Source organism: Drosophila mauritiana, chromosome 3L (genome assembly GCF_004382145.1).
Source record: "Drosophila mauritiana strain mau12 chromosome 3L, ASM438214v1, whole genome shotgun sequence".
Taxonomy (NCBI): Eukaryota; Metazoa; Arthropoda; class Insecta; order Diptera; family Drosophilidae; genus Drosophila; species Drosophila mauritiana.
In genome coordinates, this window is record NC_046669.1 from 23502389 (window position 1) to 23790746 (window position 288358).

The 288358-nt window shown below is 41.2% G+C and overlaps 3 protein-coding genes and 1 long non-coding RNA gene across 6 annotated transcripts; 1 reads left to right on the forward strand and 3 right to left on the reverse strand.

The window, feature by feature from the left end:
• Positions 1 to 20989: 20989 nt before the first annotated feature.
• LOC117141356 (NADH dehydrogenase [ubiquinone] 1 beta subcomplex subunit 2, mitochondrial-like) lies at positions 20990 to 21702 on the reverse strand. The gene is made up of 3 exons (XM_033304764.1): positions 21529 to 21702; positions 21348 to 21471; positions 20990 to 21291 (listed from the first exon to the last, which is right to left on the reverse strand). Exons 1-3 carry the CDS (start codon positions 21615 to 21617, stop codon positions 21220 to 21222), a joined length of 285 nt encoding a protein of 94 aa, XP_033160655.1. The 5' UTR covers positions 21618 to 21702; the 3' UTR covers positions 20990 to 21219.
• Positions 21703 to 50064: 28362 nt separating this feature from the next.
• Positions 50065 to 229556, reverse strand: LOC117139092 (dnaJ homolog subfamily C member 16). Of its 2 annotated transcripts, XM_033301212.1 has the most exons (11): positions 229412 to 229556; positions 205914 to 206097; positions 162474 to 162871; positions 162278 to 162424; positions 146505 to 146685; positions 145245 to 145459; positions 116903 to 117063; positions 105155 to 105397; positions 104873 to 105098; positions 88715 to 89097; positions 50065 to 50395 (listed from the first exon to the last, which is right to left on the reverse strand). In XM_033301212.1, the coding sequence occupies exons 2-11, from the start codon at positions 206081 to 206083 to the stop codon at positions 50177 to 50179; spliced, it is 2343 nt and encodes a 780-aa protein (XP_033157103.1). In that variant the 5' UTR covers positions 206084 to 206097; positions 229412 to 229556; the 3' UTR covers positions 50065 to 50176. The 2 variants fall into 2 exon arrangements, with proteins under 2 accessions (XP_033157103.1, XP_033157104.1); XM_033301213.1 differs by lacking the exons at positions 146505 to 146685; positions 162278 to 162424; positions 162474 to 162871; positions 205914 to 206097; positions 229412 to 229556 and adding an exon at positions 144926 to 145001 and having other exon boundaries at positions 50066 to 50395; positions 145245 to 145290.
• A 27218-nt stretch (positions 229557 to 256774) lies between these two features.
• On the forward strand, positions 256775 to 262451 carry LOC117139977 (phenoloxidase-activating factor 2). 2 transcript variants are annotated; one of them, XM_033302680.1, is made up of 2 exons: positions 256775 to 256863; positions 261154 to 262451. In XM_033302680.1, exon 2 carries the CDS (start codon positions 261154 to 261156, stop codon positions 262417 to 262419), a length of 1266 nt encoding a protein of 421 aa, XP_033158571.1. In that variant the 5' UTR covers positions 256775 to 256863; the 3' UTR covers positions 262420 to 262451. The 2 variants fall into 2 exon arrangements, with proteins under 2 accessions (XP_033158571.1, XP_033158570.1); XM_033302679.1 differs by having other exon boundaries at positions 256807 to 256896.
• Positions 262452 to 274726: 12275 nt separating this feature from the next.
• Positions 274727 to 275215, reverse strand: LOC117141169. Its single transcript, XR_004459464.1, has 3 exons — positions 275151 to 275215; positions 274941 to 275028; positions 274727 to 274871 (listed from the first exon to the last, which is right to left on the reverse strand). It is a non-coding gene; the product is annotated as an uncharacterized LOC117141169 (long non-coding RNA).
• Between the last annotated feature and the right edge of the window lie 13143 nt (positions 275216 to 288358).

The window sequence follows — 288358 nt, forward strand, 5'->3', positions numbered from 1 at the left end:
AGAGTGGGCGCGGCAAAAAGTTATTTGGCAGATCAATATAAATTTACAAGACTTATAAAAATTATGAAATATACAACAATTTTCCAAAAATGTTGGCGTGGCAGCTTAAACGGTTATGGCGTTAGAGTAGGCGTGACAACATGGGTCAACAAGCGCTGCGTCTGTCTGCATGCTTAATCTCAACCTTCTACCTTTTATAGAATCACAGAAACCATCATCAACAATATCAATGTCGGCAGCGCGGCGGTGCCGGCCAAGGAACAGCGGGCTGAACAGGAATCTTCGATATATACATATATAAATAGAAACAAGAGAAAAAGAAATCCCTACAACAAACGAAAAGAATAGAAGAGGAATCTATTATTTTTATACCCGATACTCGTAGAGTAAAAGGGTATACTAGATTCGATGAAAAGTATGTGACAAGCAGAAGGAAGCGTTTCCGACTATATAAAGTATATATATTGTTGATCAGGATCAGGATCATAGCCGAGTCGATCTAGCCACATGGCTAGACGGCCCGTATGAAAGTCGAGATCTCAGGAACTATAAAAACTAGAAGGTTGATATTCAGCATATAGATTCTAGAGACAAAGACGCAGCGCAAGTTTGCTGACCCATGTTGCCACGCCCACTCTAACGCCTTTAAACAGCCCAAGACTGCCACGCCAAACATTATTGAAAAACTTTTCGATATATACATACATATACCCGTTACTGGTAGAGTAAAAGGGTATAATAGATTCGTTGAAAGGTATGTAACAGGCAGAAGGACGTGTTTCTGGCTACACAACGTATATATGTTTTTCAGCAGGATCAATAGCCGAGTCGATCTGAAGCTGTTCGTCTGATCGTACGTTTTTCCATTTATCCGTCTGTCTGTCCGCCCGTATGAATGTCGAAATCTCCGGAACATAAAAGCTAGAAGGTTGGTATCCAGCATACAGATTCTAAAGACATAGACGCACCCAGCGCAAATAGGTTAGCACATGTTGCCACGCCCAATCTAACGCCAACAAGCCGCCCAGAACTGTAAAATTCTATCGATTTGCCAAAAAACTTTTTGCTACGCCCATTCTAACGCCCACACTATCTGATAGCCACCATTAGTCGACGAGGCCAGACGAAGAATATTCGCCTGAGCGCTTCTTTTGAAAATAACATCCAGTCTGCTCTATATTTAATGTTCGTTACACTTTTTAATCCGTTGTAAGTTCCCGTTCTCACAGGACCCGTTTAAGTTTAACACTAAGCGCAAAACAATTTCTTACCCTTTCCTTACTATATAAACCAACTAACAAGGAATAGCCGATCTATTTGTCGAGTTTTTTAAACGTGTATTAGGTTACCTCATCCCGAAAAGCCTTGCTCTAAACGAAAGCTCACTGCTTTAGGATCTTTAGCATGATAAGCCTGTCTATTCGACAGGTCCCGACTGAATCCCTGGCTGTGTGCTTAGATTTTGTGCCGAAGCTTTGTGCAAGCCTCTACTGAAACTGTTTACCTCATCTCTGGAGTCTTTACAGCTCCACCATATTTGGAAGGAGCCCTTTGTGATTCCTCTTCATAAAAAGGTAACAAATAGGATACAAGGTATTACATAGGAATCTCTAAATTTTCGACTATCCCAAAGCTTTTTCACCACGGTTTTATGAAACGCAGATCAACAACCACTAACCTTTTGTAGCTAACTTACTTCGTATGAAGGACATTTATAATGATCTTCAAAGCACTGCTTTATTAAAGCATTTGACTCTGTCAATCATTCTCCTCTTAATAACTCTCTTCCTTGTATATTCCGGCTCCCATTGGGTGTCCCACCAAGGAGCTGATACCTTAGTAATAAAACATTCGCGTGTAATAATGATGTTAAATGTTGATGTTAAATTATTTCTCCAGTATAGGGACATTTCTTGCCATTTGGACTTACAATAGAATAGCTTTCAATTATGGTGCCGTGATAAAGTACTAAACTTAAATGGCTCCAAGTGTAAATTTACGACCTTTTGTCGTGTCAATCCAGTACAGATATATATTGTCATTATTTATTTACAGAGCGAGTGCTGCCGCTTTCAAATGCAAAGTTAAGACTGAAGCTACAAGTGAAAACGCAACACATATCGATGCGGATTCATTCAGCAATCGCCACATACAACTGCCTTGCAGATCTTCTAGCCTTTTGGATACGCCAGCCCACGACTCCGACACAAATGAGCAGGCAAAATATTGACACCGCAACGGGTAACACTCGATGAGGGCGATCAGCGTCAATTTCCTCCTTAAATTAAGACGATAAAGGTACGGGAGACTTTGCACATTCTGGGTAGCGGTAACGTTCATCAGGGGGAATTTTGCTACTCCCGGAACTTGGCTCTGAACGCTATTTCAACGAGTGCTGTTGTCTACTTGCACCTTGGCGGCTCTGTCGTTGATGATAACGATCCCGTAATCCACGTAGGTGATGGGATCCAGGCTCCTGGCCACCCTGTGGTGCTTGCCCAATGCATCCAACAGATCTCGAACGCGCGCCGAATCCACATTCCGCAAGTGCTTCATGTGTGACAGTGGGAATGTTTCCGTTAAGTCAATCGTTTCCTCCACCACGCGCGCTTATTCCGACAGGTTTGCGGTGGTTTGATATTGCTGGGCAATGGTGGTGCATCCGTGATGCTAACATCAAAGTTGTTGGACAGCATAGACGTAATTGTGTGCGAATTCAACGTTGGCTCGTTGTCGCAGTATATCCTCTTGGCCTTTGGGAAAGTAGTATTCGGACCAGACCTGCTTTACATTTTTTTTTTAATATGTCTATAAAACGATTCTTGCAGTTCCAGAATTTCGTGGCTGGAAACTTCCGAACTTCTTCATCCTGTATCATTGCAAGAGTTATGATTAAGGAATGCGGAGTTCCTTAAGTCGTGGTTTCCAAGTTCCGATTAAAGTAAGAAGACGTGTGATTTGTTCGGTCACAGCAACTAATCTAATTCTATATTCTAGCTCGGATCACACTTAGACCTCTGCCGAGAGAAATAAATAGGAAGTACATAGTGTCTAGTGCACTAGTGTAGTGCCTACTCTTGAGTGGGTCAATTCTTTGCTGAACCGGTAACTCCTCCCCTCCTGGATTAAAGTGACGGCCACAAAGAAGGAGTAGCCGTCACGAAACTCGGCTCTAGTATCGTGCTAAACACCACTCTTCTTCTTATATTGATGAGGCATATTGTCGTAACGACTCCGACCAATAGTAATCCCTATAGTATAAATTATCAATAAATTATTTAATTGGAAGCATGGATGGTCAGCTTATGCAGCTGACAGTTTGATTTTATTGTCCTTAAGCACTCTGTGCTTAGAAAAACGAGGTGTGAGCTTATTCCTTCTATTTTCTTTTCTGAATACTATATCATCTGAATTTACTGCATGCAATTGGTTGGACTCTATCTTTGTTCAGTTTTTCAATTCTCGAATCCATCTACTGCTGTAACTGTGCTTTAACCCTAGGATACAGCGTATTCTGAAATTAATTTAGTCTTTGTAAGAAATCGCGTTCAGTATCGAAAGTAACTTCTTTATTGAACACGTGAGTTCTTCCCGAAAATATTTCCTGTTTTCGAAAATTATCCTGTAAATTTCAGTGAGAGATGAATGTAGTCTTTCCACTGGGGAATTTTTAGACGATTGTTGGAACGACGTCACGTGTGTATCAATATTATACTGGTTACAGAAATCGGTAAAAAAAAAAAAATTTTCCCAGAAAACTCCGTGCCCTGTTCGAAAACAAGCTTTGTTGGTATACCTACGACACAAAAACAGTGTATTAAGGATTTTACCACATTTATACAACTCTTAGCTGGAATTGTATAGGCACTTGCAAATTTTGAGAATTTATCGATAAGCATAAGAGTGGTCTACCCGTTTATGGTATAAATATCCATATGAATGGTACCCCCGGAATCTCGGTCTTTTAACACTCAGGTCTGGGTGGTCTTAAATCATACTTTACCATTTGGCACATATCGCATAGACTAATTATTTGGGTAATCCTGTGTTTCATGTATGGAAAGTAAAGAGTTCTCTTCAGGTGGTTTAACGTTTATTCAATTCCCCGATCATTACTTTTTAAATGGTAGCCTGATCCAGGTAGCCTTTGATAGCCTGCCCCTCATATCAGTTAGAAGGGAGTTACATCTGATCAATCTGTATTCCATAAAATGTGAGCGTGTGATTCCTTTATTAATTCAAAAATTTGGTCGGAAGCGAAAATAGCGTGTAACCTTTTAGGTGTAAGGATTCCTTTCAAGGTTTAGGTTATTGTGTGAAGTACGAATATGATTTTAGTCATCGAGCGTCTAAACTTGTTCTTGAACTAAATGTAATTTCTAGTCCTGTCATCATTACCGTGCTCAAAGATGTATTGTGATTTGAATTCATTTAATGGTCTATCAGCTGTTCTTATTAGGAACTCGTTAGACTATGTTTGGATATGCAATTTGTTTCAATTCGTACGCGACTCAACGCCTCAGTTACTACATTTTGTGGGACTTTCTTATACTCTACTTCGTAATCATAATCCAATAGTTGGAGTTTCCATCGAACCAATTTTGAATTTGGTTCTTAAAATTCATTAAATTCATTAAATTTTAAATTTTTGACCAAAAAGATACGTGCGGAAGTATTTGGTAGCCCAAATGATTGCTAGCATTTCTTTCTCTTCCGTGGAGTAATTTCCTACCGTGGATTTAATGTCCTGCTTGCAAATGAAACCGGCCTGACCGAACCTAGTGTACCTTGTGACAATACTGCTCCTATTGCCACATTACTCGCATCTGTTGTTAATATGAAAGGTTTTTTGAAATCGGGATATCTAAACAAAGAGTCGTTGCACAGCAGTGTCTTGCATGTTTCAAAGCATTTCTCAAATTCTCCCGTTACTAGTATCGGTTCCTTCCCCTTTAACTGTTGTGTCACCTACCTATAGTAGCAACATTAAGCCACACTCCCCAATATAAATCTAGAAAGAAATCCTTACTAGCTCCCCGCTCCTCTGTCGAAACATTTAGGAATGTCCTAGACAGAAGCATTAACCTAAACATGGACATAAATTATCCAGAAGACATCGAAGATGCTATAGTGATGTTCATGGACAAAATTCACGTGGCTGCGACACTTGCTACACCAGGAAGCAGAAATTCTCCTACCCAGAGTAGACGCAGTATACTTCCACAAAACGCTTCAGTTCTCATACATCTCAAACGAAGAGCTAGATGAGAATTTTCCAGAACAGGAGACGCACGCGACCACAACATTTACAAAAGGTTATCAAATCGTCTTAACAAAGTTCTGGTGAAAAACAAACAAGACCACTTTGACCAAATGCTGGAAAATGCAAGTGCTGATGCATCGACAGTGGAAACTCACGAATAACTTTAAAAGACAAGTTATTCCAAAGGCTCCCATCAGAAATCCGGCTGGTGGTTGATGCGGCTCCAGTCAGGAGAAGGCCGATATCTTTGCAAGCAGCTTAGACGATAGATTTAAGCCACTGAATCTTACTCCGGCAGAACACCGTGACAGGGTGCAAACAATCTTGGACCAACCTTTTTAAATGGCCCTTCCCACAAACCCTGTTACTTTGGAAGAGGTAGTAACGCAGATCAAAAAGCTCAAACCTAAAAAATCGCCTCCTAGATAACAGGACGCTCAAACTCCTTCCCATCACAGCTGTACTTTTCTTAGTCCTATTGTTCAATAGCGCTCTAAGGCTGGGACACTTTCCAAGCAAATGGAAATCAGCAATCATAACGATGATTCCGAAGCCTGGAAAGCAACCCACTGAAATAGATGGATAAAGGCCCATTAGTCTTCTACCCACGCTAGGGAAAATTTTGAAAAGGGTAATATTAGAACGCATCCTCAAACTTCCAAGCGTGAGCCAAGCTATTCCAAAGTGGCAGTTCGGTTTCCGAAAAAGTCATGACACTGCAGAACAGCTACACCGAATGGGAAACTTTGCTTTGGAGGCAATGGAGGACAAGATGTATACAACAGCTGTATTCATGGACATACAACAAGCCTTTGATAGAGTTTGGCATGATGATCTTCTAAGTAAGCTTAAGACCATTTTGACGCCACAGCTATTTCTTCTTATCAAAAGCTTTCTATCGAACAGACAGTTCAGTGTGGTTGTCGATGGCGACAAATCGTCTACGCGTTCAATCTCTGCAGGCGTACCCCAAGGCAGTGTTTTAGGCCCGACTCTTTATTCGCTGTATACTTCTGATATGCCGGATTCCTGGTGCTGTACAGAAGTTGAAAACGAAAACGTTCTTATTGCAACCTACGCGGATGATACCGCGGTAATGGTCAAGAGTACAAGCATAAGTGATGCAACCAGGGGCCTACAGGAATATGTGACGGCCTTCGAGAAGTGGGCAACGGAATGGAATATCGGCATTAATTGCAGCAAATGTGGTTGCGTCACATTCACAAAAAGGCCTTTGAACTGCTCTGGAATATCCATGCTCGGCTCCACACTTCGACACGAGACCTTCTACAAATACCTCGGGGTGATTTTGGACAGAGGAGTCGCATACGACTATGATGAAGCAAGCAGGACTTTCAAAGGCTGCAAAAATGTGGTGGCTCTTATCGCCGAGAAACAAACTCTCATTTGCAAATAAAGTTCGCCTGTATAAATCCATCCTGACCCCAATTTGGAAGTATGCGTTGCAAATATACGGAATTACGGCCGGAACTAATCTGAATAAAATAAGAGTTGCTCAAAGTAAAGTAGTTAGATCACTATGTAACTCCCCCTGGTACATGAGAACCAGAGATATAGAAAGAGATCTTAATATTCCAATGATAGGCGATGTATTGAGGACCCATGCGGAAAGTTATATCCCCCGAAAAAAAGAAGGCTAAAAAGATTCCACTCACATGATTATTATAATTATTTGTTCATAACTAAGAAACTAACTTAATTTGTAGTAATGTTGCTTGTAAGTAATGTATAAGTAATGTATATATTGGTATGCCTATGCTGTAAAATGTTATGTAAAACCTGGTAAAGCTACCACATAGGTAGCAGTAAACTTGTTTAATTCCAATTAATTAAATTTACAAAAAAAAAAAAAAAATTATGTTGTAAATCACGAATGAACCCAGTACCCAAGACCTAGAAAGGATTTGATTTCTTTTCTGGTCGTCAGAATTGATAAAGCCTTTACCGCCGAAATTTTCTTGGGATTCGGCTTAATTCCGTCCTCCGTGACCATATGACACAAGACTCCGTGAGAAAATTATGTCATCCTAGTAAACTGAACGGCATTCTCAGTTGAGGTCGGCTAGCACGTTATACATCTCTCTTTGAAACGTTGCTGGAGCGTTTGTGAGACCAAACGGCATACCAATGAACTAGTGCCGTGAAGGCTGTTTCAAGTTTGTCGTTGGGATCCATTTCAATCTGATGGTATCCGCTGGTCAGATCCAAAGCCGTAAAATATTTTGCTCTACCAATTCTGTCGAGTACATCATTGTTGTCAGGCATGGGGTAACTATCCTTCCTATCGTTTTCTCGTTCAGTTTTTTAAAGTCCACTACCATTCTTCACTACTTTGTATTTGAAGCATCCATTTTTTTTTTAACAAGAAATACCGGAGCGCTGCAAGGTGAGTGACTGTGCTTGATAATATTCTATTGTAACAGTAAATGGTCTACAGAATACGGGTCTTTCATCAGTAGTTCTTATTTTGTGCTTTACCTGATTAGCAAATGAGAGTTTATCCCCCTCACGAAATACTGTGTTCGAAAACCTTCTACATAAGCTCCTCGTCGTTTAAATGTTCTGCGCGGATGGCGTCAACTGTGGACGTTGGGATTGCGTCTTGTATTCGACCTCATTGGCATTAGCGAAAGCGAATTCGTCTTCATTAAATTCTTTTAATAAAATTTTCTTTTGTTCTCGTGCGCCGTGTAAATCAACCCGGTTATGAAGAAATCGTGTTCAAGGCGATTGTGGTCATACAGAAAAGATCCTCCTTGACACTCACCAGAACCTTGATTTAGATTCCTCTTTAATTTCACAAACCTCCGAAGAGCGGAGGGGCAGAATTGCGTTGGGCAAGGTAAAAGTGAATTGTGCGACAATGATTTTGGCTGGCAACTGGGTCAGAATGTTCATGCCTATTAATCCGTCAAAACATTGGTGGAAATTGAATATCAGAAAAGGAAATTCTCTTTGATCGTTGACTTGCTCGAAAATGGGTAGTTTTGTTATTTGTGACATTGGGTGTTTCTGCAGAATCGGAGTAATGGAAATGGATTTTTCCAAGGTAATCCTTGCATTATCCCGTACAATTTTAGGGGTGATAAAAGAGCCTTCAGCTCAGAAATTTCAAATTTCTATTGTCTTCAAATGATAGAATTTTGTAAGGCAAGTTCGCGTCCAACTGGAATTTACTCATGAATCCTGTTTGTTTTTCGAGGCTTCTGACCTTTCTTCTTCATCGAAATTATGCTCAGCTTCTGTATCCTTTGTCTTATTGGTTATCTCGAAATTAGACAATCTCTGTCCGTTTGTAATAGGCCTGTTTGTGCATATCTCGAATTTCGGTTGTTGTTATCAACACTATTGCGATTGAAACGGTTATAGTCTCTATTCTGGCTGTCTCTATTCCGATACTGATTGTAAGTTGGGCGAAAGCGATCGTTCTGTCTCACTGGTTTTCTGTTTTCGAAGTTTCAACGAAGTACAAATTTCTTTCCTTGAAGGCTATGTCATAAACTTCTTCCAGGTCCTGTGCCTTCCAATCTCTAACTATTCCTCCGAGGTTTCTCCGTAGTCCCCCTATGAATGCTTCAATTAGTCTGAAGAGCGCTAATTTTATTCTCGTGACCTGGTCGTAGAGTCTCTGTCCTTGCTTTAAATTGAACATCTCCGTCATTAATGTCTCCTCATCCCTTCTGTCCCTACAGTGTCTAATCAGGGCCTCCTCGATTTCATCCCAATTTAAGCTCCTGCTGCGATTACTGTCTCATTAGCCTTCCCTTCGATCTTCTGTCTAACTGCCCTCAACAGCATTGCGGATGGGACTCGCTATCTTAAGGATACCGAACTACCAAAGACACTAGAATAACAAGATGCTTAACGCCATACGCCATTTTGGCACACGATTTTTTGGCCGTGGCATTAGAGGTGGCTCCAGGCTCTCTCGAATTTTAGTTCGAGAGCGAGAGAGCGGAGAGCGCTACAGCAAACAGCTCTTTTCTACGCATACAGTGATAGCATACAACTGTACGTGTGCACACGTATGCTCATGCATTGTAAATTTGACAAAATATGCCCTTCACCTTAAAAGTTCTTAGAATTTAAGTCTATATTACTGCTTTGCATTGCCTTAACATTATTATTATTTAAATATAGCTTAGAAATAATAATAGCCGAATCACAATACCACAAAATAAATTTTAAAAATGACTTTATAGTAGAATATTTGTTATTAGAGTATTCAGCGTGCGACGTGTGAAAAATTAAAAAGGCAATTATTGTCGAGTGGTCGTGTCCGCACTTCGTGCCTCCAGATATGACTCTTGCAATAAGCAGTTTTCATAATTTTATTTATTTATAAATTTTTATTTTCTACTACGTATTATTTTTATGAAATATTTATTTCTCAATGCAATGACTTCCGTTTTTCCATACTCTAGTTATAATAATTTCCTTTGTATATGATTTAATTATTTAGTATATTTATTAAGTCATATGACTTAATATGATGGATGTAAATGATCCATTTTTATTATTTAAAATGCGCATTATATTCAGTTGTTTTCAGTTTCAGTTTTTTTTTGTTATATTCCAATTTGATATTTTTAAAATGCGCGCTATTATATCATATTGCTACGAAATTGGCCAAAACTCCCCAAATATGTAAATTCGTTTCTTCGATCAGAATTGAAATTTCGGACCGAAAATCGTCTTCTAGCAAATGTACGCACACACACATATACAAGTTCTCGTCTATTGTTTTTACTCACACAACAAAGCAAATTCTATTTTTAGATTTCTTACGCTCTCAGCGTAAGCGAGCGGACGGAAAGAGGGCAATTTTGGCCGTCACCGAAAAAAGTGGCTGCATAGTGCAAAACCAATTTATGGCCGTTACGCATCTTGTTATTGTAGTGCCTTTGGTGCAACGGTTTATAGTGTATGGTTCTGCGACTGGAAAAGGTGATGCATTATATCAAAAAAGCGTTTTGCACCCACAAAATGTGTTCCATTGTCAAAAACATTTTATGCAGTCGTGGACCAGATTTCTTATTTGATTGCTGCGACAAAGATCGAATATTTTTGCGGTACAATGACAAACAGTGCAGAAACACCTGGATGTGTGTTTGCCCAGTTTTCATGCGATGTTACTTTGGCAGCAAAATAGGATGTTTGACATCTGACGGTAGCTGCGTATTGCCTAATCTGTCTCCCACTCTTAAAATGCCGTCCTTGCATACAATCGGAGAAAATTTAAGAAGTTGGGAACGGCTTCGAAACTGCTTGTTGTCCAATAATTAGTTACGATCCTCATTATAGCAACCCTATGCCTATCGAAGACAAACGATGCTAGTGCTGTGGAAATGGCTCGTTTCCATGGATCCTCTTCTGATCGGATGGATTTTCTCGCAACTTTCACCACGATCATATTAAAAAATTACAATATTGTCAATTATAAAGAGGCTATGAATTTGCTGATTAATCGATTTGATACTAAAGTTTTACACTTTCAGGCAATATTTGGTTTAAAAGTTGTCGAGAAGGGATCATCAAATGGTCTTTGTGAGTTCAGTGATTGCAATAATTCGCATCTGCGGGCAATTCGAACCTTGACCACTACGCACCAAATTTTGGATGGACTGCTGATTCATATCGTCACTTGAAAACTGGGCCAGAGGACGAAAGAAAATTGGAAAGAAGACTTATCAATTAATGAGCTGTCTACCTGGGATACAATTGAGTCGTTTTTGAAGAAAAGGTGCAGGATAATGTAAAACTTGGTCCAAGCCTTGGTAACACCAACACCAGGCCAGAAAGTGGGAATAAACTAGCACAAATATAACCAAAACTGCTTCTGTTACTAACTCATACAACCGTTATGTTTATTTTGCGATGCAAGGTATCACTATTTGCGAAAGTGTTCTCCATTTTTAAATTTAAATCCGAATATAGTGTAACGATCTGTTTTCTTCGGTTTTTCTCGCTAATTGCAACGAATTGCAACGTCTAGTTCAGATGGTTTGTGTGGTCGTCCCACCAAATTTATGATTTGTGTCATTGCCCGACCAAGGAGAAGACACAGTTTCTGATAACTTTATTGTCAGACCATCTCCACAATGGACTCCTACCTTCCTCGCCGTCTGCTGTGCGGCGTTAATCCTATGTTATCCCGCGTCATCGTTGACAACGGACTGCGTGCCGACTTGAATGGCCTTAGGATGTTATGGGGCAAGGTGTACCGTCCGTTAGGTCCGTTAGTTTACGGGCTCTGTGCTTTGTCGGGGTCTGAGGTCCATTATTTCTCATTCGACTTGGCCCTTGACTCCTCTCGCATTCCAGCCGTCTTCGCTGTTGGGTTCTGCATCTCTACGAGTTGCAGCGGCTAGCTTAGGCAGCTTGTGTGTTCGTCCCACCAAATTTATGATTTGTGTGATTGCCCGACCAAGGAGAAGACAGAGTTCAGATTAAAGTAGCATTATAAGAGTGTTTTACAGCGGTGTCCTCCGGTGATTGCCGTCTGTTGACGTTGGGCCAGCCAATGGGCTTAGGATGTTATGGGACAGGGTGTATCGTTCCTGAGGTCAAGCAAACGCTCTTCACAGGACCACCCTTGCTGACCACTGACTACACTGTCTCTTCTAACCACGCCAGGCCCTTGTCGGATGGGCTTAGGATCTTATGGGGACAGGATATATCGTTCGTTAGGTCAAGCTAACGCTATTCCCTGCTGCTTTTGCCGACCACACACTTGACTGTCCCTTCTAACCGCGACAAGTCCTTATGCTCTCCTGCAACGTGGATCTCTGCGTAGCTCCGTTCTTTACTTGTAGTGCTCGTCCTTATGTGTCTGCATCGTCAGGCATTGGCTGATTCCTTCTGCGCCCTGCTCGTTCTCAGTGACCGTCACTTTTTCACTGTTCTCACTCGCTTCGATTCGTGGTATATATGAAGGAGAGTCTGTGCCCGACAAGGAGCAATTAATTAAATTTCATGGTGGTCCGGATATTTCTACAGCATTGGCATTAGCCTGAGATCCGGCACTGAAAATGCTTCTATTTAATTTTTTTCAAATACCGTCCATTTAAAATCAACAATATTTTAAATATTCCAAATTCTAACAAAATCTAAGATCATTCTGCAATCTCTATGGAGTGCTATCATGGATTGGGATAACATTGCCAATGTGTTGACCTCACAGTTATTGGTCGTACGGAACTGAAAATTTCCACGATTCGTAAGGCACACTACGGCTTCCGTTGAGTTGCATGGATTCTACCTATACTGCTTTCCGATGGATAAGTTCGAGTTGGTGGATGACTTCAAAACGGAAACTTGGACTATGATACGAAGCATCCGATACTTTTAATAAAGGATTATCCAGTCACCACGGTACTTGTAAACGTCACGAGTAATATTTGCATGCAGGATCGCAGGCGTTGCTTGCCACATTACGGCAAAGGTTCTGACCGATTGGGGACTTCAAGTTCGTTGCTAGTGTGATCAATAAATGCGTCCGATGTTTTAAAATGAAGCCTGTTACTTGGGAGCCTGTCAGCCAATCGTATGTAGCTTAAGGCTAATGTGTACCCTCATACTCAATAACCTCATCAATAAGACATAGATCAGAAACAAGGCATAACAAAAGTGCCAAGTCGCCGTCTTCGTTTGCTTTTCAACGAAGGAAGTTGTTCAGGATCTCACGAAGTATTCTTTCATCGCAGCGCTGAGAGGCCATACTGCTCATCGATTCCAATATAGTTGGAACCGTACCCTGCCAACGGGAAAGAGGTGAGCACTGTATCTGCACTGCTCTTCGAGTCTCTATTTTCGACATTATTTCTTCTCTCGCTAAAGCTGTCGCGTCTATTCAGCTAAACTACTTGGTAAGCTTATGCCTATAGGTATATATTCTGAAGCCAAGCTTTTGCTTAGTCAGTCTGCATCTCCATACATACATTAATATAACCTATCTGTGTGTTCTTATTACTTATAAACCTAAGGGTGGCATTCCCCATAAACAGAAATAACAGACCTAAACTCTGTAGGTTTTTGTTTTGTTTTGACCATGAAGAAGCTTTTCTTTCATTTCTCCTTTGAATTACCTTTTGTTTGCTTTTAGTGATCTCAATGGTACTATTGTTTACCAGTATTGGTTTAACTCGCGTGTTTGCATTGGATATGTAATAATATTAAAAGGCGATCGTAACATTCAATTTTAAATTAGCCTACCAATAAAACCACCACAACAAAGCACAAACTCCACGAAACTGGTTGTCAATGAAGAAAAAATATTTGAATATGTCAACAAAGAAATAGTTGCAAAACGACTCACCCAGTCGCTGCCTCCTTAACAAGGCTGGTGATGATGTTGTTTGTAAAACCGCATACGAATATTGAGCAAGATTTAAATATGTTTACCATTGCGTGCCACCCAAGAACATTTAGGCTACAATTTTGGTCATCAACAAGAATTACATATCCTTGCACACTGGGTCCTACGTTTTTTGTGTGTTTTCAGTTGAGTTGATGAATTTTAAAAGAAACAATGATGGGATAACGCATACAAGCAAGTCTGCAGTTGGCTCTATGCCAGTGTCTTGACAAGTTTTTTTTTTCATATTTGGAGACTTTACAGCTTGTCGACTCAGAGAGGGTACGACGTCCACTGTGTGTTTCAAAGGGCTTGGGCGTGGCGTACCTTCCCACACATCTAGTATACTCTACCCTTTTATACCCTACCCAATTAACCGGTATAAAAGCAAACCTCAGCTCAACAGAGTACTGTTATGATGTTGATTGCAGTATGGCAGTACCCACACTACCATGAGACTTCTAAGTCATAATGCGAAGAACACTAATTCTTTTAATACATTACCTTCAGGGAAATATTAAACAAAAGATCAAACTTCCATGTTATAATTCAAGGGCGTCGCCAGGGTAGGGCAGGGGGACCTTAAACGAATTTTCAAGAAATTTCATAATTTGCTGCCTATCACGTAACTTCCCTTTGTTTATTTACACTATGTACTATTCTTATTCTTTTAGTCAATCTGCCTCCACTTCTATCGATCTGCTTCCCATACATAAGCTGTTTGATAGGTGCTTTCTCTAAGAGTTTCCAGTGTTGGAAGATGAATTCTACTATCTTCCCATACCCCCCACCCCCTTCCCCACCTTGTTTGATGGCCTGGCGACTCCCTTGCCACTGGGTGCAACGGCGATGACGCCGAATGGAACCCAGGGAACATATGGGCCAAGGAAGCATCCGGACTTGCTTGTATTTGGAGGGCACGCCGAGGAGTGCCCGATCTTCAGCTGTGCGTTCGTGAAGACGACCCGAGCGTACAATTTCACGGATCTGGAGAACAACCAAAGATTACTGAAGGCGCTGAAAGATGAAGCCCGTGAGACAGTGAAGGCGCTACTAATTCATCCAGGTAATGTCAGACCCGCTTTAGGTTCGGCCGACCGGAGCAGCTTATACGCAGCCAGCTGATCGGCATGCGAGAGGTGCAGCCAATTTCGGAGCACAACTTGGCGAAGATCAATTCTTTCGCTACCCGAGTGAGTAACCTCGCGGCCTTCTTGCAGGCAGCGAAGGCGGAGCAGCACCTGGAGAACACAACCCTCATGGAGGAGCTTGCGGCCAAGCTTCCAACGAGCAAGCTAGTGGACTGGGCCAGGCATGCTGCAATGATTTTGCCCTTTCCCACTGTTGTCCACTTCAGCTTGTGGCTACAGGTCGCAGCCAGAGACGATGTGCGGGCACAAACGATGCCTCAAGACACCACGGTGAGAGTGGGCGTCGCTACCGGACGCGATTACTCTGGAAGGACGACCACGTTGTGCAGCCACAGAGCTACTAGATGGCGTACAAGAGGCTGGTCAACGTAGAGAAGAAATTAAAGCGCAATGAGCCGTTGGCGCAGGAATATGATCGGATTATAAGATTACGTGTCTAAAGGATACGTGAGGAGACTACAGCCGGATGAGGTCGCGGTGAGGAGCGGCCGGTTATGGTATTTGCCACATTTTGGCGTCGAAAACCCCAAGTCCGGCAAGGTACGGCTTGTGTTTGATGCTGCAGCCTCAGTTGGAGGAATCTTTCTAAATGCAAGCTGGACAAAGGGCCTCGGCACTTTAAGACTTTGCCAGCTGTGCTCTTTCATTTCAGAGAGGGAGCAGTCGGAGTCTGCGTTGACGTCAAGGAGATGCTCCATCAAGTGGTGATCCGACCCGAGGGCAGATGTTCCCAACGATTCCTTTGGAGGGATGGCGACGACAAGAGAGATCCGGATTTCTATGACATGAACGTAATGTCGTTTGGAGCAGCATGCTCGCCGAGCGCTGCACATTACGTGAAGACCTTGAATGCCCTGAAGTTTCGGGATTCGGATCCGAGGAATATGGCCATAATGCAGCAGAATTTAAAGACGCGGAGAACCTGTTGGTCAGACAGGAGAGACAGGACAGGAGATGCGGAGAGTGATCTCATCGAGCAACAAGTGCAAGTTGCAGCGAGTGCGGCCGACGCAGTCTATAATGGGACCCCCTCCAGAGGATAGATTGGATGCGGGTGGAGTACACTGGATTGGACTACTTTGGGCCACTTTTGGTGACTGTGTCCCGTCACAAGGAGAAGCGTTGGGTCGCCTTGTTCACGTGCTTGACGACAAGGGCGATTCATCTGGAGCAACGGATTCCTGCATAATTGCGATCAGGAAGTTCGTCTGCCGTAGGGGGCCAGTACATAGACTGCGCAGCGACAACGGCAAGAACTTCGTGGGAGCTGACAGGGAAGCAAGACGCTTTGGTGAAGTGTTCGAGATGGAGAAGATTCAGAGTGAGTGAGTGAGGCCAGTACATAGACTACGCAGCGACAATGGCTGCGTAGATGCGTTCGAGATGGAGAAGTTTCAAAGTTGTCAAGCAGCAGCATCGAACGGGTTATCAATTGCCCAGTAAACCCGTCTGATTTCGATGTATGGGAGCGCATGGTGCAGTGCGTCAAGAGAGTACTGCGTCATACCCTGAAGGAAGTTGCGCCGAAGGACCATGTATTGGAGAGTCTTCTGATCGAGGCGGAGAATATTGTGAATTCGCGTCCGCTTACCCATGTGCCTGTGGATGCCGAACAGGAGGTGCCGTTGATGCCGGGTAGCCAAAAGTAGCCAATCTGCCGGATACGCCTGGATTGGATGCGGAGCTTCCCATGGACGGTTCTACAAGAAAGCAGTGGAGGATTGCTTGCATGCCCGTTTCTGGAGGAGATGGGTCATGGAGTACCTGCCTCTTGTGCGCCGCGAGAAGTGGTGCCGAAGACCGGAGACCATCCACCAGGGTGATATGGTCTTCGTCTGCGATCCCGCCTTGCCCCGTCGAGAATGGTGCAAGGGCATCGTGTAGGTACACTTTACAGCGAAGCAGATGGAGTCGTCAGGCGCGCCAAGGTGAGCGTGAGCGACAACGGCCTATCGAGGACACTGACGCGACCCGTCTCTAAACTCTCAGTTCTGGATTTAAGTGAAGCGGTTATTCACGGGGTCGGGGATGTCGCGGATAAAACGGTGTAATCGATAGGCGTAGTCAGTATTTCCTGATAGTGATAGGATTTTGTGGATAAATGAGTGCGGGCACACTAATGGCCGCCATTGCATGCCGCGAAAAACTTAGCGTGCATTGTCGATCGAGAATTAGGAACTGCGGTAAGATAAGATTAAGATCATTTATACTGAATAATCATAAAGAAAGATCATAGAATAAAACGAGCGAGCTACTACTGCCGGAAGAGTCTTTCCTTTCCTTCGGGATCCAAGGTGAGTAGCCGTTGATGCAACTATACTCGAGCGACGACATAAACCAATCTTTTGAAAAGCTTCTCTTTTCAAAAAACTCATAGTAAAGACATAAGCCATTAATCAGTTATCGATAAGCAAACATGTAAAGCTTCGTAGATCTTTCAGTTCTTGAATAACTCTGGTTCAATCAACGTTCAATAAATCTTATAAATACAAAAATAAATTTATATATTTTTTTATGATATTAAATACCTAAATAGAATTATGATTTTGTTTCACTTATTTGTACGATGTACATATGTGTGCATGTATGATAGAAAATATGTATGTATCTTACAACAAGAGAGAATGCTTAACGAGTTCCCTGACGATACCCGTTACTCAGCTAGTGGAAATGCCAACGCAATATTTTATTTTTAAGGAATATCAGTAGAATTTGGTGGGAGAACATTAGTTTCAATGCTCTAATGTGTGGACGGGATATATTTGGTCTGTTTTTAGGCTACAGAGTGGGAGTACAAAATGTCTGACAAAATATCACATTTTTCAAAAGTGTGCGTTGCAGTTTTGAGAAAGTTAGAGTGGCTGTGGCAACGTGGGTCAAAAAACTTGCGCTGCGTCTAGCTTTTATAGTTCCTGAGATCGAGACATTCATACGGACAACGACGACTTTTTCAGATCTCTCCGAACTTGTTTTACGTGGCGTGTTCCACACTGAAGGGATTACAACCACGACACCCTGAACACCCACAAGTGGTGCATGTATCAACATGGTGTATGTGTCTGGATACGCCAGACAAGCGTCCCGGACTAGAAGCTATAGCTATGTACATAGCGACCACCCCGGTAGCAATTCGAGTACTTGCTTGCCGGGCAAGCACTCCCCCTTGCTGAGGAGCGAGATCTACCTAAAATCTCTACTGATCTCTGGGTCACAGCACCCGAGTTTTGCGCAACTAGCACCGTAACTCAAACGTCGAACACGAAGGCTCTACCCGCGATATGGGTACCAACCACAGCCACCACGATACTCCCACCAGGGGGCCTACCTCAATGTGCAGTCTTGGATAGCTGCACAACCCGTGGTACCGAAAGAGAGGCTCGGTGGGCCTCCTCCTTTTGCTCCGACAAGCAGGGTTAGAGGGACCTATGGGCGTGGCAACATCTCAACCTTCTACTTTTATAGTTCCTGAGATCTCGTTCATACGGACAGTCGGACATGGCCAGATCGACTCGGCTATTAATCCTGATCAAGAACATATAATCATAAAGAAAGATCATAGAATAAAACGAGTGAGCTACTACTGCCGGTATGGTCGGAAGCACTTTCTTCTGACTGTTACATATTTTTCAACAAATCTACTGTTCCCATTCACTGTACGAGTAACGGGTATAACTATAACTGAAAAGGATGCTAGTAATTCTGCAGAGACGGTGTGGAGACAGCACAGGGTTCGGCATGTAGCCGAATGTGAACGATTGTAAAAATATGAGCAGTCGGCAAACTTTGGTTTTTTATTCTCTTAACATATCCAAAAGATTACATCTGAATGCATTTTGGTTGAGCACTCTAGAAAGCCTTCCCTAAAATGCTTCTACCGAGCTTCTTTATTGTGTAACAAAGAAATTGTTTCGTTGTTCTATGAAAAAAGAAGCGCTCTGTAATACTTATTTTCCTCGACATGTTCCGATCTTCCGACAGGGTATATCCAAATGCAAAGATAGAGAAAACTAGAGCAGTGGTCGTCGGATGTCGCTGTATGCGTACAAGAGAGCTGCTGACTCTAGAGCTCTCCACTCTCTGGCTTTTGAACAAAAAATTAATAGAGCCAGCACCAGCGTTACGCAACTTGTTAATCTAATGTATTTGTTTATAGTGAGCGTGGAAAAAATGACTTAGCGTATCTTTAGAAATTAACAAGACAAATACAAACAAATCGAAATATTTTTTATCTTCAGACTATTATAAGCCTTCTAAAAGATTTATATGTAGAAATAATGTTCCATAATGTGATATACAGCTGCAGTTAAAATAATAGCACTACTGCAGGTGGAAAGTTGATTTCCTAAAAAAAGGTATAGAATTTTTTTTTAAGTCCGATTGCATGAATAATAAGTACCATATGTTGTCTCTCTAAGCAAGAAATTTTTAGTCTCTCAATGTAACGGTTCTTTTTGTTTTTGGGCACTTTCTGCAAAAGCGCGCTAAATGAGGCGGTAACAAAAATAGCACTGACCACGTTTTTGCTGAATAAAATTAATAGGAGTGATTGCTTTGGGTTTTTTCACTACAAATTTTGAAAAAAGGAGTTGCATTAAAGGTTTTAATTGAATTTTTTTCGAAAGAAAACCAAAAATTCTCTAGTTATGGGTCGTGGAAAGCATTCTACCGCCGAAAAAAGGATCTCTGAAGGTAAAAAATACGCTAAAATGGGATGGTTTTTTGGTTTTTCAAACAAAATGATCCGCAATGCATTGCTGTTTGTGAAAAGAACGAAAAACGTGGAAGAAACCCCTTAATGCCCAACGTGGAGATCAAGCGCTTGGTTCGGCAAAGCAAGAAGGAGCCTTTTAAGCCGGCGACGGAACTGAAGAAGGAGCTTCAGATAGCTGCAAGCGTGGAAACAGTTCGCAAACACTTAAGACAAAACAACCTTAATGTGTGCAGTCCCAGAAAAGTCCCGCTTTTGACTGTGAAGCATGTGGCAAAGCGAATCGAATATGCCAAGATACGCAAAGACTGGCCTGTGGAGAAGTGGCGCCACATTTTGTGGTCAGATGAGAGCAAAATCGTGTTTTTTGGTGGGAAAGGCTCTCGGTCTTATGTTCGGCGTCCACCACGAGCTGAATATAATCCTCGCTTGAGCTTTAAGACGGTAAAGCACGGGGGATCAAACATCATGGTATGGGCGTGCTTTTCATACTATGGAGTAGATCCGATCCATGGGATTCAAGGCATCATGGATCAGCACATTTACAGATATCCTGGAAAATGTTATGGCGCCATATGCCGAGGATGAAATGCCGTTTTTTTGGACATTTCAACAGGATAACGACCCAAAACACACAAGCAAGAAGGCTCGAAAGTGGTTTGAGCAGAAATCGATCCGAGTATTGAAATGGCCTGCTCAGTCACCCGACTTGAATCAATCGAAAAACTTTGTGCGGACGTTAAAACAAGGTTTCTGAAGCCAAACCCAACAATAACGAGGAACTTTGGATTCATGGGGGATCGAGGATCAAGGATTCATGGAGCAAAATTCCTCAAAAACGGTACCAGGACTTGGTGGACTCCATGCCAGGACGATGCGCAGCTGTCATTGCCAACAAAGGTCACGCAACCAAATATTAAGATTCTTTAAACATAGTTCTTGAGATATAATCCATTTGTTGAACTCTTATTTTATTTTTTATTTAGTTTTAGCAAAATACGAGAAACAGTGCTATTTTTGTTACCGCCTAAATTTGAAGGTTTTTTTTTTGTTTTACCAATTATTTTTAAAATATCCATTACCAATTTCATTATTTCGATTAAAAATCATTGTAGTATTTAAGATTAGTGAAAAAAATGTCAGAAAATAGAGAAACGCTGGGGCAAACACGAAATGTGCTTATGGTGCTATTATTGTTACCGCAACTGTATGTAATGCCGGATGATCGAATCTTGTCCGGTTTGTAAGCTGGATTCTACAAAGTATTTTATATACACTCATACAGGGTAGCAGTTGGGAACAAAAGTAAATTCAATAATACATGCAACAATTGCGGAAAAAAAATTTATTCCGATCGAAGACCTTCGCGGAAAATCTAAACCGATCTAGAACTCTATGGCAGAAAATCTACGCAAATTGTATTGCACTTCAGTTCAATTAAGTTTAGCCAATTAATAGCCATCTTACATACACCAGTGAACAATATAAAATGGCTTAATATTGTAGTTTTATTTTTTGTAATTTACTGTTCACTGGCAAAATATGCAGCGTTTATTTTGTCAAAACATTTATGCCGACTAGTGTACGCACATACGTATGCACATACATGTTGATTGGGTAGAAAAAACTGAATGTTGAACAGAGTATTACGCAACAAATAAGTCCAAGCAGAATAATAATTTTAATCAATATTTATGGAGTATGCTTTCACATATAACGTTTAAAATCCATCCTTTGAAACACCCAACTCTGTGTTGCTCCATTTCCTTGAGTTAGGATAATCGAATTCCCCCTGTGAATAATGTTTTAATATAATGTATACATATGTATATATATTAATTATCTTACCGTTATGTGGTCAGGTTCATGCCATAAGTGCCAGATTACCCACCACCACATAGCTCCACCAACAGTTACAGCACCAATTTTAGTTGCCTTTGAATGGGGAGGGGGGCCATTACGGTAAGATACCCTAAAATAGTAATGTAAGTTTAAAATTAAATATAATTGAATAGGTTTCCCAACTTACACATGACTTTTCCTTTGAATTATGTTACGACCTAAGATCGTACGAGGAAAACACCCGATTGAAGAACCCAATCTAAAAGCAAAACTCATCGTCTGCTCGAAATTAGTTTTAAAAAACCTAATAAAAATTATTTTTTCACTTGCTATTTACTGAAGTAATTTATTGTTATGGTAATAAGAATGGCTAGTGCGGTATTTCTCCAAACTAAATACCCTGTCCATAATTGTAGCATCAATGAATAATACCGTATTCCCAATAGTACGTTTGTCTTTGACATGTAAGGGTGTTCCAGAATTTGCGTCCAACTAACTATATATTACAAAGTAACGCTTATCAATCATTTCATCACATCTAACCATATTAATTTTTATTGATGGATCTCAATAAGACAAGTCCCACCAATGCACTATGGTCCAGAATTCGTTTTTTTTGGCATAAACTCTAAATTTTTATGTCAATATATCGTTCTCGAGCAATTATTTTCTAATAGAAAATTGATCATATAAATAAAACCCAAAAACAAAATTGAACGAAAGCTTCACTAAATCGTTTTATGAGCTTTTAAAGGTGAAGTGTTAAACAGCTGACTGAGAGAATGCAATTCCCGCCAAATTATTTGCTTACTTTTGGACGTGGTACGATCGTTAATACGCATCCATCAATTATAGTAAAACATGGAAAATAAATGCCAAGGTATGATGTATTTAACGTATGTAGGTAATATATGTGTAGTTGTACTGTTTTTGTCTTGTGTAAAATCAAATTAATGTGTATTTTAACAGATAATACTAACGTGTCCCCTGTGTTTCGTGGAGTATAACTAATTTTCTGATAATTTCTGACAAAGGTTAAAAACGTCAGTTTGTTTGTTTGTCTTTCACGGTAAAGTAATATCATTTGCTCATTTTTGCTTGTTTTCTTAAAATTTGATTTTATATAGGCAAGTTCGAGTTCAGACATAGCGACCTCCTGGACAATTGGAGGCGTAACAATAGGCAAATAAGTTATGTTTCCAATTACGTTTATTCCGAAATCAACAACAATAATCTGGAATGGAAAAAGACAGAAGAGGTTGACAAAAAAATAGTAAATTTTGAATTATTTATTAAAAGAAAACTGCACGAGTGTAATAGACAATTAGACCGATTTATTTCCAAACATACATGCTTGGATCCGTTGTTTTGAATTTGTTTTAAACGTATCATACAGAGCTGAGATAAAAAAGTGGCATATAAAAGGAGAGGACAAGGTTCAAATGATTATTCGAAAAAAATATTTCCAGGAGGAAATGTGGAGAGAAATGGGCCTTCGAGTAAGCATGCCGAAGCAGAATGGCAGCGGCAATAGCAATGATGGTAATACGGCAAGAAGAGCTTTCGCAAGTACCAAATTCTCGTCGATAACCAGCTTCAACGAAAATCTTTTGGAAAAGTTTCACATTATTTTAATAGCAATATCGTCCAACTATTTTATAAATTCCGACAAATTTCGTTCTTTTTGCGATATAACTTTTCAATTATATATGCAAACGTATCCATGTTATCCTATGTCACCAACGATCCATTCCACTTGGATGCCTAGGCGAAAATGCGAGTGAAGCCCGGAATAAACTTTACAAAAGGGACCGACTATCACATGCACGGACAAATAGTCTGATCAATACGATGAGTGATATTTCTCCACAGAGCGATTGATTCCTCGGACCCACTATTATCAACAATTTGTTTAAAGGAAGGGAGAGAAAAAATAGGAAAAAACACTTCCGAAGGCAGTAATAAGTCTTTTGGAAATACAGTCTAATTTTAAGCCTTATCCATCAGACAAAATATTGGATTCACATTCTGATTCTGATTCGAGTTCAGATTCGAAAATTTATAATGTAGAACTAGAAGAAGAGGAAGCGATTATTTTTAAAACAACAATACACACACAAACAATGAAATTTCGTTGACTCCTGAGTCATACCAGTAGTTAATATGGGAGGCAAGAGAGGGCGTGGTCGAATTTTGTGTGCAAACTATTTGTGATTTAACAACAAAATGTACAAAGTTTCAAGTCTGTAGCTCAATTTTTAGACTTTATGCAAAAAAATCGAATTCTGGACCACAGTGCAGTGGCTGAATTTTCAGTTTCTATGGATGAGAACAACCAGTTCCCGCCGTTGCCTGCTTATGGAATTTAACTTAATGTACACAATCGCATTTTATTTACAAAACCTATCAAAAACTCTCGGTATCTCAAGAAATAAAAAAGATTAAATATTTCTTAGTCTGTTCTAAGTTTTGTTTTGGAAGACATGAATACTGGCGCCCTAAGACCACCTCTTGATTTTTGTCATGGAATTTTTGAGAGAGAGAGGGGGTAGCTGCCCTCCCCTGACCAACCCTAGAGCAACAACTGCGAGCAGCGACAAAAACCATAATGGACGATCAGAAATGAGAATTAAAGTAAAGCGTTTTATTTGAAATGGTTTTTCGTGAATTTTGTATTCGGTGCCGAGATGCATTCACGTATTATTCCTAAATTTTGTATTCCTTTTTTTTAGGCCCCTTAGCAAGTGTAATTTCAAAGAGAAAGCACCGCCTGGTTGGTGTTAATGATTTTTACCAAGTTCGTCAAACTCTTTCCCGTCAATACCATTAGTACAAGAGAAGAGAGATGCTTTGATGCTTTGAGAGAAGAGATGCTTTGATTTTTATAGTCGACCCCATAGGATTATATCGTACCAAAGACACTAGAATAACAAGATGCGTAACGGCAATACATTGGTTTGGCACTATGCAGCCACTTTTTTGGTGATGGCCAAAATTGCTCTCTGTCCGCTCGCTTACGCTGAGAGCGTAAGAAATCTAAAAATAAAATTTCCTTGCTTGTGCGTAAAAACAATAGACGAGAACGTGTATATGTGTGCATACTTGTGCTAGAAGACGATTTTCGGGTCGAAATCAATTCTGATCGAAGAAACGAATTTACATATTTTGAGTTTTGGCAATATGATGAAAAAAATTAAAATTAATAATTCACGCCGTGACTATTATAATTTTAAAGTTTTTTAAATTGGTTTGTTAAGATCGCCGCTCGAAGTAGCTACCCTTTACATATTTATATTTATGTTGATAATTAATTATGTGTAATATATATGTACATTTAACATTAATTATTTACATAAAACCATAATGAGTGTCTAAATATGTGTTTTGACATGATAAGTAGGCAAACTATAAATATGTTCTATTTACGGGCTGCAATAAACATGTCACAGGGCAGCATAAGTGGCAACTACAGATAAGTACGATATGACCACGCGGGAGATGATTAGCGCGGTCATAGCCCTCAAACATAGATTTAAGAATAAAACTCAGATGCATTTACCAACGCAGACTGCGGCGTCTTACAAGCGCTGCATTATATAATTAGATGATAAGAACCTATGTAAGAATGAATAAAAGGCGAAGCCCTCGCAGCAGCGAGTCAGTTAGATTCAAACACCCGAATTGAACTCATTAAGTGTACACACTAGTTTATAGTGTGAACAATGAGAAAGCACTACTTTTATTTGTGCACAATTTATTTGTGCTCAACAATAAATTTTGTTTTTTAATATTTTTAAAAATATTTCAAAAACTTGAATGTGTATTATAAAAATATTAAACAAAAGATCAGATGGTGCCTTTAGTTTCCCGAAGTCGGAGTCTATTAAGCAATAGAAATTTATAAAATAAATAAAAATATGTAAGCAGTTTGTTGCAAAAGTCATATCTGGAGGCACGAAGTGCGGACACAAGCACTCAACAATCATTGCCATATTTACTTTTCACACGTCGCAAGCTGAATACTCTAATGACAAATATTCTAATATAAAGATTTTTTGAAATTTATTTTGTGATATTATGAACATAGATTCGACTATTATTATTTCTAAGCTATATTTAAATAATAATAACGTTATTGCTTGGCATGCGACAGCTAAATCAAAAGGATCCAGGCTATTCATAATAAGGTAGCAAAACTTATCACCGGCTGCGAGTACAGAGACCTGAAACTCGCAACGGTATTTGACGAAATAAACCAGTACTCGAACAGATACCATGACAGGCTGGAGCGCCACAGAAATCGGCTGGCCAGCGCTCTAAACAGATCTCGCCCACCAATGAGGCTCAATAGAAGGCAACCGAGGGATCTCATTACCCGATCTCCTTTGACAAGGGTCAGCAGAAGCTGACGCTTATCTTAAGTCCTATTTGTTATATGGGATTGTTACGTAATTGTAGTAAAATTACTGTAAATTTGAAAAGCTAACTATAGTTAGCCGGCGAGCCCAAATGAGCTGAATTAATAGATAAGAAGGACACAAAGGGGCTCCAAGACTTCCCCGTATCCCTTAATAAATAAATTATTGAAAAAAAAAAAAAAACAATCATTGCCTTATTACATTTTCACACTTCGCAACCTGAATACTCTAATGACAAATATTCTAATATAAAGCCATTTTTGAAATTTTATTTCGTGATATTATGATTCGGCTATTACTATTTCTAAGCTTTATATAAATAATAATAACGTTAAGGCAATGCAAAACAAAAATTTTTCACATGGTGCCAATTGATCAAAAATAATATAGATTTAAAGTCTACGAACTTCTAAGGTAAAGGGCATATTTTGTCAGATTTACAATGCATGAGCGAGCACACGTATGCACACATACAGTTGTCTGTTTGTGTCTTTATTAAACTAAGGAGGTTTGTTAGAGATTGGCGGATATTACATCGGAACGCAAGCGTAAAAAACTATTTAATTGCGGTATAAAAAATATTTATAGCATTATGTTGCAGGAGTAAAGATCGGAAAGCTAGCTATAAATATATTTAGCCTCAGAAAGTTTGCCTTGCAAAAATAATGAATTCGGTTGGAAGACTTCTCAGATTTTTTTTAAGATGATATGGATCTTCAGGTTGAGTACTGTGGACAGAACACACTTTCAGCGCTTGTTAGAAGACATAGATCCAATAATCGACCAAGAGAGAGAGTTTCGAATATAATTAACTTGCGACAACGATTGCGAGTCGAGCACGCCGTCAATAAAATCATTTTGTACGATATTCGATTTTTCTTCTGCAGATCTTATTGTGCCAGGTATATTAAAATCACTTAGAACTACTAATTGGTCCCTGTCGGACAGGGACAGGGATTGGGCAGCGGATCAATGATTTAGATCTTTTGGCAATTCAGAAGACAGGGGAATGGAACAGAACGTACTATAAAGAGATCTATCGCACTCGTCTAAAAGTAACTCCTTTGACGTGAGGGTAGACCTAACTGCAATTAAATCTCCACCTCCCCGTCGGGAGGGACGATCATAAATGTATATTGTGTACATACCTGTGAAAACTTTCGAGTTGAGTATCTCCGGCTGTAACCAAGTCTCTGTAAACACAATTATATGGTATGCAAAGAAAATACTGTCAGAACACAAAATAGTTCGTTTTCTATGCCTCTGTTATTTTGATAGGAAAGAGATGACTAGATGATAGTTTTTTGAAGAAGAGGAAGAAAATTAAGAGGCGTGTGGTGCAGAGGTCTGGCCACTGTAAGGGAAGTTTAATTTCAACGGGCCCCCTCCATACTCTTCGGTCATATATCGACAATATGGTCGAAAAAAGGTCAAAAGGGACAGTTATCTTGAAAGATGAAATGACCCTAACGTTAGAAAATTTAAATTTATTCACTTGATATGCTTTTGCTTAGTCGAAAATTTAGAAGCGAAAATTTGTTTATTCAGTGTATTGTATTTCTGAAGGGTCAACTTGTGCCGGTATTCCGGTGGAATCATCGCAATAAACGGAACATGCAAATTATAAAATATGTATGTTGGTAAAAGGGACGGGGCGAGCAAAAGGAAAATAACAAAAAAAGAAAAATATGGATTAACGTATTCCGTTTCTAAAAGTTAGACGCCCTTTTTCTGTGTCCCTGAAACGGTACATTCGGAAAATGCAAAACAGTTCTAGGCTAGCCCGTTTAAGACGATTGTAGAGGGGTTCGGAATCCAACACATCAAAACGCCGATATACTCACCCCAAAGTAACGCTGGCGTCAATCCGGAGCCACGCCAGTAGGTATCACAAGGGGATCAACGCGCCACCAACGATGGTACGCGACGTAATTGTGACACACTACTGGAAGTGCAACTACACTCTCCACGCTAGGGCGGCTGGAAACAGGCTCTTAGTTAGGTCATGTCTCTGCTAAGAGTGCTGGCTAATCGTAGTTGGGCTGGAGCTGGTAACTCTCAAAAATTTCCACACCTCCGGGTCGGACTAAGATGTCGTGCCGAAAGTCTGCCAGGCTGGGGGCCCGTGTAATAACTAGCCCAGTCGATAACGGAGAATCCGGGCAAGTGGCGTCCGCCCGGTCTAGTTAGCCTTACCCGGGTACTGCGGATCTCTGCCCGTGCGGACCTTTTATTTCTCTGCAACTCGTGGGTACTATGAGCAATAGACCAAATAATTTTAAAATACCGCAGGCCTTGACTGCGGGAAATGTCGCAAGACATTACGAGGACCGTCTCCTTGACGGAGAGCGGCCTACTTCGGTGGTAACACCAAAAAATGCTCCTAAACGGAGTGCGCCAACGGCACAAGCACGCCCAGTTGCGGGAGGGAAGAAACGGGCAGCCACACCGAGTCACTCGAATGTGGTCCAAGCCGGCCAAGCGGGACGGGCTAAAAACCCATTATCGCAACTGGGTCGGCCTGGGGCCCGGGATGACCCTAACCGTAAGGGGCTGAGCGGGGCCAGAGCGAAGTGGTATCTTCATTACCTTCAGCCGGGCAAGTCACCTGCTTAAGCTTTTTCTCTGGTCCGCTAGAGCAAAGGCCCAACTCTGCTTCGAAGCGGGCAAACACCACCCTGACGCCTCCGACGGAAACGCCTAAGAGGCAGAAGGTGGAGAAGAGCAGGCCACTGACTGCTCCATTCGATGGACCAAGCACCTCAAGGGCTGCAACGGCAACTGAGGTACGCAAGCCATCATATGCGACGGTAACTGGGGTCATTAAGGTTGCGGTCGTACCAGAGGGGTACCCCAAAGTCATCCTCAGCAGTGAGAACCTCTCACAGCTCGAGGACGCACTACTGGAGGAAATAGTCCTCTCCGGTTGGGATTCTCCAATCAAGTTTGGAGGAATCCACTTCAGGGTGGGCCACCTGATAGTGGACTGCCGCAACGCAACAACTGCTGAGTGGCTGCAATTAGCAGTCCCCAGCCTCAGTAAGTGGAGCGGTGTCTCCCTGAAGGTAAGGATGGGCGACGACCTGCCATCGTCACACAACATCACCATCTTCTGCCCCAGTACAGGGGACAAAACAACAAAGTGGATCATGGAATTGATCAAGAAACAGAATGACTTGGACACTGAGAACTGGCGTCTCATATCAAGTAAGAATGAGGGTGGTGGCTCGCTCCTCAGCCTTGGCATTGATGACAACTCATGCGCCAAGATTATCTCTAGTGACCACAAGCTGAGCTTCAGGTTTACAGACATCTCAGTTTGTGCTCTAAAGAAGGCTAAAACGATAAAATCCGGCCCAAGACAGGTCGAGACTCCTCGAAATCCACCAGTCTCCGCGGAGAAGCCCAATAAGCTCTCCGAATCCAGCGAGGATCTGGCGGATGATGAGGATCTTGATGCGACCATCATCGAGATGGGGGATCAGACCCCGTTATCCTCTCAGGAGCTAGGCATGGAACTAGACCTGCTGAGTAAGGAAGAATCGATACCGGTTGATGGTGATCTGGGTATCTCCAGATCAGCAACGCCGACGATGGAGCCGATCATCTAACGGTCGGAAGTACAGGGATAGCCTCGGCTGTGCTGGCAAGGATGTTCACCAAATAACATCTTGGGCTAGCCCTGGTACAGGAACCCTGTATGTAGAAGTATTAATTATTATATACTTACAGAATTTCTCAAGCGGGACTGTGTACCGATCGTGGTAGAAGATGTGGGAGCAGCCAAGCAGACTGTGGTGGCATCGGTATACTTTGCCGGTGACGAGGCGTGCCAACCGCCCGAAATCACTGCACTGGCAGAATACTGCAAGAGGACACACTCACCCATCATCATCGGATGTGATGCAAATGCACATCACGTGATATGGGGCAGCAGCGACGTAAATCAAAGAGGTGAGTCACTCTTAGAATTTATCTTGAATAACAATCTAGAAATCCTAAATGTCGGCAATGTTCCGACATTTGTTACCAGGGTAAGATCTGAGGTTCTGGACATTAGACGTTCCAGCAGATCAGTGGCTTCGCATATAAGCGACTGGCACGTATCTCGTGAGGAGTCAATGTCAGATCACAGAATTATTCGTTTTAACATAGGGCTAAATCTAGAATGTAGCGAGCGTAGGCGCAATCCAAGGAATACGAACTGGGAAGGGTTCAATGCATCCTTACTGCGGAATCCAGCTTCTGGGGTAACCGGGAAACTCCGTACCACTCTAGAACTGGAGGCCGCCGTAGAAGATATTAACTCGTGTCTTACTAAGGCGTTTAGAGAAAACTGCTCCCTTGGTCGAGCCAAGAGGGAAAAAGATGCTCCATGGTGGAACGACCAATTGGAAAAGTTACGGAAAGCGACCAGGCGTCTCTTTAACAAAGCAAAAAGAGAAGCGAACTGGGATGCCTACCGGAATAAACAGACTATGTATAACCATGAGATCAGGAAAGCCAAACGAAGGAACTATAGAACCTTCTGTGAGGCAATAGTAAACACATGTGAAGGCGCACGACTTCACAGAGAAATCTCCAAAGGAGTGCCAGAATCAAATCAGACACTACTTACGGAGGATAACTCCTATACTATAGGAAGTAAGGAGAAACATGAGCTACTACTGGCAACTTACTTTCCGAAAAGCACGCTTCAAACGGATGGGAATACCCCGGTAACGGCTCAAAGTAGACCGTGTGCTAATGATTGGGCCAAAGCAAAATCAATAGTAACAACGGAGAGATTAAGATGGGCAATTGGTACATTCCAGCCCTACAAATCTCCTGGTCCAGATGGCATTTAGCCAATCCTGCTACAACGAGCGCTAAATCAGCTCGCAGTGCCGATCAGGAAAATACTCAGCAGCCTAGCTTTAGGCTTAGGCTAGCATCCCTACTGCCTGGAGTGTAGCAAAAGTGGTCTTCATTCCAAAAGCTGGAAAGAAAGACATCACTGATCCGAAGTCGTTCAGACCCATCAGCTTGACATCGTTTTTGCTAAAAACTTTGGAAAAGCTAGTAAATGTCAGCATTAGAAGCACTCTGCTTGTAGAGCATCCGCTCCAACGGACGCAGCATGCCTACAGGGCGGGCATATCAACTGATACTGCCCTATATCACCTGAAAAGCCTTATTGAGGACTCACTTATTCATAAGGAAGTGGCGTTATGTTCATTCTTAGATATATAGGCCTTCTTCGACAATACCTCCCATGAGGCTGTCAACGCATCCCTGGCAAGAAGAGGACTAGATGCAACAACCAGTAGATGCATCAAATCACTACTGGCATCTAGGCGAGCCATGACCACTATAGGAGGACAGTCGTCGACAGTATCTACCACAAGGGGGTGTCCTCTCGCCTCTTGTGGAGCTTGCTGGTAGACAAGTTGCTGGACAGACTGACCCGCAGAGGTATACTTTGCCAAGGCTATGCTGACGATATTGTCATTATAGCCAGAGGTAAATATGAGGAAACACTCTGCGATATCATTCAACTGGGCCTCAACATGACCAGCGAATGGTGCAAGGAAGTAGGCCTGAGCCTAAATCCTAGCAAAACTGTTATTTTTCCTTTCACAAATAGGTACAAGCTACAGAGAATGAAGGCAATAAACCTGTCAGAATGTCGCATAGAGGCCAGCAAAGAAGTTAATTATCTTGGGATAACCCTCGACTCCAAACTTAGCTTAAAAACTTATGTCGATAACACAATTGATAAGTGCACCAGAGCACTTTTCACGTGTAGGAAAATTGCTGGAAAATCGTGGGGAACCCACTGCAGCCCTAGAAGTACAAATGGAGGTAACGCCGCTTCATATCGTCATTGAATAAGAATTGAGGGATCAGGAAATGACTGCAACCTTACAAGAAAGGACCTAAAAAGGGATATCCCTTTGCTGATGCAACCAAGGGATGAGATGCCAGCTGAGCACAGGTTCGCTCAGAACTTCAGCACTCATCTCAGTAATAAAAACAGTTGGACAACCCTGGGGAAAGTACACCCTATGAAATGACAAACAATAAAGTGGTATACAGACGGATCCCTCACTGATGAGGGAAGTGGGCTGGAGGTTGTAGGCCCCAGGTTAAAATACCACGAATCAATGGCCAGATACACCAGCATTTTTCAAGCTGAAGTCTGTGCTATTGGACGCTGTGCGGAGTTTAATCTGCAAAGTAACTATCGTGACAAGGACATTGCTATACTGTCTGATAGTCAAGCAGCCATAAAGGCGCTCAGCAAAGCTAAGATAACATCTAAGCTAGTAAATGAAGTGAGGACAGCCCTAGACAAACTGGGAGCTGTCAACAAATAAGGTGGGTCCCGGGACACAACAACATCCCGGGAAATGAGCTAGCGGACAACTTAGCCAGGAAAGGGGCAGAGAACCCTCTAATTAGGCCCGAACCATTCTGTGGTGTTGGTCACCACATAGTACTGGGCTTACTTAAGTCAATAGAGGAAGAAAAACGTCTGTCCTTCTGGGAACACCTACCAGGACTTAGGCAGTCTAAGATTCTCCTTCGTGAATATAACCACAAAAGATTCAAGACCTTAATGACACACGGGAAAAACACCGTGCGCATTTTAACTGGCCTTCTTACGGGGCACTGCCGACTTCGCAGTAATTTGCATAAGATTGGCATTGCAGACAGTAAACTCTGTCGCTTCTGTTGCATGGAGGAGGAGAGCTCTGCACATATTATATGTGACTGCACGGCGCTTACCATCAGGAGGAACTGACTCCTGGGCAGGTATGTAGTCCCACGGGAAACAATTCGGTATTCGGTCATCACATGTTTCTGAATGGATCCAGTTACAAGCTAGCCAATATAATACTCACAACGAATAATATTGTAGCATATTGTAGCAATCTACCCTACCAATACAATAAATGATTGGGTATAACTTAGCGTCAATGCATTGTGACACTTTGTCATAATAAATATAAATATACAAATACGCAAAAGACCGCCAACAACTCCACAAGCATTCCAGCGCCCAAGTAATACGATCTAACGCTTTACATAAGCCGATCGCGGAGCGTGGGAATGCTACACATATTATATGCATGCCTTCTGCATACATATGTAAATTTATAAATGTATTTAAGAATACATAGATATAAGCCATGTATGTTCGGGTTAGCTGAACCCAAAATCAGCACACTTTGGGCATTCAAATAAAGAACCTCAAACAGAGCAGAAGCTCTTCTCTCCTTCTTAATAACAACAAAATACTTTAAATAACTAGCACTCATTACATGGCGACCGTGACAGTGTCCACAGTGTGAAACAACGCAAGCGCAATTGGGCCAATGTCCCAATCTGCCTAAATTTCAAGAAGATGACCAATCTAGCTAAGGACGAGGCTTCCCGACAACGCTTCAAAGAGCGTCGTGGAGACATTTAAAACAAGCAAAGGTGCGAAACAACGCAAACGGCTAAATGCCAATGCCCCAATTTGCCTTAATTTTAATTTCTAAACCCAAGCCGAGGCGGGAAACCGCTGCTTGGAAAACATTAGGCTTTTTACTAATCACTGACCCACTGATTGAGAAGGGTCTCTGGCAAGAGGATGTGACATTGGTTCTCACGGCGTTAAATATGAAGATGTGACGTTGTTCCACTTCCTTGATGATTTCTTGCAGCCAGATGTCTTTAATGTCGCATGTTGCTGTTTGACCGTGGAGTATTCCTTTGATGCAGTGGATTTCGATTAGGCTGGTTTGTGCTCGAGCACTTTCGCATATGTAAGTCGTATGAACTTTCGGACACTTTTCTTCAAAGTACGTAATCTGGTCGTCTTGATTATATAAAATATAATTAGGTGTGATTAAGAATTTAGTTTGGTGTAGTGGCAGACGGACTACGTGTGCTAATTGGAAAAATGGTGTCTTAAATATAGGTATTTTAACATGGAATGTTATGTATCGATATAAGTTCCTAAGGTTAGCAATCTATATAAATGTTCTTCGGATTATATTGTTATGTTCTGATTTGATATAAATTAACTATGGAATTTCTGTTTCTGATAATATAAATTTAGGTATTATATTGAGTTTAGTTAGCAAAATACTTTCCGATTTGTTATTAATATGGTTTTGTAAAATATGTATATTGAAATTAATTCTAGTAATGTATTAGAGTAAGTGTATTTCGTTGTGTTCGTCATTGAGTGTCTTATATATATTGTTATTGTAGTTTTTAATGAATTTGTTGATAATTGCTTGTTCTTGGTTTATGTGTTGTGTACATTTTCAAATCTTAAAGTAATTTCCTTGTAAAATATATTTTGTTGAATAATTTTTTGTGTAATTTGATTTTCGTTTTCCTTAACAACGTTAAACTTATCATTTATTTGTTCGGTGTATTTTGCGTCCATATTTCCTGTCGAAACTTTTATTAAGCTGTCAAGACCGTTCGTCAATCCTTTTTTTCTCTCCTTGAGGGTATTAATGCTTTAATTTTGATTTTTAACTGGTCTACTTTTTCTTTCAAACCTTCAATTATTTCTTGTGAAAATTCTATTTCTTTCAGGTCGTCTAATGTCGTTTCCAATTTTTCTGTATTTTCAAGGAAGTCTTTTATATTAATTTTGTGTAGGAAGTGTCTGTATGATTGTACCAGTCTTGCGTTTCCCAGGTCGATCTTCGCGATTTTGCTATGGGACTGTATACCCTGCCGCAAATTTAGAAAATTTTTCAATGATAGTATTGTTTTCCGCTGATTGTATAAATGTCTACGTGTATAATTTGCATTGGGGCTAGAGGAGTTTCTGTTTCTGAATATTCGAGTCTTTGCGGTTGGCTGTCGTACTTAAGAGTTTGGCAGACGTCGCAGTCGTTAATATGTGTGAAACTTTGGTTTTTAGTATTGGGAAGTATATTGACCTTTTTAAATGGGCTACTGCCTCGTCTATTCCCCTGTGGTTGTTTACTAAATGGTATTTGCGTATTTCTGCTTCTTGTTCGTGTGGGTCGATTATATCTTTAAAGAGGTTCGTTCATCTAATAACCTTGTATAGATTGGTTAATAAAAAGTATTCTATCATGGTTTCTTCAATAATTTTGAAGATTTCGTCGGGTGCAAAGATAGCACAAGTTTTGTTAGGCTTAAGTGGTTGTTCTAGAATATTAGTCATAATTTTGTTCTTGAACGGCATGGAAATGGATCTTTCGGCTTTGTGGGAACCTGTACCAACAGCGACGCTACTGGAACAAGCAGCGACATCACAGACGCGGGAGCGGGAGAGACGCGGTGATGAGTGGGCAGCGAGAGAGGGAGATTCAGTCAATTGTGAACCACAGGCTTGATAAGTCGTATTACCGAAGAACGAATAAAACGGATCAATAACAGAAGCTCAGCGTGTATCAATTGTGTATTTTCGGGGTCTTTACATTGGCGACGAGGTAAATTATAACTATTATAAACGTCAGGTGAATAAATGAAAAGAGCAGACAGCAAGCGCTCCTTGCCTGTAAAAATACTCTTGTTGGTGCTTAATATCGAACTTACATAAATGGAAAACAGAAATTATGTATATATGTGTTCAAAAAGGTGTACAGTCGGAGGAACAATATGTTAAAATCTAAAGTCCAACATAAAATAAGTATGTACATGCAAAAGAAAATGAAAAGAAACGAAGAAACCAAATAACGGTGAGTAGAAGCTGAGTCAATTACGACAGGCTGAGTCAAGAGAGAGAGAGAGAGAGAGATCTCTTAACAAGCTACAAGGGCCGAGCAAAAGAGAATTCTCTTTTGCAAGCTATTAGAAAGAGGCTAGGCAGAAGAGTGTTACTGCTGTAAGCTGGAAGGCTGCGTAAAGTTATTTTTACAAGCCGTACTAATGAAATGCCGCGCAAGAAAGAACTTCTTTTTTCAAGCTGTTGAAAATAAAAGGCTGAGCGCGTGAAGAGAATTCTCTTGGCAAACCTTGACTTGACATATTTAGAAAATATAAATGGCTGAGTAACTTATACATATATGCTTATAAATGATACAAGCCAAAGCTAGGTCAACAAAATGTTGGTCTTAGAAGGGAAAAAGGTAATTATATATATTTTTTCTTTTGAATTTTAGATTGCAAATGAAACATGTCTGAGCATAATTTAAAACCATTCTTATGTGAAGACCTAGAGAAATCAATTCTGTGATTCCGTTCTCAGTCCGGAGTGCGTGTGTGTGTAACGCGAGAGGGAAGGGGTAAAATTATGGCATGCAAAACCACTCATTCCACTTTGTGCTCAAAATTTGTTTCTGTTCGCAGCGTGCAGATTTGCATTCACTCCGTTTATTCCTTCCTTCCACGTAAGCCGGCTGACACATTTATTATTATTATTATTATTAAGTGGGTTTCTATGTGTCTGATCTATTGTACTACCCCTGATTCCCCTGAATGCACTGTACAAATGCCAGAATTTTATTGGGATTCAGGGCTGCAATTGTTTCCCGTGGCACCACATACATGCCCAGGAGTCTGTTCCTCCTGATGGAAACCGCCATGCAGTCACATATAATATGTGCAGAGATCTCCTCCTCCATGCAGCAGAAGCGACAGAGTTCACTGTCTGCAATGCCAATCTTATGCAAATGACTTCGAAGTCGGCAGTGCCCCGTAAGAAGGCCAGTTAAAATGCGCATGGTGTTTTTCCCGTGTGTCATTAAGGTCATGAATCTTGTATGGTTATATTCACCGAGGAGAATCTTAGACTGCCTAAGTCCTGGTAGGTGCTCCCAGAAGGACAGACGTTTTTCTTCCTCTATTGACTTAAGTAAGCCCAGTACTCTGTGGTGACCAACAATACAGAATGGTTCGGGCCAAAATACAGGGTTCTCTGCCCGTTTCCTGGCTAGGTTGTCCGCTAGCTCATTTCCCGGGATGTTGTTGTGTCCCGGGACCCACCTTATTGTGGGTTTATTGACAGCTCCTAGTTTGTCTAGGGCTGTCCTCACTTCATTGCCTAGCTTAGATGTTATCTTAGCTTTGCTGAGCGCCTTTATGACTATCAGACAGTATAGCAATGTCCTTGCCACGAAAGTTCCTTTGCAGATTAAACTCCGCACAGCGTCCAATAGCACAGACTACAGCTTGAAAAATGCTGGTGTATCTGCCCATTGATTCGTGGTATTTCAACCTGGGGCCTACAACCCCCAGCCCAATTTCTATATGTGAAAGGTGCTCTTGTGCACTTATCAATTGTGTTATCGACATGAGTTTTGAAGCTATGTTGTGCTATGTATGCTGGCCTCTATGCGACATTCTGACAGGGTTATTGCCTTCATTCTCTATAGCTTGTACCTATTTGTAAAAGGAACAATAAAAGTTTTGCGAGGATTTAGGCTCTGGCCTACTTCCTTGCTCCACTCGCTGGTCATATTGAGGCCCAGTTGAATGATATCGCAGAGTGTTTCCTCATATTTACTATGGCTATACTGACAATATCGTCAACATAGCCTTGGCAAAGTATACCCCTGCGGGTCAGTCTGTCCAGCAACTCGTCTACCAGCAAGCTCCACAGGAGAAGCGAGAGGACACCCCCTTGGGGGCAACCCCTTGTGGTAGATACTGTGGACGACTGTACTCCTATAGTGGCCATGGCTCGCCTAGATGCCAGTAGTGATTTGAGCCATCTGCTGGTTGTTGCATCTAGTCCTCTTCTTGCCAGGGATGCGTTGACAGCCTCATGGGAGGTATTGTCGAAGAAGGCCTATATATCTAAGAATGAACATAACGCCACTTCCTTATGAATAAGTGAGTCCTCAATAAGGCTTTTCAGGTGATATAGGGCAGTATCAGTTGATATGCCCGCCCTGTAGGCATGCTGCGTCCGTTGGAGCGGATGCTCTACAAGCAGAGTGCTTCTAATGCTGACATCCACTAGCTTTTCCAACGTTTTTAGCAAAAACGATGTCAAGCTGATGGGTCTGAACGACTTCGTATCAGTGATTTCGTGATTTCTTTCCAGCTTTTGGAATGAAGACTACTTTTGCTATACTCCAGGCAGTAGGTATGTATAGAGACTGCTGATCAGTATTTTCCTGATCGGCACTGCGGAATGTACCAATTGCCCATCTTAATCTCTCCGTTGTTACTATTGATTTTGCTTTGGCCCAATCAGTAGCACACGGTCTACTTTGTGCCGTTACCGGGGTATTCCCATCCGTTTGAAGCGTGCTTTCCGGAAAGCGAGTAGTAGCTCAAGTTTCTCTTTACTTCCTATAGTATAGGAGTTATCCTCCGTTCGTAGTGCCTGATTTGATTCTGGCACTCCTTTGGAGATTGCTCTGAGAAGTCTTGCGCCTTTACGTGTGTTTACTATTGCCTCACAGAAGGTACTATAATTCCTTCGTTTGGCTTTCCTGATATCATGGTTATACATGGTCAGTTTAGGCATCCCAGTTCCCTTCTCTTTTTGCTTTGTTAAAGACAAAGCTACACAAAGCCTGGTTGCTTTCCGTAACTTCCCCAATTGGTCGTTCCACCATGGAGTATCTTTATTCCTCTTGGCTCGGCCAAGGCAGCAGTTTTCTCTAAACGCGTTAGTAAGACACGAGTTAATATCTTCACGGCGGACTCCACTTCTAAAGTGGTACGGAGTTTCCCGGCTACCCTAGTAACTGGATCTCGCAGTAAGGAGGCATTGAACCCTTCCCAGTTCGTATTCCTGGGATTGCGCCTACGCTCGCTACATTCTAGATTTAGCCCTATGTTAAAACGAATATGCGAAGCCAGTGATCTGCTGGAAAGTGTAATGTCCAGAGCCTCAGATCTTACCCTAGTAACAAATGTCGAAACATTGCCGACATTTAGGATTTCTAGATTGTTATTCAAGATAAATTCTAAGAGTGACTCACCTCTTTGGTTCACGTCGCTGCTGCCCCATATCACGTGATGTGCATTTGCATCACATCCGATGATGATGGGTGAGTGTGTCCTCTTGCAGTATTCGGCCAGTACAGTGATTTCGGGCGGTGGGCACGCCTTTGCCGGTGACGGCAAAGTAAGCTGATGCAACCACAGTCTTCTTGGCTGCTCCCACATCTTCTACCACGATCGGTACACAGTCCCGCGTGAGAAATTCTGTAAGTATATAATAATTAATACTTCTAAATGCCAGGATACAGGCTCTAGGGCTACAGGCCCGTTGATCCCAAATTACCTTGGCGTACAGTCCTTATATTCCCTGATTCCTGTACCAGGGCTAGCCCAAGATGTCGTTTTGTGAACATCCTTGCCAGCATAGCCTAGGCCGCCTTGGCGCGATGGATGTTCACCTGAGCTATTCCTGTACTCCCGACCATTCTGGAGATACTCAGATCACCATCCGCCGGTATCGCTTCTTCCTTACTCAGCAGGTCTAGTTCCATGCTTAGCTCCTGAGAGGATATCGGGGTCTGATCCCCCATCTCGATGATGGTCGCATCAAGATCCTCATCATCCGCCAGATCCTCGCTGGATTCGGAGAGCTTATTGGGCTTCTCCGCGAAGACTGGTAGATTTCGAGGAGTCTCGACCTGTCTCGTGCCGGCTTTGATCGCTTTGGTCTTCTTTAAACCACAAACTGAGATGTCTCCAAACTTGAAGCTCAGCTTGTGGTCACTAGAGATAATCTTGGCGCATGAGTTGCCATCAATGCCAAGGCTGAGGAGCGAGCCACCACCCTCTTTCTTCCTTGATATGAGACGGCAGTTCTCAGTGTCCAAGGCATGCTGTTTCCTTATCAATCATCCTTATCAATTCCATGATCCACTTTGTTGTTTTGTCCCCTGTCCTGGGGCAGAAGATGGTGATGATGTGTGAGGAGAGCAAGTCGTCGCCCATCTTTACCTCCAGGGAGACACCGCTCCACTTACTGAGGCTGGGGACTGCTGATTGCAGCCACTTAGCAGTGGTTGCGTTGCGGCAGTCCACTATCAGGTGACCCACCCTGAAGTGGATTCCTCCAAACTTAATTGGAAAATCCCAACCGGAGAGGGACAACCCAACCGAGCTGTGAGAGGTTCTCACTGCTGAGGACGACTTTGGGGTACCCCTCTGGTATGACCGCAACTTAAATGGCCCAAGTTACGGCCGCATATGATGGCTTGCGTACCTCAGTTGCCTTTGCAGCCCTTGAGGTACGTGGGCCATCGAAGGGAGTAGTCAGTGGCCTGCTCTTCTCCACCTTCTGCCTCTTAGGCGTTTCCGTCGGAGGCGTCAAGGTAGAGTTTGCCCGCTTCGAAGCAGAGTTGGGCCTTTGCTCCAGCGTCTGCGGTTTCTCGGCCAGAGACAAAGCTTCTGCGGGTGACTTTCCCTGCAGAAGGTAACGAAGATACCACTTCGTTCTGGCCCCGCTCAGCCCCTCACGGTTAGGGTCATCCCGGGCCCCAGGCTGACCAAGATGCGGTAATCGGTTTTTAGCCCATCCCGCTTGGCCGGTTTGGACCACATTCAACTGACTCGGTGTGACTGTCCGTTTCTTCCCTCCCGCAACTGGGCGTGCTTTTTTGGTGTTACCACCGAAGTAGGCCGCTCTCCGTCAAGGAGACGGTCCTCGAATTGTCTTGCGACCTTTCCCGCAGTCAAGGCCTGTGGTATTTTAATGTTCTTTGGTATATTGTTTATAGTCCCTATGAGTTACGGAGAAATAAACGGTCCACCTGGGCAGAGATCCGCAGTACCCGGGTAAGGCTAACTAGACCGGGCGGACGCCACTTGCCCGGACTTTCCGTTAGCGACTGGGCTAGTTGTTTCACGGCCCCTAGCCTGGAAATTTGTAAACGCCTTCTCGAGCAGATGTTATCTGCAGTACCTAACGCGATGAATGTAATGGATCTTTGACGGGACTGACCTCGAAAGGAGATATCTTATCCGAAAAGGGAATTGAAGTCGATCCCAAAAAAATTTAAGTCATACGATCTCTCAGAGATTAAGAACAAAGAGGAAACACAGAGTTTTATCTGTCTGGTAATCTACGTCGGAAAGTTTATCCCGGACCTTGCAAGTCATACAAATCCTCTAAGGGAGCTGCTAAAAACAGAAAACTAATTCACCTGTGGCTAAGCCGAAGAGAATGCTTTCAAGAACATAAAGAATCTATTATCCAAGGTACCCAAGCTTTCATATATCGACCCATAGTAACGATCGCGGGTGATTGCGGATTCCAGGTCTGTTGCCCTCGGTGCCGTTTTCTTGCAATTCAAATCAGATGAACCATTGATAATTACCTATACCAGAAAAGTCAGAGGTGGAGAAACGCTACTCTCAAACAGAAAAGGAAAGTCTTCACGTGGTTTGAGCGGTGGAGAAGTTTTACTATTACCTGACAGGTCTGTATTTCCAAGATCTTTGACAATCCCTGATATCGCTGAGTCTTCCAAGAGGGATGAAGAGATTATATACGTAATCAGTTGCCTTGAGAACGACTCTTGGAAGCCCGATACATTGGCAAATTGCAAACACAAAAGCAAATTGACCACAATTATTGTTTACCGATTTTTCCACTCGTCGCCAATGTAACACATTTAATGGATTTCGGTTAGTCACCTTATTACCAATATTCCTTACAATAATTAGTAGTCTTACCGTTAATACAGAGTATTAATCTTTCGAGAGTAGAGGAGAGTACGGGCGAGTCGCGCGAGTCGCGTAAGCTAGAACGCGCGGAGAAGGTCACAATTAGCTAGAACGCACTGAGAACGTCACAATCAGCTAAACGCACGGAGAAAGTGACGGTCAGTGAAAGCAGAGAGTGAGAAGGTGATAGGCAGTGAGAAACGCGCAGAACACAGAAGGAAGGACGAGCACTGCACGCGAAGATCGATCCTCGGAGCATTAGAAACAAGGAAGTGTGGTTAGAAGGGACAGTGGAGTCTTACACCCTGCCCCATAACATCCTGAGCCCATTCCAGCTGTCAGGTGGACCTTCAGCAGAGACGACAAGGGCCTGGCGTGGTTAGAAGGGACAATGGAGTCAGTGGTCTGCAAAGGTGGTCCCAGGTAGAACGTTGGCAGGTTATACTGCCCCCAAGACATCCTAAGCCATCCTAAGGAAAGACGACGAAAGAGCAACGTTTCGCGGTAAACGGCGATCACCGGAGGAATCCGCTGTAAAATGCTCCAATACAGCTGTTCTAATCTGAAACTCTGTCTTCTCCTTGGTCGAACGCACAAACTCTCTGAGCTAGCCGCTGCAACTCGTAGCGAGCAGAACCAAGAAAACAGTTCGTTACACAAATTATACCTACATTTTACTAACGGATTTGTTCAAGTTACGGGGTTTGGACTGTCACCGCTCTCCGCTCCCTCTTACGCTCTCCGCTCCCGCTTTTCTTCGAGTGTTTTCTTTTCAGAAAATTTGGAAAATTCCAGGACCAGCAACCCCCAACAACCCATCATTTTTTGGTCCTTCGAGCCGGATCCCCTGGATTTTCAAGTTTGTCCACCAGCGACCAAATTATAAGGTTCAAAAATCCAATTTCGTTCAATTTGCTGTAAGATTTATTGTCAAATCTAACGGATTTCTCCGACAAAAGGCAATTAAAGAAAAGTACTTATCCATTCTCACGGGCGCCGCCATATTACCCACCGTTCTCCTTTCACCCTCATTCGTGAAAATTTCTAAGTCCAAATTTCCGAATATATTTAAATATTCATCCAGTCCGAAAAGTGCAAAATTCCAAATGTGAAAAAGTGAAAATAATTTGTGCCAAGTTCAGTAAAAATTTCTAAGTCCAAAGCTTCACTGTGTTTCACTGTGTCCAACGCAAGCCAAATTCTTTTCGCAACACATTTTTTGCTTTAACTCCGCAGTCCACTTAATACAATTTGCTTTGCTATCGAAGAATACAACAACGAAACAAACAACACATACCCTCTGGCCATTCCAAATAAAATATTAATTAAACATTTACCCGCCAGTTCCATATATTACATCAACATATACTACATCCATATATATTACATATATTACATCAACATATACTACATCCATATACATTGCATATATTACATCTACATATACTACATCCATATATATTACATATATTACATCAACATATATTATATCCACATATATTACCGACATACATTGCGCATATTATCTGCATTCCTTTTAAACATATACCAAAGTTTAAATTGTTTCCCGTCGGCAAATCCAAACCACAAATAAAATTTATTCCAAGTGCCGACGCGGAAAAGGCGTTTTGTTTTCCATCAATTTTTTCCGTAAATTTCCAAATTAATTTCCGAGCAATAAATTAAAAGCGTTTTTTTTCTCTTTTTTTTAACAAATAACTTTTTCAATATTTATTAAATTATTTTTTAAATTTTTTTTGAAAATTTTCAAAAAAAATCATCCATAAATAAATAATACGACCGCCAAATACAAGTCGTTCACCCGGCAAATATTTTTTCCTGTATTGCTTGGATATTAATTTGGGTTTGTTTTAGAAGTACTTACAACGCGGAAAGAAGACTCCAATTCCACCATTCCATTTTCAGTCGCTACATAAGAAAGCCAACATCCCGACATGGGGAGAGCTGAACACCTTCCTCACAGAACGTCATCGAACCCTAGAGGCAATCGATGATGTGAGACCGCCCGTACCAAGTCAGTCGCACTCTAAAGCGATGAACTCAAGTGGGCCCTCTAGAAAACTATTCCTATGAGACGAAAGTGGCTCCAAAATCGAAAAGTTGCGACTTGTGCAACAAGGAAAACCATCCTGTCCTGTGAACATCAGCACGCACAATTGTTTTACTTGCCGTGGCCGGCATCACACGTTGTTGCACCGAAACAACCTCTTTTCCAGCAATTCAAGCCCTTCAAATCCTGCAAGGCCAATTTCCGCTAATCAGGCCAATTTCGTTCCAAATGAGCAAGCCGGTGTTCAAAATTATTTCGCCACGGGCTCAAGAGCTATCCTTCTTGGCACTGCGATAATTAATATTTCCCATCTTGGCACTAACTTTAAGGCACGCGCCCTGATCGACTCCGGATCAGAGGCGACATTCATAACCGAGCGACTGTTCAATCTAATTAGATTGCCATTCCAGGTGGTTGAAGCCCAAGTCTCGGGCTTAAACCAAACAGTAGCTGCTCAGTCCAAGAAGCTCTGCAGTTTCACCATCCGATCACCGACTAGGCCCGCGTTGCAGTTGGAGACGACGGCCTATGTCCTCCCTCACCTAGCCGGAAATTTGCCTTCCTACCCAATTCCGCAAAATTTCCTTCGGGATCTTCCCGATTTTCCACTGGCGGATCCAAAATTCTATGAGAGCGCACAAATAGATGTCCTTATCGGAGCCGACATTCTGCCTTCGGTGCTTCTGAGTGGAGCAAAAACCAATATCTGTGGCTCTCTCTTGGGGCAAGAGACCATTTTCGGCTGGGTACTAACTGGGCCAGTGTCAGCCTCAGCCCAAAGCAGAATTTCCTTTTTTTCGACACAGATCTCCCACGCGTACGATAATTCACTGGACAAACTAATGACAAAATTTTGTTAGGTGGAGAATATACCAATAAAGTTGGTAAAAGAATCCGATTCCATGTGCGAGAAGAATTTCCTTCAAACGACCACGAGAAACGAGTGAGGCAAATATGTCGTTACTCTGCCTTTTCGAGACCCAGAACATATCGGTTCCGGGCTAGGGCATTCTAGGTCTTTCGCGTTGGCTCAGTTCTTAAGAAATGAGCAGCGTCTAAAAAGAAATGAGGCCTTGAAAGCGAGATACGATTGATCCAGGAATACGGTGATCCAGGAATATCTCCACTTAAAGCACATGCGACAAGTTCTTCCTACCCATGATTGCAACGCCTATTATATGCCACATCACGCCGTCTTAAAACCGGAAAGCATAACTACTAAACTCCGTGTAGTATTCAATGCCTCCAGCCCTTCATCGAATGGTACCAGTTATATGTAGTATATAAAGCCAACATCCCGACATGGGGAGAGCTGAACACCTTCCTCACAGAACGTCATCGAACCCTAGAGGCAATCGATGATGTGAGACCGCCCGTACCAAGTCAGTCGCACTCTAAAGCGATGAACTCAAGTGGGCCCTCTAGAAAACTATTCCTATGAGACGAAAGTGGCTCCAAAATCGAAAAGTTGCGACTTGTGCAACAAGGAAAACCATCCTGTCCTGTGAACATCAGCACGCACAATTGTTTTACTTGCCGTGGCCGGCATCACACGTTGTTGCACCGAAACAACCTCTTTTCCAGCAATTCAAGCCCTTCAAATCCTGCAAGGCCAATTTCCGCTAATCAGGCCAATTTCGTTCCAAATGAGCAAGCCGGTGTTCAAAATTATTTCGCCACGGGCTCAAGAGCTATCCTTCTTGGCACTGCGATAATTAATATTTCCCATCTTTGCACTTACTTTAAGGCACGCGCCCTGATCGACTCCGGATCAGAGGCGACATTCATAACCGAGCGACTGTTCAATCTAATTAGATTGCCATTCCAGGTGGTTGAAGCCCAAGTCTCGGGCTTAAACCAAACAGTAGCTGCTCAGTCCAAGAAGCTCTGCAGTTTCACCATCCGATCACCGACTAGGCCCGCGTTGCAGTTGGAGACGACGGCCTATGTCCTCCCTCACCTAGCCGGAAATTTGCCTTCCTACCCAATTCCGCAAAATTTCCTTCGGGATCTTCCCGATTTTCCACTGGCGGATCCAAAATTCTATGAGAGCGCACAAATAGATGTCCTTATCGGAGCCGACATTCTGCCTTCGGTGCTTCTGAGTGGAGCAAAAACCAATATCTGTGGCTCTCTCTTGGGGCAAGAGACCATTTTCGGCTGGGTACTAACTGGGCCAGTGTCAGCCTCAGCCCAAAGCAGAATTTCCTTTTTTTCGACACAGATCTCCCACGCGTACGATAATTCACTGGACAAACTAATGACAAAATTTTGTTAGGTGGAGAATATACCAATTAAGTTGGTAAAAGAATCCGATTCCATGTGCGAGAAGAATTTCCTTCAAACGACCACGAGAAACGAGTGAGGCAAATATGTCGTTACTCTGCCTTTTCGCGACCCAGAACATATCGGTTCCGGGCTAGGGCATTCTAGGTCTTTCGCATTGGCTCAGTTCTTAAGAATTGAGCAGCGTCTAAAAAGAAATGAGGCCTTGAAAGCGAGACACGATTGATCCAGGAATACGGTGATCCAGGAATATCTCCACTTAAAGCACATGCGACAAGTTCTTCCTACCCATGATTGCAACGCCTATTATATGCCACATCACGCCGTCTTAAAACCGGAAAGCATAACTACTAAACTCCGTGTAGTATTCAATGCCTCCAGCCCTTCATCGAATGGTACCAGTTTAAATGATATCCTTCATGCTGGCCCTGTCTTACAGTCCGACTTGACCATTCAAATTCTGAAGTGGCGCTATTTCCGATACGTGTTCAGCGCCGATATCGAAAAATGTATCCGCAGATCTGGGTAGATCCGAAACACACTCCATTCCAGCGAAAACTTTTCCGTAACAATAGAGGGGAAATCAGAGATTTCGAATTGAAAACAGTAACCTTTGGAGTCAATTGCGCGCCTTTCCTGGCCATCCGAGTACTGCAGCAGCTAGTAGCTGACGTAGAACTCAGCCATCCAAAAGCTAGCAATGTCATTCGAAATTTCATGTATGTGGATGATGTTCTAGCCGGAGCGGACTCCACGGAAGAAGCTCAGCTCATGGTGCAAGAGGAGGAAATGGACCTCCAACCAAAAGGAAGTTTTAGCGGCCATTCAGAGCAACCATATTTTAAATACTGATTTTCTCGAGATCGATGTAGAAAGTACTGCCAAAACCCTCGGTATTCGCTGGAAGGCAACCTCCGACGAATTCTTCTTCGTCCCGCCAGAGTTGGCTAACGAAAGGTCCTTTACAAAACGCCAAGTCCTTTCCCAAATTGCCAAATTGTTCGACCCTGCGGGCTGGTTAGCGCCGTTTATCGTTCGAGCTAAAATTTTCATGCAGGAGATTTGGCTGCAGGAGCTTGGGTGGGACGAAAACATTCCAAATGAGCTTTTTCAGCGATGGCTTAATTTTCTCCAAAGTTATTCGGTTTTAGAGCAGATACGCATTCCACGCTGGCTATCGTTGCGTCCAGATTTCAAGGTCGAGCATCATGGCTTTTGCGATGCATCGCAAAAGGCTTATGGGGCGGCAATATATGTCCGCGTAGAAGTGGGCAGCACCATTATGGTGCAACTACTAACCGCGAAAACCGAGGTAGCACCAGTCAAAACGGTTTCGCTCTCAAGACTGGAGCTGTGCGGAGCGTTATTGCTTTCCGAAATGGCTGCAGCCATCATTCCGCAGATGCCTACGATTAACTCCGAACTTTACTGTTGGACGGACTCCACGATAGTGCTTGCATGGTTAAGCAAGCCAGCGTGCCAGTGGACCACATTTGTAGCCAATAGGGTGACGAAGATCGCCCAGGACACAAAAACAGAGAATTGGTCTCATGTTCAATCTGAGCATAATCCAGCCGACCTGGCAAGTAGAGGAGTTTCCCTCCGAGATCTAGCCGATAGCCAGTTATGGTGGCACGGACCGACTTGGTTGCAAAATCCACGCAAACAATGGCCAACTCAGGTCGACAACGCTCCGGTGACCTTCCTGGAGAAGCGTGCTCTAAAAGTCCATCTCGCAAAAGCTCCTTCTGAGGAGTTGTTGGCACGTTTCTCCAAGCTAGAGAAAGCACTACGGGTCCTTGCTTATGTTCATCGCTTCATTCAGCGGTGCAGGAAGCAGACATCTCCATCTGATGTGCATTTGCTGGCCACTGAAATCGCCGCCGCCGAGCGGTTCCTAATTTCGAACACTCAGCGCAGAGAATTCCCTGTGGAATATCACTGCCTAAGTGAAAAGCGTCCAGTGCCAAGTTCAAGTGCCATCCTAATCATGAACCCGTCTCTAGATCCGCAAGGACTGATCAGGGCGTGCGGCCGTGGGGCGGCTTCCGAAAGCCTTCAATACAATGAACGGCATCCAGTGATTCTTCCGTATAACTGCCTGCTTTCTCGCCTCCTTGCGAATTTCACTCATCGAATAACTCTCCATGGTGGTAACCAGTTAATGGTGCGCCTCATCCGGTCGAAATACTGGATTCCGGGAATTAAGAACCTGATGAAAGCAGTAGTAAATTCGTGCAAAGTATGTGTGATCCACAAAAAGCGGTTGCAAAGCCAACTGATGGGTGTCCCAAAGAAAGAGCATCGTTCTCACGACCATTCACGTATACTGGCATGGATTACGCCGGTCCGTTCGATATAAAGAACTATACGGGAAGAGCATGTCTTATTACAAAGGGGTATGTGTTAGTTTTTGTTTGTTTCTCCACCAAGGCCATCCATTTAGAGCCTACATCTGACTTAACGACCGAAAAGTTTCTTGCCGCTTTCTCTCGTTTTGTATCCAGAAGAGGGTGTCCACGTCAAGTCCAGTCAGACAATGGCAAAACCTTTGTTGGCGCTGCCACCCTGCTTTCCCGCGATTTCCTTCCAGCCGTAAAAGAGTCGGTGACGAATGCCTATACTCATCAAGAGATGCAATGGCAATTTATTCCTCCGGGGGCACCCCATATGGGAGGCCTTTGGGAAGCAGGCGTAAAAAGTTTTAAGACGCTATTTTACAAATGCACTGCCACACGAAAATACACGTTCGAAGAGCTCTCCACGCTCTTGGCAAAAATAGAAGAGTGCCTTAACTCCAGGCCTCTCTCTCCTATGTCTGAGGATCCGACAGATTTGCTGGCTCTGACGCCAGGGACCCCTTATGTCCACGGTGGAACCCGAAGTAAAGGGGGAAACGAAATCCATTCCTAATCGGTGGCAGCATTTGAAAGCTCTCCATCAGCAGTTCCGTGTGCGATGGAAAGAAGAGTACCTCAAAGAACTCCACAAGCGCTCTAAATGGCAGGCCCCGTCCAAAAATCTCCGCATCGATGACATGGTCGTCATCAAGGACGACAACTTACCGTCTAATGAGTGGCGGCTCGGCAGAATTGAGTCTGTTTTCCCAGGAGCCGACGGCAACGTCCGTGTAGTAAATATCCGTACTGCACGTGGAGTTGTTAAACGTCCAGTGGCAAAAGTGGTGCTTTTGCCGACGGAGTCTTCCGAATCTCCACAATAATAGGCGCTCCTCTCGTCCTTAGTTGTAGTTCACTAGCACTAATCATCCATTATTTTTCATTTCTGCGCCAATTGCCTCGCTCACGAGCATTCCACGGGAGACTGCCGAAGCGGTGATCGTTGCAAGAAGTGCGACCGATCCCACCACACTCTGCTCCACATGCACGAGGTTAGCTCGTTGTCGCGGTCTCGAGCGCGCTCGCGTCTCCAAACGGTGCCAACCCGGCAAGCAGCTTCGGCCTCGTCCCAACGTTCCCGCCCGCAAAATCCGCCAACTCAGCGTAGGAGTTCACCGCCACGACGCCCGGAATCGACCACGCCAGGCCCATCGCTCTCGTCGCTGCTGCAACGCCACAGCGTGAACATCCTTCCGACAGCGCTGGTCAGGTTGGAGACCGGGACGAAGACCTTCGAGACCGCAGCACTTATCGATCCGTGCACCCCCATGAGCTGCATCGACTCTTCGTTGGCGTCAGCCTTTACGCTTCCGATGACCAATGTTGGCGACGAGAAGGTCTGCACGACGACGATTCGCTCCAGGATCGACGCGAACACTAAGCTGGAGGTCGCGCTCAAGATCGAGCCCAGTGTGCGGATCCGCACACCTGTCCGGGCATTGAGCGACACCGTGGTGTCCAAGTACCGGGACATCATGCTGGCTGATGACCAGTTCCATCGGCCTGCCACCGTCCCCATGGTCTTAGAAGCAGATGTTTATCCAAAGGTTATCCAATCCGGATTCCTGACCTTCGACGAGGGAATGCCAGTCGCTCAGAAAACTGTTTTTGGGTGGATCGTGTCCGTTGCCGGCAGTCTGCCGTAGGATGGCTGTGTTGCAACCCCAGTGATTGCAAGGGGGGCGGAATGTTCAAGTTACGGGGTTTGGACTGTCACCCGCTCTCCGCTCCCTCTTACGCTCTCCGCTCCCTCTTACGCTCTCCGCTCCCTCTTACGCTCTCCCGCTCTTCACCACAGAGTCTCCAAGGAGTCTCCGCTGCGCTTGGGAGAGCCTAACTAATTAGAATAAGCACCAGTGTCAAAACTAACCACGCTGAATAAACATACGCCCATACATAAGAAAAGTCTAGTGTTCGCTTTTCTTCGAGTGTTTTCTTTTCAGCAAATTTGGAAAATTCCAGGACCAGCAACCCCCAACAACCCATCAAGATTATTTATTAGAATTAAATGTAATAAAGTTTAAGTAATTTGGTTTTACAAAGAGTCTGTCAAATAAATCACTTAGTAATAAAGTCTGGCCAATAATTTATGTAGTATTTTTGTGTTCTTCCATCAAACAATCTTTCAAGCCAATTGTCAAGACCGTTAAGTAAATGATCCTCCAAAAGAATATTTGGTTCTGACTCTGATTCTTCAGAGAAATCTCTTTTCAGAAACCTTCCAATTTCAGGATCCTCATTTGCGTCCAAAAGCTTTTGAGTATTCCTTAATGTCCTCTGCAATTAAACAAATATTAAAAAATGCAGTTACAAAATTTAAAATAGCGACAATCAAACTTTATTCTAAAATACTAAAATACTGCATCATAAAAAACGCGATCAATATTTAAACAAATTAAAGGAATTTTTAAGTTTAGTATTTAAAAAATTCGTTGAAACATATCTTTTTTAATTTCCTATCGTAACAAGATTTTATAAAGCTTTTTCTTTCTTTGACATTCGAAAATATCTAAAAATAATTTGAGGATAATAGATCATTATTAAATTTAAGTAAAAACACGAGAAAAAGCTTTAGTAGAGGGCCTTGACTATCACACACCGATAATCAGCTGAAAAGACTGCAAAGTAGGAGTCGGCGTGGTCTGATAAAGGTTTGACAAGCCAAAGGAAATTGGCAAGAAATAAAATTAGAACATATTTGTTCACGCCGGAAGGGCGCAAACAGTTGAGCGGCAGTGTAAGCGGCCAATGCTTGCACTCAAAGCTCCTCCACGGCTCGCAAGCACCGCTGCTCGCGCTCTCCTTCTCTCCTCTCGCTCTCCTCCCTTTCCGCAAGGTATTCACCTCTCCGCGGTCCCGCGGTATTTCCACTGTTAGTGTTAAGGGAGTCTTAAGTTACAAGTGCGCGAATAAAGTACGGAATTTTCGTGAAGTCGATCCCGAGTGTTTCATTTCAGGGAGAATCAGCAGCAGCCGCAGCAACTACAACCACGGCAATTTTCCGCCCACTCCATTTCATGGTCCTTCGAGCCGGATGAGCTCTGATCCTGCCAGCGCTCCTTGCGGAAAATTCAAGATAAGTACGGCTTTAAATCCTATTCCGTCCGTGGTCGCCATTTTCGTTTTTCCAACGGCGTTTATTCTTTCCGTCCATCCGTATCAAGTGAAAAGTGAAAATATATAAGTACATGCGCCCAGCCACCGTGATTACTTTTATTTTTTAAGTGCATAAACAAGCACTTTGCCAATACCGGCCCCCTAATTCGTCTCACGGTGCTCCGCTGATATCCAAGCGCATGTACATATATATATATCATATATACACTGTCCAAAATTCACTGTTATCGTCCGCTGCTAAACTGCTGTTTTTTTTTTTGTGCCTCAATAAAATATACAACCCAATACAAATACAACAATACAATACAATATACAAATTTAATTAAATTCAATTAAATATACACATACATATAATCACCAAAAATTTCACATACACACAAATATATATAGCCATATACATACATTACGACATATCCATTGTCATACATAGATTCCAACGATATTCACATACACACAGTCGCGACTTACTCAGACGTGCCAAGTGCAAGTTCTTTCGTCTCCTCTTTGTTCGTTATTGCCCTGACAAAAAAAACCAGCGCATAGCGACGAGAGAATACCCTATTGTCGAGACATAAAATAAAATAAATAAGTCCGACGATAAAATTTAAAAATAAATAATTTAATAAAAAAAAAAAAAAGGAAAGAAACGATTGTTTTAATTATTATTATTATTGATTATTATTTAATAATTATTTAACCCAAATAATAATTTTTTTTACAAGCTATTTCTGGCTCCCATTTCTGGTTCCTAAATTAAAATAATAAAATTGTGGTCCTAAATCCGGTAGCTATTTTTATAAATTTAAACTTGAATTTTCTAGCTATTTTCCATATATTAGCTATTGTTTTTCGGGATTTCCAGTCGATAGGGATTTTTTATAAATCCTTGGCTATTTTCCAGACTCCAGCCGGTAGCTATTTTTTTTATAAATTTAAACTTGAATTTTCTAGCTATATCTAGCTATTTTATAGCTGTTTCTAGCTATTTTCTATATATTAGCTATTTTTTTTGCTTTTCGGGATTTTCAGTCGGTAGCGATTTTTTATAAATCCTTGGCTATTATCCAGACTCCAGCTGGTAGCTATTTTTTTAAGCTATTTTTCCAGAAGTTGCAATTCATAGTTTTTTTTATATAAATTTGAGCTATTGTTTTTCTAGACCACCAATATAGCTATATCTTCTTGTGGACTTCACTCTAGCTGTTGGTTTTCTTTTGTGAATCCTCCTAGCTATTTTTTTTTCACACTGAATTTTAGCTATATTGTGCTTCATTTAAGCTTTTTTCCAGTTGATTGAAGATCTATTGGGCCTTATTTCACAAAGACTGCGTTTTTTGTTTCTTTCGTGCTCCAATCTCCAGATCCCAATTGCAACTTTCTCCCGAATTCCGACGGGATCCTTTGTCCATCCAGATTTTGGTGCCCTCTGTGTCTGGTTCTTTTTTTTTTTTTTCTTCAATTCCACACTTTTTTTGTTTGCGGCGTGCAGGCCTTCTTGACTTCCTTCTCTTAGGGCATAGCTGAGCATGCCCCTAGAGGGAGACAAGAAAAAGACCACCGCACCTGGAAAAGAACAAAAGTTCAACCCGCAATCTCCGCTATCCACTCGCGGTAAGCCAGCACCCAAGTCCGTTAGTCCTAGGGTCAAACCCGCGACTCCCACTCCGAAAGCAAAGGTTTTGCCATCGACCAGTTCGAAGACAACTCCTAGGTTGGTCATTTCCCGACCAGTGACGCGAGCGTCTAGTGAGTCTTCTCTATCGAGAAAATCCGAGAGTCCCTCCGCTGTCGGGACTGATTTCCTCCGCGTCACACGCTCTAACACAAAGAAAATGGCATCCTCTGAGCAGCCAACGCCCGCAAACGCAGCGTTGCATAAATTCATCGCCGTCAGCGATCGCGTAAGCCTTTTCGAAGCGAAGATCAACACTCCTGATCAAGCCTCTCCGTCCCTACACACGTTACAAGTCCGTCTGCAACAGGTGCGAGCCTTATGGGACAAAGTGGAAAGAGAGTACGAAACATGCTCTGACCTAATGGCCCAAGAAGGATCCCTCGACACAGTGCCTATTCTCCAGGCTAAATATGACTACTGCTACTCAGTAGCTCGACAGAGCAACGCCTCAAGTCGCGCAAGCACCCTCTCAGCCGCTAATTGCGTCCGGCTGCCGCTTACCTCCATGCGACACGGAAGTCTTCGATGGCGACTACCTCCGATGGCCCACTTTCCGGGACCTATTCACGGCAATTTACGTAAACAACCCCAGGCTGACTCCGGTCGAGAAGCTATTCCACCTCCTTACCAAAACAAGTGGTGAAGCAAAAGCCATCGAGGCGAAATCTCCTCTCACGAATGATGGTTTTGCTTCGGCTTGGGAGGCGCTTCGAGATCGGTTCCAAAATAAGCGACTTTTAGTCAACAGCCAGCTCAAGCTTCTTTTTAACTTGAGTTCAATTTCGCAAGAATCTGGTCATGCTTTAAAAGAGCTACAATCCACGATTCAGGGGTGTTTAACAGCACTAGCGCATTCCCAGGTATCCACAGAAAACTGGGATTGTCTCTTGGTTTTCCTTTGCGCGAGCAAACTGCCCAAGCAGACCCTGTCCTTATGGGAACAGTCGCTAACTACCAAATCCGAGATCCCAGCTTGGGAAGAAATGAATGCCTTCCTGAGCGAAAGGTATCGGACATTGGAAGCCATCGAAGATATGAAACCGACTCAGGCGGTTCCAAAAAGGCTTCAATCCTTCGAGACAAAGGTCAGCACCAAACAGAAAGGGTGTGACTTATGTTCTAAGGAGAACCATCCGGTACGATTGTGCCCGCGTTTTCTTCAAATGTCTGTTGACTCGCGCTCTGGATATATAAAAAAGAAGCAGCTATGTCTGAATTGTTTTGCCAGAGGTCACCAGCTACGTGACTGCACAAGCACACACAGCTGCTTTACATGTAAGGGCAGGCACCATACGCTGCTGCATCGCAGCCCCCCAAATTCCGAAAATGCGAGTTCCTCAACCTCGCCCCCTACACAGCAACTTCCGAGACCCTCTAGCAGAAATGCATCGGCAAGCACCTCAGCGGTGCAAACTTTCTTCGCGTCCGGCACTTCAGCCGTCCTACTGAGCACAGCGATGATTGACGTGTGCCATTTGGGGACGAACTACCGAGCCCGAGCCTTAATCGACTCGGGATCCGAGGCGACGTTCATTTCAGAACGCCTCATCAAGTTGCCATTCCGCAACACCCAGACCCAAGTCTCCGGGTTAAATCATTCGGTCTCCGCGAAATCCTCGAAGCTGTGTCACTTCGGGATTCGCGCTCCTACTAAGCCAGGTCTACAGTTAGACACTGAAGCGTACGTCCTTCCGGAGCTCTCAGGCAAACTGCCCTCCTATCCGATCCCTCGGAATTCTTTGAAGGACCTGCCCGCACTCCGCTGGGCAGATCCTACCTTTTTTGAGAGCTCTCAAATTGATGTACTGATCGGGGCTGACATTCTACCATCCATAATGATGGATGGCACCCGACAAAATATTTGCGGCTCGCTCCTGGGCCAAGAAACTATTTTCGGGTGGGTGCTAACGTGGCCGATTTCCAAGGGTAAGCCGAAACGGGTCGCATCCTTCACGACCCAGGTGCACCAAACAGGCGACCCTGATTCGCCCGAGATAAAGGGCGAAGCCAAGTCGATAATAAATCGATGGCAACACCTCAAGGCACAACATCAGCAGTTTAGTGCACGGTGGAAAGAGGAGTATCTCAAAGAACTCCATAAACGAAGCAAATGGCAATTTCCGACCAGGAACCTACAAGCCGACGATATGGTAGTTGTCAAGGAGGACAATCTACCACCGAACGAATGGCGGCTCGGCAGAATTGTTTCTGCCTTTCCAGGAGCCGACGATCGCATTCGAGTCGTTGAGATCCGTACGTCTCGCGGCACCATAAAACGCCCTGTCCACAAAGTAATTCTGCTACCGATGGAGGACAAAGAGTCCTCCGTTCCTAGGGATTAGGGCTTTTCCCCCATTCCGGGGCCCAAATAGTAGTCGGCTCACACTAAGCTTTTTCATTTCTTTATTGGCAGACTTACTCACTTCCTCCAATAATGGCTCCTCGTCCTCGTGCCACCCAGTCGTTGGAGAGCAGACGTACTCGAGGTATTAAATCCTACCGCTGCCGAGTCTGCTCTGGAATCCATCCTCTTCGAAAGTGCACGAGGTTCCACAAACTGAGCGCTGAAAAGCGCCTTCGGGCAGTACTTATTAATAAGTACTGCTCGAACTGCCTCGCCCATCAGCACTCAGGAGGAGACTGTCGCAGCCAAGAGGGATGCAAGAAGTGTGGAGGAGACCACCACACCCTACTCCACATGCACGAGGTCCTCCCCGCTCCGAACCCGGCAGCGCTACCAGCTCCGACGCGCAGAGAGCGCCATCCCGCTGCACCTCGTCCGGTCCGGATTTCCCGCACTCCGCCACCAGTCGCCAACAATCGCCCGCGTCAGCAGCAGCAGAAGGCTGTCCCCATACTGCCTACAGCCATCGTCGTGCTGGACACGGGCTCGAAGACCTTCGAGACCGGGGCCATGATCGACCCATGCATGCCGGTGAGCAGCATCGACCGGTCGTTAGCGGCTGCGTTCCGGCTGCCCATCACTCGGCTGGGAGGCAACGAGGTCTGCTCGGTGACACTCCGGTCCCGAACAAGCACCTTCCGACTCAACGTCGTCCTGAAGATCGAACCCAGCCTAAGGATCCGGACACCCATCCGAGCTCTGAGCGACGCCGCCAGGGCCAAGTTTGACGGTGTTCGTCTCGCGGACGAGCGCTTCCACCGGCCGGCCTCCATCTCCCTCGTGTTGGGATCAGATGTATATGCCAATTTGATCCAACCGGGGTTCCTAAAAATTGATGATGGGTTGCCCGTCGCGCAGAACACGGTGTTCGGATGGACCGTTTCTGGAACGTGCACGAAATGAAGAGGCCGATCCTGCTGTCTCGCCGGACAGGGATACCTTTGCCTACGCAAGGGGGGGGGGGGGGGAGAATGTTCACGCCGGAAGGGCGCAAACAGTTGAGCGGCAGTGTAAGCGGCCAATGCTTGCACTCAAAGCTCCTCCACGGCTCGCAAGCACCGCTGCTCGCGCTCTCCTTCTCTCCTCTCGCTCTCCTCCCTTTCCGCAAGGTATTCACCTCTCCGCGGTCCCGCGGTATTTCCACTGTTAGTGTTAAGGGAGTCTTAAGTTACAAGTGCGCGAATAAAGTACGGAATTTTCGTGAAGTCGATCCCGAGTGTTTCATTTCAGGGAGAATCAGCAGCAGCCGCAGCAACTACAACCACGGCAATTTACCGCCCACTCCATTTCATATTTTTAAACACAAGTTTTTCTCACGCCCACAAACGACAGAAAGCTGCGCGCACACACTTTTGGAAAATGCTTTGATATTTTTTCACTTTCCTATTAGTCTTCTAAGTTTCGTTCGATTTGTTAAAATACTGTTTACATAAGCTTGACCTTATTGAGCTAGTGCTAGTGAAAGTTGCACCGAGAATTTTCGAAAATGTGCAGGAATATTTTTAGAAGACTTTTAAGAGGACAAAATATTCTCGGCATAACGATGGAAATCGGAAAAACAAATAACATAATCCAAAAAATATTAAATCTTTTTTCAAAAGTGTGGGCGTGGCAGATGTGTGCGGTTTGTGGACGTAGAAACAATTGAAAACAATCTTGCGCTGCTTCTATTTCTTTGGAAGCTGCATGCTTGATGTCAACATTCTATCTTTTATAGTTTCTGAGATCGAGGCGCTCATACAGACAGACGGACATGGTCATATCTACTCGGCTATTGATCAAGAAGCCGACCAATTCAATTAAAGTCAATAAATCACTTAATTGATTCCATACTGTAGCCATCTACGCAGTATGCGTTCTAAAAAACAATTTTTTGGCAACGGCACACAGCCGTTCTTGTAAAGAAATATTAAGGCCTAACCGAAGCAGTTTTGCCTGCTCTCTCAAGAGCAATGCACTCCCGAAATACAATAATCTCAAAACACTGACGCTTCTCCTCAATCTAACTAATGTACATTTGGTTTTTAGTCTTCAGATGAAATTTGAACAATAATGAATACAATCCAACCCGATTTAAATTTTCTTTTATTTGACTAAACTTAATTTACAGCTTTGGTTTTAGTCATTAAAGACGGTCCATTTAATAGACTAATAGACGGTCGTGATTGTGTTAATTCTATTGAATCGCAATCGAAAAACATAACGTTAGTTGGTCCTTATATTGGCCACGTCATCGTCAATGCTAATTAAAACATAAGCAATAAATTTAATTCATAAAAATATTGGCAATTCAGAATATTTATCGTAACACCACGACGGTCAATATCGTGTTAAGTTTTAACAAAAACCCCTACGATACCGCGAAACCGTGTAACGCAGTGTGAACAAATTCTGAATTTAATATCAGGCAGACGCTATATAATTTGGGAGAAGCTGTAAATGCAATTATTTACCTCAAAACCCCACGAAAAAGCTATATAGCCCTTTTAAAAAACTTTTCTAAAAAAAACCCTTTTACATATTTGGAGTTCTGGCCAATTTCGTAGCAATATGATAAAATAAAATAATAATTAAAAATTCACGCCTTGTTTCTTGGTACTGCCCCTACTTAAAGTTAGCTTTATTTTTCTTAAATTGGGTGCTATTTGTACTACCAAATTCTCTTAATACATGTTTTTTTTCCTTTGCGTTTACGAATATTTTCTAACCCTCTTCCAAACACATTATTTCTCTGCGTATCCGAATATCTTCTTACGCTCTTTTCAAATTTGGTGCTAGTTGGTACTTCCAAATTCTCTTAATCCATCTTCTAATGCTCTTTATACACATTGGTGAGTCAACACATGTACTTATTGATGATTGAGACTCTCTTCAATTCAATTATAAACAAAAAAGCACCCCATACTGTATGCCATCTGCGCATTATGCGTTCTATTAAACAATTGTTTGGAAACGGCACTTTGCCCTTCTTGTAAACGAATCCTAAAGCTTAAGCACCCAAGAGCAATGCTCCCCCGAAATACAATAATCTGAAAGCACTGAGGCTGCTCCTCAACTTTTTTTTTTTTTTGTTTTTCGCACGGGTCCCACGGCCACACCTCCTGCCCAACCGACCGAGGGGCGCTGCCGTGTATCGTACGGCGCGATTCGCGAGAAGATAGACGCGATATAGTAAAGAGAACAGTAACGAGGAAATGAACATAAAGTAAACTAACTCTAATAAATATTAGTGTTAGTATGATCTAATTATGTAATAAAAAAGTTAAAATTGATTACTTTCAGAGCGGCAGAGAGTCAAGGTTACAGATAATAGGATAAAGTCTATTATAGTCAGAACATATTACTCTGTAAGGGTCATGCAACTCATAGTTAGATCTACAATGACTTTAAAAAAATGGGTATATAGTTTCTAGTGAATCTACTTGGAACCGAGAAGTTAAGCCGACTAATCAAGTCGGGACTCTCAACATCACCACGAATAAGCTTACACATAAAGACTGTTCCAAGCATAGTTCTACGGTTAGCTAGGGAAGGTAAATTAATTAAAAGTAGTCTACTGGAATAAGAAGCTAATATACGGTTTGCATCCCAATTTAGGCGCCGCAAGGCAAAAAGTAAGAAGTTTTTTTGGACCGATTCAATGCGGTCCGAGTTGACTACGTATTTTGGACTCCACAGGTGATCCATACTCAAGAATCGGACGGACTAACGAAATAAATAAGGTTTTAGTCATGTAAGGATCATAAAATTCCTTAGACCACCTTATTATAAAACCAAGCACACCCCTGGCCTTATTGACTATAGTCGAAATATGGTAAGAAAATTTTAGTTTAGGGTTCAGAAGAACACCAAGATCATCAACTCGTGTTATTCTGCCCAAAGGGCACCCACTTAGAGTGTAAGTCGTGCGTATTGGGTTGACACAACAAAAGGTCATAACTTTACACTTGGAGCCATTTAAGTTCAATACTCCATATTTGAAAGCTGTCTAGATCGGATTGTAAGTCTAAGTGGCGCGAAATGTCCTTGTGCTGGAGGCATAATTTAACATCATCTGCGTACATAAGTACACGCGAATGTTTTATTATTAAGGGGAGGTCTTTAATGAATAAGGTAAAAATAAGCGGATCAAGGTGGCTCCCTTGTGGGACACCGAATGTGACTCTGAGAATACAAGATAGAGAATTTTTAAAGAGGACTTCTTGCGTCCTACCATTCAGATAGCTTGAATTCCAATTTAGAAGATCAACAGGGAAACCTAGATCAAGTTTCCTTACTAGAATACTAGAAGGTCATGATTAACAGAGTCAAATGCTTTACTAAAGTCAGTGTAGATGACATCTGTTTGAAGATTATTTTTGAAACCCTGTATTACGAAAGAAGTTAGCTCCAAGAGGTTAGTGGTTGTATATCTGCGTTTCATAAAACCGTGTTGACACGGTGATATGATTGATCTAAAAAAGATGATGTAAATGAGGAGTGATAACATTTTCAAAAATTTTTGGGATAGCCGACAATTTGGAGATTCCTTTGTAATTGCTTGCATCCAGTTTGCTACCTTTTTTATGAAGAGGAATCACAAAGGACTCCTTCCATATAGGAGGAAACTGTGAAGATTCCAGATATATAGTAAACAGTTTCAGTAGGCTTCCACAAGGCTTCCGCACAGAATCTGGGCACACAGCCACAGATTCCATCGGGACCTGGCGAATAGACCGGTTTAACACGCTTAAGATCGTTAAGCAGTGAGCTTTTGTTTATAGAGGGGCAGAATATTAGATTCTTAGATACCGCATAAGAGTATGGCTGTTCGGAATGAGGTAAAGTTGAATATGTTGTTTGAAAAAACTTGGCGAATAGATCGGCAATTGCCTGATCCGATGTAACCGTAGTGTCTTTAAAAAATAACGAGGAAGGGTAAGAACTTGTTTTTCGCTGCGTTAACGAAATTACTAAATTGTTTTGGATCCTGTGCGAACTGGAACTTAGAACGATTTAAATAATTCCTGTAGCACTGAGCATAAAGCACGGTAAAGTTTAACCGAGCGCTTAAATATTATGAAAGGACAGACTGAGAACCGGTATTTTGAAATTTTGTGTAAAGTCTGGACTTTACATTTCTTTCATTTCTTAGGTGTGTCAACTCTTTCTTAAACCAAGGAGGTTTAGAGATTGACGGATAGTACATCGGAACACAAGAGTCAATAAATGATTTAAATGCGGTATAAAACATATTAATGGCATCCGTCATTATGTGACAGTAGTAAAGATCGGACCAATTATAGCCAGCAATAAAATTGTTTATACTCCGAAAATTTGCCATGCGAAAACAGTGAATTCGCTTTGTTGATTTCTCTGAATTTACTTTTAATACAGTACCTATGTCGATTGTCACCTCGAAAGTATGATGATCGTCAGGTTGAGTAAGAGGTGCTACCCTGGACAGAAACACACTTTCTGGAATTCTAACAAGACATAGATCCAACAGTCGACCAAGAGAGTTTCGAATATAATTAACTTGCGACAACGATAAGTCGAGCAAGTCGTCAATAAATTCATGTTGTGCTAAAGGGAGAAGGATATTCGAATTTTCTTCTGGGGACCACGTTGTGCCAGGTATATTAAAATCACCTAGAACTACCAATTGGTAACTGCCAGACAGTTTATTTAAGATGGATTAAATAGCGGACAGATGATTCTGATATTCTGAGAATTCAGAAGACGGTGGAATATACGAGCACGTAATGTAAACTGATCTGTCGGAAAATGACAGCTTTACGCATAAGAATTCAGAGTTACGGGACTCGTCAAAAAGTAACTCATTCCGACGCGAGGGTAGATCTAACCGCAATTAAGACTCCACCTCCCCACCTCTGGAGGGACGGTCATACCTATATATAGCGTACATACCTGGGAAGACTTCGGAGTTAAGTATCTCTTCAGAGGAACCACCGCGAGGGGTTTTGGCCCTGCAAATTGTATTTCTGAAGTGCCAACTTGTGCCTGTAGTCCGGACTCAATGTTCCCTTGTGGTGGTAAACTAATCGGGACAGGTAGAATCAATGGTTGAGAGACCAGTGCAGACAATTCGGAATCTTTAGGGTGGGCGCAATCCACAGCGGGTTGATCGGATTGCCCGTGGTTGCGGGAGCTTATGCAGCCTACCACAAGCGGCTATTTTGCGCTTTGGAGATTCATCTAATAGCTTAAGGCCATTAAACTATGAATTAAGCGCGGAAAGAAGATCATCGGCTCGACGAAAACTATCTCTAGCTACGCCAAAACTGTTGATCAGTTCTTTCAAGCCACCTTTAGTTTGGCGCATAAACGATTTCATCTCGTTCGCAACCACAAGGCAAGCATCACAACAGTAATTTAGATTTTTACCCTTTGCTAGGTCATCACTTGTACGGCCATTAAAACCAGCCCACTTAGTATGCACCATTCTATCACATAGCCAACAAATCATATTTGGCTGCTCAGCCAAATATCAAAAACTTAAGCGAGCTGTTAAAAGAACCGCACTAGAGCAGTCTGCACACTCAGAAATTTTAGATTTTTTGTGGGGGAGCGAAAGAGAGTGAGAGCGGGAGAATAGGTGCACCGTGCAGTTTATGTGCATGCAAAAAACAACACCAAACAGCACTACGAACAACGCTAAAAAGGGAGAGTAAACAAAACACAAAGACGAAAAATACAAAAGACTTTGTATATTTGTTTAAACTACTGCACAAATCACAAAGAATCACTCGTATCTTTAATAATTATTTTTACAATATATGATACTAAAAGGTAATTATTAAAAACCTCGGCTGGTTTGACAAATACAAAATAAAAATCGGAGCTAAAAAAACACGACCGTTCGCTTTGAAGTATGCAGCCAACATACATTTGATTTTTAGTCTTAAGCTAAACAATTATGAATAAAGAATTCAATCCAACCCGATTTAAATTTTTTTTTATTTGACAAAACTTAATTTGCAGCGTTGGTCTTAGTCATTAAAGACGGCCCATTGAATATACTGAAAAGTAATAAACGTAACTCTAAATACCCTTCTTCTGCCTTTTACATAATTTTCAACGAATCTAGTCTACCCTATTATTCTACGCGGAACGGGTATACAAGAGAGAATGCTGTAGTCGAGGGTTCGTCCATTATCAGATACCAGTTACTCAGGTGGTGGAAAAGCGAACTTGTAATTTCATCATTTTTCAGGGATATCGATAGATGTTGGGGAAGAAAATGAGAAAGTTTTTTGGCATATCGATTGAAATCTACAAGGCTAATAAAAGTATGAAAAACGATCATCATCTTTTTTTTCAAAAGCGTGTGCGTGGCAGTTTTGGGCGGCTCGTAGGCGTAAGAGTGGGCGTAACAAGAAGTTTTTTGGCAAATCGATAGAAAGTTACAAAAATCCAAAAATATTAGAGCAATATGTTAAAAGTGTGAGCGTGGCAGTTTTGTGCAGAATGTGGGCGGTAGAGTGCGCACGGCAGCATCAGAAAGCGATTTAACCCGGGGGTAGGTCTTTGAAATCTATATCCTTAATCTCAAATGTATAACTCCTATAGTTCTTGAGATCGTTGTGTTTTTATGGAGAGCCGGACATGGACAGATCGTGACCTGATTAAATTGATATATTCTTTATAGGGTTGGAAACATTTCCTTCTGTTACACACGTTTTAGGGAATTTAGTATACCCTTTTGGGTGTTTAAGAACTAGAAAAACAGACAAGTAGAATATGGTGTAAGCTAAGATTAAGCAATAAGCCATCAAATATACCCTTAGTTTAAAGGACATTGAGTGCTACATTACCAGAAGTGCTACGTTGATTTTATATGCTATTTGAACTCCCTTTAAATTTAACTAAGTTTGAATTTAAAGATTAATTTTATTTTCTTGTTATACTAGATAGAGTAATTTACAAAACTAGACTAACTTAAATAGTACAGCGCTGGCTGCAGGGCTTATGGCTATGGTGGCTTACAATTGTATTATATCTTCATCTAGAATTGAATATTTGGCTTAATCGTAAGTTAAGTTTTTTACCAATTTTGTTGTTATTTTTTTGTATGTTGTCGGGGTCGCGGTTGCTAAGGTTTAGAGGGTTAGTGTTGTTAACCATGACTTATTTGGTTTGTAGGAGGGACGGACATGAGTTTAGTATATGGCTTTTTGAAATTACTGCAGTGTATAATGTTTTTTTTTGTTTTATCGTAAGTTCAGCTTTAAGATGTCCTTTAATGACTGTGCTATTTATGTTTGGAGTAAAGATCATCGTAGTGGCCTATTTCTTGCTGATCCGTTTCCATTCATTCCTACATGTCCAGGAATCCACATTATTTTAATTTTAGGGGCATGTTGAGTTATTAGTGATCAAATTCAGTTTAGGTAAATATTTGAATTTTGAATTGAGTCTATTAATGATAGCGACTCGGAACAGACTGGTTCTGTGGTTTAAAATAATATTTGTGTGTTCGAACAGTTTTCGTCATGATTCTGGGATGATTCTTGATTTCTATGGTTTCGGAGTGATGTGGCTATTAAATTGCAGAGGACCTTGGGTGGCTTGTAATTATTAAGTTTGGCTATTTTTAGAGTAAATTAAGTCATAGGCTAAGTTTAATTGTATGATCTATTTGGTGGTGGTTTCTTTTAAGATTTTTACGCTGTACGAACTTTTAAATTGGTGTGATTTTGGAAAAGGTTAGGTTTTGAGATAGTTTGTCTGTATTATTTCTATTTGGTTCATAGAGTAAGATATTAATTGGAGTAGAGGCTCCAAGGGCTAGACGGATTGCCGAGTTGTATGGTGTTTTTAATTAGTTTATAATGGTTTCGGGAGCATTGCCGTATAGAATCAGATTATATTTTAAATTTGCTCTGACCGTTTCCTTCACGAGATTAATTGGTCTATATGTGTTGCTATTCAATTTTAGACTGTATAGGGATTAGTATTACGGATATGGGTGAGCTTTGGGGAATCCATTCAATAGGAGTAATGTGTTAAATATATGCGGACGGGCAATTGCTTTCCTATTAATAAAAAGTTTTTTTATGTTGTGGATTATTTTTGGTATTGTTTTTCATTACTGCAGTTATGGGATTGCGGAGTGCACACCTACTCGATCGAAGGCTCTTGAAAAATCAAGAGTAAATTGATATGACAATCCAAAATTTATACAAAAGGGAAAAAACATCCTGGGAACAAACTTTGAAATAAACTAAGTCTATCGCATGCAACCAAATGTTGTAATCTTCTTTACTGCTGCCATAATCCAGCATGTTATGCACCCAGGACGCGCGAAAAAATACAAAACGCATAAAAAGAGAAAGGGGGACGTAACAGTTTTTTCTTGTGTGCAGCGCAGTAACGAGTAAATTAGACAATGAGTTCTGTGGGAACCAGCAGCACGATGCTGAGCGAAGATCGATGGCCAACTCTCTCTATCTCTCGCGCTCGCGCTTTCGCTCTATGACTTTACTCTCTTGTTATACATAATTTATTTATTTATTTATTATTTATTATGATAGATAGAATAGTTTACAAAACTAGACTAACTTAGCTACGGGGCTTACAGCTATATTTATTTACAATGTTATTATATCTTAATTTAGTTAATATCTAATTTGGTAACTAATTGCTGGCTTGTTATGTACAAATGTCTGTTTTGTTTTTAGATTTTGTGGTATAATTTAGTTTTTTTGAGGAAAAGTATCAGTTTTTGTATGTTATCTGGATTGGGTTTGCTAAGAAGGTCTAGAGGGTTGGTGTTGTTAAATATATCTTGTTTGGCTTGTAGGAGGAGGGATGGGCATGAGTTTAATATGTGGCTTATTGAAATATCACCTTGGCAAAACGGACAAGTTGGTATTGAATTGGGATTTAGGTAGTGTTGGTGGGATATGTTTGTGTGTCCTAGTCGAAGTCGTATTATTTTTATTTGGTCGAGTCTGGTCCAATTTGGGTGAGATTGTTTGAGGTAATCGCATGTGTGTAAAGTGTTCGTATTAATAGATTGGTACCACGGACTGCATTTAATTATGTTTTCTTTCTTTTTTGTCGCAAGGTCGACTTTAAGCTGTTTTTTTTATATCTGTGGTATTTATGTTTGGGGTGAGGATAAGTGGCATACTGCTTGCTGATTTTGCAGCTTGATCGGCTAGTTCATTTCCTTTTATTCCTGAATGGCCAGGAATCCACATTATTTTAATTTTAGGTGCGTGTTGCGTTATTAGCGATCGTATTCTGCTGGGGTACAAGTTGTTATTATTTGTATTTTGGATTGAATCTATTGCTGATAGGGAGTCGGAACAGATTATAAATTTGCCTCTTCGGTTTTTAGTAAGTTCTATGGCTTCTAGGATGGCGATTGTTTCGGAGGTTAGGACGGATGAATATGGGGGCAGTATGCCGTATTTCAAGACGTCTGTCTCCGTTGTAATGGCGAATGATATTGTGTAATTAATTTTTGAACCGTCCGTGAATATGAAATTATGTGTTTTGAGGTTATTCTTTGTGTGTTCGTATAATTTTCTGTATTGGTCTGGAGATGTTTGTTCTTTCTTATGGATTCTAAGTGACGTGTCCATTAGATTGGGGAGGGTCCATGATGGCCTGTGTTTATGGAGTTTTATTGGTTTGTAGGGTAGATTAAGTTCTAGGCTAAGCTTGATTGTTCGGTCTATTGTTGATGTTTTTTTCTTATTAGTTTTTTTAGGCTTCAAGAACTTATGTATTGGTGTGTTTTTGGAGAAGATTAGGTTTTGGGATAGTTTGGCTATTTGAAGGTCTCGTTTCATTTCTAAGGGGGGAGTATTCGATTCGTAAAGTAAGTTATTTATTGGGGTAGAGCGATAGGCGCCGAGAGCTAGACGGATAGCGGAGTTAAACGGTGTTTTTATTTTGTTTAAAATGCTTTTGGGGGCATGGCCGTACAGAAACAAACCATACTCTAGTTTGGCTATAATTGTTGCTTTTGCGACATTAAGTAGTGTATGCGTGTTGCAATTAAATTTAAGACTAGATAAGCATTTTATTATATTTAGCTTGTTGTGTAGTTTGGGTAGAAGTAGGTTTATGTGTGTGTTCCATTTGTATTTGTTGTTTAAGGTCATTCCATGAATTTTTAAGGAAGTAACGGTAGGAATTTGGATGTTGTTGCAGCTTATCTTGCATGTGCAGTGACGTTTTCTGCATATGTGGAGGTGTTGACATTTGGATAGAGATAGCGATGCCCCTAAGTAGGAGCACTAATTTTCTATATCGTCGAATAGATTATCTAAGTTGAAATTTGTATTTGTGTTTTTGTTGAAATTTATTATAAGGAAGCAGTCGTCGGCATATGCATTGAATTTAATTTCTTTATGTAGGGATATGATGTTGGATAATTTATTGAATGCTATGAGGAAAAGTATTACGGATATGGGTGAACCTTGGGGGATTCCGTTGAACAGGGGTAATGGGTTTGATGTATGCGGACCGACGCGGACAGTTATTTTTCTGTTGCTCATGAAGTTTTTAATGTATTTTATTATTTTGGGGCCCGTTTTCCATTCCTGAAATTGCTGGATTATGGAGTGCACACCTACTCGATCGAAGGCTCTTGAAAAATCAAGAGTGACGAGGGAGGTGTGCATTTTTGACTTCGTTATGAGATAGTCTACATAGAGTAGGCAGTCCGAAGTCGATTTGCCTTTTATGAATCCGAAGTGGTTGTCGTTAATTAGATTGTTATATGTCACTAGCCACCAGAGTCTTTTCGCTATTATTTTATCAAGTGTCTTTGCTATACAGCAGTTGAGGGAGATTGGTGTTTGGCTTGAGGATTGGGATGATTAGGCTTGTTTTGTAGGCTTGAGGTATGTGGTTATTGAATATTTCATTGGATAGTTTCGTTATTCTGTTTTTTGTTGTGTGGGAGCTATTTTTGATCATTTCATAAGAGATTCTATTTAGTCCTGGAGCACATCCTTTTAATGTTTGTAGTGCTGAGCTAAGTTCTAGATAAGTTATGTTCTCTTCTATGGTTTGGGCTATTGAAGAGGGGGTGTAGAGATGTAGGTTATTTCTATATTTATTGTTCCGGAACTCCTCTGAAAAGTTCCAGTCGCCGGAAAGGTCAGAAAGGTGTTGTGCGAATATGTTAGCAATTTCGTTGCTAGCCAATGTAGTCTCATTGTTTACTGGGTTTGTGATGGCATGAATTTGTTTTGCTGGGTTAAGTCCGCAGAAGCGTCTTATATTGGCCCATATTTTGGATGAGGGAGTTGTGGGTTGGATTGTTGAGGTGAAAGAGCTGGAAGCTTCTTTTTTCCTCTTTTTTAGTTCGTATCTAAATATTGCGTTTTTGCGTCTATAGTCTAGAATGTTGTCAACAGTAATTGTGCGGTTTAGTTTTTTCCAGGAAAGTTGTTTTTCTTTTCGTAATTGGTCGAGGTGTTTATTCCACCATGGAACCCTGTATGGATGTGTGTTAGGTGAGGTTTGTGGGATGAAGAGGTTTGCGCTATAAAGAGTAATTATATTGATTAGAGCGGCTTCTTTGTTTACGTTGTGGGAGGTGGGGTATTTCTTGTTGGTTTGGTGGGTAAGTGCGTTGAACTGCTCCCAGTTGGCTTCTTTGAGTTTAAAAAAGGGTCTGTAGAATTTTTGTGGATTGGTTGTTGGGAATAGTGTTGTGATAATAGGGAAATGGTCGCTACCGTGAAGATCGTTTAGTATTTTCCACTTGGCGTGGGGAGCTAGGATTGGAGAGCAGAGTGTGAGGTCTATGTGTGTGTATGTATTGTGTGTTGAAAAGTGTGTGGGAGATTTGTCGTTTAACAGGATAAGGTGCATGTTGTCAATAAATCTTTGAGTTATTTTTCCTCGTTTATTTGTTGTTGGGGAGCCCCAGGATGGGTGCCATCCATTAAAATCTCCCGTAATTAGAGAGGGTGTTTGTTGTATGTTAAATGTGTTATGGAGTGTCTGGTTAGTTATGTTTTTGGTCGGAGAAATGTATGTGGAAAATATGTTAAATTTAAGTTTAGATTCTATATTTATGGCTATTGCTTCTATATCGATTGTTATGTTGAGGACAGTGTGTTGTATTGACTTATGCACTAGTAGTGCTACGCCCCCAAATCTGTTGGTGGCAATATTTGTTAATAGTTTGTAGTTTATTGGGGTTGGAATGTTATTAGTGTATTGTATATGGGTTTCTTGGAGGGAAATTATGTGTGGGGAGTATTTTTTGATTAGAATAAGGAGTTGGTTGTAGTTGTTTAGATATCCTTTTAGATTCCATTGGATTATAGTTAGTGACATTTGTGAGAAAATTAAAGCTTATAACTTACTTAAAGGTAGTGTTAACAGTTTAGGTTTTGTGTAGAGTTTAAGGTTCTATATGGATTCGCTGTCGCTGTTGTTAGTGTGCTTGTTTTTGTTTAGAGCTTTGGCCTTTAGTTTCGAAGCCGTGACGTTCGAAATATATGTGTTGGGCAGTTTTATGGTCAACTTTTTGTGTGGTTTAATTGCTGTTAATTCCTGATTTTTTATGAACGTAGGGCATTTACGGTCAATTGGGCTGTGTTGATGGTCAATTTCTGGGTTGTTTCGGCAATTTAAGCGGTTTTTTTCGTTTGTGCATTTTTCTCCGTCGTTTGTGTGTTTTGTTTCTGAGCAATTGATGCAAGTTTCTACACTTTTGCATATGGGTGTTGGATGACCGAAGCGGAGGCATTTTTTGCATCGAAGTGGGAGTGGGATATAGTCTCGTACTCGGACTGTTTCGTACCCGATTCGTACTATCTCGGGGAGCTTATGCGATTCAAAGGTTATAATTATTAGTCCAGTTTCAACTAAGGTGATGTTGTTGGTTTCAGAGTTAGAGTTGGGGTTTTGCCGTTTCATTATTTTTTTAACTTCAGTTACTTTTTGTGGTTTTAGTTCTTGTAGAATTGTGTCTTCGTCGATGTGTCTAAGGTCGTTACAGTAAATAACTCCCTTAGAGAAGTTTAATGTTTTATGTTCACTTGCTGTTACATCCACATCTGCAATTTTTGTTAGTTTCAAAAGGACTTTTCTGGCTTGTAATTCGTTTTTGGTTTTTATTAGCAGGTTGCCGTCTCTTGTACGTTTGCGTCCCTCAACTTCTCCTCCACAGGCAAAGTCCACCGATTTTTTTATGATGAATGGTGAAGTTCTTTCAAAAGAGTTGTTGTCTTTTCTTTTAATAATTATAAATTTGGGTTCGCCTAATTGGGATTGGTATGTTTTTGAAGTAATTTTGTAAATGTTTGGTGGGTCTGTCATGATTGTTGGTTAAGGGCTTGATCTCGGGTTAGCGGTATTTTTTTTTTTTGTTGTTGAGTTTTTTATTTTCTCTTTGTGGTTGATATTTGTTTATCAAGATTTTGCTGATAAGAGTTTTGGGCTTGCGCGAAGCGAGGCTTTAAACTGAGTGGCACGACTTATATCTTCGGAGGTTGAAGTGGTACTGAGTTATACATAATTACTTCTTAGTTTAGTTTAGATTTGACTTTGGCGATGGAAGCAAGCACACTGAAGTGAATAATAAATAAGTTGATAATCCGAATCGTGTGTTGTTTACTAAAGAACGGGTTGTTACAAGTTCCGAAGTTCAAGAAGTTGGATGATTCCAACTATGATACATGGAGCGTGCTGATGCGTTGTGTGTCATGTGTCATGACTTTTGGGATGTGGTCTCAGCATCCGTCAGGCCAGAGGATGAAGCCGGTCCGCCATTCAAGACGTGGAAAAGTCAAAAGGACAAGGCTATGTCTGGCTGTTTTTGCTCGTAAGTGCATTGCAAATTATATTTATCAATGATTGAATAACTGCAAAAGATATGTGGAGAGAGCTAGAAAGCTACATCGACAAACGGGTACCGTACGCAAAATTAAATTGTTTAAGCAGCTGTTTCAGCTCTGTTATGTATAACAGAGGGAGAAAATGCTCAGATGCATGTGATGGAGTTTTCAGCTATAGTGGACATGCTATCTGAAATATTAATCTTACTGCAGGAGGAGCTGATTGTCATAATGTTATTGCAATTCTACCAGGTTCCTAAAAAGGGTAGAGAGAACGAGAATAAAAAAACGACAGAGCGTCGTGATTTCATTTTTTAAATGCGGTGAACAAGGCCACTTAGCAGGATTGCACACAAAAAAAAAAGAAACAGCGAATATCCAAATAACGGTGCCAAAACGGCAGGCAAAAGCGATGAATATGACAAAAAAAAAAAATAACCGTTCATTAGTTGGATTATTGTCAGGCCCAATGTTAAGCGACAAATTTTGGTGTATCGTGAGTGGCGCAACATCGCACATTTATGCGTGTATATAACCAATACAACGAGAGCATTGACTTAGCGGGAAAAATATACATGCAATATGGCCGAGGTACAGTGCACTATTGGGCATTTGGCCTGTATTTTTTACAAAAATTAATAACTCCTAAACCTCCGGAGATATTTGGATGAATTTTTTTTATGTGTTACACATGCCTCCAGGAACATTTTGGAAAAGTGAGCGTGTCCCCAACTCCGCCCCAAATTTTTTTTTTTTTGTATATTATATTTCTAAAGTTAATTTTTAGTTTCAGTATTGTATAAAAATTCATAATCGCCTTCCTCTTCACAATCACCAGAGTCTGAAGAGCGATATCAGGTTCAAATTCGCAGACTAACATTTGAATGACTTCTGGTGGAAGTCGCTTATGTTTTCGAACGCGCCTCTTTAAATTTATTGATGATATTATGGGATCCGAAGCATCAATTGCTCTGTGAAAGACATCTGCGAAGCTACTAATGGTTTTTGCCTTGGCTGGGTTCAACAAAAGAATTTTAAGTATGGCTGCAAGATCCAGCAGGCTGCGCTGCAGCTAGCAGCTAGCATTGCAGCTTGAACCAAAACACGTTCGTTGTGATTCTGCGTCTTCCGCCACTCAAACTCTTTAAATAATATAACGTTTTCGGGCGTCCAGCTAATTTTCTTTTAATTTTATTTTTTCTTTTACCTCAGGACTAGGTGTTCTTCTAAACACTTTGAATAAACTTTCGAAAATTGATTTATTTTTCGATTGCATTTTCTCCAATTTCGCCAAAAATTGACTGAATTGTAAATAGCGTTTTCCTTTTGACGAACAACCTTTTGCTTGCGCCACACTTCCAGCAGGGCAGCATTTGCAATCGAGATATAGCTCCCTAAAAAATGAAATTTCTCAAAAAACCGCAAAAAACACACATAGAGACTACCTGATATGAGTTAGGAATTGAACATACTACAACATGGATATAAACACTTACTGAACAAATTTTATCAAATTGTTGTAGCCCTTTTCAAAGTTGAAATTTTTTTCAAACAACTACATGTTGACAAATAAGCGCACACAATAAACAATATATTAACAGCAACACATAATAAAAACCTAAAGATTGATTATCCATTTAAAATTATACTCTTCTTCGTCTTCTTTTTAAATTTTTACACTTTGAAAGTTAAGCTAAATTTTGCGCGCAATGCAGTCACGTGGTATATGCTCGCAACAGCCGATTTTAACAGCTGTTATTATAACGGTGCACTGTTAAATTAATTTTTGCGTGCTATAACATAACAGTTTAACGTATTTTTATTGTATTAATACTAAAATACTTCATATTTGTTGTAGATGGCTATAAAATGTGTGGCTATAAAAAACTTTGCTAAATGTTTTATATGTGGGCTGCAATGAAATTTGATATCGGTCAACACGGCTGTAGAAATCGGTTACTCTGTGAATTTTTGCCCGGGAGTTGCTGAGTGTTGTGATAAAAATGGCATCATAATATTAAAAGTAAAAAAGGTTGATGGCTTGTTTCTGTACGAAACAAAGATCATGGAAAAGTTATACATCAGCAGGACATGTCCAGATTTATTTAAATGGCATGACCGGTATGGTCATTTAAATGTGAATGGTTTGCGGGAATTAAAGAATATAGAAATGTTACGAGGTTTGACATTTGATTCCACAGAGAAACTTTTGGATTGCATTGGATGCATGATAAATAAATGTCATGTGCAGCCATTAGGGAAATCGCAAACGAGAGCTGGTGAGCTCCTGGAGTTAGTGCATAGTGATGTCTGCGGACCCATGAATAGAGTATTAAACAGAGGCAACAAATACTTTATAACATACTTTACCAAATACTTTATGACCATGATTTGAGCCGTTATGTGCATGTGTATTTTATGAAGCATAGACGGAGAGCGGCAGGATATTTAAATAGCATGTTGCTAATGTTATGTCGTTGTTCGATGAGACAGAGCAACTGGTAGTATATCAAAAACATCAATACACCATGGAAAAATGATGGATCACAGTAGTCAAGATGATACTGAAGTGGATGAGGAGTGCGACGGCGACCAGGAGCAGAGTGAAGTGACGAAACGAGAACCAGGCAGACGAAGATTGTTAGAACGGGACTGCGGGGACGGCAAAAAAAGGGGTATAATCTTCTAAATGCGATGTTCAACGGTGGTCAAGGCATAAGGTCAAGCATAAGGTTGAGATTAAGCATTCAGATTCCAGACACATAGACGAAGCGCAAGTTTGTTGACCCATGCAGCCACACCCACAAATTACACAAAACTGTCATGTTCGGCGACCAAGTATTTGGCCGGAAGCTCATACATAGCCGGCACATTTGCAGAGGCCGCTATGAAGCTTTTTAGATGTATTTAGATCCATTAAATAAAGAGCACCGACCAGCTCAAAAAAATATAATTCCGGCAAGCGCCGTTATATCTAATTAATTACGCTATCTGAGTCTCTAGGCCAGAAGCCATCCTAATTCATCAATTGGGAATTATCACCTCCGATCTCCGAAAATAAATACATACATCAGCCAACCGGAGAGGTTCCAGTGACTGCAGCGCGGGACCCCTTGCGGCGCTTACTCTTCATAATTGGCACCCAACTAACGGATTACTAACCCACAATACTACACAAAAACTATGTAAGTGAGCTTCTGTTCCAAACTCCAAACTGCATTTACATAGAGCTTTAAATATTTAAAAAATTTGTGCGATTACATAAAAATAATCTGCATTTCCATAACAGTTCAAACGTCTATATGTGTTGTGAATTAAATTTATGTTATTGTTATGAAATTTAAATATTGAATTTTAAATTTTGATTGACTGTTCGTGTTATATTATTGATCAATAAAGATTGATTGAGTTGCAATTTATATTCTATTATGTTCATTTCTTTCCACTTTTGTGCATCATCGGGACACTGTCGCTTCACAGTCTTCATCCAGTCTTCATCCAGTGCCTTCAAAGCGGCTACTCAGCCCCGGCGACCCCCTCGCCGTACTGTTTGGGTGCAGTATTCCCATACACAGCCCCCCATGAGCGAGTCATTTCGGCAGTATAGGAATTCCGAAAAGTACACCAGCGACTCAGAGTCCAAAAGCGACGGCACTAGCGACTCAGAGCGACGACTCGACAGAAAACTCTGTACGTAAAAGTATCCCAGCTAACGCATTTAAATGTCTCTCGAAACAGAACAGATTAAAACGCTGTTTCTGTTTATAGAGGTACATTGTAAGCACTCTTCTTGACAATTACCAAGAAAGTGGTGCTTAATTCGCAATCGTATTAGTATCCCAGTGCCTCCATGGGCCTTGACATCCGGGTGATTTGTAAAGTAAAATTTATATGCTGGTATTTGGAAGTTGTACTTTTCGGTAAGGTGAGTCTCTGAGAGTAGAATAACGTTTGTTTAGGCGACTCTTGAGTTCCTAGTAAACAATGCATCCTCGCCAGTTGGGTGTGTGTTTTTCGCTACAGTTGCTGCATAACTTAATTGAACTGTCGTTTTTATTCTTAGGACAGCTTACAGTACTGTGGGCATCGCTGCAAACGACGCAGATGGATTTTATGGTGCAGTACGCTTTGGTGTGGCCATATTCTTGACAGTTGGTGCACTGCACAGGTTGCCTGCGCTTGTGTGGCTCTTCTACGGTTATTCTTCGGTGCAGTAAATACTGTAGCTTATATATAGGATGTACTTCATTTTTGTTGTTTTTCTGACTCGATGGCTCCAGTTCGACTTTAAAGAGTGGCTGCGGCTTTGTTCCTGTTGAGAATGTTTATCACCGTTTTGGCGTTGAAGTTCTTCTCCTTTAGTGCCGCGATAATTTCGGATGCTGTCACTGATGACTCTATTCCTTTAAAGACAACCTGCAATCAATTGGCACTTTTCTGCTGGTAGGTATAGTAACTCTTCCCAGCTTCGTCCAGGTACTTCGTCACTGATCGGTGGCTAGACTCATCCTGAGTCTGCACTTTCGTTTCTTGTATGTTACCCTTAGTAAGAGATATAACATGGTACATGTTTTCTCCGATAATTGCGGCTAGTTTGTTAACCAGCGCACTTGATGTTTTCTCACGTATATATATTGGTGGCGGCTTTATCTTCTTCTGCCCCTGTCCCTGAACTTCGTAGTCATCCAATAGTGCAAACCTTTTTGATCTTGAGTCATTGGAGTCGTTGTAGCGATTTATTTTCGGCTAATTACCAGCCTGCTTGTGTCGTGGGCTTAGCTTTCGCTTGATTTGGATGTAGCGATCCAGCCCTGTTTAACAAAGTTATTTGTTTTGTTTTGGTTTTTGTCCGCTTCCGCTTTCAAGAGTCGGTGTGAGTGCTCTTGCTCTCGTTGTTGTTGGTACAGCGGAATTGTACACCGCTGTCGGTTTTGAGCATAGAGTTGATGTTGGTGCTGTTGCAGTTGTTGTTGCTAAAGCTACAGTTGCAGTAGATATCGTGATTGCTGTACTGGTCTCTAAAGAACTTGACACCGTTTGGAATGGGGAGAGCTTGAGAGAGACGCTCTCAGTGCGTTCGGGTTCATTTCGTGCAGTCATAAGCATTGGTGATCAAAACCGCGATCGTTTGCATTCTGCAGGTGCTAGGTCATTGACCGGGTGGATGAAATAGCACTCGCGGGCGTCAGACACGACGGTGAAGTATGCATTGAAGTATGCAAAGAGATTCGGCGCTCGTCTTGCTCTTTTTGCCGCTGAGCGCGCAATTCGCGTTGGTTCATTTTAGAACGATCGATTTGTTCGTTGTCTATTTGTTTTTTAGTTTTACTTTATTATTCCACACACAGAAAATTTTATAGTATAGCAATTTAACATTGCCAATAGCGTCTCTTTCGCTTTCGATTTATTTATTTATTTTATGTTATTAACTATTTACTTCACTAAATCAAGTGATTTTATACGGAGCTCGATAAAAACACTTCAATCTAAAATCTAAATCAAGAGAGAATGCTATAGTCGAGTTCCCGACTATTAGATACCCGTTACTCAGCTAGTGTGAATGCGAAAGCGAAATTTCATAATTTTTCTGGGATATCGATAGATATTGTGGATTAGAGTGGGCTGGTCAAATAGTTTTTTGGCACATCGATAAAAATGTACACGACTAATAATATAATAATATTATGAAAAAATATCCAACAATTTTTAAAATATGTTGGCGTGGCAGTTTTGGGCGGTTAGGCGTGACAAAAAGTTTTTCGGCACTTCGATAAAAATTTACAAAGTTTATAAGAACATGAAAAAATAATAAAATATTTTGCAAATGTGTGGGTGTGGCAGTTTTGGTCGGTTATTGGGCGTTAGAGTGAGCGTGGCAACATGGGTCAACAAACTTGCGCTGCGTCTATGTCTCTAGAATCTATATGCTGAATGTCATGACATGGCCAGATCGACTGGATATGGTCGGAAACGCTTCGTTCTGCCAGTTATATACTTTTCAACGAATCTAGTATACCCCTTTACTCTAAGAGTATCGGGTATAATTAAACATATTTTTCACATGCATCTCACCAAGCATAATCTTAATAACCAAAAAAAAACGCATTTAATATACAACAAACACCCTCACCAATGATATTGATTTTAATGAAATTTAAGGTAATTATTACCTCAGAAATCATATAGATCATAGACGCAAAAACGCATAATTAAGATTCGAATTAAGAAAAGTCTAAAAGAAGCATTCAATTCATCCATCCAACCCACTACCCCCTCATACAAAATGTGGTACAATATAATACGTTTCTGCGGACTTAACCCAGTGAAACACATTCATGACATCTTAAGCCAAGAAAATAATGATCCATATTAGCCAGCAACGACATTTCTAACGTCTTTGCATAATTCTTATCTGACCTCTGCGGCGACTGGAACTTGTCAGAGAGGTTTCGAAACAATAAATAAAGAAACAGTTTCGACACGTCTTCTATATCCTCGTCGCACAACTTATTTTTTTGCAAGTCTTCGCCGTTCACCTCTCAAATTTTCCTATCTCGTCTGTCTTCCCGTCTTGAATGCTTTATCATCTCTTCGTTGTCGTTAGTTTAGCTGGGATGGCAATTCCCACTAATCGGCCATTCTACACTGCTGTAAGGCGTCTTAAAATAGTCGAGGAGAGTACGGGCGCGAGTCGCAATGTCAGGACGCGGCCGTGCAGCCAGACAGTCGGAACAGAGTCCGAAGGCAAGGCAGTCAGTTTGAACACGCAAGTGAGAGCGGCAGTAAGATGGAACGCGTAAGTGACAACGGCTGTAAGAACGCGCAGCCAGTAAACAAGGAGTACGGGAATAAGAACACGTAGTTAGCCGTTAGAGAAGCGGACGCGAATAATCAGTCAGTGTACACGCTTACTGCAAGCCGCAGTAACTGCAAGTACTAGCTCAGCCGAACAAGGAGGCGATCCACACGGAGAGGAGCCGGCGTGGTAAGAACGGACATTGGTCTTTGGTAGACAATGATGGTTCTGGGAAGAGCGTTGGCCTAACATAACGGACGATACACCCTGCCCCATAACATCCTAAGCGACGAGGCGGGACAACGAAGGAATGGTACTTAGGATGGTCTGGTGGCAAGGCCGCAAGGTGTATCGTCCGTTTGGTCAAGTTTAAGTTCTTCCAAGAGGCACATTCGCCGACCAAGGACTCCACTGTCCCTTTTGACAACGCCAGGCGCTTGTCGTCTCTGACACTGCCAGGCGCTTGTCGTCTCTGCCAACGGACCCCGTGCAGACTTGAATAATACCTAGTATGTTATGGTGGTGGGGCCACAAGATGTATCGTCCGTGAGGTTGAACCAAAGATCTTTACAGAAACACCTATGCCAACTAAAGACTGGTTTCCCCACTGGCAGTGATCAACCTCGAACTGCTTTTCCTGATGCTTACTGACTGATCCTTCACTGTTCTTAAAATACCTGTTTACGTTTTTTATATGGAGATTGAATATGTATATACTATATACTATATATAATATATCACTTACACTCGAATGGTCGAATAAACTTTATTTAAAATTCAAATTAAAAACAAAAGGATATCAAAGTTAAATTTATAAAATTAATTTGACTTGAAATAAAAAAATATTCTCGAAAATGCCTATAAAAAAAAGAGCACAATCATAAAATTATTGTAGTAGGCTAGAGGTACATAAGTGTAGTATAGCAACATAGTATATAAACATTAAGTGTATAAACATTAAGTCATGGTTCGCTTTCGGGTGGCATTCTCTCTGTTTCGCCACATCGGCTCTGTAGCAACAAGCATAGATGCAGATCGCTAACGGAGAGGGAGTCAGTCGAATGCTAAAGCTGGAAATGAAAAGTACCGAATAAACTGAAGAGGCTAAATCCTGTGTTCCTGTGTTATTTAAATTAGAGGGCTTATTATACCCCTACAATATCAGAAGTGGGCCGATCACGAGCCAAAGAAAAAAAAAATGAATATAAGCAATGCATCGACGGAGCAGTTAAAAGGGTGGTTAAGTGAAATAAAACAACCGAACACGGGAACAAAAAGAGAATTGATTTTGCGTTTGAATAATTTAACAAACGAAAAGCGAAATTAATTGAATTTATTATTATTATTTTATTAAAAAGCGAGGAAGAAGATTTCTACGGAAGAAGCAATAATAATGTTCAAAAAGGAAAAAGAAATAACGCAAAAGACGGAGAGCATAAAGACGACGAAAGTGACGGCGAAGCTGGAGATAGCAACGAAGACGGCGATGAGAAGAGCACTGTGCGCAACAACAAAAGTAACGGCGAACATGACGACAGAAGTGCGGTACGCAGTTACAAGAACAACAGTGCAGACGGCGCCCGCAACAAAAACAGCGGCGACGGGAATAGCGACGAAAACGAAGTTGGCGGCAGCGAAGACGGCGACAAAGATGGCAGCGGTGAGAAAAGCAACAAAGAATTTGGCGAGAATAAACGAAATACAGTGGGACAAGCTGTGCAAAATATGGATTTATTATTGCGTATGGCAACCGATGCAGTAGATGAATTTTCGGGAGATACATGTGCACGCAAATGGATCCTACAGGTGAAAAATATAGCCAGCGTTTATGGAATACATGAACCGTATATAAAGATTTTGATCGCCAGTAAGATAAAAGGAAAAGCATGCATGTGGTTGCATGCAGATCCAGAACGTGTATTGCTACCAACAGAGCAGTTGTCGGCTGAGCTTATATCAATGTTTGGTGAGAGGAAGTCGAAGTTAGAAGCAAGGCGAAAATTTGAGGAACGAAAATGGACAGCGGGCGAAAGCTTTGTTGCTTATGCCGACGATAAGGTGATGCTTGCACAGGGAATAAAAATGGATGATGAAGAATTGGTGGCGCTCCTCATTGAAGGTATTCCGAATCAAATGCTACGTAACCAAGCCCGTATCCAATGCTTTGAAGATATCCAGCACATAAAGCGGGCATTTGCGGAAGTGAAACTACCGAAAATGGATGAAGCAGACAAGAAGGTGGCATCGGTGAACAATAATAACAGCACACTCTTGCGTTGTTTCAATTGCAATTCGAAGGGACACTGGGCCAAAGAGTGCAGGAAGCCAAAGCGCGAAAAAGGGTCATGCTATGCCTGTGGTGAGATGGGGCACTTTGCAGCAAAGTGCCTGAAAAACAAGAATGGGGATGAAAACAATTACGTAAGATATTTTGAAATTAATTTTATGAACAATTCTAAATCAAAATTTATTGCAGCATGCCTCATAGACACGGGAAGCCCCATTTCGTTCATCAAAATTAGTAAAGTACCTAAAGATGTTATTGAAGTACCAGTTTTTAGTTCATTTTACGGATTAAACAAAAGTTCCTTGAAAACATATGGAAAAATATTGTGTTACGTTATGAAAAATTTGAATAAAATACACTTTAATTTAATAATAGTGGCAAACGAGTCTATGAGTCATGATGTAGTATTGGGAAGAGACTTTATGGAAGCATGCAACTTATGCTTGAATCTGGACACCTTGAAAATGATTACAGTGGATAAAATTGGAAGTCGATGTAACAAGAAAAGCGATAAAATGCTAGAAGAAACAAATATGTACAACAATAGTAAAACAGTTAGCGATAGTGTTAGTCAAGGTAGTAGTAAAAGTCAAATTATTAGTGACAAGGTTAAAAATAAATTAGAGAAAGCTGTCAATGCTGAAATAAGCACAGCGGAGAGGGAAATGCTTGAAATTAATGTAATAGACGACTCAATTGATTACAAAATAGGTGATCAGGTGGATCATAATATGAAATGTCAATTTATTGAGTTGGTAGAAAACTGTTATGTTAATAAAGAAAGACCGAATGAACCGGAGATTCGGTGTGAAATACAATTAAGATTAAATGACCCGAAACCGTTTAGTTGTTCTCCTAGAAGATTAGCATATACTGAAAAAGAAAAGCTGCAGATTATCTTAGATGAGTATCTAAAAAACGGAATTATTAAACCGAGTGATTCAGAGTATGCATCTCCGATAGTGTTAGTGAAAAAGAAAACAGGAGACCTAAGATTATGTGTTGATTACAGAAAACTTAACAAAACAATGGTCAAAGATAATTATCCTTTACCATTGATTGATGATTTGTTGGATAGATTAGTAAATAAAACGATATTCTCGAAGTTAGATCTTAAACATGGCTACTTTCATGTTTTTGTTAATAAGGAATCGATGAAATATACATCTTTTATGACGCCTTTAGGACAGTTTGAATTTTTAAGGATGCCAATGGGGCTGAAAAATGCACCGTCGGTCTTTCAGAGATTTATTAATAGAATTTTCGAGGATATGATAAGGCAGGATAAAGTTATTATATATATGGATGACATTATGATAGCTAGCAAAGGAATTAAGGAACATATGGAAGTACTTAGGGAAGTTTTTGACAGGTTGACGAGGAACAAATTAGAGCTGAGAATGGATAAATGTGAGTTTCTGCAATCGAGTGTACAATATTTAGGATTTTTAATAACAAGTAAGGGAATACAGTCCAATGACAAGGGAATAGAAGCAATTAGAGATTTTCCAGTACCAGATAAGGTGCATGATGTCAGAAGCTTTTTAGGATTGTGTTCATATTTTAGAAGATTCATTAAGGGTTTTTCAACGATAGCAAAACCTTTATATGACTTATTGAAGAAAGACAAAGAATTTTCGTTTGAAGAAAAAGAGTTAGAATGTTTTGAGACACTTAAGAAAAAGTTAGTGGAAGCTCCAGTGTTAGGGTTATATTGTTATAAGGATGAAATAGAGTTACATACAGATGCAAGTGCACAAGGCTTTGGTGCAGTGTTATTGCAAAAAAAAAGAGGATATGAAATGGCACCCTATATTTTATTACTCGAAAGCCACAACAAAGGATGAGGCCAAATATCATAGTTTTGAACTTGAAACATTGGCCATCCTGTATGCATTAAGAAGATTTAGAATCTATGTACAGGGAAAGAGATTTAAAATTGTTACGGATTGCAACGCATTAACTCTAACGTTAAATAGAGTAGAATTAAATCCTAGGATTGCAAGGTGGGCATTAGAACTATTAGAGTACGATTTTGAGTTAGTTCATAAAACAGGAAAGCATATGCAGCATGTGGATGCATTGAGCAGAAATACGAACATATTAGTGATAGAAACTAATAGTTTTGAAGTTAATTTAATTATTTGTCAAGCAAAAGATGAAAAGTTGAAAGATATTAGGAAAAAGTTAGAGAAAACGGAAGATAAAATTTTTGAAATGAGAAATGGTGTACTTTATAGGAAGGCAAATGGTGGAAGATTGTTGTTTTGTGTACCAGAAGAAATGGAAGAAAAAATTTTATATAAATATCACAATGAATTAGGTCACTTAGGGAGAGATAAGGTTATCGATGCTATTGTTAAGACTTATTGGTTTTCGAATATGAAAGAAAAAGTTGTTAGGCATATAGGAAATTGTTTGAGATGTGTGTCATTTTCACCGAAGTCGGGAAAAGAAGAAGGAATGCTGCATAGCATCCCAAAGGGAAACGTGCCGTTTGAGATAATACATATCGATCATTATGGACCGGTAGATAACGGTAGAATAAAGAAACATCTGTTTGTAATAATAGATGGATTCACAAAATATGTTAGGTTATACGCAACAAAAACAACGAACACAAAGGAAGTAATTCTAGCTTTAAAGGATTATCTTAGATCATATAGCAGGCCGAAAGTTATAGTATCAGATAGGGGGACCTGTTTTACATCCGAAGATTTTGCAAAATGTATGGAAGAGTATAATATTAAACACATAAAGATAGCGACAGGTTCACCCCAGGCCAATGGACAGGTAGAAAGGGTCAATAGAATAGTAGGGCCTATGATAGCTAAATTAACAGACATTGAAAAGGGATTGCATTGGGATGCAGTTATTGAAGACGTAGAATTTTCTCTGAATAATACCAAACAAAGAAGTGTAGCGGAATCTCCCAGCAAGATGTTGTTTGGAATTGAACAAAAGGGAAAAGTTGTTGATGAATTAAGACAAAAATTAGAAGAGTTAGATAATGTTAGTGAAATTAGAGACCTGAAAGAAATTAGAAGAAAAGGATCGGAATCGCAATTAAAAGCACAGAGGTATAATGAAAAAAGATATAATAATAAGAAAAAAGAAAGTACGCAGTACAAAGTAGGAGATTACATTATGGTTAAGAATTTCGATAGTACAGGAGGAGTTGCTAGAAAGCTAATACCTAAACATAAGGGTCCATATGTAATAGAGAAGGTATTGAAAAATGATAGGTTTTTAATTAAAGATGTTGAAGGTTTTCAATTGGTGTGCAATCCATATCAAGGTGTCTGGAGTAGTCAAAATATTAAACATTGGATAGGGAGTAGAAAGTAAATTTGTATAATTAAAGATAAGAAAAGTAAAAAAAAAAAAAAAAAAAAAAAATGTTTTAAATAAATAGCGACTAAGAACAATGTTTAAGTATAAGTTCAAAATTTCGACAAGATCAGGTGATCTTAAATGTCAGGATGGTCGAATTGTAGTAGGCTAGAGGTACATAAGTGTAGTATAGCAACATAGTATATAAACATTAAGTGTATAAACATTAAGTCATGGTTCGCTTTCGGGTGGCATTCTCTCTGTTTCGCCACATCGGCTCTGTAGCAACAAGCATAGATGCAGATCGCTAACGGAGAGGGAGTCAGTCGAATGCTAAAGCTGGAAATGAAAAGTACCGAGTAAACTGAAGAGGCTAAATCCTGTGTTCCTGTGTTATTTAAATTAGAGGGCTTATTATAGCCCTACATTATTCACCTAAATTTTCCCAGTCCATCAGTCTTATTAAAATCATTAATATTGCTGGTGCGATATTTAATTAATTATAAATATTTATTAAAATATTGAGTTCAAAGTAAGGGCTGTTGTCTATGATCTAAGAAGTAACAATAGAGTACCTCATTACTCATTACAATCAAACTCCTTACACCTTACTCTACCTTAATAGTAACAAGAGAGAATGGTATAGTCGAGTTCCCTGACTATCAGATAGCCTTTACTGAGCTAGAGGATATGCGAACGAGAATTTTTATCATCTTCTGGGATATCGATAGATATTTGTGAATAAAATGAGACAAAATTAAAACATATTTTTAAACTGTGGGCGTGACCGTTTTGCACGGTTTGTGGGCGTTAGAGTGAGCGTTTTTTGGCATATCGATAGAAATCAAAACATTTTCAGAAGTGTGGGCGTAGCAGTATTTTTTTTTTTTTTTTTTTTTTCGCACGGGTCCCACTGCCACACCTCCCGCCCAACCGACCGAGGGGCGCTGCCGTGTATCGTACGGCTCGATTCGCGAGAAGATATAGACGCGATATAAAAAATAGAATAGGAACGAGGAAATGAATATAATGAGGAATAACTATGTTAAATATTAGTGTTAGTAGGATCTAATTATGTAATAGAAAAGATAAAATCGATTGTTTTAAAGCGGCAGAGAGTCAAGATTACAGATAATAGGATAAAGCCTATTATAGTCAGAACATAAAACTCTGTAAGGGTCATGCAACTCATAATTAGATCTACAATGATTTAAGATAAGGGGCATATAGTTTCTAGTGAATCTACTTGGAACCGAGAAGTTAAGCCGACTAATCAAGTCGGGACTCTCAACATCCCCACGAATAAGTTTACAAATAAAAACTGTTCCAAGCATAGTTCTACGGTTAGCTAGGGATGGTAAATTAATTAAAAGTAGTCTACTGGAATAAGGGGGTAATATATGGTTTGCATCCCAATTTAGGCGCCGCAAGGCAAAAAGTAAGAAGTTTTTTTGGACCGATTCAATGCGGTCCGAGTGGACTGCGTATTGTGGACTCCAAACAGGTGATCCGTACTCGAGAATCGGACGGACTAACGAAATAAATAAGGTCTTAGTCAAGTAAGGGTCATCAAATTCCTTAGACCACCTTTTTATAAAACCAAGCACACCCCTGGCCTTATTGACAATAGACGAAATATGGTCAGAAAATTTTAGTTTTGGGTCCAGAAGAACACCAAGATCATAAACTCGTGTTATTCTGTCTAGAGAGCACCCACTTAGAGTGTAAGTCGTGCGTATTGGGTTGGCACGACAAAAGGTCATAACTTTACACTTGGAGCCATTTAAGTTTAATATGTTATCACGGCACCATATTTGAAATCGGTCTAGATCGGATTGTAAGTCCAAATGGCAAGAAGTGTCCTTGTACTGGAGGCATAATTTAACATCGTCTGCGTACATAAGTACACGCGAATGTTTTATTGTTAAGGGGAGGTCGTTAATGAATAAGGTAAAAAGAAGCGGACCAAGATGGCTCCCTTGTGGGACACCGGATGTGACTCGGAGAATAGAAGATAACGAATTTTTAAAGAGGACTTGTTGTGTCCTGCCATTCAGATAGCTTGAAATCCAATTTAGAAGATAAACAGGGAAACCTATAAGATCAAGTTTTTTTATTAGAAGGTAATGATTAACAGAGTCAAATGCTTTACTAAAATCAGTGTAGATGACATCTGTTTGAAGATTATTTTTGAAACCCTGTATTACAAAAGAAGTTAGCTCCAAGAGGTTAGTGGTTGTAGATCTGCGTTTCATAAAACCGTGTTGACACGGTGATATGATTGATCTACAAAGGTGCTGCAAATGAGGAGTGATAACATTTTCGAAAAGTTTTGGGATAGCCGACAATTTAGAGATTCCTCTGTAATTGCTTGCATCCAGTTTGCTACCTTTTTTATGAAGAGGAATCACAAAGGACTCCTTCCATATATGAGGAAACTGTGAAGATTCCAAAGATAAGGTAAACAGTTTCAGTAGAGGCTTGCACAAGGCTTCCGCACAGAATCTGAGCACACACCCAGGGATTCCATCGGGACCTGGCGAATAGACCGGTTTAACACGCTGAAGATCGTTAAGCAGTGAGCTTTCGTTTATAGTGGGGCAAAATATTAAATTCGACTTAGATACCGCATAAGAGTATGGCTGTTCGGAATGAGGTAAAGTTGAATATGTTGTTTGAAAAAACTTGGCGAATAGATCGGCAATTGCCTGATCCGATGTAACCGTAGTGTTTTCAAAAAATAGCGAGGAAGGGTAAGAACTTGTTTTTCGCTTAGTGCTAACGAAATTATAAAACTGTTTCGGATCCTGTGCAAACTGGAACTTACAACGGTTTAAATAATTTTTGTAGCACTGAGCATTAAGCACGGTAAAGTTTAACCGAGCGCTTAAATATTTACAAAGGATGGACTGAGAACCGGTATTTTTAAATTTCATATAGAGTCTGGACTTTACATTTCTTAGGTGTGTCAACTCTTTATTAAACCAAGGAGGTTTAGAGGTTGACGGATAGTACATCGAAACACAAGAGTCAAAAAATGATTTAATTGCGGTATAAAACATATTAATCGCATCCGCCATTATGTTGCAGGAGTAAAGATCGGACCAATTAAAGCCAGCTATAAAATTGTTTAGCCTCCGAAAATTTGCCTTGCGAAAACAGGGAATTCGCTTTGTAGATTTCTCTGAATTTACTTTTAATACCGTACCTAAGTCGATTTCCACCTCGAAAGTAGGATGATATTGATCTTCAGGTTGAGTAAGAGGTACTACCCTGGACAGAAACACACTTTCAGGACTTGTTACAAAACATAGATCCAAAAGTCGACCAAGAGAATTTTGAATATAATTAACTTGCGACAGTGATAAGTCGAGCAAGCCGTCAATAAAGTCATGTTGTGCTAAAGGGAGAAGGATATTCGATTGTTTTTCTGGGGACCATATTGTGCCAGGTATATTAAAATCACCTAGAACTACCAATTGGTCCCTGTCAGAAAGTTTATTCAAGATGGACTGGATAGCGGACAGATGATTCTGATATTCCGGGAATTCAGAAGATGGCGGAATATAGGAGCACGTAATATAAACTGATATGTCGGAAAAAGACAGCTTTACACATACGAATTCCGAGTTACGGGAATCGTCCAAAAGTAACTCCTCCGACGCGAGGGTAGATCTAACCGCAATTAAGACTCCACCTCCCCGTCTGGAGGGACGGTCAAACCTATATATAGTGTACATACCTGGGAAGACTTCGGAGTTGAGTATCTCCGGCTTTAACCAAGTCTCTGTGAGCACTATAATATGGGATGCAAATGAAAGACTATCACAATACAATTTGATTAATTTGCTACGCAAGCCTCTAACATTTTGATAGGAGATAGTAAGTTTTGTAGTTAGTTTTTTGAAGAGAAAGAAGATGAAGAGGCGGATGGTGCAGTGGTCTGGCCACGTGAGGGAAGTTTAATTCCCACGGGCACCTTTTTCTTATTTTTGGTCTTAGCTTCAAACTCTTTTACCACCATACTATCCGGCCAAAAATCACCCGAACATATGGTCGAAAAGAGCTCGTTTGGGACAGTTATCTTGAAAGATGATATGTCCCTAGCATAAGAGAAATTAAATTTTTCCACTTTTATATTATCGGCTTTTGTTTTGTCTTGTATATAAGACAATACATCCGACGATGTTTGATCAGGGGAAAGCCGAGAAACAAAAATTTGTTTCTTTAGTGGAACCACCGCGAGGGGTTTTGGCGCTGCAGATTGTATTTCTGAAGCGCCAACTTGTGCCGGTAGTCTGGACTCAATGTTCCCTTGTGGTGGTAAACTAATCGAGAAAGGTGGAATCACAGGTTGAGAAACCAGTGCAGACAATTCGGAATTTTTAGCAATCACAGGGTGGGGTCCATCCACAGCTGATTGATCGGATTGCTCCGAATCTTTTTTAGCTGCCGATCTTAGCAGCATATGTGGATTTGCTGCGATTGACAGCTGATCAGTTGTTGAGTCCTGTTGATCATTTGCCCGTGGTTGCGGGGCCTTAGGCAGCCTACCACCAGCGGCTTTTTTGCGCTTTGGAGATTCATCTAATAGCTTAAGGCCATTAAACTGTGAATTAAGCGCGGAAAGAAGATCATCGGCTCGACGAAAACTATCTCTAGCTACGCCAAAACTGTTGATCAGTTCTTTCAAGCCACCTTTAGTTTGGCGCATAAACGATTTCATCTCGTTCGCAACCACAAGGCAAGCATCACAACAGTAATTTAGATTTTTACCCTTTGCTAGGTCATCACTTGTACGGCCATTAAAACCAGCGCACTTAGTATGCACCATTCTATCACATAGCCAACAAGTCATTTTTGGCTGCTCAGGTTTTATAACCTGGCAACAATTTTTATAAAAGCAGACGACATTTACGGTTTCCATGTTCAACTGAAATCAGACCACTGTGCGAGCACGAAGACACAAGACCAAAACTTTCAAGCGAGCTGTTAAAAGAACCGCATGAGAGCAGTCTGCACGCTGAGAAATTTAGATTTTGTGTGGGAGAGCGAAAGAGAGAGAGAGAGAGTGAGAGCGCAAAGTGCAGTTTATGTGCATGCAAAAAAAAAAACAACACCAAACACCACTGCGAACAACGCACAAAAAGGGAGAGTAAACAAAACAAAGAGACGAAAAATGCAAACTACTTTGTATATTTGTTTAAACTACTGCACAAATCACAAAAGAATCACTCGCGAAGCGAACGGATCTTTAATAATTATGTTTAAATATATGATAATTACAGAAAATTATTTAAAAACCACGGCTGGTTTAACAAACACAAAATAAAAACCGGGAAGCAAAAAAAAACACGACCCTTCGCTTTGAAAGCTAATAGACGATTGGGCTGGGGTAGGAAGTGTTAAATAGTTTGCTTAAATATCGGCGCCTACTGCACTTGAAAAATCAATGTTTCTGTGATGCACTGACAAATCGCAAGCTTCTAAATCCTTTGAGATGACTACGTACAAACTGCCTACAAATGCATGTTTTTTTTTGATTGCTTGCTAAAAAATAAAAACCTCGTGCCCTATTCATTATACCCTATGTATAAAATAAGTGAAGTTCAATTCTTGAGTCGGCAAAACAAAACAAGCACCCCAGCCCCGACACAGCACGGCAATGAGAGATTCCTATTATTCCCCTGTATTAAAATACATGGGAGTAAAATAATAATGATACTAAATCATTTAAATCGCCCGATTTTTATAGCAAATAGGCAAAGCTGTATTAAACCATTTATTTAAGAAGCTCCATATTTCCTATAAAAGAGTGTTTCACGTTTTAAACTATAATATTGTTAATACCCGACACCGACCGTATCATAAAAGCAATCTGGAATTTGGTCTTAAATTATGAACTTAATCTGCTTATGTATATGGAAGTGTTCGCGTCTTAATCTATGATATTGTAAATACTGACCTTAACTAAATATAAAAGCTATCAGCAACTTTTGTTTAAATTATAAATTGAACCTGCCTTTTATATGGAGCTTTTTAACTTAGTATCGTATGTATGTTAGCTGATATTCCCAACTAACGATTTCTTAATGTCTTTTAAACTGGTTAGTTTCGCGACTTATAATCGCGTAAAAGATGTTATTCAAGCTTTTAAAAACTTACCTTTGTTCCCAAAGCAGACTCTGGGTGCTTTGCATGATACATACAAAAATATTTCCGGTGGCCATTGAGTGCCAGAACAGTACCAACGCAATTTCGGGGATTGACTTGCAAATGTCGATTTTTACTTAAGGATAAACGAAGAATTTCCGAAAACCACGGCAATCCTTTTTCAATTACCATATGCCCGAACAATAATGTTTTGGATTTCCTGTATGGCCAAACTGCCTTGTGAAAGTACGGAATAAGTTTATGCCGACTTTGACAATCATTGATAAGAAGTAAGGTTCGGAATCCGGGCTTAAGTAGGCGAACCATCCCATTATATTTTTCAGCTCTCAGTTCATATAATTTTAGTTCCGGAATAAAATTGATGTGGCGCTGATCTAAAATTGAGAATGTGAGTTTTGTGTAAGAGCTCAGAAAAACTTGTAATCTAATCAGCCTTTATGACAGGTGGTTACTCAAAGGATCACCAGCAGTTCCAAAAAAGGCTGTACTATTGCTGAAATAACCAGCATTACAATAACTACAATACAGATTAGTAAGCTGCAACCAATGAGACTTCTTAAAATTTCAGAGCAAATTTATCAACACTACGACAAAGAAGGAACACAGTAACCGAATATTCAAGACAAGTTAATAATTTGAAAAAACAAAACAAGATAGAATGCTATATTCGAGTTCCCCGACTATTAATACCCGTTACTCAGCTAGTGGAAATGTGATCTCGATATTGGTGAATAAAATAAGAAGAAATAAGAAAAAAATTAAAATTGTTCAAAAGTGTGGGCGTGGCAGTTTTGTGTGGTTTCTGTTCGTAAGGGTAGGCTTTCCAAAAATTTTTTGGCAGATCGATAGATATTTACAAGACTAATAAAAATATCAAAAAAAAATCACAACATTTCGCAAAAGTATCTGCGTGGCAAAAAATTTACAAAACTTAACAATAATCAAGAGAGAATGCTTTAGTCGTGTTCCCCGTCTATCAGATACCCGTTTCTCAGCTGGTGTGAATGCGAAGAGGACATTTCATTATTTTTCTGGCGCATTGATAGATATTAGGGATTTAAATGAGAAAAAATTAAAAAATTGTGCCAAAGTGTGGGCGTGACCGGTTTTACGGCTTTTGGGCGTTAAAGTGGGCGTGTCAAAAAGTGTTTTTGCTAATTAATAGAAATGTACAAGACTACTAAAATTATTATTATCTTTCGTGAACCTCCATAGTGAACAGACGTGTTTTCATCGAGCTCCGTATAAAATCACTTGATTTAGTGAAGTAAATAGTTAATAACATAAAATAAATAAATAAATCGAAAGCGAAAGAGACGCTATTGGCAATGTTAAATTGCTATACTATAAAATTTTCTGTGTGTGGAATAATAAAGTAAAACTAAAAAACAAATAGACAACGAACAAATCGATCGTTCTAAAATGAGCCAACGCGAATTGCGCGCTCAGCGGCAAAAAGAGCAAGACGAGCGCCGAATCTCTTTGCATACTTCAATGCATACTTCACCGTCGTGTCTGACGCCCGCGAGTGCTATTTCATCCACCCGGTCAATGACCTAGCACCTGCAGAATGCAAACGATCGCGGTTTTGATCACCAATGCTTATGACTGCACGAAATGAACCCGAACGCACTGAGAGCGTCTCTCTCAAGCTCTCCCCATTCCAAACGGTGTCAAGTTCTTTAGAGACCAGTACAGCAATCACGATATCTACTGCAACTGTAGCTTTAGCAACAACAACTGCAACAGCACCAACATCAACTCTATGCTCAAAACCGACAGCGGTGTACAATTCCGCTGTACCAACAACAACGAGAGCAAGAGCACTCACACCGACTCTTGAAAGCGGAAGCGGACAAAAACCAAAACAAAACAAATAACTTTGTTAAACAGGGCTGGATCGCTACATCCAAATCAAGCGAAAGCTAAGCCCACGACACAAGCAGGCTGGTAATTAGCCGAAAATAAATCGCTACAACGACTCCAATGACTCAAGATCAAAAAGGTTTGCACTATTGGATGACTACGAAGTTCAGGGACAGGGGCAGAAGAAGATAAAGCCGCCACCAATATATATACGTGAGAAAACATCAAGTGCGCTGGTTAACAAACTAGCCGCAATTATCGGAGAAAACATGTACCATGTTATATCTCTTACTAAGGGTAACATACAAGAAACGAAAGTGCAGACTCAGGATGAGTCTAGCCACCGATCAGTGACGAAGTACCTGGACGAAGCTGGGAAGAGTTACTATACCTACCAGCAGAAAAGTGCCAATTGATTGCAGGTTGTCTTTAAAGGAATAGAGTCATCAGTGACAGCATCCGAAATTATCGCGGCACTAAAGGAGAAGAACTTCAACGCCAAAACGGTGATAAACATTCTCAACAGGAACAAAGAGCTATCTATTGCCCACCTCGCTTCACAATCTGAGAAAAAATTCACAACACTTTTTGGCTCGTTTGGTGAAAGGTTTCTTGCAGCTGGCGATTGGAATACCAAGCACATGTACTGGGGATCTCGGATAGCGAACCCTAAAGGAAAACAGCTGTACAACGCAATCATCAAACCGCAACACAAACTTAACTATGTTTCCCCGGGAGCGCCTACATACTGGCCAGCAGATCCCATGAATCTTCCAGATTTGATTGACTTTGCCATCACAAACAGGATATCCCAATCAATGATTACAGCTGAGGCAATTCCAATTCTCTTTCATCTTTTGTACCACTTACAACAAATCAAGCGCCGTGTAGGCTTACAGCAATAGGACCAAATGGGCGAGGTACCAAAAATATGTTAATTCCCATACCGGCTTTTCTAGCCTCCTGGAAACCGAGCAAGACATTGATCACTTTGCTGGTGATATAGAATCAATACTTGTCGCAGCAGCAAAAGCGTCAACCCCAGAAGACAACCATGTATGTAGTATAAAGTTTATCAAGACAAGTAAAGATATTAAGCTGCTTGTGCTTGAAAAACGACGACGTCGAAGGGAGTGGCAGGAGCACAGATCACCTAACGCAAAGAGTAAATTAAAAGCAGCTTCTCGCAGACTTACCAAAGCGCTTAAGAAAGAAGAAGCGGACGCACAACTAAGGTACATCGAGAATCTCACTCGCACAGGCACAAAGAACTCGTTGTGGAAAGACCACATGAACCTACAGGCACCAACAGAATCGGTTGTACCTCTCCGTAACTCTACTAGAAACTGGTCTCGCAGTGGCACGGACAGAGCAAGAGTCTTCGCTGATCATCTTAAAAAAGTATTTCAACCAAATACAGCCACTAACTCATTTACTCTCCCGCCTTTAACTGCATCTGACTTAGCATCACAGGATCCTGTAGAATTTCGGGCCGCCATGCCAGTAGATATGACAAGGGGATCAACGCGCCACCAACGGTGGTACGCACCGTAATTATGACACACTACTGGAAGTGCAACTACACTCTCCACGCGAGGGCGGCTGGAAACAGGCTCTTAGTTAGGTCATGTCTCTGGTAAGAGTGCTGGCTAATCGTAGTCTGGCTGGAGCTGGTAACTCTAAAAAATTTCCACACCTCCGGGCCGGGCTAAGGTGTCATTCGACCCGTGCCGAGAGTCTGCCAGGCTAGGAAGCCCGTGAAACACCTAGCCCAGTCGCTAACGCAGAGTCCGGGCAAGTGGCGTCCGCCCGGTCTTGTTAGCCTTACCCGGGTACTGCGGATCTCTGCCCGGGTGGACCGTTTATTTCTCTGCAACTCGTGGATACTATGAACAATAGACCAAAAAACATTAAAATACCGCAGGCCTTGACTGCGGGAAAGGTCGCAAGACAATTCGAGGACCGTCTCCTTGACGGAGAGCGGCCTACTTCGGTGGTAACACCAAAAAATGCTCCTAAACGGAGTGTGCCAACGGCACAAGCACGCCAAGTTTCGGGAGGGAGAATCGGGCAGCCACACCGAGTCACTCGAATGTGGTCCAAGGCGGCCAAGCGGGACGGGCTAAAAACCCATTACCGCAACTTGGTCAGCCTGGGGCCCGTGATGACCCTAACCGTAAGGGGCTTAGCGGGGCCAGAACGAAGTGGTATCTGTGTTACCTTCAGCAGGGCAAGTCACCCGCAGAAGCTTTGTCTCTGGCCAAGACACAGCAGCCGCTATAGCAAAGGCCCAACTCTGCTTCGAAGAGGGCAAACTCTACCCTGACGCCTCCGACGGAAACGCCTAAGAGGCAGAAGGTGGAGAAGAGCAGGGCACTGAGTGCTCCCTTCGATGGCCCAAGTACCTCAAGGGCTGCAAAGGCAACTGAGGTACGCAAGCCATTATATGCGGCCGTAACTGGGGCCATTAAAGTTGCGGTCGTACCAGAGGGATACCCCAAAGTCGTCCTCAGCAGTGAGAACCTCTCACAGCTCGAGGACGCACTACTGGAGGAGATTGCCCTCTCTGGTTGGGATTCTCCAATCAAGTTTGGAGGAATCCAATTCAGGGTGGGTCACCTGATAGTGAGGCAGTCCCCAGCCTCAGTAAGTGGAGCGGTGTCTCCCTGGAGGTAAAGATGAGCGACGACTTGCTCTCCTCACACATCATCACCATCTTCTGCCCCAGGACAGAGGACAAAACAACAAAGTGGATCATGGAATTGATAAGGATGATTGATAAGGAAACAGCATGCCTTGGACACTGAGAACTGGCGTCTCATATCAAGGAAGAATGAGGGTGGTGGCTAGCTCCTCAGCCTTGGCATTGATGACAACTCATGCGCCAAGATTATCTCTAGTGACCACAAGCTGAGCTTCAGGTTTGGAGACATCTCAGTTTGAACCACAAACAAAAAAGAACGCCAAAGCGATCAAATACGGCACGAGACAGATCTAGACTCCTCGAAATCTACCAGTCTCCGCGGAGAAGGAGAAGCCTCCGAATCCAGCGAGGATCTGGCGGATGATGAGGATCTTGATGCGACCATCATCGAGATGGGGGATCAGACCCCGATATCCTCTCAGGAGCTAGGCATGGAACTAGACCTGCTGAGTAAGGAAGAAGCGATACCGGTGGATGGTGATCTGGGTATCTCCAGATCAGCAACGCCGACGATGGAGCCGATCATCTAATGGTCGGAAGTACAGGGATAGCTCAGGTGAACATCCATCGCGCCAAGGCGGCCTCGGCTGTGCTGGCAAGGATGTTCACCAAACAACATCTGGGGCTAGCCCTGGTACAGGAACCCTGGTATAACCAGGGAATAAAAGGACTGTACGTGAAGAACGCCAAGGTAATTTGGGATCAACGGGCCTCTAGCCCTAGAGCCTGTATCCTGGCATGTAGAAGTATTAATTATTATATACTTATAGAATTTCTCACGCGGGACTGTGTACCGATCGTGGTAGAAGATGGGGGAGCAGCCAAGAAGAAGTGGTGGCATCGGCATAGTTTGCTGGTGACGAGGCGTGCCCACCGCCCGAAATCACTGCACTGGTTGGATGTGATGCAAATGCACATCACGTGATATGGGGCAGCAGCGACGTGAACCAAAGAGGTAAGTCACTCTTAGAATTTTTCTTGAATAACAATCTAGAAATCCTAAATGTCGGCAATGTTTCGACATTTGTTACTAGGGTAAGAGGTTCTGGACATTACACTTTCCAGCAGATCAGTGGCTTCGCATATAAGCTTCTGGCACGTATCTCCTGAGGAGTCAATGTCAGATCACAGAATTATCCATTTTAACATAGGGCTAAATCTAGAATGTAGCGAGCGTAGGCTCAATCCCAGGAATACGAACTGGGAAGGGTTCAATGCCTCCTTACTGCGAGATCTAGTTACTAGGGTAGCCGGGAAACTCCGTACCTTTTTAGAAGTGGAGTCCGCCGTAGAAGATATTAACTCGTGTCTTACTAACGCGTTTAGAGAAAACTGCTCCCTTGGCCGAGCCAAGAGGGAAAAAGATGCTCCATGGTGGAACGACCAATTGGAGAAGTTACGGAAAGCGACCAGGCGTCTCTTTAACAAAGCAAAAAGAGAAGGGAACTGGGATGCCTAAACTGACCATGTAAAACCATGATATCAGGAAAGCCAAACGAAGGAATTATAGAACCTTATGTGAGGCAATAGTAAACACACGTGAAGGCGCAAGACTTCTCAGAGCAATCTCCAAATGTGTTCCAGAATCAAATCAGGCACTACGAACGGAGGATAACTCCTATACTATAGGAAGTAAAGAGAAACTTGAGCTACTACTCGCTTTCCGGAAAGCACGCTTCAAACAGATGGGAATACACAGGTAACGGCACAAAGTAGACCGTGTGCCACTGATTGGGCCTAAGCAAAATCATTGATTTTTACTATTAGTAACAACGGAGAGATTAATATGGGCAATTGGTACATTCCAGCCCTACAAATCTCCTGGTCCAGATGGCATTCAGGCAATCCTGCTACAACGAGCGCTAAATCAGCTCGCAGTGCCGATCAGGAAAATACTGATCAGCAGCCTAGCTTTAGGACACATACCTACTGCCTGGAGTATAGCAAAAGTGGTCTTCATTCCAAAAGCTGGAAAGAAAGACATCACTGATCCGAAGTCGTTCAGAACCATCAGCTTGACAGCGTTTTTGCTAGAAACGTTGGAAAAGCTAGTGGATGTCAGCATTAGAAGCACTCTGCTTGTAGAGCATCCGCTCCAACGGACGCAGCATGCCTACAGGGCGGGCAGATCCACTGATACTGCCCTATATCACCTGAAAAGCCTTATTGAGGATTCACCTTCTTATAAGGAAGTGGCGCTATGTGCCTTCTTAGACATACAGGGTGCATTCGACAATACCTCTCATGAGGCGGTCAACGCATCCCTGGCAAGAAGAGGACTAGATGCAACAACCAGTAGATGGATCAAATCACTACTGGCATCTAGGCGAGCCATGGCCACTATAGGAGGACAGTCGTCCACAGTATCTACCAGCGAATGGAGCAGGGAAGTAGGCCAGAGACTTAATCTTCGCATAACTGTTATTGTTCTTTTCACAATTAGGGACAAACTACAGAGAATGAAGGCAAAACCTTGTTAGATTGTCGCATAGAGGCCAGCAAAGAAGTTAAGTATCTTGGGATAACCCTCGAATCCAAACTTCGCTTCAAAACTCATGTCGATAACACAATTGATAAGTGCACCAGAGCACGAATTTACATATTTGGAGTTGTGGCCAATTTCGTAGCAATATGATGAACTAAAATAATAATTAAAAATTCACGCACTGACTATTATAATTTTAAAGTTTTTTAAATTCGTGATTTGTGTATATGTAATTATGTGTAATACCACGGGGAGGCCATAACAATTTTAATGGGGTTCTATATTTATTAGGCCTGCGAGTCGACTTGAAATATTTTAATGTTTATCATTAAAACATTTCCATGTTCCCCAATTAAGTTATTTTTCTAACTATTTTTTTTTTATATTTTGCGTCCATTTTTCAGTCGCTAATTATTTAAATATCGCTCATTTTTTTATTTATGAGATAGAATGCTGAGCATAGATTGCTTTTTTTGTCTATCAGCTATCATCACAATCTACTTGCAATGCTTTAAAAGTAAAACTTTTATAGAATAGACAAAAAAAAAAACTGAATATAATGCGCATTTTAAAAAATAAAAATGGTTCATTTACATACATCATATTAAGTCAAATGACTTAATAAGTATACTAAATAATTAAAGCAAATACAAAGGAAATTATTATAACTACTGTAATTTGAAACATAAATTTTCCAAAAAGAAGACATATTGAGAAATAAATATTTCATAAAAATTAATAAAATAAATAAAAAAATTTAAAACTGTTTAATGCTAAAGTCATATCTGGAGGCACGAAGTGCACTCAACAATAACTGCCTTATTAATTTTTCTCACGTCGCAAGCTGAATACACTAATGACAAGTATTCTAATATAAAGTCATTTTCGAAATTTAGTTTGTGATGTACATATATTCGGCTATTACTATTTCCAATCTTTATTTAAATAAGGCAATGCAAAATAAGAATTTTTCACATGATGCCAATTGATAAAAAAAAAATATAGATTTAAAGTCTAAGAACTTCTAAGGTGTAGGCATATTTTGTCAAATGTATAATGCATGAGCATACGTGTGCACACATACAGTTGTCTGCTATTACTGTATGCGTAGAAAATAGCTGTTTCCTGTAGCGCTCTCCGCTCTTTCTCTCTCGAACAAAATAACAAGAGAGCCTGGGGCCACCTCTAGAGCCACGCCCAAAAAATCGTATGGCGTTACGCATCTTGTTATTCTAGTGTCTTTGGTCAGACCCATATTAACCTATGGGGTAATAGCTTGGGTGATAGAGCACGCCTTAGCACCACTAAGGTGCAACTTCATAAGCTGCAAAGAATGGCCTGCATATGCATGACAGGAGCAATGCGTACCTGTCCCACTGCAGCCCTAGAAGTACTAATGCAGGTAACGCCGCTTCATATCGTCAATGAAATGAAACGGAAAGGCACCCTAAGAAGAATTGAGGGAGCAGGAAATGACTGCAACCTCACAAGAAAGGATGCTGAAAGCATAAAAAGGGATAAACCCTTTGCTGATGCAACCAAGGGATGAGATGCCAGCTGAGCACAGGTTCGCTCAAAACTTCAGCACTCATCTCAGTAATAAAAACAGTTGGACAACCCTGGGGAAAGTACACCCTATGAAACCACAAACAATAAAGTGGTATACAGACGGATCCCTCACCGACGAGGGAAGTGGGCTGGGGTTTGTAGGCCCCAGGTTAAAATACAACGAATCAATGGCCAGATAATCCAGTATTTTTCATGCTAAAGTCTGTGCTACGCTGTGCGGAGTTTAATCTGCAAAGGAACTATCGTGGCAAGGACATTGCTATACTGTCTGATAGTCAAGCAGCCATTAAGGCGCTCAGCAAAGCTAAGATAACATCTAAGCTAGTAAATGAAGTGAGGACAGCCCTAGACAATCTAGGAGCTGTCAACAAACTCACAATAAGGTGTGTCCCGGGACACAACAACATCCCGGGAAATGAGCTAGCGGACAACCTAGCCAGGAAAGGGGCAGAGAACCCTCTAATTGGGCCCGAACCATTCTGTGGTGTTGGTCACCACAGAGTACTGGGCTTACTTAAGTCAATAGAGGAAGAAAAAGTCTGTCCTTCTGGGAACACCTACCAGGATTTAGGCAGTCTAAGATTCTCCTCCGTGAATATAACCATACAAGATTCAAGACCTTAATGACACACGGGAAAAACACCGTGCGCATTTTAACTGACCTTCTTACGGGGCACTGCCGACTTCGCAGTCATTTGCATAAGATTGGCATTGCAGACAGTGAACTCTGTCGCTTCTGCTGCATGGAGGAGGAGATCTCTGCACATATTATATGTGACTGCATGGCGGTTTCAGAATGGGTCGCAGTACACTTAGAAACCCACTTAGTAATAATAATAAGCTTGTTAAAGACAAAACACAGCCATCATCATACAGGCCAAGAAGCTGTTTGTCCACGTTATTTGAAAAAGCAAAACACACAACACACTCCCATCGCACCAATTTGGCTTTCGAGCAAAACATGGAGCCATTGAACAGGTTAACCGCATCACAACATAAATTCGCACTGCCTTTGAACAACGTTAAAATTACACAGCTCTATTCCTAGACGTTGCACAAGCATTCGATAGAGTATGGCTGGATGGACTTATGTTTAAAATAACCAAACTGCTGCCTCAAAACATACATAAGCTTCTAAAGTCTTACCTATATAGTGCCTCAAGGAAGTGTTCTGGGCCCAATTCTATACACCCTATACACGGCGGACTCCCAACAAACTACCAGCTAACAATATCCACAATCGCTGATGACACTACAATACTAAGTCGATCCAGATGCACAGTAAAAGCTACGATGCAACTAGCACGCCATTAAACTTGTGTAGAACAATGGCTTGCAAGTTTGCGCATACGAGTAAACGAAGAAAAGTGTAAACAGGTAACATTTACCCTAAACAAACAAATTTTCCCAACCTTGGTAATGAACCACACGCGCATTCCACAAGCGGATAACGTAACATACTTAGGTATAAGTCTGGACAAGCGGCTCACCTGGCGGAAACACATAGAGGCAAAGGCGACGCACCTCAGACTAAAAGCAAGGGATCTACACTGGCTTATAAACGTTCGCTCTCCCCTAAACTTGGAGTACAAAGTCCTCTTATATAACTCCGTTTTAAAACCCATATGGACCATATGGCTCCGAGCTATGGGGCAACGCATCGAGAAGCAACATCGACATAGTACAGCGAGCACAGGTTTCTGAGAATCATTACTGGAACGAGAGTATACACAGAGACTTACAAATAAAACTTGTCATTGAGACAATAGCAGAGAAGAAAGTAAAATACAATGAAAAACTAGCCTCACATCCAAATCCTCTAGCAAGAAAACTTATTCGAGTATGCAGCCAAAGCCGACTGCACCGGAACGACCAACCAGCCCAGCGTTAAATTTGTTAGGCCACACAGCACGAATAATTTCATAAAATGATATTTAGATAGTTTAGAATAAGATTTGAAAACTTATTGTTAGTCTCTTAAGTAAAAGGGCAGATTCAATAAATAAGCAAAACATGGAAAAAAAAAAAAAAAAAAAATTATGAAAGGACAGACTGACAGACAAAAATGCCATGATCGAATCGGCTATTTATCCTGATCAAGAATATATACACTTTATATAGCCTTACCTTATATTCTTACACAATATAATAGACTATTATCAATTGAGATTCATTCAGATTAATATAATATAATATTCCACACAACTTGAATATACTAAAACAGTATCATATTTCCCAATACAATGTGCAAATATTACGCAATCACTTTATTAAAACAGACCCACCTGTTGAGGTAAATAGTATTTTTATTAGCTATTTTTAAGAAATGAGGTCATCGATTTAAGCGATTTTTAATAAATGTATTTTATATAATTTGGCTACAGCGAAATTCGGCATCGATGCGCATATGCATGGGTTACGAAAGCGAATGTAAAAGAAGACATTGTTGCAGAGCGGACGGAATAACACTAAGACCCGGCGCCAGTGCAAGAGAGAGAGAGATGCTGCCGCAACTTCTCTGCATAGATAACGAACGAATTTATTGCACATCTGAGGTAGAGCTTAATGTGCTCCAAAGTGTGCATGTGTGCAATTAACAAATGTAGAAATAAATTATAAGCAGCTGAGAGACACGACATCATCAAAGTCAAATTTCCGATTCATGTTCCAATTACATACACCCACATATCACTACAATTAAAGACAACAATATATTAATCCCAAGAGATACAAGCAGGTATCTACCTATGCTGCGAAAACTTTATCGATTTCGCAGAATTTCTAAGTCGAAATGATCGATACGAAAATAATTTAGTTCCCAACTAACAAAATTATACAAAAGTAAATTACCGAAAAAATAGCCGAACCTTTACAGTCCCCTTTTACTAGTTCCGAAAAAACACTTCGTCTCAGAGAAAAAGAAATAGGGTTAATTGGCATTGTAAGATTAATAAAGAGTATTACCTTAATTTTATATAAATTTCCCCTACCCAGAATTGATGATATTTGTGGATCAACTGGGAGCTAAATATTTTTCATGTCTCGACTTAACGTCATTCTCGACAAGCAACAGTTCGTTTTAGACGAATTTTTTCCAAATAATAATGCCTAGGAATTCCCGGGACTAGAACCTTCGCAAGCGCATTCGCTTTCCAGGACAGTTTAATAAGCAGAGGTTTTTATCAAATGCAGGGACTACAACCTACAAACATGTTCACATGAACATGAAGCATGTTCATTTTTAATGCATAAAGCCACATTTTAGGCACATACAACGGCTTCTTGTCACATGACCAGTAGCTGACAAGACAATGCGAATCGTCGATAGCTGATTGTAAATGCTGAGGCGGGCAAGAAGAAGTTTTTTTTTCGAAAGGAATACGGGGAATTCCTACTCCCCCTTTGTGACCTTGTCAGCTATTAATTCAGCCCATTTCGCCGCCAAATGTGAGTCTGCGGTCCAGATAATATAATATAACAATATAAGCAGCTGGTGGAGTTTTTCGCTTAAGAGTGTAGCGTTGATCGACTTGCCGCAATTTTCCAGCGCCTGACCCATACCGAGAATCTTGTTGCACAGTCTTGAATGACTTCAGCAGCGTCAAACTCACTTTGGGACATCGAATTATGTCGGTCCAATGGAGATGCCATCAAAGAGCTACAATCACATCCTTGTCGTAGTGGAAATAGCTCCAGTGTCGAACAAGTCGTATATTCCAGTCTAGTATTGTCTGATCGAGGTATTGATTTTACATTGTTGGCGTTCATGGAGTATTGTGAGTTAAGCAACATCCATGCGGAGCTTGGACCGGCTGCAATTAATTAAACGACTTGATGCAGGAGCAGTATAAGATCGACAAACACCCCGAGAGGGCATCAAAGGGATACAGGACGAAAACAGATATGCTCTTGATCTTAAAATGAAACAAGAGCGGGTCTATCAACTTAATGATTTGTTAGCGATAAAACGAACACAACACGTAGAAGAATCATGCTAAGAATCATGGACGGTGCAAAGTTGATCGCATAGGAGACACAAAAGCTTAATTTAAAACACCTACCGTCATATTCTTGTGCGTGGAGATGCGTAGTTTTGTAGCGAAGCAAAAAAAAAACGTATTTGATATTCGTCACTCCTTTAGTGAAGCCTTGACTGCGACATTTGATTTTCTCAAAAGCAGATGAAAAATCCTGAAATGAAACCACACGGTCCGACAGCTACTCGTCCTTTTGTGTTCGCTCCAGGGATGTGGATCCCGACACCAGGGGTGACGCCAGAAGCTTAAGATAGGATTCAGGATCCCTTCTTCATTTCCCTCCAGGCCGTTCCTTAACGACCATCTGTTGAACAGTTACTCCATGGGGCCTGTACCAGCAACGGGACTCGCCCTTTATGTATTCGCCCTTAAAAACTCACAACTGCATGCGTTAGCCGTTAACTGTGCTCGCGGCGGTTTACCCTCCCTGTCCAGCTCTCTTGTGGGGTGTATCTAGCCCTGGACTGGTTTTGAATGTCCCGCTCGTAAATTGTCCTACCTGTATACGGAGTGTCTCTGTTGTTACCTGTTGTTTTTTGAAAATCGGTCCACCAGAACCAACAACATCGAATACCCGTGCTTCCTTCAGATAGGTGTTTCTGCGGCTCATGTTGAAATTTCTACGTTTTTCTTCGATCCACGTGCATCTCTGGTTGTCAATTTTTCGTTGTACTTATCATGCGACTTGTTTCTGGGAGTGCGTCCGCCACGCCCTCCCTGTATGGTCCCTGTTTCCTGATTGCCAACACTATTTCTGAACACTCCTCCTCCGTTGCAGAATAGTTATTTTTAGATATTACACGCTGGACTTGAGCGGAATAGAATATAATAGCACCGAGCCCGTTTTCGCTGGAGTCCGTCTGCAACACAAACGTCTTTGAGATGTCTTGGTGCTCCAGAATCGGAATGCCGACCAGCGTCACAGCTGCCGGATAATGGTGCGGACTTTGAACGAGCGTAAAGAGGAAGCTACGAGAACTAACGCGATATTTTTGGACCTCTGACCCGAGCGGGCCGTGCGCAAAAGGGGAATCGCGGCCTATATAAATAGACGGTGCAGGCGCACATTAAAGCATTCAATAAGAAATCAGTCAGTAATAACACTCGGTACCGCGAAAGCCAACTGACAAATCACATCCAGAGCAAAAGTGAAAGGAACGTGACAGAATCAGCCATAACACGCATGTGCTTCCGGATGTTTGCAAAGGTAGTTCCAGTTGGACCGAACGGACGACGCAGCTTAGGGTACCGCCAACATTATATCGTAGGTCATTGTCGAGACGCGGGAAATGACACCGCAGAAAAGACGGCGAGGGCCGTGGAACTCCACATCGAGTGATTCTTTAATAAAAAAAAACATAAATATGAAACACTGTCTTTTTCTTGGTCGGGCAATTACACAAATCATAAATGTGGTGGGACTAACAAAGAAAACTCTCTAATCTAGCCGTTGCAACTCGAAGTGAGGAAGGAAAACCAAGAAAAACAGCTCCGTACATTTGGCGCACAACTAGATTTTCTTAAGCCAGCAAGAGCTGGTCGCAAGAGCACCTCGGGTACACATGAGCAGGAAAAGGAGTTCAAGCCAGGAGATGCAGGGAAAAGAGGGAAACAACGGGATCGCGCCCTCGGCCAGTCAAACGGAACAGAGTCCGACAGCGTGCACAGTCAGTGAATAAGAAGCCAGTAAGTGAGAAAGCCCACAGTTATTGAATAAGAGGTCCGATAGTCAGAAAATAGAAAGAAAATAGGTCAGTTGGTGAGAACAGTGAAAGATCAGCCAGTGTGCATCAGGAACGGTAGTATGAGGTTGATCACTGCAAGTGAAGGAGCAGTGAAACGCGGATATCCACTCAGAAGGAGTCATCGTCTGATGTCCTCTGACAGGATCGCTCCTAACAGATCTGCGCTTCTAGGTGCTTGCAAAGGTGGTTTTGGGAAGATGTTAGGTCCAACATAACGGACAATACACCTTGCGGTAACGGCACTATAATATCCTAGGTGTAGGTCCGCGGTCAGAAGCGATTGTGCAGTCAGTGGATGGTGTCCTGCGATAGCGGTTCTAATAAACGTACTTTTCCGGTTGTTGAAAAATGTGGTTTGTTAATGACAAGATATTGTAGAGCACTTGGTTGGTGTCCTTTAACGTGAGCGCTCATATCCGGGTGTGTTGTAACATTGGTTCTGACATAGCTTTGGTTTGACCTAATGGACGAAGCGCCTTGAAGCCCCACTAGCATACCATCCTAGGTCTTGTGCAAGCATGCACGGTGAGAAAAGAGGACGCGGAAACGATGCCACACAGCCGACGGCGCAATGTGCAATCACACAGAACATGAATTAAGTGGGGCACACACAGAACTCGCAAATGTCGTTAACGTCCTTACAAAATGAAACGACAATATATGACCTTTTTATTTGTTAGAACGAGATTTTTCAACGATGAGCATATTGCAACTTCTCTGCATATATATCGAAAGATTATCGCACATCTGAGCTCCGAAGAGCTTTATTGTGCCTGCACAATTGGCAACAAGTAAATAGGTTTAGGAACTGCTGGTCGCTACGAGAACTGACAACAGCATCATTAAGGGGTAGCAGACACAGCTTATTCGCTGCTCCCTTCGACAATCCTCTTGCTGATCTTAGTACAGCATCTCGGGTGACTCCATCTCGTCCAGGTATCAGCTTAACGACTCTCGGTAATGCACAATGCAGGCGTACCAAAAAATGCGCTGGTGTTAAAACATCAAAATCGGTAAGGTTTTCTGAAATGGACACTACCGGAAGAATTAAGATATTTGGCAATGAAGGGTTCTCAGCTCATCGAAGGTCAGAATGTTAAGCTTGGCCGTCTACACTGCAGTCTCCCAAAGACCACCAAAGTGAGGAAAAGAGAAATAAAACGCCTCACGAATTCCTACGCCTGGCAAAAATCTAAAAACTGCTTCCCACAACTGTAGGAAAATCCTTAATGAGCATCAAATATATTGTCTTGCGTGCAAAAACGGTCCACAGTCGGTGCCAGTGATTTCAATCGCAAAAAATCTACAAAGACGATCCTGTTGCAGATTGTGGATGTCAAAAGTACCGCAAGACAGCAGTCTTCAAGTCAAGAGAGAGCACACAAAAACAACACCAAATAGCACTGCAAACAACGCTCGAAAGAGAGTAAGCAAAACACAAGGATGTAAAAGAAAAAGATTTAGTTCATTTGTTTAATAAAGTGCACAAATCGAAGGAGATTTACTCGCAAAGCGAACGGAGTTTTAATAATTTAATTATTAATTTAATTTTTTTATAAACACAATAGAATTATAAAAGAAATGATTAAAAAACTCCGCTCGTTTTAAAAATTATAATTATAAATTCGAACGCAATCTTGTTATTAGTCTGGTGAATTTCTATCGATTTGTCAAAAAAAACCAGGCAATAGCATTCTCCCTTATTTTCAATAGAGTATACAATAAGAAAACCTTAATACTTACCTTGGATATCGATAAGTTGGCCATGCGCCTTAAGATTTTCCTCTTCAACTCTAACAAAGTAAATCAATACATATCCGACAGTAAACATAAATGCAATAGTTCCTAAAAGAGAAAAAACCGCCAAAATGTGCTCGTCTTCAATATTATCTGATAGGTAATCGACCACATATAAGAACTGAGAAATCCATTTAGTTAAAATTCCCTGTGAATGCTCGTTAAATAAGTTCTGAAAGATATAATGGATTGTTGATTCGAATAATGTTAGAATATAATACTATGTACCTCTACAATCGCTTCGTAACATAACGCTTCCGAATTTTTTAATAACTTTTTCACTGCATTAGAAATTTGGCCTTTAGTTGAATTTATCAAGTGTTCCGGTGAACTGTTGCCATTCTGTTTCGCAACGTAGACCCAGTCATACTTAATACGTTTTTTATCTCGCCGCCAAATAATGACAATTTGTATAAGACTGTCCTTAAACGATCCTTTGGAAATTGCTTTAATAAAATCCGGTTGACTTTCCTGAAACGCAAAATATATTAATTTATTTACAAAAATTTAAAATGCATTTTCGCAAATCGATGAAAATTTTAGATATATAAGAAAAATTATTAAAAAATAAAAAAAAATGCAGTATATATATATACACATAGGGTTACACACTAGCTGTATATACTTTTCAACGAATCTTGTATACCCTTTTACTCTACGAGTATCTGGTATAAATAGGAACGATGTCTAAACAACTCTGTTGTTACTATGCAACGCTCTCATGCACCTAGATTTGTGGAGAGTTTTGAGACTCTTTCAATCGTTATCACAGTAGCGATGGTTATGAAAAAAGACAAAGACAGAAATACACATAGCATGAGATCATAAAGCGGATCTCATACTCTGTAAACTTCACCTTTCAGCAAAAATATTGTAACCTACAAGAAACTAATAGGAAGATATTTTTGGTGATCAAATTTAATTTTAATCTTAAGAAAATAATAGGTTTCGGTTCTCCGGTATCGACCGTATGTTAAATTAACCGAGTCTTTACCAGCCTATCTCGCTCGCGAGGGAAATAAGTCAGTCACCGATCATAATTTTCTTTGTTGGGCAGCCGCTAGCTAAAGTTGGCCTGGCCCACGTCCTATGATTCTAATTTGATTTTGTTGACTTGAAAACTTTATGATATTTTGAATGTCATCCAAAAATCTTGATTTATTGTTTCCCCAACAAGAAACTGAAAATTGGTTTTAAGTCCGTCATATTCGATGGGTAGCGATACAATGCATGATTATTATGCTTGCTTATCCTCATAATCAGTGTTAGCGTCATCTTCATACATAACTTCTTGAACCACATCGCTCACATTAGATCGGCGTGTTTCCTTCTTTATCCGTGCGCATATTTTTGCACGACACGATCCCATGGAAAAGCTAAAGCAACCACGACTCAAATGATCGTTTCCAGGCCTGAGTCTTTATCATATAATAGTTTTGCATATATGTGTTAATTTGCTTAAGAATGTGTAGTCATAAACTTTTACGATCCTAATCGTAGGATCATCATAGCATACTTTGTGGGATTTTTGAGAAATATACATCACATCGATCTGCGAATCTAAAGATAATTAGTTTATGTCGTCTAATATAATTCCCAGCTATGCCTGGGGCTGTTGGTGACCACACTGTAATCCGTTGAGCTTCCCCTAGACGTGAGGGGATCTCTTGTAAGCTGGGGTAGGATAAAGAATTGTTATTTATGTTGAGTGCAACTTTCCTCTTTTAACTACATGTGGTCAGTAAAAAAATAGGATTTAAGGATGTTAATAGGAGTTGACGAGCTTTCGCTCTTTATTCTCAACAATATAAAATGAAACTGAATTAAAAGTATTTCTAAAAGCTCACAAAGACTCGCAGTAGTTGGATTGCATTTCTTCGTACTCCAATGAATCGTAAACAGGTAATGCCGATACAGATCAATGCACAACAAATCGCTGCTTTGATAAATATCATCCGATGTGAATGGTTAGAATCAATCTCTTTCCCGAATTCCTTACTCAACTCCAAGTTACGTACGCTAAGCTGGCGAAGAGCAGGCTCAGAATATCTCTGTCGCTACCCCTGGAGCTCGGTAGGTCGCTTTGATACGACTCGCAATGTGCTATCACGCCTGCTTAAATTCCTCAACACTCCTCCACACTTTGCCGCCTTATTATCGATTATTCGCAGCATAACTCCTTTGCAAGAGACTGAGAACCTTTTCAGAAAATAATTTTATTTTGGGGAATTATACACCAGCGTCTCATATAAATGGCCGTTGTCAATTTGGGTATTTTTATGTGTTTGCAGAATTTAATTTTTAGATTTTGTTAATTGGTTGATTCGAATTTGTACATAAGTATAAATTATACCCGTTACTCGTAGAGTAAAAGGGTATACTAGATTCGTTGAAAAGTATGTGATAGGCAGAAGGAAGCGTTTCTGACTATATAAGTTATATATAATCTTGATCAGGATCAACAGCCTAGTCGATTTAGCCATGTCCGTCTGTACGTCTCTTCGTGTGATCGACGAGATCTCAGGAACTAGAAAAGCTATGTTGAGATTCAGCATACAGATTCTAGGGACTAAGACGCAGCGCAAATTTGCTGACCGGTGTTTCCACACCCATTCTAACGCCCACAAGCCGTACAAAACAAAACAGAACGTGCTCTGGTGCTTTGCACAGTTTACTTCCGCACCATAGGCATTTATCCGACTCATCGTTTCCAAAGCGTTTCAGGTAGCTGAATGGAACGCCATTTCGCCATGCTTTCGTTCTATCCACGGCCTGAGGTTGGGAATCAGTTGCTGAGTCAAGCGACCATTACGTACGTTGCTTCACATTCTGCTCGTGTTGACCTCTTCGCGTTGAAAGAGAGACCTCTACCGTGAGTTTGGTCTAGTGACGGTATTCCTGCGAAGGGGCTGCAGATCGTAGTGCCGACAGTCTATGAGTAGAAGTTAGTCCCCGAGCGTAGCTCTCTATTTGAAGCGCTTTTGACCACACCGTGACGGCATATAGCATGGTCGCCCGGGTGACGCTCGTCAGCAGTCGTCTGCTCACCTGTTTTAGAACTCTTGTGTTCAACATTATAGATGATTAGGACCGATTGACTCCTGCTGCTTTCGAGCTAGCGTAGGCAAAGTGTTCTCGGAACGAAAGCCTGGTGTCTATCAGGACTCCCAAGTACTTAATTGCACGAAAGGAGGCCACCGAGGATCTGCCAGCTTCGACAGTGGGCGTCCCCACTACCTTCGTGGAGCTCATCAGTACAGCCTCCGTTAAAAGTGTTCCTGATGTCTAGTGTGACCATGAGGCAGTACTCCTTCAATCTGGTGCCTACGATTGACTGGGCAGCTACTTCATCCACTCCGTTGATACATCCACGGTGGATCGCGCTTCCCTGAAGCCATACTGGGCACGTGAAAGGTCTCCTGCGTCTGATATAGCCCTCTCTAACCGAAAGCACACCAGTTTCTTTAGGAGCACGTCAGTTCTTTCGATAAGGCATATCGGCCGGAAAGATGAAAGCTCCTCTGGTGGCTTCCCTGGTGTTGGGAGGAGCAACAGCTTTTGTATCTTCCAGCAATTTGGGAAGAAGCCTTCAGTCAGGCACTACGTGAACGCCTTTGCAAAAGAGTCTGGCTGAAGGGAGACAGCTAGCCAAAGCGCCATCCTCTCCTCTCCTTGCTGCTGACCGTGGCGTCAGCCTCGACGTGGTCCACTGTGGCTGGGTCGGCGGGACCTAACCCATCCATCAATGGAAGCAGATGCCCCGCTACACTTCGGCGCTTCGCTGGGTCAAGGAGCGTGGGAGCCCTCGTATATGTCTTCTTGACCACCACCTTGTAGGCACTCCCCCATGGATCGTTGTCAGCAGTGTCGCATAGGTCGAGGAAGCATATCCGTTTGCTATCCTGTATCGCTAGCTTGAGTGCTTTCCTGCTGCTGCTTAATGGTTACTGCCCTTGTAGCCATCGTTGAGTCTCCACCTCGTGTGCCTGAACAACGAGCCGCTAGTGATGGTGATGATGAGGCCCACCACAGAGACCAGTCGGGCACGCATGAGTCAGGCTGGGAGGTCTTTACCTTCTTTGCTGGTTGGGCTCTGTAAGGGGGGCGAGTTCACTTCTAATGGCCTCTTGGGTCTGCCATTCTGGGTGCCGTTCTGGTATAGGGTCCTTCGGATCTTGGACCTTTTACCGAACACCAAGCGTTCTTGATCAGGACCAATAACCAAGTCGATCTGGCCATGTCCGTATGAAAAAAAACAGAACATAGACCATCAAAAATAAATTTTGTAATAACTCAAGAGAACTTTATGTCATCGAATTGTATGCTATTGACAATGATCAATATATATCCTGTATGACGTCTACTCAAAATTTGCATCCCTTATAAATCAAAACAAATTATTAAACAACCCTAACTAGAATATTTAATGACATGGGAAGCCCACAGAAAATTAATGCAGACAAAACTCTGGGCTTATGAGCAAACTCTTTGAAAGTTTGGCTGAATAATGAAGGAATACAAATTGATATCACCACGAGCAAAACATGAATAGCAGATGTAGAACGCCTTCACAAAACATGAAACAACGCCTTCACAAAACAATAAATGAAAAAATACGAATTATCAATAGTGAAGATAATAGAGAAAATGGGGATAAATAATAGAAACAATCTTTTTTTTTTCGCACGGGTCCAACAGCCACACCTCCCGCCCAACCGACCGAGGGGCGCTGCCGTGCATCGTACGGCTCGACTCGCGAGAAGATAGACGCGTTATAAAAAAGAGAACAGAGACGAGGAAATGAACACAAAGTAATAAATAATAATAAATAATGTAAATAAATAATAACATAACTCTAATAAATATAAGTGTTAGTAGGATCTAATTACGTACTAAAAAAGTTAAAATTGATTGCTTTTAGAGCGGCAGAGAGTTAAGATTACAGATAATAGGATAGAGTCTATTATTGTCAGAACATAATACTCTGTAAGGGTCATGCAACTCATAGTTAGATTTTAATGATTTAAGATAAGGGGTATATAGTTTCTAGTGAATCTACTTGGAACCAAAAAGTTAAGCCGACTAATCAAGTCGGGACTCTCAAAATCACCACGAATAAGCTTACAAATAAAGACTGTTCCAAGCATAGTTGTACGGTTACCTAGGGATGGTAAATTAATTAAAAGTAGTCTACTGGAATAAGGAGGTAATACATGGTTTGCTTCCCAATTTAGGCGCCGCAAGGTAAAAAGTAAAAAGTTTTTTTGGACCGATTTAATGCGGTCTGAGTTGACTGCGTATTGTGGACTCCAAACAGGTCATCCGTACTCAAGAATCGGACGGACTAACGAAATAAATAAGGTTTTAGTCATGTAACGATCATCAAATTCCTTAGGCCACCTTTCTATAAAACCAAGTACACCACTGGCCTTACTGACACTAATCGAAATATAGTCAGAAAATTTTAGTTTAGGGTTCAGAAGAACACCAAGATCATCAAGATTATGCTGTCCCACTTAGAGTGTAAGTCGTGCGTATTGGGTTGACACGACAAAAGGTCATAACTTTACACTTTGAGCCATTTAAGTTTAATATGTTATCACGGCACCATATTTGAAAGCTGTCTAGATCGGATTGTAAGTCCACGTAGCGCGAAATGTCCTTGTGCTGGAGGCATAATTTAACATCGTCTGCGTACATAAGTACACGCGAATGTTTTCTTGCTAAGGGGAGGTTAATGAATAAGGTAAAAAGAAGCGGACCAAGGTGGCTCCCTTGTGGGACACCGGATGTGACTCGGAGAATACAAGACAGAAAATTTTTAAAGAGGACTTTTTGCGTCCTGCCATTCAGATAGCTTGAAATCCAATTTGGAAGATCAACAGGGAAACCTAATAGATCAAGTTTCCTGACTTCCTTCCTTCTTTTACTAAAGTCAGTGTAGATGACATCTGTTTGAAGATTATTTTTGAAACCCTGTATTAGGAAAGAAGTTAGCTCTAAGAGGTTAGTGGTTGTTGATCTGCGTTTCATAAAACCGTGCTGACACGGTGATTGATTGATCTAAAAAAGATGCTTTAAATGAGGAGTGACATTTTCAAAAAGTTTTGGGATAGCCGACAATTTGATGATTCCTTTGTAATTGCTTGCATCCAGTTTGCTACCTTTTTTATGAAAAGGAATCACAAAGGACTCCTTCTATATATGAGGAAACTGTGAAGATTCCAGAGATATAGTAAACAGTTTCAGTAGAGGCTTGCACAAGGCTTCCGCACAGATTTATACACATACAACTATAAAATTAAACATAATACAACCGGACAGATATCAGCGTATGTTTTATCATTTTACGCAGGCACGCCTATCTATAACTAAATCTATAAATCGCAGATGATAAAAGAATATAAAATTAAAAAACTTAACGAGAACAGACAAAATTATGAAATATATACAAATATAGACAAGCTCCCATAGAACACTCAAAATCTAAAAATCCCTATAGGAAAACAGGCAGAATTAAATAAAAAGATTAATAGGCCAAAATGTAACACATTGCGAAGCAAATTAAAAAAAAAAATTATTAATACTAGGAAATATATACAGCCGACCATCACCACCCAGTCATTGGGTGACTTTAATGATGACACAAACTACAGCAGGATAAATCGAAATAAACTCTATCGAAAACAATCAAGGATACATTTTATTTGAATTAGGGACAATATAACTTCCTACTACTTTTATGCACCACTGTCTCACAATCAACATAACACAAATTGAAGAAACATGTAACAATCTTATTAAAGAAAGTCAGGAACTTAAAACAAGAGAGAATGCTATATTCGAGTTCCCCGACTATCAGATACCAGTCACTTAGCTAGTATGAATGCGAACGCGAAATTTCATCATTCTTCTGGGACATCGATAGATATTGGGGAATAAAGTAATAAATAATTTTTAAAATTTTTAAAAGTGCTGGCATGGCCGTTTTTGGTATACAGATTAAAATTGACAAGACCAACCGAAGAAAAATCAAAAGTGTGGGCGTGGCAGACATTTTTTTGGCAAATCGATAGAAATTTACAAGTCTAATAAAATGCGTGACAAAAAGTTAAATGGCGTATTGATAGAACAAATTTCAAGGCTAACAAAAATAAAAACAAAATAAGAAAATAAACAAGATAGAATGCTATAGTCGAGTTCCCCGAATATCAGATACTCGTTTCTCAGCTAGTAAGAATGCAAACGCGAAATTTCATCATATTTCTGGGATATCGATAGATATTGGGAAATTAAATGAAAAAAAGTGCTTTTCAATGTTCAAATTGGGCGTGATAGAAATTGGCAAGACAAACAATAAAACGAAGAAAAATCAAACATTTTTCAAAAGTGTGGGCGTAGCAGTTTTGAGCAGTGGGTCAACATGCGTCTAGTTTTGTGCTGTTTGTTGGTATTAGTGTCTTGCGCTCGGTTTATGTCTATATCTCTGAAATCTTCATGCTTAATCACAACTTTCTAGATTTTTAGCTTCTAACTTCGAGGCGTTCATACAGACAGACAGACCTGACCAGATCGACTGGTCTAGTTATACTTATTAAGAATATATGGGATTAATATGGTAGGATAAGCTTATTCTTCAATTAACGTTACCATTAGTGTCCCTCAAGGAAGCCATTTGACACCTCTATTACTTGGCTTGTTAAAAAATGACCAGATTCAAGCGTTCTAAACATATTCCGGAAGCAGTTCAGTGCAATAGGACAGTGAAATCAATTATTGCGCAGCTCACGGAAAAAGAGTAAACACGGTGGGACTAATTAATGTTAGACAATTATTCAACGAACCGATATGAGTACCAACTACAGCCACTCCCACAAAGGGGCCTACCTTAATGAGAAGCCTTGGAGGACTTCTTAACCCGCACGGGTATCGAACTTAGAGGACCGGTCGGGCTCACTCCTATGGCTCGGATACGGGTGGAGGGACCAATTGCCGTATTAGTCGCCTTTTACGACAAGCACTGCAAGCTGTGGCAGACTGCAGTTTAGGAGTTTCTCCTGCAAATGCTTTAAGCCGTGGAGTCATCTCCTCATCCTCCAAGATCCAGTCCACGATATAGCGTTTGCCAACGTTGCACTCCAAGTCCATCAAGGTCACGCAACTCTGTGTAGCAGGGGCAAACACAAAAATCCTTCAGTGGATCGCCACATGCGGCAGTTATCGAAAGGCCTCCGAAGGTGCTGCAAGCACCTGCAGTGCTACAGTGGACCCCGTTCGGCACACCGAAAGGCAACCAAGGGGGTTAAGAGGGCATTTTGCACGCATTAAGTTTTTCCTGCCTTGTCTTCTTAACAAACCACACTGAGGCACCGAATAGCGCACAGGGCACCATTTTTTTTTTAATTCGTTTATTAAACATAATTAAAATTAACTATTTAACAATGGTGAGGAGTAAGGAGAGTAAATCCAGGACCCCCCGCGGTTTGGCCGTGAAGCATTGCTTCGCAAAGACGATCAGGATTTGCTCACTTGTGGACCCTCCTGGCTCTCTCGGCTCTTCTGAGCTCGGTGATTATCGCTGCGGCGAAGCTGATGACCGCTTGCCATTCCGCCTCCGCCTGCAGCATGAATGGGACTAGGTTATCCGCCTTCAGTCTGCTGCCAAGTACGGTTTCCAGAGAGCTCCGTTCCCTTGCGTATTTATCGCACGAGAAGAGAACGTGCTCAGCTGTTTCGCTCCGTCCACTTCCGCACCATGGGTAATCCTCCGCCTCCTCATGTCCAAAGCGCTTCAGATAGCTGCGAAAGCAATCAGCCCGCTGATCAGCTGCGTTAGGTGGAACGTTATTTCGCCATGCTTCCGTTCTAACCACGGCTTGAGGTTGGGAATCAGCTGCTGCGTCCAGCGACCCTTAAGCTCGTTTTTCCACCTGTGCTGCCATGTCTCCAGGGTGTGCTGCCTTGCTTCTGCTCGTATTGCCCTCTTAACGCAAGGTGAGAGGCTTCTACCGTGGGTTTGGTTGAAGACCACTTTGTTTTCCTGCGCTAACAGGTCTAGAGGCGATATTCCTGCGATCACCAATGCTGCCGCGTTGGACACTGTTCTGAAGGCGCAGCAGATACGTAGTGCCGACAGTCTGTGGGTAGCATTTAGGCCCTGGGCGTAGCTTTCGGTTCCAAGCGCTTTTTCCCACACCGGAACGGCTTATAGCATGGTCGCTCGGGTGACGCTCGCCAGCAGACGTCTGCTCGCCTATCTAGGGCCTCGGGTGTTTAACATAATGGTTGATAGCGCCCGATTTACTCCTGCTGCTTTCGAGCTAGCGCAGGCTAAGTGTTCGCGGAACGAAAGCCTGGTGTCTATCATGACTCTCAGGTACTTAATTGCCCGAGAGGAGGACACCGTGGTACTGCCTACTTCGAAAGTGGCCGTCCCTACTGCCTTCCTGGAGCTAATCAGCAAAGCCTCCGTCTTCTCCGGCGCCAGCTCAAGCCCCATTGAGCTGAGCCAATGTTCAATGGCCCTGATGTTTTGGTTACACTTCTCCTCAGCCTTGCTGGAATGCTTGTCAACAACGAGCAAGGCCACGTCGTCCGCAAAAGCTACGATCTCGCTCTTCCCGACCAGCGGTAGGCGAAGTATCCCGTCATACATGGTGTTCCACAGAAGCGGGACGAGAACCAAGCCTTGCGGGACTCCACCGGTGACCTGCCTGAAGACTCATTCCGACGACTCGCACAGTAGGACCCGATCAGAAAAGTAGCTGCGGATGATCCTGACTAGGTAGGCTGGGACGCTGAAGCCAATTAGTGCTTCTAGGATTCGGTCCCAACTCGCGGTGTTGAAGGCGTTTCTGATGTCTAGTGTGACCATGAGGCAGTACTCTTTTCTACCCCCTTCCATCTGGTGACCTCGATTGCTTGGACCGCTAATTCGACCACTCTATTGACAGCGTCTACGGTGGACCGCGCTTTCCTGAATCCAAACTGGGACCGTGAGAGGTCACCCGCGTCGGCGATAGCCCTCTCTAGCCGAATGCACACCAGTTTCTCCAGGAGCTTGCCAGTTCCATCGATGAGGCATTTCATTCAGCAGTTTTGCGTCGGTTTCGACGAGGTCCCCTGTGGCTGGGTAGGCGGGGCGTAACCCATCCATCAAAGGAAACAGATGTTCCGCTACACTGCGGAGCATCACTGGGTCCAGTAGCTTGGGAGTCCTTGTGTAAGCCTTCTTGACCACCACCTTGTAGGCACTTCCCCATGGGTCGCTGTCGGCAGAATCGCATAGGTCGAGGAAGCATTTCCGGTGCCGGATTCCATGGTTTAGAAGAGCCAGGTCCAACGTCGCGAGTGCCTAAAGCACCATCCTGCCTCTCGCTTTGGTGGTTGAACTGCCCTAGCTCTCTGACCATGCGTTGAAGTCGCCCGCTATGAGAACCTGGGTGCGGACTCTAGCATCCGCTGCCAGTCTATCCAGTGCCCGATTGAATGCGATTAAGGTAAGGAGCTAGGTATACGCTGTACACCCACCATCTGCCTACCCTAGCCCTAACAAATCCAATGTCCAAAATAATATCGGTTAATTGTTGGGCTTCTCTGCTCCACCTCCAGATCGCTGCTTTCTTGGTGCGGTCGAAAGCCCAGTCTGGGCTAGCCGGCGTCCGGTAGGGCTAGATAAGTAGCGCAAGCTCCACTCTGCGTTCGCGCACTAGCAAGTCTTGGGCTGCCGTGCAGTGATTCAGGTTTAGCTGAATTAGACGCATCATTGCAGTACCTTTGGTGCTCTTTTGCCCACCAATGGGCACTTCCGGGTGCCTCTTTGGTGGTTGATCGCTTGGCTTCCTCAGCCTTGTGCGCAGCTTTAGTTGGAGCTCCTTCAATCTGGCGAATGAGTTTTTCATTGCCAGGTTAATGCTCCTCACCCCGTTATAGTTGTCCAGGATTTCTCCCATTTCCTCGATTTCTAGCTGGGGGGTCTTTACCCACTTTGCTAGTTGAGCTCTGGTAGGGGGGATGTCGCTTCCAATGGTCTCTTGGGGGTGCCATAGCTCGGGTTTTGGGGTGAGGTTCTTAGGACCTTTGACACCAAGCTTTCTTCGTCGTTAATGGGTGCACTTGTTGCATTGCTTAGTCCAACGGCCAAGAGTGCCGCCGTCGGGACGGGGTTGGGAGGAATGTTGGGTAGGGCCTCCAGAATTTGTGCCCTAGCCTCGGGATTAGCCGAGGATGGATTTTCACATGTGTGGCTGTCACCTGGAGTAATCATGGCACCATGAGTTCAGCATATATGGCCCGCTTGGCTCGAGAATTGAATCCCCAGTCAGCTCGAAGTACACGCGCTAATGCTCCAACGACCATTCGCAGTCGAAGAGATTCGACATGGCTCATCAAGCCTAAGCCTCGCTGACTGTGATGCCAAGATACCTGGAGCTGCGGACATGTGAATACAGTCAAACCAATCGAAAAAAATCACGCAAAACTTAGATTCTTAGAATAGATTTTAAAATATTTTTAAAAGTTAGCGGGCTGTATTAATAGGTCCTGATTCAAGCCTATTTTCACAATGGAGAATTGCTGCTGTTTTAAAATTACGAACTAAATTGTGAAGGTTATATTATTGTGTTTGACCTCAGGATAAAGAATTCTTCAAAAATAGACGAAATAGTTAAACTAAAAATTCACACAAGCACCGTAAATCATGGTTACTGAGCGTTAGATATAAACTCAAGGGATATGAAATTAAATTTTAAAACAAATCAATTGTATTATGAGCAATGTTTGCGTGTATTATAGTCAACTAAATCATAATTAATATTTATGCTTTTATAGTAGTGCGATAGGCACTAATTTTAAAAATCAATACAAGTAAATATTTTGAATTTGAAATACTATTATTGGCTCATTTCTGAATTTTTAAAATATTAAAAAAATTAACACAATTTTAAAATGAAGGTAATTTGTAAATTTTAAACTTACCTTAAATATATAGGCGAATCGAACTTTTTCTGAACTGTAGCCAACATTTAAAGCAATATCTCTTAGAACGACTCTTTCAATGTCTTTTTTTTTATTATTCTCTGTAATAAGAATAACACACAGACGCTTTCTTTGTCGGTTCCATTCAGTTGGGCACACACCTATAAGAAAATGTAAAAACAATTAGCGAGAAAACAATATTACATAATTATAATGACATGAAAAGCTGACTTTTCTAAATTAACAAAGTAGTTGTTTGGTTATGCAGCCCGCAGCCAGCAGCAGCTCATCATAAATTTGAGTGATTTTATTTTTATTTTTTATTTTGCATTCCCCTTTATGCTATGTTCCTCTCTCTCAATAGAGAGAGAGCACAGCTGTTTTAATCTTTATTCTGTAAAAGTGGCTTATTTGCCTTCTGCATTGCAAGTTCAGTTACAAATTAAGTGTTTATCGCACCGGTTTGGCTGTGATCCGGTGCAAAAACGCTCGCCCCCGGTTTCAGTTTCTTCTTTGCCTACCGCCAAATTCGTGTTGTTTTGCACAGCCAAAAAGAATAGACACACACACATCATTGCTATTGTGTGTGCAGTTAGGTTGCCGGTGCAAATACAGTGTAATTTAATATTGACCGGTTCCAGTCCAGTGCTTGAATTATTAAAATAAATTAAAATGTCAAACAACGACAGTCATTTTACCAGCTGACAAAATAACATTTTTAAAGCGCAAGGAAAATTTCATATTTGTCGATGCTATAAAAATTGCTGCAGGATTAACCACCGAATCGGTGGTTAATGATGATGGTCTGCATTTAAAGCTGGATTTAATTAACCAAACAGAGGCTTCGTTCAACTTGGCTCACGATTCCCCGGACGAACTGGGTCTGAATCAAATGGTAAGCGAATTGCGTGACCAGTTCAAAGACATTTTCTTTGAAATGCGGTATGTTGTAAAAACGGAACTGAGTAAACGCAAAGTGCGAGAGATAGCTTGTTCAATTATGCGTCAAGATTCAAGAACTGAGTGGTCTTTGGGTTCTCTATTTCGAAGACCGAATGTGCCTGAGGCTACCAACCTTTAGTTGAATTTATACAAAAAAATACGAAAAATACCCAATGCTGGCTGACATAGAGAAGCATCAACACCTCAAGTCTTGCCAAAGGGGTCCCGCTTTGGATGCCGTTGGTGCTTTAGAGGTTACTGATGCAAATTACCCTACTGCCCTAGAGTTGTTGGATAAGCGCTACAACAAAAGGCGGTTTATTTTCGAGTCTCACATTTCGGCGATCATGAACCTACCAAAGGTAGAGGGTTCCTCTTCTGTAAAGCTGCGTGAACTGTCCGACAAAATTAATCTGCGTTTACGAGCACTTCACAACATGGGCACCCCTGTGGAAATATCCGAGTGTATTCTCATTTATTGTCTTCTCCAAAAAATGGACCGTGAAACCCAGCTATTATGGGAGGATGCTGCTCCTACTGAAAGGCTTCCAAAATGTAATAATTTTGTTAAGTTTTTGGAGACAAGATGCCAGAAGGTTGAAAACATCGAACGTACCAATGTTGCACTTGGAATCGTGCCAAGGGTTGTAAAACCTAGGAAAGCGATCCACAACTCTAGAAATTCATTTGTCGCTACTAGCCCTGTCGCTTGCTGCCCTGTCTGCAATGCTGTAGACCACATAATTTTTAATCGTCCAAAATTCAGAAAAGTGTCGTCGTAAGATCGCTTACAACCGGGAAAAGGGTTGCTTTATGCCAAAACTGCCTTAAAGGTGGACATCACCGACGACATTGGAATGCCGATCGCTGTCGTATTTGTGGAAGTAAGCACAACAAATTGTTACATTTTGGCTCAAGGCCTGCGCCATCTTCTGATGCTCATTCCAACGGATTGCAAGTAGTTGCGCAGGAATCATGCCTTGGTCAATCTTCTTCCTTAGTGGATAAAAATCTCGGAGCGGATTTTGTGTTGTTGGACACTGTCGTCATCAGTATTCCAAATAAATCAGGACCTTGGGTTCCTTGACGCGCCTTGCTTGACTCCGGCTCGCAAGTACACATAATCACCTCTCGTCTGGCACACTCTTTGCAATTGCCCAAGTACAAGTCTGCAGCTACAGTTTCTGGAATTGGTGAAGCCAGATTTAGATCAGATGAATGTGTGGTAAATATTAATCTCAAATCTCAAACTTCAGAGTTCGTTGCCAATATCGCAGCTTTGGTAGCTCCTACTATCACGGACAACCCGACCAACCTAACTGTAAATTCTGAAGACTGGAAAATACCAACTAATCTTCGCTTGGCCGATCCCCAATTCTTCAGACCCCAAAAAATTGACTTGCTGATAGGCGCTAATATTTTCTTTGATCTACTGTGTGTTTTTGGTTTTGGATGGAATATCACTGGTGGTGGCTCAAACCCTAACAAGGCTTTATCATTGACCGTTCAATCAAATGCTCCTCGAATGCCTGATGAGGGCATCCGTCTGGAGGAACTGGTGCGCAAATTTTGGGATACAGAAACCATTGCTGAATCAGTCTCTAAGCGCACAAAGGAAGAACTCGACTGCTAGGCTCACTTCACGTCTACATTTTCTAGGCTTCCATCTGGAGAATATTTAGTTCTACTTCCTGCAAAGCGCAGCTCGTGTTGGGAGAGTCCTATCGACAAGCCTATCGCCGTTTTTTTAATCTGGAAAACAAACTTGGAACTATTCACGAGTACTTATCTTTAAATTATATGTCTCTGGTACCAATTGACTCTCAGAAACTATGCAAATTTTAATTGCCGCATCGCTGCGTTTTAAAGGAAGACAGCACAACAACTAAGCTCCGTGTTGTCTTTGATGGCTCTGCAAAAACTTCTTCTGGATACTCTTTAAACGAAATACTAATAGCAGGCCCCACTTTGCAGCCCAAACTGTTTCACACTTTGTTACAGTTGTTGCTTTTTTTTTATTTCGATGACCTTATCACAGGAGGTAACTCAACCGAAGAAGGCTTGGAGATTTAAATTAAGAAAATGGTGCTCAAATGATCTTGGTACTTTGAAGCAGACTTTTATTTCTAATCGCATCTCTTTAGTCCAGGATGTCAAATGCCATAGAATGGCATTATGTTCCTACAGCGTGCAATCCAGTGGACATACTTTCCAGAGGGGCACTTCCTAGTGAGCTGATCGAGCTGGTTGCATGGTCCTGACTATCTTCAAGAAGACAAATCGCACTGGCCAGAATCTTGTCTCGCTCCAACGTTCTCCCTGAACGAAGGAAGAAGGCCCTCATCACTCTCACGACCCCTGCCGACATCGACATCCCAACCAGTTGTAAATTTGTCAACTCCTGGCAAAAATTGAAGCATGTTTTTGGATATGGTCCTCGGAGGTAATCGCATTGCACCTTACAGCAAATTTTCGTTTAAAAAGATAAGATTGAAGCAGCTTGTGTGTATTTGGTGTAAGGAGTGTTTTTATTTTATACATAAGGCCATTCAACACCAATCGGTCGAGTGCTTGGGCGACTTCGAGGAATACGGCTGCGCAATATTTCTTGTGCTCAGAAGGAGTTCTGATCTCTGTTATTATTCTGTTTGTTTTCTGTTTGTTCAATTCTGTTTCTGTTCGTTCAATTGTTCCATGATTTTGACGGAATCCAAATTGATGCGATGGAACTGTGTTACGAGTTTGCAGGTGTACTTGATGAGTAATGATGATGAGTAATTTTTCAAAGCGGTTAGAGATGCATGAAAGTAGACTTATTGTCCATCGGAGACGTGCAGCGCGTTTGTTGGTGGGTTCGGCTGAACACCTTTTGTAGATGAGCAGCAAATACATATGCCTTATCTGCGTCACTACGGACCCATTTCACATTGTAATCCGGAATAGGCAACTCTGCTTCCATAGGCATACTTAGGCAAAGACTTTTCCTTCTTATTCTTATGAGTTTTCGTTTGGGCGCGTGTTGCCGTCTTCAGCCGTTGCTTTGTGGCTGGTGATCTGTGGGTTTGCCAGTCGTTTTTCTAGCACTTAGTTCTCGATTTGCATGTTCGTAGTCCCATATCTGAAGTGTTGCTTCAAAGTCATTTGATGTGTTGCAGCACTAGCAGCTTTTGTTATTATCGACTCAAATGTTTTTACAGAACTTTCAATATCTAGCATAGGATTGAGTTCTAAGTGTGTGCTTGCATATTTTTTATACTAACCAGTTTGTGGCTGATGTTGTAAGATGACGCGGCCTTTCTTTAATTTCTGGCTTCCGAAAAATGTTGAAGAGTACGGGTGAGTGGATCTTCAAGTGTTACAGCGTTAAGAAGCACTAAAAGAATTTTTCTTACGATCTAAAAATCAATAAGATCTGGTAGTTTTCGGGGGTCTGTAGTACTGGCCTACAATGGGTTTCCCAGGTGATAGAAAGTTCAACCTATTTATCGGATTGATAATTGCAGTATAATGCTGTTTAGACGGCGGCCAGACTTATATTACCACCACTAGAATGGACCACCACAGATGTAGCTTGTAGGTAGTTTTTCTCAAAACGATCAAGGAAGTTATGTTTAATGCGACTACTGATCAAGATGCCGGTTCCTCCATGTGCTTTTCAATCGGGTTGATTCGTGGCGTAGAACACGTAGCCATTTATTTGAAAATTGTACTTGCTGGTTAGATGGGTCTCTGAGAGCATCATAATATCATAACTTGAACCTAGCGAGATCAAGTTTGTGGCGGGAGACGCCATACGCATTCCATAAACATAAACGAAGAGAGGACATTTATTTTGAATGTTGAGATGCAAGTACTTATACTAAGGCACGCGTAAGATACTGCATTGTTGTTCTCATGAACGACATAAATTCCGTCATCGTTGCTTGGAATGATAACATCAGTTTTTCGATGGCACTTGTGGTTTGTTGCAGGTCTGGCACGGCTCGAGGTTGCGGCGCTTTTGAGAACTCTGTTGTGGAAGCAGGACCCTCCTGCTCAAGTTTATTAGCCGGGCAAGGGCCAGATTCATGCAGATCCCCGCAGGCGACGCAAACGGAAGACAGAGTCTCGGCAGTTGGAGCATTGTATTGGACCATTACGCCTTTGTGGTTCTTCTACAGAAATTTTACGGTGTAATAAGAATTGGAGCTAGTTGAGTCTAGATGGACCTAGAAGAGCACTCATCTGCACTCGCCGAATGCCTAATGACTGATGATTAGACTTTATTAAGATCTGTTTGGACCTGTTTATGGTACTCTTAAAACTGTCTTAAACTTACATTTAGAAGTCTAACCAAAGCTATGGATACCCGGAAGCGTAGCAGCAGAACGCTGACCATGCGCCTCGTGCGTATGAGATCGCTAAACCAAAAGTGTAGGTGCTCATTCATACAGAAAATTACATTTTTCCATTATCGTGCTATCAAGGATCTGTAGCAAACGTAGACGACGATCCCAGGGATCCCAGGGATCTGCATGGTAGTAGGGATAAAACTGAAAACCGCTAAAGAAGAAGGAAGGGTAAGCGAGTGCCAGGGGAAATCCAGGGCAGCTATCTCTAAAACGTAACTTAAGTAGACCCGGCCTTTAAAAGTGGAAAACCAAAATTTTGAGGGAAATACGGAAAACTGGCTTGCATTTGTGAGGGTCGTCATTGCTTTTAAGAACATTTTAAAGTTCGGAAGTATTTTTTTTTTTTTGTTATATGTATAAGTGTAAATGAAAGCGAGGCGCCGCATTTAGTTAAAGAGCCGACCAAAGAAAAAATTTAGTGCAGTCCAAAATTTAAGGGAATTTAAGAAAAAAATGGAATAAGCGAGAAGAGTAAAGAAATATCGGAAGTGGCGCAGCAGTGTCTCCGCGTTATTTTTTTTTTTTTTTTTTGTGTTTGCAAAAGTCTTAAAGTACACAAGAAAATCATCGGTGGCTTCCCAAAAGTGGGTAAGTGAAGATATTGACGGATTCATTTAATAAGAAGAATGTATGAAACAAGGAAGTGAAATTAAATACACCTATTCGCGGTCCTGTTCCAGCGGTGCGGAAGGCGCTGTAATATCTTATCGCCTAAGTATTAGTGGAATCAATATTTTTTTCAAGGCCAAGGTCTCTTGATCGAATGGTGAAATTAATTTTCAAAGGCAGAATTTTTCTCTGCACTTTGTCTTTCTGTGCACACGCACATATGGTGATCTATGTCCAAAAGCTATGTATGTTTTGTTTTTATTAATTCTTGAGCCAAGATTGTCTCTCAACTCTAAAATGAATTCATCTAAGTTAATTATTGGTTTTATGGGGATTAACTTTAAGTATGCATTAGGCGCGGGTAGCTGGTTATATATTATTCGACTGTTAGCGACCAAACAGGGCCATTCAACTCTTTGTAATTTTTGGTAAAGAATGGCCACGGAAGGGCGGGCATTACACGATCCTCCACCACATCTGAGGATCGAGCGAAAGCATGTTGGGTAAAAGTATCTTTCTGTCCGTTGTCTGGGTCGTGGATGGCGATTTGCCACACTGATGATGAATGAAAGAAATTGGGCTGAGATTCCAGGACAAGACCACCACCGCATATAACCGACAAGGAGCAGCTGGACTTTCGCGCGTGCGTCCTGGAATGTCTCATAACACCACCCTAGCCGTATGAATATTTACAGAAATAATTATAATCATTCTTAATTATCTGGCGCCCAACATGGTGGCCAAAATCGTAATTATCAGCTGTGGAAACTCACACTGGAAGGCAAAAACACACAGTTCAAATATTTTTTCTTCGCATGGTATTCAGCAGTATGTGTTTACATTCTAGCCAACGTTATCCAAAACATTTAGTACATTTTTTGTGTTGTTCTCGCTCGAACCCTATATCAGTTTAATAGGATCGATATATATTTCATTTCGCGAAAATAGGTTGCAATTGCTGATTTTGATTCTAAGCTTGGCAATCAAGTTTAGCCACCTCTTTGCATAAGCAACAATTGCACGTTTTTTTTTCGTATATGCTTTTATTCAACGAAATTTAAAAAAAATCTCGCTTACCACAGATTTGCAGGGAAGAAACCTATGTCATAAAGCAAATTATCACATGAATAATTTAAATTTTTTACATTCTTATTTTTTGATTGAGCGAATGAATGCTTGTGTCTCTTAATTATAAGTTTCATATAAACTTGAATATAAGCTTCATACATCAAAGCGAACGGTCGTGTTTTTTTTTATTTTTGTATTTGTCAAACCAGCCGAGGTTTTTAATCATTTTCTTGTAGTATCATATATTGTAAATATAATTATTAAAGATCCGTTCGCTTCGCGAGTGATTCTGTGTTATTTGTGCAGTATTTTAAACAAATATGCAAAGTCTTTTGAATTTTTCGTCTTTCTGTTTTGTTTACTCTCCCTTTTGTGCGTTGTTCGTAGTGCTGTTTGGTGTCGTATTTTGCAAGCACATAAACTGCACTGTGAACCTATTCTCCCGCTCTCACTCTCTTTCGCTCCCCCACACAAAATCTAAAATTTCTGAGTGTGAAGACGTGCACAGTGGTCTGATCTTAGACAAATATGGACATCTAAGTTGTCTGCTTTTATAAAAATTGCTGCCAGGTTATAAAACCGGAGCAGTCAAAAATTATTTATTGGCTATGTGATAGAATGGTGCACACTAAGTGCGCTGGTTTTAATGGCCGAACAATTGATGACCTAGCAATGGATTAAAATCTAAATTACTGATTACTGATGAAATCGTTTATGCGCCAAACTAAAGGTGGCTTGAAAGAACTGATCAACAGTTTTGGTGTAGTTAGAGATAGTTTTCGTCGAGCGGATGATCTTCATTCCGCGCTTAATTCATAGTTTAATGGCCTTAAGCTATTAGATGAATCTCCAAAGCGCAAAATAGCCGCTTGTGGTAGGCTGCATAAGCTCCCGCAACCACGGGCAATCCGATCAACCCGCTGTGGATTGCGCCCACCCTAAAGATTCCGAATTGTCTGCACTGGTCTCTCAACCATTGATTCTACCTGTCCCGATTAGTTTACCACCACAAGGGAACATTGAGTCCGGACTACCGGCACAAGTTGGCACTTCAGAAATACAATTTGCAGGGCCAAAACCCCTCGCGGTGGTTCCTCTGAAGAGATACTTAACTCCGAAGTCTTCCCAGGTATGTACGCTATATATAGGTATGACCGTCCCTCCAGAGGTGGGGAGGTGGAGTCTTAATTGCGGTTAGATCTACCCTCGCGTCGGAATGAGTTACTTTTTGACGAGTCCCGTAACTCTGAATTCTTATGCGTAAAGCTGTCATTTTCCGACAGATCAGTTCACATTACGTGCTCGTATATTCCACCGTCTTCTGAATTCTCAGAATATCAGAATCATCTGTCCGCTATCCAATCCATCTTAAATAAACTGTCTGACAGTTACCAATTGGTAGTTCTAGGTGATTTTAATATACCTGGCACAACGTGGTCCCCAGAAGAAAATTCGAATATTCTTCTCCCTTTAGCACAACATGAATTTATTGACGACTTGCTCGACTTATCGTTGTCGCAAGTTAATTATATTCGAAACTCTCTTGGTCGACTGTTCGATCTATGTCTTGTAACAATTCCAGAAAGTGTGTTTCTGTCCAGGGTAGCACCTCTTACTCAACCTGACGATCAATATCATCCTACTTTCGAGGTGACAATCGACATAGGTACGGTATTAAAAGTAAATTCAGTGAAATCAACAAAGCGAATTCACTGTTTTCGCATGGCAAATTTTCGGAGGATAAACAATTTTATTGCTGGCTATAATTGGTCCGATCTTTACTACTGTCACATAATGACGGATGCCATTAATATGTTTTATACCGCAATTAAATCATTTATTAACTCTTGTGTTCCGATGTACTATCCGTCAATCTCTAAACCTCCTTGGTTTAAGAAAGAGTTGACACACCTAAGAAATGAAAGAAATGTAAAGTCCAGACTTTACACAAAATTTAAAAATACCGGTTCTCAGTCTGTCCTTTCATAATATTTAAGCGCTCGGTTAAACTTTACCGTGCTTTATGCTCAGTGCTACAGGAATTATTTAAATCGTTCTAAGTTCCAGTTCGCACAGGATCCGAAACAGTTTTATAATATCGTTAACACTAAGCGAAAAAAAAGTTCTTACCCTTCCTCGCTATTTTTTAAAAACACTACGGTAACATCGGATCAGGCAATAGCCGATCTACACGTCAAGTTTTCTCAAACATCATATTCTACTTTACCTCATTCCGAACAGCCATACTCTTATGCGGTATCTAAGAATCTAATATTCTGCCCCTCTATAAACAAAAGCTCACTGCTTAACGATCTTAAGCGTGTTAAACCGGTCTATTCGCCAGGTCCCGATGGAATCTGTGGCTGTGTGCCCACACTTGATCTAGGTTTCCCTGTTGATCTTCTAAATTGGATTTCAAGCTATCTGAATGGCAGGACGCAAATAGTCCTCTTTAAAAATTTTCTGTCTTGTATTCTCCGAGTCACATCCGGTGTCCCACAAGGGAGCCATCTTGGTCCGCTTCTTTTTACCTTATTCATTAACGACCTCCCCTTAATAATAAAACATTCGCGTGTACTTATGTACGCAGACGATGTTAAATTATGCCTCCAGCACAAGGACATTTCGCGCTACTTGGACTTACAATACGATCTAGACAGCTTTCAAATATGGTGCCGTGATATCATATTAAACTTAAATGGCTCAAAGTGTAAAGTTATGACCTTTTGTCGTGTCAACCCAATACGCACGACTTACACTCTAAATGGGACAGAATAATCTTGATGATCTTTGTGTTCTTCTGAACCTTAAACTAAAATTTTCTGACCATATTTCGATTAGTGTCAGTAAGGCCAGTGGTGTACTTGGTTTTATAGAAAGGTGGTCTAAGGAATTTGATGATTCTTACATGACTAAAACCTTATTTATTTCGTTAGTCCGTCCGATTCTTGAGTATGGATCACCAGTTCGGAGTCCACAATGCGTAGTCCATTCGGACCGCATTGAATCGGTCCAAAAACACTTTTTACTTTTTGCCTTGCGGCGCCTAAATTGGGATGCAAACCGTATATTACCTCCTTATTCCAGTAGACTACTTTTAATTAATTTACCTTCCCTAGCTAACCGTAGAACTATGCTTGGAACAGTCTTTATGTGTAAGCTTATTCGTGGTGATGTTGAGAGTCCCGACATGATTAGTCGGTTTAACTTCTGGGTTCCAAGTAGATTCACTAGAAACTATATGCCCCTTATCTTAAATCATTGTAGATCTAACTATGAGTTGCATGACCCGTACAGTTTTATGTTCTGACTATAATAGACTTTATCCAATTATCTGTAATCTTGACTCTCTGCCGCTCTTAAAGCAATCAATTTTAACTCTTTTAGTACATAATTAGATCCTACTGACACTAATACTTATTAGAGTTATTTTACTTTATGTTCATTTCCTCGTTTCTGTTCTCTTTATTATATCGCGTCTATCTATAACGTGAACTGGACAGAGCGAGGAAAGCCAAGCAGCCGAAACTCCGTTGGGTTCTCGAGATTTGATTAATAGAACGGATAAAGTCGGTCATATACTAAACAGTTGGAAAATTCGTTTTAATGGCGGCACTGAAGGCATAAGTGTAGACAATTATATTTATCGCGTGGAAGCGTTGACTCATCAAACCTTAGAAGGGAATTTTGTCGTTTTGTGTGGAAATGCCAGTCTGCTGTTTGACGTCAAGTCTAGAGAGTTTTACTGGCCGTTTCACAAAACTTCTTCAGACCTACCCACCGTAGCTTCTTTGTCTGGCTCTGAGAAAGCAGTTCAGAGACACCAGAACATTGGGGAAGCGATACATGATAGAAAGCAGAGACAGAAGGAATGTTTCGATTTTTCGTCTCCCGGATGGATAAATTAGAGATGTCGCTGTCGGAAAAATCAACAGTCGAGCCCGAGATCCGTCACGAACTCTTAAATGTGCAGATACAGTCGGTCGATCAACTAAGGGAAATTTGCAGGGAAGCGTAAAATCTCTTGCTATGGTTGTGGCAAACGAAATACCTACAAGCCATCTTGTGTAACATGTCAAAAAAACTCGAAGATGAACACACAGTCTTGTCAGCCGGTCGACGAATCCAGAGACACATCCATAGGTATGTCCTATTTAGCCCCAGAACTCGAAGCCGTTTCCAACCCAACATCGTTGTGGCCAAGTTTAGTCAATCCCAATAATAATTTCTCTCTGGCCTCACAACCACTTTTACGTCAGAAATCTTACTCCAGAAATGCTCAGCGGATGAGAAACTACTATATGGCTTTGAAAACAATCAGCACAATTCGACATAAGGCGAAGGACAAGCGTCCATACGCTGAAGTGCGTGTCTTAGATCGGATAGTAATGGGACTATTAGATACTAGAGCGGCTATAAGTGTCATAGGGGGCAATCTAGCGCAGTAAATAATAAAGAGTTGAATTCCGTTCAAGCGAGGGTTGTCTTCGGAAAGCACTGCGGATGTACGACAACAAGAAGTAGTGGGTCGAATTAGCACCCCTGTACAGTTTAAAGGAAGGGGGGAAAATCTCGCCCTGCATTTGATTTCTTCTCTTAGCCAAGATTTTTATTTAGGTATTGATTTTTGGTCTAAGTTTAAGTTGCTGCCGCCGGAGATGCAAATTTCCAAAATAACTACTTTAACTCACTATCATTCTACACAGCAAAAAGATTAGTCACAAAAAGTAATACAAGAATTTCCTTCATTTTCCGTTTTTGGCCTGGAAAAGACTTTTATTCTATACCACATAATTGATATTGGAGATGCTAAGCCGGTAAAGCAGTGGCATTTCCCAGTGCCCCCAGCTGTGAAAAAGCTTCTATATGCTGAGATTGATCGTATGCTTACGCTTGAGGTAATTGAAGAATCCGATAGCTCTTGGTCTTCACGAGTATTCTTAGTGCAAAAACCGCGGAAAATTCGGCTCTGTTCGGATAGCAGAAAGGTGAATGCTGTCACCAGAAAAGATGCGTATCCTCTCCCGCAGTTAGATGGGATTCCAGGTCTCCTCCTAAAAGCTATGTTTATTTCTAGCCTCGATCTGAAAGATGCATATTGGCAGATACCCCTCGACCCAGATTCGAGGGATAGGACGCCGTTTACCATACCTGGAAAGCCGCTTTAATATAAAGTGATGCCTTTCGGTCTGACAAATGCTTCGCAAACGATGACACGCTTGATGAACAAGGTCATACCAGCGTAACTGCAAAACGAAGTGTTCGTTTATCTAGACGACCTACTGGTTGTTTCCGATAGCTTCGTATCACATCTGAAAGTTCTGAGAGTAGTTGCAGGTCATGTTAAGACGGCAGGTCTGACGCTTAACGTAGAAAAATGTAAATTTTGTATGCGTTCGGTGAAATATTTAGGGCACATTGTCGGGGAGGGTTTATTACACAGATCCGAAAAAATATCTGCGATGACCGATTTTCCGTAACCAAATTCGTTGAAAAGTCTTCGGAGGTTCTTAGGAATGGTTGGCTGGTATCGCAAGTTTATTAATAACTGACTAACTTATTAAAGCAATGAGAGAAGTTTGTTACGACTCCTGAAGGAAAGCTAGCATTTGAGACGCTGAATGAGGTGTTATGTTCAGCGCCTGTTCTTCGTAGTCCGGATTTCGGAAAGCCATTTTTTGTGCAGTGTGACGCTAGCAAAACTGGAATCGGAGGAGTTTTGGTTCAAAAAACAACTGAAGGAGATGAATACCCTATAGCATTCGTATCTAAGAAACTCAACAAAGCTCAAAGGAATTACTTAGTCACGGAGCAGGAATGTCTAGCAGCGATCGTCTGCATCAATCGGCTTAGGGCTTAAGTGGAAGGCCACTAATTCACGGTTATAACGGATCACGCTTCCTTAAAATGGTTAATGATGCAGACCGACTTACACTCTCGTTTAGTAAGATGGACTCTAAAGCTACAAGGACTTAACTTCAATATTAAGCACCGCAGCGGCAAGCTGAATGTTGTGCCAGACGTTTTATCTCGGGTAATTTTTTTTTTTTTTTTTTTTTTTTTCGCACGGGTCCCACGGCTACACCTCCCGCCCAACCGACCGAGGGGCGATGCCGTGTATCGTACGGCTCGATTCGCAAGAAGATATAGACGCGATATAAAAAAGAGAACAGGAACAAGGAAATGAATCTAATTATGTAATAGAAAAGATAAAATCGATTGCTTTAATAGCGGCAGAGAGTGAAGATTACAGATAATAGGATAAAGTATATAAAAGTCAGAACATAAAACTCTGTAAGGGCCATGCAACTCATAATTAGATCGACAATGATTTAAGATAAGGGGTATATAGTTACTAGTGAATCTACTTGGAACCGAGAAGTTAGGCCGACTAATCAAGTCGGGACTCTCAACATCCCCACGAATAAGCTTACAAATAAAGACTGTTCCAAGCATAGTTCTACGGTTAGCTAGGGATGGTAAATTAATTAAGAGTAGTCTACTGGAATAAGGAGGTAATATATGGTTTGTATCCCAATTTAGGCGCCGCAAGGCAAAAAGTAAGAAGTTTTTTTGGACCGATTCAATGCGGTCCGAGTGGACTGCGTATTGTGGACTCCAAACAGGTGATCCGTACTCGAGAATCGGACGGACTAACGAAATAAATAAGGTTTTAGTCAAGTAAGGGTCATCAAATTCCTTAGACCACCTTTTTATAAAACCAAGCACACCCCTGGCCTTATTGACAATAGACGAAATATGGTCCGAAAATTTTAGTTTTGGGTCCAGAAAAACACCAAGGTCATCAACTCGTGTTATTCTGTCCAGAGAGCACCCACTTAGAGTGTAAGTCGTGCGTATTGGGTTGGCACGAAAAAAGGTCATAACTTTACACTTGGAGCCATTTAAGTTTAATATGTTATCACGGCACCATATTTGAAAGCTGTCTAGATCGGATTGTAAGTCCAAGTAGCGCGAAATGTCCTTGTACTGGAGGCATAATTTAACATCGTCTGCGTACATAAGTACACGCGAATGTTTTATTATTAAGGGGAGGTCGTTAATGAATAAGGTAAAAAGAAGCGGACCAAGATGGTTCCCTTGTGGGACACCGGATGTGACTCGGAGAATAGAAGATAAAGAATTTTTAAAGAGGACTTGTTGTGTCCTGCCATTCAGATAGCTTGAAATCCAATTTAGAAGATCAACAGGGAAACCTATAAGATCAAGTTTTTTTATTAGAAGGTAATGATTAACAGAGTCAAATGCTTTACTAAAATCAGTGTAGATGACATCTGTTTGAAGATTATTTTTGAAACCCTGTATTACGAAAGAAGTTAGCTCCAAGAGGTTAGTGGTTGTATATCTGCGTTTCATAAAACCGTGTTGACACGGTGATATGATTGATCTACTAAGGTGCTGCAAATGAGGAGTGATAACATTTTCGAAAAGTTTTGGGATAGCCGACAATTTAGAGATTCCTCTGTAATTGCTTGCATCCAGTTTGCTACCTTTTTTATGAGAGGAATCACAAAGGACTCCTTCCATATATGAGGGAATTGTGAAGATTCCAAAGATAAGGTAAACAGTTTCAGTAGAGGCTTGCACAAGGCTTCCGCACAGAATCTGAGCACACAGCCAGGGATTCCATCGGGACCTGGCGAATAGACCGGTTTAACACGCTGAAGATCGTTAAGCAGTGAGCTTTCGTTTATAGTGGGGCAAAATATTAGATTCGACTTAGATACCGCATAAGAGTATGTTCGGAATGAGGTAAAGTTGAATATGTTGTTTGAAAAAACTTGGCGAATAGATCGGCTATTGCCTGATCCGATGTAACCGTAGTGTTTTCAAAAAATAGCGAGGAAGGGTAAGAACTTGTTTTTCGCTTAGTGCTAACGAAATTATAAAACTGTTTCGGATCCTGTGCAAACTGGAACTTACAACGGTTTAAATAATTTTTGTAGCACTGAGTATTAAGCACGGTAAAGTTTAACCGAGCGCTTAAATATTTACAAAGGATGGACTGAGAACCGATATTTTTAAATTTCATAAAGAGTCTGGACTTTACATTTCTTAGGTGTGTCAACTCTTTCTTAAACCAAGGAGGTTTAGAGATTGACGGATAGTACATCGGAACACAAGAGTCAAAAAATGATTTAATTGCTGTATAAAACATATTAATCGCATCCGCCATTATGTTGCAAGAGTAGAGATAGGACCAATTAAAGCCAGCTATAAAATTGTTTAGCCACCGAAAATTTGCCTTGCGAAAACAGGAAATTCGCTTTGTTGACTTCTCTGAATTTACTTTTAATACCGTACCTAAGTCGATTTCCACCTCGAAAGTAGGATGATATTGATCTTCAGGTTGAGTAAGAGGTACTACCCTGGAGAAACACACTTTCAGGACTTGTTACAAAACATAGATCGAAAGTCGACCAAGAGAATTTGGAATATAATTAACTTGCGACAGCGATAAGTCGAGCAAGCCGTCAATAAAGTCATGTTGTGCTAAAGGGAGAAGGAAATTCGATTGTTTTTCTGGGGACCATATTGTGCCAGGTATATTAAAATCACCTAGAACTACCAATTGGTCCCTGTCAGAAAGTTTATTCAAGATGGACTGGATAGCGGACAGATGATTCTGATATTCCGGGAATTCAGAAGATGGCGGAATATAGGAGCACGTAATATAAACTGATCTGTCGGAAAAAGACAGCTTTACACATACGAATTCCGAGTTACGGGAATCGTCCAAAAGTAACTCCTCCGACGCGAGGGTAGATCTAACCGCAATTAAGACTCCACCTCCCCGTCTGGAGGGACGGTCAAACCTATATATAGTGTACATACCTGGGAAGACTTCGGAGTTAAGTATCTCCGGCTTTAACCAAGTCTCTGTGAGCACTATAATATGGGATGCAAATGAAAGACTATCACAATACAATTTGATTAATTTGCTACGCAAGCCTCTAACATTTTGATAGGAGATAGTAAGTTTTGTAGTTAGTTTTTTGAAGAGGAAGAAAATGAAGAGGCGGATGGTGCAGTGGTCTGGCCACGTGAGGGAAGTTTAATTCCCACGGGCACCTTTTTCTTATTTTTGATCTTAGCTTCAAACTCTTTTACCACTATACTATCCGGCCAAAAATCACCCGAACATATGGTCGAAAAGAGCTCGTTTGGGACAGTTATCTTGAAAGATGATATATCCCTAGCGTAAGAGAAGTTAAATTTGTCCGCTTTTATATTATCGGCTTTTGTTTTGTCTTGTATATAAGACAATACATCCGACGATGTTTGATCAGGGGAAAGCCGAGAAACAAAAATTTGTTTCTTTAGTGGAACCACCGCGAGGGGTTTTGGCCCTGCAGATTGTATTTCTGAAGTGCCAACTTGTGCCGGTAGTCCGGACTCAATGTTCCCTTGTGGTGGTAAACTAATCGAGACAGGTGGAATCACTGGTTGAGAAACCAGTGCAGACAATTCGGAATTTTTAGAAATCACAGGGTCCATCCACAGCTGATTGATCGGATTGCTCCGAATATTTTTTAGCTGCCGATCTTAGCAGCATATGTTGATTTGCTGCGATTGACAGCTGATCAGTTGTGGAGTCCTGTTGATCATTTGCCCGTGGTTGCGGGGCCTTAGGCAGCCTACCACCAGCGGCTTTTTTGCGCTTTGGAGATTCATCTAATAGCTTAAGGCCATTAAACTGTGAATTAAGCGCGGAAAGAAGATCATCGGCTCGACAAAAACTATCTCTAGCTACGCCAAAACTGTTGATCAGTTCTTTCAAGCCACCTTTAGTTTGGCGCATAAACGATTTCATCTCGTTCGCAACCACAAGGCAAGCATCACAACAGTAATTTAGATTTTTACCCTTTGCTAGGTCATCACTTGTACGGCCATTAAAACCAGCGCACTTAGTATGCACCATTCTATCACATAGCCAACAAGTCATTTTTGGCTGCTCAGGTTTTATAACCTGGCAACAATTTTTATAAAAGCAGACAACATTTACGGTTTCCATGTTTAACTGAAATCAGACCACTGTGCGTGCACGAAAACACAAGACCAAAACTTTCAAGCGAGCTGTTAAAAGAACCGCACGAGAGCAGTCTGCACGCTGAGAAATTTAGATTTTGTGTGGGAGAGCGAAAGAGAGAGAGAGAGTGAGAGCGAAAAGTGCAGTTTATGTGCATGCAAAAAAAAACACCAAACACCACTGCGAACAACGCACAAAAAGGGAGAGTAAACAAACCAAAGAGACGAAAAATGCAAACTACTTTGTATATTTGTTTAAACTACTGCACAAATCACAAAAGAATCACTCGCGAAGCGAACGGATCTTTAATAATTATGTTTAAATATATGATAATTAAAGAAGATTATTTAAAAACCACGGCTGGTTTGACAAACACAAAATAAAAACCGGGGAGCAAAAAAAACACGACCGTTCGCTTTGAAAGGTAATAGACGATTATGTGGAGGAGATTGTAGCAGCGTTAGATTCCAGTCAAGGGTTGATAGTCGATTTTGATTCGTCAGAGTTCAGGTCCGACCTGTACAAGAAATTTGTAGAGCGGGTGAAGGCAAACTGCTATTGTTTGTATTGTTGCCAGATAATAAATTAGTTGACGGTCTTGTATATAGGAGAATGGATAATGTCACCGGTGATTCTTTGCATGATCAGTTTGTCTGGAAATTGTGGATCCCCGAGGGCTTAATCCAGAACATCCAATGGCTTCACACGGGGGAATACACAAGACTTTAGAACAAGTTCGAAGATATTATTATTGGCCAGGTTTGGTAAAAGACGTTAAATCCTATGTTCTAGCTTGCGACACATGTAAAATGAAGAAGGCGTTAATTCAGTACCAAGACCGCCTGTTGGTGTGCAACCGAAGTCAGAAAGGTTCTTCCAAAGAATATATATAGACTTTTTGGGTCCTTATCCGATTTCGAAATTTATTGTATTGGGCCATTGTTCCAAGTTTGTTTTTTACAAGGCAGTGAAGAAGCTTACGGCCGATATAGTCATAAAGTATTTTAAACAGGAGTTGTTCCATACGTTCGGTGGGCCAGAAACGGATGTGTCGGATAACGGTTATCAATTCAACTCCGAATCCCAAAATTCCTTTGGGATTACAAAGTGTGTCGCAACATTAAGGCGGTATAGCCACCGCAGTCAAATGCTTCTGGGAAGGTAAATAGGTCGGTATTGGCGGCTATCCGGTCTTACGTCAGGCCAGATCAGAAAAACTGGGACGAAGAGCTGAGTAGTATTTGCTGTGCGTTGAGATCCGAGTGCATTCCAGTTTGAGAACTACTCCATATTATATGGTTTTCGGACAGCACTTTGTGTTCTCCGGATCTACATATAAATTGTTAAGAGCTTGGGATTGATTCAAGATCGGTCCATGGGAGGATTCCTTGGTGTTAGTGCGGAATAAGGTGTCTAAATATGTGTTTAGACATGATAAGTAGGCAAACTACCTAATATTAAGCACCTAATATTAAGCACAAAGTCAACTGATTCTTGAAGTTAATAAAGTCGAATTCGGTTGAAGTGGAGTTTGGAGTCGTTTGGAGTGCAGCATTGGATCGCCAGCTGATGATATAAGGACGGCGGCTATTTTGTTTGCCACAGGGCAGGGGGCCTTGAGGCCTGTAAAAGTGGAAAACCCAAATTTTGAGGAAAATACGGAAACTGGCATGTATTTGTGAAGGTCGACATTGGTTTTAAGACCATTTTAAAGTTCGGAAGAAATAGCGATCGAACCGCCAGTCTCCCAAGTTCGTGATATTCCTGTTTCCCGTTGGCGTTCTAAGTTTCCAAACGGTTCGGGAAGGGAACACGGCAATCGAACTGATTAGTTCCCGGAGTCTGTCCCAAAGCGATATTTTGCGGCATTTTAAAAATCGTTGCTCGATATAGCTACCGTTTACATATTTATATTTATGTTGATAATTGATTATATGTAATATATGTAATAATCGGTACCCAGAGAACACCACGGGGAGGCCTTGCAACTGTAATTGGGTCCTTTATTTATATGACCTTCGAGTTTATTTTTCACTACTTATCGCAATAACTATTTGCGCTTACCGTACTTCCCGCACTTTACTACTGCAAAAAATTGACAAAATACTTCGGAAATTATTATATCTACTGTAATTTAAAACATACATTTTCCAAAGAAATTACTTCTCTTTGGACACATTGTTCTCAATATTTCATAAAAATAATACGTTGAAGAAAATAAAAATCTATAAAATAAATATAAATATTAAAACCGTTTGTTGCAATAGACATATCTTAAGGCACGAAGTGCGGATACAAGCACTCAACAATCATTGCCTTATTAATTTTTCAAACGTCGCATGCTGAATACTCTAATGACAAATATTATAATATAAAGTCATTTTTGAAATTTATTTTGTGATATTATGTATTATATACAATTGTCGGCTGTCGCTGTCTGCATAGAAAAGAGCTGTTCGCATTAGAGCTCTCCGCTCTTTCGATATTGAACAAAAATTCAATAGAGCCTGGAGCCACTTCTAGAGACACGCCGAAGAAATTGTGAGCAAAAAAATCATATGACGTTACGCATCTTGTTATTCTAGTGTCTTTGTCCCGACAGTGTCTTCTGGACGGAGTCGTCCTCAAGCGTTGAAAAAGGGCAAAGCTAGTCCTTCTGCAGAAAGGCAAAAAACCTACAAATGCAGCAGGCAGCTACAATTTTTTCTGGACATTGTAGTCAAAGTTTTTTAGCGCATATTGTACGTGCGTATAAAGCTAATCGCCAAAAGTTGCACAGACCTTCAAAGCTAGCAGTGTGGCTTCTGGATGGGAAAAAGCGGGCTCTCTGCTCTCACATCGGCAGTAAGGAGTATTGTGTCATCATCATTTAACCCAGCGATAACAATGCGCAACATGGGCATCCGTGGATACGTAGGGAGTGTGATTGGAAACTACTTCAGGGACCGCGTGTTATGGTATGTAACAGAATGCAGTCTAAAAAGTCACGAAGTCTGCAAATTCTACGAAGTGATTCAGCCATTTACCTCGGAGGTCATATAGACAGAAGAAAACGCATTTGCAGCAGAAAGCCAGCAGGTTTCACTGGCTATCAACTCACGCTCTCCACTAAGTTTGGACTACAAGGTGCTGTTATACAACACAGTTTTACAACCAATATGGTCATATGGATGCCAACTATGGCGCAATAAATGCAACAGTAACATTTAAGTAATACTACGAGCACACACCAATAACTAGTGCGAACGAACATCCACCAGGACCTACGGATTCCAGTTGTAAAAACTGAAACTGTCGAGCAGAAGGCAAATTACCTAAAGCGACTCCCAATCCATTGGCCAAATCATTGGTGAATAATCACACACGCCTCCAACGTAACGATATACCTGCCCAGATGCCAAGACCTAGGGCCATTTAGTATAACTTTATAATTAGGTGAGTGGATTAAGATTTGTAAACTTATTGTTAGACTTAGACTTAGCGCGAGTGTAATTCCTGCCTAAATAGGGAACCCGTTAGGGTCAACGACGATAGAGAGTTTACTTGAGAGACCGTTGAAGGTCCGCTTCGGGAGTGATTACGTGCGAATCCGTTTAATGTCGCCCACACGGGAAAGGGAGATTGTTTGGTAGGCCGTTAAAGGTCGTCCACAAGAGAGAGATTACGTTTGAAATCTCTTTAAGGTCACCCATACGGAATAGAGACTACGTGTGAAACCACTTTAAGGTTGACCACACGGAAGAGAGACTAAGTGTGAAACGCTTTTAAGGTCGCCCACACGGAATGGAGATTACGTGTAAAACCATTTTAAATTCGACCACACGGGAGATATACGCATTGGAAAACCGTTGAAGATCCACCACAAGCGAGAGAGAGAGAGATCCGGGGGTCAGAGCCGATTTATTATCAGAAATTAATCTACTGATCGGGTGACTCTGCTGCTGACTACTTGATGTGTGCTACCTCATCCGATCGCGGTCGGCTGCGGACTAATACCCTGCAATCGCCCGCTTTATATAGGTCCCGGCGGGGCTTAATGTGCACGTCGTCAGCGTGGCAATTGCCTGCTTTAGAGTGGCCAACCAAGATATAAAAAAATGTGTAATCGAGGAGGAGACTTAGTTTATTTTCCCTTTGTATTTTTTAATTGTATTTAAATTGAATTCCTTTTAGTATTTAATATTTTTTATTTTTATATAAGCTAACATAATCTAATTATTTTTCTAAGATGAGTTCATTTTCAGAGAGTGCGCGTTTAAATTTTCAGGTAAAATTTATAAAAGTTTGCTTGCAGTCGTTTGATTCGAAATTTGAGTGAGAGTATCCGTGTGTTCATACATCCTCAAAGTATTCGTGGAAAATGCCACGCTTTCATTTCAGCTCATCTGCGCCGGGAGATCGATCTTTCGCCGAGGAATGAAAAAATATATACATTTGGAATTTTTTTTATTTATTTTTGAACTTAGCTTTCCATGTGTTTTACAAGAAAAGAAGGAATTCGAATGAAACTGCGTATAAATTATTTGTTCCTAATGTAGTGGCGGAAGTAGACGATTGAATATAAAAAGAAAAATCTAACCGAATTTACTCGCGACCCACTCTCACACTCTTTTTTTATTTTTCTCTTCAATAATTCCTTATGATAATAAGAATAATAATAGTAATTCATGGAACAAGATTATAGAGAAGAAAACTGCACTGGAAATTATGGGAGAATTTAACCGATTTAACCCTTTAATTATATTTTTCTTGAATAACGTTATAAACGTTATAAACTTTTTTTTTCTGAATTCGCAACCAAAAACAAAGAAAAAAAACAAAAAAAAAAAACCGTTTGCCTTAGATTCCCCCTTACTTTAGTTCGTATTTATTTATGTACTTATTTACATTATTATGTACTTATTTTTAACTATAAATATTTTTATTAATTATTAATCAACCATGAATACAGAAGATATGAGTTCCTAAAAACTTAAATACTGACTCGGCTGATGTTTGTCCAGACGTAGGGTACCAAAGGGGCCACTTTAAAATAAAAGGTAAAATAATATTCAATGCATTAGCCAAGAAGTTATAAAACCTAATAGTTGAACAGTAATTGAGGTACACGCAGACAAATGCATAACATCCATATTGTAGAACAACAGTTTCCAATATGGTATGATGGAAAATTCAATAGCAAATTATATTGCTCGATTGATTTTTAATTAAACGAAACCATTTAATTTTCCAACTTATGTTAAATTAAATTTAACTCAGGTGAAAAATCAACATCACTTCAATTTAAAACAAGACAAGAATGCTATTTTCAAGTTCCCCGACTATCAGATACCCGTTACTCAGCTAGTGTGAATGCGAACTCGAAATTTGATAATTTTTCTGGGATATCAAAAGATATTGGGGAATAAAATGAGAATAAATTTAAAAAGTGATTAAAAGTAGCTAGGCGTTTTTAGGGCGTTAGAGTGAGCGAGTCAAAAATTGTTTTGGTAAATCGATATAAATTTACAAGACTAATAAAATTATTGAAAAAATATACAAAAACTTTTTTAAATGTAGGCATGTCTGTTTTGGCCGGTTTTGGGTCTTTAGAGTGGGAGTGACAAATAGTTTTTTTGCAAAACATTTGCAAACACATTTTTTAAAATTGTGGGCGTGACAGTTTTGTGTGGTGTCGTTAGGGCGTGTTAACATGATTCAAAAAACTTGCGCTTCGTCTTTGTCTCTAGAATCTGTATGCTGAATCTCAACCTGCTAGCTTTTATAGTTCTTGAGATATTTATTTATACGGACGGGCAGATCGACTCGGCTATTGATCCCGATCAAGAATATATACATATACTTTATATAGTCGGAAACGCTTCCTTCTGCCTGTTACATACTTGTCAAGGATACTTTATGAGTATCGGGTATACAAATCTTTATTTTCAAGAACACCGACCATTTTATTATAGGTCTCAAGCTAAACTCAACTTATTGATCGACTATATTTATTAAGGCTAGATTGATTGGCGTTCAATTGATAATTAGGCAATGGAGTTTGGTCTATTGGTGGGTGACTTTTTTTTTTTGGGTTTTCAGTTACATCCTGTTGACAGTATTCCACTCAGCCTTGCGTTTATTTCATTGTATGACAGTTGTAAGTGCGTAGTAAGTAGGGGTGTAGGCATATGCTTAAGTCTAAGCTAAGTGTAAGCGACTTATGGATGTGTCACTATATATACATATGTCGTATACAGAAATACCCCTGACGAAAAAATGAAATTTTGAAAATTAGCAACTATATATATATAGGCATATATATATATACCTATTAAAATTATAAATATATTTTTTGCCTTTATAGCTTCATATTTACATGTGTTATTATTTTATTTTTTGTAAAATAAAGAAGCATTTGCCCACCTGTGCTCGTTATGACTACATGAATTGAAATTGATTGAATTGTCTGCTACCGATATAGTTATTTGTGTATTTACAGAAAGCCCCGACGATCTTGAGTAAAACCCTTGATAAGAACAAGCATCTATCAAAATTATCGCTGTTAATTTTGAAAAGTCACTATAGGCCCATATAACTCTGTGGCGCCCAGACTGAAGCCCGGTCTGGCATCACGGCGAAAACAAGTACTAACGCCAAGACCTTTCCTGGAGGACGATATCTTCTGATATCGTCAGACTGGACAAACTGGAACTTCAGCTCTGCCGCGCAACAAGCTCACGGGCATAAAACAATAATATATTATACATAGTGATTAAATAAAGCGGTAACTACATAAGTTACTATATTGGTGACCCCGCAATAAGCAAAATGCAGAGCACCGGAGATTGTTTGCCTGCACCGCCAACTTCGCCTGACTCTGGTGAAATTCAACGCGGCAACAGCACAAGCACCGTTATTCCTGTCGTCGAGACGGTTGCCACCATCAAGCTACCGCCATTTTGGAAGCAAAATGTGCGGTTATGGTTTGTGCAGATCGAAGCGCAATTTCAATGCAGCCGCATTTCTTCAGATAACACGCGCTACTACCATTTAATCAGTGCTTTGGATGCTGATATAATGACTGAAGTATCTGATGTTCTGGCGCAACCCTCGGAAGTAAACAAATACGAGCACCTGAAGGAGATTATTATCAAGCGATTTACGGAATCGCCGGACAGACAGTTGCAGCGCGCTTTACTGGAGCTTGACCTTGGGGACAAGAAGCCCTCGCAGCTCCTTCGGCAAATGACAACACTTGCTAATGTCGCGCGTCTGCAGACGCCTTGCGAGTCCGCTGGCTCTCTCAGCTACCGCAGCACGTACAACGGGGCTTGAAGCTCCTACGCTCAGCAACTTTGGAAGAGCAAACTGCACTCGCTGACGATCTCATGGAAGAGGAATCGGGTTCTTTTGTCATGGCTGCTGGGTCCTCCTCGGCACAATTCAGAGGTAACACCCGCGAATACGCGCCGGCTGCTGGCACAAGTGTCGTGGACGACTTGAAACGCGACATCGCTGCCATCAAGGCCTCTTTAACTCTTCTGCAGAACATGCAGCCTCCCAGCCATTCTCGCTCAGCCGATCGCAACCAGCAGCAACTCCGAGCACCACGTGTCTGCTTTTATCATGCCAAATTCGGACTTAATGCACGAAAATGCTCCTCGCCCTGTGCCTGGGTGCCACAGCAGGGAAACTAAAGAAGCTGTCACCTGTTCAGGCGACTAGTGACAGCAGACCTCCAAGCACTCGCCTCTCAAAGGAGTACCGACTTCACATAATCGATCGTAATACCCACATAAAATTCCTTATCGACTCCGGATCAGTCATCTCACTTATACCTGTTTCGATAATCAAGGGATTGCATCGTCGCAAAGACGACTTCAAACTCTACGCGGCCAACACGTCTATAATTGATACCTACGGCACGCTAAATCTAACTTTTGGTCTCAACCTACGGCGTAACTTCACCTGGTCGTTCGTCGTTGCAAACGTCCAATCAGCAATCATCGGAGCAGATTTCCTCACGCACCACGGCCTCATCCTCGACCTCAAGGGTAAACGCCTTATGGATCCCTCAAAAGCTGTTTCGACCAAAGGAGAAGTTGCAGAAGCAAAACTCTACAACGTTTCTACAATCAACGTGCAAAGTTCCAATGGAATAGATCGCCCGTACTCCAATCTTCTTAGTCGCTTTGTGCAGATCACACGTCCTAATGTGCCTTTAGCAACCCGCATTCATAACGAGGTTGCGCATTGCATTCAAACAACTGGCCCACCTGTTTTCGACAAGCCAAGACGGCTTACAGGCGAAAAATTAAAAGCGGCACGCCGAGATTTCGATCTCTTACTCCAGCAAGGAGTGATTCGTCCCTCCAGCAGTCAATGGGCCAGTCCTATTCATTTGGTCCCTAAGGGGAGCAACGAATGGCGTACTACTGGGGATTATCGCAAACTTAATGCGTCCACTATTCCAGATCGCTATCCGATTCCCCATGGGGAAGACATTCTTCAACGTCTGCATGGATGCTCGGTTTTCTCCACAATCGATTTGGTGAGTGCCTACCACCAGATCCCAGTCGCTCCAGATGATATTCCGAAAACAGCCGTCACTACACCGTTCGGCCTTTTCGAGTTTGTCGGCATGCCACCCGGACTCCGCAATGCAGCGCAAACCTTCCAGCGCCACATGGACAACCTGCTTCGTGGCATTCCATTCGTAGGATGCTATATGGACGACATCATCGTGTTCTCCACAACGCATGAGGAGCATTTGAAGCACCTCCAGACAATCTTTGAGATTTTGCAGAGGAACCACCTCCAAATTAACCCTAAAAAGTGCCAATTTGGTAAAAGTGAGGTTATTTTCTTAGGGTTCCAAGTCAACGCGAGCGGATTCAAGCCCCCTGTTGAGCGCACGCAAGCAATCAACAATTTTCCCAAGCCTCAAACTATCATGGAATTGCGCCGGTTTTTGGGAATGGTCAACTATTACCGACACCTCATCCCAAACGCGGCTCAGGCTCAAATCCCGCTCACAGACTACCTAAAAGGCGCAACCAAAAATGACAAGCGCGAAATAGCCTGGACCGGCCCTGCGGAGAGTGCATTCCAGGCCTGCAAGCAAGGAATTTTACGTGCCACGTGCTCTTCGTTCCTTTCCCCATCGGCTCACCTCGCCCTTAAAACGGACGCCTCCGATACAGCGATCGGTGCTGCTCTCGAACAACTAGTCGGCAACGTTTGGCGTCCCATCGGGTTTTTCTCGCGGAAACTATCTCCGGCAGAGCAAGGCTACAGCACGTATGATCGCGAGCTCCTGGCTATTTTCGCTGGTATCATCCATTTCAAGCACATTCTAGAGGGTCGTCCATTCATCATCCAAACCGACCATAAACCATTACAATACGCTTTCAGGCAGAAAGCAAGCAAAGCATCGCCTCGACAACTCCGCCAATTGGATTTTATCTCCCAATTCTCAACGGAGATAGTGTACAATCCCGGGCAAAACAACGCAGTGGCAGACGCCCTCTCACGCATCAACACCATAAGCATGCCGTCTAGCTTCAGTGCTCAAGCGATATTCGAGGCCCAACAAACCGACGATGAAATGGCTGAGCTCTCTCAAACCACGTCCCTGGTTCTACAAGTTAGGAACATCGACAACCTAGACATCTGGTGTGACATCTCGGGTGGACGCGAGCGGCCATATTTACCCAAAAGTCTGAGACGCCAAGCTTTTGATGCAGTACATGGATTGGCGCATCCCAGCGGCCGTACAACTGCGAAATTACTTAAACAGCGGTTTGTCTGGCCAGCAATTAACCGTGATGCCACCCTCTGGTCTCGACAATGCGTTCCTTGCCAGCGGGCCAAAATCCATCGCCACACACGCAGCCCGGTGGAGAAGATCGATGTTCCTGACAATCGTTTCGAGCACATTCACGTCGATCTGATTGAACTTCCCACAATCCGTAACTTACGCTACTGTCTCACCATCATCGACCGCTTCAGCAGATGGCCTGCAGCTATTCCACTACCCAATATCACCGCGGAGACTGTCGCGACAGCTCTGTATACACAGTGGATCTGCATGTTTGGCTGCCCACTCACTATAACAACGGACCAGGGAACTCAATTTGAATCCTCATTGTTTGCTGAGCTGGCTAAACTAATTGGAGCCGAAAGGATTCGTACAACCGCATATCACCCTCAGTCAAATGGCATTGTGGAGAGATGGCACCGAACCCTTAAGGCCGCCCTGATGTGTAAGTCTCACATAGCATGGCCGGATCTCCTGCCTACAGTTCTGTTGGGGCTGCGCTCGGCGTTTAAGGCGGACCTCCAGTCATCGCCAGCCGAAATGCTTTTTGGCACCACTATTCGTATCCCCAACGAATTTTTTTGAATCGCACACTCCAACCGCCTTCAGCAAGGATCACCGACTAACCGAGCAACTACGTCAACATATCAGGGCAGCCCGACCTACTCCTGCAGCGCATCACGCTAAACCACCTGTTTTCATTTGTAAGGACCTGAGAACTTGTACGCACGTCTTCAAGCGAGTGGCATCTGTTAAGAAACCACTCGAGCCGCCTTACACGGGACCTCATCGGGTAATACGCCGGGTTGATGACAAGTTCTACATCATCAGCATTCATGGACAAGAGAAGGCCATATCAGTCGATCTCCTCAAGCCTGCCTTCTTAGCTGAAGCTGACGCTTGCGAAGACCACCACGAGGATCCACCGCCTGACCAACAGATTTCGCAGCCACCTACACCACCGAGCCCTGCACCTGCAGCTCCTGAATTTATACCGTTACCTTCACCACATGGCGAAGTCACTGGAGGGGGAGTAGATGTGGCGCCCAGACTGAAGCCTGGTTGGGTGCGTTTCGACTGAACTCAAGTTACATTTAACGGCTACCCTGGAGTGTCAGAAGCTGTAGGATGTATTTTAGCGACGTTGAATAAGAGAATACCTTTCAAGTCCTTCAATGCGTTCAATGTGTCTTGCCTCATTTAAGCCAATTAAAAAGAGAGATCAAAAACGGAGATCTGGAAGAGAGGCATGGAACTGTATATAGCACTCGCCACATCAATAACACTGTGCACTGGGAGATGCCGAACGGATCCCTCTGGATGAAACGAACGGATTCCCTCTGGAACACAAATCCAGCGCAGTGATGTTTTTTACTTTGCCAATTGTGTTACACAAGATTTTAGGTAAAGATTTTTATTAAATTAGAGCAAGAATACAAATTTATATTGAAATTGCTAAAAAATTTTAATATTACTTACTTTCCATAATGTTCTGTGATGATATTCGAGGTAATGCCAAGAATTGATTAGTAGCCACCATATTCACCATAATTTGAGTTGGTATTTCTTGCATACAAATACTTGCTGTAAAGGTCGTCGTATCCTCGTTAAATAAAATAAGTGTATCTAGGCTTGTATTGACCTTAAACCGAGTTATTATATTACTTGACTCCCTACTAATCGTATTCACAAATCTGGAAAAATAAAATAAAATTGTTGTTTATTTTGTTTTTATATACAGGAACTTGAAGATTGTTTCGAAAAGACATAAGTAAAGCGAAACATTAGGTTTTTTTATAAACTTAATAGTGTGATGAAATACAAAAACAGATCAACAAAGTCGGTTTGCTTTGCCATTAAAAGTATCAACAAGTCCAATTCTGTTGTTTTTCTGCACTTTGCCAATAATAAGCTGGCTCCCGAACAGTGCCGGTACGCGTACGATACTGCTAAAGCCTTTAGCTTCGCGGCTAGCTTTTACATTTGCTACAACATAAAACAACAGAAAAACCAAAAAAAAAATGTTCGATTGTTCAATTCAACAGATTTGCCTGTCGGTGGAATTCAAGGACTGAAGTTAGGGGCACAGACCAACTCACAACTCTGTACGCATCACGGGATCCCTAAATGTCATTGAAGCAAAAAAGATGAAATCCGGATCGTCGGTGGTAAGAGCAACATCTTTTATATATAGTATAGGATATAATAATATAATTATTCTTAATAATTATTTTAATGGCAATAAACATACATACGTTTGTAATTTTAACTATTATATCATAACATTTTTACATTGTTTGGCAGATGTCTGCCTTTCCTCTACAAGGGTATAAATAATAAAATTAAATCAACACGTCTACTAATTTATACACTTGTAGTTAAATGAATCTGGGACTTTGTAAAGGTGCGTGTTTCGAAATAATGGCACTTTCGACTGGGTCAACACAAAAAGAAAAAAAAAAACAAGAAGAGAATGCTATAGTCGAGTTTTCCAACTATCATATACCCGTTACTCAGCTTCTAGAAATGTTAACTCGAAATTTCATAATTTCATTAATGATGAATGAAAAAAAATTTAAAAATGTTTTAAAAGCGTGGGCGTGACCGTTCTGTGACCTTCATTTACCCATTATCTAAGTAGCTTTTTTAAGAAACTAAAGCGTCAATAAACCAATATTTTCATTAGGTTATGATAATATGAAATTATAATTTGTTTAAACATTTATTTATGTATCTTACCCAAATGCAACTCGGTCGTAAAATTCAAAGGCAGTTAGAAGGTATCGTAACCTAGTTAAACTTCGAGGCTCAAAAATCAAAGCTCTTGCTCTGTTATCCATCCATCCTTCCAGAAATTCATTGAAATTGTCATGTTCGATGCGTTTGAAAACATTAAATGGTATTTTTTTGCGTATAAATTCTGTAATAAAAATTTTAATTTCATTGAAAAAATTTGAAAACGTAATATAATAAAGTGCGGTACGTAAAATCAATAAATCTTGGATAAAGATTTAAAAATAAATATCAGATATAATATTATATATAATATTTTTATATTCTAAAATATAAGTATAGTATTGATGTTTCCATTGCATAATATTTATACCTGGTACTCGTACAGTAAGGTATACTATATTCGTTGAAAAGTTTGTCGGTAAATATAAGTTTCCACGCCCACTCTAACACTCATAATCCAAAACTTTCACTCCCAAAATATTCCCCAGATAACCGAACCATCAATAAATAAAATAAAAAAATAAAATAAAATTTAAAAGTGATATTAAGAGCTCACATATTTTTTATCACAAAACCGGGCACTTTCCTCTTTTTTCTTTTACATTTTTTTGGTTTAAGAAGGCATAGTTGTAACTTAAACGTGGGTCTACTCTAATGATGAGAGGACTGTTCGGTCGCCAGCTAATGCGGCTGGCAAGGTACTCTTTTAGAAGAGATAATTCTCAGGAGGCGACGTTCTCGATATCCTAAAGAGCCATTCCGCGGGGGGAGCCCAAGGGGCAAGCAAAAGGACACGAAGTCAGGAGGATGACTGATGAAGGAATACCTGGCTTTAAGATCAAGATACAAAAAATTTTAAGATGGGCGGCAAAACATTCTAAGCCCTCTGACAATACGGCCAATGTGATCAACACCGTGAAAGTAATCGAAGACGAGATCCTAGGCAATATTAATTACATTGCAGTGTTGGCAGAATTAAAATTAGTGAAGACCTACAAGCGGTCAGTGACAGTCACCATACCTTGAAAAGGATTCTGTCCAATATCCCTCAGTCTCAATAATATACACCGTGGAGGGAGAAGCACGCTTGCCTTAAATGAGCAGTGGAGTGACAATAAAAAAAACAGCAATTAAAGCTCGCAAAGCAAGCAAACAAAATATTTACATGAAAATGAATTAATTCAAATGCCAACAAAACAAAAATAACAACAATAATTTCTCTTATAACGTCTGTCTCCATATCTTCGCTATTTAAAAGGCTTATGATATTCAATATACCATCAATTCCTTGCTGTCCAGCTATCAGCCAATTATTTGTTTTCTCTGCTAGCTCCCCTTTACAAATAAATCTCTTAAGCTTGGAGGTCATAGAGTGATTTTATCTGTTTTGAGAACCTATGAATTGTCTTTGCTGCGTTACAGAGGTTCCTGACGATAAAACAAATAAAGCTTCAATGTTATAAGGATTCGGTTTTGAGCTAAAATCCAAGAAGAAAAGCGCGCTTCTTTACATTAAAAGTAAAACCTGCCTCTGACAAAAAATTTAGCCCCGTGTTTAACCTCTCGTATGCTTTATCTTTGTTGTTCGCAACAATCAGTACACTGTCTACCCTCTGGATTCACAAATGCGGTCCTTTCGATAGAAGTAGGGTTTTTAGGGTAAAATGCGCTGGCCATATCTTAAGTAAACAAATATTTTCCACATCGCAGGCGAACTATCTGATCTGAAATGAATGGTAGTGGGTAATTATCAGAAATTGTATGTGCATTCACGAAAATCGATACACACTCTGTCGCTGCCATCCATTTTGACTAATAACATAAGGCTTGCAAATGCCATTTGGTCTACTTTTTCTCTGAATAATTTGTATAGATATGGCAGAGCACCCATATGCTGAAACCTCATAAGAACACCACGACACTCACTGACGAGATAGAGCGGCAGGGAATGCCAACAGCTCAACATTATGATCATGTTGGAGAGGCACTGCGCTGGAAACCATTTGCTCGCTGAAAATATCGGATGGCAACAGTGCTATAGCATTCCATTTGTTACAAAACAGATAGAACAAACATTGACACAGTGGAAAATGATGCAAAGCACTTTGATCCCAAGTCCGTTGACGACGATATTGTAAGCTTGCAATAAATAATGAATTACGCGAGTGTATCGAGTACAGACTCGAACATCAAATGTAACGAGTACAGACTCGAACGTCACTTTATTGTGTCTGGGAAACAAAAGTTAAGATTGGTAGTGGATTACAATAATCTCAATGGGTAACTGTCAATAAAAAATGCCCATGTGGATGGACGCATGTTGGATGGACACAAAGCATGAGGAAAAACAACAGTAAGAGTATGGAGGTAGACATAGTGGAAAATCCCTCATTTGAGAAGACTGAGTGGAAAACGCTAAAGCCAAAAGTACTTCCAGTTTAAATAAGCTTCCCTAATGCGACTTCGGGACCTAAACGGCTAAGAAGATCTATGAGGTTAAGGACAATTACAAGGACCCAGGAATAAAAACCTCAAATCGATTTGACACACTGCTTGTTGAGAGCAGCAAAGAGAGAATAGATGAATCTGAAGAACAAAAGAATGCCCCCAAACCTCCTACAATTATAATTCCTTTGATGAAGAACATTGCCCTGATGCTTGATGATGTCCGTCAAGTAGTCGCAGCTGACAGCTTTTCATACAAGGCCACTGGATGAGGGTGTGTTCGAAGCATGCCAAAAGATAGTTCGACCATTAACACTAGAATAACAAGATGCGTAACGGCCATACATTGGTTTGGCACTATGCAGCCACTTTTTTGGTGACGGCCAAAATAGCTCTCTGTCCGCTCGCTTACGCTGAGAGCGTAAGAAATCTAAAAATAAAATTTGCTTGCTTTTGTGAGTAAAAACAATAGACGAGAACGTGTATATGTGTGCGTACTTGTGCTAGAACACGATTTTCGGGCCGAAATCAATTCTGATCGAAGAAACAAATTTACATATTGGGAGTTTTGGCCAATTTCGTAGCAATAGGATATGACTATTATAATTTTAAAGTTTTTTAAATTCGTTTGTTAAAATCGCCGCTCGAATTAGCTACCGTTCACATACATATTTATATTTATGTTGATAAATAATTATGTACGTTACTACGTTACTTACGTTACTATATAACATTGATTTTTACATAAAACCGTAATGAGAAAGCACTACTTTCATTTGTGCACTTAATGCATTGCTTAACAATAAGTTTTTGTATACACATTTGTTTTTTTATTATTTTTAAATTTATTTCAAAAACTTTAATGTGTATATTACAAATATTAAAAAAAAAATCAGATGGTGACTTTAGTTTCCCGAAGTCCGAGTCTATTAAGTAATAAAATTTATAAAATAAATAAAAATATTAAAAATGTTTATTGTAAAACTTATATCTTGAGGCTCGAAGTGCGGACACAAGCACTCAACAATCATTGCCTTATTTTCTTTTCACACGTCGCAAGCTAATGACAAATATTCTAATATAAAGTAATTTTTGAAATTTATGTTGGTATATTATGTACACAGATTCGGCTATTACTATTTCTAAGCTATATTTCTTAAGCTAAAAGCTGTAGTTTCCCGAGAATGTCAAGTATAAAACGCAACCAACTGTCTTCTTGCGAGTGTTGCAAACTCTACAAATACGAGAGACACCCAAACAACCCCGCACTACAAACGACTGCCGTTCCAAACAATCCGTGCGAGATACTCCACATTGACATATTTACACTGGAAAATAAAATATACCTGAGTTGTATAGACATTGTAAGTCCTCACATGCTAAGTGCGAGGTTTGGTTTTACTATTTACTTGTTAATTGCGCTGTTATGTTACTATTACTGCATTGTATGGATGCATCGCTTCTAAATAAATAAATAAAAAGTTATATAGACAAATTCACGAAATTTGCAAAGCTTTTTCCTTTGGAGTCAAAATCTTCGGTTCATTTGCGTGAAAAATTCGTAGAAGTTATACACTACTTCACTGTGCGAAGAATGATAGTATCTGATAAAGAGAGGGGACTCTTGTGTCCTACGGTTTTAAACTTCCTGCGCACGTTGCAAATAGAGCTTTATCATACACCAACACAAAAAAGCGAGGTAAACGGTCAGATCGAAAGATAAAAGGAAGATGTAGGAGGGCTAAGCCAACGAAAACAGACCTTGTCGAACTTACATTCGAATAAAACTAAGCAGGAAACCGTTAGTTATGATCAAGGGGACAGGTAGTATGTGGCCAATAAGCAAACCAAGACAAAAGAAAAGCCACTATTTAGGGTCGAGGAGGTTGCAGAGGATAACACGGTGACAGTGTCAAAACTAAATCGTGTCAGTGTCAAAACTAAATAAATAAAAAAAAACACAAAGAAACACCACCTCAAGAAACTATCATCTGGTAGGCTCGTTTATCATCCAATACGACAACGAGTTTGTTTCGATCGGTGGTCGGAACTATTCGAGCTATACAACGAGTCGCCTGATGGCTATGCCAGCCGTATTGAGGCACGTAACGGCTGACGACTACAGGCTGCAGTTGGAGTTCGTCCAAGATGTCAGCTTGAAGAACCTGCAAAGGATGTCTGACGTAACCAGAGGAATTTTGGTTTCGTTCCTCAAAGAAGCAGCACTGGTAGTATGCGTATTCATCCTTTTCTATTTTCTGAGGAGGAAGGTGACGTCGACTCACGGCTTACCAAAACTCGGCGACAAAACTGCCACCCCAGACGCTCCCAACACTTCTCAAACATCGAAGTCTCACTAACCTGCGGGACGCAGATCTTGAAGGGGGAGGAGTTAACACGCGGCTGATGCCCCCCAGCACTTGTCGTCGGTCATTGAGCCCTAAGTGGGTCATCATCCAGACCTAGTCCCACGATCGAACCCTTCAGCAGCGTATGCAGAAAACTTGTACAACAAAGTTGCACTTCGGCAATACGGAATGCCGCAGTCAACGAAATCGTTGCTGCGTTTACAACGAAGTTATGCGACCACAGCTTGTACAGCCGAATATTGTTTGAATAAAACTATTTCATTCTCACTACAACGAAGTAATAAAGTTATTTAACCCAACCCAAACCTTCTGGAAGTTCTAATGGAACTTTCCCTCAGGGAGTCCTTCGGACTGCCTTAACTTATATATATATATATATATTTATTATTATTATTTTATCTGTACTTTTGTTTAGGAAGGAACTAAAAGGAAATTTAAACTTTTTTTTTGTGTATGTATGCATTTACATTTGTTTTTATGTAAATTTTGTTTTTTTTAACGAATCATGAATATAATATTTTAAGCCTTGTTTCCTCTATACTTTCTATCTTATATGGTAGGAACCCGTATATTTAGCATCTACAGCTGTGTATATAAAATTGCAGTGCGAGGGAATCTAATTATTAGAATTATAATTTATGACTTACTTCATTTCTTAATAATACTTAATCTTCTACTGATATTTCTATATTTCTATTTTATTGGTTCTAAGGAAATTTTTGGTAAATTGTTAGTTCTACCAAATTCTAATTCGTATGGACAATAATTATATGCCATAGAAGGGGTCGCGTTAAAGCAGTATACAAAGTATCACTTTTGTCAACCGATAGATAGGATTGTATATTCATTAAGAGTTCTATCGCTTCTTTCAACTACTCCAACAGTCTGGTGATGGTGTGCAGTTGATGTGTTATTTTTATTTTTAAGTATTTGCATATATCAGATGTTAATGAATTCTTATATTCTTTTGAACGAATTCATTACACAGTTCTTCAGGACAAAAGATTTAAATATCGCTTTGGCTATGGTATTTACATTTTTGTTTGGTATTGGTATAGCAGCTAAGTACCATATTTGGTCAGTCTCATATGAGAGTGACTGCATATTCATTACCATTTTCCGCTTTTGGTAGTGGGCCAATTGTATCAACCCTATCAAATGCCTGTTACGGTTATCGTTTATGGTGTTTTGGCATGATGGCATAATATTTCTCCAGTAATAATATCTTTGCACCTTGGCCAAAGTTTTTGCAATGCCTTTTTGTATAGGATCATCATGTAGTGTAGACATTATAGCATATTTTTCTATTTTGGTCACCGGGTAGCGCGAGAATACTCAATACGTTAAATTTTTTATTGCCCATATTTAAAGGTATCTATTGAAATATTTTCCAAGATATTTTCCCACGATGCCATTTTAACTGGGTTGATTTCGTTTATACCGGCCTGCTTTTCAAGCCTTTGGAAAAACTGATCTAAATCGAGAATTACATTAATCTATAAATCACCAATTTTTTAACTTGCAATGATTTTCTTTTCATGTTTGAAGAAATACATATATCGTATTTTTCACATGCAGTCATTTTTAATTACTCTTAATACGTTGGGCTTTGAACCTCTTATTGATTGCTTTGGCAATTATATTTTTTCACATTGTTCTCCTGCGTATAAATTTTGTCTACTTTGAAATCTTGTAGTGACTTTAAGTATTTTTTCGTTTTATATTTTGTATCTTGTCTATACATATCCGTGATAATACGTGGGCAACGTGGTTTTCTTTCTCCTTGACTTATTCTACCGTATATTCATATTCTTCCGAGTCCAATCGCATTTGCATGAGTTAAATAAACAAACAAATAAGCTAACCATTGTACTGTGGATACATGTGGATCATGCTGTGCATGAGTCAAATGTATTTCATCCAAGAGAAATTTTTAAACTCATAAATGAGCACATTAATCCAAAGAAATCTCTCGGCTGCGACCTCATAACTCTAAAAATGATCATTTAACTGCCTTATTGCGACATTTGCTACTTAACCCAGCTTTTCAACGCCATAAATAGAGTTGGTTACTTCCCAGATAGATGGAAAAATCAATCATCATAATGATTCAAAAACCCGGAAAAAATCCAACATCTGCTTCGTCGTATAGATCCATATGCTTACTCTCAAAGCTTTTCAAAAAATACCTTCTGACCCGACTCAACCCGTCCTTAAAGCTCACAACAAATTACCAGCACATCACATTTGGTTTTCGCGAAAATCATGGAACTATACAACAGGTTAATGGAATAAAAATGTAGGAGTGTGTCCCGTTCGCACGATCTTAATCCTACAGTACGCAGGATCCGTACATTGTGCTTAAAACTCAGTTTGTGTATGTACAATATTTAGTGATTAGTTATTGTGGCTTCATGCTTCAAACAGAAATAAGAACTGAGAACGACAACAGGAAATACTGCACAGATGTTTATTTATGTTTATGGATGTATTCCAAGCATTCGACAGAGTTTGTCTAGACTTATGCACAAGCTCAAGCTAAAACTATCCAAATACACGCACAAACTAATCAGTCATACCTTTACGGAAGAAAGTTTTTAGCAGGCGAGCAGGTGTCCCAAAGCAAGCGTTCTTGGGCCAACTCTCTATCTCTTATACACAGCTGAAGCAGAAGTCTGACAACATCCACCTTTGCCGATGGCATCGTCATTCTTAGCCGTTCCATATGCCCGATCCAAGCATCAGCGCAACTAGAGCTCTTCACCGGGTAACCGTGGTATGTTTAAAACAAAAACATTCAACGAGACTTAAACATCCCTCCAGTCAAAAATGCAATAGCCAAAATCAAGAGGAAATAATAGGACAAGCTTACATTGCACCAACCACCTAGCGAGATTTCTTACACATCTCAACAGTAGATCCCGTAAGAGCAGTTTAAAATAAATTGTTGACAAAATAGACTAGTATAAAGATTTTAAAACTTATAAATTGTTCTCATATTATAAGAAAATACAAAATAAATAACCGCACAGTATAACTAAAAAAAAAAGATGCATTGATTGAGGGAGCCCAGTCGAACGGCGAACGAAGCAAGGCGTTGCAGCGGAAACCAGTCACCAATTTCATCCCGAATTAAATCGGAGTCCAACACTTCAAGCTTCAGTACCAAAGGAGGTTCGTCTGGATTAATGGAACTTAAAATTCGACGGAACCAGCCGCAGGAAGACTGTCGAAAATTTTCTATTCCGTGTGGGAAGGTTGCAAGAAGTATATGGAATAAGTCGGCAACAGGTTTTTAGAAAATTCCACAGTCTTCTGGTCGGCTCAGCTAGCAAATGGTATTGGCTAATAGAGAATCAAGCGAAGGATTTTGATCTTATTCGCTCACTAGAGAAATGCAGCGAGCTTTTTACACGACTGGAAGTGACTTGATGAAGTCCAAAGTGTTGATGGACAGGAAAGAAAGGTATAACGAATCTTTCAGCGACGATGTCTCGGACATGCACATTTTGCAATTGTAAATTGAAGCAAAACATCGCTAACGATGAGTTTGCAGAACTACTAAAGGATAACACGAACTCCCAAATGGGCGGTTTACTGCTAACGTCCCCAATAAGATCCCCTGGCCAAGCTAAAAGAGGAGGGCTCAGAGTAGGCGGATTGTTGAAAAATAATGGAAAACCGATGCAAAGTAGTCCCGTCAATGAAATCCAACGCTCAGAAAGGCAATACTACTATTGCCGATGGTGTCCTGGTGGATGAATTCCAGTGCAAGCCTGGAGACAGCCGTGAGTCTATCGGAACTTCCTGAAACCCTTTGCAATACATGATTTGCTATGTATACGGGATCGGAATGGATTTATACCGCCAGCCCCCTGAAAATAAAAACCTATGCATGTCCCTATTCTATGAGGTCTGTCGTTTTTGTCGTAGACCTGGAAAATTAAATATAACTAGACATCCGCACTAACAACAATATATAAACGCACATCCCGGCAGTGGAGAGAGAGTTTTTCACGAGTAGGGCGAAAAATTCAGTTATTATTAGTGAAATTCTTTTACAAAGTCTGTCAACCGTATCGCGTAACCACGTCGATCACATCGAGCTACCTTCTGAGTAAGATCACAAGACTCTGATAAATTTTTAAAATTAAAAATTATTGAAAAATGTGGGCGTGGCAGTTTTTGCGCGGTTTTCGCAAAAAACTTTTTTTTGCAAATCGATGGAGAATTACAAGACTAACAAAAATGTGAAAAATATTAACACTTTTTTCAAAAGGGTGGGCGTGGCAGTTTTGTGGGCGTGACTACATGGGTCAACAAACTTGCGCTGCGTATATGTCTCTAGAATCTGTATGCTGAATTTCAACTTTCTAGCTTTTAACGTCCCTGAGATCTCGACGTTCATACGGACAGACGGACATGCGGACGGACGGACATGGCTAGATCGATTTGGCTATTGATTCTGATCAAGAATATATGTACTTTATATAGTCGGAAACGCTTCCTTCTGCCCGTTAAATACTTTTAACGAATCCAGTGTACTCTTTTACTCTACATTACTTATTATATTACATCTTATTATGTCTTACGTCTTATTATACATAAAAAAAATCAAGATAGGCTGCAAAGAGTCTAAGGCTTCCGAAAATACGGCCAATGTAATCAAAACCGTGGAAGTGATCGAACACAAGGTCGGGATCCTAGGCGTGCAGCATACCCTTAAAAAAAAAAAATACCCTTACCCAGTATTAAAATTAGAGAAAAGTTACAATTGGGCAGTGCAGCGGCTTCGTGGCTACCACCATACACTGGAGAAAATTCTGCCTAGTATCCCGCAGTCTTGATAATCTACGTCGTGGAAGGCGAAACTCGCTTAGGTAAAATAAAAAGTGCAGTGACAATAAAAACAGCATATTAAACCCCAGCAAAAATAGTGAACCAAAGCAAATCTTAACAAAACAAAAATAACAACAATAACTTCTCCATACAATGCATGACTCCAGTAATTTGAAAATCAGATAGCGGTCGGAGCGGGCCGTGGGAAAACCTTGACACTTATATATGAGAATAATTCTAGTGTGTACTTTTTTATGTGTATTACGTTTTTGGTATAATCTACAATTTGTCGGTGATCGTATAATTCCAACAACATGTCTAGTAACACCTAGGATCCAACGCGTCGAGATCTCATCGCCCAGGATTAAGGTGGGGTAAGTTTGTTGGAACGCAGTTCCCATGTTTTCTTCATATTTCATCTATATATATATATCTATATATTCTCTTGCCAATCTTGTTTATCTTTTTTAAGATCAATATATTTTTGTAAACCAAAGGGTGTTAGGCATAGAAGATATTTATATGTTAAGCCTCTTCCAGGCAGTGCATTTCTTTGATAACAATCAAAGGGTTAATGAATAATACTTTTTTAACAAATAAAGATAACTTTTCAGCGGCGATTATCAGCATTGTTTTTGATGCACCTAGACAAGCGCCAGAGAGACGTTTGTAGTCGTAAATAGCCAACATATTTTGTTGACATGTGCTTCGTTGCCCGCTAGTTAATTAGATACTCGTAACTAAGCCTAATTTTTGTCAACTTGTTTAGCTTTTGTATACTAGCCGTTAAATCTTATATTACCCATGTCAATAGCCAACAATATATTTTAAATTAAGATATGAAAAACGAAAAACGTAAAGCTGGTCGTCGTACTAGGCTAAAGCCTAGTAAGTTTCTTTGGCCGACGCTGCCGACGTGCTAGGCCAAGCAGCCACGTCATTTGTGAGGCTCGAGTCCGGCGAAATATGAAAATTGTTGTGGAATCCAAACGCATAGGTCACGCTACCACGGCTAGTGGATTCCGAACATATCGCTCAAACATTCTGATTTTTCGACGACTGGCGGGACGGGTTTTTGGACATACACTCTATTTGGTGGGCCAGTACTCGGTCAGAACCTTGTAAGAGCTTACTAACAAAAGGAACTACTGTTCCAGATGGGCCAGTTTCTTTATATCTTGGTATAGGTACGTTTTTTTTAATACTTTTGAGTCTATCAAATGGACCGTCTTTAATGAATAAGACTAACACTGTAAATTATGTTTTGTCAAATAAAAGAAAATTTAAATCAGGTTAGATTAATTTCTTTATTGTTCAATGTTCAGTTTAAGACTAAAAATCAAATATATGTTGGATTAAGGAGAGAGAGAGCATTGTACTGGGGTGCTTAAGTGTGGGAGAAGCTTTAAAGGGAACAGCCAAAACTGCTTCTGTCAGGCTTTATGATTTGTTTAAAAGAACGGCTCAGTACCGTTGCCAAAGAATTGTTTATTGGAACGCATACTGCGCATATGGCATACAGTATGGGGATCAATTAAGTGCTTTATTGTTTATAGTTGAAATATTTTTCTTTGGTATTTGTCAACCCATTTTCATTTGCTAAAAAATTGCTAAGTTTTTAGCAAATTTGCTAAAACTGCTGATAGCGCTGCCAACTTGGCGCAGCGGGTGATCTGGAGAGGGAGGCGTTGCCAGATCAACAGTAGGGCGAGAAAAATTAAATTTAAAAATTAAACCGTTGAAATTTAATTTTGATACTGGTTACTGGGAGCGCACCAGTCGTTAAGAAAGGGGAAAAGGCACAAAGGTCGCGGACAGACCAAATGTCATCCTCTCACCGTGCTGGTGCCTAAGCAGAGACTCTGGTGTCCGAGTCGAGGCGGAACAAACCTCCATCCGTAAAAGCCAGCGGGAAATCTGTGGACTACATGGGAACCCCTTTCTAAGGCTGGTGCTTCGCTTAGGTAACCGTAGGCCATCCTTTAGTTGAAGGACAGCGCAGTGGGGGGCAGTCCCCCTGGTCGTAACGACCCTTTCAGGAGGAGCTCCCGACTTTCGAGATCCCCAACCACAGGAGTCGGTAACCCGACTGGTGACGGAATCTCGGTTCCGGGGGTGGCGAGGGGTGAGCACGCACGACGTTGACTGGCGACTGCAGCGATGCTGTAGAGGTGGAGAACTTGGCTCCTACAGCAACTAAGACCGCGAAAAGTCAGAAGACGATGGACCACATCGCCGTGCCATCGCAAAAGACGGGAGGGAAGTCCCCAGCTGGATCTCCTCATCGGTCTTCGGACCTGACCACGGCTCTCCAGAATGAGGATCTGAGGGGCATACTCACCAGGATGAATGGCCAGATTAACATCCTGCTATCCGCATTCGAGACTCAACGGCAAGTGACACGAGAGACAAAGGGCATAGATTCTGAACTCTCAGCCCTTAACAACAGGGCGATAGAGCTGTACGAAGGAACTACTAGCGTGCACCGCTTGAAGGGCAGTGCTACCCAGACGGAAATACAAAAGCCTATCAGAAAGGCTCCTCACAACGCGCAGGTACACAAGGTGCAAGTGCCCAAAGTATAGGCGCCCAAGCCAAGGAACCGTACATCGGGTGGCAACGGTGAACAAAGGGCGACATCCAGACCTAACGAGTCCAAGCCACGCAGCTACGCATCTGCCGCCAAGAATGCTAGCACGGTTGCAGAGTAGAGCTAGGTGAAGCCTATGGCCTGTGTAAAAAACCTGAGGCACTGATCGTAAAAAAGACAGGTGAGGCTTCGTACGCAGAGATGCTTCGGAAGATAAGATCGGACCCGAGCCTTAGCGAACTGGGCAGTTTAAGAGCGATCTGGAAGCGGCGCTCAATGACTTGGCCTCTGTGCGCACAGGAGCGCAAAGAATAGCACTATCGTGCAGCGGACTGGACGAGGCTACGACAGCAGAGGAGCTCCACAGCTGCATGGTCGCCCAATTCCAGGGTATGGTGAGCTTTTGCTCGAAGTAGAGGAAAAAGCCCCGGAGAGCGTTCCCAAGTATAAGAGCGATCTAGAAGCGGCGCTCAATGATTTGGCCTCTGTGCGCACGGGAGCTCAAAAAATAGCTTTATCCTGCAGCGGACTGGCCGACGCTACAGCAGTAGCAGCTGCATGGTCGCCCAATTCCAGGGCCTGAGGATATAAGGGGCCTTCGCAGGATGCGGGATGGGACGCAGATAGCCTCAGTGCTGATGAAAGCAAACGATGCGATAGCGTTCCTAAAACAGGCCACCTTAACCGTTGGATGGTCAAGGTGTTGCATTACCCAGGGCGTCCGGCTAACTAGATGCTACAGGTGTCTGGGCTACGGACATCTAGTAGCGACCTGCAATGAGACTGATAGGGCAGACAGCTGTCTTAGATGTGGTGAGCGTGGGCACAAGGCAATGGGGTGCGTTGCAGCACTAAAATGCCTGATCTGCAGCAGCGAGATGGACAGAAACCACCCGACGGGTAGCTTGGCGTGCCCGACCTACAGACCGAGCCTTAAAGAAGCTAAGAGCAACCATAATGCACGCCCATAGTAGCGTAATACAGCTCAATGTTAATCATTTCGCAGCATCTCAGAGTCTCCTGGCTCAGACTGCGGCGGAGCGCAGACATCATGCTCCTAAGCGCACCTTACGTCACTGGAAGGGGACAATCCTCCATGATCCTAGACGAGTCAGGTAAAGCAGCTATCAAGTGTTGCAGCTCTCTCCACGTTCACCTATGCGGGGAATTGCATATGCGAAGGTAACACACATACATATGTACAGCTGCTATGCTCCGCCTAGCGACACCCCCGACCAGTTCGAGGAGTTTCTAGAGGCACTGGGCCATGCGAGAGGGCAAAGACCGATGATCATTGCCGGTGATTTTAATGCCTGGTCGGTGGCATGGGGCAGTAGTGTATCCAACCTCAGAGGCTGAGAAGTGATAGACGCTATGGGAATACTGGACCTGATACTGCTGAACTAGGAAAGGAAGCCGACGTTTAACAACGATAGGGGTACGTCATTTATTGACGTTACCCTTATCAGCAGAGGGCTAAAGGCTAACAATAACTGGATGGATGACGTCGTAACGCTGAGTGACCACGCTCTGATTTCCTTCAGTCTCTCCTCTCCGGAGCGCAAGATCAGCCGTACAAGCATAGAACAACATGAATGACATGCTGGCGCACCAAATCGATTTCCTGATAATCCCAAATGGGGATGCAGAGAGTATGGCGGCTGACCTCATGAATGTGCTTGGTAGAATTTGCGACGCAAACCACCCGTGTTCTGTTGGAGTGCCACCCTAAACCATCTACGATCGGATTACCTCAGGGCTAGGAGAACGGCGCAACGAGCCAGAGGCAGTATCCACCACGCGGAGCTCGTGGAGGCTTTCAGAAAGAAACGCATAGAGTTTAAGCATGGCGTAGCGGCTGGCAAAGCGCGGTCGTATAAGAAACTGCAAGATAGCGTAGATAGTGATACCTGGAGCCTCGCCTATGAGCTTGTTACCATCAAGCTAAGGAAGAGAGCGGTAACCCCATCTGACCCTGCGGTTCTGGCTATTCCCAATGCAGACCACACAATGGCGGCCAACAGAAGTAGCCCCTGCCCACGATTTTCCGGGCGTCACAGAACCTGAAGTCGTCGAGCCAGCCAAGCGCATCAAGCCCAATAAAGCCCCTGGACGAGATGGTATTCCTGGAGCTGTTATTAAAGCAGTGGCGTTGGGTAGACCTGATATCTTCAGGGCCGCCTTCCAGCAATGTCTTCTGGACGGAATCTTCCCAACAAGGTGGAAAAGCCAGAAACTAGTCCTGTTGCCGAAAGGCATGGGACCAGCATATAGGACATAACTGGAAAACTGTTCGAACGTATTCTGTACACTCGAAGAGGCGATCAACGGCCTAGGAAGTCAGCAATATGGCTACCGGAAGGGAAAAAGTACCCGTCGCTCTCTCTCTTTCCTGGTGATAGATGGCTAAGAGGCAGAAAGGAATACTGCGCAAATCGACGTAAGGAACGCCTTTAAAGCCACTAGATGGCCCGTAATCCTCGAAGCCATTAACAATATGGGAATCACGGAGTACCTGAGGATAGGAACGGTTCCCCTTTCGGTACCAAACGGAAGCTGGCCCAAAAAGATACTGAGTTCCTGCAGATGTTCCCCAAGAAGCTGAACTTGGACCAATCCTGCAAAACATCTTGTACGGTGGGATCCACGATTCGAGCTCCCATCCCCTGGCTCGAGAAAGCCGAGGTGGAGATTATGCTGGTCTCCTTCAATGGGACACACGTGGGGTCACAATAGCTCCTAAGGTACCTGGGTATTATAAAAGACTATCGTTTAAGCTTCACGCGAGTTATGCCAGCAAGGCAGGAATCACAGCCTCTTCATTGGCTAGACTAATGCCCAACGTCGGTGGACCAAAATATCCTGCCAGGAAACTGCTGGTGGCGGTTGCAATTAGACCTCTCTTGGAGCTCCTATTACCCTCACTAGGTAATAGAGAGGATAGCTTTTGTTCTATGTCTCAATTTCTTGAGAAATAACGTCCGTATCTGAGCAATTATTGGTACGGGGAGTTAGCCTCGCATCAAGGCGGATTAGATGATTTATGGATTGTTCCCCGTTGAGTCTATTTAGTTCTATACGTTAGCTGTTCCCTAACGTCCATAATTTTAGTTTTTTTTCATTTGTCCTGTACAGTTTAATAGGTTTTCCACAAACCCCTCTAAACTAAACACCCCACACTATTGAACATTTTCTTTCATCTTATTATTATTTGTTTCCCAATTTCGCCCTATAGTCCAGAAAATGTTTAAATTTTTTATTCGCACTTCCACTAGCTGAGTTACGGGTATCTGATAGTCGAAATTCTTGATTATAGCTTTCTAATGTAAACATTTTTGTAGCAACGCATATTTTGTAGAAAACTACAAATGCAATTTTGATTAATTGATTTTTTATTTTAAAACAACAATTATATACATATATCATATCATATGTCGTATACTGATAACATAATATATGTATATTGTACCTTATTTTTGTAACACTAAAGAACCGAATATTTTTTAAAGTGATTATAGCTAAATCGAACTTACCAACAACTTTTTGTGGGGTAAAGCTATGATCCCGATATAAGAAATACTGATTGCCTAAAATCAGAACCAGTTGTGGCACTTCTCGGGCGCCACATTTTCGAAAAACGGACTCTTCATGCACTGCATTAACCGTTGCGAAGTTAATACCTTAAAAAGTAATAAACAGTGAGATGACACTTTCAACATGAATAAATACCTATTGGCTGAAGTAGTTCAACTATTTTTTTGAAGGCATCAACAATTCGAGTGCATTTAAAACACCAATCATTGTAAAACATGACAACGTGCACTTTTTTTGCATTTTTTGATAAAATAATTTTCTCAAAGTAATTTGTTGTTATTGATAACTTCTGATAAAATGCAATATCTTGCTTTATATTGAACCGTTGTCCGAAATCATCATCATTCTGATTTAATGTAAATCGATTATATTCACTATAATCATGTTTCTTCTGAAAGTACTGTGAGTTAATATCCGATACTCCATACCGGTCAAAAATCCGTCGTCGATCCATGTCAGCTAGAATTTCATAAGCTTGTTTAATTTGTATAAACTTTTCGGCACCGTAATCATTTTTAACTTTATCTGGATGCCTGTAATACATTAGAAAAAATAAGACATAATTATAATATAATTAATATAATTTTATTTGCTAAAAAGTAACATTTTCCTATGGGATGTTTAAGTGAAAGAGCTAGCTCTTTATCTACCTCTGTCCATTTTCGTCTGGAAATACAGGAACTACAAAATTGTAAAAGTTAAGATTAGGCATGCAGATTCTATACCCAAATACGCAGCGCATTTTTTGTTTCTTGAGGTTTTGAACCCAAAGCTGCCAAAACCACACTTTTGGAAAACGTTAACAAAACATAAATGTAAAACATAAAAAATACTTTCACAAAATGCACAAAAAGTGTTAAATTAATTTAAATGTCACATAAATGTATAATCAATAGAAAAAATATTAAAAAAAATAATTTATTTAAGTTAATACATTCAACTTTCAAAATCATTTTAAATTTTACAATTTGAATAATAATAACCGGAGATTCACTGTTTTAAAGTTTGCAATTGTCTGCTGTAAAATGCTCATCTTACAATTTATTTATTAATCCTCTTGTTTGTATTAGCTATAATATTCATATTTTAAAAACAAGAGAGAATGCTATAGTCGAGTTCCCCGACTATCAGACACCCGTTCCTCAGCTTGTGTGAATGCGAACGCGAAATTTCATCATTTTTCGGGGATATCGATATACTGATAGATAAAATGAGAAAAGATGTAAAAAAAAAAATTTTGGCGTGACCAGTTCGGCGGCTTTAGAGCGTTAGAGTGGGCGTAGCAAAAAGTTCTTAAAAAAGTCGGGAATTTTAAGCGACTAATAAAATTATAAAGTAATATCCAACAATTTTTCAAAAGTGTGGGAGTTTAGTGCGGTTTATGGGAGTTAAAGTGGGCGTGGCAACATGGGTCAACAAACTTGCGCTGCGTCTTTGTCTCAAGAATCTGTATGCTGATTCTCAACATTCTAGCTTTTCTAGCTTCAGAGATCGAGACGCTCATACGGACAGACGGACATGGCCAGATCGACTCGGCTATTGATCCTGAACAAGAATATTAATACTTTATATATTCGGAAACGCCTCCTTCTGCCTGTTACATACTTTTTAAGAATCTAGTATACCCTTTTACTCTACGACTAACGGGTATAATCCTTGCAGTAAATTGTCGCTACCCAACAAGCTGACAATTTACAAACAGATCTTAGCACCAAACTGGAAGTATGGGTGCCAAATCTGGGGCTTGGCATGCGACAGCCAAATCAAAAGGATCCAGGCTATTCAAAATAAGGTAGCAAGACTTAACACCGGCTGCGAGTGGTTTGTTCGAAACACCACCCTGCACAGAGACCTGAAACACGCAACGGTATTTGACGAAATAAACCAGCACTCGAGCAGATACCATGACAGGCTGGAGCGCCACAGAAATCGGCTGGCCAGCGCTCTAAACAGATCTCGCCCACCAAGGAGGCTCAATAGAAGACAACCGACGGATCTCATTACCCGATCTCCTTTGACAAAGGTCCGCAGAAGCTGACGCTTATCTTAAATCCTATTCGTTATATGTGATTGTTATGTAATTTTAGTTAAATTACTTTAAATTTGAAAAAGCTAACTATAGTTAGCCGGCGAGCCCAAATGGGCTGAATTAATAGATAAGAAGGACTGAAAGGGGCTTCAAGACTTCCCCGTATGCCTTAATAAATAAATTAATTAAAAAAAAAAAAAAACTTTATTAAAACAGACCCACCTGTTGAGGTAAATAGTATTTTTATTAGCTATTTTTAAGAAATGAGGTCATCGATTTATGCGATTTTTAATAAATGTATTTTATTTAAGTTGGCTACAGCGAAATTCGGCATCGATGCGCATATGCATGGGTTACGAAAGCGAATGTAAAAGAAGACATTGTTCCAGAGCGGACGGAATAACACTAAGACCCGGCGCCAGTGCAAGAGAGAGAGAGATGCTGCCGCAACTTCTCTGCATAGATAACGAACGAATTTATTGCACATCTGAGGTAGAGCTTAATGTGCTCCAAAGTGTGCATGTGTGCAATTAACAAATGTAGAAATAAATTATAAGCAGCTGAGAGACCCGACATCATCAAAGTCAAATTTCCGATTCATGTTCCAATTACATACACCCACATATCACTACAATTAAAGACAACAATATATTAATCCCAAGAGATACAAGCTGCGATAACTTTATCGAATTCGCAGAATTTCTAAGTCGAAATGATCGATACGAAAACAGCTTAGTTCCCAACTAACAAAATTATACAAATGTAAATTACCGACAAAATAGCCGAACCATCAGAAATGGAATTTTACAGTCCCCTTTCACTAGTTCAGAAAAAAACACTTCCAGTCTCAGAGAAAAATAATAGAAAAGAATAGAATTTAGATAAATTTCCCCTACCCAGAATTGATGATATTTGTGGATTAACTGGGATTTTTTATGTCTCGACATAACGTCATTCCCGACAAGCAACGGTTCATATTGTTCATAGTACCTAAGTCTTTACAAAGAATAATAACTATGTTATTCTTGGGACTAGAGCCTCTGATGCATTCCTCTTTAAGGACGATATAATAATTATATGTTGTTCCGAATAGCATGTTTATTAAATGCATGAAATACAACGTAATGTAGTATGCACACATATCGGTTAATTACTGTACTGTATAATCATAACTTAAAAGCACATTGTAGCACTCCGTTACAATGTGTACATATACAGTCAAGCCCTAGTGTATGTGTAATACAAAGCTCTCACCTGCATATATGTATATATGGTAACCAAATATGGTGGTAACCAAAATTATAATAGAGGTGGAGGTTACTCAAGAGGTAACCAAAACCATAACTATAAAACAAGTCATACCCACAATGTCCGAAACATACAATCGGAAAACGAACATGCTCCCTTGAGCGACAATCTACAGTAAAATTATACAAAATTAATCTCAATTTAAACATTTTTATACGATTAAAGAATATGAGTACCAATTCATGGGTAACTCTTTTAATAGATACAGGTGCAGAAATTTCCCTGCTTAAATGCAGAAACAATAATCTTAACAATCTAAATCCAAAAAACACAACAAATATATCAGGAATAGGGCAAGGGACAATTCAGTCTCTAGGTACACTACATTTAGAAATGTTTATTGCTAATGCAGCAATACCATATGAATTCCATATCGTACCTGACCATTTTCCTATACCAGGGGATGGTATAATTGGCTTGGATTTCATTAAGAAATACAATTGTATTTTGGAATTCCACGACCAAGAAGATTGGTTCACTTCGAGGCCTTCACAATTTCAGGAACATAAACATTCCTATTATACATTCATTAGATAACGAAATAATTTTGCCAGCTAGATCAGAAGTGATTCGAAAGATTCAGCTAACATCTACTGACACACATGTCCTCATCCCCAACCAGGAATTGCAACCTGGCATAATAATAGCAAGTGCACTCGTAAATACTCAGAACGTCTTGATTCGAATTATAAATACAACTGAAAAAGACGCTATAGTTAGCAGCGCAAATATAAAGAGCGAATTATTGGATGATTATGATGTATACAATGCAAATATAGAAAATAGTGCACAAAGAACTTTAGAAGTATTAAAACTTCTTAAATTTCCATCGTTATTCATTAGCGATTTAACAAAATTATGCACCGAATATAGCGATATTTTTGGTCTTGAAACAGAAACCATATCAGCTAATAATTTTTATAAGCAAAAATTGAGATTAAATGACAAAACTCCAGTCTATATCAAAAACTATAGAATGCCATAAAGTCAAAAGCCAGAAATTCAAAGGCAAGTTGACAAATTAATAAAAGATGGCATTGTCGAACCATCTATTTCAGAATATAATAGCCCACTTCTCTTGGTACCCAAGAAATCACTGCCTAACTCGGCGGAAAAAAATGGCGATTAGTAGTCGATTATCGCCAAATCAAAAAAACTGCTAGCAGATAAATTCCCACTTCCAAGAATAGAAGATATTCTTGATCAATTAGGTCGAGCAAAATATTTCTCGGGCCTAGACCTGATGTCAGGATTTCATCAAATAGAATTAGACGAAAGGTCAAGAAATATAACATTATTCTCAACTTCAACAGGAGCATACCGCTACACGCGATTACCATTTGGTTTAAAAATAGCCCCAAATTCTTTCCAAAGAATGATGACTATTGCATTTTCAGGCTTAACGCCTTCGCAAGCATTTCTGTATATGGATGATTTAGTAGTCATTGGCTGTTCTGAAAAGCACATGCTTAAAAATCTAACCGACGTTTTCAAATTATGTAGGCAACATAATTTAAAACTACATCCAGAAAAATGCACTTTCTTTATGAAAGAGGTTACTTATTTAGGTCACAAGTGTACTGACAAAGGTATATTGCCAGGTGACTCTAAATATGAGGTAATAAAAAATTACCCCAAACCAGTAAACGCAGACGAAGCTAGACGATTCGTGGCATTTTGCGCCACTTAGACTTACAATCCGATCTAGACAGCTTTCAAATATGGAGTATTGAACTTAAATGGCTCCAAGTGTAAAGTTATGACCTTTTGTTGTGTCAACCCAATACGCACGACTTACACTCTAAGTGGGTGCCCTTTGGGCAGAATAACACGAGTTGATGATCTTGGTGTTCTTCTGAACCCTAAACTAAAATTTTCTTACCATATTTCGACTATAGTCAATAAGGCCAGGGGTGTGCTTGGTTTTATAATAAGGTGGTCTAAGGAATTTTATGATCCTTACATGACTAAAACCTTATTTATTTCGTTAGTCCGTCCGATTCTTGAGTATGGATCACCTGTGGAGTCCAAAATACGTAGTCAACTCGGACCGCATTGAATCGGTCCAAAAAAACTTCTTACTTTTTGCCTTGCGGCGCCTAAATTGGGATGCAAACCGTATATTAGCTTCTTATTCCAGTAGACTACTTTTAATTAATTTACCTTCCCTAGCTAACCGTAGAACTATGCTTGGAACAGTCTTTATGTGTAAGCTTATTCGTGGTGATGTTGAGAGTCCCGACTTGATTAGTCGGCTTAACTTCTCGGTTCCAAGTAGATTCACTAGAAACTATATACCCATTTTTTTAAAGTCATTGTAGATCTAACTATGAGTTGCATGACCCTTACAGAGTAATATGTTCTGACTATAATAGACTTTATCCTATTATCTGTAACCTTGACTCTCTGCCGCTCTGAAAGTAATCAATTTTAACTTTTTTATTACATAATTAGATCATACTAACACTAATATTTATTAGAGTTAGTTTACTTTATGTTCATTTCCTCGTTACTGTTCTCTTTACTATATCGCGTCTATCTTCTCGCGAATCGCGCCGTACGATACACGGCAGCGCCCCTCGGTCGGTTGGGCAGGAGGTGTGGCCGTGGGACCCGTGCGAAAAACAAAAAAAAAAAAAGTTGAGGAGCAGCCTCAGTGCTTTCAGATTATTGTATTTCGGGGGAGCATTGCTCTTGGGTGCTTAAGCTTTAGGATTCGTTTACAAGAAGGGCAAAGTGCCGTTTCCAAACAATTGTTTAATAGAACGCATAATGCGCAGATGGCATACAGTATGGGGTGCTTTTTTGTTTATAATTGAATTGAAGAGAGTCTCAATCATCAATAAGTACATGTGTTGACTCACCAATGTGTATAAAGAGCATTAGAAGATGGATTAAGAGAATTTGGAAGTACCAACTAGCACCAAATTTGAAAAGAGCGTAAGAAGATATTCGGATACGCAGAGAAATAATGTGTTTGGAAGAGGGTTAGAAAATATTCGTAAACGCAAAGGAAAAAAAACATGTATTAAGAGAATTTGGTAGTACAAATAGCACCCAATTTAAGAAAAATAAAGCTGACTTTAAGTAGGGGCAGTACCAAGAAACAAGGCGTGAATTTTTAATTATTATTTTATTTTATCATATTGCTACGAAATTGGCCATAACTCCAAATATGTAAAAGGGTTTTTTTTAGAAAAGTTTTTTAAAAGGGCTATATAGCTTTTTCGTGGGGTTTTGAGGTAAATAATTGCATTTACAGCTTCTCCCAAATTATATAGCGTCTGCCTGATATTAAATTCAGAATTTGTTCACACTGCGTTACACGGTTTCGCGGTATCGTAGGGGTTTTTGTTAAAACTTAACACGATATTGACCGTCGTGGTGTTACGATAAATATTCTGAATTGCCAATATTTTTATGAATTAAATTTATTGCTTATGTTTTAATTAGCATTGACGATGACGTGGCCAATATAAGGACCAACTAACGTTATGTTTTTCGATTGCGATTCAATAGAATTAACACAATCACGACCGTCTATTAGTCTATTAAATGGACCGTCTTTAATGACTAAAACCAAAGCTGTAAATTAAGTTTAGTCAAATAAAAGAAAATTTAAATCGGGTTGGATTGTATTCATTATTGTTCAAATTTCATCTGAAGACTAAAAACCAAATGTACATTAGTTAGATTGAGGAGAAGCGTCAGTGTTTTGAGATTATTGTATTTCGGGAGTGCATTGCTCTTGAGAGAGCAGGCAAAACTGCTTCGGTTAGGCCTTAATATTTCTTTACAAGAACGGCTGTGTGCCGTTGCCAAAAAATTGTTTTTTAGAACGCATACTGCGTAGATGGCTACAGTATGGAATCAATTAAGTGATTTATTGACTTTAATTGAATTGGTCGGCTTCTTGATCAATAGCCGAGTAGATATGACCATGTCCGTCTGTCTGTATGAGCGCCTCGATCTCAGAAACTATAAAAGATAGAATGTTGACATCAAGCATGCAGCTTCCAAAGAAATAGAAGCAGCGCAAGATTGTTTTCAATTGTTTCTACGTCCACAAACCGCACACATCTGCCACGCCCACACTTTTGAAAAAAGATTTAATATTTTTTGGATTATGTTATTTGTTTTTCCGATTTCCATCGTTATGCCGAGAATATTTTGTCCTCTTAAAAGTCTTCTAAAAATATTCCTGCACATTTTCGAAAATTCTCGGTGCAACTTTCACTAGCACTAGCTCAATAAGGTCAAGCTTATGTAAACAGTATTTTAACAAATCGAACGAAACTTAGAAGACTAATAGGAAAGTGAAAAAATATCAAAGCATTTTCCAAAAGTGTGTGCGCGCAGCTTTCTGTCGTTTGTGGGCGTGAGAAAAACTTGTGTTTAAAAATATGAAATGGAGTGGGCGGTAAATTGCCGTGGTTGTAGTTGCTGCGGCTGCTGCTGATTCTCCCTGAAATGAAACACTCGGGATCGACTTCACGAAAATTCCGTACTTTATTCGCGCACTTGTAACTTAAGACTCCCTTAACACTAACAGTGGAAATACCGCGGGACCGCGGAGAGGTGAATACCTTGCGGAAAGGGAGGAGAGCGAGAGGAGAGAAGGAGAGCGCGAGCAGCGGTGCTTGCGAGCCGTGGAGGAGCTTTGAGTGCAAGCATTGGCCGCTTACACTGCCGCTCAACTGTTTGCGCCCTTCCGGCGTGAACATTCTCCCCCCCCCCCCCCCCCCCCCCCCCTTGCGTAGGCAAAGGTATCCCTGTCCGGCGAGACAGCAGGATCGGCCTCTTCATTTCGTGCACGTTCCAGAAACGGTCCATCCGAACACCGTGTTCTGCGCGACGGGCAACCCATCATCAATTTTTAGGAACCCCGGTTGGATCAAATTGGCATATACATCTGATCCCAACACGAGGGAGATGGAGGCCGGCCGGTGGAAGCGCTCGTCCGCGAGACGAACACCGTCAAACTTGGCCCTGGCGGCGTCGCTCAGAGCTCGGATGGGTGTCCGGATCCTTAGGCTGGGTTCGATCTTCAGGACGACGTTGAGTCGGAAGGTGCTTGTTCGGGACCGGAGTGTCACCGAGCAGACCTCGTTGCCTCCCAGCCGAGTGATGGGCAGCCGGAACGCAGCCGCTAACGACCGGTCGATGCTGCTCACCGGCATGCATGGGTCGATCATGGCCCCGGTCTCGAAGGTCTTCGAGCCCGTGTCCAGCACGACGATGGCTGTAGGCAGTATGGGGACAGCCTTCTGCTGCTGCTGACGCGGGCGATTGTTGGCGACTGGTGGCGGAGTGCGGGAAATCCGGACCGGACGAGGTGCAGCGGGATGGCGCTCTCTGCGCGTCGGAGCTGGTAGCGCTGCCGGGTTCGGAGCGGGGAGGACCTCGTGCATGTGGAGTAGGGTGTGGTGGTCTCCTCCACACTTCTTGCATCCCTCTTGGCTGCGACAGTCTCCTCCTGAGTGCTGATGGGCGAGGCAGTTCGAGCAGTACTTATTAATAAGTACTGCCCGAAGGCGCTTTTCAGCGCTCAGTTTGTGGAACCTCGTGCACTTTCGAAGAGGATGGATTCCAGAGCAGACTCGGCAGCGGTAGGATTTAATACCTCGAGTACGTCTGCTCTCCAACGACTGGGTGGCACGAGGACGAGGAGCCATTATTGGAGGAAGTGAGTAAGTCTGCCAATAAAGAAATGAAAAAGCTTAGTGTGAGCCGACTACTATTTGGGCCCCGGAATGGGGGAAAAGCCCTAATCCCTAGGAACGGAGGACTCTTTGTCCTCCATCGGTAGCAGAATTACTTTGTGGACAGGGCGTTTTATGGTGCCGCGAGACGTACGGATCTCAACGACTCGAATGCGATCGTCGGCTCCTGGAAAGGCAGAAACAATTCTGCCGAGCCGCCATTCGTTCGGTGGTAGATTGTCCTCCTTGACAACTACCATATCGTCGGCTTGTAGGTTCCTGGTCGGAAATTGCCATTTGCTTCGTTTATGGAGTTCTTTGAGATACTCCTCTTTCCACCGTGCACTAAACTGCTGATGTTGTGCCTTGAGGTGTTGCCATCGATTTATTATCGACTTGGCTTCGCCCTTTATCTCGGGCGAATCAGGGTCGCCTGTTTGGTGCACCTGGGTCGTGAAGGATGCGACCCGTTTCGGCTTACCCTTGGAAATCGGCCACGTTAGCACCCACCCGAAAATAGTTTCTTGGCCCAGGAGCGAGCCGCAAATATTTTGTCGGGTGCCATCCATCATTATGGATGGTAGAATGTCAGCCCCGATCAGTACATCAATTTGAGAGCTCTCAAAAAAGGTAGGATCTGCCCAGCGGAGTGCGGGCAGGTCCTTCAAAGAATTCCGAGGGATCGGATAGGAGGGCAGTTTGCCTGAGAGCTCCGGAAGGACGTACGCTTCAGTGTCTAACTGTAGACCTGGCTTAGTAGGAGCGCGAATCCCGAAGTGACACAGCTTCGAGGATTTCGCGGAGACCGAATGATTTAACCCGGAGACTTGGGTCTGGGTGTTGCGGAATGGCAACTTGATGAGGTTGAACAGGCGTTCTGAAATGAACGTCGCCTCGGATCCCGAGTCGATTAAGGCTCGGGCTCGGTAGTTCGTCCCCAAATGGCACACGTCAATCATCGCTGTGCTCAGTAGGACGGCTGAAGTGCCGGACGCGAAGAAAGTTTGCACCGCTGAGGTGCTTGCCGATGCATTTCTGCTAGAGGGTCTCGGAAGTTGCTGTGTAGGGGGCGAGGTTGAGGAACTCGCATTTTCGGAATTTGGGGGGCTGCGATGCAGCAGCGTATGGTGCCTGCCCTTACATGTAAAGCAGCTGTGTGTGCTTGTGCAGTCACGTAGCTGGTGACCTCTGGCAAAACAATTCAGACATAGCTGCTTCTTTTTTATATATCCAGAGCGCGAGTCAACAGACATTTGAAGAAAACGCGGGCACAATCGTACCGGATGGTTCTCCTTAGAACATAAGTCACACCCTTTCTGTTTGGTGCTGACCTTTGTCTCGAAGGATTGAAGCCTTTTTGGAACCGCCTGAGTCGGTTTCATATCTTCGATGGCTTCCAATGTCCGATACCTTTCGCTCAGGAAGGCATTCATTTCTTCCCAAGCTGGGATCTCGGATTTGGTAGTTAGCGACTGTTCCCATAAGGACAGGGTCTGCTTGGGCAGTTTGCTCGCGCAAAGGAAAACCAAGAGACAATCCCAGTTTTCTGTGGATACCTGGGAATGCGCTAGTGCTGTTAAACACCCCTGAATCGTGGATTGTAGCTCTTTTAAAGCAAGACCAGATTCTTGCGAAATTGAACTCAAGTTAAAAAGAAGCTTGAGCTGGCTGTTGACTAAAAGTCGCTTATTTTGGAACCGATCTCGAAGCGCCTCCCAAGCCGAAGCAAAACCATCATTCGTGAGAGGAGATTTCGCCTCGATGGCTTTTGCTTCACCACTTGTTTTGGTAAGGAGGTGGAATAGCTTCTCGACCGGAGTCAGCCTGGGGTTGTTTACGTAAATTGCCGTGAATAGGTCCCGGAAAGTGGGCCATCGGAGGTAGTCGCCATCGAAGACTTCCGTGTCGCATGGAGGTAAGCGGCAGCCGGACGCAATTAGCGGCTGAGAGGGTGCTTGCGCGACTTGAGGCGTTGCTCTGTCGATTGTTTCGCCAATTTGTGCTGCACATGACTCGTATACTGAGTAGCAGTAGTCATATTTGGCCTGGAGAATAGGCACTGTGTCGAGGGATCCTTCTTGGGCCATTAGGTCAGAGCATGTTTCGTACTCTCTTTCCACTTTGTCCCATAAGGCTCGCACCTGTTGCAGACGGACTTGTAACGTGTGTAGGGACGGAGAGGCTTGATCAGGAGTGTTGATCTTCGCTTCGAAAAGGCTTACGCGATCGCTGACGGCGATGAATTTATGCAACGCTGCGTTTGCGGGCGTTGGCTGCTCAGAGGATGCCATTTTCTTTGTGTTAGAGCGTGTGACGCGGAGGAAATCAGTCCCGACAGTCCCTCGGATTTTCTCGATAGAGAAGACTCACTAGACGCTCGCGTCACTGGTCGGGAAATGACCAACCTAGGAGTTGTCTTCGAACTGGTCGATGGCAAAACCTTTGCTTTCGGAGTGGGAGTCGCGGGTTTGACCCTAGGACTAACGGACTTGGGTGCTGGCTTACCGCGAGTGGATAGCGGAGATTGCGGGTTGAACTTTTGTTCTTTTCCAGGTGCGGTGGTCTTTTTCTTGTCTCCCTCTAGGGGCATGCTCAGCTATGCCCTAAGAGAAGGAAGTCAAGAAGGCCTGCACGCCGCAAACAAAAAAAGTGTGGAATTGAAGAAAAAAAAAAAAAGAACCAGACACAGAGGGCACCAAAATCTGGATGGACAAAGGATCCCGTCGGAATTCGGGAGAAAGTTGCAATTGGGATCTGGAGATTGGAGCACGAAAGAAACAAAAAACGCAGTCTTTGTGAAATAAGGCCCAATAGATCTTCAATCAACTGGAAAAAAGCTTAAATGAAGCACAATATAGCTAAAATTCAGTGTGAAAAAAAAATAGCTAGGAGGATTCACAAAAGAAAACCAACAGCTAGAGTGAAGTCCACAAGAAGATATAGCTATATTGGTGGTCTAGAAAAACAATAGCTCAAATTTATATAAAAAAAACTATGAATTGCAACTTCTGGAAAAATAGCTTAAAAAAATAGCTACCAGCTGGAGTCTGGATAATAGCCAAGGATTTATAAAAAATCGCTACCGACTGAAAATCCCGAAAAGCAAAAAAAATAGCTAATATATAGAAAATAGCTAGAAACAGCTATAAAATAGCTAGATATAGCTAGAAAATTCAAGTTTAAATTTATAAAAAAAATAGCTACCGGCTGGAGTCTGGAAAATAGCCAAGGATTTATAAAAAATCCCTATCGACTGGAAATCCCGAAAAACAATAGCTAATATATGGAAAATAGCTAGAAAATTCAAGTTTAAATTTATAAAAATAGCTACCGGATTTAGGACCACAATTTTATTATTTTAATTTAGGAACCAGAAATGGGAGCCAGAAATAGCTTGTAAAAAAAATTATTATTTGGGTTAAATAATTATTAAATAATAATCAATAATAATAATAATTAAAACAATCGTTTCTTTCCTTTTTTTTTTTTTATTAAATTATTTATTTTTAAATTTTATCGTCGGACTTATTTATTTTATTTTATGTCTCGACAATAGGGTATTCTCTCGTCGCTATGCGCTGGTTTTTCGTGTCAGGGCAATAACGAACAAAGAGGAGACGAAAGAACTTGCACTTGGCACGTCTGTGTAAGTCGCGACTGTGTGTATGTGAATATCGTTGGAATCTATGTATGACAATGGATATGTCGTAATGTATGTATATGGCTATATATATTTGTGTGTATGTGAAATTTTTGGTGATTATATGTATGTGTATATTTAATTGAATTTAATTAAATTTGTATATTGTATTGTATTGTTGTATTTGTATTGGGTTGTATATTTTATTGAGGCACAAAAAAAAAACAGCAGTTTAGCAGCGGACGATAACAGTGAATTTTGGACAGTGTATATATGATATATATATATGTACATGCGCTTGGATATCAGCGGAGCACCGTGAGACGAATTAGGGGGCCGGTATTGGCAAAGTGCTTGTTTATGCACTTAAAAAATAAAAGTAATCACGGTGGCTGGGCGCATGTACTTATATATTTTCACTTTTCACTTGATACGGATGGACGGAAAGAATAAACGCCGTTGGAAAAACGAAAATGGCGACCACGGACGGAATAGGATTTAAAGCCGTACTTATCTTGAATTTTCCGCAAGGAGCGCTGGCAGGATCAGAGCTCATCCGGCTCGAAGGACCATGAAATGGAGTGGGCGGAAAATTGCCGTGGTTGTAGTTGCTGCGGCTGCTGCTGATTCTCCCTGAAATGAAACACTCGGGATCGACTTCACGAAAATTCCGTACTTTATTCGCGCACTTGTAACTTAAGACTCCCTTAACACTAACAGTGGAAATACCGCGGGACCGCGGAGAGGTGAATACCTTGCGGAAAGGGAGGAGAGCGAGAGGAGAGAAGGAGAGCGCGAGCAGCGGTGCTTGCGAGCCGTGGAGGAGCTTTGAGTGCAAGCATTGGCCGCTTACACTGCCGCTCAACTGTTTGCGCCCTTCCGGCGTGAACAAATATGTTCTAATTTTATTTCTTGCCAATTTCCTTTGGCTTGTCAAACCTTTATCAGACCACGCCGACTCCTACTTTGCAGTCTTTTCAGCTGATTATCGGTGTGTGATAGTCAAGGCCCTCTACTAAAGCTTTTTCTCGTGTTTTTACTTAAATTTAATAATGATCTATTATCCTCAAATTATTTTTAGATATTTTCGAATGTCAAAGAAAGAAAAAGCTTTATAAAATCTTGTTACGATAGGAAATTAAAAAAGATATGTTTCAACGAATTTTTTAAATACTAAACTTAAAAATTCCTTTAATTTGTTTAAATATTGATCGCGTTTTTTATGATGCAGTATTTTAGTATTTTAGAATAAAGTTTGATTGTCGCTATTTTAAATTTTGTAACTGCATTTTTTAATATTTGTTTAATTGCAGAGGACATTAAGGAATACTCAAAAGCTTTTGGACGCAAATGAGGATCCTGAAATTGGAAGGTTTCTGAAAAGAGATTTCTCTGAAGAATCAGAGTCAGAACCAAATATTCTTTTGGAGGATCATTTACTTAACGGTCTTGACAATTGGCTTGAAAGATTGTTTGATGGAAGAACACAAAAATACTACATAAATTATTGGCCAGACTTTATTACTAAGTGATTTATTTGACAGACTCTTTGTAAAACCAAATTACTTAAACTTTATTACATTTAATTCTAATAAATAATCTTGATGGGTTGTTGGGGGTTGCTGGTCCTGGAATTTTCCAAATTTGCTGAAAAGAAAACACTCGAAGAAAAGCGAACACTAGACTTTTCTTATGTATGGGCGTATGTTTATTCAGCGTGGTTAGTTTTGACACTGGTGCTTATTCTAATTAGTTAGGCTCTCCCAAGCGCAGCGGAGACTCCTTGGAGACTCTGTGGTGAAGAGCGGGAGAGCGTAAGAGGGAGCGGAGAGCGTAAGAGGGAGCGGAGAGCGTAAGAGGGAGCGGAGAGCGGGTGACAGTCCAAACCCCGTAACTTGAACATTCCGCCCCCCTTGCAATCACTGGGGTTGCAACACAGCCATCCTACGGCAGACTGCCGGCAACGGACACGATCCACCCAAAAACAGTTTTCTGAGCGACTGGCATTCCCTCGTCGAAGGTCAGGAATCCGGATTGGATAACCTTTGGATAAACATCTGCTTCTAAGACCATGGGGACGGTGGCAGGCCGATGGAACTGGTCATCAGCCAGCATGATGTCCCGGTACTTGGACACCACGGTGTCGCTCAATGCCCGGACAGGTGTGCGGATCCGCACACTGGGCTCGATCTTGAGCACGACCTCCAGCTTAGTGTTCGCGTCGATCCTGGAGCGAATCGTCGTCGTGCAGACCTTCTCGTCGCCAACATTGGTCATCGGAAGCGTAAAGGCTGACGCCAACGAAGAGTCGATGCAGCTCATGGGGGTGCACGGATCGATAAGTGCTGCGGTCTCGAAGGTCTTCGTCCCGGTCTCCAACCTGACCAGCGCTGTCGGAAGGATGTTCACGCTGTGGCGTTGCAGCAGCGACGAGAGCGATGGGCCTGGCGTGGTCGATTCCGGGCGTCGTGGCGGTGAACTCCTACGCTGAGTTGGCGGATTTTGCGGGCGGGAACGTTGGGACGAGGCCGAAGCTGCTTGCCGGGTTGGCACCGTTTGGAGACGCGAGCGCGCTCGAGACCGCGACAACGAGCTAACCTCGTGCATGTGGAGCAGAGTGTGGTGGGATCGGTCGCACTTCTTGCAACGATCACCGCTTCGGCAGTCTCCCGTGGAATGCTCGTGAGCGAGGCAATTGGCGCAGAAATGAAAAATAATGGATGATTAGTGCTAGTGAACTACAACTAAGGACGAGAGGAGCGCCTATTATTGTGGAGATTCGGAAGACTCCGTCGGCAAAAGCACCACTTTTGCCACTGTACGTGTAACAACTCCACGTGCAGTACGGATATTTACTACACGGACGTTGCCGTCGGCTCCTGGGAAAACAGACTCAATTCTGCCGAGCCGCCACTCATTAGACGGTAAGTTGTCGTCCTTGATGACGACCATGTCATCGATGCGGAGATTTTTGGACGGGGCCTGCCATTTAGAGCGCTTGTGGAGTTCTTTGAGGTACTCTTCTTTCCATCGCACACGGAACTGCTGATGGAGAGCTTTCAAATGCTGCCACCGATTAGGAATGGATTTCGTTTCCCCCTTTACTTCGGGTTCCACCGTGGACATAAGGGGTCCCTGGCGTCAGAGCCAGCAAATCTGTCGGATCCTCAGACATAGGAGAGAGAGGCCTGGAGTTAAGGCACTCTTCTATTTTTGCCAAGAGCGTGGAGAGCTCTTCGAACGTGTATTTTCGTGTGGCAGTGCATTTGTAAAATAGCGTCTTAAAACTTTTTACGCCTGCTTCCCAAAGGCCTCCCATATGGGGTGCCCCCGGAGGAATAAATTGCCATTGCATCTCTTGATGAGTATAGGCATTCGTCACCGACTCTTTTACGGCTTGAAGGAAATCGCGGGAAAGCAGGGTGGCAGCGCCAACAAAGGTTTTGCCATTGTCTGACTGGACTTGACGTGGACACCCTCTTCTGGATACAAAACGAGAGAAAGCGGCAAGAAACTTTTCGGTCGTTAAGTCAGATGTAGGCTCTAAATGGATGGCCTTGGTGGAGAAACAAACAAAAACTAACACATACCCCTTTGTAATAAGACATGCTCTTCCCGTATAGTTCTTTATATCGAACGGACCGGCGTAATCCATGCCAGTATACGTGAATGGTCGTGAGAACGATGCTCTTTCTTTGGGACACCCATCAGTTGGCTTTGCAACCGCTTTTTGTGGATCACACATACTTTGCACGAATTTACTACTGCTTTCATCAGGTTCTTAATTCCCGGAATCCAGTATTTCGACCGGATGAGGCGCACCATTAACTGGTTACCACCATGGAGAGTTATTCGATGAGTGAAATTCGCAAGGAGGCGAGAAAGCAGGCAGTTATACGGAAGAATCACTGGATGCCGTTCATTGTATTGAAGGCTTTCGGAAGCCGCCCCACGGCCGCACGCCCTGATCAGTCCTTGCGGATCTAGAGACGGGTTCATGATTAGGATGGCACTTGAACTTGGCACTGGACGCTTTTCACTTAGGCAGTGATATTCCACAGGGAATTCTCTGCGCTGAGTGTTCGAAATTAGGAACCGCTCGGCGGCGGCGATTTCAGTGGCCAGCAAATGCACATCAGATGGAGATGTCTGCTTCCTGCACCGCTGAATGAAGCGATGAACATAAGCAAGGACCCGTAGTGCTTTCTCTAGCTTGGAGAAACGTGCCAACAACTCCTCAGAAGGAGCTTTTGCGAGATGGACTTTTAGAGCACGCTTCTCCAGGAAGGTCACCGGAGCGTTGTCGACCTGAGTTGGCCATTGTTTGCGTGGATTTTGCAACCAAGTCGGTCCGTGCCACCATAACTGGCTATCGGCTAGATCTCGGAGGGAAACTCCTCTACTTGCCAGGTCGGCTGGATTATGCTCAGATTGAACATGAGACCAATTCTCTGTTTTTGTGTCCTGGGCGATCTTCGTCACCCTATTGGCTACAAATGTGGTCCACTGGCACGCTGGCTTGCTTAACCATGCAAGTACTATCGTGGAGTCCGTCCAACAGTAAAGTTCGGAGTTAATCGTAGGCATCTGCGGAATGATGGCTGCAGCCATTTCGGAAAGCAATAACGCTCCGCACAGCTCCAGTCTTGAGAGCGAAACCGTTTTGACTGGTGCTACCTCGGTTTTCGCGGTTAGGAGTTGCACCATAATGGTGCTGCCCACTTCTACGCGGACATATATTGCCGCCCCATAAGCCTTTTGCGATGCATCGCAAAAGCCATGATGCTCGACCTTGAAATCTGGACGCAACGATAGCCAGCGTGGAATGCGTATCTGCTCTAAAACCGAATAACTTTGGAGAAAATTAAGCCATCGCTGAAAAAGCTCATTTGGAATGTTTTCGTCCCACCCAAGCTCCTGCAGCCAAATCTCCTGCATGAAAATTTTAGCTCGAACGATAAACGGCGCTAACCAGCCCGCAGGGTCGAACAATTTGGCAATTTGGGAAAGGACTTGGCGTTTTGTAAAGGACCTTTCGTTAGCCAACTCTGGCGGGACGAAGAAGAATTCGTCGGAGGTTGCCTTCCAGCGAATACCGAGGGTTTTGGCAGTACTTTCTACATCGATCTCGAGAAAATCAGTATTTAAAATATGGTTGCTCTGAATGGCCGCTAAAACTTCCTTTTGGTTGGAGGTCCATTTCCTCCTCTTGCACCATGAGCTGAGCTTCTTCCGTGGAGTCCGCTCCGGCTAGAACATCATCCACATACATGAAATTTCGAATGACATTGCTAGCTTTTGGATGGCTGAGTTCTACGTCAGCTACTAGCTGCTGCAGTACTCGGATGGCCAGGAAAGGCGCGCAATTGACTCCAAAGGTTACTGTTTTCAGTTCGAAATCTCTGATTTCCCCTCTATTGTTACGGAAAAGTATTCGCTGGAATGGAGTGTGTCTCGGATCTACCCAGATCTGCCGATACATTTTCTCGATATCGGCGTTGAACACGTATCGGAAATAGCGCCACTTCAGAATTTGAATGGTCAAGTCGGACTGTAAGACAGGGCCAGCATGAAGGATATCATTTAAACTGGTACCATTCGATGTTGGGCTGGAGGCATTGAATACTACACGGAGTTTAGTAGTTACGCTCTCCGGTTTTAAGACGGCGTGATGTGGCATATAATAGGCGTTGCAATCATGCGTAGGAAGAACTTGTCGCATGTGCTTTAAGTCGAGATATTCCTGGATCACCGAATCGTATCTCGCTTTCAAGGCCTCATCTCTTTTTAGACGCTGCTCATTTCTTAAGAACTGAGCCAACGCGAAAGACCTAGAATGCCCTAGCCCGGAACCGATATGTTCTGGGTCGCGAAAAGGCAGAGTAACGACATATTTGCCGCACTCGTTTCTCGTGGTCGTTTGAAGGAAATTCTTCTCGCACATGGAATCGGATTCTTTTACCAACTTTGTTGGTATATCCTCCACCTCCCAAAATTTTGTGAGGAGTTTGTCCAGTGAATTATCGTACGCGTGGGAGATCTGTGTCGAAAAAGAGGAAATTCTGCTTTGGGCTGAGGCTGAGACTGGCCCAGTTAGTACCCAGCCGAAAATGGTCTCTTGCCCCAAGAGAGAGCCACAGATGTTGGTTTTTGCTCCACTCAGAAGCACCGAAGGCAGGATGTCGGCTCCGATAAGTACATCTATTTGTGCGCTCTCATAGAACTTTGGATCCGCCAATGGAAAATCGGGAAGATCCCGAAGGAAATTTTGCGGAATTGGGTAGGAAGGCAGATTTCCGGCTAGTTGAGGGAGGACATAGGCCGTCGTCTCCAACTGCAACGCGGGCCTAGTCGGAGATCGGATGGTGAAACTGCAGAGCTTCTTGGACTGAGCAGCTACTGTTTGGTTTAAGCCCGAGACTTGGGCTTGAACCACCTGGAATGGTAATCTAATTAGATTGAACAGTCGCTCGGTTATGAATGTCGCTTCTGATCCGGAGTCGATCAGGGCGCGTGCCTTAAAGTTAGTGCCAAGATGGGAGATATTGATTATGGCAGTGCCAAGAAGGATAGCTCTTGAGCCCGTGGCGAAATAATTTTGAACACCGGCTTGCTCATTTGGAACGAAATTGGCCTGATTAGCGGAAATTGGCCTTGCAGGATTTGAAGGGCTTGAATTGCTGGAACAGAGGTTGTTTCGATGCAACAACGTGTGATGCCGGCCACGGCAAGTAAAACAATTGTGAGTGCTTTTGCACTCACGAAGCTGATGTCCCGTTGCGAAGCAGTTTAAGCATAACTGCTTCCGTTTAATGTAGGCTGACCGGTCGTCAACCGACATTTGGAGAAACCGCGGACATACACGGACAGGATGGTTCTCCTTGTTGCACAAGTCGCAACTTTTCAATTTTGGAGCCACTTTCGCCTCGTAGGAATTTAATTTTCTAGAGGGCCCACTTGAGTTTATCGCTTTGGAATGCGACTGACTCGGTACGGACGGTCTCACATCATCGATTGCTTCTAGGGTTCGATGACGTTCTGTGAGGAAGGTGTTCAGCTCTCCCCATGTCGGGATGTCGGCTTTCTTATGTAGCGACTGCTCCCATAAGGAGAGAGTTATCTTCGGGAGCTTGGATGAGCACAGATATACCAGCAGGCAGTCCCAGTTCTCAGTGTTGATGCCTGACAGTTCTAAGGAAGTCAAGCAACCTTGAACAGTACTTTGCAGTACCTTCAAGGCCGCCCCAGATTCCTGTGGTATCGACTGCACATTAAACAGTATTTTCAATTGACTGTTTACCAACAATCGTTTATTTTCGAAACGCTCTATCAGGTTTTCCCACGCAGAGCGGAAACCCTCGTTGGTGAGAGGCGAAATCGAAACTATGGCATGCGCGTCGCCACTTGTTTTGGCATTTAAATGGAATAACTTTTCAACCGGAGTCAGCCGTGGATTATTGATATAAATGGCTGTGAAAAGATCCCGGAAAGTCGGCCAGCGAAGATAGTCGCCTGTGAAAACTTCTGTATCGCATGGAGGCAACCGACAGCCAGAGGAAATGTAGGCCTGGGGCGCAGCGTTCGCGGTTGGGATGGACTGAGAAGTGCCCTGCTCGATTTTATCAACGAGCTGGGCAACACACCTTTCAAAGACTGAATAGCAATAATTGTATTTAGCCCTGAGAATAGGCATGTTGCTTGCTGCCGCTTCGCCTGCTGACACAAGGCACTCTGAGCAGAGATCGTATTCCTTTTCAACCTTGTCCCATAGGGTTCGGACTTGGTCGCGACGGACGCCAAGCATCGTGACAGTTGGAGCTGCGGATTCCGGAGTGTTGATCTGAGCCTCAAATTCGCTTAAGCGGTCAGAAACCGAAATGAATTTGGCTAGCGCTAGATCTGAAGCAGCCATATTTTTAGCTATGCGCTGTACTGTGGCTTTGGATGGAGTAGCACAGTCGTCGGAAATCTGCGCAGGCGTTCTCACCGAAATGCTTGGGATTCTTGGACTCTTGGGCCCTTGTGGTGAAAAAATAGACCTGGGCTTGTCAGCGGACAATTTCTTCTTATCGTCCCCGATGGGCATAATCGAAGAAATACGAAACGGAAGGGAAGCGGTTTTGGAGCCCGGTCAAACTTTTGAAAAAGTAGACAGATTCCTCAGACTGCACTTAATAATTTAAGTGGTGTAAAATTTACGAAGTGGAAACGTCGTAGTCTAGACTGATCGGACAGGTGACTCGGAGTGAACAGCGAATTGTATAAATGACCTGTGATTTACGGTAATTGGGTCCACCTTATTTATGGTTGGAACCCTTGGAAATTGGAACACGGTGATATAAAATGTTTATTAGAAGGAAGAAAATTTTATTCTTTTATTTACAACTGGAAACGGAGAAAATGGAATGACTGGAATTGAAGTCTTTTCTCCGCGCTGTAAATACTTCTAAAACAACCACAAACTAATATCCCAGCAATACGAAAAGGAAATATTTGTCGGGTGAACGACTTGTATTTGGCCGTATTATTTATTTATGGATGATTATTTTTTGAAAATTTTCAAAAAAAATTTAATAAATATTAAAAAATGTTTAACTTAATTTAAAATGTATTTATTGTTCGGAAATTAATTTGGAAATATACGGAAAAACATTGATGGAAAATAAAACGCCTTTTCCGCGTCGGCACTTGGAATAAATTTTATTTGTGGTATGGACTTGCCGACGGGAAACAATCAAAACTTAGGTAAACTTTGGTTATACGCCTTTTCCGCGTCGGCACTTGGGAAACAGGCAATGTAAACTTTGGTACACTTTGGTTAAAGGGAATGCAGATAATCTGCGCAATGTATGTCGCTAATATGTGTGATGTATATGGAGATGTGTGCGTATATGTAGGTACCATATATGGAGATGTATGCGTATATGTATTTATATGGAGATGTAATGCATGCAATGTATATGGGTGGTAGTTATTTCATCCGGCTCGAAGGACCAAAATGTAAGGGTGATGGGGTTGCTGGTCCTGGAAATTTCCTAGTTTGCTGAAAATCGAACACTCGGAGAAAAGCGAAAACTTGACTTTGTAAATGCGCGGGTAAATATTTAATTAATATTTTACTTTGAATGGCCAGAGGGTATGTGTTGTTTATTGTTGTATTTGAATGTATAGCGAATTGTGTTAAGCGGACTGCGGAGTTGAAGCAAAAAATGTGCGAAATTTGCGAAAAGAATTTGGCTTGCGTTGGACACAGTGAAAACGAGAATAGAATTTTTGCCACTATGAGGTAATAAAAAATTACCCCCAACCAGTAAACGCAGACGAAGCTAGACGATTCGTGGCATTTTGCAATTATTACAGAAGATTTATTAAGAACTTTTCGGAGAAATCACGCCACTTAACGAGGCTTTGTAAAAAGAATGTTCCGTTTGAATGGACAAGCGAATGCAAAGATACATTCGAATATCTTAAAAGGGAATTAATGGAGCCAACACTTATATACTTATATTATATTATATATACTTATTATATTACTTTAGACCATACGTATATGGTAAACATTTCTTAGTACAAAGTGACCATACCCTACTATCATATCTTTTTTTATTGAGAAACGCCAGTTCAAAATTAACCAGAATGAGACTAGACTTGGAGGAGTTTGAATTCACTGTAGAATACCTCAAGGGGAAAGATAATCATGTTGCAGACGCTTTGTCCCGAATAACCATCAGAGAACTTAAAGCAATGAATAGACAGATACTAAAGGTCACAACAAGATCTACAACAAGACAGAAAAATACCTGCGCAGGTGAAAAATTGCATGAACCAAATAAGAAAGAAAATATAAAATGCCCAATATCTATCAGGTAATCAATAACATTGATGCCAAAAAATATGTTATACTCAAAATAGACAAACATAAGTGCTTGTTAAAAAGAGTAAAACACATTATAACAAGTTTTGATATGACTAATTTTTATTCTAATGATATAATCGATTTAGATCAATTCTTTCAAAGGCTTAATGAAGAAGCAAGAATAAATAGCATCATTCAAACACAATTGTCACCAAGTGAACAAATCTTCGAATTTGTCACTATAAAGAATTTTAAAGAAAAGGGCAATAAAATACTAAAAAACTTAAAAATAGCGCTATTTAACAAGGTGACTAAGATAGATAAAAATGATAAGGTTCAAATAAAAGCAATACTGTCTAAATATCATGATGATCCGTCAGAAGGAGGCCATTCAGGAATTTCTAGAACCCTGAAGAAAATAAGAAACTATTATTATTGGCCACAAATGACTAAGGCAATAAGTAAATATGTTAAAACATGTTTAAAATGCCAACAAGCAAAGACAACAAAACATACCAGAACACCTTTGACAATAACAGAAACGCCAGCAACATCATTTGATATAGTTTTGATAGATACCATTGGTCCACTGCCAAGATCAGAAAACGGAAATGAGTATGCTGTTACTATCATTTGCGATTTAACAAAATATTTGGTAACGGTACCTATTCCAAATAAAAGTGCCAGATCAGTTGCTAAAGCTATACTCGAAAATTTTATTCTAAAGTACGGTCCAATGAAAACAATCATAACGGACATGGGAACGGAATATAAAAACCAAATTATAGACGACCTGTGCAAATAAATGAAGATAAAAAACAATACTTCAACAGCACACCATCACCAGACATTAGGAACAATAGAACGAAGTCACAGAACATTCAACGAGTATGTTCGCTCATATATATCTGTTGACAAAAACGATTGGGATATATGGATACAATATTTTACTTATTGTTTCAACACAACACCATCGGTAGTTCATGAATATTGTCCATATGAAATAGTATTTGGAAGATTACCAAGACAGTTCACAAATTTTAACAGGATAGACAGAATAGATCCTATTTACAACATGGATGACTATTCAAAAGAAGTTAAGCTAAGATTAGAAATAGCATATAGAAGAGCTAAAAATATGTTAAACAAGGCAAAAGGCGATAGAAAAAAAAAATATGATAGAAATATTAGTAACTTTGAACTAAAAATAGGAGATAAAATATTACTTAAAAACGAAACGGGTCATAAACTTGAAAATAATTATTTAGGACCATATTTAGTTTCAGAAATAGGAGATAATGATAACATTACAATTATAGGAAATAAAAATAAAAAACAGATAGTCCATAAAGATAGGTTAAAAATTTTTAATTCCTAATACATTTTGTTTGGTTGGCCAACCACAAATAAAAATCTAATAAAATCATTATAATACAAAACTATTTCTTTGCAAAATAAAACTATATTGAAATACAATCTATAATATATATTTCTTTACTCATTACGAATACTAATATACATATTAAAAAAAAAAAAAAAAAAAATTATATACTTGAAAATAACTTCATATTATAACGTTATTTTTCAAAAGGAGGGAGATGTAGTATGCACACATATCGGTTAATTACTGTACTGTATAATCATAACTTAAAAGCACATTGTAGCACTCCGTTACAATGTGTACATATACAGTCAAGCCCTAGTGTATGTGTAATACAAAGCTCCCACCTGCATATATATATTTGTAACGTAGATAAGCATCGATAATAAGCATAGATAAACATCGCTAAGCTGCAGGCTACGCCGGCAGCGCTGCATCCCGACCTAGGCTAAGAAATCTTTGTATGCAGATCTGGCAGTCAATTACGATTTGACTTCGAATGGAGCGGGACCTTCCCTGCTCCTAAAAACAGAAATAAAAATCGAATGGAGCGGGACCTTCCCTGCTCCTAAGAACTGAAATAAAAATAATATTATAAAAATAAATATTGCGCAGTTGGTTTTAATGCAAGCGGCAACTACAGTAAAAGCCCTAAGCATGTTAATTTTTAATGCATAAAGTCACATTTTAGGCAGAGACAATGGATTCTTGCCACATGGCCAGTTATATGAGTTTATAAAAAATGCTGACTATACTCTAAAAAAAATATAAAATCTTGATCAGGAGTCCATTTGACCAACTCCGTCTATACGGATATTTCAGCTTTACTTGCATGGTAGACAGGTATAAAGCTGCAAGGAGAGCTGGACCATCACCAACAAGCATTTTAAGCTGGTTAGAGAAGCCAATAGTGTCATATAGAACTCAAAGACCGACAGCACTACAAAGAGTACGGAAAGCAGATTCAATGAGAATTTTCGTTACAAGATATAATTATAGATATATGTCGCATCATTAATAGTCTTATTTTTATTTTCTATGTTTCATCTCTAATAAATAAAATTCGTATCGAGCTGTTCTTGTCTTCGTTTCTTTTTGATCGCTGTTCGCTGTGTTCCGTTATTCGAGTTTAACGGATTTTGCTCTGTTCTACATAGCCTCGGTTCTACGATGCGTTAGAGTGAGACAAATGCTTGTCCTGTGGTGAGTTCGGACCAGCATGTATCAAGCGAGATAGATCGATGTTGAAATGTACACGGGTCACTTATGTTTGAAAACTCTGAGAAAGCGGACGCGTGAATATGTCGCAACCGAGGAAGTGTACGACTCGCGGGCGGAGCGCGGCAACAGAGGACCCCGAAGCAGTTAACTTCCCGACATCAGAAGTGGGATCGCCTCAGCCCCAAGCCATCACTGATGATCGCCTGTCCACAATTTTAGAAATGCAGCATCGTAATTTATTGGAAATTGTAAATGCCGTGAGGGGCTCGCAGACTACACAAGTAGTTGTACTACCCAAGTTCAACCCTGAGTCCGCCGGTTCAAGTGCAGCCACTTGGTGCTCTACAGTGGACCTTATTGTAGGAGAAAATCCTCTGGATGGCAGTGCTTTGCTCATGGCCTTAACCAAATCATTGGAGGGCAGTGCTTCTAATTGGCTATCACAAATTTGTTTCGCCGGAATGACTTGGAGCCAATTCCAAGAAATGTTCCTTCAGCAGTATGAAGGCAACGAGACGCCAGCAGCAACAGTCTTTAATGTATTAAACGGGCGGCCAAACGACGGCGAATGTCTTGCGCTGTATGGTAGCCGATTAATAACAACACTTATGGCAAAATGGAAGTCTATGACCGCAGAAGAAATTGCAGTGTCTGTTGCCCTGGCACATGCTGCAAATATAGATGGTAGGCTGCAACGCACTGTGTTCACAACTACTGTTAAAACACGCAACGAGTTGCAGAACGAGCTAAGAGCGTTTTCGTATGGCAAGAGGAAGGACCATCCCGTTCCAGAAAATTCTACCAGCAAAAGAGCTCGCCTACACCCAAATGTTAAGTGCCACTTTTGTGGAAAAATTGGCCACAAGATAGCTGACTGCCGCTCCATGAAAAACAACTTAAATAATCAACAAGGATCTAGTTCGAGTATTGGGCGCTTATCTGACTCTAAACCTGGGTCAATTACTTGCTATAGATGTGGAAACCAGGGGCATATAGCGTCAGCTTGCCCTGCAAGACAATCGTTGTCAAACCAAACTAAAGCCGGCGAGAAGCGTGTCAACGTGTGTCACGTAGTTGAGCCAATTGGGACATTGATATCATCTGGTGAGTCGTATCCATTTTATTTCGACTCTGGAGCCGAATGCTCACTTGTAAGAGAATCTGTGTCCACCCAACTCTCGGGCACACGAATTAACAACATTGTAGTTTTAAAGGGTATCGGAAATAATACTGTTACCAGTACATTACAAATTTTGTCAAACGTAACAATAAGTGGTTACTGTCTCGAAGTGCTTTTTCACGTAATTCTTAATGATTGCATTAATTATAATATTATAATTGGACGCGAAATTTTAAGTCAGGGATTTAGTGCTACTATAACAATAGATAAAATAGAGTTATGTAAAACAAGGTCTGTGCAAACCCTATCCGCTTTGAGTAGTAGTTTTAGTCTTGAAAATGTTAATACCGAATTGTGTGGCGAGGATAGGAAAATCTTGGTAAATCTTTTGAATGAATTCTGTGACTCATTTATAGACGGTTTTCCCAAAAATCGTGTTACAACTGGCGAATTAGAAGTACGTTTAATTGATCCAATAAAAACTGTACACAGACGACCGTACCGACTTAGTATAGAGGAAAAACAAATTGTCCGAAACAAGGTTAATGAGCTGCTGTTAGCTAACATCATCCGTCCTAGCAGCTCACCGTTCGCCAGTCCAGTTTTACTCGTTAAAAAGAAAAATGGTTCTGATCGTCTTTGCGTGGATTACCGCGAACTAAATACAAACACAGTTGCAGAGAAATATCCCTTACCACTAATTAGTGACCAAATATCTAGGTTGCGTGGAGCAAGTTTCTTTAGTTGCTTGGATATGGCCAGCGGGTTTCATCAGATACCTATTCACGCAAATTCAATTGAGCGCACGGCTTTTGTGACACCTGACGGCCAATTCGAATTTCTAACTATGCCCTTCGGGTTAAAGAATGCCCCATCCGTGTTCCAGCGTGCAGTTATGAAAGCTTTGGGTGAGCTTGCCCACTCTTACGTTATCGTTTATATGGACGATATAATGATTATCGCAGAAACAAAAGAAGAAGCTTTTGTAAGGTTAAGGACAGTTTTGAAAATATTATCGCAGGCTGGGTTTTCTTTTAATATCGGAAAATGTTCATTCCTGAAATCTTGCGTTGAATATCTGGGGTTTGTGGTAAAAGAGGGCGAAATAAGACCAAATCCATCTAAGATAAAAGCATTAGTCGCTTTACCGCCTCCGCAGTCTGTTACCCAAGTAAGACAATTTATTGGCCTAGCCTCTTATTTTAGGCAGTTTGTGCCAAAGTTTTCAGAAATCATGAAACCCTTATATAGACTGACCTGCAAAAACAAAATATTTGAATGGAAACTTGAACACGAACAAATTCGTCAAAAAGTCACTAAATTGCTTACAAATGAGCCCGTCCTTGTTATCTTCGATCCTCGGCATCCCATTGAACTGCATACAGATGCCAGTATGGATGGCTACGGAGCAATTCTACTCCACAAAATAGATAATAAACGTCGTGTAGTTGAGTATTACAGCAAACAAACATCCTTGACGGAATCTCGATATCATTCGTACGAGCTTGAAACTTTAGCTGTTTATAACTCCATGAGACACTTTCGTCACTATTTACATGGGCGACGATTTGTTGTTTTTACAGACTGTAATTCCCTAAAAGCTACTCGCAACAAGACTGAACTAACGCCGAGAGTACACCGTTGGTGGGCATATATGCAGTCCTTCGACTTTGACATAGAATATAGACCTGGTGCCAAAATGGCACATGTTGATTTCTTGTCACGCAATCCACTGCCAACTGCTCGGGTTATTACTGGTGAGGAAGAAAAACATGTTCTATTGGCCAAAATAACGGACAACTGGTTACTTGCAGAACAACAAAAGGATTCAGAGATTTCCACGATTGTTGTTAAAATACAGAACAATGAATTGGGTGAGAGCTTGGCAAAAAGTTATGAATTACGCTCGAAAATGCTTTTTCGCAAAATTCAAAGGAACGGTAAAACTCGTTGCCTGCCAGTTGTCCCCAGATCATTCAGATGGTCAGTAGTGAACCATGTCCATGAAGCAGTTGTACATCTTGGGTGGGAAAAGACTTTAGACAAAATGTACGAATTTTACTGGTTTGAGAACATGGCCAAATATGTTCGTAAGTTCGTTGATAATTGCATTACGTGTAAGTTAACTAAGCCTCCGTCAGGAAAATTGCCAATCGAACTCCACCCCATACCAAAAGTAGAAATTCCATGGCACACGATCCATATAGATATTACGGGAAAATTAAGCGGCAAGAGGGATCAAAAGGAATATATTATCGTTCTGATTGACGCGTTTACAAAGTTTGTTTGTTTGCACCACACGGTAAACATAAATAGTGAGAGTTGTATAGACGCCTTGAAGGCGTCAATCTCCGTATTCGGTGTACCAACACGAATCATTGCAGATCAGGGTAAATGCTTTACAGGCTCTTGTTTCAGTGAATTCTGTTCCATGCAAAAAATTCAACTACACTTAATTGCAACAGGGGCTAGTCGTGCCAATGGACAGGTAGAACGTGTTATGAGTGTGCTTAAACGCATGCTTACGGCTGTAGAGAGCAGCCATCGTTCTTGGCAAGATGCCTTAGGAGAGATACAACTAGCTATAAATTGTACTACAAATCGCATAACGAAAGCCAGTCCTCTTGAATTACTAATCGGAAAAGAATGTAGACCATTTAATATGTTACCAATATGTGAACAAGTTAATAAAGTCGATGTAAATATTATAAGAAATATCGCGAGAGAAAATATTAAGAAGAACGCCTTGTATGAAAAAACTAGATTCGATAAGCACAAAGCCAAATTTGATAACTTTGGTGTTGGCGATTATGTTTTACTTAAGAACGAAGAAAGGCACCAAACAAAATTAGACCAAAAATATAAAGGACCTTTCCTCGTGACGGAGGTACTTGAGGGAGATCGTTATATTTTAAAATCTTTAACTAATAAGCGGACTTATAAGTACCCACATGAAGCTTTGCGCAGTATGCCAACAGAGGAGATCCCCAAAGAGTTAGATCTATGTGACGATCAAGAAAACGTTGAAAGAGACGTTAGAAATCCCTTGGTGGATTCCAATGTGGATGAAAACGTTGAAAGAGACGTTAGAAATCCCTTGGTGGATTCCAATGTGGATGAAAACGTTGAAAGAGACGTTAGAAATCCGTTGGTGGATGCCAATGCGAGCGAAAAGTTACTGAGTTGTTTGAAGACTCAAGTGAATGAGAGGAATTGATGGATTTCAATGCGAGATTGGGGACACATGCAACGTCGCCAAGTTGCCAGTGCTAGTAGGTACACGTGTTACTGTGTTGACTTATTTGATGTCTGGTGACTGGCGGCGTGGCGGGTTGAATTGTCCTAGTGTGTTGCTAATAATAACAAACGATCTTCTTGGTACTTCTGTCACTCGAGTTGGTCGATAACAAGAAAAATAAAATTAAAAAAAAAAAAAGATAACCTTTACTAATACTCTGAATTACGTTTAATGTTATCTTTCTAGATTAAGCTTGTTTAATTTCAAAACTTATATTACACACGAGGACGTGTGCTGGTCAGGAAGGCCGTGTCGCATCATTAATAGTCTTATTTTTATTTTCTATGTTTCATCTCTAATAAATAAAATTCGTATCGAGCTGTTCTTGTCTTCGTTTCTTTTTGATCGCTGTTCGCTGTGTTCCGTTATTCGAGTTTAACGGATTTTGCTCTGTTCTACATAGCCTCGGTTCGACGATGCGTTAGAGTGAGACAAATGCTTGTCCTGTGGTGAGTTCGGACCAGCATGTATCAAGCGAGATAGATCGATGTTGAAATGTACACGGGTCACTTATGTTTGAAAACTCTGAGAAAGCGGACGCGTGAATATGTCGCAACCGAGGAAGTGTACGACTCGCGGGCGGAGCGCGGCAACAGAGGACCCCGAAGCAGTTAACTTCCCGACATATATAATAGTGAGCAGGACCACTAATGCCAAAAATAGGAAAAAAATGCACGTGAAAATTAAACTTCCCTCACGTCACCAGACGACTGCACAATCCCACTCTTCCCCTTTGCACCATTCGTCGAAAAACTAACATCTTGACTCTCTCTGAATTGTATTCTGATAGCCTTTTCTATGAATCTCATAACATTGCGTTTAAAGATACTTCGAGTGAGCTGCATATGCGAGGAGACACCGATGCGGAGGACCGTCGAAAACCACCAAACTTTTCAAAAACTTCCGATGGAAGGGGGAGTTTTAAAACTCCCCACAAGGCATTACATGACTGAAACCTTGTTAATTTCGCTAGTCCGTACGATTTATAAGTATCACCAGTTACTTGCTGGGAAATTTAGCTTTTCATTGTCGTGCGAAATCACCCTTTCTCGTGTCTACCCAATAACAGGGACTTACACTCTAAGAGGGTTGATGATCTTGGTATTTATCTGGACCCTAAACTTGAATTATCAGACCATATTTCGACTATTGTCAATAAGGCCAGGGGTTTCCTTGGTTTAATACACAGGAGATCAAAGCAATTTCATGATCCTTACATGACTGTAACATTGTTAATTTCGCTAGTCCGTACGATTTAAAAGTATCACCAGTTACTTGCTGGGAAATTTAGCTTTTCATTGTCGTGCTAAAAGTGCGATTACACACTGAGGTGAAAAAAAAATTAAAAAATTACTAATTATTAATTAAAGAACATAACGAGCCTACTCCCACGAAAGAGTCTGCTCTTTCCTTCGGGATCCACGAAGCTTAGTAGCCGCTTAAGGCAACATCGAGCGAGCGACGTCATGCGCGTATATTCAGCCAGCTTGGCAAGCCAAAGTTATTCAAAGCGGACAGAAAAGGCTAATTTTCTAGTTTGTCCCACAAGAGATGGTTAGAGAGTGAGAAAATAGAATATCAGCTTAAAACAACAAAAACCTGGTGGAGCGGACATAGAGAAACTACAACATACTACAAGAGATACGAAACAAAGCAAAATAGAATACAAGATTCAGAACAGACCCGGACGTGGCCTTGTGTTTCTTGATTTCTTTGAACTGTCTTCTTCAAACTTCAGTTATTGACTGACTGGAACTTCACAATTATGCTAGCACAATGCCTAGACACAGTGAAGGCACGTGTCCATTATTGCCTCATAAATTCTTATTCCCACTAAATTTGTATCGCTCTAACAAATTGTTGAACTGAGGCTGCGCAATTTGTTGAGCTTGTGGATCGTGTGTAAGAGAAAGCACAAGTAGGCAATGGGTACATGAGAATGATGGTTATACATATTTCTATTTCATATTCTTCATAAGTGATGACATAACAATAATGAATCAGTATTAATGGTACTTAACGACTAACAAAATCAATAATTACATATAGCAAAAGGAGACTATATCCTGGTTAATCTAACAGGATTCCTTTTTTTAAGTGTCCAAACTAGTGACAGAGGGTATTTCTTAAACACTCTAAATAGCCATAGACAGAGAATTCCCAAACACTCATGCTATACCGTATTAAGAAAAACATGCCATATTATTAACTCGTTTACACATTAGCGGTGGAATACCTCATTAAAGTACATCAATACTCTTTTCTAATTGGATTCCACCAACTCATCTGGTATTCTTTTAGCATCTTCGTTCACATTGGACCAATGTATCTCTAGTGTCTCTATCAACGCATTTATTCTCATTGCAATCCACCAATGAATCCCTAGCGTCTCTCTCAACATCTTTTATTTCCCACGTATAGTTCTCTGGGAATTTCTTATTTCGGCATACTTCTTATGAACTCAGGCGAGTACTTAAAAGTTCGTTTATTTGCTATAGATTTCAAAATATATCGATCTCCTTCTAGTATCTGTGTCACCAGAAATTGACCTTCTAACTTTTGATCCAACGTTGTTTGATGTATTTCCTCATTTTTAAGCAAAACAAAATCGACTAAATTTAGTTTTTTTATTGTCAAATCGTTCTTTTCCATATAAAAGATTCCTCGTCATATTTTTTGTTCGCCATTTTTTTACATAACTAATATCAACTATGGCCGCCACGCCAGTAGGTATCACAAGGGGATGGTACGCGCCGTAATTGTGACACACTACTGGAAGTGCAACTACACTATCCACGCGAGGGCGGCTGGAAACATTCTCTAAGTTAGGTCATGTCTCTAAGTCTGCTAAGAGTGCTGGCAACTCTCACAAATTTCCACACCTCCGGGCCGGAATAAGGTGTCATTCGACCCGTGCCGAAAGTCTGCCAGGCTGGGGGGCGGAGAGTCCGGGCAAGTGGCGTCCGCCCGGTCTAGTTAGCCTTACCCGGGTACTGCGGATCTCTGCCCGGGTGGACCGTTTATTTCTCCGTAACTCTTAGGGACTATGAACAATAGACCAAAAAACATTAAAATACCGCAGGCCTTGACTGCCGGAAAGGTCGCAAGACAATTCGAGGACCGTCTCCTTGACGGAGAGCGGCCTACTTCGGTGGTAACACCAAAAAAGCACGCCCAGTTGCGGGAGGGAAGAATCGGGAAGCCACACCGAGTCACTCGAATGTGGTCCAAGCCGGCCAAGCGGGACGGGCTAAAAACCCATTACCGCAACTTGGTCAGCCTGGGGCCCGGGATGACCCTAACCGTTAGGGGCTGAGCAGGGCCAGAACGAAGTGGTATCTTCGTTACCTTCAGCAGGGCAAGTCACCCGCAGAAGCTTTGTCTCTGGCCAAGACACCGTAGCCGCTAGAGCAAAAACCCAACTCTGCTTTGAAGCGGGCAAACTCTACCCTGACGCCTCCGACGGAAACGCCTAAGAGGCAGAAGGTGGAGAAGAGCAGGCCACTGACTGCTTCCTTCGATGGCCCAAGTACCTCAAGGGCTGCAAAGGCAACTGAGGTACGCAAGCCATCATATGCGGCCGTAACTGGGGCCATCAAAGTTGTGGTCATACCAGAGGGGTACCCCAAAGTCGTCCTCAGCAGTGAGAACCTCTCACAGCTCGAGGACGCACTACTGGAGGAGATAGTCCTCTCCGGTTGGGATTCTCCAATCAAGTTTGGAGGAATCAAATTCAGGGTGGGTCACCTGATAGTGGACTGGGCAACGCAACCACTGAGTGGCTGCAATTAGCCTTGGCATTGATGACAACTCATGCGCCAAGATTATTTCTAGTGACCACAAGCTGAGCTTCAGGTGCTTCAGACAGGTCGAGACTCCTCGAAATCCACCAGTCTCTGCGGAGAAGCCCAATAAGCTCTCCGAATCCAGGGAGAATCTGGCGGATGATGAGGATCTTGATGCGACCATCATCGAGATGGGGGATCAGACCCCGATATCCTCTCAGGAGCTGGGCAAGGAACTAGACCTGCTGAGTAAGGAAGAAGCGATACCGGCGGATGCTGATCTGGGTATCTCCAAATCAGCAACGCCGACGATGGAGCCGATCATTTAATGGTCGGGAGTACAGGGATAGCTCAGGTGAACATCCATCGCGCAAAGGCAGCCTCGGCCGTGCTGGCAAGGATGTTCACCAAACAACATCTTGGGCTAGCCCTGGTATAACCAGTACCGATCGTGGTAGAAGATGTGGGAGCAGCCAAGAAGACTGTGGTGGCATCGGTATACTTTGCAGGTGACGAGGCGTGCCCACCGCCCTCACTGCACTGGCAGAATACTGCAAGAGGACACACTCACCCATCATCATCGGATGTGATGCAAATGCACATCACGTGATATGGGGCAGCAGCGACGTAAATCTTGGAATTTATCTTGAATAACAATCTAGAAATAATAAATGTCGGCAATGTTCCGACATTTGTTACTAGGGTAAGATCTGAGGTTCTGGACATTACACTTTCCAGCAGATCAGTGGCTTCGCATATAAGCGACTGGCACGTATCTCCTGAGGAGTCAATGTCAGATCACAGAATTATTCGTTTTAACATAGGGCTAAATCTAGAATGTAGCGAGCGTAGGCGCAATCCCAGGAATACGAACTGGGAAGGGTTCAATGCCTCCTTACTGCGGAATCCAGCTTCTGGGGTAACCGGGAAACTCCGTACCACTCTAAAACTGGAGGCCGCCGTAGAAGATATTAACTCGTGTCTTACTAACGCGTTTAGAGAAAACTGCTCCCGTGGTCGAGTCAAGAGGGAAAAAGATGCTCCATGGTGGAACGACCAATTGGAGAAGTTACGGAAAGCGACCAGGCGTCTCTTTAACAAAGCAAAAAGAGAAGGGAAGTGGGGAATAAACTGACCATGTATAACCATGAGATCCGGAAAGCCAAACGAATGAACTATAGAACCTTCTGTAAAGCAATAGTAAACACATGTGAAGGCGCAAGACTTCTTCACAAATAGGTACAAGCTACAGAGAATGAAGGCAATAACCCTGTCAGAATGTCGCATAGAGGCCAGCAAAGAAGTTAAATATCTTGGGATAACCCTCGACTTCAAACTTAGCTTCAAAACTCATGTCGATAACACAATTGATAAGTGCACCAGAGCACCTTTCACGTGTAGGAAAATTGCTGGAAAATCGTGGGGAAGCTCACCACGCATAATAAGATGGCTGTACCTCATGGTAGTCAGACCCATACTAACCTATGGAGTAATAGCCTGGGGTGATAGAGCACGCCTTAGCACCACTAAGGTGAAACTTCATAAGCTCCAAAGAATGGCCTGCATATGCATGACAGGGGCAATGCGCACCTGTCCCAATGCAGCCCTAGAAGTACAAATGGAGATAACGCCGCTTCATATCGTCATTGAATAAGAATTGAGGGAGCAAGAAATGACTGCAACCTCACAAGAAAGGATGCTGAAAGCATAAAAAGGCTGATGCAACCAAGGGATGAGATGCCAGCTGAGCACAGGTTCGCTCAGAACTTCAGCACTCATCTCAGTAATAAAAACAGTTGGACAACCTTGGGGAAAGTACACCCTATGAAACCACAAACAATAAAGTGGTATACAGACGGATCCCTCATCGATGAGGATCCCTCCCTCACTGTGCTATTGGACGCTGTGCGGAGTTTAATCTACAAAGGAACTATCGTGGCAAGGACATTGCTATACTGTCTGATAGTCAAGCAGCCATAAAGGCACTCAGCAAAGCTAATATAACATCTAAGCTAGTAAATGAAGTGAGGACAGCCCTAGACAAGCTAGGAGCAGTCAACAAACTCACAATAAGGTGGGTCTCGGGACACAACAACATCCCGGGAAATGAGCTAGCGGACAACCTATCCAGGAAAGGGGCATAGAACCCTCTAATTGGGCCCGAACCATTCTAAGGCCATTTTAACTGGCCTTCTTACGGGGCACTGCCGACTTCGCAGTCATTTGCATAAGATTGGCAGACAGTGAACTCTGTCGATTCTGTTGCATGGAGGAGGAGAGCTCTGCACATATTATATGTGACTGCACGGCGCTTTCCATCAGGAGGAACAGACTCCTGGGCATGTATGTAGTCCCACGGAAAACAATTGCAGCCCTGAACCCCAATAAAATTCTGGCTTTTATACAGTGCATTGGACTTCAGGGAGATCTTTGAGTCATGAAGGGGTAGTACAATAGATCCTACTGAGTCGCAGTACACATAGAAACCCACTTAATAATAATAATAATAATAATATCAACTATATTATTTTTTTCAACTATAGGTAACATATTAAGAGGCCTTAATTCCTTTCCAATTAACAATTCTACAATTAACAGCTATTTGTATTTCGCGTAAAGCGTCTCTGACTACTTTCAAAAGCAGTTAGCATACGCGTTAACAAACTTATAACTCGTTTATTAAATCGAACTCTATTTTTTGCATATAACGGAAATCGCTGAAATTCGATCCAGTGAAAGATCTAGCCTGATCTGCAATGATTCAAGCAGGAACACCAAATATTAATATTGCTGACTTTACCGCGTCTATACAGCTTTAGCAATTAATATTAATGGTGTGGCGTAAATAAGCACGCCTACTTGAACTATGATATATTCTTTTTCGTATTTTTTGCCACTCAGTTTAATATCGGTAATATCGATATATATAAATTAGTAACTTCCCTGATGGAGGCTCGTTCAGTTTGCAAGTTATACAATTGTCAAAGAATTTACGAACATGTTACGTCATATATTCGAACCAATAAAATTCATACATTTTGTCCAAGATGTACAAAAACTTCGTGGACTTTATTCACTACAGTCCACCAAAAGTTCAGTTATAGTCGGATTGAGAGAGAGGAAATAAACATGAGCCATTTTAGCTCCCGGTCTACCCAGAATATCGAAATCAAACGACTGCATGTAAGTTAACAGCTGAAAAGTACACTCGATATATCGGATTCGGCAATTAAGTAGTTTTATAAAGAATACCCTAGCAACTCAGTGGATTCACACAAACAATGCTGACGCTCCCAAAATGGGTTCAGCACCCCGCGCTATCCAGTGTGTAGCATTGCAATACATGAAATGATGAGTAGGCGTGCCGACCACGATTTTATGGCGTGATACATTGATGCTAGGGTATGCTTCAATATATTTTGTACTTCAGTTCTGTCTAAGATACGAAAGCTTAAGCTTGACCAATAAACATTGCTCCGGCTTTAGCCGGATGTAATTGATATAATTGCCGACCCACAAGGCCGGTGATTAGAGAAGAAGTAAACTCTCCAACAACCAATTGCTTTACTTGGACTTCTGCAGTGGGACATCCAAGTAAAGCAGCTAACCCCGCTGGACTACACTCCAACCTCACACGCCTCCTACATCGACCCGGGACAGAATAACATATTCGGCGCCCAACTTCTTCAGACCAACAACAACAATATTAATCTCACAGGCTAGTTAAGTTACCAAACATGTAAAATATATTGCACATCTTTTGCTTATTTTCTGTTGCGTAAATTAGAAAATTAGGGGCGACAGTCAGCCGTAGACGCATATAAATCTTCAAGCCATCATGGCAGCTCGGCGCATTAACAAGAAGTCTCTATTATCAGAAATAAAATCAAGGATCGGCAAGGGGGCTACTAGTTTCTCGATTTGACTGCACCTACGTGGACTAAACGTCGCTGCGTGTCCTTCGGCAGGGATTTGAGACGGTCATGCAAGGGAACTTAGCCTGATGCAGTATTACGACGACGTAGAAAACCGGTTAACATTATTACAAATAAGATCGTTATGACACACAAACCGGACAGTGCTATTCTATTCAATACTGAGGTTAGAAAGATGCCCTCCAGCGTTCATTGCAGGTCTCAGGAAAGTTTTGGGAGCCATATTCCTACCGGCTCAAGGATTTGCCCTCAGCTTTACCTTCAGCTAGGGAATCAAAGCAATCATATAACGCACTACCTTTGTGCCACGTATGCTAGGGCTTTGAGAGATAAGGCGAATAAATCGAAGCCGCTCCCAAGAACCACTTTGAAAAACCCGCACTTCTATAAAAAACGAAATAGGCTCTAACAGGATAATTCGCCCCCAAGCATACGCAAGGCTCTACTATGGCACAGATTAGACAGCCGACCGCCTTCGGAAGCGGTCAACCCGCAAATACCAGAAGCTAGAGTTTTCGAGGCCATAAAAGGCCAGGTTCCACACGTATGACAGGTCAAAGGCGTCAGAGAGAGCAAAATACCATGCAACAGGCTGACGATAAAAATTACAGAGAATATGAAATCGCCGCCGCAAAGGCAGTTACCGAAATAGATGAGGAGACTGACGATAATGATCAGATCAATTTTTTGGGGAGCGTATCCGTGTGCCGTTCATTGAACGCCAGTTATAGGGGAGACAACTAAAAATTCTAATCGACACAGGGGCGGCGAAAAACTACATCAACCTCATAAAGGAGCTAAAAAATGTGGTGCCGGTCAATTCCCCTTTCACAGTTAGTTTCATTCATGGTTTCAACAGGGCTTACCAGAACTGTTTAATGAACATTTTTGGGAAAACAGCTGCGTTCCTTCTCTTAGACACCATTTCGATGAATTAATTGGATTTGACATTCTAGCTCAACTGGAAGACTGGCGAGACTGGACCTGGATCACTAAGGTAAATGACATTGCCATATTAGAATCTGTACAAATTGAATTTCAAAACATGATCACGAACAGATCTAAGCCATTTACGGCCTCTAAAGAGGTACTGCCATTTAAAACTTCTGTCGTTGCCACAATTTGAACAAGCGACGATAAGCCGGTATATTCCAAACTGTTACCGTATCCCATGGGTGTATCTGAGTTCGTGAAGCGAGAAATCGCAGACTTTTTGCAAAAAGGCATTACTGGAACTTCAAGGTCGCCTTACAATAACCCAACATGGGTTGTGGACAAAAACGGTCATGATGATCTGGGGAATAAGAATAAGCGTTTGGTTATAGACTTTAGGAAACTTAACGAAAAAACCATCGCTGACAAGTACCCAATGCCGAATATTTTTATGATATTGGTAAATTTAGGTAAAGCCAAATACTTTGCAACGCTAGATTTAAAGTCCGGCTATCACCAGATATATTTGGCCGAGCATGACCGCGAGAAGACATCTTTCTCGGTAAACAGCGGAAAATATGATTTTTGTCGACTACCGTTTGGTCCTAGAGAACAAATTGGCAAATCGTGGTACGTTTACGTAGATGACGTCACTATTTCTTCCGAAAAAGAGGAAGACCATGTTATGCACATAGATTGGGTTTTAAAAAGCCTATGTGATGCCAACATGAAGCTGTCCAACGAAAAAACACACTTTTTCAAACAAAGTGTTGCGTATAAGAAAAAGTAAAAGTCATAAAGGAGTACCCAGAACCGACAAATCTGTATGAGCTTAGGTCATTTTTAGGCCTGGCCTGTTACTATCGATGTTCGTTAAAGACTTTGCGGCAATCGCGAGGCCTTTGACAAGCTAGCAGAAAGGAGAAAATGGCTCCGTCAGCAAACACGTGTCTAAGAAAACTCCTATTGACTTCGGTGAATTGCAGCCTTTGGCACTCGCGGTGTCCGATCGCAATCCTAATCCGAAGATAAAAAGATGGAAAGCGTTCATAGAGGACCATAACGCGAAAATTATAGAATAATTATATAATAACAATTACCAGCCGGGGTAGAGAAAATAATGTGACCGATGTTCTCTCCAGGCAGAATATTAACGCCTTACATAATGAGCCTCAGTCAGACGCTGCGACTATTCACAGCGAACATTCTGACATACACGGTCGAAACGACAGATCATTTCAGAAAAAGCATGTTTCCAGATAAAACGAAGCTTATAATTGTTTCTTAGCAAAACTCGCCGACAGAAGCAGCATTTTAAAAATGGTCAAAGAAGTTGTGAACCTCGACGTCATATATGCGAAACATTGCGACCTACCCACTCTGGCAAGCTTCCAGCATACCTTAATTGCTTATTTCCCGCCTACACAGTTTGGACGTTATTAATAGAAAAGAACCCTTTCTAAAGTTGGTGATCCACATAGGTAACCATAGGCCACTTTAGAGTTGATGAATAGCGCAGTGAGGGGAACACCCTGATAGCAACGACCCGTGCAGGAGGAGCTCCAGGCTTTCGACATCCCCCACTAACTAAGTCGGTAACCTGACTCAGGGTGACGGAATCTAGCCGCCGTTGACTAGCGACAGTGCACTGCTGCTGTAGAGGTGGAGAACTTGGCTCCTACAGCATGTCATAACCGAGACCAGCCAGAAGACGATAGACCACATTTTCGGTCTTCTCACTCATCGGTCTTCCGACCTGACCACGGCACTCCAGAATAAGGACCTGAAGTGCATACTCACCAGGATGAATGGCAAGAAAAATACCCTGTTTTCCGCATTTCAGACTCAACGGCACGTTAACACTTAACAACAGGGCGATAGAGTTGTACGAAGGGGCCACTAGCGAGCACCGCTTGACGAGCAGTGCTACCCACACTGGGGCACAAAAGGCTATCAAAAAGGCTCGTCACAATGCGCAGTGGCAAGTCGCCAAAGTTCCGGCACACAAGCCGAGCAACCACATGACTGGTGGCAACGGAGAAGAAAAAGCGACATCCAGAGCAAACGAGTCCAAGCCATCTGTCGTTAAGAATGCTAACACGGGCTCAAAGTGGGCCAAGCTGAAGCGCCTGCGTAAAACCTGAGGCACTGATCTTGAAGAAGACGGAGTTAGGCTTCGTACGCAGAGATGCTCCAGAATCTAAGATCGGACCCGAGCCTTAGCAAACTGGGCAGACACGTCGGCAAAATTTAGAGAACGCAGTATGGTGAGCTGTTGCTTGAAGTAGAGGAAAAAGCCCCGGAGAGCGTTCCCAAGTACAAGAGCGATCTAGAAGCGGCGTTTAATGATTTGGCCTCTGTGCGCACGGGAGCTCAAAAAATAGCTCTATCCTGCAGCGGACTGGCCGACGCTACAGCAGAGGAGCTCCAGAGCTGCATGGTCGCCCAATTCCAGGGCCAGAGGATATAAGGGGCCTTCGCAGGATGCGGGATGCCTCAGATAGCTGCAGATAGCCTCAGTGCTGATGAACGCAAACGATGCGATAGCGGTCCTAAAACAGGCCACCTTAACAGGGCGTCCGGCTAACTAGATGCTACAAGTGTCTGGGCTACGGACATCTAGTAGCGACCTGCAATGACACTGATAGGGCAGACTGCTGTCTTAGATGAGGTGAGCGTGGGCACAAGGCAAAGGGGGGCGTTGCAGCACCAAAATGCCTGATCTGCAGCAGCGAGGTGGACAGAAACCACCGACGGCTAGCTTGGCGTGCCCGACCTACAGAGCGAGCCTTAAAGAAGCTAAGAGCCACCACAATGCACTCCCATATAAGCGTAATACAGCTCAATGTTAATCATTGCGCAGCAGCTCAGAGCCTCCTGGCTCAGACTGCGGCGGAGCGCAGACATCATGCTCCTAAGCGCACCTTACGTCACTGGATGGGGACAATCCTCCATGTTCCTAGACGAGTCAGGTAAAGCAGCTATCAAGTGTTGCAGCTCTCTCCACGTTCACCTATGCGGGGAATTGCATATGCGAAGGTAACACACATAAATATGTACAGCTGCTATGCTCCGCCTAGCGACACCCCCGACCAGTTCGAGGAGTTTCTAGAGGCACTGGGCCATGCGAGAGGGCAAAGACCGATGATCATTGCCGGTGATTTTAATGCCTGGGCAGTGGAATGGGGCAGTACTGTATCCAACCTCAGAGGCTGAGAAGTGATAGACGCTATGGGAATACTGGACCTGATACTGCTGAACTACGAAAGGAAGCCGACGTTTAACAACGATAGGGGTATGTAATTTATTGACGTTACCCTTATCAGCAGAGGGCTAGAGGCTAACAATAACTGGATGATCCATGACGTCGTAATGCTGAGTGACCACGCTCTGATTTCCTTCAGTCTTTATACGGAGGGCAAGAACAGCCGGACAAGCATAGAACAACAGGAAGATCGATGAGGACATGCTGGCGTACCAAATCGATTTCCTGATAATCCCAAATGGGGATGCAGAGAGTATGGCGGCTGACCTCATTTTTCCCCACGATTTTCCGTGCGTCACAGAACCTGAAGTCGTCGAGCCAGCCAAGCGCATCAAGCCCAATAAAGCCCATGGACGAGATGGTATTCCTGGAGCTGTTATTAAAGCAGTGGCGATGGGTAGATCTGATATCTTCAGGGCCGCCTTCCAGCAATGTCTTCTGGACGGAATCTTCCCAACAAGGTGGAAAAGCCAGAAACTAGTCCTGTTGCCGAAAGGCATGGGACCAGCATATAGGACATAACTGGAAAACTGTTCGAACGTATTCTGTACACTCGAAGAGGCGATCAACGGCCTAGGAAGTCAGCAATATGGCTACCGGAAGGGAAAAAGTACCCTAGAAGCTCTCTCGGCCGTGATTAACATCGCCCAGTCCGCTTTGCTGGTGATAGATGGATAAGAGTCAGAAAGGAATACTGCGCAAATCGACGTAAGGAACGCCTTCAAAACCAACTGTATGGGGATCCCGGAGTACCTGAGGTTAGTTGTTGGCAGCTACCTTAGGGATCGTGTCCTATGGTACGATACGAAAGCTGGCCCAAAAATATACCGAGTTTCGGCAGGTGTTCCCCCAAGGAACATTATGTACGATGACATCTTAGGCATCCGCAGGCCCTTTTGCTGACGATGTGAAAATTACAGCATTCGCCAAAATAATGGCAGAGTTGCACGATAAATGTAACACCACGATTGAGCTGACATCCCCTGGCTCGAGAGTGCCGGGCTAGCAATAGCGGCTCACAAGACTAAGGCAGTTCTATTAAGCAGCAGGAAAAAGGTGGAGAATGTGCTAGTCTCTGTCACTGGGACAAAGGTGACCTCCCAAGACTCCCCAAAGTACCTGGGTGTTATGATAGACCAAAGACTATTGTTCAAGAACGACGCGAGCTACGCCAGCAAGAAGGCAGTCACAGCTTCTGGTAAGCTTTCAAAATGACTCAATTGCTCATTTCCCAGCTACACAGTTTCACTATTGTATTCAGGTTTCGCTAACGAGCAGTTAGAAATTATCACGGCAGAACACAATCGTGCGCCAAAGCGGATCAGGAAAATGCCAAGCAAGTACTCCGCGATCATTATTTCCCTAAAATGATCAGCTTAGCAAAAGAAGTTGTTGCAATTGCACCAAAGCCCAGAAAAGCGAGATCTGAGAAACACACATACCTAGTTACACCGGCGACATTTCCTAACATGGAATGGTCCGTCATTAAAATATACAACAGAATTGCGCGAAGCTTAGATTTTTTGGGGACAGACTTTTTTTTTAAAATCAGGATGTCAGAAGTTCAGAAATCTTAAAACAGATAAAAGAGCTAACCGACACCATTAATAAAATTATCAAAGCCCGAAAAAACGACTTGGTTGACAGCCCACACATTTTTACGAGGCACTTCTAAAGAGAAATAAAATGCTGACAACAGAAAAACATAATTTAATTCTCACTGTAACATTGACGATATTGATATTTTTCAAAATGTGGGCGCGGCAGTTTTGGGAAGTTTTAGGGCGTTAGAGACGGCATGTCTACATGGGTCAACAAACGTGCGCTGCGTCTTTGTCTCTAAAATCTGTATTCCTGAGATCGAGACCTTCATATGGAGAGATGGACATGGCCTGATCGACTCGGCTATTGATCCTGATTAAGAATATATAGTGGAATATTTAGGATCATGCCGATCTGAAATCACTCATTGAACAAGACACATCAGTAGTTAGTTTATTAGAATACAACATTTACAACATTTCATACTGAATATAATGATACGAAAACATTTAATTTTAAACATTCTAAGCTTTTGTGGCACAATTGCTATGCAGACTTACCATTTCTTAGCTAATTCCTTGTAAGCTTCTCTTATTTCGTATGTTGTTGCCATTTTTGTTATTCCCAGTATAGCGTATGGGTCATTTAACGAAGAACAAAAGCGTATATTGGATGTTGTACACAGGACCAGAATGGTTATTATATAATTACTTCTAAAGAATGAAATCATCTTTTAAACTTCAACTGTAAGTACAAACATTAAGTAAAACAATTAATATTGATATCGGAGTTTTTAAAATCTTAAATTTGATGAAAGTCAGTTTTTCTCTTAATTTTAAATGAACCAATATGATTTTATTATTACACAATACTTTTACATGACTAACAGCAGACACATTTTTGTAATATCCATTGCCTACTCGTTACAATGTCTTATAGCGAGAGCAAAAAGACAAATGTGAGGAATTCAACATATGCGTATATTCTATATTATTAATCAACACAAAACAAGAGAGGAGGCTTTAGTCAAGTTCCCCGCCTATCAGATAACCGTTACTCAGCTAGTGTGAATGCAAACGCGAAATTTCATAATTTTTCTGGGATATCGATAAATATTAGGGAATAAAATAAAAAAACATTTCAAAATTGTTCAAAAGTGTGGGCGTGTCTGGTTTGGTGGCTTTAGGGCGTTAGAGTGGGCGTGGCAAAAAGTTTTTTGGAGGGAGGCTTCATACTTCAAAGCGAACGGTCGTGTTTTTTTTTTTGCGCCCCGATTTTTATTTTGTGTTTGTCAAACCAGCCGTGGTTTTTAATAATCTTCTTTAATTATCATATATTTTAAACATAATTATTAAAGATCCGTTCGCTTCACGAGTGATTCTTTGTGATTTGTGCAGTAGTTTAAACAAATATACAAAGTCTTTTGTTTACTCTCTCTTTTGTGCGTTGTTCGTAGTGCTGTTTGGTGTCGTATTTTGCAAGCACATAAACTGCACTGTGAACCTATTCTCCCGCTCTCACTCTCTTTCGCTCCCCCACACAAAATCTAAAATTTCTGAGTGTGCAGACTGCTCTAGTGCGGTTCTTTTAACAGCTCGCTTAAGTTTTTGATATTTGGCTGAGCAGCCCAATATGATTTGTTGGCTATGTGATAGAATGGTGCATACTAAGTGGGCTGGTTTTAATGGCCGTACAAGTGATGACCTAGCAAAGGGTAAAAATCTAAATTACTGTTGTGATGCTTGCCTTGTAGTTGTGAACGAGATGAAATCGTTTATGCGCCAAACTAAAGGTGGCTTGAAAGAACTGATCAACAGTTTTGGCGTAGCTAGAGATAGTTTTCGTCGAGCCGATGATCTTCTTTCCGCGCTTAATTCACAGTTTAATGGCCTTAAGCTATTACATGAATCTCCAAAGCGCAAAAAAGCCGCTGGTGGTAGGCTGCATAAGGCCACGCAACCACGGGCAAATGATCAACAGGACTCCACAACTTATCAGATCAGTTGTCTTATATAGTATACAAGACAAAACAAAAGCCGATAATATAAAAGTGGAAAAATTTAAATTTTCTTCCGCTTGGGACATATCATCTTTCAAGATAACTGTCCCAAACGACCATTTTTCGACCATATGTTCGGGTGATTTTTGGCCGGATAGTATGGTGGTAAAAGAGTTCGAAGCTAAGATCAAAAATAGGAAAAATGGGCCCGTGGGAATTAGACTTCATTCACGCCTCTTCATCTTCTTCCTCTTTTTTAAAAAACTAACAACGAATCTTACATTTCCTATCAAAATGCTAGAGGCTTGCGTAGCAAACTAACGAAATTGTATTGTGATAGTCTTTCATTTGCATCCCATATTATAGTGCTCACAGAGACTTGGTTAAAGCCGGAGATACTTAACTCCGAAGTCTTCCCAGGTATGTACACTATATATAGGTTTGACCGTCCCTCCAGACGGGGAGGTGGAGTCTTAATTGCGGTTAGATCTACCCTCTCGTCGGAATAAGTTACTTTTTGACGAGTCCCGTAACTCTGAATTCTTACGCGTAAAGCTGTCATTTTCCGACAGATCAGTTTACATTACGTGCTCGTATATTCCACCGTCTTCTGAATTCTCAGAATATCAGAATCATCTGTCCGCTATCCAATCCATCTTAAATAAACTGTCTGGCAGTTACCAATTGGTAGTTCTAGGTGATTTTAATATACCTGGCACAACGTGGTCCCCAGAAGAAAATTCGAATATTCTTCTTCCTTTAGCACAACATGAATTTATTGACGACTTGCTCGACTTATCGTTGTCGCAAGTTAATTATATTCGAAACTCTCTTGGTCGACTGTTGGATCTATGTCTTGTAACAATTCCAGAAAGTGTGTTTCTGTCTAGGGTAGCACCTCTTACTCAATCTGAAGAGATGACAGAGAAGTCAACAAAGCGAATTCACTGTTTTCGCAAGGCAAATTTTCGGAGGCTAAACAATTTTATAGCTGGCTTGAATTGGTCCGATCTTTACTCCTGCAACATAATGGCGGATGCGATTAATATGTTTTATACCGCAATTAAATCATTTTTTGACTCTTGTGTTCCGATGTACTATCCGTCAATCCCTAAACCTCCTTGGTTTAATAAAGAGTTGACACACCTTAGAAATGTAAAGTCCAGACTCTATATGAAATTTAAAAATACCGGTTCTCAGTCCATCCTTTGTAAATATTTAAGCGCTCGGTTAAACTTTACCGTGCTTAATGCTCAGTGCTACAAAAATTATTTGAACCGTTGTAAGTTCCAGTTTGCACAGGATCCGAAACAGTTTTATAATTTCGGTAGCACTAAGCTAAAAACAAGTTCTTACCCTTCCTCGATATTTTTTGAAAACACTACGGTTACATCGGATCAAGCAATAGCCGATCTATTCGCCAAGTTTTTTCAAACAAGATATTCTACTTTACTTCATTCTGAATCTTATATTCTGTCCCACTATAAACGAAAGCTCACTGCTTAGCGATCTTCAGCGTGTTAAACCGGTCTATTCGCCAGGTCCCGATGGAATCCCTGGCTGTGTGCTCAGATTCTGTGCGGAAGCCTTGTGCAAGCCTCTACTGAAACTGTATACCTTACCTCTGGAATCTTCACACTTTCCTAATATATGGAAGGAGTCCTTTGTGATTCCTCTTCACAAAACTTTTCGAAAATGTTATCACTCCTCATTTGCAGTACCTTTGTAGATCAATCATAACACCGTGTCAGCACGGTTTTATGCAACGCAGATCAACAACCGCTAACCTCTTAGAGCTAACTTCTTTCGTAATACAATAACCTTTAAACAGATGTAATCTGCACTGACTTTAGTAAATCATTTGACTCTGTTAATCATTACCTTCTAGTAAGGAAACTTGATCTATTAGGTTTCCCTGTTGATCTTCCAAATTGGATTTCAAGCTATCTGAATGGCAGGACGCAAAAAGTCCTCTTTAAAAATTCTCTGTCTTGTATTTTCCGAGTCACATCCGGTGTCCCACAAGGGAGCCACCTTGGTCCGATTATTTTTACCTGATTCATTAACGACCTTCCCTTAGCAATAAAACATTCGCGTGTACTTATGTACGCAGACGACGTTAAATTATGCCTCCAGCACAAGGACATTTCGCGCCACTTGGACTTACAATCCGATCTAGAAAGCTTTCAAATATGGTGTCGTAATAACGTATTAAACATAAATGGCTCCAAGTGTAAAGTTATGACCTTTTGTTGTGTCAACCCAATACGCACGAATTACACTCTAAGTGGGACAGAATGATCTTGATGATTTTGGTGTTCTTCTGAACCCTAAACTAAAATTTTCTGACCATATTTCGATTATTGTCAGTAAGGCCAGTGGTGTACTTGGTTTGACCTTACATGACTAAAACCTTATACGCACGACTTACACTCTAAGTGGGTGCTCTCTGGACAGAATAACACGAGTTGATGACCATGGTGTTCTTCTGGACCCAAAAATTAAAATTTTCTGACCATATTTCGTCTATTGTCAATAAGGCCAGGGGTGTGCTTGGTTTTATAAAAAGGTGGTCTAAGGAATTTTATGATCCTTACATGACTAAAACCTTATTTATTTCGTTAGTCCGTCCGATTCTCGAGTACGGATCACCTGTTTGGAGTCCACAATACGCAGTCCACTCGGACCGCATTGAATCGGTCCAAAAAAACGTCTTACTTTTTGCCTTGCGGCGCCTAAATTGGGATACAAACCATATATTACCTCCTTATTCCAGTAGACTACTTTTAATTAATTTACCATCCCTAGCTAACCGTAGAACTATGCTTGGAACAGTCTTTATTTGTAAGCTTATTCGTGGTGATGTTGAGAGTCCCGACATGTTTAGTCGGCTTAACTTCTGGGTTCCAAGTAGATTCACTAGTAACTATATACCCCTTATCTTAAATCATTGTAGATCTAATTATGAGTTGCATGACCCTTATAGAGTTTTATGTTCTGACTATTATATACTTTATCCTATTATCTGTAATCTTCACTCTCTGCCGCTATTAAAGCAATCGATTTTATCTTTTCTATTACATAATTAGATCCTACTAACACTAATATTTAACATAGTTATTCCACATTATGTTCATTTCCTCGTCTCTGTTCCCTTTTCTATAGGGCGCCTATCTTCTCGCGAATCGAGCCGTACGATACACGGCAGCGACCCTGGGTCGGTTGGGCGGGAGGTGTGGCCGTGTGACCCGTGCGAAAAAAATAATCGATAGAAATTTACACGACTAATAAAATTATGAAAAATACCAAAATTGTTCAAATTGTGGGCGTGGCAGTTTTGGGAGGTTTTAGGGCGTTAGAGTCGGCGTACCTACATGGGTCAACAAACTTGCGCTGCGTCTTTGTCTTTAGAATCTGTATTCTTAATCTCCACCTTCTAGCTTTTACAGTTCCTGAGATCGAGACCTTCATACGGACAGATGGACATGGCCAGATCGACTCGGCTATTTATCCTGATCGAGAATATATGATATAGTGGAATATTTAGGTATTTAATAGAATAACAAAATATATGATTTTATGTATATGCATTTTATTTATGTATTTTATTAGGTTTATTTCATCTTGATTACACCATATAAATTATTATTATGTTCTAGATAACCTTAAAGATCTGCGAAGCTTTACATATGATATTTGTTCATCGGTAACTTAAGCTTTCTATTGATTAATGGTTTGTGTCTTTACTATGAGTCTCTTGAATAGTGAAGCTTTTCCAAAGATCGGTTTAAGTTTTTCATTTGGAGAATGAATATATGTCACTTTATAGATTTTATATGGTCGGATACGCTTCCTTCTGCCTGTTACATACTTTTCATCGAATCTATTATACCCTCTTACTCTACAAGTAAGGGGTATAAAAATGTGAAAGATTATATTTATTCTCGACTTTGTTTTACATTCTTGTTTAAAAGTGTGGGCGTGACTGGTTTGACAGCTTTAGTGCGTTAGAGTGGGCGTGGGAAAGAATTTTTTGGGAAATCGGTAGAAATTTACAAGAATCATGAAAAAAATATCGAAAAATGTTTCAAAAATGTAGGCTTAGCAGTTTTAGGGCGTTAAAGTGGGCGTTGCAAAAAGTTTTTTTTTTTAAATCGATAGAAATTTACAAGACTAATAAAAATGATAAAAAAAAATATCAATACATTTTTTAAAAGTGTGGGCGTGACAGTTTTGTGCGGTTTGTGGGCATTTAACTCTACGATTAACGGGTATAACAAAGAACTTTAAATTGTAAAAACCTCATATATATACCAAAAATAATATTTAATTTTGAAACTAACAACAATTGCAGATGTGGAAGTAATAGCAACTGAACATAATACATTAAACTTCTCTAAAAGAGTTATTTATTGCAACGACCTTAGACACATGGACGATGTCACAATTCTACAAGAGTTAAAACCACAAAAAGGAACTGACGTTAAACAAATAATGAAGCGACAATGCCCAACTCTAACTCTGACAGCAACAACATCACCTTAGTTGAAACTGGATTGATTAATATAACCTTTGTGTCGCATAAGCTCCCTCAAATATTACGAATCGGTTACGAAACAGTCCGAGTACGAGACTATATCCCACTCCCATTTCGATGCAAAAAAATTGTTTAGAAATAAAACACACTACTGACGGAGAAAAATGCACAAACAAAAAAAAACTGCTTAAATTGCCTAAACAATCCAGAACTTAACCATCAACTCAGCCCAATTGACCGCAAATGCCCTACGTTCATAAAAGGAATTAGCAGCCATTAAAACTACACAAAATGTTGACCACAAAACTGCCCAAGGTTTCCAACCGAGGGACACCCATGCCAAAACACTTACAAACGGCACAACCCAGATGACAACAAACACTCCATCACCTAATATTCACACAAACACAACCCAATCACAACACCAAAATCCGCACCACACACACACATCAGCAGCACAAAACACTTCATCTAAGACACCAACAACTGAACCAGCCAAAACAACTTTACTATCCAACCAACCACTCCAACACCATCACCACCACAGCTACGATAAACTAGAAGACATGGATACTGACCCCACACTTACCAGAAAACCATCTACGCCATACTCACCACAACTCACCGAAGACCTAAAAATAAAAATCTTCCCGAAAGACAAGTCTAACAACTTTCCTACAAGCCTCAAAGCATCCAAAATAAAGGCCAAAGCTCTAAACCAAAACAAGCACACTAACAACAACGACAGCGAATCCATATACATACACAAAACTTAAGACTAAACCGTTAACATTACCTCTCTAACTATAATCCAATGGAATTTAAAAGCATATGTAAACAACTACAGCCAACTCCTTATTCTAATCAAAAAATACTCCCCTCATATAATTTCCTTTCAAGAAACCCATATACAATACACTCATAACATTCCAACCCCAACAAACTGCAAACTATTAACAAATATTGCCACCAACAGATTTGGGGGCGTAGCACTGCTAGTGGACAAGTCAATCCAATACACAATCCACATTACTAACCAGACACTCCAAAACACATTTAATATACAACAAACACCCTCTCTAATTACGGGAGATTTTAATGGATGGTACCCATCCTGGGGCTCCCCAACAACAAATAATAACTCAAAGATTCATTGACAACAAGCACCTTATTCTGTTATTCTGTTAAACACTATACATACACACACATAGACCTCACACTCTGCTCTCCAATCCTAGCCCCCCACGCCAAGTGTTCCACCATTTCCCTATTATCACAACACTATTCCCAACAACCAATCCACAAAATTCAACAGACCCTTTTTTAAACTCAAAGAAGCCAACTGGGAGCAGTTCAACGCACTTACCCACCAAACCAACAAGAAATACCCCACCTCCCACAACGTAAACAAAGAAGCCGCTCTAATCAATATAATTACTCTTTATAGCGCAAACCTCTCCATCCCACAAACCTCACCTAACACACATCCATACAGGGTTCCATGGTGGAATAAACACCTCGACCAATTACGAAAAGAAAAACAACTTGCCTGGAAAAAACTAAACCGCACAATTACTGTTGACAACATTCTAGACTATAGACGCAAAAACGCAATATTTAGATACGAACTAAAAAAGAGGAAAAAAGAAGCTTCCAGCTCTTTCACCTCAACAATCCAACCCACAACTCCCTCATCCAAAATATGGGCCAATATAAGACGCTTCTGCGGACTTAACCCAGCAAAACAAATTCATGCCATCACAAACCCAGTAAACAATGAGACTAAATTGGCTAGCAACGAAATTGCTAACATATTCGCACAACACCTTTCTGACCTTTCCGGCGACTGGAACTTTTCAGAGGAGTTCCGGAACAATAAATATAGAAATAACCTACATCTCTACACCCCCTCTTCAATAGCCCAAACCATAGAAGAGAACATAACTTATCTAGAACTTAGCTCAGCACTACAAACATTAAAAGGATGTGCTCCAGGACTAAATAGAATCTCTTATGAAATGATCAAAAATAGCTCCCACACAACAAAAAACAGAATAACGAAACTATCCAATGAAATATTCAATAACCACATACCTCAAGCCTACAAAACAAGCCTAATCATCCCAATCCTCAAGCCAAACACCAATCTCCCTCAACTGCTGTATAGCAAAGACACTTGATAAAATAATAGCGAAAAGACTCTGGTGGCTAGTGACATATAACAATCTAATTAACGACAACCACTTCGGATTCAAAAAAGGCAAATCGACTTCGGACTGCCTACTCTATGTAGACTATCTCATAACGAAGTCAAAAATGCACACCTCCCTCGTCACTCTTGATTTTTCAAGAGCCTTCGATCGAGTAGGTGTGCACTCCATAATCCAGCAATTGCAGGAATGGAAAACGGGCCCCAAAATAATAAAATACATTAAAAACTTCATGAGTAACAGGAAAATAGCTGTCCGCGTCGGTCCGCATACATCAAACCCATTACCCCTAGTCAACGGAATCCCACAAGGTTCACCCATATCCGTAATACTTTTCCTCATAGCATTCAATAAATTATCCAACATCATATCCCTACACAAAGAAATTAAATTTAATGCATACGCCGACGACTTCTTCCTTATAATAAATTTCAACAAAAACACAAATACAAATTTCAACTTAGATAATCTATTCGACGATATAGAAAATTGGTGCTCCTACTCAGGGGCATAGCTATCCCTATCCAAATACCAACACCTCAACATATGCAGAAAACACATGCAAGATAAGCTGCAATAACATACAAATTCCTACCGTTACTTCCTTAAAAATTGTAGGAATGACCTTAAACAACAAATACAAATGGAACACACACATAAACATACTTCTACCCAAACCACTTAATAAGCTAAATAAAATAAAATGCCTATCTAGTCTTAAATTTATTGCAACACGCATACACTACTCAATGTCGCAAAGGCAACGGTTATGCCAAGCTACAGTATGGTTTGTTTTGCTCCCAAAAGCATTTTAAACAAAGTAAAAACATAATTTAACTCCGCAATCCGTCTAGCTCTCTGAGCCTATCGTTCTACCCCAATAAATAACTTACTTTACGAATCAAATACTCCCTCTTTAGAAATGAAACGAGACCCTCAAATAGCCAAACTATCTCAAAACCTAAACTTCTCCAAAAACACACCAATACATAAGTTCGTTTAGCATAAAAAAACTAAAAAGAAAAAAACACGAATAATAGACCGAACAATCAAGCTTAGCCTAGAACATTATCTACTCTACAAACCAGTAAAACTCCATAAATACAGGCCATCATGGACCCTCCCCAATCTAATAGACACATCACTCAGAATCCTCCGAAACAATCGCCATCCTAGAAGCAATAGAACTTATTAAAAACCAAAGAGACAAATTTATTATCTGCTCCGACTCCCTATCAACAATAGATTCAATCCAAAACACAAATAATAACAACTTTTACCCCAGCAGAATACGATCGCTAATAACGCAACATGCACCTAAAATTAAAATAATGTGGATTCCTGGACATTCAGGAATAAAAGGAAATGAACTAGCCGATCAAGCTGCAAAATCAGCAATCAATATGCCACTTATCCTCACCCCAAACATAAATACCACAGATATAAAAAAAACAGCTTAAAGCCGACCTTGCTACGAAAAATAAAGAAAACATAATAAACTGCATAATTGGTCCATGGTACCAATCTATTAATACGAACACCTTACACACATGCGATTACCTCAAACAATCTCACCCAAATTGGACCAGACTCGAACAAATAAAAGAAAACGACTTCGACTAGGACACACAAACATAACCCACCAACACTACCTAAATCCCAATTCAATACCAACTTGTCCGTTTTGCCAAGGTGACATTTCTTTAAACCACATATTAAACTCATGCCCATCCCTCCTACAAGCCAAGCAAGATATATTTAACAACACAAACCCTCTAGACCTTCTTAGCAAACCCAATCCAGATAACATACAAAAACTGATACTTTTCCTCAAAAAAACCAAATTATACCACAAAATCTAAAAAGAAAACAGGCAATGGTACATAAAAAGACAGCAATTAGTTAGCAAATTAGATATTAACTAAATTAAGATATAATAACATTGTAAATAAATATAGCTGTAAGCCCCGTAGCCAATGCTATACTATCTAAGTTAGTCTAGTTTTGTAAACTATTCATAATAAATAAATAAAAATAAATATTAAATAGGTATCTGAAAGACCGATGATCATTGCCGGTGATTTTAATGCCTGGGCAGTGGAATGGGGCAGTACTGTATCCAACCTCAGTCGTCACAGAACCTGAAGTCGTCGAGCCAGCCAAGCGCATCAAGCCCAGTAAAGCCCCTGGACGAGATGGTATTCCTGGAGCTGTTATTAAAGCAGTGGCGTTGGGTAGACCTGACATTTTCAGGGCCACCTTCCAGCAATGTCTTCTGGACGGAATTTTCCCAACAAAGCCAGAAACTAGTCCTGTTGCCGTAAGGCATGGGACCAGCATATAGGACATAGTTGAAAAACTGTTTGAACGTATCCTGTACCCTCGAATAGAGGCGATCAACGGCCTAGGAAGTCAGCAATATGGCTACTGGAAGGGAAAAAGTACCCTAGAAGCTCTCTCGGCCGTGATTAACATCGCCCAGTCCGCTTTGCTGGTGATAGATGGCTAAGAGTCAGAAAGGAATACTGCGCAAATCGACGTAAGGAACGTCTTCAAGACCAGGAGATGGCCCCTAATCCTCGGAGCCACGAACTGTATGGGGATCCAGGAGTACCGAGGTTAGTTGTTGGCAGCTACTTTAGGGATCGTGTCCTACGGTATGATACGAAAGCTGGCCCAAAAATATACCGAGGTTCGGCGGGTGTTCCCCAAGGAACATTATGTACGATGAGATCTTGGGCATCCGCAGGCCCTTGGGAGTAGTGCTGCACTGTTTTGCTGACGATGTGAAAATTACAGCAGTCGCCAAAATAATTGCAGAGCTGCACGATAAATGTAACACCACGATTGAGCTGACATCCCGTGGCGCGAGAGGCAGTTCTATTAAGCAGCAGGAAAAAGGTGGAGAATTTGCTAGTCTCTGTCACTGGAACACAGGTGACCTCCCAAGAGTCCCTAAAGTACCTGGGTGTTATGAAAGACCACACGTGTTATTCAAGGACCACGTGAGTTACGCCAGAAATCACAGCATTCACAGCTTCTTCATTGGCTAGACTGATGCCCAACGTCGGTGGACCAAGATATCCTGCCAGGAATCTGATGTTGTCAGTAGCAAAAGCTTCGCTGCTTTATGCTGCACCAATCTGGAGCAATGCCACTAGCAGGGGTTCATACCTGAAAGGAGCGCGCTCGGTGCTACGGTCCATGACCCTCAGGCTCATTAGAGGATTCAGGATCATAGCCGAAAACGCGCTAGCTGTGGTAGGCTTGCCGCAAATTGATCTGGAGATCAAGGCTTTCAGCCTAATGCGGGGTGGCGCTTCCCGGCTAGAGGCACACGAGTGGCTGCTGGGTGAGTGGCAGAACACATGGGAATCCCTGCAACGGGCGAGGTCTTACCAGTTCTTCCCTGAGTTGGCGGTTTGGACAAAGTGCCAACACAAATTGGACTACCACTTAACCCAGTACCTCACAAACCATGGCTGCTTTCGGGCCTATCTACTCCGGTTCCGCCATGTAGAGCCAACCCTGTTCCAATGTCAACAGCCAATGCCTGTTCTGCGTCGATTGTAAGGAAACAACAGATCATATGCTAATGCAATGCTCCAGGCTTGCGGTGGAGAGGGAGCGGCTAAAGACGCTATCAGGTACCTCCTCAGCCCAAGTGGCTTGTTCGCGGCTATGTTGGCAAACAGCGAGGCATGGGAGCTGGAAAACAGTCTAATCAATAGTATGATGAAATGAGTCCGATCAGACGAAATGACCAACAGAGTGGGTGGCTAAATCAAAACAACAGTCATGTGTGGTGGAGGGTGATAAATACTACCACAGCGTACCCGGCATGTCATAAAAGGCGACTAAGGTTGGAAGGAGGAGCCCCCATGGCCTACACTTCCTGCTTATCGAAGCCATACGAGATATATAAGAGGCAGTCCCGGTGAGCGTGCAAGGACATAAGAGCACACGGAGGTTTTTGTCTTAGTTCGTAGGCATAATTCCACTAGGGATTATGAATCGTGCAAGGACGATAGGTGTCATTTTTAGAAGATTTAAATTTTCCTAATAATAAACCACTTCGGCAGTTGCTGCCTGGACGATAAAAAAAGTACCCATACCTTCCTTATGGCCATCGTTCCGCCTTGACGGGGGAGGAGTTATCGGTGACGGCACAAGTACGCCTTCACCTCTCCCGAAACCACCACGGGCAGAGCGACCAGCAAGCGGAGCGTATCGCCCAGCGGAGTCAGAATTCCGAAGAACTGAAGTATTGAAGTACTGGAGGTGGTATCCGGTCAAAACTACCAAATCAGGAGTTTCGCAGCAGCAACGAATTGTACACTAGGCTAACCAAAAAGATTGCTACAAAATAAAAATGCAGTCTTACGGAACCAACCAAAAGATTGGGTCGTGTGTCTCCTCACATTTCTTTAAACTCAGCTTAAGAATAAAACCCTCGCACGGCGTAACTGGCATGCGTAAGCGACTTAATGGCAGAGCGAACAGCACAACGCTAAGCGACGCGTGAGTACTAGAGACAGAGCAAGGGGACGAGCTTAGATACTCACAGCTTTTCTTCATAAATAACAAAGCTGAGGTGCCGTAAAATGTAATTGTGTCTCCAAAGTTGGTATGAATACCTAAATTTGTAGGATTTGCTGGCGGCTGCAGAAGCCGAGACACTCCCTCTGTTGGAAGCGTGGCTTTCAACGCAATCATTGGTGTTTACACAAACATGCCATATAGCAAATATGTATACTATTGTTGTCTGCTTTTAAAGAAATTGGCGCCTGGTTTTAAAACCTGAGCAGTCAAAAATGACTTGTTGGCTATGTGATAAAATGGTGCGCACTAAGTGAGCTGGTTTTAGCGGCCGAACAAAAAATGACCTAGCAAGGGCCCAAATCTAAAATACTGTTGCAATACTTGCCTGGGGTTGCGAACGAGATGAAATCGTTTAAGCGCCAAACTAAATGTGGCTTGTAAGGACTGATCAACAGTCTTGTCGTAGCTGGCGAAAGTTTTCGTTGAGTCGATGATCTCCTTTCCGCGCTAAATTCACAGTTTAAAAAGGTCCTGGTGGTAGGGAAACGCCCCGCAACCACTGGCAAATGATCAACAGAACACCACAGCTGATCAGCTGTCAATCGCAGCAAATCCTCAAATGATGCTAAAATCAGTGGCCAAAATACATTCGGCGCAATCGAATCAATCCATTGTGGAGGGAGTCCAGCTGGGGATTGCGAAAGATTCCAATTTGTATGCAGTGCAGTCCAAAATTGAATTCCCAAAAGTGGGTAAGTGAACATATTGACTGATTCAATTAATTAAAAGAATGTATGAAATAATGAAGTGAATTTAAATACACCTATTCGCGGTCCTGGTCCCACGGTGCGGAAGGCGCTGTAATATTTTATCGCCTAAGTATTAGTTCAAGGACAAGGTCTCTTGCAGATCGAATGGTGGAATTAACTTTCAAGGGCAGAATTTTTCTCTGCAATTTTTTTTGCAATTTATGGATTGAGAGCGCTTATTTCTTTGATTTTTTTTGTTCCGTTTAATTTTTGGCTGCCGGCCGTGCACACGCACATATGGTGATCTATGTCCGAAAGCTATGTATGTTTATTTTGAATTAATTTTTGAGGTGCCAAGATTGTCTGTAAACTCTAAAATGATTTCATTTAAGTTAATTATTGGTTTTATGGGGATCAACATTATGCATTAAGCGCGGGTAGCTGGTTATATATTATTCGAGTGGGAATCGAAAACTGCAAATTGCAGGATTATTAGCGATCCGAATTTTATTATGTTTCGATTAGCATGTATGATAGCTGTAAAAAATTGTAGTGAGTCAAAATATATTTTTATAATGTTTTGAAAACCTAACTCGTTTGGTTCTGACTAGGATGTATTCCCTGTGATCCGCGTTTAGCGACCAAAGGGGTCCATTCAGGATGACAACTGTTTGTAATTTTTGGTAAAGAATGGCCTCAACCACATCTGAGGATCGAGCGAAAGCTTGTAGGGTAAAAGAATTTTTGTCTTTGTCCCCTTTTCCTAATTGTCGTAGGACGCAATCACAATGATAATCATAAGAATGATATTAGGCTGAGGCTCCAAGACGATATTATCACCCCACATAACCGGCAATGAGCAGCGTGCGTCCTGGAATATTTCATAACACCACCCTACCCGTATGCAGTAGTGCAACACGCACTAGAATCCCCTGCCTCTGTGTAGTCGTTAAATGTACAGTCGTTAAAACAGCAAAGACGATAAAGCCAAACAAAGCACTTGGCTTTGACGGTATCCCGGTTGTAATCATTAAAGCGATGCCATCGCAAGAATTCAGATTTCCAGGGACACATTCCAAGCAAAGAGACAAGAATAACAAGATGCGTAACGGCCATGCATTGGTTTGATGCACTTTTTTGGTGACGGCCAAAATTGCCCTCTGTCCGCTCGCTTACGATGAGAGCCTAAGAAATCTAAAAATTAAACACCACGGGGAGGCCTTGCAATTGTAATTGGGTCCTATATTTATATGACCTTCGAGTTTATTTTTCACTACTTATCGCAATTACTATTTGCGCTTATATTCCCGTACTTTACTACTGCAAAAAATAGACAAAATACTAAGGAAATCATTATAACTACTGTAATTTAAAACATACATTTTCCAAACAGAAGTCATTACATTGTTCTCAATATTTCATAGAAATAATACGTTGAAGAAAATAAAAATCTATAAGATAAATATAAATATCAAAACTGTTTGTTGCAAAAGACATATCTTAAGGCACGAAGTGCGGATACAAGCACTCAACAATCATTGCCTTATTAATTTTTCACACGTCGCATGCTGCATACTCTAATGACAAAAATTATAATATAAAGTCATTTTTGAAATTTATTTTGTGATATTATGTATTATATACAATTGTCGGCTGTCGCTGTCTGCATAAAAAAGAGCTGTTCGCATTAGAGCTCTCCGCTCTTTCGATATTGAACAAAAATTCAATAGAGCCTGGAGCCACTTCTAGAGACACGCCGAAAAAATTGTGAGCAAAAAAATCATATGACGTTACGCATCTTGTTATTCTAGTGTCTTTGTCCCGACAGTGTCTTCTGGACGGAGTCGTCCTCAAGCGTTGAAAATGGGCGAAGCTAGTCCTTCTGTAGAAAGGCAAAAACCTACAAATGCAGAGGGCAGCTACAATTTTTGCTGGACATTGTAGTCCAAGTTTTTTAGCGCATATTGTACGTGCGTATAGAGCTAATCTCCAAAAGTCGCACAGGCCTTCAAAGCTAGCAGTGTGGCTTCTGGATGGGAAAAAGCGGGCTCTCCGCTCTCACATCGGCAGTAAGGAGTATTGTGTCATCATCATTTAACCCAGCGATAACAATGCGCAACATGGGCATCCGTGGATACGTAGGGAGTGTGATTGGAAACTACTTCAGGGACCGCGTGTTATGGTATGTAACAGAATGCAGTCTAAAAAGTCACGAAGTCTGCAGGCCAATTCAATTCTAGGCATTACACCTATTGCCTTGGAGATAAATGGTCAATACCTAGCGCGAAAGCCCGTTACTCAGATAGAAATTAGAGAGTTCATGGGCAACTATCTTATCCATTTTATTCCTCACAAAACGGAGTATGAGCACAAAGGTTTGGAATACCACATGACTCAGTTACTCACGGACAATAGATGTTTCCGACGGTACCTATTTAGGTTCCACAGCGTTGATACAGTCCAGTGCCTTGCACAGACGCAGAGGGAACAGCAGAACTACCAGATCTGATTGATTTTGCTCTCGTAAGAATAATTCCTTTAGTGCTTCTTAACGCTATAACTCTTGAAGATCTCTCATCTGACCACTCACCGGTACTCTTCAACATTTTTCGGCAGCCCGAAATTAAAGAAAGGTCGCGTCATCTTACAAAAGCAGCCACAAACTGATTCAAGTACAAGAAATATGTCAGCACACACTTAAAAATCAATCCTATGCTAGACACAAATTCAGATATTGAAAGTTCTGTAAAAACATTCGAGTCGATAATAACAAAAGCTGCTAGTGCTGCAACACATCAAATGACTTCGAAGCAACACTTCAGATATGGGACTACGAACATGCAAATCGAGAACTAAGTGCTAGAAAAACGACTGGCAAACCCACAGATCACCAGCCACAAAGCAACGGCTGAAGACGGCAACACGCGCCCAAACGAAAACTCATAAGAATAAGAAGGAAAAGTCTTTGCCTAAGTATGCCTATGGAAGCAGAGATGCCTATTCCGGATTACAATGGGAAATGGACCCGTGATGCAGAAAAGGCAAATGTATTTGCTGCTCACCTACAAAGGGTGTTTCAGCCGAACCCACAAACAAATGGCTTTACGCTCCCGCACGTCTCCGATAGACATCCTACTGATCCCATGAATTTTCTTCCGAACGAGATTGAAAAAGTTATGGAAAAATACACCATAATTATAATTCCAAAGCCAGGAAAAGATATAACTCAGCCAATAAGTCTACTTTCATGCATCTCTAAGCTCTTTGAAAAATTACTCATCATTCGTACACATCTGGAAACTCGTAACAATGTTCCATCGCATTAATTTGGATTCCGTCAAAATCATGAAACAATTGAACTAGTGAACAGAATAATAACAGAGATCAGAAGCATTCGACCGAGTGTGGTTGGAGGGCCTTATGTATAAAATAAAAGCACTCCTTACACCAAATACACACAAGCTGCTTCAATCTTATCTTTTTAAACGAAAATTTGCTGTAAGGTGCAATGCGATTACCTCCGAGGACCATATTATCGAAGCGGAAGTCCCTCAGGGTAGCGTTCTTGGTCCGACACCGTATTTCCTATACACAGCTGACATCCCTACAGGATTAAAAGCCGAGTCGAGGTCTCGATTTCAGGAACTAAAGAAGCTAGAAGGTTGAGATTAAGAATACAGATTCTAGAGACATAGACGCAGCGCAAGTTTGTTGACCCATGTTGTCTCGCCCACAAACCGCGCAAAACTCCCACGCCCACATTTTTGTACACTTTTTGGATATATTTTCATAATATTATTAGTCTTTTAAATTTTTATCGATTTGCCAAAAAATCTTTGCAACGCCCACTCTAAAGCCGCTGATCCGGTCGCGCCCAATTTTGAAATTTTTTCAAGTTTTATTTATTTATTTTTTTTTTATTCTTTTATGTATTATGGATGTGTCTCATCAGATATTTTGGATCAAATTTTTAATATATATTTATTTTCGTGCTTGCTAAAAGCATTTACAACACTTATGACTATTAATTTGACGTGTAAATAGACATTTATATTAGTAATGTCATCTTAAAAATAAAATAAAATTATTATTATAAGAATATCAATTATATGGTATACGATTATTATTGGCAGCGTGTCCAAGCTCTCTTGTTTTCCATATTTAGTTAACCATTCCGGAATTTATGGGTTTGGATCCTGCTATTCGCATCAAAGTTTAAAATAATAATACTATCAAAAGGAAAAACTAGAAAGACAAGACAGATAAAAAACATTGTTTAATAAACCGAAGTAATTAACTTTAAAAATAATATTTTTATTACCTATCACCGTTTTGTACGCTGGAAATCAAGCAAAGATATGAATATATGAATAAGCCAATGTTAAAATAGTACTCTTCCTGAGAACAGCAGTTTTTCCGATCCACCAAGTAGTCTTAAAGGTCTTTAAAAATCATAGATCAGACCAGATAAAAATCAGTGGGCGTGGCAAAAGGCAAGCCGATAGAAATTTTCAAGACTTATAAAATTTAAAAAAATGTTTCCGTGGCAGTTTTGGGCGGTGGGTGAACAAATTTGAGCTGCGGGTTAGTCTCAGAGATCTGTATGCTGAATTTCAAACTCAAGCTTTTTTAGTTCCTGAGATCTCTACGTTCATACAGACAGACGGACATGGCTAGATCGAAAGCTTTTGGATCGTATTAGGGAATATAATTTGGAGATAAACGAGAAGAAATGAGTGTTTCTGAGGATGGAAGGCGAGTTTCTGGGGTATGGATTTTTTTCGTATTTTGGAACCCTTGGCAGAGTTGTTGAAGAAAGGCGGTCCCTTTTCCACTGAATGACAAGCAATTAAGTGCGTTTAGCGATTTGAGGAACGCTTTAGCTAATCTACCTGTATAGCCATATTCAGTCCGAGTCGAGAAACCGAGCTCCACACAGATGATTGCAGCGACAAGATGCTGGAAAAGTGCATCCTATTTCGTTTTATTCTGTAAAAACCACTGCGGCAGATTCCCGATACCATAGCTTTAAGCATAGACCGATAAAAATGATTACGGGTTGCAATTTGTTGGTTCAAACTTTAAGTAGAAAAGCTATTAACGCTAGGATTGCCAGATGGTACCTTGAGTTAGAAACTACGATTATTGTAGACTAATAAAAGTTGTGAAGTTGTTAAGAGGTTTTGACGATAATAAAGGCTTGTCAGAAAATCCTGGGAAAAAACCAGTCTGATCTTATTTACTAAAGGGAAAATAGTTTAATCAGAGGTCTATTGGTGTTTATTCCACACTACCACAACAAGATTATGCTAAGTTATTTTATAAAAAAAAAGTTGTTTCTGACCCCACCTCAGATTTGATAAACGTAATTTTGCCGTCGGCAGAAAAAAAATTTGATTTGGCAATGTCAAAAGTTATCGCGAAGGTGAAACGAAACAGGCAGGTAAAAATTCTTATAAAATATAAAAGACTTCATTAATTAATTTAATTTAATCGATTTAAAGGAGGGCCAAACGTGTTGTTTGTAAATAATACTATTTAATTTAATTTCTTAAATGGTCTAAGTGCAGTAAAAAAGTAATTGCGAAAATCGTAATTAAAACTGTGAACAAGTTGCCAGCTCTACTGTCCGGATAACAGCTTAAACAGCTGTTTATTGTATTTGTATTGTATTTTACCATCCTGGCTTCAAAACAACCAATTGGAAATATAATATAAATCAATCATTACATGGACGTAGATGGGTCGGCAACTTAGGAATTAAGTGTTAAATAAATAAAAAGCTAACAGCTCTTTTGTATGCTTTTAGGGAGTATGGTTTCCCATTGCATACTTTTACCAAAAACAAATTCTGCAACATACCCAAAGTTACCGTGCTGCCCAAAGGAATTCTATTTCTCGCGCGTGTAAATATCGCACCTCGCATAGCGATCAACCGTGCTTGGAAAGAATTAAATTTGTGTGGTGCCAACCAATGGTAAATGAGTTGGGCAGGTGCATATAGAGGCATCAAAATCGAGTACGATAGGGACGACGGGTGGGATTTAGAATCAGAAGGTTTTCGTCCTAATACGACAGGTAACACTGCAGACGTGGACGCCGCCCAGTTACAAGCTATTATATCTGGAGCCGTTAGCCAGGCTTTAACCGAGCAAGAAACTAGGTTGAAGCAGGCGTTCCAGTCACAGTTAGATGAGATGAAAAGGCAAATGGAAAACTTGCGCCAAAACCACCAAAAATAACAGTAGACCCAAACATTCGATGTGGGGTCAAGCTTGACATTGTAAAGACCATTCCGGATATTACGGGAGAACAAGATGACTATGTGTCATGGCGGCAATCAGCCGTAGACGCATACGAAATTTTTAAACCGTATTATGGTAGCGAAGCGCATTATCAGGCCGTTTCGATTATCAGAAATAAAATCAGACGGTCGGCAAGAGGGCTACTAGTTGCCCATCACACTTAAATTTCGATGCCATTATTGCTCGATTAGACTGCACTTACGCGGACAAAACGTCGCTGCGTGTCCTTAGGCAGGGACTTGAAACAGTTAGGCAAGGAGAACTTAGCCTAATGCAATACTACGACGATGTAGAGAAACGATTAACGTTAATAAAAAACAAGATCGTTATGACACACTAACCGTACAGTGCTACTCTATTCAATACTGAGGTTAGAAAGATGCCCTCCATGCATTTATTGCTGGTCTTAGGAAACCCTTGAGGGCCATAGTCCTGCCAGCGCAGCCCAAGGATTTGCCCTCAGCTTTAGCTTTAGCTAGAGAATCCGAGGCTGCCATAGAACGCACTACCTTTGCTGCCACAATGCAAGGGTTTGGAGGAAGAGGCACTCACCCATGAGCACCGAAATAATCAAAACCGCTCAAGGAAGCCACAAGGAAAACATAGCAGGGCCGAAGATGGCCATTTCTACAAGACGCAGAATAGACCCCAATAAAATAATTCTGCACAGAACCCGGGCAACTACCGTAATCAATCGCCTGGGCCTATGGAGTTATGCTCAACAAGGACTTAACTCTGGCAGCCGACTTCTTTGGAAGCGGTCAGCCAAGGCCGAAAGTGCTCGGGGCCATAAAAGATTTGGCTCCGCACGTATGACCGGTCAAAGGCGTCAGAGATTGCATAACACCATGCAACAGGCTGACGATAAAATTACAGCGAATATGAAAGCGCGGCCGCAGCGGCCGTTACCGAGATATACGAGGAGTCTGAAGAAAATGATCAGATCAATTTTTTAGGGAGCCCTCCCGACTGCCTAGAAAACTAAAAACTTTAATCGACATCAAGCCCGTAAATGACTTTGAAAATGTAGTGCCGGTCGATTCTCCTTTCACAGTGAGTTCCATTCATGGTTCTGACAGAGTTCACCTGAAATGTTTAATGAATACTTTTGGAAAAACATCTACGTTATTTCTTTTAGACGCGCTGATACCATTCGATGGTATTGTAGGATTTGACCTCCCAGCTCGCCGCAGAGAAAGGTAGGGTGGTCCATAAGGACAACCTCAAATAAATTCCACCACTTTTAATTTGCTTATACCATACCCTTTAATAGTAAGCCAGATTTAAGTAAAAGTGCCGTGGTCTCATTCTACGTATGGATTGCAGATTCGCCTTCACCTTGGCAGTGGCAAATACGCGTATTGCCGACTTTTCTCACGCCAATTACATTCTTGTCGTAGATGGAGATGTACTGGTGTTTGAACAACGTGACTGCTTGAGGAAATCGAGCAACCTCTCAGAATTTATAAGAATGGTAGATGAGACAGAAAAATTGTCGGAGTCTTTCCCACAGTGGCATATGCACAAATTACTAAATTTTGATACATATCATCTGAGAAACTTGTGGTCCGTTCTAACACCACCGAATTGCGAGGAGTTTAGACTTCTTGGGTACAGCTCTTAAGGTAGTAGCAGGAACTCCTGATGAGGATGACAGAAGCTCAGCTAGTGGACTCAAACTCCAGGCAGATTACCATAAACTCAGAAACTCAAAACCAGCTAAACAAAAAAAAATTAATTCTAACCATAACATTAGCTAAGGCTGACATAATAAATCCCTCTATCCTTAATCATGCCGGTCTGAAATCACTAATTGAACAAGACACTCCAATAGTTAGTTTATTAGAAGCCCTAAAATTAGGGCTCTCCAGTGCGATAACATTGTCAGAGGTCAGATGTAAAAAAGTCCTCACATACACGGTATCACATTATCAAGAAATCCTAAGTCTCGACGGAGACACCTTGGCAGAATGTGATGAAGAAACCTTTTTGGTCACCGAGTGCACCGAAACTACGCACAAAACCTTCTGCGAGCGGTCTCGACGCGAAACCTGTGGACGCTCGCTCCATGCGGGAAACATAGCTCAATGCCACACTCAACCCAGCCACCTGAGAGCAGTAATGCCTATAGATGACGGCATCATTATCATTAACGAGGCAAATGCCCGCGTCAAAGGAACGCACCTGGTAACCTTCGAGCGGTCAGCTACCGTCAACGGATCGGAGTTCGTAAATTTTCCAAAAACATTAGACAAGCAGCCTGGCGTAGTAAGATCACCACTACTGAACATCGTCGGCCATGATCCGGTATTGCGCATACCCTTGCTACACAGCATGAACAACGACAACCTGCACTTTATTTAAGGGTTCAAGGAGGTTTACGCTGCGGGCTCCCCTAAACTTTGGTTCGTGGCTGGAGTAATCCTAAACGTTACTCTGATTGCTTCACTCATCCTTTTTTCCTTTAAGGAGAAAGCGAGCCTCTGTCGACATACAACAAACCATCGATAAGCTTAATATAACCGAGGACGTTCATAATCTAAGGGGAGGAGTAGTTAACAACTGAATGAGCCCTCAATGTATTTGAGTCAGCTGCTAAAGAAGTTTACGTTAAGAATACCCTAGAAACTAAACTAAGTAGCTTCACGCGAACAATGCTGACGCGCCCCAACTGAGTTCAGCGCTCTGCTCTAAGAGCGGACAGCAGCGGCAATCCGTCTTCCATTATCCGGGGTACCGAACTGCGCTGCATAAATGCTGAGTCGGCTTGCCGACCATGGGTTTATGGCGTGATGTATTGGAGCTAGGGTAGATCCATATTTGCTTCATTTCTTTGATTCAGTTTTAAGCTAGCCCTTTAACAATAAAGAAGAGCTACTCCGGCACATGGCCGTAAAATACCATTGGTTTAATTCGAACATTCTCGCTGAGCCACAGCCCAGCGATCGACCAAGGGGGTTAAGTCACGCCCTCCCTCCTAATCTCCGTAAGAGTCGTCAATCTCCAGCTTAGCAGCCGGAACACCGTGGACTCTCAGGAGGAAGACATTCCCAACGTCTGGAGACGCAAAGGACACTTGGACAGGAAAAACTTAATTTATAATATAAATATAAAGGTAATATTGAACATTATTTCGAGCGGTGGTTTTAACTTAAGTATAATAAAATACCGGCATATATTTTAAATAATATTGTATTAGATCATATACAGTGGGATTATAGAAAAACTGTAAATTAATTCGCTTCTAAGGTCAAGATTAATTTCGGCTTGAAAATAGTCTTCTAAAAGAAGTACGCACACACACAATACTTTAGTTATGGTTTTTAATCCAACAAGCAAGAGCACAAAATGTTTAGATTGTTTTGCTCTGTTATTCAATTTCAATTCAATTATCAATTATTGAATTATCAATCATAAATTCAATTATCTTTATTATTTTTTGTGATATATATATTAACAATATAAATCAGCACTGGCCGTGTTGATACGGAAAAAGATTATAAATAAATAAGTAAATAATAAAAAATGTTATAAATTTTATATGTTTGATTTATTTTTGGATACACTTCCTCTTTTCTACATATGTAAAATACATTCAAAATTGCTAAAGAACTATGAAAGACAGTTTCCGAACTGGCCTAATGAATTAGTAATTCTTTTCTGTAAAACACTCGAAACACTTATGACGGAATAATATTTATCATAAATCTACTTACATTCTTCCCATATACGGTTAACAAAACTGTAACAAGCTGAAGTGAATAATTTTTTGTATGTTCGTTTATTACATATCAAAAATTCTACTAACTTTAGATAAACTATTTACATTTACAAGCAATAAGACCAGAGTGTAAAAATTATTTAGAACCATTATTTAAGAAAGAAATTTTGAGTAATACTTTGTTTAGACTGCAGACAAAACCGCATCTGCAGCAACATTCGCAACAGCAGCAGTCATATTAAAAACCGTTACTTATGTGTAATTTTCTGACTCCTAAGGCGACAATACCTTATTTAAATGCGTCATATCAAGAACGTTTATTAATTGAATTTTTGCTCTACTTAGTGATAATATATTAGGTGTAACTTTAAGGATGCTTACACTGTAGATACGTTGTGTGTGCCAATTGAAACTGGTAATGAAATTACTTTATTTGTTACACACCACCTTGATTTTATTTCTAAGCCTATATATCACGCAACTAAGGTGGTAACACCCAAATGTTTTATCGTCGCAACCGTAGACACAGTGTGAACAGACTCTAATACACTTCTTAGACTGACGATGAACCTTCGAAATTATACCCAATTCACATCATTATTCCTATGCCGGTTCAAACAAGGACCTTGCATGGCGGAGCCAGGGTCGATAATATCAGAGACGCCCTTTTTAAGGTTTCTAATTGTGAACAATTGAAAATGACCAAGTTAAAAAGTAAATATATTTAGAAATCGTGACGCGTGTTATTATTAAGTCATATTAAATTTTTGTATTAATATTTTTAACACGACCACAATGTTAAACAAGTGGAAAAAGGCAAAAACAATATATAAAAAACAAATTTTTGTAATTAATATTTTTAACACGAGCACAATGTTAAACAAGTGAAAAAAGGCAAAAATAAAATAAATAAAATATAAAATATTTTTAATGCTTACTAAGGCATATTAGAAATAAAGAATATCTTTCTTAAGAAGTTTATATATTTTGAATTTAAAAAAAAATAAATAAAATAAAATATTTAAAATTTAATTTCATCACAATCAACATATAAATGGGATTCGTTGGGAATGCAAACTATGATGGAAACAATTGTAGACATTTAAAACGCGATATATACATATGTTCATATATAATGGAAGACAAAATAGTGTACCTGTAGAGCAGTGGCGCAATATATCTTAACTTGTGTTCTTCACCCTGAGGCCCTTGTAAGCAGTCATTAAACATAAGGTCGCATGCCAAAAGGTACTTAAAAAAGGTAGCTTAGATATATTCCACCATGTATATGTCGGAGCGCGACTCTTCGAGTTCTGGGAATTGTTTCTATGATTTCACATTCCGATAAAATTGTATTGTTAATAGCGTTGAGCAAAGTGTTAGAAGGCAGTGCATCGCAATGGCTGTCGCAGATATGCTTCGCTGGCATCACATGGCCGCAGTTTAAGGAACTGTTCAGACAGCGATTCGTAGGGATTGAGTCGACGGCTGCCATTGTCATGAAGGTTTTGAACGGACGTCCAAAACCTGGAGAGAGCTTTGCCCACTATGGAAGTCGCATTGTCACCTTGTTGCTGTCTAAGTGGAAGGCCAAGGATTTGGAAGAGATTGCGGTATAATTAGCGTTGGCTCATATGGCACAAATCGATAATAATTTGTTGCGTTGGGTGTTTACGACAAATGTGGATACGCGCAATGAGCTTCAGAAACATCTGCAAGCTTACGCCTTCAAGAAACGTAACAATGAAGATGATTCTGGCCCAGAAAAGAAGAAGTTAAGAATGCAGTCGCAGACGTATGCAAATGTAGTGATTGGGTGAGCCCTGTCTATTCTTTTTCGATTCGGGAGCCGAATGTTCTTTGGTAAAAGAAAAATTAAGTAACAAATTGGCTGACAAGAGATCTAGTTATTTTAAGAGGAATTGGTGACCATATAGTTAAGATCCACCTGCAAAGACTATCCACAGTCCAAATGTCTCAATTTAATTTAGAAATTTTGTTTCATGTTGTAGTGGATAACTATTTAAAGCGAGACATAATGATTGACCAAGACATATTAAAGCTCGGTGTACTGCTTGAATCTGATTAATTTAGTATTTTTTATTATTATTAAGTGGGTTTCTATGTGTACTGCGACCCATTCTGATCAATTGTACTACCCCTTCATGACTCAAAGATCTCCCTGAAGTCCTATGCACTGTATAATGCCAATCTTATGCAAATGACTACGAAGTCGGCAGTGCCCCGTAAGAAGGCCAGTCAAAATGCGCACGGTGTTTTTCCCGTGTGTCATATAGGTCTTGACTCTTTTATGGTTATATTCGCGAAGGAGAATCTCAGACTGCCTAAAGTCCTGGTAGGTGTTCCCAGGAGGACAGACGTTTTTCTTCCTCTATTGACTTAAGTAAGCCCAGTACTCGGTGGTGACCAACACCACAGAATGGTTCGGGCCCAATTAGAGGGTACTCTGCCCCTTTCCTGACTAGGTTGTCCGCTAGCTCATTTCCCGGAATGTTGTTGTGTCCCGGGACCCACCTTATTGTGAGTTTGTTGACTGCTCCTAGTTTGTCTAGGGCTGTCCTCACTTCATTTACTAGCTTAGATGTTATCTTAGCTTTGCTGAGTGCCTTTATGGCTGCTTTACTATCAGTATAGCAATGTCCTTGCCACGATAGTTCCTTTGCAGATTAAACTCCGCACAGCGTCCAATAGCTTAGACTTCAGCTTGAAAAATGCTGGTGTATCTGCCCATTGATTCGTGGTATTTTAACCTGGGGCCTACAACCCCCAGCCCACTTCCCTCGTCGGTGAGGGATCCGTCTGTATACCACTTTATTGTTTGTGGTTTCATAGGGTGTACTTTCCCCAGGGTTGTCCAACTGTTTTTATTACTGAGATGAGTGCTGAAGTTCTGAGCGAACCTGTGCTCAGCTGGCATCTCATCCCTTGGTTGCATCAGCAAAGGGATATCCCTTTTTAGGCTTTCAGCATCCTTTCTTGTGAGGTTGCAGTCATTTCCTGCTCCATCAATTCTTATTAGGGTGGCTTTCCGTTTCATTTTAATGACGATATGAAGCGGCGTTACCTCCATTAGTACTTCTAGGGCTGCAGTGGGACAGGTGCGCATTGCTCCTGTCATGCAGGCCATTCTTTGGACCTTATGAAGTTTCACCTTAGTGGTGTTAAGGCGTGCTCTATCACCCCAGGCTATTACTCCATAGGTTAGTATGGGTCTGACTACCATGAGATACAGCCATCTTATTATGCGTGGTGAGCTTCCCCACGATTTTCCAGCAATTTTCCTACACGTGAAAGGTGCTCTGGTGCACTTATCAATTGTGTTACCGACATGAGTTTTGAAGCTAAGTTTGAAGTCGAGGGTTATCCCAAGATATTTAACTTCTTTGCTGGCCTCTATGCGACATTCTGACAGGGTTATTGCCTTCATTCTCTGTAGCTTGTACCTATTTGTGAAGAAGCCTTGCGCCTTCACATGTGTTTACTATTGCCTTACAGAAGGTTCTATAGTTCCTTCGTTTCCTGATCTCATGGTTATACATAGTCAGTCGCCTGGTCGCTTTCCGTAACTTCTCCAATTGGTCGTTCCACCATGGAGCATCTTTTTCCCTCTTCGCTCGGCCAAGGGAGCAGTTTTCTCTAAACGCGTTGGTAAGACACGAGTTAATATCTTCTACGACAGCCTCCAGTTCTAGAGTGGTAAGGGGTTTCCTGGTTACCCTAGTAGCTGGATTTCGCAGTAAGGAGGCCTTCCAGGAACCCTTCCCAGTTCGTATTCCTGGGATTGCGCCTACGCTCGCTACATTCTAGATTTAGCCCTATGTTAAAATGGATTATTCTGTGATCTGACATTGACTCCTTAGGAGATACTTGCCAGTCGCTTATTTGCGAAGCCACCACCGAAGAACTTCGGATCTTACCCTGGTAACAAATGTCGGAACATTGCCGACATTTAGGATCTTTAGATTGTTATTCAAGATAAATTCTAAGAGTGACTCACCTCTTTGATTTACGTCGCTGCTGCCCCATATCACGTGATGTGCATTTGCATCACATCCGATGATGATGGGTGAGTGTGTCCTCTTGCAGTATTCTGCCAGTGTAGTGATTTCGGGCGGTGGGCACGCCTCGTCACCTGCAAAGTATACCGATGCCACCACAGTCTTCTTGGCTGGTCCCACATCTTCTACCACGATCGGTACTGGTTATACCAGGGCTAGCCCAAGATGTTGTTTGGTGAACATCCTTGCCAGCACGGCCGAGGCTGCCTTGGCGCGATGGATGTTCACCTGAGCTATCCCTGTACTTCCGACCATTAGATGATCGGCTCCATCGTCGGCGTTGCTGATTTGGAGATACCCAGATCACCATCCACCGGTATCGCTTCTTCCTTACTCAGCAGGTCTAGTTCCATGCCCAGCTCCTGAGAGGATATGGGGGTCTGATTCCCCATCTCGATGATGGTCGCATAAAGATCCTCATCATCCGCCAGATCCTCACTGGATTCGGAGAGCTTATTGGGCTTCTCCTTCTCCGCGGAGACTGGTGGATTTCGAGGAGTCTCGACCTGTCTTGTGCCGGATTTGATCTCTTTGGCCTTCTCCACTAACTGATATGTTTCCAAACCTGAAGCTCAGCTTGTGGTCACTAGAAATAATCTTGGCGCATGAGTTGTCATCAATGCCAAGGCTAATTACAGCCACTCAGCAGTGGTTGCGTTGCGGCAGTCCACTATCAGGTGACCCACCCTGAAGTGGATTCCTCCAAACTTGATTGGAGAATCCCAACCGAACAGGACTATCTTCTCCAGTAGTGCGTCCTCGAGCTGTGAGAGGTTCTCACTGCTGAGGACGACTTTGAGGTACCCCTCTGGTACGACCGCAACTTTTATGGCCCCAGTTACGGCCGCATATGATGACTTGCGTACCTCGTTGCCTTTGCAGCCCTTGAGGTACTTGGGCCATCGAAGGAAGCAGTCAGTGGCCTGCTCTTCTCCACCTTCTGCCTCTTAGGCGTTTCCGTCGGAGGCGTCAGGGTAGAGTTTGCCCGCTTCAAAGCAGAGTTGGGCTTTTGCTCTAGCGGTGTCTTGGCCAGAGACAAAGCTTCTGCGGGTGGCTTGCCTTGCTGAAGGTAACGAAGATACCACTTCGTTCTGGCCCCACTTAGCCCCTTACGGTTAGGGTCATCCCGGGCCCCAGGCTGACCAAGTTGCGGTAATGGGTTTTTAGCCCGTCCCGCTTGGCCGGCTTGGACCACAGTCGAGTGACTCGGTGTGGCTTCCCGATTCTTCCCTCCCGCAGCAGGGCGTACTTGTGCCGTTGGCACACTCCGATTAGGAGCATTTTTTGGTGTTACCACCAAAATAGGCCACTCCCCGTCAAGGAGACGGTCCTCAAACTGTCTTGCGACATTTCCCGCAGTCAAGGCCTGCGGTATTTTAACATTTTTCGGTCTATAGTTCACGGTTCCCACGAGTTGTTAAATAAGCGGTCCACCCGGGCAGAGATCCGCAGTACCCGGGTAAGGCCAACCAGACCAGGCGGACGCTACTTGCCCGGACTCTCCGTTAGCGACTGGTCTAGTTGTTTCCCGGGTCCCCGCCTGGCAGACTCTCGGCACGGGTCGAATGACACCTTAGTCCGGCCCGGAAATGTGGAAATTTTTGAGAGTTTCCAGCTCCAGCCCAACTACGATTAGCCAGCACTCTTAGCAGAGACATGACCTAACTAAGAGCCTGTTTCCAGCCGCCCTCGCGTGGATAGTTTATTTGCACTTCCAGTAGTGTGTCACAATTACGGCGCGTACCACCGTTGGTGGCGCGTTGATCCCCATGTGGTACCTACTGGCGTGGCGGCCAATTTAGTAATTAGTATTTAGTATTTACAAATCCAAAATTACCAATGCCGTCTAGAATAAAGCACCTGAGAACAGTTTGGAAATACTTTTTGACACCAATACAGAATTAAGTAATAATGATAAATGTAAATTAAGAAATATATTTTGGAAAAGTATGCCGATAGTTTCGTAATCGGGATACGAAATAAGCGTGTAACCACAGGTGCATTGGAAATTCGTTTAATTGATAAGAATAAAACTGTTCAAAGGCCCCCATATCGACTCAGCGCAGATGAGAAGCTGTTAGTTAGCGAAAAGATATAACAAATGCTTGAATCTAATGTAATTCGTCTCAGCAGTTCTCCATTTGGAAGTCCAATGTTATTAGTCAAAAAGAAGGACGGTAGTGACAGGTTGTGTATCGATTATCGTGAGCTTAACTTAAATACGATTTCTTATAAGTTTCCATTGCCACTGATTTCGGATCAAATAGATCGTTTGTGGGGTGGTAAATTTTTCCATTTTAGGCATGGCCAGCGCATTTTATCAAATACAGATTCTATAGAAAGAACAGCATTTGTGATAACAGAGGGTATAAAGAATGCGTCGTCTATTTTTCAACGTGCTATTGTTCAAGCATTGGGGACTTAACCTATTCCTATGCAGTTTTTTACATAGACGATGTGCTGGTAGTTGCGAATACAAAGGAGGAAGCATATGAGAAGTTGAATACAGTGCTAAAAGGGTTATCAGAGGCAGGGTTCTTGTTCAATATAAAAAAATTTAATTTTCTTTGTACAGGAATAGAGTACCTTGGATTCTACATCAAGGATGGAAAAGTTAAACCAAATCCTCGTAAGATGGAAGCTCTTTATGTTTTATCTCAGCCAACCTCGGTAACTCAGTTAACTCAGCAACAAGTTCCGTGAATTTTGTTCAACAAGCAGGATCCAACAACAATTGCACCACAAATCGAGTCACTAAAGCAAGTGCTTTGGAATTGCTGACAGAAAGAGAAGCTAGGCCTTTTGGGTTGTTGCCAGTCGATTTGGAAGAAAGTGCAGTCGATGGAGAACAAATGAGGGTACAAGCCAAAGAAAACATGCAAAAGAATGCACAGTACGATAAACAAAGGTTTGATAAAAACAAAGCAAAAGTAGTTCGGTATAAGGTAGGTGATCATGTGTAACTGAAAAGCAAGGAGCGTCATCAACCTTAACCCCAAATTTAAGCCCATCTCTGGTAATTAATGTACTAGATGGTGATCGATGCGAGTGGAAGTCGTTAGTTAATAAGCGAATGGCTAAAAGTGCTACCAGACAGACAATTGACAGCAGGATGACTCCCAAGAGTGAAAAAAGTTGAAAAATGGCACTAGTCATTATGCATCTGTGTCCCAAGAGGGAAAAGAGATGAAAGATGGCACTAGTGATCGTGCATCTGTGTCCCAAGAGGGAAAAGATTTGGCAAACGGCACAAATGAAATGGCGTGTGTTAAGAAAAAAAGAGTAATGACCGCAATATAACAGCTATCTCGCAGGGGCGAGAAGTGTTATGGCGGGGGTCAAGAGATAATGACCGCACTATAACAGCTATCTCGTATGGACGAGAAGTGTTATGGCGGAATTGTTTCTATGATTTCACATTCTGATGAAATTGTAGTATTGCGGTAAAATTCTGACAAGCAATGCCGCTGAGGAACGGACAGCCTCTGCAGCTGAGTGAGGTCCGATCGGGTTGTCATAAATAGTGTGTTAGAGAGAGATGACATTGTAGTGAACGCCAGTGTGTATAGACATTAGAGAACATGAGGAAGAAGGGAAAAGAAGAAAATCCCTTCAGTCAAATTTGACTGGTTTACTGTGCTGCCGCACCAAAATTAGATACTAATAAACAAAATGGATGAGACTCCCCTATTACCGACATATATATTAAGTTATTTTTTGTATGTGTATCGATATATTTTTTCGGAAAAAAAATTTTATTCTGAATTATTTCAGATTTATTTATTGTATTTATTTGGCTTTCTGTTGGATATAATAAGCTGAAGTAGATAAGATTTTTTCTATTAAAAAGTATAATAAATTTACAGAAACTCTTACCCCTTACAAAAAAAAATCTACATAATAAGATTATACGCTATTTAAATAAAAGAACTTATATCTACATTTAATAAGTATACTAGAAATAAGAGGTAATACTTTATTTGGACCTCTGACTTATCGCAAAAAGCATCTGTCAGGCCACGCAGCCGACAGCTTAATGCTACAAGACCAATTGTAATAGTTAAGATTAAAGTATATCAGTCATTGTTTTCCTCTTGCTCATTTCTCTGAGCAAACGTTTGCATACCTTCTTATCTTTACGCTCATCTTTCTACAGAGCATCCGGAAAGACAAATGATTTTATTATTACACAATACTTTGACATGAAATTTTTGTAATATCCATTGCCTACTCGTTATAATGTCTTCTGGCGAGAGATAATTGTGAAGAAGTCAACATATGCGTCATCATATATGAAAAATCATATATTATAAATCAAAACAAAACAAGAGAAAAGGCTTTAGTCGAGTTCCCCGCCTATCAGATATCCGTTCAGATATCCAGCGAGTGTGAATTCGAACGCGAAATTTCATAATTTTTCTGGGATATCGATGGATATTAGAGACTTAAATGAGAACAAATTTAAAAATTGTTCAAAAGTGTGGGCGTAATAGGTTTGGCGGCTTTAGGGCGTTCGATTGGATGTGGTAAAAATTAACAACACGGTAAAAATTAACAACACTAATTAAATTATGAAGAAATATCCAAAAATGTGGGCGTGGCAGTTTTGGGCGGTTTGAGGGCGTTACAGTGGTTGGGTCAAACATTTTTATTATGCAAATCGATAAAAATTTACAAGACTAATAAAAATTGTTAAAGAATATCAACACATTTTTTTAAAGTGCGGGCGTGGCAGATTTGTGGGCGTTAATGTGGGCGTGGCCACACGGGTTAACAAACTTGCGCTGCGTCGTTGTCTTTAGAATCTGTATTCGGAATCTCAACCTTCTATCTGCCTGTTATTATCTGATATTAATAAATGTTATTAGTCAAAAGCTAATAAAAAAGCTTATTGGCTAAACATGGGCGAATACGAAGTAATGTGTGCATATGAAATAGTATAGCTTAATGCATCGCGAGATACACGAATATCGGCAAATTGTGTTCTCAGCTGCTCGAAAGTTCTGCTCATGCTGTATACATTGAAGTTATTTGCCATGGATAATGCAAGAAGCCCATACGGAGTGGACTGATTTGAAGCGTATGTCAACTGCATGATACACAGGGGTTGCAAACATCGTTGTCAAATGAGACGCAAAGCGGCTGCGATGAGCCAACAATGCTTGTGAGGCTGGATATCGACGAACTTCGAGACTCTGTCAAGACGCGTCACACCTATGTATAGGATCTGGAGTTTGACAAAATTGACAGCGATTTTAATGAAAACTTCGACGAATTTATCATGCAATTCAAGACTAGCGAACGATCGGCTGTACCCAAGCGTAATGCCAATTTTGCTCCGCATTCCACGTTTGCCAAAGTTGTCTCGCCGAACAATTGCAGTTATCCACAGCATCAGCCACGAAATTGGTCGCCTGCATTGCCGCCTTTGCCCTTTTTAATGTTCAGCGGAAGCTGTGCGAACTGGATAGACTTTTACTCGATCTTTATGAGTAAGCACACTCATCATTACCAGCATTAAGAAGTTGCAGAACCTAAAGTCTTGTTTGAAAGAATCTGCGTTGGAAATCTAGAACGATTCTTCCGAGTGAGGGCCAGCTGATATAGAAGGAACGAATTTTCAACTTTAAGTCGTAGCACTGATGCACAATGCCACTGCACTTGTAACGTGTCGTGTAACGAAATAAATTGATGGAAGGCAAGGGAATCTGTACTGGCGGGTGCACGCTTTAGAATCCGGCTCTAGCTCATGGCGTTGGGTGTGGTGATCTTGCTTGTGCAGATACCTTTTCGCTACAGACATTAATGAATTAGATCAAGAATTGAGGGTGCTTGCTACAAAAGAATATAGGATCTAGTATACCAAATTAATATTTTCGGAAGGAGACAATTCCAGAAGAGTAGAAAAATCTTGAGAATTCGTTGCCTGCGAAACACCGGTGTAATCGTGTTCGCTGATTGCCCTACCCTACCTATGGACCACTTTCCTTAAGATCATGGCTCTAGTGGCCGCTTTGGTACCCTATGTCCGGAGAAACATCAACCGAGTTCAGTGTATAAATTTTTAGAAATTCAATTTTGTATTCAGGTTGGTGACTTATAATATATAATTATAATTATAATATATTATTAATAACAATGTTTAGAATAACTAATGACAAGTATATAATAAATTAAATAAGTAATAAGTAAATAAATACAAACTGAAGTAATTTAAAGAAATATAAGGATATGGATTTTTTTTTGTAAATTCAAGAAATTATGCGAGAAAGTTATAATTAAATAGATGCGAAGAGCACTACTTGCTAAATATATTCTAAAAAAGGAACAAATAATTATTCTTTTTTCAGAATATTCTTGTTTCATCACAAAAAAAAAGGAATTAAAATAAAGTGTATGAGAGCGGGTTGCGAGTAAATTCGGTAAGTTTTTTTTTTGTATTATTTAATTGTCTTTTTTTTCTATTAATTTTGGTTCCAAAAGGAATCGTTCAGTCAATTCCTCTGAACTTAACCTAATGTGTGTATAAAGGTATATGAGACCAAGTGGTTTCTTAATTATTAAGTACAAAACGAAAAATTGGTCTACTTATTAATTACTTAATGTGTAATATCCTCCTGGTAGGGAGATCGCTGGGGTGTACCCTCTTCAGTCTTCGGAGGGAGATGGGATTAACTAGTATATTTGCCAGTCGCTTCGGGTGGACCAAAAGCCTGTCGGCATAACGGCTGCTATGAAAATTAATCTGATCCCCAAGAAGGGTAACTTTCAGATCTCTTTCGATTACCTTGTTCGTCACGTACCAGGGGAGCCCAGATGCGTGACGTGCAGCTCTCGACTGGACCACACGGAGCCTATTGAGCTGGGATTTGGCGGCAGTTCCCCACACCTGGATGGCATAACTCCACGTTGGAGCAAGTATGGCTTTGATTAAAAGAGCCTTAGAGCTCATTTGTAGATTGCTGGAGTGGAAGAGCCAGTCGAGCTTTTTTAGCTTCGCCAGTGACTTAAATTTCACCAACTTGATGTGGGCCCTCCAGGTCAGTCTCCGATCTATATGAACTCCTAGGTAGCAGTGCGATGTGACATTGATGATAGGGTTTCCATCGAAAGTCTGACCTGTGCAAGTTCCGGGCCGCAGGGAAAAAGTTACACAGGCTGACCTTGAGGAGTTAATGTCCACATTCCATTTGGCAGTTCATTTTTCGATTGGACTGGACATTCCTGGACTGCGTTGGAGGCAGTCTGCAGTAATGGATGAGACGCCAGCATGGCGGTGTCATCGGCGTAAGTGCCCAGGAGCAGCTGAGCCGGGGAGACTTCGGTGTTGTTGGCGGGAGATGGCAGGTCGGCAGTGTACAGGGTGTACAGGGTGAAGGGCCCAAGAACACTTCCCTGTGGAACTCCTGCGTGAATCTCTTCCAGGCTGGCCGAGCATCACGCACTGCAACATTGAACGTCCGATAAGAGATGAACGATCTCAGGATGGCATAGTAGGGAGCAGGAAGGAGAGCTTTCATCTTGTATAGAAGACCCTCATGCCACACCCTGTCAAACGCTTGCTTCACGTCTAGAAAGACGCCGACCGTGTAGAGTTTGTGCTCGAAGCCATGCGTCACCTGGTTTACCAGTCTATGTATTTGTTCAGGGCAGCCGTGGGACTTCCTGAAACCAAATTGGTGTCGAGGTATGTGGTTCACTACTTGCGGCAGTTCCATCAGGCGGGCTTGTTGAGTATTCTCTCAACAATCTTGGAGAAAGTTGATAGCAGGCTGGTTGGGTGATATGCGTCGATTTTCTCGTCGAGTCCTGGCTAGCAAACGGTGCAGTCTGTTAGTGGTGCTAGAATATAGCTGCTTGATGCTAGGATCTCCTGTTGCGATGTACCGTCTCCTGAGGCGCCTTTTGTCTACTTCTGCAAAATCATTAGGGTCCAATAAATTGTTCGCTGAGTATTCATCAGAATTTTCTAAAAATCATATTGAAAGAAAAATTCTAAAATTATTAACAAATATTTTTTTTATTTATTAACTTATGTCTGCTTGGCTTTCATTTTTTATCCATTGTATAATTTAAAACAATTTGTTTGTTACTAAGTTGATATCTCTTTGTAATATCTCTCAATGTATTTCGTTTGTCATTTTTAATTAAAATTAAATAAAACTCACTCCAATTTTTTAATCATCGGCGAAAGATAGATCCCCCGGGTCAGATGAGCTAAAATAAAAGCGTAGCATTTTCCTCTAAACTCTTACTCGAATTTCGGCTCAAACGACTTTAAATAGACTTTTTTCGAAATTAACCTGAAAACTTAAACAAAAAATGTTCTAATCTTGGAAAAATAAAAAAAAATATCTTAGATTAAATAATATAATAAATTATTAAATACTAAAAAGAATTTATTATAAATATAATGAAAAATACAAAAGTAATGTAAATTATTATATTATTTTATAAATTATTGTAAAACATTATAATATATAATATAAAAATATAAATTCATTTATCTCAGTGTAGAATCGCAGTTCGGTAATTTTTTTCCGATATAGGGTTAGGTCAGACAGAGTTCATCAAGCTTTTTTATATATATGTTTTTATTTTTATGTGTTCACATCATCAGAAACTTCTCAAAGTATATTCTTGTCTCCTAACCCTGCTCTTTTTTCCCGCGCGAGTTATGTAGTGGAAATCCCTCCCACTGAGGTTTTGGGTTTTCTCGATTGGTGTTTTTTCAATTTGTCCAGGTTGAATAAATGATATTTTCAATGTTCATTGTCCGTTGTCGGCTGTACTATAACTGAATCTTACCTTTTTAACTTATACTCTACGAGGTCCGTAGCTGTTGCCCAAAAATGCTGAGCTGGTTCTTTGGCACATCCGCCACATGTCGTTTCTGTCGCAATCGTCGGGGCGTCAAACTAATGGTCAGGCCATCCGAGAATGTGCTGACCAGGCAAAGACTGGAGTGGCTACGATGTGGTTACAAAGTAATTTCTTTGGGGAAGAGAGGGTAGTAGCAAAGACACTAGAATAACACGAGGCGTAACGCCATACGAATTTTTGGCACACGATTTTTTCGCCGTGGCTCTAGAGGTGGCTCCAGGCTCTCTCGAATTTTTGTTCGAGAGAGAAAGAGCGGAGAGCGCTACAGCAAACAGCTCTTTTCTACGCATACAGTGATAGCAGACAACTGTATGTCTGCACACGTATGCTCATGCATTGTAAATTTGACAAAATATGCCCTTCACCTTAGAAGTTCGTTGACTTTAAATCTATATTATTTTTGATCAATTGGCACCACGCGAAAAATTCTTGTTTTGCATTGCTTTAACGTTGTTATTATATAAATATAGCTTAAAAAAAGTAATAGCCGAATCATAATATCACAAAATAAATTTCACAAATGACTTTATATTAGAATATTTGTCATTAGAGTATTCAGCTTGCGACGTGAGAAAAATTAATAAGGCAATGATTGTTGAGTGCTCGAAGTGCGGACCTTCGTGCCTCAAGATATGACTTTTGCAATAAACTGTTTTCATATTTTTATTTATTTTATAAATTTTTATTACTGAAATTTTTAATACTTCGGAAAACTAAAGGCACAATCTGATCTTTTTTTAATATTTGTAAAATACACATTAAAGTTTTTGAAACATTTTTAAAAATAATAAAAAACAAATATGTATAAAAAAATTTATTGTTGAGCATTAGGTGCACAAATAAAAGTAGTGTATATAAATTAAACCAAATACGTTTGCATTATTAAATGGTTCTTTTTTATTAGAGCCAACTGCTCTGAATTCTGGTCTCTTACGAACTAACTACAAATCGAATTTATTAAGGCCGCCAAGTCTTCGGTTGAAGGCAGCGGACTTAGCAGAGCGCTTAGTCGGCTCCTCGTGCCGTCTGGAGTTACATGCCTTCGACAGCGTTACAGTTACATGTGCCCAGCGCGCACATGCGTGACTGCTCGTGTTAACTCCTCCTGGTCTTAAGATGAATTCGTCCCCGGATTCCATAGTCTTAGATGGTTGTTGACGTTTGGCTTTCATATCAATATGATCTATATATCAAACAACTATCGCCCACCAGCAAAAGGAACCCTTTGTGGAAAGCACACAAAAGCATACAGCCACCGGCAGAAACAGTCGTTCCACTGCGAGGTCCCTCTGGAAGCTGGATACGCAGCGACGAAGATAGAGCTAATGCGTTCGCCGATCACCTTCAGAAAGTATTCCAACCAAATCCTGCTAGCAACTCATTTGTCCTCCCTGTAGTAACTAAAAGCTTGCCCCCTATAAATCCAGTAACATTCAACCAAAGTGAGATAGCATCTATCATAAAAGATCTTAATCCCAAAAAATCACCTGGACATGACTTGGTGGCGCCAAAAATGATCATAGAACTCCCACCGTGTGCGGTTCTGACCTTACGCCATCTTTTCAACGCTATTACGAATCTTGGATACTATCCCCAAAGGTGGAAAAAGGCGGTTATAGTAATGATTCCCAAGCCAGGCAAAGACAAAACGCAACCCTCATCCTACAGACCAATCAGTCTCCTAACGTGTCTCTCGAAACTGTTTGAAAAGGCATTTTTAAAACAACTAACTCCCTACTAAAGAAGGCGAAATACAATACCATCGCATCAGTTTGGCTTTCGCAAAAACCACGAAACGATCGAACAGGTCAATCGCATCACAAACGAAATTCGTACCGCTTTTGAGCACCGGGAATACTGTTCAGCTATATTCTTAGATGTTGCACAAGCATTTGACCGAGTCTGGCTGGAAGGACTAATGTACAAGATAACAAAACTGCTTCCCCAGAACACGCACAAAGTGTTTGAATCTTATCTCTTCAAAAGAGTGTTCTCAACCAGGTGTAACAGTTCGACTTCACACGACCACGTTATCAATGCTGGAGTCCCCCAAGGTAGTGTACTGGGCCCCGTTCTTTACACCCTATTCACAGCAGACATGCCTACAAACTATCAGCTCACAACCTCTACGATTGCTGACGATGCCGCAATACTTAGCCGATCTAGATGCCCAGCAAAGGCAACAGAGCAACTTGCCTGCCATCTTAAAATAGTGGAAAGATGGTTTGCGGACTGGCGCATTAAGATAAACGAGACCAAAAGCAGACATATAACCTTCACACTGAACAGACAAACCTGCCCACCCTGTACCCACCCTGTACCCTGTCAGGTGTGTGTGAGTTGCGCGCGCGCGAAGTTCATTGAATTGGCGCTCCTGGGAAATCTCGGAATTTTCCGGGTCGCGCCGGCCCGACAGTGACAGGAGCGGCTGTCCCCACCGCACAAAGGTTGGGCCGTACTCACCAGCAGTAGGCACAACTCCAAGGGTCCAAGGATCGCCCGCCGTCGACGATCTTCAGGGCCATGGGGCTGGACAGGGTGAGAGTAGGAAACAACTTTCTCTTCACTATTTTCTCTTCCTTCCGTGTTGTTGTGGCGGCTGACAAGTGCCAGTCACGCCAGCTGATCACGCAGTCAGCTGGGATAGCAGTGCTGGTAAACGGCAAAAGCTCCTAGGTCTGGCAGCGCTGGTCGGCTGCACGAGCCCCCTGGCATAGGTGGCGCTTTCTACCCAGTGCACTCACTGACGAAAGCTAGCAGCTACGGAAGCTACCAAACGATCTGTTCTCCGGGCGTAGCATACATACATGGGCGGCCAACGGTTATCCTTGGCAACATCCCATGGAATCCCGGAGACAGACCCATGAATCGAGCAGGAGAGGCAGAAGATGTGTGTAAAAAGTCAAGGAGCAGACCAATAGCCAAGCCCCCCCGCGTAGGCGGCACACTTTAAACTCGGGGCTCTGGCGACCGAGCTGGAGCGGTATATCTCCCACCGCAGCAACCTTCTTTGCCCTGCTCACAACACCACACCCCCCCACCACCACCCAAAGCCCACGGCGCGTCTGACCCAAATTGGGCGGCTACGTGGCCTGTGCCTGTACTCTTGGCAGCCGGGCATCAGCACAACTAAAACCCATTCTGCGTCTGTGCCAAGTTGGCCGGCAGAATGGTCTGCGTCTGCGCCGCATCGGCCGGCAGTGAACCTAAAACCTGGCGATAGGTATAAAGCCGCAAACCTGGCAGTAGGAATAAAATGCAACAAAAAACAGAATGTCTGGAAATAACACTATTACTCCAGGTGGCAGCCACATATGTGGAAATCCACCCTCGGCTAATCCCGAGGCTAGGGCACGGATTCTGGAGGCCCTACCCAACATACCCCCCACCCCCGCCCCGACGGCGGCACACTTGGCTGTCGAAACAAGCAATGCAACAAGTGAAAGTAAAGATGAAGAGAGCCTGGCGTTTGGGAAAAGGTCAAAGGTTCTAAGGACCCCACCCCAAAACCCGAGCGATGGCACCCCCAAGAGACCATTGGAAGCGACATCACCCCCTACCAGAGCGCAACTAGCAAAGCGGGTCAAGACCCCCCAGCTAGAAATCGAGGAGATGGGAGCAATCCTGGACGACCTTCTGACGAAGGTCAACCTCAACGGGGTGAGGAGCATTAATCTGGCAATGAAGAACTCATTCGCCAGATTGAAGGAGCTCCAATTAAAGCTGCGCACTAGGCTGCCGGAGGCGGAGAAAACGCAGGTTGGACGTACGGCAAAAGCAGATGCTAGCCAACAGACCACCCCCAAGCTCCCATTCGGCCTCGAAGAACCGTGCAACGTTAGGGGCAGCCCTAAGCCAAAGGATCGCACGGCGCTGTCTGCGAAGAGAGCCCAGCGACCCGACCACCAGAAGGCTGCGGGACCCAAGCGCCTACCAAGGGCTCCGCGATTCGCGACCTCGACGAGCTCACCACGGAAGACGAGTTGAAGAGTGCCTTGGAGGCCCAGGCAGAGATCCCTGCAGCAGTGGTGGCTATCAAGAGCCTTCGGCAATCGCAGTACGGAGGGAAGACTGCGATGATAGCAGTCCCAGCCAATCTGACGGACCCGCTGATCAAGCGTGGCAAGCTGAGGGTAGGATGGTCCCAATGCTTGATCAAGGAGCTGGAGCCACGCCAAAGATGCTTCAGATGCCTGGAAGAAGGCCACATAGCGGCCCACTGCAGAAGCACCGTTGACAGAAGCCAGTGCTGCTTCAATGCGGGACCGCGGGACACAAAGCCGCCGAGTGCCCTAACGAAGCTAAGTGCTTCTTGTGCGCAAACAGAGGTAGCCAAGCGACCAACCACCAAATGGGCACCCGGAAGTTCCCATTGGCGGGTAAAGGAGCACCAAAGGCACTGCAATGATGCGGCTGATTCAGCTAAACCTGAATCACTGCACGGCAGCCCAAGACCTGCTAGTGCAGACGGTGCGTGAACGCAGAGTGGAGCTCGCGCTACTTAGCGAGCCCTACCGAACGGCGGCTAGCCCAGACTGGGCTTTCGACCGCACCAAGAAAGCAGCGATCTGGAGGTGCAGCAGAGAAACCCAGCAAATAACCGAAGTTCTTTCGGACATCGGATTTGTTAGGGCCAGGGTAGGCAGATGGTGGGTGTACAGCGTATACCTAGCTCCCAGCCTGACCCTAATCGCATTCAGCCGGGCTCTGGACAGACTGGCAGCGGATGCTAGAGGCCGCACCCAGGTCCTAATAGCGGGCGACTTCAACGCATGGTCAGAGAGCTGGGGCAGCTCAACCACCAATGCGAGAGGCAGGATGGTGCTGGAGGCATTCGCGACGTTGAACCTGGCTCTTCTTAACCATGGAAGCCGGCACACGTTCAGGCGCGCCGGACTGGGCTCTGTGGTGGACCTCACCTTCACTAGCGGCTCGTCGTACAGGCTAGCGAGGTGGAGACTCAGCGAGGACTACACTGGCAGCGACCACCTGGCCATCATCTGCGACCTGGGAAGCCCACCCTCGTCCCAAGCCCAGACACCAGCCCAGGCCAGGATTAAATACAAGACGGACTCTCTGGACACACAGGTGTTTCGAGAGCAGTTCCTACCCATGGCGAGCAGACAAGGAGCCGAGCTGACGGCAGTGGAGCTGATGAGGCGGCTGAAGGCCGCGTGCGATGCCAGCATGCAATAGAGCAGGTCGCACAGCCGACAAAGAGCCCCTGTCTACTGGTGGAACCAGGAGATAGAGTCGGCTCGTCGTGAGTGCCTCTCCGCCAGACGTCGCTACCAACGCGCGAGAGGTGCGGAGTCCTTTGCCGAACGCCAATCCGAGTACAGAGCCCGCAGAAAAACGCTTAAGATAGCCATAAGGGAGAGCAAGCGCAAATGCTTCCTCGACCTATGCGATTCTGCCGACAGCGAACTATGGGGAAGTGCCTACAAGGTGGTGGTCAAGAAGGCGTACACTAGGACTCCTAAGCTACTGGACCCAGCGATGCTCCGCAGTGTAGCGGAACACCTGTTCCCTGTGATGGATGGGTTACGCCCAGCCGACCCAGCCACAGGGGACCACGTCGATTCCGACGCCACGGTCAGCAGTGACGAGATCCTGGAGCTGGCAAAACTGCTGAAGGACGGCAAGGCCCCCGGACCCGACGGCATCCCGAACAGGGCGCTTCGGCTTGCTCTCCACCTGCAGCCAGACTCGTTTGCGAAGGCACTCACCAAGTGCCTGGAGGAAGGAGTTTTCCCGAGTTGCTGGAAAATCCAAAAGCTGCTTCTCCTCCCAAAACCAGGGAAACCACCCGAGGAGCCTTCATCGTTCCGGCCAATATGCCTCATCGATGGAACTGGCAAGCTCCTGGAGAAACTGGTGTGCACTCGGCTTGAGAGGGCTATCGCCGACGCGGGTGACCTCTCACGGTCCCAGTTTGGATTCAGGAAAGCGCGGTCCACCGTAGACGCTGTCAACAGAGTGGTCGAAGTAGCGGCCCAAGCAATCGACGGCACCCGATGGAAGGGTGGCAGCAAAGAGTACTGCCTCATGGTCACTCTAGACATCAGGAACGCCTTCAACACAGCGAGATGGGACCGGATCCTAGAAGCACTAATTGGCTTCAGCGTCCCAGCCTACCTAGTCAGGATCATACGCAGCTATTTTTCTGATCGGGTCCTACTGTGCGAGTCGTCGGAAGGCGTCTTCAGGCACCAGGTCACCGGTGGAGTCCCGCAAGGCTCGGTCCTCGGCCCACTTCTGTGGAACACCATGTACGACGGGATACTTCGTCTACCGCTGGTCGGGAGGAGCGAGATCGTAGGCTTCGCGGACGACGTGGCCTTGCTCGTTGTCGACAAGTATCCCAGCAAGGCCGAAGAAAGCTGCAACCAAAACATCAGGGCCATCGAACATTGGTTCAGTTCAATGGGGCTAGAGCTGGCGCCGGAGAAGACCGAGGCTGTCCTGATTAGCTCAAGGAAAGCGGTGGAGACGGCCACTGTCGAAGTAGGCTGTACCAAGGTGCCCTCCTCTCGGGCAATCAAGTACCTGGGAGTCATGATAGACACCAGGCTTTCGTTCCGAGAACACCTTGCCTACGCTAACTCCAAAGCAGCAGGAGTAAATCGGGCGCTTTCAAACATAATGTTGAACTCCCGAGGCCCAAAACAGGCGAGCAGAAGGCTGCTGACGAGCGTCACCCGAGCGACCATGCTATATGCAGCCCCGGTGTGGGCAAAAGCGCTTGGTACCGAAAGCTACGCCCAGGGCCTAAATGCTACCCACAGACTTTCGGCCTTACGCCTTTCTGCTGCGCCTTCAGAACAGTGTCCAACGCGGCGGCATTGGTGATCGCAGGGATACCGCCTCTGGACCTGTTAGCGAAGGAAAACGAAGTGGTCTTCAACCAAACCCACGGTCGAAGACTCTCCCCCGGCGCCAAGAAGGTAATACGAGCTGAAGCAAGGCAGCACACCCTGGAGACATGGCAGCACAGGTGGACCAACGAGCCCAAGGGTCGCTGGACGCAGCAGCTGATACCCACCCTCAAGCCGTGGCTAGAGCGGAAGCACGGCGATATTACGTTCCACCTAACGCAGCTGATCAGCGGGCACGGTTGCTTTCGCAGCTACCTGATGCGCTTTGGACACGAGGATGCGGATGATTGTCCATGGTGCGGAGGTGGTCGGAGCGAAACAGCTGAGCACGTTCTCTTCTCGTGCGTTAAATACGCTAGGGAACGGATCTCTCTGGAAACCGTACTTGGCGGCAGACTGAATGCGGACAACCTAGTCCCATTCATGCTGCAGGGGGAGGCGGAATGGCAAGCGGTCAACAGCTTCGCCGCAGCGATAACCACCGAGCTCAGAAGAGCCGAGAGAGCCAGGAGGGTCCACGAGTGAGCAAATCCTGATCGTCCTCGCGAAGCAATGCTTCACGGCCATACCGCGGGGAGTCCTGGATTTGCCCTCCTAAATGTTATTATGTTGTATTGTATATAGTTCATATCATAAGAATTCAATAAACGAATTAAAAAAAAAAAAAAAACCCTGTACCCTGAACAATACATTTATCCCACAAGCAGACGTTGTAACATATCTCGGCGTTCACCTAGATAGACGCCTCACCTGGCGGCGACATAAGGAATCTAAGAGGACTCATATGAAGCTTAAAGCAGCCAATCTTCACTGGCTTATTAATTACAACTCTCCCCTTAGTCTGGAATACAAAGTACTCCTATTGTAGAGGAAACCCATCTGGACATACGGCTGTGAACTATGGGGAAACGCTTCAAAAACCAACATTGAAATCATACAACGAGCTCAGTCCACGATTCTGCGAACTATCACTGGGGCACCATGGTACCTACGCAGCGAAAGCATCCATAGAGACCTCCACATAAACCTTGTCAATGAGGAAATTCAGATGAAAAAAAGTAAACATCAAGCAAAGCTCGCCGCACACGAAAATCCTCTCGCGAAGTCGCTTTCGCGAGTCTACAGTCAGAGCCGACTGAAGCGCAAAGATTCTCCAGCCCAGCAAAGAAATCCTAGGGCCGTCTCTAACTAATACAATTACTGCACATTGTAATTAATATAAGTTATATAATAAGATTTGAATAATTATTGTTAGTCTCACAAAAAGAGAAGATCCAATAAATAACGCAATAAGTTTAAAAAAAAAAAAAAAAAAAGTTTGGCTTTCAAGCGGTAGATAAGAAAGATGACCAGGGTTATTGAGGCTGTGGAGGAGACAGAGCAAAATATCCAGGTGTTGCCTGATGGCAGTCGGGATTGAAGGTGGTTGATGTGCTGCAGATTCTTAACGCTCATTCCGTGAATTGATGACAGAATAAGGCGCTCTAGATGCCTCAGAACGTTTACTTGGGCCATGGCTGAAACTGCGGCTTTCTTCTTTGATGTTCCGATATTGTTGACGTAAATTGTGCCGTTTATTTTAATTTTTTCGGTATATTATACCAGGTGAGTTCCTAATATTATCCGGCTTATTTCCTTTTCGTCGGTGATATTTATCGTTACATCGTTGGTGATGAGCATTCCCTCGTCGATCATGGTGACTGGGTCCAAGTGCCCAGGCTGTGTGTTGCAATGGGCGACCATGCCAGAGATGAGTTTTTGTGCGCGGATTGGCGCTTTCGATCTCCTGCAGAAGGTGGTGCCCGCTGATACATTGCAGTCCTTGACGGCGAAGGTTTCCGTCCCACAATCCGCAACCGTACTACCGTCCTCGAAATCTAAGATTCTATTTTCTATATTCTATATTCTGTACCGGGAATATTCTCATTTTTCTACAAGTTAACAAAGGCTTCGGAAATTTTATTAAAAAGTACAATAGGTCTCGATTTTGAAAATTTTTATGCTGGCTACCTCTAAAATATCTGACACGCTAACGTTTGTGGGATGTTTAATTTCAATCTCCGTTACGTCGACGTCATTCAAGATTATTGGACTTATTACGTTTAATTTGAAAAGGGTGATTGCAAGTATTAAATTTTCAAGTTCTTGAATTACAACACGGTTTTTTGCTAAAATCGTCTCGTACAAATGTTCTGTGTCTAAGTTGTCCGATTTTAAAATGGAATTCATGGAATTTATGTGTTTAATTGCAATTGTATTTTGTCGTTTATTTCTATCTGTCCCTGTCTAAACGTCACCTGGTCCCAGTCGTCAGATTCAGGTGTCCACGCCATTGCTTTCAAAGCAGTCCCTATGAAATTAAGACTACGGGCATGTCGGTGACGTACCTTTAGTGTGTCCAGAAGAGTTTGTATTCGTTCCAAGTTCGTTTCAAGTACCCGTCTCATGTGCTCCTTCACGAAGAAGTCCATCGCGTTTTTCGTCTCGTCCGCTTAAGTCTCGTACGATGTAACGTTTGTTGTATGTCCCATGTAACCGTTTTTTTTTATTAATTTATTTATTAAGGCATACGGGGAAGTCTTGAAGCCCGTTTGTGTCCTTCTTATCTAAACCACTCGCAGCCGGTGATAAGTCTTTCTACCTTATTTTGAATAGCCTGGATTCTTTTGATTTGGCTGTCGCTATAGATAACGTCACGTCCTGGTGCTTTGTTGTTACTCTGGCGCACAATGACTTCGGCTACCTCGCAGGGTTCAAACGGCGTGATTGGCATATCCATTTGAAGCGCTTGGTTCAGCTGGTCCTGAGTTTCTTCAACCAGTTGCAGGCTGGCAAGCTTGAATGGTTGAAATCGCTCGGCGAGGTGCGCAGCGAATACCTCCGCTTGTCCCAAGTCGGTCCGATACCATGTCCCGTTGCTATCGACTAGAGGCGCCTTCCTCGTGCAACGCCCTTTGATTGCGCGAGTTACCGAATCGCCTATACAGAGTATACACAATTCGGTACCACCTAGGAGCAGTTCATCGCTCCACTAACTCCAACACTGTTGCAATGCACTAACTCCAACACTGTTGCAATGCTGACGCAGCAGTGGACAGGATGTCGATTGCGGCAGTTCTGGTAAACAAAACTAGAACTGCCGCAGCAGCATTTCGGACAATGAAAACACAGCACATTCTTGTAAACATTTTAGCTTAAGTTTTTATTCGATTAATAAATTAGAGTTCAGTTCATTTTGAAACACAAACCAGAGCAGTCGCTTGTTTTCTTAATTAAACTACTTGGATTAAACTACTTGGATTAAACTACTTTGATTAAACCACTTGGATTCAAACACATACAAGGACACACACACACTCACACACCAGCTGCAGGAGGCACTGGTAACTCGCGCGTGGCCTTCCACAGCGAATGCGTCGCTTTGCGACGTGAGAAAAATTAATAAGGCAATGATTGTTGAGTGCTCGAAGTGCGGACCTTCGTGCCTCAAGATATGACTTTTGCAACAAACTGTTTTCATATTTTTATTTATTTTATAAATTTTTATTACTTAAATTTTTAATACTTCGGAAAACTAAAGGCACCATCTAATCATTTTTTTAATATTTGTAAAATACGAATTTGTTTTTAATAAAATATTTCTTATTTAGAGGACTAGGAGAAAATTAAAAAAAAATCAATAGATTATATTATTGGCCAAACTTATTTATCAAATTAAAAGAATACATAAAAAATTGTACAATTTGTAACGAAAATAAACAAATAAACATAAGCAGGCATCCAATAAAAATCCCTATTGGGGAAGCTACTATTCCAACTAAAGAAGGAGAAAATTTTCACCTCGATATTACGCGAAAAATCTTATTTTCTTAACTTGCATTGACGCGTATTCAAAATTCCTAGTAGTAAACGAAATTCAAAATAAACTAAACATCGATAATAAAGTAATGGAATTACCTCAACAATTTCCCCACGCCAAAGTAATTATGACTGATAATGAACCAAGCACACAAAAATGTGGTTTAACTCAACATTTCGCAGACCCCAGACAAAGTACCTCGAACGGATAAGTTGAAAGGGCAACATTAACAGAATTTGCTCGTTGCATAAAAGAAGAATTTAATCTCATTGACTATCCAGAAATAATTATTAGAGCCGCAAAATACTTCAATCAGAGCATTCATTCTACAACAAATCAAAAACCTTTTGATATTCTATATAATAAAATTGAACACAAAAACATTTCAATAATTCTAAAGAACACTCAAAAAAAAATGTTAGAAACACATAATAAAGGTCGTAAGGAAAAATATTATCTTATATGGCACGTAGTTTATGAAAAGAAACATGTGGTAAGAAATAAACTAAAAACAAGATATAAACAAAAGGTTGTTAAGGAAAACTTACCTAACAAAATAACTTTAGCATAAAGCTTTTATCCGAAACATAACAAAAAGTTCAAAAAGTTAGAATCAAAAGCTTCTGGCCGAGGTTGATTGGATCAGGATTAAGAATTAGAAGTTCAGTCTGAATCGGGACGGGATCGTGAACAGCTTCAAGCCATAGATAAGCTAGTAATAAAGTGTCTTGTAATAGTATAAGTGAATAAGTCTATCACCGAATAAAAAATAAAAACTATTTTTTTAAATAATTAATTTGTAGAGCTCTTCGATTGCTTATATTTTCGAAAATTTCAGTTAAAACCAAAAATATACTCATTGTGCTTAATATTGCATGCATAAGGAAAGTTTATTTACGCATCGCTGGTACTGATTGCAGTGGTGTGGTAACAGAGAAATTTACTTCGACACTGAACCATTTAACCGAATTCTTAATGATGATAGAAGAAACTACTAGATTCTCCGATGTTGTCCCTGAGTATGCGAAAATTGTTAGGCGTCGAAATCTGTCATATTAAAGAAGTCTATTGTCCGTATTAATAGTACTCCATACGATACGATACGACCAAGAGCATAAACTTCTAAATTTTAAAAATGCCAGAGTCACGAATATTAGAATCATATGGCAGGTGATCATTAATAAGATAACGCAAAACAAAATTAAGGAACTAACAGAGGCAGTTAATATTCTATTAATAACCGAAATGCCCAATGCTTACAGTAACACTTGCTAAAGGCACCATTATAATCGCATCTATTTTTAACCACAATAATTTGAAGTGTGTATTAGCTTATCATCCTACAGTAGTCCCTATCATAAGCCTTATAGTGGCGTCTAACATTAAAGTCTGTTAGTCCGATAGTATTATCCACTTGCTAATTTTATATCCTCAATGGGCTCGAAATAGCTACCAACTGCTCACGTCTTATTGGCTTCGGGCGAGTGGCTTTCATCAGTGGCAGCAAATACTCAAACCAACGTGAAGCTATGGCGGCATCACATTTACTAATCCTCATCGATCACGAGCCAAGACTAAGTATGTTACTTCTCCAACGGCTTAAGGAAGATGTGAATCGACTGGAGCTACCTACGTCTGGTTCGCGGTCAGCGTGGGATCCAGCATCCTTATAAGTGGATCTATACTACTCATCCTTTTGCTGAGGAGGAGACAAGATGCGCGGAAAATTCAAAAAGTTATTGACAAGTATCAGATGACCGAGGACGGTCATACAGGAGTTAACACGATTAAGGAGTAACATATTAGTCTGTCGGTAAAAATCTTGGTAATCTTCCGGCACGGCCGGCTTACCGGCCGCGCTTACCTCGAGAAGAGATAAGTTTAGTTTTCATTGATTGATCATTATAAAAATGAGCCAATAGCTCATAAAATTGTTTGTAGTACATTGGTTATCTAGCCTAGGTTAAAGAATAGAAGCCACGTCGGCGCTTACGTCATTTACCCCTTTCCGTACGCAATGCTACGTGGGACAACAATGATTTATTTCATTATTTATACACGAAATCATGAAAATCTGCTTTAGTGGTCCGAGCATAATAAAACACCAATCAAAGGTAAAGCCAAAATTTATTTATATATGTACTTTTATAGAAACCGCATTTGAGGGCATATCTACAAATATATTTTGATATGGAAATGTTAGGTTATTGAAAAATCATTTTTCGTTATAAAAATGTAATTCAGAAATTTTGTAAATAACAAATATGGCAAATTAGTTTCGGCAATGGTTATTGTTACACTATGTCAGTTAATATACCTGTATTTTCCAAATTATCGCTATTGAAATACCTCAAAATATGATCGCCTACGAAAACAGAGCAAACTGATTCGGCAACACAGCCAACGCTCTCTCAGACTCTCTCGCGCAATCTCTTCCCTAAAAATTTAAAGCCACGAAAATGCGATGTTACTCACAGGAGCTATAACTTAAGGTAAATTGATTTAATACATTATACTAGTATATTATAGTTTAAGGTTAATCTGACATGTGGACCCATATTTCAACTCAACTTAAAAGAAGCTGGTCCATACTTCTATTCGTAATTTAAATAAGTTTAAGTTAAATCTTGGTGTTCTTCTGGACTAACACTTAGGCTGCCTTTACCCTTGTTTTTGTTGCCAACACCCGATAAATAATCAAAAATAAACACAACCTCCACTTGGAGACCAAGCCATGATCAACTCTTGTAACTGCATCAGTCAGCAAATTTCAATTTTACAACGCTGTGAAATAACTTTAGCATAAAGCTTTTATCCTAAACATAACTGAAAGTTCAAAAAGTTCGTATGAAAGGCTTCTGTCCGAGGTTGATTGGATTAGGATTCACGATAGTAATAAGGTGTATTGTGATAGTATAAGTGAAAAAGTCTATCACCGAATAAATATTAAATAACAAAAAATAAAAACTATTTTTTTAAATAATTAAATAGTAAAAAATTTTATTTGTATGTCAATTAATTCATTAATTTGGACGGCAGTCCACGTAGTGACAAATCGCACCAAGAAAGTGTGAGAAGGCTATTACTTTATATAAATTGACAAATAAATATCTGCTATAGTTGTTCGATTATAGCGATCTATCGAACGCAACCTTTTAAACATTGAAATACCTATGAAATTCTAAAAGTGATCATTTAATAACTAGATTATGGTGGGGGTAACATATATTAATAAAATATTGCTCAAAATAGGTGTTGATCGACATCCGAATCCCTAAAATCCCATGACCCGTTTAAAATATTTCTTTAAAACCAGATTTTGGGAGATTTTTATAAATTAAATTTCTTTATTGCTTATCCGCATGGGACATTTGTTTAAAACCCCAAATTATTGTTTTGTCGGACAAACCTTGATATAAAAAACTTTAGTTCAAGCTTTTGTAAACAAACTTGTAAAATATGTTAATTTTTATTTATTTTGTCAATTGATAAACAGCTCGATACAAGCTCTACAGCCAGCAGCTCTTTTCTACGCATACAGTGACGGTCGACAATTGTATGTGTACACACGTATGCTCATGATTTTGTGATGTTTTTCAGTAGCGATGAATTCCGGAATTGCAGGGATATATTTAGAAAACTTACTCAAGTACATATGTATTTCATTCGGGCTAGTCTCTCCACACCAGTAGTCAAGACGTGTTTTACGCGATCAGAGCACCTAAGTTAATCGATCCACATCTATAAAGTAATAGACAAATTTTTACAGTAAATAAATATGGTATATACTTAATAATTATAAAAATGTGTGATCTGACTTCAAAAAAAGGAGTCTTTTCTTTGTTACTTAATGTTTCGCAGAAATATTGAATATTAAATATTAAATAAAAATTTATTAACATTGATTTTTTAGCCCAGTGTTAATAATAGTTCTAATGTAATTTTAAACATTAAAACAAGTATTGACTTTCTAGTCAAGTAACTCCAAAAGACACAATACATACATATATCCGTGCAATTAAAAATATTTTCATATATGTACATACATATGTATGTACACATGTACACAGCATATATATATTAACGATTAACATGCATTATATGTGGTTTGTAGGTTGTTTACCTAAGGTCATTATGATATTGTTGCCTACTATATATAGATTAATATAATAATACCGATATCAAAAGAATTTTCGATACATCAAAGTAAAACTAAACAACTGAAATATAATTTTTTTGAATTTTAAAATTTTGATTACATTTTTTTATTATTAGTGTGTTTCTGCTAAAGCTATAAAGGTATTAGTTTCATTTTACTAATTTAATTATTTTGACAACATACTCATGATAAGCATAACATAATTTTATGTCAGAAATCAGAGTGTGAATTGAAGAATCAATAACAATTTAAAATGAAATTGAACAGAATTACATACAGAATTTCCAAATAAAAATAAATTTGACACTAGAAACATAATTTGTTTTGCCAAAGAAATAAAAGAATTTAAACTATACACAGAGTGGTCATTTTTTCGAATGATTTTCATAAATTTTTCTTTAATTGCATAGTGTAATAACAATATAATTGAGTTGTATTAAAAACAACGTATCGTTATTTGTTAAACCCTTTATACCCTTTCTCGACACATAAAATGTATATGGGTGTACATATATTTATATTTTTTATTGATCCCAAAATACTAGCGCAGTCGTCATGTGCTTCTGTCCGTCCAGATTAGCATAGATTGCTCGGAAGCTGTTAGGTTGATTGCCTCGTGTGCCCTCTTAAGCTGGCTCCTAACTGTTTTCTGAGGCCCTAAAAATCTGTTTGTTCGTCAAGTATATCTCAGTAATTATATGAGGTAGCAATTTGGTATTTTTGTTAGATATATTGCAAATTCCCTCCAAGATGCCGGTTGATACGGTTAGCAAAAAATACAGAGAACAATTTCTTTGTGTGGAATTGAACAAAATATTTATTTATTATGTGCATATGCATTTCTATTAAATTTTTAATCAGGATCAATAGATCGTTTTTCCAAAGACACTAGGATATTGTAGTGTCTTTGTTTCTCGGACGGTCTCGGGAGCTATAAAAGCTCGATGGTTGGGATATTTGTACATACATAGCGTGCTGAATCTACAGGCGTTGACGCAGAGTTTTTAAGATTACATGAATTTTTTTATTTCATCATTCGACCTTCCAATTTCTTTCGATATGTTAAAAAAATTTGGGCGAGCCCATCCTGACGCCCAAAACCTGCTCTACTGAAAAAAGGGGTCGATTAATTTTCATATTATTTTTTGTGTTTAAAATTTTTAACACCCACAAACCAAAGACACAAGAATAACATGATGCGTAACGGCCATACATTGGTTTGGCACTATGCAGCCACTTTTTTGGTGAAGGCCAAATTTGCTCTCTTTCCGCTCGCTTACGCTGAGAGCGTAAGAAATCTAAAAATTTGCTTGTTTGTGTACGTAAAAACAAAAGACGAGAACGTGCATATATGTGGGTACTTGTGCTACAAGACGATTTCGGGCCGAAATCAATTCTGATCGAAGAAACGAATTTACATATTTGGAGTTTAGGCAATATGATGAAAAAAATTAAAATTAATAATTCACGCCCTGACGATTATAATTTTAAAGTTTTTTAAATTCGTTTGTTAAGATCGCCGCTCGAATTAGCTACCCTTTACATATTTATATTTATATTGATAATTAATTATGTATAATTTATACATATAACATTCATTATTTACATAAAACCATAATGAGAAAGCACTACATTTATTTGTGCACTTAATGCTCAAAAATAAATTTTTTCATACGCATTTGTTTTTTATTATTTTTAATCATATTTCAAAAACTTTAACGTGTATTTTACAAATATTAAAAAAAAGATGTATGATGCCTTTAGTTTTCCGAAGTATTAAAAATTTAAGTAATACAAATTTTTAAAATAAACAAAAATATGAAAACAGTTTTTTGCAAAAGTCATATCTTGAGGCACGAAATGTGGACACAAGCACTCAACAATCACTGCCTTATTAATTTTTCTCACGTCTGAAGCTGAATACTCTAATAAAAAGTATTTTAATATAAAGTAAGTTAAAAAGTAAAGTTAAAAAATAAATATAAATTTATTTTGTGATGTACATAGTTTCGGTTATTACTATTTCTAAGCTATATTTGACTAATAATAACGTTAAGGCAATGCAAAAAGAGAATTTTTTACATGGTGCCAATCGATCAAAAATAACATAGATTTAAAGTCTAAGAACTTCTAAGGTGAAGGGCATATTTTTTCAAATTTACAATGCATGAGCACACGTGTGCACACATACAGTTGTTTGCTATCACTGTATGCGTAGAAAAGAGCTGTTCGCTGTAGCGCTCTCGCTCTTGAACAAAAATTCAAAATAGAGCCTGGAGCCACCTCTAGAGCCACGCCGAAAAAATCATGTGCCAAATCGTAAGGCGGTACGCATCTTGTTATTCTAGTGTCTTTGCACGTCCAACGCTGCCGCGGCCAAACTTTTAAAAAGTATTGTATTAATTTTTTAATTATTTGTCTTGGGAATTTCTGGGGAATTGCTTACACAACTTCAAACAAGATGATATTCGGCAGCCCAGTAACACATGTTTTTTCCGCCGGCTGGGGAAAAGATGCTTTCGGTTCTTTGGGCAAATACAGCTCATTAATAAAACGTGTTCCATTGCCGAATGGTGTTAATAAAAGTTTTGTGAGTATTGAAAACTACTTCCAAGATACCGGTTGATAGGGTCTACAAAGATTACAGAGAACAATTATTTTGTGTAGTACTGTGCTAAACTTTTATGTTTATACCCGTTACACGGAGATTAAAAGAGTATACTATATTCGTTGAAAATTATGTAACATGTAGAAGAAAGCGTTTCCGACCATATAAAGTATACACATATATTCTTAATCAAGATCAATAGCCGTGTAGATGTGGCCTTGTCTGCCTGTCCGTATGAACTTCGAGATCCCAGGAACTATAAAAGTTAAAAGGTTGGGACATACAGATTCTAGAGACAAAGATGCAGCGAAAGTTTGTTGACCGATGTTCCCACGCCCACTTTAACGCCCACAAACCGACAAAACTGCGACGCCCACACTTTTGAAAAATGTGTTGATATTTTCTATCGATTTGCAATAAAAATAATGTTTGCCACACCCAACTCTACAATCATCGTGACAAGTTTCCCCGGTTTTATAGCTGACCAAATACAAGATCTAATACTCATAATACCCCCTGTTTGGGGAGGGTGCTCTGACAGACGTCTTACGTGGACACGAAAAGATCTTAATTAGTGGAGCGCAAAAAGCAGCTCGCCTGAATATTTATAGAAGCACATATCACTAAAATAACTACAACCGCCCAAAACTTCCAAGCCCACATTTTAAACCATTTTTCCAATTTGTTTCCTAATTTTGTTAGTCATGTAAACTTCTATCGATTTGCCAAAAAAAATTTTGCACGCCCACTCTAACGCCATAATGCCGCCAACTCGGTCACTCCACACTTTTGAACAAATTTTTAAATTTTTCCTCATTTTATTCCCCAATATCTATCGATATCCCAGAAAAATGAAAATTCGCGTTCGCATTTACACTAGCTGAGTAACGGGTATCTGATAGTCGGGGAACTCGACTATAGCATTCTCTCTTGTTTTTATAAGTTTTTTTATCATTAAAATTTCCTTAGATTTGGCTATAAGTTTTTGCTCGCTCTGATGACCACACACCCTAGAAATTTTTTTTATGTTATTAATATTTTTCCCTAATTTTTTTTTCTTTGCACTTCCACTGGCTGAGTAACAGGGATTTGACTATAGAATTATCTATTCTTTATTGAACGTTTTGTTGTTTTTTAAAGGTTCTAACCGATTGCACTTCGGCCCTTGTAGCCCTTGAGAATGGCAAACTCTTGTATATAAAAAGTACCATTTAACACTTTTCATTCTAAGCTTACTTTATAAAATAATTTTTTTTTTTTTTACGTTACAGATGAATGTTTATACAAATAATTTTATATCAATATGTGCAATTTTGTTAATAGGCGTATCTTCACCCGCTCCTCAGCAGAACATTAACGCACAGAAAAATATTGAAGAAATATTTAATACTAATAGTAATCTTCCAGCGCAAAAAGAATCCGGAATCGCATTAGTGATTACCCCCGATCCTCTAGAAACTATAAGTCAACAGTCAAATTTTAGTTCAACTAGTGGCAAAACTTCAACTTGTAATTGCGTACCATATTATAAATGTGATCCATCAACAAACAGTGTCACTGAAGATGGCTCTTTTGACGGATTTGGTGTTATAGATATTCGTTTTAACGACGATGATCCGATATGCCCGGCATCTGTAGACGTATGTTGTGATGATAATAGGACGCTTAATAGGACGTTGAATCCGACGCCCTTGGATCAAAGACCAAACCAGCCAAGAGGCTGTGGTGTTCGCAACACAGGTGGACTGGATTTTACTCTGTCCGGAGTATCGCAAAATGAAGCGGGTTTTGGCGAGTTTCCATGGACGGTAGCATTATTGCATTCTGGAAATTCAAGCTATTTCTGTGCTGGATCTCTTATACATAAACAGGTGGTTTTGACCGCTGCGCACTGTATTGAGTCGTTAAGAACAGGATCGTTTACTGTCCGAGCTGGAGAGTGGGACACACAAACAATGAAAGAGCGTCTACCCTATCAAGAAAGATCGGTCCAAACGGTTATATGGCATCCAGAATTTAAAAGAAGAAACGTAGCTTATGATTTCGCACTTGTAATTCTAAGTCAGCCGGTTACTTTGGATGATCACATTAATGTTATATGTTTACCTCAACAAGATGATATTCCGCAGCCCGGTAACACATGTTTTTCCACCGGCTGGGGAAAAGATGCCTTTGGTTCTTTGGGCAAATATAGCTCTTTAATGAAACGTGTTCCATTGCCCATTGTCGAGTTTAACAATTGTCAGACACGACTTAGAGGCACTCGACTTGGACCAAAGTTTGCATTGGATAGGTCATTCATATGCGCGGGTGGACAGCGTGGCATTGATACCTGTCAAGGGGATGGCGGAGCTCCACTAGCTTGTCCTATTGGAGGTACACAAGAATCTCGATATCAACAGACTGGTATAGTTGCTTGGGGAATCGGATGTAATGATGAAATTCCAGCAGCTTATGCCAACGTAGCCTTGGTCCGAGGTTGGATTGACCAGCAAATGTTAACCAATGGCTTCGGAACGGCTGTGTACACCGCATGAATGCTGAATAATAAAGCTCAAAATTTACTTCATTTAATGCAATATTATATAAATAAAGATTAAATTAATTTATCTGTTGAGCTAATAAACCATATTATTAGCTTTTTTTGCAAAATGGAAGACCATTTTTATTGTAGCGAATTCAAGCGATTTAATTTAATTTTCTTCGAGAAATTAGGCAGCGATGCGCATGCTTGCATTGGATAGGGACGAAAACGATACTTTGTATATTAACAAAATTTTTTCTTTCGACGCATTTGCCGTTTCCGGCAAATATAGAGTATCTATATATGCCATATAAAGTATCTATAATTCTGATCAGGATCAATAGACGAGTCGTCCAGATCGATCAGTCTGTCTGTCCGTCCGTCTGTCTGTCTGTTCGTCCGCATGAACATCGATATATCAGAAACAAGCCAGAACGTTAAGATAAAGCATTCAGCTTACAGAGGCATAGACGCGGAGAAAGATAGTTTCCAAATATCGCCTACTTTACGCCCACACTTTGGGTATCCTAGATTCCTTCAAAAGTATATAAGAGGCAGAAGTAAGTTTTTCCGACCATATAAAGTATATATATTTTTGATCCGGATCAATATCCGAGTCAATCTGGCCATGTATGAACGTCGAGATCTCAGAAATACAGCCTACAGATTCTAGAGACATAGATGCAGCGCAAGTTTGTTGACCCATGGTGTCACTCCAACGCCCACTTACAGCCCAAAACTGCCACGCCCACACTTTTTTGAACTTTTTTTTTGATCAGTTTTTAGGGTTTCTAAAGTGGCTCGAGACTTTGAACAAAGTAAGTTTCTGCTGTGCGATTGTCCCCTAAAAAAGCGTCTCCAAAAGCTTAAATGCTGGCAGCGCTAAAGCCATGAAACTCTAATTCAATACTTGGAGAAACGGCCAATCGTGGGAATGAGGCATGCCAAATTTTGCTAAAAACTTCAGCATAAATCTTTTCATTCTGAATCTTGCGCCAAAGGAAGGCTTTCGTTCCAGGTCAACTTTTCCTTGCACAGAAGCTGAAGAAATATCTTCAACTTTGTGATTACTGGGCCAACCAAGCCAAGAGGATCGTAGAGCTGTGCAATTACGGATAAAACTGAACTCCGTGAAGGCCTTGATATTGATTGAAGGGTTGAAAATGAGAACAACAGCTGATCAGGCATCGGATCCCAGATGAGGCCCAGCGTTTTTGTAAAATCGCCTCCATCGTCAAACTTCAAGAAGGAAACCTTATCCGAAACTCCTACCAAAACGACTGGTACATTTAAGCACCACCTTATTAGTTTAAAATTGCCTATGGACAAGAGTGCGGACGTCTGCAGCATTATGTTGATGCCAGTCAAATTAAAAATCTCAAGTTAATATGTTGATAGCAATCAAATCAAAAATATATCAATATCATTCATGGACAACTGATGCATCGACATCACAGCCAGGTAGAAAGCAGGCTTTGTGCCAAAAGTAACAGTTTGCAGGTTAAACACGCACAGATCATATGGAGGAGAATCTCTCCACAAAATGCACGGGAGGTAGCTATCCTCCATCGAAACCTGGTAGGACTCCCCCAAAATATCTAAATTGAACTCGGCTGGCAATCGGTCAGAACAGTCCCCAGCAGACAAACGAGTAAATTGTTTAACGAAATGAGCTTCACAGTCAAGCTCTTCCTTCATAGCACAGATAATGGGCTCGACGCAACCCTCCACCTCCCAAAGCCGCCGAAACAGCACCTCAAGACGATCCAGTTGAGTTTTATCATTGGGCGGTTTTTATCTATTAGCAATTGTTATAAATTTCATGTTGTAGTTAATAACCGCTAATTAATATTAAATATTTTTTGATTTGATTGCCTATTATCAAAACCACATAAGTACTTACTTATTTTAAAAATATAACGAATTATTTAGATACGAACCTCTTATTCTTTGGTCCTTGATTTACGACATCCATTGTGCTAATTTTACATCCGCGCAGCTCCTGAAACTATATCGCAGGTCATTTAGCTTATTGGCTCCCATTGGGTACATGTAATTAAAACAAAACCATTGCAAGTTTAGTGTTATTTGTAAACACAATGGGCATAAGTTTTAATTAGCATTAACGATGACGTGGCGGAACAACTGCAGACGATGACATTAAAGCCTTACCATTGCACACTGGACCAGATTCCCTTTTTTTTGGCATAAGGTCAAAAAATTTTGTAAATTGTATTTTGAATTTAACTTATTATATTATGAAAGAGCATACATTAGGGACACCAAAACGATGTTTAAAAACATTTAAGTTGCAACACTGCATTTTTTATGCGATAACAAATTTATATGTTTGATCAACTGTTAAGTGTTAGTTTAAGCAAAATCTAACCAAAGTGTTCGTCTATCGTGGAGTGATAAATGATATCTGCCAACTTATGCCAAAAACTAATAACTGATGTGTTTACTCAAAACTGTAATTTAATTGATATTAGTAACACCTTTTGCATAAATTTGCCTATGATCTTTATGTTTTGCCGTTTAAGACAAGTTTAAGATTAGCCGATCGGTTCTGAGGGATGAATGAATCAAAGGAGATCGAAATGACAAAGTCTAGTTGACTGGGTTGTTGACGAGACAGCTAAAATCGCTAAGCAAATCAGAAGTTTTCTCTATATATAATGATAAATCTGGCTAAATGTAGCCGTACAATAGAAGCATTTAAAAAAAACATTCCAGTTGGCTTTCATTCACGATGATGGTTGTCGTGGACCAAAACAACAACCAAGTCGCTTCAGACTGTCTAATGGGACGAACAAGCATAAGGTTTTGGGGTATGTTCTAGTAATAAACGTCGATGTTAAAGTTGGGCTGATGTTCGGTTTGAAAGCAATAACAGCATTGATTTTTAGAGTTTAACTTCGCCATGAAATAATTTCAGGGTGCCACTCGAAATTGTGTGTTTTTCTACCTCAGCTAACATAAGCCAAGAAAATATGTGCACTACTAAATATATTATGGTGGATTGATAGTGATAGGCTATAGAATAGCTATCCAAAATATAAGCTTACATTATATTCAATGAAAATTGATTTGCCTATGTCGATTTCCTACCAAAATTTAAAAACGAACAATATCCAAAACCAAAAATAACCAAAACGGTAAAATAGTGATTAGGCCGCTCGGCAGATATCGGGCCAATACTCGACGTGTTTTAGCACCTAAACATCCCCTTTTATTCATTCTCATTCATAATAATTACTGAAGTCAATCCATCGTCGCGTTAATTGAGCCCATCGAAGCAGTTCTTTGTTCCTGTAGGATTAAAATAAAGGCAACTTCGTACGAGACTTGAAAATATAGGGCGCTATAACATTTCAGGTACGACGACGCTCTATGTCACGAGCTTGGGTTATCACTTATCGAGACGTATTTGAAACGTTAGCGATTCAAATAAGTAACCACACACGATCGCCATATGATCGAATTTGCCGTGATGGTGAACGGCGATGAGCGTAGACACAGCCTCCAGCAGGGGCACGAGTTTGCTTCTGCAAAGGGTTTTGGTTTTAGCTGTGTTGCAGCGCTAACAAAAGAAAGCACACAAAAGCTGGATTTACCTCCAATATTCCCTATAAGCAGCTATTCTATTCTATTCTGGTGAACGGCGATGAGCGTAGACACAGCCTCCAGCAGGGGCACGAGTTTGCTTCTGCAAAGGGTTTTGGTTTTAGCTGTGTTGCAGCGCTAACAAAAGAAAGCACACAAAAGCTGGATTTACCTCCAATATTCCCTATAAGCAGCTATTCTAAGAAATAGGAGAACTTTTGCTTTAATTGGCTAAGCCACTAGCTGAAATGCCCGTGTACAATATGTTTTTTTTTTCATTTGTCATATGTCAGATCACGAAGGCGAGCGGAAATTAAGTAAACGAGCGCCGTTTGGAAATCTGCTAGGCTATCTTCGCTTCCAGGAATTTACGTAGGAAGTCCAAAACGAAAAGTAACGGAGATATGGCGTGATATTTTCGATTCCCTGCAGTTTACATCGGCGTTCGTTCGACTCAACTGGTCCCAACTGAACATCTTGGGTGAGCGAAGAGGGAAAAAGATGAGCGACGCAGAAAAACTGACCTTGAATTTTCTGGAACTCGGCCGCTCTCTCAGTAATATTTACGAACATGTAGATGATTTGGGGCGGACTGCCCTTTACGCTTTCAAATATTAATTGGACCCCACACTCACAGTTAATTCGTACATTAAGTCATATGTATATCTAGAAAATTCACCTACCTTCTTCCGACCTGTATATCCTTAAGATGATAAATGTCTTGTTGTCTTATTATTATGATTAGCTTATTCGAATAAGCCGAATATCAGACACCCGTTTCTCAGCTAGTGGGAATGCAAACGCGAAATTTAATACATTTTCTGGGATATCGATAAATATTGGGAATAAAATTTTTTTTTTTTTTTTAAGTTTTTTTTATTTATTGAATCTTCTTGTATAAGAACTAACAATAAGTTTAAAAATCTTAACTATAACAAGTATTTTTTGAACAGTTGTATTATTTTTCCAACTGTTCTATGATTAAACGGCCCTAATAATTTATTCGCTGGGTTGGTAGGTCCTTTCGCCGGAGACGGGAACGGCTGCTGAGCTGGATTAGACCTCGCGCTAGGTGGTTGGGGTGCGTGTAAAGCTTGCTATGGTATTTTTCCTTAAGTTCCGTGATTGCGTTGGTAACTGATGGGATATTTAGGTCTCTTTGGATGTTTTCACTCCGAACGTACCACGGTGCCCCAGTGATGGTTCTCAGAATCTTTGATTGTGCTCGCTGTATGATGTCAATATTGCTGTTGCTGGCATTGCCCCATAACTGTGAGCCATAGGTCCAGATAGGTTTCAATATAGAATTGTAGAGCAAGACCTTGTGATCTAGGCTGAGCGGAGAACCAGAGTTGATGAGCCAGTGTAAGTTGTTGGCTTTGAGTTTAAGTTGGGTTTTTTTGGCTTCAATGTGCCTGCGCCATGTGAGTCTTCTGTCAAGGTGTACTCCTAGGTACGCTACCTCATCTGCTTTCGGGAGTGGTATGTTGTTCAACAAGAGCGGAGGACAGTCTTGTCTGTTTAGCGTAAAGGTCACGTGCTTGCATTTTTGCTCGTTTACTTTTATTCGCCAGTCAGAGAGCCACTTCTCAATGTCGATGAGGTACAGTGCCAACTGTGCTGTAGCTTGGATAGGGGACCTTGAACGGCTAAGGATAGCTGTATCGTCGGCAAATGTGGATACCGTTAAGCGACTATTTGTAGGGATGTCAGCTGTATAGATGAGGTATAAGGTTGGTCCAAGAACGCTGCCTTGGGGGACTCCAGCCTCAATTGTATAATCATTGGAAGTGGCAGTATTGCACCGTACTGCAAACTTTCTGTCATAGACATTAGAAGTTTGTGTGTGCTTTCGGGTAGGGATGTTTTAATTTTAAACATTAGGCCGTCGAGCCAGACTCTGTCGAATGCTTGGGATACGTCTAAAAATACTGCTGTACAGTATTCGCGATATTCAAATGCAGTTCTTATTTCCGTTGTAATACGATTCACCTGTTCAATGGTTCCATGGCTTTCGCGAAATCCAAATTGGTGGGCTGGGATTATATTGTGGTATATCAGATGTTGATTAAGACGGATCAGCAGGCATTTTTCGAATAGTTTCGAAATACATGAGAGTAGACTTATTGGTCTGTAAGATGAAGCGACTGTGTGGTTCTTACCAGGCTTTGGAATCATTATGATAATCGACCTCTTCCATCGTTGTGGAAAGTAACCAAGTTTAGTGATGGCATTAAAGAGCTTGGTTATGTAGCGAACTGCAGAATGTGGCAGCTATACGGCCGCTAGTGTAAGGAGAGTGTTGTCATCCATCTGAATGTTGATGGATGTGGTCTGAAGATGATTTTCCGCAAATTCTTTGTAAAAGTGGTGCTTCATACGGTTCCTTATGAGTATGGCGGTGCCACCGTGTGCTTTTCCGTCGGGGTGATTTGTACCGTAGAAATGGTAGTCTCTTATTTGAAAATTGTATTTGCTTGTGAGATGAGTTTCCGAAAGAAGCATTACGTCGATATGCTTCTCATGTAGGAATTGAGCTAGCTCAAGTTTGCGCTGTGAGGCGCCATTGGCGTTCCACGTAGCTATGCGTAAGGTAGCCATTATTTATTTGATTGTTGGGCTACAAGCATTTGTATCAAAAGGTTTTGATTACGCATCATGTCTTGAATGGTGGTCTTCATAAATGTCATAAATTCCATCATGCTCTGTTGTAAGGCTTGCATCATAGCTTCAGTTTTTGTTTCCTGCTGCGCAGCTGGGTTATAGTTTTGTTGTGTGTCTAATTTTGTGTGCACTTCATGTGGAGTTCGGGAATTTTGGGTTGAAGGCGTCATACCTGATTTTAAAACGTATGCAAATGTTGTCTTGTTAGTGTTGGATGTAGGCCAGGGAGCGAAACTTGCTGCTTTCGAGAAAATTACTTCAGTTTGTTTAAAAGTGAGGGCGTAACCGTTTTGTAGGTGAAAGGGAGGGCGTGGCACTGCTCTTGGTATACCGATAAAAACAATAAAACAAAGAAAAATCTAAACATTTTTCAAAAGTTTCGGACTGGCAGTTTTGGGCTGTTTTAGGGCGTTAGAGTGGGCGTCGAAAAAAGTTTTGTTGCAAATCGATAGTAACTTACAAGACAAAATTATGAGAAAATAACTAAAAAAAAATTGAAAATTTCGGCGTGGCAGTTTTGTTCGGTTTGTGGGCGTTAATCTCAACCTGGTAGTTGAGATCGAGGCGTTCATACAGACATGGCCAGTTCGACTTCAATATTGATCCTGATCAAGAATATATGGTCGGACAAATGGTTAACGAATCACTTTTACCCTACGAGTAACGGCTATAAAAATTCTATTTTAGTAGGTAGAGGACAGCACTGCTTCCAGAAAGAAAAAAGTAGAGACTAGAAAAAACATAAAGAAATTCATAAAAGCCTTCAGTGTTCTACCAAAATTGAACCCAATTCCATTAAATGTCTCAGAAAATCGTAGTGCCACACGTAAAGTCAGAGATACAAGCATCTAGGACTTACAGTTCGTAAGGATATTTTTATACTCCACGAGTAACAGGTATCAAATTTATACAAAACAAACACAAGTGCAAAAATATAAGAGAATATATCGCATTGGCTATGTAAGAGCATGACAATATATTCGATGCACACACTCAAAAAAAAACACATGGCTTAATTCAGTTCACACCACCTAGAAATATTATTTAAAGTTAATGATAAATTTAACAAAACTTATTATTCAACTCCTGTTAATGTAACAGCACAATTACGTTCTATTAATTAATTAAAAAACACTCAGTTACATATAAAAGTATATTATGAGATCAGAGCGGTCATATGGACAGGAAGACGGGCGCTCAGGCGGACATGGCCAGATTGACTCGGCTAAAGCACCTGATCAGGCTTTCTGCCTATTACAAATCTTCAACAAATATGTTCTTAACTGGTGTTAATTCAAATAATTGCATATTTAATTTATTTTATTAAAGTCTGACTCGTAATAAACTCGATAAAATGAGTAGCGGTCCAAAGAATGAGCGTAGCAGCTCCGTAAATCGAAGAAACGGCTGTTACTCTTACTTCTCAACACGCGATGTCAACGTAGAAAATAAATCAACAAAAAGCAACTCGGCTCTACTGACCGTCGGCTGCAGGAGCACTGGTTCATCCACTATGCTTACCCTAACTCCTACATCATGGAACTACCAGTGCCAAACCCCACCACCGCCGCCTTCGATCGGACTCCAACGACTAGTGCTGCAATTTCTGGTCCACCAACAACTTAGTCAACTACCGATATTCCGGATTTGGTGCCGCTGCTGACTGAAAAATGCAATGGCAGCAAAACACGGCAGCTTTAATAAGCAACAAATGATTCCGACCATACAGGCCGTTATGGATCGCTACATCCAGATTAAGCGTAAGCTTCGCCCACTAAACACGGTTGGTAATAAGCCAAAGATCAACCGTACAAACAAAAGCAAACTGGGAGTTCCAATGAACCAATTTTCCATCTTAGCAGAGACGGATAACAAACCAAGCAGAGCTGGGACAAGAGGCTCAAAAGAAATCAAAGCCCCACCTATTTATATAAGGAAAAAAAGCTCAAAAGACCTGGTCAACGACATTGTTGCGGTGGTCGGGGACAAAAATTTCCATGTTGTTCCGCTTATTAAAGGGAACATCCGAATAACACTTACGAACTGTGTTTCAATACCTGGAGGAAACAAAAAAGAGCTTTCACGCCTAGCAACTAAAAAGCAAGTTCTATTTGCAGCCAGCTTTGGAGACTCAATTTAACTTTACGGCACCTCAGCTGTGCGATTATCTTTTGGTACTGTTGGAAGGACTTTATTATATTACTAAACGTTTTTTAATGAATTAATATAAAGTAGTTGTGCTGTTACATTACCAGGAGTTGAATAATAAGTGGTGGTAAATTTCTCATTATTTTAAATTTACATTTCCTGGTGGAATTAACTGTATTTTTGGGCCGAATAGCAAAGGCATTTCCTTTATATTTGATATATTATTTTAATCTTATTTTCTATAAGTATATTAAGGTTTGAAAAGTAACAGGAATGAGATTTTAACAATGCTTGTCGCAGATTTACGCGAAAAATTGACAGAATTTAGACTCACCGGAGAAAGAAGGAAGGAAGAATTGCAAAACTGACTGCTTGCTCACTATGGATGGAACGTTGATAATCATGATGATGAAGAAATCAAAGTGAATGATGATCAGGTGGTAGATGAGTCTAATAATATGCAGGCAGGTCGATATATAGGCGGATTCCATTTGTAGGTGGGTGGGCAGAACCGTTAGCTTCAAATTGCTAGTTCGGGTAGCTTAGGGTTCACATTGATTCATTGGTTTTCAGGATTAATCAGTGGATTGACGAGCTTGAAGATTTTGCTCTTACGGCGGAATGGAGTCAGTTACAGGTAACTGCGAAATAATTCCTTAGTGGAGCGGAATTTGATTTGAGAGTGTCATCGGAAAAGGTTCATCGTAGACTTAAAAAACGACACCAGAAAAAGTACCTGTATGCTTTAATCATAACAGAAAATTACATTATCTGTAAGTCAAGTCAAGTACGGCTCTCACTTCATTGAAGGTTAGAGAGAGATAGTTCAAGTAGTTGAGAAGGTTAGAAAATGTTTTAACTGTGTGTTACAAAAAATAAACAATAAGCGTTTCAGGTGCAACCAAACAGGTCATAGGGCAGCTTAGGTCAAAATGGTAGCCAAACAGGAGAAGAACACAAATATAGTACAGTTGGAAAGCAAGACAGAGCCAACAAACGTCTTTACGTCTTCAGATCTAGTCTTACAGTCTAGCATACCAGCACTATGTGTTCCAATAATTAATTCTTTGGCAACGGCACTTAGCCGTTCTTGCAAACAAATCCTAAAGACTGACCAAAGCCGTTTTGCCTGCTCTCTTTGAAGCTTCCCCCAAACTTATGCACCCAAGAACAATGCTCTCCCGAAATAAAATACTTTCAAAGCACTGAGTTTTCTCCTTAATCCAACCTACATTTTAATGTTAATCTAAATCTGCACATTGAACAATAAAGAATATATTATAACCTGATTTCAATTTTCTTTTATTTGACAAAACTTAATATACAGTGTTGGCCTTAGTCATAAAAGACGGTCCATATAATAGACTGAAGGGTAATAAAAAATGTTAAAAAGCAACTGCCCGATCTGGAACAGTGGTTCCTTTTCTTAGTCAACTTTTATTAGGTTCTATCCGTGAACTGGCCCACCTAACAGAGTGCCAAAAACCCCTCCCGCCAGTCGGCGAAAAGTCAGGATGTCTGACCTATTTGTTCGAAATCCACTAACCGTGGTAGCTTGACTTATGAGTTCGGATTCCACAACAGTTTTCCTATTTCCCCGGACTCGATCCTCACAAATGAGGTGGCTTCTTAGTGGCCTAGTACGTCGTCTCCAGGCGCTTTAGCCTAGTACAGCGTGGCATCAGCTTTACGTTCTTCGATAAGTTCTCCCACCTAATTTGCACTAGATCGAGAAATAAACGATCTAACCGCAACGCGTCGTTAAATGCGTTACCATCATATCCTGCTCTTTTTGGACCCGAACCTTAAACGACCTGGCTACTTGACCTACACGTTTGTAGGTTTGTTCACGTTAATTTAAAAAGTCACTCGGCACTCACTTAGCTGATTGATATTATAACAGGAAAATCTCACATATTTTTTATCTAAGGAATTTAGAAGTTCATTTTCCAATTTACAAAACAAAGCACCTATGATTTTAAAATAACAAAAGTGGTCTTAAAGTCTTATAAGGCATCTATTCTGAAACATTTACACGTGTTCTCTGTTGCAGAAGTTGGCGACTTTATGTTTATAATGTTTAGGAAAAAGAATTTACTTAGCATGGGAGCATTAATAGTACTGCGGTCCAATGTTCTCTAAAGAGTCAATTGGGAGCCAATTCTGTTACGTCGGCGCCCTCAGTGCTCTCGTCCTGTAAAATTACTTGTGCCAAGGGAGAGGCGTCCGATGTCCAAGCACCAGGTTGCCAGCGTTAGCTCGCCGTATTAGGGTCGTTCGGTCTTGGTAAGCCTCTCAACTTAAAAATAAAAAAAAAAAATAATAATAATTGTGTTCGTCAGCCATCAGTCCATCAGTGCCCAACAAGCTTAGCTGTTAGCTCGATCGCAAAACAATCGGGCACTTTTTCGTCCACATTCCCTCCCCTTCACTCGCCCGTGTGCCAAATGGATCGCCTCTGGCCGCGCCATTCGATCCCTATTTGGTCAAGGTTGTCCGTCTAACGTTATGTCATAATTTTGGACCTACCATACTACTTTAAGAATGTTTATCTACTCATCTTGTTGAAGTGGAATAAATTTCATATCTTTTTTGAAAAATATATTGATGGCTAGTGCCATTTGTAATATAACATTTAACGGCTAGTATACAAAAGCTAAACAAGTTGACAAAAATTTTGCCTTTCGATTTAACCACCGGGCAACGGTGCACTGAGGGCGTTTGACTATGTCCATCAAAAACAAGACTAATAATCGCCACTGAAAAGTTATCTTTATTTATAAAAAATGTATTATTTATTAAACCTTTAATTGCTATCAAATATCAAAAAAATGCACTGCCTGAAAGAGGCCAACCCTAAAATATTTTCTACGCCTAACACCCTTTGGTTTACAAAAATATATTGATCGTAAAAAGATTATACAGATAGGATGAGAATATACAGTATGTCAAGAAACTGATTACACACTGTGAAATAAGTTGAATTTTTAACTTTAAAGGTAAAAATGAAGAGTTCTATATTAAATATACAAGAAAATTAACAACAAATTCCAAGTTTACACACTTTTGACACTGTCAAGAAATTTTTTACACAAAACACTAAGCCTAAGTTTAAGTCTAAATTTTTAAATTACATAATTAAATTAAATGTAAGTTATCCAACACGTAAACATAGCACTCTCTACCCCATATTATTCAAATTCAAATTTATAAATAAATTTCAAATTCCAATCTCAGCACCATTTCCTTTGTTTTGTTTTTTTCATTACCAGCTACCCGATAAGATAAATAACCAAACTTAAAGTAAACACAACCTCCACTTGGAGATTAAGCCATGATCAACTTATTGCGCTTCAATCAAACTGCAACAGTCAACAAATTTCAATTTCACAATGCAGTGAAAAACCTTCAGCATAAAGCTTGTATGCTAAACATGACTGAAAGTTCAAAAAGTTCGAGTGAAAAGCTTCTGGCTAAGGATGATTGGATCAGGATTAAGAATTGGAAGATCAGTCTGAATCGGGACGAGATCAAGAACAGCTTCAAACCAAAGCTAAGCTAGTATTAAAGTGTCTTGTAATAGTATAAGTGAAAAAGTCTATCACCAAATAAATATTAAATAATAAAACATAAAAACTATTTTTTTAAATAATTAAATAGTAACAATTTTAATTGCATCATCTTATTATGCTTCCCTGCCATTAAGAAGTTAAACTAACAATTTCATCTTGATAAAAAACAATTTTAATTATCAATATAAAGTTTTGTTTCCCTCATTTCTCATTTAATTTTTTTCAGTGTACTTAAATAATTATAATAAGCATAGGCTGTAATCGAATCATATCATATTCTTTTCGCTTACTTTCCTTAGTCAGCTTTACTTATTTATATTGTTTTTCCTATTTCTAATCTATATTACTTATTCTAATTTAATTGATAAAAATTCTATATTCATTTTAAGTTTTTTTTCGAAGCTTTCCTATTTCCTGTTTATTTCTAAGATGGCATTTGCAGTGGTAGTGTGCGGATACGAATTTACAGGATTAGCTAATATTGGGAAATGTAGGCAATACATTACATGATCTTTTTTGTTTATTATCTTAAGAAAATATTTACATGCTAATAAAGTCTTCTCTCAGTGTAGTCCGTCAAGGTTCGCGTTACATTAGATGGCTTTAAATTCTGAGCACATTGAAGTTCTAAGCTGGGATTAGAATATGAAAAGGAAGTGACAAAAGACACAAATCAATCGGCGCGAGCGGTTGATAAGCCTAAACTTAACATAATAGCGATGAAATAACTTTGTGTTTTGTTATTTTCACTCACCCAATGTTGGCTCTCGAAGAAGGTCTTCTTGTCGATAAGGGGTTCGGTATTAGTAAAAGTTCAACTATAAGGGAACTATTTAATTTTTTTTTACATAATTAATAACTATTTATAGTTTACATATTGATAGTTTATTTTTTCTGTGTTTTGTTTTATCTATATATTTCTGTCTATATATTAATGTTTTTTTATTATTAGTTATTCATTTCGATTTTAGTACATTGATTGGCAACAAAACCTTTCCAGTCCAGCTTATATTTCTTTTCTTCTCTTTATTAACTTATCACCAGCACATCCACATCACTATCATCATGATTTTTTTTAAACCCTGATTACTTGCCGGTTGATTATTTCTAACTGCAATTAATTTTTATGGGTGTTAGGAACTCGAGGTATTTCCTTTTGTATAAGTAGTTATATTGTTTTGAAGGTTATAAATTATATGATAGCTATCTTTGTTCTTTATTCACTGGTTGCAGGGTTTTTTTCTTGTTAGTTTTTCTGTAGGTTTTTGTTTTGCGATCTTTAATCAAATTTTTTCCAACAGGAATAATCCAGCCAAACTTTGGGGTCGACGCGGAGTAATTTCAAATTCAGCCAAATTTGGGTAGCCAGTGTTTCCTCTTTTAAGGGAATTGATTGCCCTCGCGATTTCTTTCGTTTGACAATTTTTTTGTCCAATAATTACCTTTCCGACACGGAAAATACACTGACGTTTATTAATTGACGCTTGTTTTTGGCCTTTTAAAAATGAAGCCGGAATAAAATGTGCATTCAAGTTGGGAGCACATGTGATGGTACTTAATTTTTCTAAATTTGCCTGTTCGTTGGTCTTATCTCTGCTGGGATTATACCAAACTTGTCTGCTCATCGATCGCCGAAAGAAAAGATCGAAGCGAGATGCTGCGGACCCGAAGAACCCTTATCCAAAATTCACCACCTGGTCAATAAAAATTTTGATGACGTTGCCGGATAATGTTTCGATAATTATTATTAGGCGCAAATCTTGGTTATTTTGAAATGTTGTGGTATATGAGGCCATTACTCATACCAAGGCATGGATAGCCGGTGGTACTTCGTCCCGGGGTTATCGGCGGCTCCCCCTGGATCTGCACTGCCGATTTCTGGCTGCTCATCTTGAATGTTTCCTTTTGAATTTACTTAGTCATCTCAGTAATAGGATTTCTTTTATCCAGACGACTAAAATCTCGGATCGCAGAATATTCTTCTTGATACGAGAGACTGGGTCCCCTCTACCCTTGTATTCTGAGACACAAAATCTGTATTCCACTTGGACACGATATCTATATTCTAAAACATTTTAAGTACTCTGAGGTATTTTTTTTTTTTTGGTTCAGTTGATAGAGAGAACAGCATTTTCTTTTTGTTACAGCAACAAATTTATATTCGCTGGATTGATAGTCAGTAAAATATTTCTTCAAATCCCCTGTTCGGTCGTTAATAGTCATCTGACTATTCGACGCTATCATTTATAAGTTGTAGTAGCATTGTGAACTATTTGAAGATCTCGTACTAGAGATAAAGGATAGGTTTAGTTATTTATAATCAACTTATAACTGTAATTATTTTTGCACCTGAAAAAGTTGAGTCAGGAACAAGGGAGACCGACTACTACTCAGCTTGTCCAAGTGAGACCCTGAATATCAGGAATATCTGTAGAAATTTTTGCTAAAAAATTCATTTTAAAGCTTTTTTTAATTTTTTTTTTGCGGTTTTGAGGGGCGTGGAAAATTTGTTTTAACGTATCGATAGAAATTGTCAAAACACTGATTAAAGCTTTGGCCGTTATGTGGGTGTTAGAGTAGGCGTTGGAACATTTAAAAACACACTGGCGCTGTGTCTATGTCTCTAGAATCTGTATTCTTCATCTCACCCTGCTAATTTTTATAGCTCCTGAGATCTCGACGTTCATACGGACGCACAGAAAGACATAGCCAGGAAGATTTATAGATTATATAATCCAAAAGGCTAACTTCTGCCAGTAAATCATTTTTCAACGAATCTAGTATACCCTTTCTCTAGTTTAAGAGTATAAAAATATAGGTTGTCGGGCCATGTAAAACAATCATTGTTTTCCTTTTGCTCATTTATTTACTTATTTATCTAAGCAATCGTTTGCATTATTCTTAACTTTACATTCACCGTATGCAGGCGGAGTTTTCGCGCTGGTTTGACCCTTTTGCTGTCAAATAAACTAAAACCAAACCAAATTGGAAATCCAGCTAAATGATTTTATTAACAAAATAGTTCTGCGCTTCAAAGAGAACAGACGTGTTTTCATCGAGCTTCGTATAAAATCACTTGATTTTAGTGAAGTAAAGGGTTAATAACATAAAATAAATAAATAAATCGAAAGCGAAAGCAACGCTATTGGCAATGTTTAATTGCTATACTACAAAATTTTCTGTGTGTGGAATAATAAAGTAAAACTAAAAAACAAATAGGCAACAAACAAATCGATCGTTCTAATATGAGCCAACGCGAATTGCGCGTTCAGCGGCAAAAATAGCAAGACGAGCGCCGACTCTCTTTGCACAGGAACATTGCATACTTCACCGTCGTGTCTGACGCCCGCGAGTGCCAAATCATCCACCCGGTCAATGACCTAGCACCTGCAGAATGCAAACGATTGCGGTCTTGCTCACCAATGCTTATGACTGTACGAAATGAACCCGAACGCACTGAGAGCAAAGACACTAGAATAACAAAATGCGTAACGCCATACGATTTTTTTGGCACGCGATTTTTTGGCCGTGGCTCTAGAGGTGGCTCCAGGCTCTCTCGAGCCTGTTATTCTAGTGTCTTTGCTGAGAGCGTCTCTCTCAAGCTCTCCCCATTCCAAACGGTGTCAAGTTCTTTAGAGACCAGTACAGCAATCACGATATCTACTGCAACTGTAGCTTTAGCAACAACAACTGCAACAGCACCAACATCAACTCTATGCTCAAAACCGACAGCGGTGTACAATTCCGCTGTACCAACAACAACGAGAGCAAGAGCACTCACACCGACTCTTGAAAGCGGAAGCGGACAAAAACCAAAACAAAACAAATAACTTTGTTAAACAGGGCTGGATCGCTACATCCAAATCAAGCGAAAGCTAAGCCCACGACACAAGCAGGCTGGTAATTAGCCGAAAATAAATCGCTACAACGACTCCAATGACTCAAGATCAAAAAGGTTTGCACTATTGGATGACTACGAAGTTCAGGGAAAGGGGCAGAAGAAGATAAAGCCGCCACCAATATATATATATGAGAAAACATCAAGTGCGCTGGTTAACAAACTAGCCGCAATTATCGGAGAAAACATGTACCATGTTATATCTCTTACTAAGGGTAACATACAAGAAACGAAAGTGCAGACTCAGGATGAGTCTAGCCACCGATCAGTGACGAAGTACCTGGACGAAGCTAGGAAGAGTTACTATACCTACCAGCTGAAAAGTGCCAAAGGATTGCAGGTTGTCATTAAAGGAATAAAGTCATCAGTGACAGCATCCGAAATTATCGCGGCAATAAAGGTGAAGAACTTCAACGTCAAAACGGTGATAAACATTCTCAACAGGAACAATGAGCCGCAGCCACTCTTTAAAGTCGAACTCGAGCCATCGAGTAAGAAAAACAACAAAAATGAAGTACATCCTATATATATAACACACAGAAAATGCAACAGGACAGAACATACAACATGCCTATTGTCTTTGAAGCGATTATGCTCTCGATGCAGCAAAGCATGAAAGACTTCATGACCTTCATTGAAGGAACTATGCAAGAGCTTATGAGGAACCAAAACACCCTTATTCAAATGCTCGTGTGGCGTGTCGCGGCACAAGCTAGAACTTGCTCCGTTCTTAGCAGACAGAAACATTGACGTTATGCTACTTTCAGAGACTCACCTTACCTTAAGTACAACTTCCAAATACCAGGATTACCGATGGCAAGGCCCATGGAGGCACTGTGATACTAATACGATTTCGAAATAAGCACCACTTTCTTGGTAATTGGCAAGAAGACTGCTTACGATGTACCACTATAAACCTCCAACTGGGCGAGGTACAAAAAATATGTTTGTCCCATACCGGCTTTTCTAGCCCCCTGGAAACCGAGCAAGACATTGATCAGTTTGCTGGTGATAAAGAATCAATACTTGTCGCAGCAGCAAAAGCGTCAACTCCACAAGACAACCATTTATGTAGTATACAGTTTAACAAGACGAGTAGAGATATTGAGCAGCTTGTGCTTGAAAAACGACGACATCGAAGGGAGTGGCAGGAGCACAGATCACCTAACGCAAAGAGTAAATTAAAAGCAGCTTCTCGCTGACTTACCAAAGCGCTTAAGAAAGAAGAAGCGGACGCACAACTAAGGTATATCGAGAATCTCACTCCCACAAGCACAAAGAACTCGTTGTGGAAAGACTACAGGAACCTACAGGCACCAACAGAAACGGTTGTACCTCTCCGTAACTCTACCGGAAACTGAAACAGTGACACGGACAGAGCAAGAGTCTTCGCTGATCATCTTAAATAAGTATTTCAACCAAACCCAGCCAATAACTCTTTTACTCTCCCGCCTTTAACTGCATCTGACTTAGCACCACAAGATGCTGTAGAATTTCGACCAAGCGAGAAAACGAAAGTCATTAAAAAGCAACTGAAGACTGGAAAATCGCGTGGCTACGACATAATAACCCCGAAAATTATAATCCTAATGTGTGCAGTTCTACGAATCTGCTTGCTCTTCAACGCAATTACTAAAATTGGATACTTCCCTCAAAAGTGAAAGAAATCAATTATAATTATGATCATCATACAGGCCAATAAGCTTACTTACTTGTCTATCCAAGCTATTTGCAAAAGTGCTGCTGCTACGCATCAGCCCCCACCTCAAAACACACAACACACTCCCATCGCACCAATTTGGTTTTCGGGCAAAACATGGAGCCATTGAACAGGTTAACCGCATCACAACAGAAATTCGCACTGTCTTTGAACACCGTGAATATTGCACAGCTCTCTTCTTAGACGTTGCACAAGCATTCGATAGAGTATGGCTGGATGGACTTATGTTTAAAATAATCAAACTGCTGCCTCAAAACATACATACGGTTCTAAAGTCTTACCATTATTAAAGAGTGTTCGCGGTTAAATGCAGTTCAGGCATTTCAAACGATTGTACTATATAAGCCGGAGTGCCTCAAGGAAGTGTTCTGGGCCCAATTCTATACAGCCTATACACGGCGGACATCTAAACAAACTACCAGCTAACGATATCCACATTCGCTGATGACACTGCAATACTAAGTCGATCCAGATGCCCAGTAAAAGCTACGATGCAACTAGCACGCCATCTAACTTGTGTAGAACAATGGCTTGCAAATGGGCGCATACGAGTAAACGAAGGAAAGTGCAAACAGGTAACATTTACCCTAAACAAACAAACAAACCTGCCAACCCTTGGTAATGAACCACACGCGCATACCACAAGCCGACAACGTAACATACTGAGGTATTCATCTGGGCAAGCGGCTCACCTGGCGGAAACACATAGAGGCAAAGGCGACGCACCTCAGACTAAAAGCAAGGGATCTACACTGGCTTATAAACGTTCGCTCTCCCCTACGCTTGGAGTACAAAGTCCTCTTATATAACTACGTTTTAAACCCCATATGGACCTATGGCTCCGAGCTATGGGGCAACGCTTCGAGAAGCAACATCGACATAGTACAGCGAGCACAGTCTAGGTTTCTGAGAATCATTACTGGAGCTCAATGGTATCTTCGGAACAAGAATATACACAGAGACTTACAAATAAAACTTGTCATTGCGACAATAGCAGAGAAGAAAGTAAAATACAATGAAAAACTAGCCTCACATCCAAATCCTCCAGCAAGAAAACTTATTCGAGTATGCAGCCAAAGCCGACTGCACCGGAACGACCAACCAGCCCAGCGTTAAATTTGTTAGGCCATACAGCACGAATCATCTCATAAAATGATATTTAGATAGTTTAGAATAAGATTTGAAAACTTATTGTTAGTCTCTTAAGTAAAAGGGAAGATTCAATAAATAAGCAAACCATGAAAAAAAAAGAATTAGTTGTGAAGTCCACGTCAAGTTAATTCTAGTAATCGCAACGGAACTATAGCGTAACAAAACGCAAGTACCTGGCGGTCATATTAGTGATCGAAAAATTCCGGTGTTATAGAGACAGATCATTCAAGCCTTTCTGTTACGCTATAGTTCTGTTGCGATTTTCTTAGTTTTTTGGACATAAATGCCAATGGTCTTTCCACTTCTGTATCAGATACTGGTAGCAGCACAAGTTTATTTTGCAATACCGGCGCTGAAGTTAGAACTGTTTAACTCTTTTACTTATTTTTGCATGCATCCTGGGCTTCTGGATACCATTTAAACCATATTCTGATTACAGATTACGTCTGCAAAGTCTTTTATAAATCGCCTGTACCAACAACTGTTGTGGCGACTGAAGCGGTAAAACAAAACAGTTACGGATAGACAAACTTTACGAAGCTTGCGATCAGCTGTGACATTCTAATTTAGGGTCATACTAAATGCAGTATTATGCGGCGGGAATATACTAGACGGAATGCATCCCTTATCAGCTGCACCCGGAAAGTTTTGGGATAATTTGGTTATCGTACATAGAGTGAGTTTCAGCTGATCGTGATTTCCGCCGATGGCCTAGACCCCGGCTTGAGTTTCCGTTCTATTTTTTTTTTAATAAAATAATCGTGGAGTCAAGTCGTGAAAAGTTCGTGTCGTGAGAAATTATAGCCTGTGGGCATGGAAGTTTTTTTTTTGCTGAAAAATATTATTAGATTGAGTTTTCCTCGCCACAAAACGTGCGCGGTCTAACTTTTGCGTGTGTTTTCCAGACAGAAACTTAAGCTGGAAAACTCTTTGCTTGGCGCAGCCATAGCGCAGCAGCGCCACCGCCCAGACCCCAAGGTTCGACTGGGGCTGCAAAAGAGTACCGCACAGTGAGGTTAAAGGCGCGGGAATAATTAGCGGGATTAGGAGTCAAGAATACACAGTGAGATGAAGATGAAGTGAACATAGAAGAAAATCGGAAATACATATGAAAATGCTTGATGAACCCTGTCTAACCTAACCGTACATCGGAAAAGTTAAAAATCACCGAAGCACCATTCTGCACTGAGAGAAATGAATTTATATTTTTAAATTATATATTAGAAGGTTTTACAATAAGTTAAAAATATGTGTTCCCGAGGAGGAGACTTCGTTTTCATCACTTTTGTATATTTTTTTATATAAATTGAATTCAATTTAGTATTACTATTTTTTTATTATATAAGCTAACCTAATCTAATTATTTTTCTAAGATGAGTACATTTTCAGAGAGTGCTGGTTCAAATTTTCGGGTAACATTTTAAGCAGACTTTTTTTAAGTCGTTTGATTCGAAGTTCGAGTGAGAGCAGCTGTGTTTTCCTACATTTTCAAAATATTCGTGGAAAATTCTACGCTTTCATTTCAGCTCATCTGCGCCGATCTTTCGCCGAGGAGTGAAAAATTTGAGTGAGTTTTATTTACAAAAAAAATTTTTTTTTGAAGATGCCAACGAATTACACTGAGAAAAATTACGATAAGTTATAAATTTAATAGCGAACAAACATTAATAGCAAACATTAATAAATTATTTTTTAAATTGAGTTTTGAACTTTGCTTTCCATATGTTGTAAAATAAAAGGAAGAATTCGAATGAATACACTACGAAGAATTTATTGGTCCCTAATGGAGTTGCGGAAGTAGACAATTAAATATAAAAGGTAAAAATCTAACCGAATTTACTAGCAACCCACTCTCACAGTTTTCATATTTTTCCTTTAATAATAATAATAAATGGAACAAGAATATAGAGAAGAGAACTACTACAAAAAAATGTGTTCCTCCTCTAAAATATATATTTAGCAGCCTGTGCCCTTCGCATCCATTTAAATATTATTTTCTTGAATAACTTATAAATTTTTTTTTGAATTCACAACAAAAAAACAAAAACCCTTTGCCTTAGATTTCCTCAACTTATTTAAGTTTGTATTTATTTTCGGACTTATTTAATTTATTATGTACTTATTATTAGCTATATATATTGTTATTAATTATTTCTAAAAACTTAAATACTGACTCGGCTGATGTTTCTCCGGACATAGGGTACCAAAGGGCCACTAGAGCCATGCTCTTAAGGAAAGTGGTCATAGGTAGGGTAGGGCAATCCGCGAACACGATTACACCGGTGGTTTGCAGGCAACGAATTCTCAAGCTTTTCCTCCTCTTTTAGAACTGTCTCCTTCCGAATATATTAATTTGCTTCGGCAGATTTTGTATACCAGCTCCTCTATTCTGTTGTTGCAAGCACGCTCAATTCTTGATCTTATTCATTAATGTCTGTAGCGAAAAGGTATCTCTACAATCAAGACCACCGGCTAGAGCCGGAGTCTAAAGCGTGCACCTGCAAGTACAGGTCCTCTCGCCTTCCATCACTTTATTTCGTTACACGTTACACCACATACACCGAGGAAACCTCTCATTTGTTTCAAGTTGTCGGACATTTCATTATAGGTGATATTTATCTAGACCAGTGGCAATTCCACCACTTCCTACCATAGTAACGCAAAAGTAACTGTAGAAGCTTTCAATAGTTTCGCTTCCTTTGTTCCTCAATTTGCCAGTAAGCAACTTTGAGATCCAATTCCAAACTTATATATGCCTTTGGCAGACGAGCTAATATGCCTTCGATGCTTTGCAGCGGATAGGCATCTCTTTTGTAGCCTCATTTAGTTTGCGTGTGTCAAAACAGAAACGAACTTGGTTTGGCATTACCACCAGTCGCATAGGGTAACGCCACGCATTTTTCAAATTTACGCCCTTGGGGACTATTGCATCCGCAAGGTCATTGAGTAATGACTCCTTGTCGGTGAAGTTGATTGCGTGTCGTTTCTTATTTTTTAGGAGAACGAAAGAGCGTTTTAGCGGAAAGCGGGCCTCTTCTAGAATTAGTCGGTTCTGGAAGCGTTTAGGGGCTTATCCGTTGATTCTATGGTGTGGGTGAGGGAAATCTCACTGTAAATGGTCGCAACACATGATTCTGCATCCTGTTCTTCTATGGCGTTAATTTGCTGCCTGCCTTTGCCAGCAACCAAATTTTCTTTTCCCGGTTTATATACTACCTTCGCACCATTTTCTTCGATGTGTTTGGCCAACGCCCAAACGATGGCTAATAATTCTCTTTCATTTGTGGCGTAGTTCCTTTCCCTATCCTTTAATGTCCTCGAGATCATTGTAATAGCACGGTTCTCTTGTGAAAGCACTGCTCCAATACCGTAGGCTGAAGTATCCGTCGTTAGATGGAATTGCTTCTTGTAATCCGGGTTTTTTGAGCATAACATCTTCGGATGCCAAAATGTTGCGCAGTTTTTCGAAAGATTTTTTTTGCGCCTCATTGAATTCTACTTGGATGTGTCGCGATCTATGTCTGCTTACACTTCCATTTTCGCCCTTTTTTGCGCTGCAGCGTCGAATGTCGCGCTTGAAACGAATGGACATATAAAATGAAAAGCGAACGTACGCGCTGTTACAAAAAATAATGATATGATTTTTGTTTCTTTCACATTGATTTCCGTTGAAATTAATTTTTTTGTTTAAAATAATTTTTTGTTTAAAATAATTTTTTTGTTTAATAAATTTTTGTTGGTAATAATTTTTTTTCACTGTAACATTGGCGTTGATTAACAATGTATTTTTTTAATCGCTTCTGTGCAGCGGTTTGTGGTACATAAAGATATTAACAGACTGAAAATGCGTTTAGCATCGGTTCCCACTCACATGATTTTTTTCTTGGGGTCCTTGGGGTCTGGGCGGTGGCGCTGCTGCGCTATGGCTGCGCCAAACGAAGAGTTTTCCAGCTTAATTTCTGCCTGGAAAACACACGCAAAAGTTAGTCCGCGCACGTTTTGTGGCGAGGAAAACTAACTCTAATAATATTTTTCAGCAAAAAAAAATTTCCATGCCCACAGGCTATAATTTCTCACGACACGAACTTTTCACGACTTGACTCCACGATTATTTTATTAAAAAAAAAATAGAACGGAAACTCAAGCCGGGGTCTAGGCCATCGGCGGAAATCACGATCAGCTGAAACTCACTCTATGTACGATAACCAAATTATCCCAAAACTTTCCGGGTGCAGCTGATAAGGGATGCATTCCGTCTAGTATATTCCCGCCGCATAATACTGCATTTAGTATGACCCTAAATTAGAATGTCACAGCTGATCGCAAGCTTCCTAAAGTTTGTCTATCCGTAACTGTTTTGTTTTACCGCTTCAGTCGCCACAACAGTTGTTGGTACAGGCGATTTATAAAAGACTTTGCAGACATAATCTGTCGGTAATCTGTAATCAGAATATGGTTTAAATGGTATCCAGAAGCCCAGGATGCATGCAAAAATAAGTAAAAGAGTTAAACAGTTCTAACTTCAGCGCCGGTATTGCAAAATAAACTTGTGCTGCTACCAGTATCTGATACAGGAGTGGAAAGACCATTGGCATTTATGTCCAAAAAACTAAGAAAATCGCAAAAGAACTATAGCGTAACAGAACGCAAGTACCTGGCGGTCATATTAGCGATCGAAAAATTCCGGTGTTACTTGGAATTATAGCCTTTTGAAGTAGCGACAAGCCTTCTCTGGCTTTTGCGCCAACAAAATATTTCGGGAAGATTGGCGCGTCGGATTTTTAGATTGCAAGCTTTCATGTTCACAGTTTCGTAAAGGAAGAGATCACATTGTTCCAGATGCGTTATCCCGAATTTTTGACCCTGAAATTGATAGTGATGAATGGATAGGTCCAAATATTGATTTAGAATCGTCATCTTTCATAGAACCTGATTATCTTCAGCTCAAGACAACAATAGAAGCCAATAGAGAAAAATGTCCTGATACGCATGGAACACCAATCGGGAAATAAAATCCAGGGCTCGGATTGTTGGAAGCTCTGGGTGCCAGAGGCGTTACGAGTTGCGGCAATCCGGCAAGCCCATGACTGTGTTCTATCGGTGCATGGTAAAATGTAGAAAACAATCGAACGGCTACGAAGACACTGGCTTTAGCCACGGTTGTCCCAACCAGTTGGAGAATGCTTTCGAGCGTGCATGGTGTGCAAAGAGACTAAGAGCTCAAACCACAACATTACGGCCACCCATACCCACGAAGAAAGAAAGGTCTCATAGGATTACTTATCGTTATTTTTATGTCATTGACCATATCAGCCGTTAACATTGGTTATGTCCACTAAAAAAAAAAATTTACTGCTTCTGCGGTTATAGATTTTCTAGGGAATAAAATTTTTGATAAATTTGGAACATCGTAGACCATCGTAAGCTACAAGGGATCTCAGTTCAAGTCTAATGAGCTTGAAGTTTGGTTTAAATATGATTAGTTATGCCAGAGAAAATAAGTTTTTGAGAAAGCTATCTATCTTAAAAGAATCTCCTCTTTTAAATTGTCAGGATAAACTACATTGGTTACGCGAAGATATAAAGCAAAATAGCATTACGGCTTATGAGCGTAATGCGACACAATACAATTTGCAATCTAAGCCGGTCTCGTACAAAGAAGGCGGTGTTTAAGAGACACTTTTACCTAAGTAATTTGTCGAAGAATTTTAATTAGAAATTAGGGCCACAGTTTTCAAAGTGACAAATAATAGGAACAGTGTAGGAACGCGAAATATCTGCGAAGCAAGTTCCAGCTAATCGTGCCTAGTTTCCTCCTCTCGTTAGATTATCTGGTGGTGTAAGGGCCCCATATACCAAGACTCTTCAAAATCACCATGATTTGCGTCATCAAAATTATTTTTGACCAGCTGGTGAATATTGACTCGGAAAGAGTCAATACGGGCTACCCGAGGAAGCAACACAGAATTTCAAACCTTTCTCTCCTTTCAGACCTTTCTCTCCTTCCCTCCAAGAACTTAACGATAGCCACTTATGACCCACAAGAAGCCTCCGACATTATACAAGGGATTAAAAGATGGAACATCGTTGTGAACGCGGAAAAATCTACCCAAACAACCTTCTTGCTACGAAGAGGAGACTGCCCACCAGTCACACTAAACGGAGCCAACATTCTTAACGTGCCCACACCTAAGTACTGAGGGCTGACACTGGACCGCAGGCTCACATGGCGCCCCCATATAGTGAGCAAACGCAACAGGCCGATGCACAATTAAGTAAGATGCAATGACTCATTGGGAAAAGATCCAAGCTGAGGCAGAACATCAAGCTCCTGGTGTACAAGGCAATTCTCAAGCCAATGTGGACCTACGGTATACAGCTGTGGGGCACGGCAAGCCACTCAATCCGCCTCAGAATACAGCGGTTCCAGAACAGGTGCTTGAGAATTGCCTCCAATGCGCATCCCTACCACGAAAACATAGTAATACACAAATAACTTGGAGTCCCATCAGTCGCCAACTAAATCTCGAGGCTCAGCGAGAGATACTTGAAAAGGCTCGAAAACCACCCCAATCATCTTGCCATAAAACTAATGGACAACAGCCAAACCAGCAAACATCTAATGAGGAAACATCCCCCTGATCTACCACAACAATAACCAATAAATAAAAATCTCGCCCCAAATACATGTAGTATCTCCTTATGTCAATGTCACCCACCAAACCATTTAATTATTGGGACAGATATTAAATAAATAAACGCAAAAATGTTCGTGGTGAAATTGGGCGCCTGTTAAGTAAGTCTCCTTATCCGATGATCTAGAGTCTTCTTGAAGAGGTTTATTCCCTTACACAGTCGCGGTGAGACACTTATGTCCCAGGTTTGTTGTTCCCAGTCTTGACTTCGCCGCCTTGGTTGATATTACTAGCCTTGTGATGTGGCAAAGTGTTCGATAATTATAACAAAGATATTTACGGCTATGTGCCGGAGCAATGCAGTGATTTATTCAAGGACTTGACAAGAACTGAAGAACTGACAATATTCAGAAGTTTACCCTACGCTACAATGCATAACGCCACGAAGTCATAAGCGGCAAGCTGACTCATCATTCCTTGCGGAGCAGCGAAACACTCCAAAAAAGAAGCGTCAGCTTTCCGCTGCCGGACGTTCTTAGCGCAGAGCACTGAAGCCA

Bases quoted from the DNA above. Each gene is read 5' to 3' on its own strand.
- LOC117141356 (XM_033304764.1), bottom strand. From the start codon at position 21,617: ATGAGTTTTGCTTTTAGATTGGGTTCTTCAATCGGGTGTTTTCCTCGT. The intron at 21,472-21,528 runs GTAAGTTGGGAA...TTACTATTTTAG, and splicing joins ATTCAAAGGAAAAGTCATGT to GGTATCTTACCGTAATGGCC. The intron at 21,292-21,347 runs GTAAGATAATTA...CATTATTCACAG, and splicing joins ATGAACCTGACCACATAACG to GGGGAATTCGATTATCCTAA.
- LOC117139092 (XM_033301212.1), bottom strand. From the start codon at position 206,083: ATGATTTCATTCTTTAGAAGTAATTATATAATAACCATTCTGGTCCTG. The intron at 105,099-105,154 runs GTACATAGTATT...TATATCTTTCAG, and splicing joins GTTACGAAGCGATTGTAGAG to AACTTATTTAACGAGCATTC. The intron at 50,396-88,714 runs GTAAGTTTTTAA...GTTTAATTGCAG, and splicing joins AGTCTGCTTTGGGAACAAAG to AGGACATTAAGGAATACTCA.